At 45.5% G+C, this 266,863-nt stretch overlaps 1 protein-coding gene and 1 long non-coding RNA gene across 2 annotated transcripts; one reads left to right on the top strand and one right to left on the bottom strand.

Annotated features, from left to right (window-relative positions):
* Positions 1-28,179: 28,179 nt before the first annotated feature.
* LOC115086080 lies at positions 28,180-34,373 on the bottom strand. Its single transcript, XR_003855065.1, has 3 exons — positions 34,312-34,373; positions 29,439-29,556; positions 28,180-28,445 (listed from the first exon to the last, which is right to left on the bottom strand). It is a non-coding gene; the product is annotated as an uncharacterized LOC115086080 (long non-coding RNA).
* Positions 34,374-37,342: 2,969 nt separating this feature from the next.
* TACC3 (transforming acidic coiled-coil containing protein 3) lies at positions 37,343-215,167 on the top strand. The gene is given in 17 exon segments (XM_029592616.1): positions 37,343-37,420; positions 37,422-37,505; positions 43,625-43,770; positions 68,182-69,189; positions 93,445-94,452; positions 105,885-105,957; positions 112,337-112,508; positions 112,781-112,839; positions 112,960-113,093; positions 113,290-113,395; positions 146,677-146,832; positions 146,973-147,049; positions 148,932-148,975; positions 154,829-154,989; positions 171,480-171,586; positions 196,913-197,033; positions 214,577-215,167. Coding segments are annotated over 17 exon segments (3,600 nt in total). The 3' UTR covers positions 214,643-215,167.
* Positions 215,168-266,863: the final 51,696 nt, after the last annotated feature.

Raw genomic sequence — 266,863 nt, 5'->3', positions numbered from 1 at the left:
TCCATGTTACCATCATCGGTATTACCCGAGGGCATATTCTCGACCCTTTACTCAGTATAGACAACAGCCATATACTTCTGCTAGGTCCACACCACAGGCTGCGAAAGGAGACGACTTAGACAACAGAGACAACAAAAACAAGCACCAGCTGCACAACAAAAACAACCATCAACTTCGTCTTTTTGAGGATGATTCAGCCATCACCACTCCCGAATTTCATAGGAGGTTGTCTTCAATTCTTCCTCATCAATTGGGCATCCATTACCTCAGACCAATGGGTAATCAACATCATAAAAAAGGGTTATCAACTAAATTTCAAATCTATCCCACCTCTTCCTCACAGTTCTCCAATATGGTCTGTACTCACTCATACAACATCCCTCAAGTCAGAGTTAACCAACCTGACCCTGCAGCATTCCATTCAAACAATCCCTCTTCATCTTCAGAATCAAGGATTCTATTCCCAATATTTCCTCATTCCAAAGAAATCAGGGGGCCTTCGTCCTATTCTGGATCTCCGTCTCCTAAACCAACACATCCAGAGAGAAAAATTCAAGATGACCTCTCTCAAGAACATCCTATCTCTTTTATAACCCAACGATTGGCTTTGTTCCATCGACCTGAAGGATGCCTACTCCCATATTCTAATTCACCCTTCCTCTTGGCAATACCTCTGCTTTCAAGCTCAGAGTTCACATTACCAATACAAAGTTTTCCCCTTTGGTCTTTCCTCAGCCCCCAGGGTATTCATGAAATGCCTAGCAGTGGTGGTGGCTCATCTCAGACAGATGTCGATCCAGATATTTCCATACCTGGACGACTGGTTGATAGTGGCTTCCAACCCGTCCACTCTCCAGGAGCAATTTATAGTTACGCACTATAAATTGCCTTCAGATATTGGGATTCCTAATCAACTTCGAAAAATCCCAACTCCAACCTACACAAATACTTCAGTTTATAGGTGCTCTCATCAATACGACAGAGCAGAAAGCATATCTCCCATCAGACAGAATGCACACTCTGATGACATTAGCAGTCAATCTAATCAACAAAAACCAAGCATCTGCACGCCAAATCCTTCAACTTCTGGGTCATATGGTAGCGGCCATCTATGTAGTTCCCCACACCAAGCTTCACATGTGCCGCTTACAATGGGGATTAAAGATGCAGTGGTCTCAGTTTCTACAACCACTCAGCTCCAGGATACGCATTACCAACTCAATGAAAGAGGACATTCGTTGGTGGCTCTTTCCTTCCAACCTATCAATGGGAGCCCCCTTCAGGCTACCTCCACATCAGCTTGCACTCACTACATGTTGCGTCCGTCGCTGCTCGACGCCCTCACTCCGCCCTCTTTACCTCTGTGGCGACTCCCTCCAGGTCTGATGGACCGCTGGCTGCCGTGGCATCTCCATGCCGTCTCCCTCCAGTGTCCCCGGACCAGCTCGACGTTGCAGATCCGCCATGTTGCCTGATAACCTAGGGCGCACGCTCTGATTGAAGTACCAGCAAGGGCGCAAACCTCAAGGGCGTCCCCCTGAGATGACATCATCCGCTTCCAATATTTAAAGGTCTCTAATTCACTATCTAACTGAGTTAGCAAGGAGAGGATTCGGATACGGATTCAGCTACGTTTCCTCCAAGCTACTCTGCCTCCTCAGAGTTACCAGAGGTACCCGCTCCTCGGGGTCCTCGCTCTTTTCTTTCAGATTACAGATAGGAGCCAGTACTCGCTCCTCGAGGGCCCATGATCCTGGACACTTTGAAGATTCTCTACTGCCTGGAAGCTATCGCTGCTACAAACAACTGTGAGTTACCATCGCTCTCTCAGAGCTTTCCCTGGAATCAGGTACATGCTCCTCAAGGGTCTAAACCTTTCCAGCTCCTGGGCTTCCTTGAGACCTTATGTGGGTTTTGTCATCTAGTTCTGTTCATGAAACTTGTCTACTCTACCTACTCACTTTCTAAAGTTTCTCAACAGCTCAGCCATCCTGGATCGCGGTTCCAGTGCCTGAGGGACTACAGCCCTGCTGGGCATATCAGCTCATTATTGCCACCTCTGGTGGTTTCCAAAACCTGTTTAATAAAAGAACGAATGTGCGTCTGTCTCCATACTCAAGCCTAGCCGGTGGTCCCTCTCGGGATATCCTCCCGGGGGCGTGGTCATCTGCCACTGGCCCAGGGATTCACCACTACTATCTGAGATTCATAACAGATTGCTAACTCCTCTCAGAGAACCCTAACAGATTGTTATCTCCCATCATAATGAATATAACAGAATCTGAGGCACTACAAGATAGTTGACTCCTCCTTCTTAGGAGCCATTCATTCAGATTGCTCCTCCCATCTAACGCCCAGCTTTCTTAACAGATTTACATCAGATTGCTACTCCCTAGCAGATTCCTAACAGATTGCTAACTCCTTAGCAGATATACAACACTACGGACACGTCCAAGAAGGGTTGGGGGGGCCCACCTAGGTGTCCTGAAGACTCAAGGTCTCTGGACTCCCCAGGAATCTCGAAACCAGATCAATCTCTTAGAACTGTGAAAAATATGGAAGGCACTTCAAACCTTCTCAACTCAGATCCGCCACTCAAACCTCATGGTGTATACCGACAACCAAGTGGCAATGTTTTACATAAACAAGCAAGGAGGGTCCTGTTATGAAACCCTGCCCGCGGGTCCCCCCACGAGCATGCACTCACCCCATGTTGCTGCTGCTTCACCCGACGCGGCATGGACGCCGCCGTCGGGCCTTTCATCGTGGCTGGAGCCGCAGACTTGCTTCCCCTGTGGCCCGGAGGCTGTCCATCAAGGCCCCTCTTCACCACGGCTGGAGCCGCGGACTTTGCCGCCGCCGCCTATCGCGGCCGGAAGCCGTCGCCGACTTCACTCCTTCTTCGCGGCACAATGGCCACATCCCCGGGCTTGAGTGGTGGCTGGAGCCACCCCCGGGGCCTCCTGCAGCAGCTGGAGCCGCTGCCGTCATCAGGGCCTGCTCTCCAGGCCCAGCCCTGCCTTCTGCGCGAGGACGTCGGTGCAGGGCGCTGTCCGCGGGCCTGCACAAGTTCCTGTTTCTCTCCTAGGCGCCGGCACGCGCCTCTCTTCAGGATTTAAAGGGCCAGACACAGGAAGTGTGCTGGCCCCACCTAGGGAGTGGACTTCCTGCTCCAGCCCTATAAAAGGGCTGCTCCGCCACTATATCCTTGCCTTGCATCGGAGTTACTTCACTCTGGAGGCTCCTGCCTGGCAGAGCTCCGTCAGGTCTTCTTTGTGGAGCTCCTGTTCGTTTCATCTCGCCATGTCAAGTCATGTCTTCATGCTATGTCTTCGTACCTGAGGTCCTCGTCCAGGTGTCCTGGTATTCGTCTCCTGGTGTTTCGCCTCCTGGTGTCCTGCCCTCTTTGGTGTTCATGTCTGTGCTCCTGAGCCTTCTGGTACTGTCGGTCCTGCTCCCTCGGATGATGTCTTTCCCAGATTGGAGAGGCCTGCAGGTGGACTGGTGTCCTGAGCTCCTGAGCAGTCTCGTCCTGCCAGCCGTGTTGGTGCTTCGGATGACATCGGCTTTGTCATCGGAGTTCCACCTCACCTAGATCCTTCCTGCACTTGTCCCGCTCCCAGCGTGGTCCGTGACCAGTCTCCTCGGGCTGTGTAGGGTGTGCAGTGGGACAGGGTGGTCCGCGACCAGTCTCGCGGGTGGACTGAGTAGGGCACCCTGAGAGACAGTGCCAATGTCCTCCTGCCTTTCGTCTTGTCTTGTTTGGATTTCAAGTTCCTCGCCATGTTTGTGATGCCGTTGCATCAACCCAAGTCTTCATCTGTGATGCCGTTGCATCAACCCAAGTCTTCGTCTGTGGTGCCGTTGCATCAACCCAAGTCTTCGTCTGTGATGCCGTCGCATCAAACCTAGTCTGCCATGTCTTCGTGTCAAGGCCCATCTGCCCTCGACCTCAAGCCAGGCCTGCTTCTCCATGCTGATCCAAGCGGCAGGTCCAAAAGGGCTCGGAATGGTCGGAGGACCATTCACATTCCAACATCATCCTGTTGTTGGCCTTGGGAGCTTGCCGGCCTGGCGGAGGGTAAGACCTTCTGCCATAGTGGAACACGCAGTCAACCCTCAGTTCTGTCCTGGATCCGTCTGGGGTCAGGCTGAGGCCCAAGGGCACACAAAACACCCCTCTTGTAACTGGTCCGGTTCTTGGATACTATGTCGGGAAGCACTTCGAATACTTCATTGGACCCTAAAATTCCAAATCTCCCTACAAGTAACTTACCTTCCGGGCCTAGACAATATCACAGCAGATCGTCTAAGCTGAGTGTTCCATCCACTCGAGTGGACCCTAAATCCAAAAGTGGCGGAAAACATTTTTCAGAAATGGGGTTTTCCGTCAATAGATCTCTTCACCACCGAAAGCAACAGACAAGTTCAAACTTTCTGCTCAATTTATCCCAGTAGTACACGGTTGGCCCCCGATGCCTTCCTCATTCCATGGACAACAGGCCTGATGTATGCTTATCCTCCTATTCCACTAATTTCTCGGACAATTAAAAAATGCATACAGGATGTGGCGGACATGATACTCATCGCGCCAGCATGGCCAAGGCAGTCATAGTATATGTATCTGCTCCGTCTTTCCATACGCACACCGATACTACTACAAAACCATCCACATCTTCTGACACAAGAAAGGGGCTCTCTTCTTCACCCGCTGAATCAATCGCTTCATCTCACAGCATGGAGATTGAACAGCAGGTATTAACGCACCTTAATTTACCCACTGAGGTGGAGGATATTCTTATCGCATCCAGAAAGCCTTTCACAAGACGAAACTATACAGGTAAATGGAATCGCTATCTCACCTGGTGCAGCCCTAGGAACATAAATCCTTTTTTCGCTACAGTCTCTCCAGTACTACAGTATCTGCACACACTTTACGAAGCAGGTTTAGCTACCACTTCGGTCAGAGTACTCATTAGTGCTATTGCAGTGTTTCTTGACCAGCAGCATGATTTGCCCATATCGAATCATCCATTAATATCTAGATTCATGAAAGGCATGTTACAACTCCGCCCACCGGTGACTAAACTGCCGATACCATCAGACATGTTAGGCTGTGCCTCCTCTTATAAGATATGCCGTGAAGCAAGGGATTTGGGCTGTGTGCTTGATACTGATCTAAGAATGAAAGCGTCAGTTAAATCTATTACAAGGGATAGCTTCTATAAATTGCATATATTGAAAAAAATGAAACCGCTTCTCCACAAAAATGATTTTCAGATGGTACTGCAGGCTCTGATCTTGCCAAAGTTGGATTACTGTAACGCCCAGCTATTGGGTGTACCAATATCCACGATTAGACCTCTGCAGCTGGTGCAAAATGCCGCGGCACGGCTTTTATCTGGGACCAAGAAATTTGATCATGTTTCTCCGGTGTTGATGAAATTACATTGGTTGCCCGTTCAGTTTAGAATTAAGTATAAATGTCTCACTTTAATTCACAAAGCCGTCTATGGCCACAATACTGAATGGCTGAATGCTTCGCTTCGCATTCATGTTCCAACTGGTAATCTTAGATCTTTAGGACAGGCTCTGTTGACAATACCTTCTCCCAAATTGACCCATCTTGTTTCAGTTAGTGAGAGAGCTCTGTCATTGGCTGGACCAAAGCTGTGGAACTCATTGCCAGTTTCCATTCGTACTGCGGAAAATATTAAGAGTTTCAAAAAAATGATAAAAACCTGGTTGTTTGATCAGGCTTTTAATCATGTTGATTGATACTTTTTGGAATCTGGCTGCCTTCAAACTATTCAGTTGACTAACTACAGTGCAGTTTATTTTAGGTTTTAAGTTTGGTGCTCTTTAATTTTAATGTAATTTTGGTGCTTTTTACTTAACATGTTTTATTATGTTTTTTTATGTTTAATTTTTAAAAGTAATTTTAAAAAACAATTTATGATATATTTTTTTTTAATTGTGATAAGAATAGGGAATTGCAATTACTGTCCTAGGATAGAAATTAATTTAGGAAGTATTGGGTGTTAATGTATGTAATGTGTTTGGTGATTTGATTGTTTTTGATCTTGCTATTGTAAACCGACTTGATATGAATTTGAAAGTCGGTATATAAATCTGACTAAATAAATAAATAAAATCTCAACGTAGTATTGGAGCAGCTCATGCTACCACCCTTTGAACCTATGGACACCAACCACATAAAATATGTGACATGGAAAACTGTGTTTCTAGTGGCCATTACATCAGCACGGAGGGTCAGTGAACTGCAAGCTTTGGTTCACTACTCCCCTTACCTGGAATTATACCATGATAAAGTAACCCTCCAACCTCATCCTACCTTTCTCCCTGTTGTGTTCCGCGCCCATGGCCGCCCGCGGGCGCGGCCCCCTACCTCCTCCGACGACCAGGGCAGCGTCGGGACCGACTGCCCTGCCCTGAGCTCTGCACCCCCACGCGGCGGCGCGGGCCTTCGGGCTGGCCGCCGGGATCAGAGCCGTCCCTGCTCCTCCCGCGCGGCCGCTGCTGCCTCTCCTCCGCGGCCCGGATCCAAGATGGCCGCCGCCTTGCTTGGACGTGAGGCCACGCCCCTTTTTCAGAGTTAAAGGGACCTCGCCCCTTTAATTGCCTGCAGCTGGTTCTTACCTCTAGGGCCAGAGGAAGTATTTAAGGAGACTTCCTCTGACCATTCCTCGACTTGGCAACGTCCTTCAACGCTGTCTAGTCCCCTTGCCTTGGTGAGTTCCCTGCGCTTGGACGCTGGTTCCTGTTTCATCTTGGTGTTCCTGGTTCCTGACTTCGGATTGGCTTACGGTGATTCTCTGGTTCCTGACTTCGGATTGGCAAGTGGTGATTCTCTGGTTCCTGACTTGGGATCGGCAAGCGGTGACTCTCTGGTACACGACCTCGGACTGGTGAGCGTGATCCTCTGGCACTCGACCCAGGACTCCTTCAAGACTACCATCTCCAAGGCCCCACCTAAGTCCCAGCGACCCGGGTCCCTACAGGCTCCTCCTGGGGGGACCACAGGCTTCCAGGGCGAAGCTCCAGTTGGCTTTTGCACTGTTACCCTGACCTCTCGAGGTCCACCTATGTCCCAGCGGTTGGGTCCCTACGGGCTCCTCCCGGGGGGACCGCAGACCACCAGTGGTGAAGACCGTCCTTCTGCTCATCTCCTTGTCCATCTCCACAGTAGCTTCTGCCTTCAGTGCCAAGGGTCAGCTGCTCTCCTCCTCTGTCCTGCCTCACCACCCGACGAGAGAACCTACGGATCCTCCGCAAGGTGTAACATCCCCTCGTCGGCCCAAGGGTCCACAAACCTGAGCATAACAGATTGCCAAGTCCATAGACCCGGCAGAGGCATCTGCCCGCCAGGTCATTCCCGGAATTGCCCAGTGACTGAAGGAGCAACAACAGACCATCGATGCCCTGGTATCTGCGGTACAGGGCCTGACCCAGTGCCTCGAGGCATTAGGGCCCATGAACCCGACGCTGTCGTCTCTGTCTGGGGCTCAAAGAGGCCGCCCTACTCAGCCGCACACTGTCCAGGCCTCCGGGGGCCACCCGGGACAAGGAAGCCCCACTCAACTCCCGGCATCCTCTCGATACGCCGGAGATGCAAAGTTGTGTCGAGGCTTCCTTAGGCAGTGCCAGGTCCGTTTTTCCTTGCTCCCTGCGCAGTTTCCCAGCGACCTGGTCAAGACCAGCTACATTATGTCCCTGCTCAACGGGAGGCCTCTGATCTGGGCCTCTCATCTGTGGGAAAGAAGGGACCCTGTCTTCGATAACTTGAGTCAGTTCCTGTCTGCTTTCCGTCAGATTTTCGTCCGCAAATCCACTGCGGTCTCTGAATTGCTCAGATTGCGACAAGGTACTCAGACTGTGGCCGAATATGCTACGGAGTTCCGTACCTTGGCCACAGAGCTGAATTGGAGAGATGATTGCCTCCACGGGATTTTTCTGAAAGGACTACCCTCTCGCCTTCAGAACGAGCTAGCGGCGAAAGAACTTCCGGAGGACTTTGATGCCCTAGTAAAATTGGCCAATCGAGTGGATCGCCAGATGAGACTTCGCCTTCCAGTACTCAAGGCGCCGAGGAGGTCCTCACCACCTCCCAAGAGTGCTCCTGAAGTTCCTGGGACATCCGCCGAGGAACCCATGGAGTTGGGTCGCGGAAGAGTCTCCCCCCAGGAACGCCGGAGTCAGATAAGGGAGGGGCTCTGTTTTTACTGCGGAGCAGCAGGCCATCAGATAGCGGTATGCCCAACTCGGTCGGAAAACACTCGGGCCTAGGACCGAAAGGAGGTATCATCCTGGGCCGTGCTTCTCCTGTACCTCCACTAATCCTACCAGTTGCGTTACAGTTTGCCGGCGGCGAGTTCCACACATTGGCTTTGGTGGACTCCGGTGCCGGGAGTAACTTCATTATGAAAAGTCTGGCGGAGCATTTGGAGTTACCACAAGCTCGCCTTCCAGCGCCCTTGGTTATCTCCTCCATTCAAGGGAAACCTCTCCCGGAACGCGTGACACACACCACAGTTCCTGTCCCGCTGAGAGTTGGAATCCTTCATCACGAGCGCATACCATTGTATGTTTTGGAATACTCCATTGTATGTTTTGGAATGTCCTGGGCCTTCCCTGGCTGCAGGAACACGAACCCCAGTTTAACTGGAAGACTTTGCAGCTGTCTTGCTGGGGGCCGAAGTGTCACGGCAATTGCCTCCAATCTGTGGTTCCTGTCTCCTGTCCTGTGGCTTCCACCAACCTTCCATGCCTGCCAGCCCCTTTCGCCGCCTACACGGATGTTTTCTCAAAACAGAAGGCCGAGGTACTGCCACCGCATCGGTCCTTCGATTGTGCCATCAATCTCCTCCCAGGAACGGAGCCTCCTCGAGGGCGCACCTATGCCCTCTCTCCGGCCGAGACGCAGGCCATGAAGAAGTACATCGAGGAAAATCTGGAGAGAGGATTCATCCGGAAGTCACAGTCCCCAGCAGGAGCCAACTTCTTCTTCGTCGCCAAGAAGGACGGAACTCAATGCCCTTGCATTGACTACAGAGGCCTGAACGCCATAACAGTCAAGGACCGTTACCCGTTACTCCTAATCTCAGAACTCTTTGACAGGTTGCAAGGAGCACAGATCTTCTCCAAACTGGATCTCCGGGGGACCTACAATTTGATCCGTATCAAAGAGGGCGATGAGTGGAAGACGGCGTTCAATACCCGAGACGGCCACTACGAGTATTTAGTGATGCCTTTCAGGCTCTGAAATGCCCCTGCGGTGTTCCAAAACACTATGAATGAGATACTCCGCGACCTCTTGTATCGGTGCGTGGTCGTATACTTGGATGACATACTGATATTTTCAAATACCCTTTCCGATCACCGCCAGCACATCATCCAAGTACTACAGTGCCTTAGAGAGCACAAATTGTACGCGAAGCTTGAAAAGTGCCTTTTTGAGCAGGAATCCCTTCCCTTCCTGGGATACATAGTTTCCAGAGAAGGCTTTCGCGTGGACCCTCTGAAGCTGAGAGCCATTCGGGAATGGCCGCAGCCGTCAAGACTAAAGGCACTCCAGAGGTTTCTGGGGTTCGCGAACTACTATCGCTCTTTCATCCCGCATTATGCGACCATCGTGGCCCCGATGACAGCCCTGACCCGGAAGGGTGCGGACCCCAAAAAATGGCCTCCTGTGGCAGAGGCCGCATTCCGTCGCCTCAAACAGGCGTTCTTGGTACAGCCGTGCCTTTGGCATCTGGATCCTCAGCGGCCGTTTGTCATAGAAGTGGACGCATCCTCAGAAGGCGTAGGTGCCGTTCTGAGCCAAACCTCCGAAAAGCATAAACTACGTCCGTGTGCCTTCCTCTCTCGCCAGTTTTCCCCAGCCAAACGGAACTATGCCATAGGTGGTAAAGAACTCTTGGCTATAAAGGTAGCCTTAGAAGAGTGGCGGCCCTGGCTAGAGGGGGCACAAAACCAATTTATGGTCTATACGGAGCACAAAAACTTAAGAGTACCTGCAACGAGCCCAATGACTCAACCCACGGCAGGCTCGTTGGGCCCTATTCTTCACGAGGTTCAACTTCGTCCTCCGTTACCGACCCGCTGGGAAGAATGTCAGGGCTGACGCCCTATCCCGTGTCTTTGAATCCACGGAAGGTACGGAGGAACCGCGGTTCATCATAGAACCGTCCCGTATCCACCTGTCTGCTACCACGACCATCCCTCCTGGGAAAACCCTGGTTCCACAGCATCTGCGGAAACACGTCCTAGCTTGGGCCCACGACTCCCGTTGTTCAGGCCATCCTGGACAATCCCGGACCCTACAAAACTTACGCCGATACTATTGGTGGCCTAAAGTCAACCAGGACGCCCGGGCTTACGTGGAGTCCTGTCAGACCTGTGCCCGCCACAAAAGGATCTACGGTGCGACCCCGGGTCTACTGCAGCCTTTACCAGTGCCCGCAGAGCCTTGGACTCATCTGGCCACCGACTTTGTGGTCGACCTGCCGCTATCTAGTGGCAATACAGTCATATGGGTGGTCGTAGACTGATTCAGTAAGATGGCACATTTCGTGCCCCTCCCGGGGCTGCTGTCTGGCCCCCAGCTGGTCCAACTGTTCGTGCAGCATATTTTTCGGCTGCATGGCCTTCCTAAAAGCATCCTCTCAGATAGGGAACCTGAGTTTACCGCCAGGTTTTGGAGGGCCCGCTGCCAAACGTTTGACGTTACCTTAGACTACACATCGGCGTACCATCCTCAGTCTAATGGTCTAGCGGAAAGGACTAACCAGAAGCTAAAACAATTCCTCTATGTCAACGAAAAACAGGACGATTGGTCCAGCCTGCTACCTTGGGCGGAGTTTGCGCTCAACTCCCACCACTCCTCTGCTACTGGATCCTCGCCGTTTCAGATTGTGTATGGGAAGCAGCCACGCCCTCTGCTGCCAGTCCCCATCACAGTTACGTCCCCTGTAGTTCAACTTTCAGCAGACGAGTTACACTGCTTGTGGATCTCCACACGACGCGCATTGGTCCAAGCCAGTCAAACAGCTAAAAGATACGCAGATCAGCGAAGAAGGCCGAACCCCCTGTTCCAGCCAGGCCAAAAGATATGGTTAAGTACCCAGTTCATCCGGCTGAAGCTGCCATCCAAACGACTGGCCCCACGCTTTATTTGACTTTTCCCCATCATCCGTCAAGTTGGAGCCATGTCATACCAGCTTCGTCTGCCGCCTTCCCTCAAAATACACAACACCTTCCATGTGTCTCTCTTAAAGCCCTCCAGCATGCCTCCGACTCCCCAACCTATTGCTTCCGAGAATGAGCTCACTTTTCAGGTCCGCGAGGTCTTGGACATAAGAAAACACGGCAAGAAATGGGAGTACCTCCTAGCGTGGGAGGGGTTTGGTCCCGAGGAGAACACCTGGGAACCATTGGCCAACATCCTGGATCGGGGATTGCTGGAGCAGTTCCACCGCGATCATCCAGATAAACCCAGGCCTCCGGGAAGGCACCCTAAAGAGGGGGCTACTGTTGTGTTCGGCGCCCACGGCCGTCCGCAGGCGCAGCCCCCTACCTCCTCCGACAACCAGGACAGCGTCGGGATCGACTGCCCTGCCCCGAGCTCCGCACCCCTGCGCGGTGGCGCGGGCCTTCGGGCTGGCCGCCAGGATCAAAGCCATCCCTGCTTCTCCCGCGCGGCCGCTGCTGCCTCTCCTCCGTGGCCCGGATCCAAGATGGCCGCCGCCATGCTTGGACGTGAGGACACGCCCCTTTTTCAGAGTTAAAGGGACCTCACCCCTTTAATTGCCTGCAGCTGGTTCTTACCTCTAGGGCCAGAGGAAGTATTTAAGGAGACTTTCTCTGACCATTCCTCGACTTGGCAACGTCCTTCAACGCTGTCTAGTCCCCTTGCCTTGGTGAGTAGAGATGTGAATCGTGTCCTCGATCGTCTTAACGATCGATTTCGGCTGGGAGGGGGAGGGAATCGTATCGTCGCCGTTTGGGTGTTTAGAGTATCGTGAAAATCGTTAAAATTGTGAACCGGCACACTAAAACCCCCTAAAACCCACCCCCGACCCTTTAAATTAAATCCCCCACCCTCCCGAACCCCTCCCAAATTCCTTAAATTACCTGGGGGTCCAGCGGCGGTCTGTAGCTAAATCGGGGGAAGGGGGAGGGCAGGAAAACCGGCACACTAAAACACCCTAAAACCCACCCCCGACCCTTTAAATTAAATCCCCCACCCTCCTGAACCCCCCCCAAATGCCGTAAATTACCTGGGGGTCCAGCGGCGGTCTGTAGCTAAATCGGGGGAAGGGGGAGGGCAGGAAAACCGGCACACTAAAACACCCTAAAACCCACCCCCGACCCTTTAAATTAAATCCCCCACCCTCCCGAACCCCCCCCAAATGCCTTAAATTACCTGGGGGTCCAGCGGCGGTCCGGAACGGTCTCCTGCAATTGAATCGTGTTGTCTTCAGTCGGCGCCATTCTGCGCCGCCATTTTGCAAAATGGCGGCGGCCATAGACCAACACGATTCGACTGCAGGAGGTCGTTCCGGACCCCCGCTGGACTTTTGGCAAGTCTTGTGGGGGCCTCCTGACCCCCGCTGACCCCCGCTGGACTTTTGGCAAGTCTTGTGGGGGCCTCCTGACCCCCACAAGACTTGCCAAAAGTCCAGCGGGGGTCCGGAACGACCTCCTGCAGTCGAATCGTGTTGGTCTGTGGCCGCCGCCATTTTGCGCCGCCATTTTGCAAAATGGCGGCGCAGAATGGCGCCGGCTGAAGACAACACGATTCAATTGCAGGAGACCGTTCCGGACCGCCGCTGGACCCCCAGGTAATTTAAGGCATTTGGGGGGGGGGTTCGGGAGGGTGGGGGATTTAATTTAAAGGGTCGGGGGTGGGTTTTAGGGTGTTTTAGTGTGCTGGTTTTCCTGCCCTCCCCCTTCCCCCGATTTACGATTTTTTGACGATAAATCGGGGGAATTGGTATTGTATCGTGGCCCTAATGATTTTTGACGATTTAAAATATATCGGACGATATTTTAAATCGTCAAAAAACGATTCACATCCCTATTGGTGAGTTCCCTGCGCTTGGACCTGGTTCCTGTTTCGTCTTGGTGTTCCTGGTTCCTGACTTCGGATTGGCAAGTGGTGATTCTCTGGTTCCTGACTTCGGATCGGCAAGCGGTGACTCTCTGGTACACGACCTCAGACTGGTGAGCGTGATCCTCTGGCACTCGACCCAGGACTCCTTCAAGACTACCGTCTCCAAGGGCCCACCTAAGTCCCAGCGGCCCGGGTCCCTACGGGCTCCTCCCGGGGGGACTGCAGACCACCAGTGGTGAAGACCGTCCTTCTGCTCATCTCCTTGTCCGTCTCCACAGTAGCTTCTGCCTTCAGTGCCAAGGGTCAGCTGCTCTCCTCCTCTGTCCTGCCTCCCCACCCGACGAGAGAACCTACGGATCCTCCACAAGGTGTAACATCCCCTCGTCTGCCCAAGGGTCCACAAACCTGAGCATTTAGGAGTTATACTAGACAAACCTGAGCATTTAGGAGTTATACTAGACAATCATCTGAATTTAAAGAAATCAGTTAACAATATCACCAAGGACTGTTTCTATAAGCTTCAAGTTCTAAAAAGAATCAAACCCCTTCTCCACTTCCAGGACTTCAGAACTGTCCTTCAATCTACGTTATTCTCGAAAACTGACTACTGTAATGCTTTACTCCTGGGGATTCCCATCTCAGCCACAAAACCTCTACAAATGCTCCAGAACGCAGCAGCCAGAATCTTAACCAACACCAACTGACGTGCTCACATCACCCCCATCCTCCGAAACCTACACTGGCTGCCAATAAAATACAGAATTCTACATAAAGCACTCACTATAATCCACAAAACCATCCACAAACAGCTCACACTAGACCTTCAGACCCCTTTCAAACACCACTCTTCGGAAAGACCCATCAGAGAAGCATATAAAGGAACCCTACAAGTCCCACCTGCTAAATCCACCCGTCTAACATCCACCAAAGAACGTTCCTTCTCCACAGCAGGCCCAGTCCTTTGGAACAAACTGCCGACTGACCTAAGACTGGAACCCTGCCTTCTTACCTTTCGAAGAAAACTTAAGATGTGGCTTTTCCTCCAAGCCTTCCCCTAACTCAAATATGTCACGTCAGACTCAGCCCAAGGAATGGGATGTTTACTAATCCCATAACCCGTCATATATTATTTACATGTAATTAGTTCCTCTCTGTCTACTTCCTGGCTACTATAGCCCCCAAGTTCAATCCCCTTGTTGAATGTAACTTTGCTTGACTCGGCTTTCTTGTTTGGTTACACTTGTTTAATCCCCAAGTTCCATGTAAACCGGCCTGATATGAATCCCTTTCATGAAGTCCGGTATAGAAATATGTTAAATAAATAAATAAATAAAATAATAACACTCCCCAAAGGTAGTTTCTGCCTTTCATATCAATCAAACCATCACTCTTCCCATTTTTATGCCAAAGCCACATGCCAATTATCAAGAAAAACTTTTACATACCCTAGACTGTAAAAGGGCTCTCGCCTACTAGAAACAAAGGACTCAGTCCGCTTCTAGGCACTCTCAACTGTTCCTTTCCTTTAACCCCAACGATCCGGGTCAACCTGTTTCAAAAAGGACTATAGCCAGTTGGCTATTACAATGCATTCTATTTTGCTACAATAAACGTTCCTTAAAACTTGCAGATAAGCCTAAGGTGCACCAGATACGCGCCACAGCAGCGTAAGTTGCCCACTTAAACAATGTTCCACTACTGGATATTTGCAAAGCGGCAACATGGTCCTCCATTCATACCTTCACAGGTCACTATTCCCTTCAACAACAAACGACCTCTCATGCAGCTCTGGGCACAGCAGTCTTATCAACTATACGAAAGCTATGAGACTGTCTACTGCTTCAAGGGTTTCTGTCCCAACCTTCAAAAACATTATACATGGACACAACCCAGGAGCTTGGGACTCCCAGACAGCATGGCTAATTCAGCCCTGCTATCGATGGGAAAAAGCAAGTTTGCTTACAGTAAACGGTGTTTCCATAGATAGCAGAATGAATTAGCCATGCGTTCCCTCCCTCCTCCCCAGATAGTCACTTACAGAACACATTAACCTATCTTACCGCTCGCTTGGTTACAAAGAAACTGAGGAGACGAGGGAACCGCGCGGGAACTCCACCATGCAGCCGCACAGAGTCAAAGATCTGCTACTAGCTGAGGAGACCCCGTCTACCTCAGGTCGCGACGCTTCCCAGACAGCATGGCTAATTCATCCTGCTATCTACGGAAACACCGTTTACGGTAAGCAAACATGCTTTTCCTGTTCCTGTGTCTTTGGTGGTCCTGTGTCCTTGACTGGTGATTCCTTGTCTCTCTTCTCTCCTTGCTGTTCCGGCTCGCCTTCCTCCCTCGGGATTAACTCTTCGGCATTTGGACCTTGGTTTCGACCCCGGCTTCGTCTTTGTTTTGGATTCTTGGCTGACCTCAGACTTCCTTTTGACTTAGTTGGATCGCTGCCTGCCCTGACCTTGGTTTGTCCTCGTTTCTGCTGTCTGCTGCCTACCTCTACCTCTGCCCGAACTGACTTGTCTTATTCTCGCTGGCCTTCTACTTCCATGATGGATCCTTCACCACCAAGAGACATATGTCTAAGTCCAACCAGCCCTAGCATCCATGGGCTCAACCTGTGGGGAACATGGGCTGGTATTGGTGAAGCTCCTGTTGGGCCTCTGCTCCAGCCAGCTCCACCTACCGACGGTGAGGACCTGCAGGGCTTCTCCCTGCAGGTAGTGCTAACCTCACCTCGGTCCAAGGGTCCACACTATTACAACAGTAACACATAGAATAATTACAATAAAAAAGGGAATAAAAGAAAAAATTAGAGTATTATATTTGTTAAAGTTTATTTCCATGCAATAATTAGTCAGGGAGTCAGCTGGACCGTTAGATGATCGTGGGGTTTAAGGGGCATTTAGAGAAGATAAGGCAATCGCGGAAAGATTAAATGATTTCTTTGCTTCGGTGTTTACTGAAGAGGATGTTGGGGAGATACCCCTAACAGAGAAGGTTTTCATGGGTAATGATTCAGATGGACTGAACCAAATCACGGTGAACCTAGAAGATGTGGTAGGCCTAATTGACAAACTGAAGAGTAGTAACTCACCTGGACCGGATGGTATACACCCCAGGGTTCTGAAGGAACTAAAAAATGAAATTTCAGACCTATAAGTAAAACTTTGTAATCTATCATTAAACTCATCCATTGTACCTGAAGACTGGAGGGTGGCAACTAATGTAACCCCAATATTTAAAAAGGGCTCCAGGGACGATCCGTGAAACTACAGACCAGTTAGCCTGACTTCAGTGCCAGCAAAAATAGTGGAAAGTGTTCTAAATATAAAAATCACAGAACATATAGAAAGACATGGCTTAATGGAACAAAGTCAGTATGGTTTTACCCAAGGAAAGTCTTGCCTCACAAATCTGATTCACTTTTTTGAAGGCATTAATAAACATGTAGATAAAGGTGAACCGGTAGATGTAGTGTATTTGGATTTTCAGAAGGCGTTCGACAAAGTTCCTCATGAGAGGCTTCTAGGAAAAGTAAAATGTCATGGCATAGGTGGCGATGTCCTTTCGGATTACAAACTGGCGAAAAGACAGGAAACAGAGAGTAGGATTAAATGGACAATTTTCTCAGTGGAAGGGAGTGGGCAGTGGAGTGCTTCAGGGATCTATACTGGGAACAGTGCTTTTTAATTTATTTATAAATGATCTGGAAAGAAATACGACAAGTGAGGTAATCAAATTTACAGATGATACAAAATTGTTCAGAGTAGTTAAATCACAAGCAGATTGTGATAAATTGCAGGAAGAACTTGTGAGACTGGAAAATTGGGCATCCAAATGGCAGATGAAATTTAATGTGGATAAATGGAAGATGATGCATATAGGGAAAAATAACCCATGCTATAGTTACACAATGTTAGGTTCCATATTAGGAGCTACCACTCAAGAAAGAGATCTAAGCATCATAGTGGATAACACATTGAAATTGTTGGTTCAGTGTGCTGCGGCAGTCAAAAAAGCAAACAGAATGTTGGGAATTATTAGAAAGGGAATGGTGAATAAAACGGAAAATGTCATAATGCCTCTGTATCGCTCCATGGTGAGACTTGTACTGTGTACAATTCTGTTTGCCGCATCTAAAAAAAGATATAGTTGCGATGGAGAAGGTACAGAGAAGGGCGACCAAAATGATAAAGAGGATGGAACAGCTTCCCTATGAGGAAAGACTAAAGAGGTTAGGACTTTTCAGCTTGGAGAAGAGACGACTGAGGGGGGATATGATAGAGGTGTTTAAAATCATGAGCGGTCTAGAATGGGTAAATGTGAATCGGTTATTTACTCTTTTGGAAAATAGAAAGACTAGGGGGCACTCCATGAAGTTAGCATGTGGCACATTTAAAACTAATCGGAGAAAGTTGTTTTTCACTCAACGCACAATTAAACTCTGGAATTTGTTGCCAGAGGATGTGGTTAGTGCAGTTAGTGTAGCTGTGTTTAAAAAAGGATTGGATAAGTTCTTGGAAAAGCCCATTACCTGCTATTATTTAAATTGACTTAGAAAATAGCCACTGCTTTTACTAGCAACAGTAGCATGGAATAGACTTAGTTTTTGGGTACTTGCCAGGTTCTTATGGCCTGGATTGGCTACTGGTGGATGCTGGGCTTGATGGACCCTTGGTCTGATCCAGTATGGCATGTTCTTATGTTGTACTTATGATCTTTATATTCTTTATTTAAATGTATTACACTAGGAAAATAATTTTTGGAGATAAATGACATGGCAATATTTATTTTAATAGACCTTACTTTTAATTGTTATTCACCACATAATCATTTAAAAAATATATCTATTGTAATTTTGAGTAATTCTATTTTATTTTTAAACAACAAAATATTTACTTATATATACAATATTTACAGTGCTTTTAGTTGCACAAATGGACAATTACATCAACAAGTTAATACATTTAACAGCTGAGACAGCCCCTAAACTTTGGGCAGGATACATTTGTATCATCTTTATCCCCCCCCCCCCATTGGTCCCAGATTATCCTGAGACCCTTCAGCCCCCCCCCCCCCCCCCGCGTTCTAACGGTGAACTACATTTCCCAGCACACCCTGGGAGGCTGTGAAGCGATGTCACAAGGCAGCACTTGTGGGGGCCCGTCAATCACAAACATCTGTGCCTTCTGATTGGTTCTTTTATATCCTAGGCGCATGATGTTGCGCGTCTGCGCGTTTTGATTGGCAGAAGTTTGCTAACGTTCAAAATTTGAACGGTTTTGTTTTGTGGAGCCGACAGACAGCGGCGGCGACGACCTGAGCGAGACAATAAATTGGAAGAATTTATTTTTTCCTGGACTCGGTGGGCGGTAAGGATAAGGTGAGCGGCTGTTGTGTGTCGGGGGGGGGGGGCGCGTTTTGGCTTTCGTTGTCCACCACGGCCACCGGCGCATCAGCTGTTCTGGCGGCTGGCGTGGCCTTTGGCCCGATCTCTTGGTGACAGCATTTCAGGGCTTTCTTTGTACCTGCCCCGGGGGCCCCGGCTAAGTCGTTGCAAAGAGAGGCTGATTCCTGGTTTCCTTTCCTTGCCGCTGATATAAAGGCTGAGAAGCGAGGGCCTAGTGCCGGTTTTGCGAAAGCAGGTCTTTAGATTGCATAGTTGATTTCATTCTAGGATCCCGATTCTTACAGTAGTTTTTTGTATTTGTTTTAATTTGACTCTTTCTCTCGATTATAGAGTGATGATGCTTTGGATTTGTATACGAGAGTCAGCTTGTTGATGTTAATAAATGAGTACACTTGTCTATGGCTCACCAAAATTGAACGGCTGTCGTTACGCTTTGCCTTTAATGTTTTGAGATGGTGGGGCCGCCTTCGGTGACCACCGACCCCGCTGTAACACGCATAGTGGAGAGGTGTTGTAGAGAGCCCTGGTTAGGCAAACCCAGTGAACCAGTGGGTGAAGTCTAGATCTCCGGAGCTAAGGAAAGGGTGCGAGTCACGTCCCAGACTCGGGGTACCCAAGGGCTGTATGTTTAAGTATTCGGCAGTTTCCCTAAACCTTCGGGAAAGGCCATATTCAAAACAGTGGCATAAACTGCCTGGGTTGTTGCGTGGGAGCTGGTTGATTCGTACTATGTAACGATAATAGGCTCCAAAAAGCTGGAGTAGCGGAACACCTTTTTGATTGGGGGGCAGCCAGTGGAAATATGGGCAAGATCTGCCCATCTTCCCACTGCAATTTTTTTTTTTTTTTTACATTACTTTTAAAATTGGTTATGCTGTCTTACATATTTTCTTTGTATAAATCATAGAGTATAATGCAGGGGTGGCCAACTCTCTGGTCCTCGAGAACCACGAATAGGCCAGGTTTTCAGGATATCTGCAATGAAGAGGCATGAGAGATTTGCATGCACTGCTTCCATTGTATGGAAATCAAATTAATATTTATTGTGGATATTATGAAAACCAGGCCTGTTTGTGGTTCTTGAAGATGAAAGTTGGCAACCACTGGTACAACTACTAATTTCCTGCCCAATTAAATGCTTGATGCTAGAAAACTGGATATAGTGGTAAAGGAGAAAAGAACCAAAACAGCATTTCTAATAAAAATGTCAATGCTAAGTGACTATTGGTGATCATAGACTCCCCCCTCCCTTGTGTAAAACACACCCAGCTCTCTAACAATGGGGGAGAATCAGAATATTTTCCCCTACACTTGCCCATTGAAAAAATTACAGTGGGATCTAAGTAGCAGAACCAATTAAAAAAAAAAAACAAAACTCTACACAAATGTTTTAATATTTTTCCCAAATGCAATAACATATTTCAAAAAGCAGATATATCAAATAACACCCATAATTACAGCTAGTAAAGACTTGAAAATCACCCATTCTTCATACCTGGGATCTTTTGATGGCCAATCACCCTGAGAATGTTATGGATTGGGAGGAAGGGGGGGGGGGGTGGGGGATGGGTGGCCACACAATTTATCCTGTCTTTCTCACTTGCACATGTTTGTTCTCTAAAACATTCACAGGCACTGACCCACATACACGCATTCAGGCACTCTCTCATACTCACGCACACATATGCAGACACACAAAAAAGCAGGCACGCAGGCAAGCCAGGGCCTCATTTTCAGCTGCCATGAGATGGCCTACACAGTGGCCTGGGCTGTTTTTTGTGCTGCTGCAGGATGGACTCCATGACAGCCTGGGCATCTTCTTTGGTCGACATAGGACAGGCTTTGCCATGTCACAGCCCGACCTGTTGGTGAAGGATGGAGGCCTTGCAACAAGGTCACTTCCTCTTCAGCTTTCATTGCCTGATGTCATTCAGGCCCCTATAGCTGAAGAAGCAGCTGGAAGTACTGTAAGACCACAATCTTCTAAACTTATTAGGATCAGGCAGAAAGAGTGAAGGGATCACAGCAACATGGGGGAGGGGATGGCGGAAAGGACATGGGCTGTCCCCTTTGCAACCAATGAGATTGCTCTATCTATTGCCTGAGAATCTTATTTTTTTTGGGGGGGGGGGGGAGCATGGCTTCTGTGGCTCCTCCACTCCCTGTTCCAACTCCTATGCCAGTAAGTTCGAGGTAGTTTGACCTTTTGCTATCAAGGCTGCATTTAGAGATTCAGAACTGACTTTTTCCCTAAGTGAAAGGGTTCTGGTAATGAAGCATATAATAGTCCTGCGGTACACAGTAGTAATGACCTTTCCTGTAGTGGATCTGAAACTGCCTACATTCATGGAGGACCACAGCAGCAAAGTTCCTGCAGTTGTAGTTTTCATAGAGTTCTTCTCTGATCCTGAGACCTTTTTCCTGGAGCAAGGTTCTGCTTTCTTTTGGAGCGATAAAGCATTCAGAGGACAAGGTCTCCCTTTTGTTTGAAGAGATTGCTTCCAGAAAGGCTAATGCAATAATGTGCATTCACCAGAGTGCACAGATTTACCTGTAGTTGTGCGCTGTGTTTCTGTGTGCAATGTTCCTAATGCAGCAAATAATTGTGTGCTCAAGTTCTAGGCGCAAATCCTTCGGCTCCTGTCCTTACCTCTTCCCATAGTATGGTATTATTTGCAGGTACTTGGTTCCTGGAAGTGGTTTCTTGGGCGTGGGCGCATAGGAGACCATTACAACGCTCCCGTGACAGGAATAGTGGTCTGCTTAGTGACCGTGGTAACCGATGCGTCCACCTTGGGGATCCTGAGGATATCCAAGGCTTCCTCAGGTAAAGGATAGAGCTTGTCCATCTCCCGTCCCACCCGCAGGGTCATGTCCGGAGATTCCCACTCCCGAGTGACCAGCTGCTTAAGCATTGGGTGGAAGGAAAAAGTTTGGGGCAGGGCACACAGCCCAGAGAGCACTGGCTTCCCCTTAACCGGCTCCGAGCTGGGGATTGGTGCTTCACTTCCAGCTCCTCCAGAACCTGGGGGATCAAGGGATCCAACTCCTCCCGCTGAAACAAGTGAGAATCCCGGGGGTCATCCCCCTGTACTGGGGTGGACTCATCAACACCCCCATCTAAATGTTGGAAGAGAGGATCTAGAAAATATCCCAAGGGAGCAGGCTCCAGAGTCACATCAGGGACTGAAGGGGCATTCAGGGTCGTGGCACGTCTCGACCTTTGTGGGAGGGGGCTCTTCAATCTGCTGATGAGCTTCCGCCTCCAATGCATCAGTAAAATTTTGAAGAAAATGTCTGTTCCTTTAAGGGCTCTGATAGGGGAGGAGAGGGGGCGGGTCCCGGATCACGCGGTTGGACCGGACTCAAGCTGGGAGGAGAAAGCGGTGATTCCTCTCCCCTAGCAGGCAGGTAAGGAACTGACAAAATGGCTGCCGTTCCCGCGCGTGTTGGCCCGAAATCCTCCCCTCCAGGAAGGCAGCGGGCACAAACCCCGTCCCGCGAGAGGCGCAGCCTTGCCTTCCCACATGCTGAGCACAATAGCCCTCGTGGCATCCCAGAGGGCCTCCGAACAGCGCAGTAGGAAACAAAAAAAAAAAAAGAGGCTTAATTACCCTGCCAACTCGTGGCCTTCCGGAGCTCTGGGGAACTGCAGCACCCCAGGAAGACTCGTCTCGGGGCGCCGAGGGGAGGGACCGGCCCAACGGTTAATCCCCCTCCAGAGACGTACGTACTGGGAACAAGGCTCTCAGAGCTTCCAGCCCCAGCCTTATCTCTACCGCTGCTGAAGTGAGAAACACTGGTAAAATAAAAACAGTACTGATTTTGATTTTTTTTTTTCTTCCAATAAACTTGATGTAGCCAAAGGTGTTAACAAAAGAAGCCAGAGCCTAAGAACTCTGGAGAGAATGTAAATACATTTAAAAAAATATGAAGGATCAGGACCACAGGTTCTGTTGAACTCCTCTGCTGAGAGTCGGAGAAAATACTGAGGGATCGCAGGTGGCACACCAGGTTAAGAGGGGGGGTGCCTTTTCAGTTTTTTCTTTGACTCCATCTGCTGGGAGGGAGACACAACCCAGCTGTCTGGACTGATCCTGGTACGTACAGGGAATGAGAGATTTCAGTTACCCTGATATTGACTGGGTAAGTGAAGCATCAGGACATGCTAGAGAGAAAGTTCTTGGATGGATTAAATGACAGTTTTATAGAGCAATTAGTTCAGGAACCAACAAGAGGGGGAGCAATTTTAGATCTAATTCTCAATGGAGCACAGGATTTGGTGAGAGGTATTGGTAGTGGGGCTGCTTGGCAACAGTGATCATATGATCAAATTTGAATTAATGACTGGAAGAGGGTCAGTAAGTAAATCCACAGTTCTAGCACTAAACTTTCAAAAGGGAAACTTTGAGAAGATGAGAAACAGTTAAAAACTGAAAGGTACACCTACATAGGTCAAGTGTTCAACAGCCGTGGACATTGTTAAATACCATCTTAAAAGCGCAGTGTAGATGTATTCCACACATTAAGGTGGAAGGAAGGTCAAATGATTGGCAGCACAGCTAAAAAGTGAGGTGACAGCCTATTTTAGCCAACAGATCTTCATTCAAAAATTGGAAGAAGGATTAATCAGAAGAAAATAGGATAAAGCATAAGCATTAGAAAGTTAAATGCAAGACATAAGAGAGGCTAAAAGATTTTGAAAAGAAGATGACCGTAGGAGATCCCAGATGGCGTTCTGAAAGAAGGTCTGGTGAGGAAGTGCTCCTGTGCTAGAAGTTTTTCTTCAAAAAAAAAAAAAAAAAAAAAGCCTCCTACCAAGAGAAAAGGGAGAGTCCGGGTTGAAACCCCAACAACCCCGATTGCTACCCTGTCTCAAACGGTAATAGAAGGCTTCTTCACGCCGGTGAATATGCCTCCGGGAGATGTCTGCGGTAGCCGCTGGGCTGGAGCAAATCCCAGTGGTTTTGGACCTGAATACGACCTTAAGCCCCGGAGCTCCCGTGGTGCCCCTGCCGCCGAGCCATACACAACCCCTGCCTTCAGGTCAGAACACTCAGCCCATGGAGGCGGTAGCAGAAGGCCCTATCGGGGCGGAAATGGGGAAAATGTTGTAGAGGCAGGCCCGGTACCAGCAATTCCCGGAAACCCTCTGCGGCAACAGCTGAATGAGGGCGGAGTGAAAATCTCGATCGCTTCACCATTGACATCAAAACCAGAGGGACAGGAAGGCATGGCGGCGGCCTTAGATGTTAGGCAGGAACGCCGTCAAGAAGGTCCGGTAAGAGTTATTCTTCCTGTACTTGCGGATCAAATGCAAAAAATAACTTTGGAGAATGTTTGGACTGTATTACTAGAATTAAAAACCTCAATAGTGAATATGTCCAGTATTTTGTCAGCTACACAGACCCAAATCCAAAGATTGGACCCAGTAGTGACTCAACATACTGAAAAGATAGAAAGTCTGCAAGAACAAGTTACTCAAATTAAGGTAGTTCAGACTGGATTAATACAAGAAAAATTGAGAATATAGAGAACCAAGCCAGGTATAAAAATGCGAGAGTATTAAATTTTCCATGTGTAAAAATGATTTCCCCGTTGGAACAATTTAAAAAGTTCTTACTGGAAAATTTGCAAATATCCCCAGATGCTGTTCCTCCTATTGAGAAGATTTTCTATATAAACTCTGGGAAGAAGAAAGAAAAAGGGCAACAGAATATAGAGATACAGGCACAAGATATGGAAAATTTAAGAGTTTCTGGAACAGCCCATGGAAGAACAAATTGAATTTCGGGGAACTCTTTTTCTATAAGATTTGTGTTTTTCTTCGGACAGAGACACTATTTTAAGGTTATTCTTGTGAAACAGAGAAAAACTTTATCTTGGTGAAAAAGTATGGGTTTACCCGGACATAACAAGAGACATGCAACTCCGCAGAAAGAGATTTCTCCAGATGGCTCAGGAAGTTAAAAACCTGGGAGCATATATGGTGATCTATTATCCTAGTAAATGCATATTAAAAATAAATTCTCAGATATGTGTAATTTGACCCACAAGATTTGCGTAGATTTCTTGATTCACATGTTTCTTTAAATAATGCTACTTGAACCTGACACGGGATTAGGAAAATTGATGTAATCTTCTGATTTAATTATAATTATTTCTTGCTTGCCTTGAATTGGAATCTTGGATCTCCCACTTCCTTATAAATTGAATGTATAATCAAGAAAAATTTCTTTGTGAGAGTTAGTATAAGGTATTCTAATAGTTTGGTTAATTGTGATTATATGAATTTTTGCATTGGCATGCATGTTTTTGCTGTTTATGTAAGCTGAAAATGAATAAAGAATAAATGGGAAAAAAAAGAAAAGATGACCGTAGAGGGAAAAACAAAAACATTTTTAAATATATCCAAAGCAGAAAGCCTGTGAGGGAGCCAGTTGGACCGTTAGATGATCAAGGTGTTAAAGGGACACTTAGGGAAGATAAGGCCACAGTGGAAAGATTAAACATTCTTTGCTTTGGTGTTTATTGAAGAGTATGTTGGGGAGATACCCATTTGAGACTTTTTTTTTAAAGGATGATAATTCAGATGAACTGAACCAAATCACAGTGAACCTGGAAGATGTGATAGGCCAGAATGACAACTGAACAGTAGTAAATCACCTGGACCAGACCTTGAAGATGCTGGGTGTTCCTGGTACGGATTCCTCGTTGGAGCCGAAGAAGAATCCCATTTAGCTTTCCTTGCGTAAAGCTGCTTGTTTTTTCCCCTGTTATGGACGCCATTCAGGAATTGATTGGCCTTGAATGGGATGTCCCAGAGGCAAACTTCAAAGGGGCTCTGACTTTGGAAGACCTGTACCCCCTGGATCCGGCTGTCAGAGTGTTTGCGTTTTCACAAAGTGTATGCACTAGTCTGTGCCTTCTCTAAACGGATGTCTATCAGCAGGGAGGGAGGAGCGACCTTGGAGAATGTGCATGATAGGAGGATTGAGGCTATCCTTAAGTGTCTAACGATATGAAGTCGTCAACAATTTGACAAGGCGATAGCTAAAGCCAGAAGAATGCTGGGCTGTACAGAGAGAGGAATATCTGGTAAGAGAAAGGAAGTGATGATCCCCTTGTTCAGGGCCTTGGTGAGGCCTCACCTGGAGTACTGTGTTCAGTTCAGGAGACTGCATCTCCAAAGGGTCAGAGACAGGATGATGGTCCAGAGAAGGGCGACCAAAAAGGTGGAAGGTCTACATAAAATGACTTTTTTATGAGGAGAGACTGAAGAACCTAAATATGTACACCCTGGAGGAGAGGAGGAACAGGGGTGATATGATACAGGTTTTCAGATACTTGAAAGGTTTTAATGATCCATGTCAACAAACCTTTTATGTTGGGGGGGGAAAAAAAATCAGCAGAACTAGGGGCCACAATTTGAATGGAGAGGGTGGTGGATACCTGGAATGCCCTTCCGGAGGAAGTAGTGAGGGATTTCAAGGGGGCATGGGATAAACACTGTGGATCCATAAAGGCTAGAGCAGAGCTTTCCAACCTGTTGCCTGCAGGGTGAGGGTGTGTGTCGCCCGTTCCACATAGCAGCAGGGCCGGCGGAAGCAGAGAACTACAGCAGGAAGATCGGCGGGGCCGTGGTGGAGCTTATCTCACCTCGGCCCGAAGAAAAGGGTCACGTTCACTCCTCCTCCTTCCTGCCTGTGCAGCCCCGGAAGAAAAACATTGCCAGAGCCGCATGTGCAGGAAGGAGGAGGAGCATCTGCCGTGTACAGAAGAAGAGCAGCGTTAATGGGCCGCTGCATATCCTACATCGTGGTGGCCCGAAAAGGAGGAAACCCGGTGGTAGGATCGCTGTGAGAATGAGAACCTGTTTGTGTGTTTTGAAGGAAGAAGACAGATGGAGAGAGGAAAATTTTACAATTCCTGTAAAAGGAATTGGCAAAAAAAAAAGAGGGAAGGTGGGGAAAAAAGCCTCTGAGCAACCATTTAGAAAACTAAGATCAGACAGCAAAGGTAAAAAAAAATGACTTTTTAGTGATTGGCATATGTTACCTTTGGGAATGTGCAAGAGTAGCACTTTCTCTATGCCAATATCACAATGTACGAGATCAGCATGGAGTAATTGGAAGCCCACAAATATTTAATACCATGGGGCCTGCACAAAGGAGGCAGCAGAACAGGCTTCAGTAGCAGCAATCAGCACCTCCCCAAATATCCCCATGGCAGCAGTGACAGCAGTAGCAGAGAATGAGAGAGCCTCTGAGGTTGCTGGCAAAGGAAAGATGGGGGTCTGCCTTCAGTGTGTGCAAGTGTATGCATAGGGGGTGTATATGTGTGAATGCATGGGTGCCTGCCTGAGGCTGTGTCTGTGTATGAGAACGAATGGATGTCTTCCTGGGGTCTGCCTGTGTGAGCATAGGTGCCTGCCTGTGTGTGGTGTATGTGTGTGTGAGAATAAATTGGTGCCTGCCTGGGTGGGTGGGTGTGTGTGTATGTATGAATGTGTGCAAGCCTGGGGGGGTGGGGAGGGAGTGGTGTGAGAATGAATGGGAGCTGCCTGGGGGTCAGTGTGGGTGTTAACATTATATAATCCACAAAAATGTATGTATATTTAAGGAAACATACATAAATTGTCGAAATACGTTTTGTTCGTTTAACATTTAACCTCTGGTTTGCTGGTAGACTGAATTACTGTGTCGTGAAATTGTTTCTCTAAAAAGTGTAAACAATAACTATCAAATCGGGTCTTAAGGCAATACTTAATGCCACACTAATTTATTTTCAACAATCTAACACCAATAGTTTACAAAAATGGTTTATAACATCCAAAGGACCACTCCCCTATATCATATATGCCCATTAACTTCCATAACTAGAAATATTATCTCATCACACTCAGTCTTGCTTTACCCTCCAATCGCTACAACCACTCATTCATTCATCCCATATATAAAACCATATTCATATTAAAACTTCCATTACACAAGTATAATAGTAATACTCTCAATATGCTTATAACACTATATTTTTCTTACTAAAATAATGCTGTTTTTACATTGAGAATTTTTTTCTCTTCTACTTACCAGGCAAAACAAATATACCGTGTTTTTCACTCCATAAGATGCACCTAGGATTCAGAGTGAGAAAATTAAAGTGTGCTAAACTGGCACTGTTCCTGGGCATCTGTGCATCTTATGGAGCAAACTAGGGGAGGGCATAAATGTGTTTGGTTTTTTTTGTCCCTATTCCCCATCCCAACCCTCAAAATTTAATTAACTACGACCCCCCCCCAAGACTTGCCAAAAGTCCCTGGTGATCGAGCGGGGGTCCGGGAGCGATCTCCTGCACTCGGGCTGTCGGCTGTCAGTATTCAAAATGGCGCAGATAGCCTTTGCCCTGACTATGTCACAGGGGCTATTGGTGCCATTGGTCGGCCCCTGTGAAATAGTCAGGGCAAAGGCTATTTGCCCCATTTTGAATACTGGCAGCCGACGGCCCGAGTGCAGCAAGATCGCTCCTGGACCCCCGCTGGGCCACCAGGGACTTTTGGCAAGTCTTGGGAGTCAGGAGGGTGGGGGGGGTTGTAGTTCTTTTTTTTTTTTTAAATAATTGCTCTATAAGACGCACAGACATTTCCCCCCACGTTTGGGGGGAAAAAAAGTGTGTCTTTATGGAGCGAAAAATACGGTATATCCTGTGGTTATATTATACTGTCCTCGGATGTTCTCGTTGGACTGAGATAACAAGAGCCTCGTTTACCCTTCTGCTCAGGGCTTCTTCAGGGACACAACACTTAACTTTCCAATGTATCGTTCTTTTGTTGCCTTAGTTGTCACATTAAACCAATATATAGTGGTCCACCATCTGATGCTGTTACCATTTCAAAATCTACAATATAATGAACATAATCATAGCTACTCATATGTAACAATCTTTATACCTTTAATATACCTGATATGGTTATCATTAATACATAGAAATGACGGCAGAAGAAGACCAAATGGCCCATCCAGTCTGCCCAGCAAGCTTTCATACTTATTTTTCTCATATTATCTGTTACTCTGACCACTGAGGTCAGGGACCTTATTGGTAACCTTTTGGTTCTAATTTCCTTCCACCCCCGCCATTGATGTAGAGAACAGTGCTGGAGCTGTATCAATGTGAAGTATCAAGCCTAAATGGTTAGGGGTAGTAACCGCCACAATAAGCAAGCCTATTTGTTTACCTAGCCTGTGCAATTTAGTCCTTGTTGATTGAATATAAATCCTCTTTTCTTCATCCCCCCTGCCATTGAAGCAGAGAGCTGCTTGGATATGCAATGAAAATGAAGCATCAGGCTAATTTGGTTTGGGATAGTAACCGCCGCAACAAGCAAGTTACTCCCACGCTTATTTGTGAATGCAGATCTTTTTTCCCACATTTCCTCTTGCCTTTGAAGCATAGAGCAATGTTGGAGTCGCATTAACCTTGCGTATGTTTATTGAATAAGGGTAGTAGCCATCATTCTTGCGAGCCATCCCCATGCCTCTTCTCTTCATTTCATTCCATTCCCATACTCAAGACTTTATGGATCCACAGCGTTTATCCCACACCATTTTGAAATCCTTCACAGATTTGGTCCTCACCACTTCCTCTAGAAGGGCGTTACAGGCATCTACAAACCCTCTCCATGAAGAAATACTTCCTGACATTGGTTCTGAGTCTTCCTCCTTGGAGTTTTAAGTCATGACCCCTGGTTCTGCTGATTTTTTTTTTTTTCCCCAGCGGAAAATGTTTGTCGTTGATTTTTGGATCATTAAAACCTTTCAAGTGGAATTAACATCTATCAACATATTGCTAACATATTCTCATTCACAAATGTACATTCATACACCTTCTTACCAAACTGACTGCATTCCTCTGGTTTCTGTGCTTAACATCTTCACTCCCAACTGGTGAATTTTCATATCTTGTTACTTGTGCTTAACACTTCACAATCTGCTTTTCTTCCTTCTCAAACCTAGAATATATATAATATCCCCAGCATTATCGCAACAGACACAAACTTATGTAGCATGATATCTATTTCTCTCAATCTCAAATAGTAAATACCTTTAGATATGAACTTACTGCGCTAATGAATATTCTGACTGCCACTTTAGTGCTCCAACTGACTAACAATTCTCCTACAATTATCCAGCCTTGCGTCCTATCACTGGGCCATTACCCCAATGTTGCATCTACATACGTGACCCACATCCCCTGCGTGCTTTTAAATTCCCTTAAACCAATTGCCGCCTTATGTTCCACATGACGTCAGACCCCCATCCGGGGACCTTCAATAAACTTTATTAGTAGCTCCACTACTGCACTTACAAACTTGTGCCTTCTCATGTGATAACATTTTTGCACCCAATTGCATATCCTACCTAACAGTGCCTTCTGATTCTCATCCAAAAAATAATTCCTTAATGGCTTTATTAATTTAGATGGTAGCCTTCCTTTAGGCTTAATCCTATCATGTATTACTGTTCCTCTTCACAACCCGACAGAAGATGTTTCAAAAAAGCTGTTTCAACAAGTACCCTAAACACATTTCACTATACCTAATTGTGTAATTATCATTTTATTAAGAATCAACCCATCTATGCCTATAATAGTGTCCCAAATGATATAAATCTCTAAATCCCTCATACTGCCATAGATATTAATTCAAAAAGGGCAATTAAAAACAACCATACTTAGGATGTATAAAATGCATCCCATTCCACTGAATCATTGAGCTCCGCCACCCCCCCCCCCCCCCCCCCCGAGCTACTGTATTTCAATATTTTATATATATATATATATATATTTTTTTTTTTTGGCTCAATTCTCCAGTATTTTATTTTCACCCCCTTGTTGCTGAATGTAACATTGTTGGATTACAAAAAATTTAAGTTCAGTATTATGGTGGGCTTCCTGCCAATGAGATACAAGTGGTGCTCCTCCTTTGCCTGTTCTCAACCTGCTTTTATGTTCAGTAATTCTTGTTTTTATTTGTCTCTTAGTGTGGCCAATATATAAAAGGTCACATGGGCAAATGATTGCATATATAACCATACTAGAATTACATGTATATCTGCCTCTAATAATGTGAGGATATATCATCGAGGGGACATTAAATGATTTAACAGTAAGCACATTATTACAGACAGAGCACTCTCCACAGGAATACTGTCCACATGTACAGTCATTTTCATGCATATTTTTTCTGAGAGAAAAGTTTGATTTCTAAAACATTTTTCTGAAGGTCTAATGCCTTCTCACTAGTTAGGCTTCAGTACTTCTCAAACAACTTCATCAAATTCTCTTCAAAATGCCTCATCCAGGCTTCAAATTCTGTGATTGTGGTAAAATCATGTCTGTCATGGACAGACATGTTTCATGTTACATAGAAACATAGAAGTGACGGCAGAAGAAGACCAAACGTCCCATCCAGTCTGCCCAGCAAGCTTTCACACCTATTTGTTTTCATAATCTGTTACTCTGACCGCTGAGGTCAGGGCCCTTATTGGTAACTTTATGGTTCCAATTCCCTTCCATCCCCACCATCAATGCAGACAGCAGTGCTGGAGCTGCATCTAAGTGAAGTATCTAGCTAATTGGTTTGGGGTAGTAACCGCCGTAATAAGCAAGCTACTCCTGTTTGTTTACCCTGCATGTGCAATTCAGCCATTGTTGGTTGTCTGAATAAAAATCCTCTTTACTTGATTCCCTCTGTTGCTGAAGCAGTGAGCTGTGCTGGATACTTATTCCAAGTCAAGTATCATGCTTAATTGATTCGGTGTAGTTGCCACCGTAACAAGCAAGCTACACACCCATGCTTATTTGTTTACCCAGACTATGTAATTCATTCCTTGTTGATGCTGAATATAAATAATCTTTTCTTCATTTTCCCTGCCGTTGAAGGAGAGAGCTATGCTGGATGTGCATTGAAAGTGAAGTATCAGGCTTATTTGATTTGGGGTAGTAACCGCCGTAACAAGCAAGCTATTCCCCTGCTTTTTTGTGGATGTAAATCCTTTTTTCCACATTTCCTCTTGCTGTCGAAGCATAGAGCAATATTGGAGTCGCATTAACTGTGTGTATGTTTATTCAATAAAGGATATTAATCTCCAGGTAGTAACCGTCATTCCCGCAAGCAAGCCACCCCTTGCCTCTTCTCTTCATTCACATCCTCTAGACTTTATGGATCCACAGTGTTTATCCCACGCCCCTTTGAAATCCTTCACAGTTTTGGTCTTCACCACTTCCTCCGGAAGGGCATTCCAGGCATCCACCACCCTCTCCGTGAAGAAATACTTCCTGACATTGGTTTTGAGTCTTCCTCCCTGGAGTTTTAAATCCTGACCCCTGGTTCTGCTGATTTTGTTTGCAACGGAAAAGGTTTGTCATTGTCTTTGGATCATTAAAACCTTTCAAGTATCTGAAAGTTTGAATCATATCACCCCTGCTCCTCCTTTCCTCCAGGGTTTACATATTTAGATTCTTCAATCTCTCCTCATAAGTCAGTTACATATGTCTGGGGCCCCAGCATGATGAAAGTACTTGTGCTGACTGCGGACAGATGTCCCCAGAGCACAATGTCAAAGGAGAGCAAAAATAGAAGAATTGAGAAGACAGACAGTAGGATCTTATGCCCCCTCCGAGGAGACTGCAAAATCCTCCCCGCGGCTGCAAGCAGCGTTGCTGGGCCATGCTGCGTCTATTGCGCCGGCAAAAAGATTATCATCCGGAACCGGACGATGCTCCCAGGGCATCGAACCTACCAAGTGCGTCGACCAGCGCATCGGCACAGCCTCGACACTCAGGCGCATTGAAGCATCAACACCGGTGCAGCTAAAGCAAGCCAGGCTTCGGGCTTGAAGGGATAACCATTATACCTCGACGCATTTTGCAGCCAACTTATCACAAAATCACTCATCCCTACGATCCTCTAATACTGGTCTTTTTGAAGTACCACCTACGAAGAGATCCAGTCTTACCTCAAAAAAACAATGTGCGTTCTCAATTGCTGGTCCAACATTGTGGAATTCACTTCCTGTTGAATTAAGACTGGAAACTTCTACTCAAACCTTCAAAAAGAATTTAAAAACTTTACTATTCCTAAAAGCTTTTCCAATATAGTTATTATAATTATATATTAATTTGTACTCTACTTATTCTTTTTCATTTTTCCTCCACTGTAATTCTCTCTATTCTATGTAACACAATTATTTTTATATTCTTCACATTGTAACTGTTTCTTTTTTGTTGTATGTGAACTGATGTGACGGATATGACTGAATGTCTGTATACAAATAAAAAGCATACAGACCAGACTCCATCGACTCATAAGGCTCCAAAACCTCCCAAGAAACATGTCTCAGGACAGAAGAAAAGGGAACCTTCTCCACTACTCATAGTGGATGATGACCCAGGATCCTCTCCACCGGGCCCCTCTTCACCTTCTCTTCATTCAGAAGAGGAAGGTTCATTACCGAAAAGACCTTACAGGTCTTTAGAAGATACACATAGTCCTGCTGAACATCCTCTCCCGTCCTCTGTGGATACACCACCAGCTAGACCTCCACAACAGGTTCTAGTGTCTCAAGCAATGTCCCAAATTTCTATGATTTTGGCAAAATTTGTATCTTCCATGGCTGATTCAGAAAAATCTGCTTGCCTTCCACAATCGGAGAGACCTTGGTTGCCCTCAGATAGCCCTGCTCCATGTACTGAACCTACTCCTTCTTCTACTTCACCAATGACCTCTTCTCCTGGTTCTTCTATGGGATACCCATCTGACCAGCCAGATATGATTTCACCACCTGAGGACTTAACGTACTCAAAGTTCCTAGAAAAACTGGGGGAAACACTTAACATAGAAACAAGGAAGCTACTGGATCCTAGGGCGGATGTCTTAGGACTCATTAAAGTTTTTGAAACAGCATCAGAGCCAGCAGCTTTACCTTCCCATGAGGTACTTGACACCCTCATGAAGAGAGCCTGGGAAACACCTCTCACAGGACCAGCTACCTCCAGGATGCGCAAATCATCATACTATTCTCATCTACAACTACCGCATGCATCAGCTCTAGTTCACTACTCCTCATACCTGGTATTCTACCACGATAAAGTGGTTTTACACCCACATCCATCTTTCCTTCTAAAGGTAGTTTCACCTTTCCATCTAAATCAATCCATAACTCTACCACCCTTCCACCCTCGTCCTCACATGGATGCGGCTGAACGGTGACTGCATATGTTAGATTGCAAGCGAGCGCTCGCATACTATAAATGCACTGCCTCTGCTTCCAGACCTTCACAGCTCTTCCTCTTCTTTAATCCGAACGCACCTGGCATACCGGTATCAAAATGGTCTTTGTCATCCTGGATCACAAATTGCATTCAATCTTGCTACCACAAATGTTCAGAAGAACTCTCATGCACACCAAGTAAGGGCAGAAGCAGCCTCTGTTGCCCACCTACTTGATGTTCCAATATTGGACATTTGTATAGCTACGACTTGGTCATCACTTCACACCTTCACCACTCATTACTGTTTGGACAGACTTGCTTCTTCAGATGCATCCATGGGCAAACAGATTTTACAAGTGGGCACCTCCTAAATTTTCCTGTCATAAGAGACTGTCCAAGATCTACCTTTGTAACTTGAGCGCACACATAACAAAAAGCTCAAGCAGACAGCATGGCTAATTCAGCTGCTTATCTACGTGAAAAGTTTGCTTACCTTTAAACTGTGTTTTCCGTAGATAGCTGAGCTGATGAGTTAGCCATGCTGACCCTCCCACCTCCCCGGACAGTTTTGCTTTATCACGGAGTGAGGAGACTCTGCAGAGGGGAGAGGGAGGTGCCAAGCAGTCACATGCTGTAGGAAGACTTAGAACTTTATTTTGAGAGCTCCGCCACCTACGGATGGGAGGACGTCCCAGACAGCATGGCTAATTCATCTATCTATGGAAAACACAGTTTGGGTAAGCAAACTTGCTCTTATCATACCTTGTCCAGCTACCAATCATCCCTCTGTGATCTGGTCTGACTTTAACTTAGAGGGAAAGATTCTTATCCTGGTGCTACACAAGCTCAGTGGACCCATTCACCTGCAAGTCAAGGCAGTTGCTCCAGTACCTATTCTTCTTTCATGGTTTTCAGTAGGTTGGTCACAGTACATTTTGCTATTGCGGCTTACTATGTTCCAGTGGATGGCGAAAAGATCTCTATATATACCGTACTTGTGTATCAAAGTTCATGAAAGGCTTGTGCCAGGGAATTTAAGAAAAATCTAAAAACCTGTTTTATAATACCATCGCTTATAAGCAGGTTTAACCAGACTTAAGTTCCATCTGGCCTTGTTTATGCTACTCTGCTTTTCCCTTCCTTCTATTACTATGCTTTCCCCCTTTTATTTTAATGTCTAATTTTTTTTTATTTTCATGTATTTGTTCTTTCTAATTTGTGATTTGGTTTTATTTATTTAATGCATGATTTTATATTGGCCTAGATATTTTATGAATGTACCTTTTGTGAATCACTTCGATCTACCCACACTGCTTAAGTGGCATACAAAATTTTTTAAATAAAATAAGGTTCCTGTAAAGTGTTCTAATAGAGATTTGAGACACAAAGGAATTGAATTAGAACATGTTTAAAACTTGTGAGGAGTAGTACCTGTAATTTTTTTTTTTTTAATCTAAAGTGGCATGTGCCTCACATTTACTTAGCTCATGCTTGGATGTGAAATTCTTAAGAAGTAGTGTGTTTGAGTCAGCCTCTGGAAGCTTGTGAACTGTAGTTTTTTGTGACTGGATGGCTTTGTTCTTCTGTGGACGTTTCCAGAGAAAGTTGTGCATTTTGTCAAATTACCTTTCCACTGATACTTAAGGTTTTTGGAGCAATCCTCAGCTGTAGTGTACATGTTTGAGGTGGAGGTAAAGAGCATCCATAGCCTAAGTCTCAAAGCATGTTTTCTGCTGCCTTCTCCTCTCTTCCCCCACTTAATTTGAAGAACCCCGGGAAGCTCATGATGTGCACGATGGCCCCCACAGTTGAGTAAAGGAAATACTGGCAGCTGTATTCAAAAAAGCTTGTTTCTAGTTGGCTATTTTGCTTGCTATTGATGGTTATTCTTTGGTCTCATTTCTTTTGTCCTATTGCTGTCTTAACCTTCCCCCTTTCTTATGGAATGAAAGGTATGCATATTTTGTGATCCTGTCCTATATTTTATAAACATTTCCTGAGACCATGTGTTACTTCTTACATTACATATAGTGGCATGATGCTTATATAAATCTCCAATGGAAACCAGTATATTGGCTCTTCAGTTTGTAACACTTATCACCTTTATGACAGTTCAAAACTTTCATATTTTAATTTCTTTCAAATTAAAATTAGTTTCACTAAATTGTATCTGCCAAATGGAATTACTTCTGTTTCTGTGAATGTTGCTGTTTTAAATTGTTGAATTGGGGGTGCTGTTGTGTCCATCAGAACCTTGTGTAGACAGCATAGATGCAACTTACACTGGAATCATGGATCTCGGAGTATGGCCAGAATGTGGTTCTGATTTGCAGATGTATCTGTTTTATACTTCAAAAAAAATGTTGCTTTTTAACTTTTCACAATTTTAAAATAGTTTAAAATCAGGGCTGGAAATTTAGCAGGTGCCTAGTCACACGTGTGCTTACATTCTTTACTCCCATGTAAGCTCACTGTGAGTCTAGTACTTTGTACTGACATTTAATTCCATTTTGTGCTTAATCAAGGAATATTTTATGGTAACTTGTCACTGGGGGGGGGGGAGTGGCTGGCTAAAACTATCTATTTTTCTGGTTTTTTTTTCTCCCTTCAATTTGTTTTTCTCTTTGCTTCATCCCCTCTGCAAATTCCAGCCTTGCACTCACTTTGCTCATTTTGTTCTGATGCTGCACTGGCTCTACTCTTACCCCTGCCAGTCACTTCCTGGTCCTGGAGGAAAAAGCTGTTTTTGTTACCAGGACTCTGTGTTGGATGGTGTAGAAAATCTGTCACATGGAAGCCACAAGCTGGCCATCTGATACCAGCCTGATATTGCACTGAATAAAACAGAGCTTGGCCTCATGCTTTTGTGATGCAATACCTGATTGTTCTTGAACATGGGGAAAGGAGGAATCTGGCTCAGGAAAGGTAAACTCTGATCTTACCTCATACTGCAACCAGGTCTGGTTTTTAGTATTTCAGTAATTAATATTCAAAATATATATATTTGCACACATTTTGTTTCAAGAACAGTGTTAACTTGAATAATTTGACTACCCTGAAAATCAGATCTGTGTGCAGTCTTCAAGAACTGGCATTTGGGAGCCCTTCCTGCCAAGCAATTTATAATTTGCAGCCATGGTTTTAAGGCTTCTGAAATGGCAATCTTATTAAAATTAAACATCTTGTACAATTTATTGAAACTTGGTTTAGTTTAAGAAGTTAAGAGCTGAGCTTAAACTCCATGAACAGGGCATCTCATATTTGGGCTGTGAAAAAAAAAAAGTAGCAGTCTGACAAGAAACTACACAGATGTTCCATTAGTGTTTTGTATTCTGTAAATGATGCCAACAGTTAATCTCCCTTTCCACCAAGCTGAAACCTTATGATCTTAGTTGTGGTAATAAGTTAAACTATATTTGAAGGATAAAAATGTTTTTTACGTGAAGGCTTATCTCCTAGTGCAGCTGCCTAAATGACCACACCTCCCTCTTCATACAGTTTGCTAATGTTTTTCATTCCTCAGAATGAGTCTGCAAACAATAAATGATGAAAACTGCAGAAATCCTATAACTACAGAGACTTGTGACTTCCTATTGACCCCCCCCGCAGACCACAGGGAGACAGTCCATTCTTCGTCCTTCACAAAAAGAAAATCTGCCACCAAAAAGTGCAGTAAAGCCCATGAAGGTATGTTTGCCTTTTCCACTACCTTGTAGTTTCTTCTGTCTCCATTCCCAGCTCAATTATGAGACTGATCAGTGTATCACTGTTCAATGTAATGCATGTTTTGACTTGGCTTGAGTTTTTAGCATTGATGGCATGTTATGGTCCTGCTCTTAATTCATTTTGTTTTGCTTAAATCTCTAATACAAATATTCCTAGCGTGTAGCCAGATGGATTCAGGACCAATGGGATGATGTGTTCCCCCTGCTAGCAGGTGGAGACAGTCAGGTTTCAAAACTGATGTCACCCTAGATATACCACTGCAGTGACCTCAGCAATCCAGTATCTGACTCCTAGCAGATGTGGATGCTATGCCCACTAGGGATGTGCATTTGAAAAACAAATGCAATTTTTCCGAAGCTTCGGAAAAATTCATTTTTCGGGTTGGCGTGTGCCAACCCGAAAATTGGCGTTCCCTGAAAAAAAAAAAAAAAGTAAAACCAAAAAACCTGAACAGAGGGAAAAACGAAATTTCCCTTGGTGGGCCGAAAACAAACAAACAAAACCCAAACTGAAGTGCAGTATCACTACACATCTCTAATCCCCAGACCAGCAGCAGTGTCTAGCAGGATTGCAGTACTAATCCAAAGGAGAAAAATTTTACCTTCAAATTGAAAAGATCGAGCCCTGCTCTCCTGTGGTGATACCTAAGGGTCCCATCCCAGTTGAGAATTCCTGAGGTGGTTTCTGAGATCCCTCAGGTGTGCCTTGGTCCAGTAGTCTGCTCCTGGCATGGACTTTGCTGCTGAAAGGCAGTGGGTGCAGAAGCTGAGCATGGTGGTGAAGGTCTAAGCCCTCTCCCCCCTGCAGCCAGAGACAGTCTCTGTACTCAGCTGGTAAGTACTGAGATCAGGTAAGTAGAGAACTCCTCTGAATCAGAGACGTGGAAGAGCTTCGGTAAAGTCTTTCTTCCGGTCTCCTTGCTTGGCGTGCCGTACCAATATCATTCCTGATCCCATGTGGGCGAGGGAAGGAGGGGTTTTCAGAGCGGGTTGAGCGGTCCCCCTGGTGGGCTAGGCCCTGCTTCAGCCTCTGTACTCTACGTTGCACTCCAGGCAACTGCCATCTTCACGCGGTTTAGTGCATCGCCATTTTTCCCCTTTGGCTGTCGGTACACTCGGTGCGGGCTGTCCTGTGCACGTACATGCGCACATAGCGGTACGCGTTAGTGGCCGGTTGTGCGTGAACTTAGTTCCACGCGTGCCGAGGCTAGTCTTGTAAGTGCTCGAGAAGCATTAACCGGCTAAACACACAAGCTACAGAGGATATGGTCCCAGCAGCAAAGTAGCTCAGATGACACTCAGTTTGTGCTTCCTGCCATATTAGGGCTATGCAATCTGACCTGGAATCCTGTCTGTGTGTCAGCACTGTGAGGAAGCCCAGGGAGGACTGGACTCCCAGAACTTTTCTAACTCCGGTCCATTCCAGTCAGAGGATGGGTTAGACCTTGTCTGACAGCACCCCAAACTTGAGCAGTTCCGGGGCTGCATCCTCCCTGGGAGAGGGTAATTCAACGGCCCCTACCTCAGTTCCTCCAGGGCCAAATATGGACCCGATGGCCTTCTCTTGGTTGGAATTCTTCCAGGACCTTCAAGCCTTTGGTCATGCGCAGTCAGCCCGTGCTCCAGCTGGGAAGGCCTCGCCCTCCCATTCCTGACAGCAGGCCTTGGGACGTGCCTCACCTCACCAAGGGTTTCCCTGATAAGGACCCAGACACCACAGAGGATGGGGGAAATCCCTCCCCCAGGCCTGGCGTCATACTGGGCCATGCTTTGATTTTTCCAGAGATGAATTACAGTCCCTAGTCTCCCAGACCCTATGTCGGAACCAAAGAACCCCATCCTGGTATCTCTACGGAAAGCCTCTTGCTATTTCCTGATGCTGGAAGCCATCCAGGAGTTGATTGACTTGGAATGGGATGCCCATAAGTTTTAAAGGAGGTTGGTCCTCGGAGGCCTTTGTATCCTCTGGACCCAGCAATCTAGGAACACCTGCTTTTCCTGAAAGTTGACGCTATGGTCTGGGCCGCCTTGAAGCAAACAACTATTCCTGTTGAGGGAGGGATGGCCTTGAATGATGCTCATGATAGGTAGTTAGAATCCATCCTTAAGCAAGCCTTTGAAGTGACAGCAGCCGCACTGCAGATTGCTTCCCTCTGTCCCCCTGGTGGCTCACTCCTGTCTGCTCCTCTCGAGAGAGGCAGACAGCTCTGGGGCACATGCCAGAGAGGTTATTGAACCCGCTGTAGCCTTCCTGGCGGATGCAAGCTCTGACCTAGTGTGTACCTCAGCCAGAGAAGTAGCCTCAGTGGTAGTGGCCAGAAGACAGCTATGATTGCGAAACTGGTCAGTGGACGCAACTTCTAAGGTGAACCTCCCAAAGATGCCCTTTAAGGGATCTCTCCTATTCAGAAGTGAATTGGAGAAGCTAGCCAGGAAGTGTAGTGAATCTCCAGTGCCAAGGCTACCGGAAGATAGAGGTCACAGCGCCCCTCGCCCATGAGGGGTCTGGCCAGGGGCCACCAGCGCTTCCAGCCCTAGAGAAATTTGTCATTTCAGTCAACTCTGCCCTTGGGAAGGTCTCAGTCCTTTTGGAACAGACAACCAAAAAGAGGAACAGGTTTGGGCTCCAGTTCAACCCGAACACCCCAATGAAGTTGGGCCGACCCATCCTGGGGAAAAGGAGATAGGGGGCCAACTGTCCCTCTTCTATCAGTGGTGGGTTGAGATCACGTCTGATAAATGAGTACTGGACTTCATTCGAGAAGGGTAAGCTCTCGAATTCCACAGCATCCCTCAGGACAGGTTCATGGTGTCACCTTGCCACTCTCAGCACAAGAAACTGGCAATGGAATCCACACTAAGGTTCCTCAGTCTGAGGGCTATAACTTGGTACTTACACCCCAAGTAAATACAGGGCACTCTTCTATCTATTTTGTCATGCCCAAGAAAGAGGACTCATTCTGACCCTTCCTGGATCTCAAGAGTGTCAACTGTCATCTGCAGATATTTCATTTCTGCATGGAAACTCTTTGCTCGTCTTAATGGCAGTGGAACTGGGAGAGTTTCTAACCTCCTTGGACCTCTTGGAGGCCTACCTCCATATTCTAATCTGTCAAGACCACCAGCATTTTCTACGCTTTGCGGTACTGGGCCAACATTACCAGTTCTGGGCATTACCTTTTGGCCTGGCAACCGCCCCCAGAACATTCTCCAAAATTATGATGGTCGTGGCGGCGGCACTGAGGAAAGAAGGGATCCTGTTGCTCCCTTACTTGGACGACTGGCTGATCCAGGCAAAGTCATTGGAGAAGAGAGCCTCCAGGTGACCAGCAGGGACAGGTCCCTCTTGCAGCAGCTTGGTTGGGTTGGGAACATGGACAAGAGCAGCCTCAAGCCCTCCCAGTCCTTAGAGTACTTGGGGGCCCGATTTGACACCAAGCAGAACAAGGTCTTCCTCCCTCCCTCCCTCAAGGAGGAGGAAACTGGACCAAATACATCTGACTAACACAATTCACCTCCAAGGTGTGGGACTATCTCAAAGTCCTCGGGCTCATGGCATCAATCCTGGAAGTAGTACCGTGGGCTAGGGCACACATGTGGCCTCTCTAACACTCCCTTCTGTCATGCTGGAACCCACTGTCTCAAGACTACTCTATTAGTCTCCACCTACCGATGGAAGTATGCTCTCGGCTCCAGTGGTGGCTACAGGAAATTCACCTAAGCAAGGATGTAAGCTTCTTCCCATCGAGCTGGATCGTCCTAACGACAGACGCAAGCCTCCAGGGGTGGGGAGCTCACTGTCGGGAACTGACAGCCCAGGGGCGATGGACCGAGGAAGAGGCAAACTGGAACATAAACTGTCTAGCATTGCGGGCGGTCAGATTAGCGTGCCTGCAGTTCAGCCACAGGCTCCAGGCGCAAGCAATTCGTGTGATGTCTGACAATGCAACAATGGTGGCCTACATCAACCGCCAGGGAGGAACAAAGAGCCACCAAGTGTCTCTGGAAATAGACCCCCTTATGGAAGTAGTGGAGTTATAAACCTTCAAGGGATCTGTGGCCTCCCACATTGCAGGAAAAGACAATGTCAGAGCAGACTTTCTCAGCAGTGAAAGCCTGGACCCAGGGGAAAGAACACTGTCGACCAGAGCCTTCCAGCTCCTAGTAGATCGCTGGGGCCATCCATCCTTTGACCTTCTTGGCTACATCTCACAATGCAAAGGTTCCCCAGTTTTTCAGTCACAGGCGAGATCAGCACTCCCAAGGGATCGATGCCCTTGTCCAGACCTGGCCAGAGGAGGGACTTACTGTATGCCCCCCCTTGGCCTCTAATGAGCAAGATCGAACACCACTGAGGGTTAGTCCTTCTTCTTGTGGCCCTGGACTGATCCAGGTGCCCATGGTATGCAGAGGCTTCTTGTGGAGAGTCCCCTTTGCTTTCCCCTACACAGGGATCTTCGCCAGCAAGGCCCGATTCTTCACAAAGATCCAGCTCGATTCTCTTAGTCTGGCCCTTGAGAGGGCTCGCTTGACTAAGCGCAGATATTTGGCAAAAGTAATTGCCACGTTGCTCCGCGCGCAGAAGTTTTCAACGTCCCTGACATATTCTCCAGATCCGTATGTATTTGAGGCCTGGTACGGGGGGCCCCCGCGAACGGCCAAGATCACCATGGTCCTAGAATTTTTTCAGGACTGTCCCTCAACTCCCTGAAGGTCCAGGCGGCAGCCCTCTCCTGCTTAAAGACCAAGGTGGACCTAACCAGTTGGGCGGCACATCCGGACTTGGCCCTTTTCCTAAAAGGGGTTAAACATCTACGGCCACCCTTAAAGTTGCCGGTCCCACTATGGAACCTCAACTTGGTATTGGACTTTCTGGCAGGGCCTTCCTTCAGCCCACTGAGCAGTCTGTCCCTACGCCTATTAACACTAAAGACTGTATTCTTGGTGGCGATATGCTAGGCTTGTCACATCTCTGAGCTACTGGTGCTGTCCTGTCAGGAACCGTTCCTTCGATTTACTCCAGGAACAGTACATCTTTGCACTGTTCCCTCCTTCTTACCAAAGGTAGTCTGGGAGTTTCACCCGAACCAATCCATCTCTTTACCTTCCCCGGATAGACATAAGGACACAGAAGACTACCGCCTTCTTCACTATCTAAATGTTGGTAGACTTTTAGTACGGTACCTGGAATGTTCGGAACCGGTGTGCAAGACAGATCGCTTATTTGTTCGTCACGGGAGGAAGAAACAGGGAGGAAGAAACGGGGCAAAGCAGCTTCGTGAGCTACCATAGCCTGCTGGATCAAGGAAGTAATTTGGGCAGCTTACATAGAGGCAGGGAAGCTTTTTACCTCTACAGGTCAAAGCTCATTTTACCAGGGCACAGGCAGTATCCTGGGCAGATGCTAAACTACTGTCACCAACTGACATCTGTCGAGCAGTGATGGGCCCCTCCTTACATGCCTTCTCCAGATTCTACGGCCTGGACTTCCAGGGCTGGGAGGATACAGCCTTTGCGAGAGCAGTGCTAACAGGACCGCGGGCAGCCTCCCACTAGTTTGAGAGTTAACTCTTGTCCTGAGTCCATCTGGCTACATGCTAGGAAATGGAGAAATTACTTACCTGATAATTTTGTTCTCCTTAGTGTAGACAGATGGACTCAGCATTCCGCCCACGGCTGCCCAGGAGAGGCGCCAAGGAATCACCCATGAGTCTGACCTCTATTCCATGTGATTTTTGGGTAAGCCGCTGCCCTACCCATAGGTCATGGCATCCATAGGACTGGGATTCAGTGCTTATTTTGGTTGAGTACAGTTGCTGTCTCCAGTTTTTGATCAAGTTAACAGACATATATCCAAGTTCTTCAATAATATGTCCACAATGGCTTTTTGAAGAAAATACTGAATGACTGAGGTCACTGCATGGGGTATATCTAGGGTGATGTCAGCTTTGAAACCTGACTCCATCTCCATCGGCTAGCAGGGGAACACATAATCCCATTGGTCTTGAGTCCATCTGTCTACACTAAGGAAAACGAAATTATCAGGTAAGTTATTTCTCAGTTTGTGTATCTATTTTTTAGGTAACTTTTCAAACCCCCATGAGGGATCCTCAGACTCATAAAATTTTAAGTCCCGATATGGCAAATCAGCAAGAAGGCATGTTTACACCAGATGATTGTGCTGCTGCTCTAGAAAATCTTCACCTTGGGGTATCCAGTAATTCTGAGTGAGTATTTTATAGGTTTGAAAAGTATTTATTTTGTGCATCTCTATAACTGGTGTCTTTCAGACTGCATCTCATGGATAGTGTGCACTTATTTGATAACATACAGCACACTAGAAGTCTTTACTTTTTCCTTGCAAGCTTTATACTTAAACTATTTACTGTGCTATACCCTCCATGCAGGAGATATTGGTTCAATTTCCAAGTCTAGCTTCTGTTTCTTGGGCTGGCAGTGCTGCAGAGGGAGTCCTTAGGTCTCTGCTATTGAACAGCTTCCAGCTTATGGAAGAAGCTATGGTCTTTGGTCCCTGGCTAAGGATTTACTATTATGGCTGAGCTGTAAATGTTTATAATATTGGGGAAACACCCGTGGTAGTTGCAAATGTAAGCTCATAGCATCATAATCCAGTAGGGGCCAAGTCTGAGTTGGTAGCCTACAGTAGCAAGAGAATGTTGGCAGACCCCCCACCGCGCACACACACACACACACACACACACACACACACACACACATTTTTTAGGCAGCAGCTGGAGAAAGAGAGACCAGCCTGTGATGTGGAGTGATATATGAAGACAGATGGACAAAGGGGAAAAGAAAATTGAAGGAGCCAATAAAGGAGTAAACAGGACTAGATCCAAAGATCTGGCCTGGTCCACCTTAAGCCCAGAACAGCAGGGAATCCTTGTCTGGGCAGACGTCCTTGGGAAGGAGAAGAGAAGAGCTTATAGAAAGTCAATACTTCTAAAGTTAACATTATCACTCTTTCTGTTTGTAACTGCAAAGGAAAGCAGTGCTGCTCTTATTTCTTGTCCCTAATAAAGAAGCTTGAGATCTGCCAGAGTCCAGTCTGAGTCTCTCTGGCTACCCAAGACTGCTTGTAGTGCCATATGGTGTTGGTTTGGCATTTTCTGTGCTTAGCTTGGCATGGGCAGAAAACCACATCAAAAGAAATACCTTTTTTTTTTTTTTTCCTTTTGGGGTATCATTGCAGCAGTGCCCATGAAATGATTTTATAGCAGGCTAAGGAGGACAACTCTGCCTGGAGTATTTAAAAAAAAATTATATATAAATAGTGAGACAGAACTGAAAACACAAGTTTTTTGTGTATTTGCACATATACTTCTGAACAAGGCAGAGCCTTACAGACACATTTTGTTACTAGAAGCCAGTAGACTAACATGGAGGGAGTGATACAGGCCCCTTCTGAAAGGCAGTTAAAAAAAAAAAAAAAAAAAAAAAAAAAAAAAAACTGGGGAGAAACATAGAAACATAGAAATGACGGCAGAAGAAGACCAACCGGTCCATCCAGTCTGCCCAGCAAGCTTCACACATTTGTTCTCATACTTAACTGTTTCTCTTGGCTCTTAGTAACCTTATGTTCTAATTCCCTTTTCACCCCCACCATTAATGTAGAGAGCAGTGCTGGAGCTGCTTCCAAGTGAAATATTAAGTTTGATTAGTTGGGTAAGCGGCAGCATAGCTCTCTGCCATGAAGCAGAGGGCAATGCTGGAAATGTGTGAAGTATCAGTTTTTCTTTTCCCCTGTCATTGAAGCAAGGAGTCATGCCGGACATGCACCGAAAGTGAAGAATGCCTTGAAAGTCACATTAACTATCATCAAATATTGAAAAGCCTAATAATTGGTAATACCTATAAGCCCATGAACCCATCCCTGTTTTTTTTTCTTTTTTTTCTTTTCTTTTTTTAATTGGGAGATGGATGCCCTTCATCCTTCTACTCTGTGAAGGTGGACACCTACCACCGGCCACTGGCATCCCGCTCCGTTAATGCCTCTGTGGCTACTGCCGCTCCGTGCAGTATTTTACTACCTGCTCTTTATATGTGTCCTCTAGACCTGATGGATCCCATCCCTGTTTTGTTTTTTGTTTTTGTTTTTTATTTAATTGGGAGATGACAGCCCTACATCCTTCCGCTCCATGAAGGTGGACACCTACCACTGGCCACTGGCATCCCGCTCCGTGAATGCCTCTGTGGCTACTGCCGCTCCGTGCAGTATTTTACTACCTGCTCTTTATATGCGTCCTCTGGACCTGATGGATCCACAATATTTATCCCATGCCCCTTTGAAGTGCTTCACAGTTTTGGACTTCACCACTTCCTCCGGAAGGGCATTCCAGGCATCCACCACTCTCTCCGTGAAGAAATTCTTCCTGACATTGGTTCTTAGTCTTCCTCCTTGGAGCCTCAGCTCGTGACCTCTGGTTCTGCTGATTTTTTTCTGTTGGAAAAGGTTTGTCATTGTCTTTGGATCGTTAAAGTTTTTCAAGTATCTGAAAGTTTGAATCATATCACCCCTGCTCCTCCTTTCCTCCAGGGTGTACATATTTAGATTCTTCAATCTCTCCTCGTATGTCAACCGATGAAGACCCTCCACCTTCCTGGTCGCCCTTCTCTGTACCGCCTCCAACTTGTCCTTGTCTCTTTGTAGATACGGTCTCCAGAACTGAACACAGTACTCCAGGTGAGGCCTCACCAAGGACCTGTACAAGGGGATTATCACTTCCCTTTTCTTACTCGATATTCCTCTCTCTATGCATCCCAGCATTCTTCTGGCTTTTGCAATCGCCTTGTCGCATTGTTTCGCCGACTTCATATCATTAGACACTATCACCCCAAGGTCTCTCTCCTGCTCCGTGCACATCAGCCTTTCCCCCCCCATCGAATACAGTTCATTCGGATTTCCACTCCCCAAATGCATGACTTTGCACTTCTTGGCATTGAATTTCAGCTGCCATATCTTCGACCACTCTTCCAGCTTCCTTAAATCCCGTCTCATTCTCTCCACTCCTTCCGGCGTGTCCACTCTGTTGCAGATCTTAGTGTCGTCCGCAAAAAGACAAACCTTACCTTCTATCCCGTCCGCAATGTCGCTCACAAAGATATTGAACAGGACCGGTCCCAACACCGATCCTTGCGGTACACCACTTAAAACCGCTCTCTCTTCAGAGAAAGTTCCATTTACCATCACGCATTGTCTTCTGTTCGTCAACCAGTTTGCAATCCAGGTCACCACTTCGGCACTCACTCCCAAGCTTTTTGTTTTATTCACCAGTCTCCTGTGCGGAACCGTATCAAAAGCTTTGCTGAAATCCAAGTAGATGACATCTAGCGCTCTTCCTTGATCCAATTCCTTGGTTACCCAGTCGAAAAAGTCAATCAGATTTGTCTGACAGGATCTTCCCCTGGTGAATCCATGCTGCCTCTGGTCCATCAATTCTCCGGACTGTAGATATTTCACTATTCTCTCTTTCAACAGTGACTCCATTACTTTTCCCACCACCGAAGTGAGGCTAACCGGTCTGTAGTTACCAGCCTCTTCTCTGTTCCCACTCTTGTGAAGCGGGACCACCACCGCTCTTCTCCAATCACTCGGCACCACTCCCGTTTCTAGGGATCTATTGAACAGGTCACACAGCGGACCCGCCAGCACATCTCTGAGCTCCCTCAGAATCCTTGGATGAATCCCATCAGGCCCCATGGCTTTGTCCACTTTCAGATTCTTTAGCTCTTCCCATACATTTTCTACTGTAAAATGATTTTCATCTATTCCACTACCCTCCAGCTTCTTGTGTAGAAATGGTCCTTCTCCAGGGTCTTCTTTAGTGAATACAGAGCTGAAGTATTCATTTAATATTTCTGCCATTTCTTCGTCTCTCTCCACACATTGATCATTTCCACCTTTCAATTTCACTATACCACTATGGACTTTTCTCTTTTCGCTGATGTATCTGAAAAATGTTTTGTCACCATTTTTTATCTCCTTGGCAATCCTCTCTTCCGCTTGACTTTTTGCCAACTTGATTAATTTCTTCGTCTCCCTCAGTTGAATCAAATATTCTTCTTTGTGCTCCTCCCTTTGGGATCTTTTATATTTTTTGAATGCTGTTCTTTTAGCTTTAATTTTGTCAGCCACCTCGTTTGAGAACCAGATAGGTTTCATTTTCCTTTTGCTTTTCTTTACATTTCTAACATAAAGAGTAGTTGCCTTGGTGATTGCTCCTTTTAGATTGATCCACTGCTGATCCACATCTCTCTCATTCTCCCATCCATTTAGTTCTTCCTCTAGGTACTTCCCCATTTCCTCAAAGTCTGTGTTTTTGAATTGTAAAACTCGGGTCTTTGTGGTTCTTTTCCCTATTCTTTTAGTGATATTAAACCATATTGTTTGATGATCACTGGTGCTGAGGTGGGTGCCCACCTCGACATCAGAGACATTATCTGCATTAGTGAGCACTAAGTCGAGTATATTTCCTTCTCTCGTGGGTTCTAATACCATTTGTTTGAACAAAGCTACTTGCATGGCATCCACTATTGCTCTACTATTTTTAGATTCTGCAGATGGGATTTTCCAGTCTACATCTGGCATATTAAAGTCACCCACGATCACCACTTCTCCCTTCTTACCTATCTTATGGATGTCTTCAACCAGGTCTCTGTCCAGCTCTTCCTTTTGGTTCGGGGGCCTGTAAACCACTCCAATATAAATTGATGCTCCATCATCTGTTTTTAGGTCTACCCATAGTGCTTCTTCCTTGCCCCAACTTCCTTGTAGCTCAGATGCTTGGATATTGTTTCTGACATAAAGAGCCACACCTCCCCCTTTTCTATCCACTCTGTCCTTCCTTAACAAGTTATAGCCTGGTATTGCCGTATCCCAATCATGAGATTCTGTGAACCATGTCTCTGTGATAGCAACAATGTCCACTTCTGCCTCTATCATTAGGGCCTGCAGATCTGGTATTTTATTTCCCAAACTATGAGCATTTGTGGTCATAGCTTTCCAGGTACTCTCTTTAAGATTATTGCTTTTCCTGTACTCCTTATGAGACTTTAGTTGAGATTTGTTATTCACTTCACTCTTTCCTTTTGCAGTTGTGCCACTGATGCCAGAGTTATCCATCTCAATTTGCTTTTTCTTTTGGTTATGTATCTTGAAATTCTGCATGCATTGGTTTTCTCTCTTTTCTGGTAACACTTCAATGTTTTTCTCTAGGACTTCAGTTTTTAATATAGGGAAGGCTTTTTGTTCTTGTTGCATTTGATACTGTGTGTGTCTCCTAGTAACTGGTCCAATTCTACCAGAGCCCACTGTAATCCTGGTTTTTAATGATTTACTTAATGACCTGCTTGAGTGGGGGGGTATACTTGTTGGCTGCAAATCTGTCACGAATGGGTGACTATGGGACACATGTGTAATCCTACCTGAGCCTACTGTATTTCTTTTTCTTGACTCCTGGTTATTCTTTGGTATTGGGGAATTATTTTCTGAGTAATGCAATGTGGGTGTATTTTTTGTAATTAAAGCTAATTGAGCTTTAACCTCAGTCAGCTCCTTTTTCATAGAAGAGAGTTGTGCACAGATTGGGCAAGTTCTACGTTTCCAGATGTTTTCCCTCAGAATAAAGGCTCCACAACAGTTGCAAAGGATAGTTCTCATATTGGTAAAGTTTTGGGTTGGTGATTCTTAGATGGTAACAATTTACTAATTTATCTTGTTGCTAATGCTAATTTAGTCAGTCTATATTAGAATCTAAGGCCAGGGGTGGGTGGGTAGAGGGGGAGGGTGGGAGGGAAACAAACAGTTGAACCTGGGACAAGCTGAGTAGAGCAGGACACTTTCTGGAACTTTATTCGTCCTTAAGCTATTAAAGATCCCTCAGCACTTCTGTGCCAATATTAAGCAGATTATTAAAGAACAGCTATACAAAATAGAAATGCAGTTATACTGGATCTTAAAAAACAGACAGTTTGCAAGGAACCAATTATAATTATTATATAATAACAGACCTAGAGAAAGGTATAAACTGAGCAGTTCTACTTCACAGAGAACTCAGATATTAATGGAGCACAGAGCAATGATCAGAAGGAAAAGTGAAAGTAAACCAGCAGGGTTTTGGGGTTTTTTTTTTTGTTTTTGTGGTTTGTTTTTTTCCCCCAGAAAGACCACCACCAAAATTAAGAGTAAGAGCACTTGAAAGAAGGGAGATTGAGAGACTTTTTCCCCAGAAAGAGCACCACAGAAATTAAGAGTAAGAGCACTTGAAAGAAGGGAAATTGAGAGACTTTCCTATTACACAGCGCTCAGAGGCTAGTAAATCAAATCACCAGTAGAGGAATATTAAGAAACACTGATATCTATTATGCACAGATTCTCTACTATATATTAATTCAAATTTTAAGACAGCCTTATCTGCACCGGGAACAGAAGATTCCTCTTTTGGTCTTCCACTAAGCAGTGGTGGTAGTTGTGGCAGAGTTGAGAGTTGTGTACCTTGACAGGAGTGGCCAGAGGACAAGCTCCTATATGCCTTACCCCATTGCCAGTAATCTTTTCAAAAGCAACTGTGGACAGACTAGCAAAAAAAATGGATTAAAAATAATCAACCATAACTGTACTCAAACAAATGCTAAACTCAAAGTACACAGGTACCCCAAACTAGGGACTGGATGAACTTACCAGTAATCCCTTGGGACCTGTAGCCCCACAAGGAGGACTATTGACACAGTCGGCAGCTGAGGTTGGGAAGCTGAGTCCATCTGTCTACACTAAGGAAAATGAAATTATCAGGTAAGTAATTTCTCCATTTTCTAGCATGTTGCAGATGGACTCAGGACCAGTGGGATGTACCAAAGCTCCTCCCGAACAGGGCAGGAGACTGACCGCGGTCCAGTCAACGTCACACATGCAAAGGCTGTATCCTCCCAGGCCTGCACATCCAGACGATAAAACCCGGAAAAGTGTAAGAACTGGCACATGCCTACCTGCCACACCGTAATACCACTATTAAAGGACACGCTGATTCATGTCTAGCTATCTTATCAGGAAATAGGGAAATTACCTGATAATTGTTTTCCTTGGTATAGACAGACAGACTCATGACATGCCAAAGAAGGAGGGCTCCTTTCGTCCCATCCTGGACTACAAAGGTGAAACCATTTTCGCATGAAAACCTTATGCTCCGTTATAATGGCTTTGCAGTCAGAATTTCTGACCTCCCTGGATCTGTCTGAAGTGTATCTTCATATTTTCTGCGGTTTGGGGTGCCACTTTCCGTTTCAGGCGCTGTTCTTTGGTCTGGCCACTGCTTCCAGAACCTTTTCCAAGGTTAATGGTGGTAGTTGTGGCAGAGTTGAGAGAGAGGATGAAATCCTAGTACACCCGTAAATTGGACGACTTGCTGATTCGAGCCAAGTCACTGGAAGAGAGCCACTAGTGACTCGCAAGGTGTTTCCCTGTTGCAGGATCTTGGCTGGATGGTGAACCTAGCCAAGAGCAGTCTTCAGCCTACTCAGTCTCTGGAATATCTCAGGGTTCGGCTCAAAATGAAGCTGAGTAAGGTGTTCCTGCCGAAGCTGGCATTTAGAACTTGCTAGTTCAGCTCTGTCTGAACAGTCTGCACCCAATTGTATGGTATTGCCTGCAGGTACTTGGCTTAATGGCGGCAACCCTGGAAGTGGTACCATAGGCGCATATGTGTTCTCTTCAGCGCTCCCTACTGTCTTGGTGGAATCTGGTGTTGCAGGACTATTTGTTTTGGCTCCATCTGCCGATGGAAGTCTCCTCCCAGCTGCAGTAGTGGCTGCAGGCAGATCACCTATGAAAGGGAGTTTCCCTAACCCCACCAGACTGGCTAGTACTGACAATGGATGTGAGTCTCCTTGGTTGGGGAGTTCACGGTAAAGAGCTGACAGCACAAGGGCACTGGAGTGCAGTTTGTCTCTGGAATCTCAATCGGCTGGAAGCCGGGGTAGTCCAGTTGGCATGTTCACAGTTCAGTGACAGGTCTGAATAATGTTGGACACGGCAACGACTGTGGCTTACATTAATCAGCAGGGAGGTACCAAGAGCCAACAAGTGTTGCAGGAAATAGATCAACTTTTGGATTGGGCAGAGGTGCACCTCCAGATCTGTCTTGCACATTCCAGGCAAAGACAAAGTAAGAGCAGACTTTCTCAGCAGGGAGAGTCTGGACCCAGGAGAGTGAGTGTTGTCAGACAAGGTATTTCAGCTGATTTGGAGTCGCTGGGGTCTCCTTTTCCTAGACCTGTTGGTGTCTTTGCACAGTGGGAAATTTCCGTGTTTCTTCAGTTGCAGGAGGAAGTCATTGGAGATGCCCTAGAGTAGGAGTGGCTGGAAGGCAAGTTGCTGTATGCGTTTAGTCCATGGCCCATGTTGGGCAGACTGATTCGAAGGATCGAATACCACAGAGAGATGGCACTCTTGGTTGCTCCAGATTGGCCACTCCTGGTGGATTTGCCTCTTCGACTTTCGGCGCATAGGAACCTGTTGGAGCAGGTTCCTGTTCTTCACGAAGATCTGACTAAATTTTGAATTTTGGTATGGCCCTTGAATGTGCTCGCTTGCTGAAATGGGGATACACTGTGGCAGTGATTTCCATCTTGCTAAGGGCTAGAAAGTTCTCCTTCCTTGGTCTGTGTGGGTTTGGAGAGTGAGTCCTGTTATGAGGATAGAGGTATTCTTCCTTTCCTTGATCAGGATACCACTCATTTTGGAATTTTGCAGGCTGGCTTGAATAAAGGCTTGACTTTCAATTCCTTGAAGATACGTATATCAGCGCTCTCCTGTTTCAGGGGTCAGGTAAATGGTGGATCCTTGTCATCTCTTCCTGATGTGGCTGTTTTCTGAAAGGATTGAAACATCTTTGTCCTCCTTTGTGGTTCCAGTACCCCTATGGAGTCTTAATTTGGTTTTGGGTTTTTGACAGGCCTTCCATCTAGACAGCTATGTACTGTCCTTGTGGTTGCTGACCTTAAACTGTGTTCCTTGTGGCAATTTGTTTTGCGTATAGGGTTTCTTAACTGCAGGCCTTGTCTTGCTGGGAGCCATTTCTCCAGGCGACTCTAGGGCGGTACATCTGCGTATTTTTCCTTCTGTTAAAAAGTAAGGTGGTCATTGAGTTTCTCTTGAATCTGTCCATCTCCCTGCTGTCTCTGGCCAGAGATGTAGAGGAGTATAGTCTGTTGGGACCCTTGGATGTCAATCCAGTGGGAGCACTGAGAGAATCACTTTGCTGGTGGCTGGAAAGAATCAGTAAGTAATGCTTGGAGAAATATTTTAAAACTTAAGTATTGGGGAGAAGTAAACTATTTAGGTATATTTACCGTGTTTGTGTGTCTTGTTTTAAATAGGTAGTCAGAAAGTCAGTCAACAAATTTGTGTTTGAATTTCCCAACCCACTGCAGCTCATCCTTTAATTTATAGGCAGGTGCCACTTTTACCCTTAAAATAAAAAAAAGAAAAAAATCAGCCTATTAACTTTGAAATTCCCCGCCCATTAGCAAGAGTTTGATCATTCCCTTGTAGGTTACTACCAGATATATAGTGACTACCCTAACACATTTAAAGGACCTTAATTGTATGCAAACCTACACCTATAGCAAATCAAAACTTACCTAGGAACTGAACAAATTTAAGATGACGGCAGCAAGAGGGGGGCTGCCAGTCTTTTTGCATCGAGTGTCACGTGTGTGTTTTTTTGTTTTGGGTTTTTTTTTTACCTGCCAGTGAAGTTGTACGTGTGCATCCGATGCAAAGAGCTCCTTTCTCTGAGAATGAGTCTGATCTCTGGAGGCTAGAGTGGCAGATCTGAAAGAGCTGATGCAGACAGGTGTATAAATGAAACCTTCAGGGACATAGTAGCCAAGTCCCAAATCCAGTCTGGCATCCCTGGTGCTACCTTGGAGGAGGAAGGTCTCATGATCAGAGAGCATCAACATGGTGCAGCAGGAAATGATCCTGTGGCAAGGACCTGCTCTTCAGGTGGTGCATTGTCCTCTTGCACCGAGGATGTCTCCCAGGGCTTCTGCCAAGGAAGGAAGGGTCAGGTTGGCCGTCATAGTTAATGATTCGATTATTAGGGATGTAGACAGCTGAGTGGCTGATTGCTGTGAGGATAGCCTGGTAACAATCCTACCTGGTGCGAAGGTGGTGGACCTCACGTGTCACCTAAATAGTATTTTAGACTGTGCTGGGGAGGAGCTGGCTGTTGTGGTACATGTGGGCACCGACATAGGAAAATGTGGGAGGGAGGTTCTGGAAGCCAAATTTAGGCTCTTAGGTAGAAAGCTGAAATTCAGAACTTCCAGGGTAGCTTTCTCTGAAATGTTCCCTGTTCCATACGCAGGTCCCCAGAGGCAGGCAGAGCTCCAGAGTCGCAAAGCATGAATGAGATGGTGCGAGGGATTCTGTTTTGTAAGGAACTAGGGAACCTTTTGGGGAAGGAGTCTTTTCCGAAGGGATGGGCTCCACCTTAACCAGAGTGGAACCAAGCTGCTGGTGCTTACCTTTAAAAAGCAGATAGAGCAGCTTTTAAACTAGAACAAAGGGGAAAGCAGTCACTCAGCAGCACATGGTTTGGAGAGAGGTATCTTTAAAGGATGCTAATGAAGCATTAGTGTTAGGGCATCCCAAAAGAAAGGTTCCACTAATAATAAAAGTAGTCCAAGTACCTATAATTAAAAACTCACCTGAGCTAAAAGATTCCAATTTATCCATGTCAACTGAAAAGCAGAATGTAAATACAAACAAAAAACACCCTTTGAAATGTTTGTATGCTAATGCCAGAAGTCTAAGAAGTAAGATGGGAGAATTAAGAGTGCATAGCAGTGAATGATGACACAAACTTAATTGGCATCTCAGACATGGTGAAAAGAGGATAACCAATGGGATAGTGCTATATAGGGGCACATATATTGCAGTGACAGAGAAGCATCTTGGTAGCGGGGTGGCATAGTCCAAAAGGATAAAGATCCTGTACAATCTAATCTTTATAGGTAGATATCCGGAAGTGAATCGTGATAGGAGTATACTATGTCCACCTGGTGAAAATGGTGAGACAATCAAATGCTAAAAGAAATTAGGGAAGCTAACCAAATTGGTAATGTAGAAATAAGGGGAGATTTCAATTAGCCCAGTATTGACTGGGCAAGTGAAACATCGGGGCATGCTAGAGAGAAAGTTCCTGGATGGAATAAAAGATACTTTTATGGAGCAATTGGTTCAGGAACCAGTGAGAGAGCAATTTTAGATGTAATTCTCAGTGGTGCACAGGATTTGGTGAGAGGTAACGTTGATGGGGCCTCTTGGTAATAGCGATCATATGATCAAATATAAATTGAGTGGAAGAGGGGTCGTCATGTAAATCCATGGCTCTAGTACTAAACTTTCAAAAAGGAAACTTTGAGAAAATTAGAAAAATTAGAAAAAAACTTAAAGAAGCTACAAAGGTAAAAATTGTGCAACAGGCATGGACATTGTTTTAAACAAAACAAAAAAAATCCATCCTAGAAGCACAGACCAGATGTATTCCAATTATTAAGAAAAGTGAAAGTAAGGTAAAATTATTACCAGCATGGTTAAAAGGTAAGATGAAAGAGGCTTTATCCAAAAGATCTTAATTAAAAAAAAAAAATTGGAAGAAGGCTCCATCAGAAGAAAATATGATAAAGCATAAGCGTTGGCAATTTAAATGTAAGAGATTGGTAAGACAGAAAATTTGAAAAGAAGTTGGCCATAGACACAAAAACTAAAAAAATATATCTAAAGCAGAAAGCCTGCAAGGGAATCGTTCGGACTGTTGGATGATCAAGGGGTTAAAGGGGCATGTAGAGAAGATAAGGCTATCATGGAAAGATTAAATTATTTTTTTGCTTCAGTGTGTACTGAAGAGGATGTTGGGGAGAAATCCGTTCCATGAAAATATTCCCTGGGTGATTTCAGATCAACTGAACCAAATCACGGTGAACCTGGAAGATGTGGTAGGTCTGTTTGAAAAACTGATTATTAGTAAATCACCTGGACCAGATGGTATACACTCCAGGGTTTTGAAAGAACTAAAAAATGAAATTTCAGACCTATTTCAATTAATTTGTAACCTGTCATTAAAAATCCATTGTACCTGAAGATTGGAAGACTGCCAATGTAACTCCTATATTTAAAAGATCCAGGGTGATCCCAGAAACTATAGACCGGTGAGCCTGACTTCGGTGCAGGGAAAAATCGTGGAAACTATTATAAAGAATAAAATCACAAAACATTTAGACATGGTTTGATGGGACATAGCCAACATGGATTTACCCAAGGGAAGTCTTGCCTCACAAATCTCCTACACCTTTTTTTGAAGGGGTGAATAAACATATGGTCAACGGTGAACCGGTGGATGTGTAGTGTATCTGGATTTTCAGAAGGCATTTGACAAAGTCCTGCATGAGTTTTCTAAGAGAACTAAAGTCATGGGGTAGGAGAAGTCCTTTTGTGGATTGCGGGTTGGTTAAGACAGGAAACAGAGCAGGATCAACTGGTCAATTTTCACAGTGGACTGCCTCAGGGATTTGTACTTGGACCGGTGCGCTTTAATATATTTATAAATGGTCTGGAAAGGGCTTTGAGTGAGGTGATCAAATTTGTGGATGACACTAAATTATGCAGAGTTGTTAAATCTCAAGCAGATTGTAATGAATTGCAGGAGAATCTTGTGAGACTGGAAGATTGGGCTTCCAAATGGCAGATGAAATTTAATGTGGACAAGTGCAAAGGGATGTATATAGGGAAAAACAGCTCTTGTTGTAGTTACACAATGTTAGGTTTTATCTTAGGAGTTACCACCCAGGAAAGAGATCTAGGTGTCATAGTGGATAATCATTGAAATCGCCAGCTCAGTATGCTGTGGCGGTCAAAAAAAAGCAAACAATATTAGGAATTATTAGGAAGGGAATGGAAAATAAAATGGAGGAGGTCATCATACCTCTATCTCTCCATGGTGAAGACCGCACCTTGAATACTGTGTGCAGTTCTGGTCACCGCATCTCAGGATGTAGCTGCACTGGAGAAAGTGCAGACAAGGGTGACCAAAATAAGGGGCATGGAATGGCTGCCCTATGAGGAGAGACTAAAGAAGTTAGGGCTGTTCGGTTTGGAGAAGATGACTGAGAGGGGGATATGATAGTCTACAAAATCATGAAAGGACTTGAGCAAGTTAATGTAAATCGGTTATTTACTCTCTCAGATAATAGACCAGGGGGTACTCCATGAAGTTAGCAAGTAGCTCAATTAAAACAAATTGAAGAAACTTCTTTCACTTAGGGCATAGTTATGGACTGGAATTCATTGCCAGAGGATGTGGTTACAGCAGTTTAAAAAAGATTTGGAGAATTTCCTAGAGGATAAATCCATAAACAGCTATTACAGTAATTAATAAGCAATAGTAGCTTGTGATCTAATGTTTGGGTACTTGCCAGGTACTTTTGACTTGGATTGGCCACTGTTGGATATAGGATACTCGGCTTGATGGACCCTTGGTCTGACCCAGTATGGCAGTTCTTATGTTCTTATGTCAAGAGGCATATTGTCAGGTTTCTGGAAGTTGGATCACCTGTTTGTCCTTCACGGTGGCACTAGGCATGGAGAGCCAGCCTCGCAGGTTACATTAGCTCGTTGGACTAAGGGGGTAGTAACGACTGCATACATGGATGCTGGGAAGCTTTTACCTAGTCAGGTTTCAGGTTAGGGCTCATTCCACTAAGCTCAAGCAGTGTCGTGGGCAGAAGTAAGATTGTCTGTCTGCAGTCAACATTTGCCGAGCTGAGAAGTGGTTCTCCTTACACATCTTTTCCAGGTATTGTGCAGGGCCCTCCACATCCATACATGTGGCTTTGCCTAGACCATGGGCAGCCTCCCACCCTGTTCGGGAGTAGCTTGGGTACATCCCAATTCTGGTTTCATCTGACTGGATGCTAAGAAATGAGAAATTACTACCTACCTGATAATTTCTTTTTCTTTAGGACAGTCAGATTAATTCAGCTTCCCACCCTTAGCTGCCAAGTGATTGCATAATGATCCTTCTGTGTGCCTACGTTGTTACAGGGATTACTGGTAAGTGTTACTCTAGTCCATGGGTGGGCAAGTCTGGTCCTCGAAGGCTGCAAACCAGTTGGGTTTTCAGGATACCCCTAATGAATATGCATGAAACAGATTTGCATACAACTGAGGCAGTATAAGCAGGTCTCTCTCATGCATATTCATTAAGGATATCCTGAAAACCCGACTGGTTTGCAGCCCTCGAGGATCGGAATTGCCCACCCCTGCAGTCTAGTCCCTAGACAAGTGTTGTATTCTTGTCTGAGTGCAATGTTGCCTGTTGGCTGAGTATTGCAATAGTTATCTGTTTTTAATCAAGCTTTTTTTGCTAGTCTTTCCACAGTTGCTTTTGAAGAAAATACTGGCAGGCTGATGTCACTGCAGCGTTATATATACTGTCAATTTTTTGCTTTGTCTCCATCTGCTGGTAGAGGTGCCATAACCCAGTTCTGGATTGATCTGACTATTCTAAAGAAATGGAAATTTATTTATTTATTTATTTGAGTTTTTTCTATACCGGCATTCGCGAAGGGAATAGCATCATGCCGGTTTACAAATAACAAGGAGTGAACAACAATAAAGTGATAAAAAACATTAACAAGTGCTAAAAGAAGGGAAAATTGCAGTTACAATAAAACAGGGACGTATTACAACTTGGAACAGAAGAAAAGGAGATAGTAATTTAACAGTGAAGAATAACTGGGAAAGCCTGCCAGTTTAAAAGGGATTGTACCATTGATGGGATTGTCAAAACTGTTGATTATCCTGAAGGGTGTTCTGAGTTAATTATATTGATTTTGGGTTTGATTGTTGTCTGGAAAGGCTTTCATAAATAACCAGGTCTTTAGTCTTTTTCTAAAAGTTGGAAGGCAGGGTTCCTGTCTCAGGTCTGGAGGGATGGAATTCCACAATGTAGGTCCTGCTGTAGAGAATGCCCTGTCTCTAAGAGTCGTGTGGTGAAAGGTTTTAGCAGGGGGAACCTGTAGTGAATCTCTGTAGGACTCTCGGATTGGTCTGGCGGAGGTATGTTTTTTAAATGGGATTTGGAGGTTAAGCGGAGAGAGTTGATGAAAAGCTTTGTAAATGGTGGTAATAGACTTATATAAGATTCTGTAATGAACTGGCAGCCAATGCAAGTCTTTGAGAATCGGAGTTATGTGTTCTCTTCTTCTTGTGTTTGTCAATATTCTTGCCGCAGTGTTCTGAACCATCTGAAGGGGTTTAGTGTGAGAAGCCGGTAGACCCAAAAGAATGGAATTGCAATAATCTAATTTAGAAAAGATTATTGATTGCAAGACTGTCCTGTAGTCGTGGGAGTGGAAAAGTGGTTTAATTCTTTTTAAGACATGCAGTTTATGAAAGCAGTCTTTAGTAGTTTGATTAACAAAAGATTTTAGATTTAGCCGATTATCAATGATGGCTCCTAAGTCTCTCACTTGTGATGTTTGAAAGCCGGTTGGTGGATTTGAGGTGAGGTTACTGTTTTCAGGCGAAATTATGAGAAGTTCGGTTTTAGAAGTATTCAAGATTAGATTTAGACTGGATAGGAGGTTGTCAATTTTTAGAAGGCAATCTTCCCAGACTTTATGGTTCTTGTAAGGGATTCTTTGATAGGGATGATAATCTGAACGTCATCTGCGTATAGATAATATTTGAGGTTCAGATTAGTTAATAGTTGACATAAAGGGAGGAGGTAAATGTTAAAGAGCGTGGGAGAAAGGGAGGAGCCCTGAGGAACTCCTAGCGTGGAAGGATAAAACTGAGATTCTTTGTTATGTATTTTGACTTTATATCCTCTGTTTCCCAAGAATGATTTGAACCAGGCCAGTGCGGCGCCTGTTATTCCGATGTTCGCTAGTTGATTTATGAGGAGTGCGTGGTTAACAGTATCAAAGGCGGCAGATAGGTCGAGGAGTATCAGCAGGTAGGCATGACCTTTGTCCAGGCCCATGATGATGTAATCTGTTAGTGATATGAGAAGTGATTCCGTGCTTAAAGATTTACGGAAGCCATATTGAGGTGGGAGTAATATATTGTGGTCTTCAAGGTATTCTGATAGTCTGGCGTTAACTAATTTTTCCATTACCTTAGCAATGAACGGGAGGTTGGAGATTGGGCGAAAGTTTGAGGGGTCTTTGGGATTTAAATTAGGTTTTTTTAAGAGGGGTTTGATGGAAGCAATTTTCAGGTCATCTGGATAGATTCCTTGTGTTAAGGAACAATTGATAATGTCAGTCAGGGCCTTAGAGATGGTATCTGGAATTAGTAGCAGTAGTTTGGAAGGGATATGGTCAAATGGGTGAGAGGAAGGTTTCATTCTCTTCAAAACAGAGATTGTCTCTGATGTTGCAATAGGATCGAAAGCTTGTATAGAAGAGCCTTTGCAAGGATGAAGGTATGTGCTGAATGGAGCTATGGTGTTGGGTTTCAGCTGTGATTGCAGGTTGGAAATTTTGTTACTGAAGAAGCTGGCCAAATCCTCTGCTTTTTCGTGCGCTTGGTTGAGAGGGATGTCTGGTGGGTTGACTTGAGTTAAATTCGAAACGTAGGTAAAAAGGGCTTTTGAATCGAAAATGAGGTGATGGATTTTGTGAGCGTAGTAGTCCCTTTTTGTTTTTAATGTGGCGCTCTTGTATAGGTGGAGTGCAAGTTTGTAAGCTGAGAGGGAGGTCGTTGAAGGGGCTTTACGCCATTTATTTTCTTTTTGTCGAAGGGAGTGTTTGAGTTTTTGAAGTTCTTGGTTAAACCAGGGTTGTCTTTTGTAGGCATTGTGTTTCTGTTTTTTTGTTGCCAGAGGACATAGTTTATTTGCTGCCGTTTCTGTAATGTTGGACCATGAGTGGAGAGCTGAGTTGGGGGTAGAGATGTCTAAGCGAGGGAGTTCTAGAACAAGGTGTTTGTGTAGTTCATCGGAAGAACAAAGATTTCTGTAGGTAAATTGAGGTTGAGGATTGTGTTTGATACTGGACTGTGCCAGCGAAAATGTGGTGGAGATTAATGCGTGGTCTGACCATGGAACTGATTTGCATATGGGTGGTTCTGAGTGTGAGATGCCTGAGTTTACAAAGATGAGATCCAAAATGTGTCCTGCTCTGTGTGTGGGGTTATTGATTATCTGTTTGAATCCCATGGCGGTCATGGCATTTAGGAAAGATTCACAGTTAGTAGAAGGCAGGGGATCATCCACATGTAAGTTAAAATCTCCCAATATGATGGCTAGAGACTCAAGGTTTAGGTGGGTGGCTATTAATTCTAGAATGGGGGAGACGTCTGAGTCCAGAAGTCCTGGGGGGGCATAGACAAGAATGATTTGCAGAAGGTCGGATTTGAAGAAGCCGGCTTCAATTTTGGTAGTAGCATAGATTGGGAATTGAGTAAGTCTCAGCTCTTTTTTAGCTACCAGGAGAATACCCCCACCCCTTTTTTTCTGTCTGGGAATAGAGAAGAAGTCGTGGGTATCAGTTGGGAGTTGGTTAATTAGTGCGGTGTCCGTATTCTTAAGCCATGTTTCCGTTATTGCACAGAGGTCCGGATTAGAGTCCAGTAGAAGGTCATTGAGTATTAGTGTTTTTTTTGTAAGAGATTGGGCGTTGAATAAAATCAAAGAGAAAAGAGCTAGGCCTAGAGTCTGTGTAAGAGGGGAAATCATGATTGGTATGAGTGATTTATAGGTATTTGGACGGGAAATCGCTAAGGGATTTCCTGTGAGAAAATGCCTATGTTGTAGAATTGGGATTGGGAGACCGGGAGGCATTGAAGCTTGTAGTTACTGTGTAGTTGGTTAGAGGAGCGATTGGTTGAGTTTGTAATATCCAAGAAGGGGTTGATGAGGATTTCTGGATGAGCGCTGGAAGAGCTCTGGATAATGATGCGCGCTGGACGAGTGATAGATGTGTTGGCGCTGGAAGGGCACTGGATGAGTGAGCGTTGAATGCGTAGATGCTGGAAGAGCACTGGATGATGATGAGCGCTGGGTGAGTGAGCACTGGAAAAGTGCTGGGTGAGTGAGCACCGGAAGAGTGCTAGATGAGTGAGCTCTGAGTGAATGCTGGAAAAGCGCTTGATGATGAGAGAGCGCTGGAAGAGTGAGCGCTGAAAGAGTGAGCGCAAGAAGAGCGCTGGATGAGTGAGCGCTGGATGAGTGAGTGCTAAATGATCAGGAAAGTAGTTTGTTTCAATTTAAACTATTCATTGCAGAATTACACAAGCATATTTTTGCTGAAAGAATTACAATTGGATATCTGGAGAGTTCTTAATCCAGAGGATGTTGATTTTTACCTTTTATTCGGTACCTCATGCTCCAGAATAGACTCTTTTCTATCCAATGTCCTATTTCCTAGAGTCAAATCAACTAGGATTTAGAACAATGGTTATTTCAGATCATACCCAAATTAGTGAACTGGATATGTTAGCTAGAATTGCTCTACCTAGATTTACTCCTGGGGGAATTCTGTGCAAAAAAATTTAAAATTCTGCAAACTTTATATTGGTCAAAATAACACAATTTACATGACATTCTTTCTGTAATAATTTAAAATGTAATTTCTTAAACATTATTACTTAGATGCAGAATTTTAAATATTTTGAGCAGAATTTCCCTAGAAATTCATTCTAAGTGTCCCATCCACATAGACACATCCCCTCATACAGGGCCTCTCTTGCATACACACCCACACAAGCTCCCTTTCTCTTTCACACATACATTCTCACACAGGCTACCTATGTCTCTCTCTCACGCAGCCCTTCACACAGGCTCTGTCTCACACATACACATGAGCTCCCAATCTCTCACACACACACACACTCCTTAACAGTCTCTTCATGTTCTTTCTCACACCCTCTTGCTCTGTCACCCTCTCCTCTGTCACACACACATTCTCTCTTATCAGCATCCTTCCCTCCCTGAAGCACATTCTCTCTCACCGGCATGCTGCGGGACGTGCTCCGTTCGCGGTGAAGATGAAGGCCCTGTGTGCCATTCGCGTCGAAAAGGGAAGGCCCCCATGTGCCGCAAATGGCGCGCCGTTCACGGCATGCTGGGGTCTTCTCTGCTATTTTCCGTGCAGAGGGGGAATTCTGCAGAAATTCTGCATTAGCGCAGAATTCCCCCAGGAGTATAGATTGCATTTTCAGTCTTATTTACATTTAGATGCCACATTTAGGTCGGTTTTTTTTTGTTTTTTTTTAAATATTTTTGGGCACTAAATGGTGGCAATATTTAGATGTGAATGTCACAGGAATTCTCACAGGACAAGCAGGATGGTAGTCCTCACATATGGGTGACATCACAGGATGGAGCCCTGTACAGAAAACTTTTCTATCAGTTTCTACAAAGCTTTGACTGACACTGGCACACTGAGTGCACTGAGCATGCTCAGCCTGCAATTATCTCTGTGAGCCACAGGTGTCTCCCTCAAGTCTTCCCGCTCTGCAGTAAGCATAGCGATTAGGAGCTCTGAGAAATTCTAACACTTTTTTACTTCACAAACACGTTTCCGTGCACGGGTCTCCCTTCACGTACATCTATTTGACGCTCGGTGAGTACCATGCCCTGTTTTTTCGGTCTGTTCCTGTCACCACCTTGGCCCGCTAACAGACTGCGGCCTTCCCTCTCCCTATGTTTTCAGTTAGCCACACGTAGTCTGTGAGTGCCCCTCTGACACTCTGCCTGGTTATTAGCGCTAGTGGGACAGGGACTTCCACGGTTTACGTTGCCGCCAGGGCCCCTGTCGATTCAGGTTCTTAGATTCCTTGGTACCCTCGCGCAGTCGATGCCCCCATCGCTACAGTCTGTACCCCCTTCAGACCGTCCTGGATTCTTAGATGCCATAGGTACCCCTCCCCCCACGGTACACTGATGCCATCGGTCCCTGCATCGTTTCTATCAGTGCCATCCATGTTTTTCATCCATGGCACTGATTTTTCCTTGGGTTTCATCGGTGCCATCATTGCCCTGATGGATGCCATCAACATACACCTTGTCTCGTCAGTGCAATCGATGCCACCGTCGCCCGGGGCACTTCCATCGATACCCAGGTCCATTCCATTGATGCCCAGGTCCATGGGAAACAGGGAAAGCAATATTAAGAGTTAATTCTATTAAAGCTTACTCGACAGTTGGGAAGTGCTAAAAGGATCATATACTGTCTGGCTTGGAAAAATAAGTTAGATATGATAAATATTAAAGTTCAACTGAATCATTTACTCTTTCATCGTGCACAAAGATTAGTGCAATTCACTAAGGCAAAGCTCTTTTGCTATGCTAATCAATAGTGATAAGTCTGCTGAAGCTAAACATGTCACATGTACAGTGCAATAAAAAATCACAAATTTTAATAGGAATGCAAGATATTAGATTTTTCTAGATTAGTCAGTTCTTAGAGTAAAATGGTAGAGCTTATCTGTAAATTTTTTTGAAAAATTATCCCTGACTTCTCTTATGAAAGCTCTTATTGATAATTTGAATAAACCAATTGGTTTGATGGAATTGGATTTTGGGATTAGATAACTGAAATTGGGGAAAGCACCGGGCTTAGAGGGCTATGGCCCTGAATTTTATAAACTACTAAGACCAGTAGTGGGTGCTCCATTACTAAAGTTCTATAATTATTCCCTGGAAGTAGGAACCTTTTTGGAAGTTACTAATCATGCTTTAATCAGTGTTTCAGAAAAAGGGGAAAGATCTAACCAAACTGAAAGTTATAGACCCATCTCCTTTAATGTTCTTAAATTGCTGGCTACCATTTTGGCACAAAGACTGTTTAGTTGTGCCTGATCTGGTAATTCCTGACCGGGGGAGACATGAGGTCTGTAACATTCTAAAAGTAATACGTGCTTTATGGTTATCTGCATTGAAGGGCGTTGATAGGCTGATTGGTCTATATGCTGAGAAAGCATTTGACAAGGTGCAATGGCCATGCTTAATTAAGGTACTTGAACTTTATGGTTTTGAAAGACTTTATGGTGGCTAAAATTATATGCTAATCAGAATGCAAAAGTAACAGATAATCGGATATCTGCATCATTTATATTGGGAGGGACATGTTTAGGATGCCCTCTCTTGCCCTTGCTCTGTCCTCTCTGTAGAACTGCTGGCTATTAGTCTTATGTGCTAATGCTGATTTTCAGTGTATCTTTTTTAGCACAGTAGAGCAGAAGATAATCATGATTGCAGATATTCCTGTTTCTGATCCGATTGAATCATTGCCTACGATGCATATCTTTCATGATTTTGGGACTTTTGCAGGGTTATCTATTATAATAAATCTGAAGTTTTAGCACTGTCTTCCATCATCAAGGACTCATGGCCAGGGAACTTTCCATTGAGATGGGTTCGAGTTTTACATATTTGGAATTAAAATTTTATTCCGAATATCAAGAAATCTGTTGTATGTAAATCCAGTAATTGAATTCAATCAAATCACTGTACAGTCTTGGATGGATCTCTCCATTTCATTGTTTGGCAGAACTGCTCTTTTCAAAATGGTCTTATTTCCAAAATTGTTACAAACTTCACATTTACCTTGTTAGTTGTGGACAAAGGATATAAAGCAACTGCAGTCTTTGGTGTTAGGATGTTTGTGGCAGAATATAGCTAGATGCATTAGTTGGACCATCCTGAAACAGGAACGTGTAATGGGGGGCATAGAGTTGCCTGATTTTCGCTTTTACAACTTTGCCTGCCAGTTTAGATTTGCAAAAGAATGGGCAAGTCACACATTTTCAATTCTGTAAACCAGGTTTGAGTCTTATCTCCTCTCTCACCTTAGGAAGTGCTGCATTTACCCAATGCAGCTCTGTCGAAGGACTTAAAAACATATCCCCTCTTCCAAGGTGTACGTGCTGCATGAAACTTTTATATGCTCATGGTGGAGCCCCAATCATAAGATTTCTTGCTGTTCCCCCATTTGTGGGGAATCCGGAATTTGTACCTGGTAGGCAAAATGTAGTTTTTCAGGAATAAAAGGGAAAGCATCTGATATCTTTTCTAGAGCTGAAGACTGCATATTTTTTGTGATCACTTAACAAGATTGTAGGACTTGCCTAATTCAAATTTGTATGCTTATTTACAAGCTAGATATTCCCTTCTCTGTTTCGGCAAATATTGACTCCTTAAGTTTCTTACGGTTGAACTGGTAAACATTGCAAAAAAAAAAAAAAAAATTCATATTGGTATAAATTGAGAATGGAAAAACCATTCATGGGTGTTTTGTCAAAACTGGCAAGTCAATTGATATTCCTGTGATTAGTTGTGCAATATCTTTACCAAATTGAGCAATATAATGGTTAATAAATTACAAGAGATGCAATACTGCGTTTTGCATAGGCGCTATTATACAACAGCGAAACTATAGCAAATGGGATTTCTGATGTCTGATTTAATGCCTTAAATGTAAAATACTGAGCTGTAATTTGGTTCATCACTTCATGCTTTGCCCTAGTTTGTATGATTTTTGGGCTACTTTAATGCAAGCTCTTACATATGTCCAATAAACTACCTTTTCTAGGGGAAGTATTGCGGTTACTGTATAGGCCAAAACCTTGCCTAAAGATCATTAAAAAAATTTACAGATTGCAATTTTATTGGCAAAATTGGTGGTATTACAAAATTGGATGAAAATAGATTCTCCATCCTCTCAAAGATGGATAACTCAAATGTGGTAATGGAAATCCATTGAAAAATTAGATGCAAAATTGATTCAAAAGACTGAGTGAAATGTATACAGTAGGCTGGACAAAATTTTATGACGTTCACCACTATATGAATGTATCATATTCTCTGAAGTTGTATGAATAAGGGATGCATTGTGCATGTGATTTTCAATCTAGTATTGGTTACTGCGAGTTCAGTTATGTTTAAACTTAAAATGGGTGATGTACCATGCGCTTTCTATGACTTGTATTGAAGGTGTTGCCGTATAAATGTGAGACTGTACATTGTGCTCTTCTCTTGTTTGTTTAAAAAAAAAAAAAAAAAATCTTAGGGTGATCATTAAACCTTAGCAATAAGGGAAATAATAAAATGGTCCTGTTCAAAAGTTTACATACCCTTAGTTCTTAATATCATGTATTCCCTTTTTGCATCAATGATGGCTTGTCATCTTTTGTGATAATTGTGAATGAGGCCCTTTATTTTCTCATGTGGTAAAACTGCCTATTCTTGTCAGTCTCCAGATCCTGTAAATTCTTTGGTTGTCTATCATGACGTGCATGTTTGTTCACCCCAAAATGGCTCAATGATATTGAGGTCAGGAGACATTGAGGGCTACTCCAGAACCTTCACTCTCTTCCACTGCAGCCACTGAATTTGACTTGGCCTTATGTTTTGGATCATTATTATGTTGGAAAGTCCAAGTGTGCTCCATGCGTAGCTTCCTGGCTGATGAATGCAAATTCTCCTCCAGTATTTTCTGATAAGATGCTGCATTCATCATGCCATTAATTTTGACTAAATTCCCTTTGCCACTATAGCTCATAGCCTGCCAAAACAGCAGAGATCCACCTCCATTCTTCATGGTAAGGATGGTGTGCTGCTCATAATAGCATTTATGGTTGTGTGCTAAAGTTCAGTTTTGATCTCATCACGCCAAATTATTTTGTTCCAGAAGTTTTGAAGCTTCTCTATGTGCTCTTTGGCATATTGTAAGCAGGCTGTAATGTGGTGGTGGTGGTGGTGGTGGTGGTGCAGCAATGGCTTTTTTTTTTTCCTGGCAACTCTACCATGCAGCTCATTTTTGTTCAAGTTATCTCCATATTGTGCATGCTGAAACACCATACCATTTTATTTCAAGAGATGCCTGTATTTCAGTAGAAGTTGCTTGTGGGTTTTTCTTTGTATCTGACAGATCTTTCTTGGTCTATGTTGGTATTAATAAAACCTATAATTTTCCACTTCTTGATAAAGTTTGAACAGTACTGATTGGCATTTTCAAATCTTTGGATATCTTTTTATATCCTTTTTGATTTTATAAATAAAGTCAAGCTACTTTTGCTCACAGATTGTTTGACAGCTCTTTTGCTTTCCCCATGCTTCAGTAACCACCAAAGTCAGTGTAGCCTTGGATGAATTGCACAAGGTTTTCCCAAGAGCTAAGAAACTCATTGACTATTTATACATAAGGCACAGGTGTGGATACCTACCCTTCATTGCCATCTCAACCTGTGTCAACTTGAGTGTATATTTAGCCCAGATATTAAAGGGTATGAAAACTTTTGAATAAGACTTTTTTATTTTCCTTATTGCTATGGTTTGTTCAATGATTGTGCTATTCTGTGATGCATAAAATAGTTAAATTTGAAACACACAAGATATGTTTTGTCAGATCATTCATTTTCTTAAAATGCTACACATATTACAAATTTTGCCAGGAGTATGTAAACTTAAGAGCACAACTGTAATGTCTGACATAGCTTGGTCATTGTGGAGGGAAATGTCTGAAAATTCTGGTTTTAATAACTGGAGGGTTGATATATCTTAAATTGAAATAAGTGCTAAATGTTTTTTTCTTTTAAACAGAGATATGCTTGTACTCGAATCTATAAAAAAGGATGAAGAGCGTGATGCTAGACACTCTGCTCCGTTTCCAGATGATGAGTTGTCTGTGAAAAGCAAGGGAGCATACAGTATTGACTTTGACAATTTGGATAACCTAAATCCACCAGAGACATCTGACAAAATACATAATTCTTTTTCTAAAGTACTCTTTAGCTCTAATATGAATATCCCAGAAAGAAATGAGGACAATAACCTACTAGTAGATGTGCTCTCTATTGCTACAGTAGAGAATATTACGTTAAAGAAAAGTGCAGAGACTGACCATCCTTCCATGGAGATACATTTGAGTACTGAAATCAAGCCAGCCATAAATGACTCATCTGAATTGGTTACGAAGTCCACCTGTAATGAGATCATGAGCATTGATCCTTCTACAGATGCCACAAAAGGCCTTGAATCTCTACCTTCTTCTAAAGCATCCTACAATTTTGACCCTGACCAACTAGAACTGATTGATCCTTTCAAAACAGGGGGATCAAAATTGCAGAATTCTCCTGTAGCTATTCCAGAACCATCTGCAAGTGACCTTGAAGCCCAAAAGGCAAAACCTGTCAAGTTGGAATTTGACTTCACTGATGGTAGTACTGCTGTCAAAAAACCATCTCCCAAAAAGCTAGGAAAGAAATCACTGGAAGCAAAACCTCTTGCTAAGAAACTAACTGTAGTCAAAGAGAGAGCTGAAAAGTCTGTGAATGAAGGTGAAGAAAAATCAGTGGCAGCAGTTCCTGTTCCCAAAGCATCTTATACTATTAACTGGGATCAATATGATGATCCTAATTTTAACCCATTTGCTTGTGGAGGTTCCAAAATATCTAGTTCACCTAAACTTCAGAAGCCTAGGACTGAAGACATCAGTACTGGAAAAGTGAGCAATAACATATTGCCAAAGACAGAATCTGCTCCTGCAACTTTGAAGAAAGATGAGCAGTTTGTATTTGAGAAAATGAGCTTAAAAGATCCTTTAAATCAGTAAGTAAAAGTGGTCACTATATTAAGAACTTTTAGGTTGAATGGCATCCTCTTCCCAGACTAATATAGAAAACCTCAGAAGAGCAATATTTCACTATTAATCTCTCCTCAGTGTGGAATCCATGTGCAGTCACCATCCACTCCAATTCTCTCTCCCACCCGTCCCCTGCCCCAAACTCTAGTCATTTAGAGTTGTGGTCGCACCCCACTTTTTGATAGATTCTGTGACGTGGTAATGCTATTGGTGAGGGAAATTTCTTGACATATGCCAAGCAACAAAATATGGAGAAAATAACTTGAAACTCTATTTTTTTTGTTTTTGTTTGAGCAAATAGCACTTTCTTCAGAGAAGGCTTAATTGTCACTGGTTATGTTGTTCATTACTTTACAATTTGGAAGAAGCAATTTTTTTTTAAACCCTAGAATGTCAGTTCTTTTTCCCACTAGGTGATCTGGAAGCTATTAGCACTTTTTTTTATATAACGGCTTAGAGCAGTTCCTCAGGCCTCCATCTTTAGTCCTCTGCTTCTGTGACTTTTGTCGTCTTTGCCCAGTAGGTGAGTGGTTGTCTAGAATGCTGGGTAAGTAAGCATACAAGTTTCCCTTAATCTAACATCCAGCCCTTTTCCCCCTGCCATGTCTCCTCACCAAACTTTAATAGTCTAATTTAACTGGTTGCCAAAGCTAGTGAGGCTGTCTGAACATTTGGCTGTATAAAGTCTCCTTGGTTTTGCTGAATACACTCTGACATTGACCCATTTGGTTTCTGTGAATATAGCCTGCTGGATCTAACTTGACACCCCCATGGCTTGCAGTGCTGCTAGGTCATGCTTCCTTTATCAGTTTTTCTTTATTGCTCTCCTTGCCTCTACTTATAACAGAGTGAAGGGTGGTGGTATGCAGTACTGTAACCTTTCAGCCCTGTTCCTGAATATACCCAGATCAGTCGAGACAAATGGGTTTTATTCATCCCTACCAGCAGATGGAGGTAGAGAACAAAACTTTGAGGAGTGCCACCTGCAGTCCCTCAGTATTTCTCTACCTCCAGCAGATGGTAGAGGTGCTAAACCTGCAGTCCTGACTGGATTGTGAAGGAAAATTTTGCTCCCCGAGGTGGCAGGTTCCTGTAAAAAGGGCCACTCCTTGGGCTGGGAGCCGGGCGAACAGGGGGGTTGGATACTACTGGCCAGTTCAGCCTGCATCTCCGGGACCCTGGACAGCCAGTGGTCTGGCTCCCTCGGGGAGCGGGAGATTTCAGGGAAGTACCCTTGATTTTTGTTCACGTTCCTGTTTTGTGGTGTGTGGTAGGGATGTGCAGAAGGAAAAAATGTTTCGATTCGCTGGGACCCAAATTCGTTGTACTCGTTTCATAGGGAGTGGAAACCAATTTGTTGATTAGTTTTATTCATTATCTGATTTCCCATTAAAGTCAATGGGGGAAGTATTTGCAGCCTATTTTGGCTGCAGAATTTGGAGTTTTCTTATCAATTCTGATGAAACTTCTGGGGAGCAATCATCAGAACGAGAAAAGAGCTCCAAGGTACTTAGACTGTAGCAAAGTGGCATGAATAGCCTAAGGCACTTTAAAGGGGCAAAGGGGTACCAGGAGTGGCAAGTGTCAAAAACACACCATAGCTTCAAAAGAGAGCACCAATAACAGATGCATGAACCCTCGAAGGCAGCATGGCAGGCAAAGTGGCAAGACAAATGGCAACATCCTACAGCACAATGAAGGGGGAACATAGCACCAACACACTGAGGAACCATGATAGTGGCAAGAACACCACAAGGAGTTGAGCGAGTCATCTGGTGTATGGCAGCAAGGCAGAGTGGAAGAAAGCTGATAAGGGCAAGACAGGCTGGCAGAGCAGAGGTAGTCTGGTCCATGTGGTTTTGATAGGGGCAAGACAGGCTGGCCCTGGGGAGAGTTCCCTTTCCTTTGCACAGGAAAGGGCTACCTAGAGTGGGGTGTTTCCATTGGCGTTTAGTTAGCTCTTGCTGGCCTTCTAAAATCTGGCGGAGTTAGCAGATATACAACTGAGAATTTTCAAGGCGGAGGAGGGTGCCATGTGAACAGTGTATCAACATGGGTCAACAGGTACTAAGAGGCTGGCCGGCTACCCCAGGGAGAGTTCTTTTTCCTTTGAGCAGGAAGGGGCTCCGGGACAGACAGGCACAGAATTAGAGGTCAAGTCCTCGTAGGGACATAAAGCCGGATGTACAGACAGGCACAGCATTAGAGGATAGAGGTGAAGCCCTTGTAGAGACATAACGCCTGGACGGACAGGCACAGCATTAGAGGTCAAACCCTTGTAATTCAACAGAGGATGCTTTTAGAGCAATAGACTGCCATTTGTGAAGCAAGAAATGAGCTGGAGATTATTTGTGAATACCCAGAAGCTATTAACATTTGAAGTCAGCTTTTTATGTTCTTACATTCCAAATATTGCGAAACAGGAAAATAATATTCAGGAAAGAAATGATGCACAAATACATGAAATTGAAATTAGAAATATTAGAACTAAACTCAAACAGGCACCGTGTTTGAGGTCAAGCCCTTGTAGTGACGTACAGCCTGCACAGTGGGACGGACAGGCACAGCGTTTCAGGTCAGGTACATGTGCTGATATTATCTGGAGCATAGGAGGCAGTTGGGGCTTCTGCAAGGCTTTCAATTGCTTTTATTCATCTTGCCATTCACAGGGAAAATTTGGAAACCCAAGCAAAGGCAGGTTTATTTTCAAAACACCAGCATTTCCATCAACTCTGGTGCCAGCCTTGAGCGGTAAGGGCTCATGATATCCCCTGTCATTGAAAATACACATTCACTGGGCACACTTCTTGGTGGAAATGACAGATATCGCTGAGCCACTTTGGCTAGGTGTGGTCAGACAGAGGACTTGTGTGCCCAATATGCCAGTGGATCTGTCTGCATGCCCTCTGTGGGCTCTGAGAGATACCATGTCACTGACATTTGTGCTGGTGTCTCCTTTACTTGGGTAGGCTGAGAGTCACTCATGCCAATTGCTTTCTCTCTAGCTCGTAGCAGAACAGATTCTTTATGGACAACATGCCTTTGGCGTACTGAAGAGGAGGAGGTAGTAGCTGTTGCTGACAGTGCTGCTCCTGCTTGGGCTAGCACAACTCTCTGAAGTGCCCGCCGCTGTTTCCTCTTCTGCTTCATGCCTAATTTGTCTCTGCCTAAGGTGCTCCTGATCATGAACTTTTGCTAACAGCAGTTCCTTCACAAATGAGACAATTGGACTGTAGGGTGAGTACAAAAGAGGCCCACTGGGGATTTGGCTTCAGAGAGCACCGCTGTCACAATGTGAGTCTGCAAAAGTGCCCCCTGGCCCATGAGGCTGTACCTGGATGTACACTAAAAGTGGGACTGCTATATGCACACACCAAGCTTGTAACTACAAAAGAGGCCCACTGGGTATTTGGCTTCAGAGGACACTGCTGTCGCAATAAAATGTATGAGTCTGTAAAACTGCCCAGTGAGTGCACTGTCTTCCTGGCTTAAAAGAGCAGAAAGAGACAGCCTGAGTTCAATAAAAAAAACCAAAAAAACAAACTGCAGTTAAATAAAAAGGGATGGCTTGCTTGGCACAGCAGCAAAAAAGAAGAAATATCTTTTTCAATGGAAAATTCTATCCAAGTAGCTAGCAATTTAATATCTCCCACTCACAACACCGAAATCCTGCTTGCAACCTACCCCAAGGGGTAAAATAGAAACATAGAAATGAAGGCAGAAGAAGACCAAGCGGCCTATCCAGTCTGCCCAGCAAGTTTCGCACTTTTTTTTTTCTCATACTTATCTGTTACTCTTGGCTCTTAGTAACCTTTTGGTTCTATTTTCCTTCCACCCCCACCATTAATGTAGAGAGCAGTGTTGGAGCTGCATCTAAGGGAAATATCTAGCTTAATTAGTTAGGGGTAGTAACTGCCGCAATAAGCAAGCTACACCCATGCTTATTTGTTTACCCAGACTATGTAATTCAGTCCTTGTTGGTTGTCTGTATATAGATCCACTTTTCTTCATTCACCCTGCCGTTGAAGCAGAGAGTTATGCTGGATATGCATTGAAACTGAAGTATCAGGCTTATTTGGTTTGGGGTAGTAACTGCCGTAAAAAGCAAGCTACTCCCCGCTTTTTTTGTGAATGCAAATCTTTTTTTCCACATTCATTCACGTCCTCTAGACTTTATGGATCCACAGTGTTTATCCCACACCCCTTTGAAGTCTTTCACACTTCTGGTCTTCACCACTTCCTCCGGAAGGGCATTCCAGGCATCCACCACCCTCTCCGTGAATAAATACTTTCTGACATTGGTTCTGAGTCTTCCTCCCTGGAGCTTCAAATCGTGACCCCTGGTTCTGCTGATTTTTTTTTCCAGCGGAAAAGGTTTGTCGTTGTCTTTGGATCATTAAAACCTTTCAAGTATCTGAAAGTCTGTATCATATCACCTCTGCTCCTCCTTTCCTCCAGGGTGTACATATTTAGATTCTTCAATCTCTCCTCATAAGTCATTCGATGAAGACCTTCCACCTTTTTGGTCACCCTTCTCTGGACCGCCTCCATCTTGTGTCTGTCTCTTCGGAGATACGGTCTCCAGAACTGAACACAGTATTCCAGGTGAGGCCTCACCAAGGACCTGTACAAGGGGATAATCACTTCCCTTTTCTTACTCTATATTCCTCTCTCTATGCAGCCCAGCATTCTTCTGGCTTTAGCTATCACCTTGTCACATTGTTTCGCTGACTTCAGATCATTAGACACTATCACCCCAAGGTCTCTCTCTTGCTCAGTGCACATCAGCCCTTCTCCCCCCATCGAATACAGTTGATTTGGATTTCCACTCCCCATATGCATGACTGTGCACTTCTTGGCATTGAATCTCAGCTGCCATATCTTCGACCGCTCTTCCAGCTTCCTTAAATCTCCACTCCTTCCGGCGTGTCTACGCTGTTGCAGATCTTAGTGTCATCCGCAAAAAGACAAACCTTACCTTCTATCCCGTCAGCAATGTCGCTCACAAATATATTGAACAGGACCGGTCCCAACACCGATCCTTGCGGTACACCGCTTAAAACCGCTCTCTCTTCAGAGAGGGTTCCATTTACCATTACACATGGTCTTCTGTCCGTCAACCAGTTTGCAATCCAGGCCACCACCTCGGCACGCACTCCTAAGCTTCTCATTTTATTCACCAGTCTCCTGTGCGGGACCGTATCAAAAGCTTTGCTGAAATCCAAGTAGATGACATTGAGTGCTCTTCCTTGATCCAATTCCTTGGTTACCGAGTCAAAAAAGTCAATCAGATTTGTCTGACAGGATCTTCCCCTGGTGAATCCATGCTGCCTCTGGTCCATCAATTCTCCCAACTGTAGATAGTTCACTATTCTCTCTTTCAACAGTGATTCCATTACTTTTCCCACCACCGAAGTGAGGCTAACCAGTCTGTAGTTACCAGCCTCTTCTCTGTTCTCACTCTTGTGAAGCGGGACCACCACCGCTCTTCTCCAATCACTCTGCACCACTCCCGTTTCTAGAGATCTATTGAATAGGTCACACAGTGGACCCGCCAGCACATCTCTGAGCTCCCTCAGTATCCTGGGATGAATCTCATTAGGCCCCATGGCTTTGTCCACTTTCAGTTTCTCCAGCTCTTCCCATACATTTTCTACTGTAAATGGAGTTACATCTACTCCACTCCCCTCCAGTTTCTTGTTAATTAGGGACGGTCCTTCTCCAGGGTCCTCCTTAGTGAACACAGAACAGAAGTATTTGTTTAATATTTCTGCCATTTCTTTCTCTCTCCACACATTGATCCTTTCCAGCTTTCAATTTCACTATACCACTTTGAACTTTTCTCTTTTCACTGATGTATCTGAAAAATGTTTTGTCACCTCTTTACCTCCTTGGCAATCCTCTCTTCCGCTTGACTTTTTGCCTTCTTGATTAATTTCTTTGTCTCCCTCGGTTCTACCAGATATTCTTCTTTGTGTTCCTTCCTTTGGGATCTTTTATATTTCTTGAACGCTGTTCTTTTAGCCTTTATTTTGTCAGCCACCTCCTTTGAGAACCAGATAGGTTTTATTTTTCTTTTGCTTTTCTTTACTTTTCTAACATATAGATTAAAAGGAGCAATTACCAAGGCAACTAGATTGATCCACATCTCTCTCGTTCTCCCAGCCTTTTAGTTCTTCCTCCAGGTACTTCCCCATTTCATCAAAGTCAGTGTTCTTGAACTGCAAAACTCGGGTCTTTGAGCTTCTTTTCCGTATCCTTTTTGTGATATTAAACCATACAGTTTGATCACTGGTGCTGAGGTGGGCGCCCACCTGGACATCAGAGACGACATCTCCATTAGTGAGCACTAAGTCGAGTATAGCTCCTTCTCTCATAGGTTCCATAACCATTTGTTTGAACAAAGCTGCTTGCAGATGGGATTCTCCAGTCTACATCTGGCATATTAAAGTCTCCAACGATCACCACTTCTCCCTTCTTTCCCATCTTTTGGATGTCTTCAACCAGATCTCTATCCAGCTCTTCCTTTTGGTTTGGAGGCCTGTAAACCACTCCAATAAAAATGGATGTCCCATCTTTTTTTAGGTCGGCCCATAGTGCTTCTTCATTGCCTCATCTTCCTTGCAGCTCAGATGCTTGGATATTGTTTCTGACATAAAGAGCCACTCCTCTCCCTTTCCTATCCTCTGTCTTTCCTTAAGGTATAGCCTGGTATTGCCGTATCTCAGTCATGAGATTCCATAAACCACGTTTCCGTGACAGCAACAACGTCCAAGTCAGCCTCCACCATTAGGTCTTGCAGATCTGGGATTTTATTGCCCAAACTACGAGCATTTGTGCTCTTAGCTTTCCAGCTTTCTTCATTCAGGTTACTGCTGTTCCTGGACTCCTTTTGTGTGACCTCTTTAGTTGAGTTTTGTTATCCACTTTTCCCTTTGCATTTGTGCAAGGGAAAGGATTAGTGCCTCTGGCAGTCATCCATTACAGTGAGCTTTTCTTTGGTTTCTGATTTGGAATTTCTGTATGCATTGGGTTTCTTATCTCTTTTCAGATAACATTTCAATCTTTTTCTCTAACTTCTTCAGTATTTAATACAGAGAAGGCATTTTGTACTTGTTGCACTTGATACAGTGTGTGTCTCAGATCACAGGTCTAATTCTACCAGAGCCCACTGTAATACTGTTTAAGTTCCTCAATGCCATGTGTGAGTTGTGGGCTGCACAGCTGTCAGTGGCTATCTGTGGGTCACAGGTCTTATCCTACCTGAGCCCACAGTAAATCTTTTTCCTTGACTTTTGGTTATTCAGTGATAATGGGAAATTAATTCCTGAATAATGTACAGTGGCTGAGACTTTCTTTATTGAAGCTAATTCAGCTTTACCTTCAGCCAGCTCCTTTTCCAAGGTAGAGAGTTCTGAACAAATGGGGCAAGCCTTAAGTTTCCATATGATTACCCTCAATATAAAGGCTCCATAACAGTTGCATTGGATAGTCCTCATTTTGGTAATTTGTCTGATGGATAGCAATTAGGGAAATACTAATTTACCTTGTTGCCATTTATGAATTTAGACAGGTTATATTAGAAACACAAACCTAGGGGTGGGTGGGTAGAGGGGTAGGGTGGGAGGGTGTCAAACTGTTAAACCTTGGTCAAAGATGTTAACTGGGCACTATCTGCCATTGATTTTGAACAGACACTCCCACAGATTTGGCTAACTAATTTAAGCTTTCTCCTTATCTCTCCTCAAGAGTTTGTGCTTCTGGCTGTCTCCTTCCAGTTCAAATCAGACTGGGGACTTGAATGCCCACTGCAATACACTGAATCTGCTGCCAAAAGCAGTTTAGCTAGAAAGCAGTCCCACCCCCACAAACACTGGCTGAGGAGTAAGGGTCTGCTCTGAACTAATGGCTGGCCCTTGAAAGCAGACTGAAAGCACTCAGTTTCTATTTCAATTTTGCTTCTTTTTACAGCAGACAAAATGGCACTGCTAGCATCTTCTCTGTGGCACAGAGAGACAGTCTCAGATCAATAAAGAAGAAAAAAAAAGTGCGGGCAAAAAAAAGCATGGCTAGCTGGCGGCAGCACTGCAGCAAAATCGAACAAATATCTTTTTCAATGGAAAATTCTATCAAAGTAGCTAGCAATTGAATACAGATTTGAGACACTCAGACTAGCTCTGAGTTCGACCACCTCCCCAGACCATTCCCGCCAAGAAAGTCCATAGCATGCCGCGTACTTAACATATAAATAGTGCTGTGTCATCAGGAAGAGCGTGTCAGAGCACCGAGTGAGAGCGGCAATTGGCTGCATTACAAAAAATGCTTAGCTCTGATAGGTTGCATTCTGGTCTCCTTGCCAACCTGTCTGACAGGGCTGTGAGGTCACGTATGCCTCACAGGAAAGGGCTGGTTTTTGCTATCTTTTATTTCAAATGGCCGCTAAGAAATCACTGCGAGCCAAAAGAATGAAACTAATGTATGTTGTATTCGTGGGGGATTGCTATGCGTTTCGTGAATCCACGAATACAACTAATAGGGACGTATGCGTTGCGGATTGCCAATGCATTGAAAACGAATACACATCCCTAGTGTGAGCCTTTAGGTTTTTAACAAGTTAAAAAAATAAAAAAGAATGAACTTTTGCTTTGCAGCAGCAGTGGCTTCAGTTTCAGCTGGGCTGCCGGTCAGGCAGGGCACTCGGTCGTCAGGAGCGGGCCTGGTGGTAATCGGGCGGAGAAAGGGACCCAGCGACGGAGGGGGACCCCGGCTGGGGGCAGGTACCTCCGAATTGAATTTGTCTGCCGGACCGTTCGTTTTCGCGTGCTTTCTGGTGCATCAGCAGCCCTCTGTGTGTGCTGGTGGGAGAAGTTTACTGCTGTTAGGGTGCCCGCTGCCGTTTCGGCCGCGTGGTCGCCCCTCCCCTGCATGGGCCAGACCGCTTTGCCACTCGGTACACAGCGGCATTAACTTCAACTTTAAAAAAAGAAAAAAAAAAAGTTAAATAGCAAAAAGAGGTTGGATGGCAGACAAGCTGCTCGAGCAGGGTTGCCGAGCTTGTGGGGTCAGATGGCCCTTCTTAATGATTTCCTCCTTTGCACTGTGTGCAGGAGGGGGGGGGAGGGGGCTTCAGATAGTGGTTTGAAGCTCCGTAAGCACTCCAGGACCATGTCGGCATCACTGGGCTCTTTGGAGGGAGTAGCCATAATGGCAGAAGTGGAACCAGATAAGGGGGGGTCCCGCCCAGAGGGTCTGGGGGACCCTCACGCCTATTCTTTCTCCCATAGGCCAGCCACGTCCAGAGGACTGGGGTGGGTTGGGCCCCAGTAGCCCCAAGCGGTCTTCAGGACCCCGGGGGGGGGGAGGGGGTCACCCGAATTTGTCTTGCTGCTTCATGAGGCTTTCCTGGCTGAGCAGGCGGGGAAGATCGGGGTGCAGTTTGGCCTGGCAGACTCGGCAAGGAGGAAGAAAGTATTGTCTAAGCCAGGAGCCAGTGGGCCCGCATGTCCTGCTCCGTGACGGCCGCCAGGCGCGATTGGAGTCAGCCTCGGACAATTCAGATGAGTCTCAGGAGGCGGACGACATATCTTCGGAGACCGCTCAAGAGGAGGTTGAGCTGGGGGACCAACCTATGGACCCGGCAGGCTCTAGACTGGATCTGGGAGCAGAGGCCCCGAGGCAGAAGGTGGTGATCAGTGGTCAGTCTTTTGGAGAGAGGATCTTTGTCCGCTTATCCCCCAGGTGTTAGAATTGGGGGTTAAGCTCACGCTGGAGGACTCGGATGCTGAGGGGGTTAATCCGGTGTTGGATGGCCTCAGGAGACCTCCTAGTGCATTCCTGATTCCGAGGAAGATTCAGAAGTTGATTGACTGGGAGTGTGAGTCCCCTGACTCAGGACTGCGAGTCGACAGGGCCATGTCCAAGCTGTATCCACTGATGTAGGAGCATTTAGATGTTCTTATGGTTTTGAAAGTGGATGTAGCGGTTTCGGCGGTTACCAAGAAGACTACCATCCCGGTGGCTGGAGCTTCGGCGCTGAAGGATGTTCAGGCTCAGAAGCTGGAGGTGCATCTCAAGAGAGCCTTTGAGGTCTTGGATTACGGCCTGCGAGCGGCTGTCTGCGCAAGTCTCATGCAGTGGGCTTGTTTATGTTGGATCCAGAAGCCACAGGAACAGGTGGCCTCTGGGGCACTGTCTCCGACCCAGGCAGCTCGCCTGGAAGCAGGAATGGCATATAGAGCGGATGCCTTGAATGACTAATTTCATAGCCACAAATGACGCCTGGCCAGGCGTCATTTGTGGCTACGAAATTAGTTTGCTTATCGGTCATCAAAATCTCAGCTCTGCAATTTGCCTTTTCAGGGAAAACTATTGTTTGAGGATTTGGATTGTCTGAAGTCTCTGGGGGAGACGAAAGGGAATAGACTGCCAGAGGATTAAAAGTCTGTTCGGAAATCTTTCTTGGCGCGTCCTCTGTTTTGGGATTCCCAGCATTTTAGGCTAGCAAGATCTTCAGGGACATCAGCTCCGAGGCAGGCTGTGCATAGACAGCAGTCCTTTTGTGGGACTGGTAGGACATCTAGAGGCGGTTCCACCCAGGGAGTGGGTGGCAGTAAGTCCTCCCAATGAGATCCGGCCGGTCCACTCTTTGTTTCTGGTGATCGGGGGCAGGTTGGCCCGTTTCTTCGAGGAGTGGACCAAAATAACATCCGACCAGTGGGTGTTGACCCTGGTGAGAGAAGGTTATGCCTTAGGACTGTCTGAGAGGACTAGAACATTCTTTCTGGAGTTGCGTTGTCTTTCCCGAAGCAAGCAGGCAGTGATTCTGGAAATACTTAATTTGTTATGCCTGGAGGCTGTGGCCCGGTACCAGTGTCCAAGCAAGGACGAGGAAATTATTCTGTCTGTTTTGTGGTGCCAAAGAATGGAGGGCACCTTCTGTCCTATCCTGGATATGAAAAGATCAACCAGCGTTTGAAGGTGCCACGGTTTCGGATGGAGACGTTGAGGACCGTAATTGCGGCAGTGAGGAAAAGTTTTTTTTTTGGCGTCCTTGGATCTCACCGAGGCTTATTTTCATATCCCCATTCATCGGGACCATCAGAGGTTCCTCAGATTCATGGTGCTGGGTCAGCACTACCAATTTCAGGCATTTCCCTTTGGTCTGGCTACCACTCCATGCACCTTTACGAAAGTGGTGGCGGTGGCAGCTCTGCGGCAGGAGGGATTCTAGGTGCATCCTTATTTGGATGACTGGCTGATCCAGGCAAAATCCCTGACATTGTGCGCGGTTGGTGGACCGAGTGAAGTCTCTCCTAGAGTCCCTGGGCTGGATCATCAATGTGCAGAAGTCATCTGACACCCTCTCGTTCCCTCGAGTACTTGGGAGCCCATTTCGACACCCAGCGGGGCAGAGTTTTTCACAGACGAAAGGACGAACAAGATTCAGGAGCAGATAGCTTGCCTGCTTCGTCTGCCAATGGTCTGGGATTATTTACAGGTCCTGGGCTTGATGGTGTCCACTTAGGGTCGTAAACGCCCAAGGCACTAGTTCCAGAGGCCTCTACAGAGAGCGTTGCTGTCCCGGTGGAATCCTCAGTCGAAGCAGTACTTTCTGCCCCTGTCTCTGACGGCATCAGCCAGGTCCAGTCTGGGCTGGTGGAGGTCGTGCAGCAATCTGGAGAAGGAGATGCTCCTCGAAGTCCTGGATAGGGTGGTGGTCACCACGGATGCCAGCCTTCGGGGCGGGGGGCGGTTTGTTTGGGTAAATCTGCGCAGGGTCTCTGGTCGTCAACAGAACAAGCGTGGTCCATCAATCGACTGGAGACTAGGGCGGTTCACAGAGCTTGGTGCAGTTTCTGCCCTTGGTCCATGGTCCGATGGTCTGAGTTTTCTTGGGCAACTCGACCACGGTGGCTTACATCAACTGCCAAGGAGGGGGGGGGGGGGTACCAAGAGCCCTGCGATGGCGCAGGAAGCTCAGCTGTTTGCGTGGGCGGAATGCCAGCTCAAGGGGATCACCGCCTTGCACATGGCAGGATTCGACAACGTTTAAGGCGGATTAACTCAGTCAACAACAGCTGGATCTGGGAGAGTGGGAACTTTTTCTGGGGGCCTGGAATCTCCTTTGCGAATGGTGAGGGACTCCTCAATTCGATCTTATGGCAATCAGCCTCAATGCCAAGACTCAGGTTCTTCAGCTGTCGGAGGGAGTCAGGGGTGGTAAGGCTAGATGCCCTGGTGTGTCAGCCGACCGGTCTTCTCCTGTATGTCTTCCCTCCATGGCCGCTCATAGCAAGGGTTCTCAGATGGATAGAATGTCATCTGGGATCGGTTCTAGTGGTGGCATCGGAGTGGCCTCTCCATCCTTGGTTTGCAGATCTGCTTCGGCTGTCGGACGGGCCTCTGCATCTGTCACATTTACCGAACCTGCTGTGTCAGGGTCCCATATATTTGGATCGGAAGGATCACTTCTGTCTCACGGCCTGGCTTTGAGAGGAGGCGATTGTGTGTGAAAGGATATTCTGATTCAGTGATTGCTACTGTTTTACAAGCGTGGCGTCCTTCTACCTTTTTTGGCTTATTCCAGGGTCTGGAGAGCGTTCGAGACCTGGTGTGGGCAACCGGGATTGGACCCTCTTCAGGTTTCCGTTTCCCATATTTTGACCTTTTTGCAGGAGGGATTATCTAAGGGGTTGGCCCATAGTTCCCTTCGGTTCCAGGTTACAGCCTTAGGTTGTCTCAGAGGGAAGGTACAGGGGAAAGCATTGGCTTCCCATCTGGATGTGGTGCGTGTTCTAAAGGGAGTCAAACACCTCAGTCCGCCTTTGTGTAGCATTTGTCCGGAGTGGAACCTCAACCTGGTGTTGAAAGTCCTTTGCGAGGAGCCTTTTGAGCCTTTGGATTGCACGTTGGTGAAGACACTTACCCTGAAGATGGTCTTTTTGGTGGCTATCTGTTCGGCTGGGCGGATTTCGAAGTTGCAAGCGCTGTCTTGTTGTGATACTTTTTCTTCAGATTTTCTGACAAGATGTCCTTGCGGATGGTGCCTTCTTTTCTCCTCCAGGTGGTTTCGGCTTTTCATGTGAATCAGACTGTGGAATTGCCTGGCTTTCCGGATTGGGCTCAGGATCCCTTGATAGGTCGAGAGCTCCATTTGTTGGATGTGCGACACTTGGTTGTTGCGGTACTTAAGGTCACTAATGCTTTCCGTTGTTCTGATCATTTATTTGTTTTGTTTGGGGAGGAGAGCAGTTCTGGTGGGATTGAGGGCACATTAGACTAGAGCTTAGGTGGATTCTTGGGCTGAGGGTCAGCTAGTGTCTCCTCAGGAGATTTGTAGGGCCACGGTGTGGTCCTCATTACACACTTTCACCAAGCATTACAGTTTGGATGTGCGGGCTCCGGAGGAATTCCCGTTTGGATAGAGTGTTCTTCAAGCGGGTCTTTCGGGTTCCCGCCCAGTGTAGGAGGACTGATCTGGGTATGTTCAGGAAAGGAAAATTTGGTACTTACCTGCTAATTTTCGTTCCTGTAATACCACAGATCAGTCCAGAGGCCTGCCCTGAGGATCTGTGCCGAGAGACTGCTGTATTTCTTTGCAAAGCAGAATGGCCATTTGTTGGCTAAGTTGTGTGTGTTTTCTTTTTCAATTTAATTTTTTTTTTCATTGGTGGTTCCAGTTGGTCAGGGGTATCCCATTTGGAACCTTTTTCGCTCTTTGATAAAGTTTGGTTTCTTGGCTTGGGTATCTAGTAATATTGAGGGACTGCAGGTGGCACTCTCGTATATGTGGCAGTTCCCAAAGTTTTGTTCTCTACCTCCATCTGCTGGTAGGGATGAATAAAACCCATTTGTCTGGACTGGTTTGTGGTATTATAGAAACAAAAATTAGCAGGTAAGTACCAATTTTCCTTTGTAGCTCTGTTTTTCTATATGTATTAAACCTGCCTGGCCGAGGGCAAGATGGCGGCGTGACAGGCTGTGTGAACGCTGAGTTCCTGTTTCTGCAATAAGATTTTTGGTAACAATGCCTGCAAAAAGGAAGGAAAAGCTCCCTGTCTTTCCTTCGGACCCAGAGCTAACGACTCAGCGTCTGATAACATCTTACGCACCTGTGAAGGAGCTTGAAACGGGAGGTGAAACCCCCGCTGCTGGAACAAGCGGTGGAGCGCTTGTCTCGCTGGGGGAAATCACGCTCAGCCCCCCCGGATCCTCGTAAGCCCGTGATAGCAGCTCTCCCTGACCTCTCTCAGGCAGTTGAGTCACTGAGCTCCGAATAGCATGGAATAGTAAATGGAACCTACTGCAGAGAGGAGTGCTAAGTGGAGTGCCTCAAGGATCAGTTTTGGGGCCGGTTCTGCTCAATATCTTTGAGTGACTTTGCGGAGGGGTTAAAAGCGTGTTTTATTTATTTATTTTTTAAAATAAAATCTGCAGCAGAACTGACACCTGAAGGAGTGGAGAGAATGGAGTGACTTAAGAGAGCTTGAAAAGTGGTTGAAAGTTTGGTGGCTGGTATTCAGTGTCAAGAAGTGCAGTATCATACATTTGGGATGCCATAATCCAAAAGAGCCATATGCAATTGGAGGGTGGAATACTAATGTGCATGGACTATGAATGGGTTGATAGTGACTGGAGATATGAAAGCAAAGAAGCAATGTGACAGGGCAGCAGTAAAAGCTAGAGGGATGCTAGGCTATGTAGTGAAGAGTAACCAGCGGGGGGAAAAGGCCATAATACCTCTTTCCTGCCATGAGGCTTCAGCTAGAGTACTGTGTTCAGTCCTGGAGACCATATCTCAAAAAGGATGAAGACCAGGATAGAAGTGGTACAAAGAGGCAACTAAAATTATGCGGGGACTGTTTGGAAATATCTTTCAGAAAAGGTTGAAGGATTTTAATATGTATACTCTGGAGGAGAGGAGGTGCAGGGGGAGATATGATACAGAACTTCAGATAATCTGAAAGGTTTTAATGTTGCATAAACATCAAACCTTTTCCATTGGAAAGGAAACTGTTTATCTCCTATCAACATTTGCCGACCTGAGATATGGTGGTCCTTACACACCTTTTCCAGGTATTATTGTCTGGATGTGCAGGCCTGGGAGGTTACAGCCTTCGAGTATGTGGTTTTGACTGGACCGTGGGCAGCCTCCCATCCTGTTCAGAAGTAGCTTTGGCACATCCCACTTGTTCTGGATCCACCTGTCTAAACACTAAGAAATGAGAAATTACTACTTAGAATTTCCTTGGCTGCTGGTGGGTTGTGCTATTATGCTTCCTGGGAAGTGTTAATTCAGTCCCTAGACTAGTGTTAATATCTTTTCTAAGCTCAGTGTTTTCCTGTTGTCTTAGTGCCAGAATGGTTTTCTGTTAATCAAGTTTTGTAAGTTTGTCCACAGTTGGCTTTTGCAGAGAATACTGATGTCACTGCAGGAGCATATATACTATGATGCAGCTTTGCTCCGTATCCATCTGCTGGTAGAGGTGCATAACCCACTTGTTCTGGATCCACCTGTCTGTACTAAAGTGAGGTAATTATCAGGTAAGTAGTGATTTCTCAATTTTCAAATATTCCCTCTCATATATCTCTGCTTTCATGCATGCTTCCCATCTCTGATATAAACAGGCACTTTCTCCCTCCACACACATTGAGGTAGATCTTTAAAAAGTACACCGGATTTTATAAGATACACGCGTAGCCTTGCGTATCTTATAAAATCTGGCGTCGGCACGCACAAGGCTGCGCAAAATCGGCAGCCTGTGTGCGCCGAGCCGCGCAGCCTGCCTCCGTTCCCTCCGAGGCCGCTCTGAAATCGAAGCGGCCTCGGAGGGAACTTTCCTTCCACGTCCCCCCACCTATCTCCCCCCCCCCCCCCCCCCCACCTTTGTTGTTCAAGTTACGCCAAGCAGGCGTAACTTGCGCGTGCCGCCTCTGCATTCCCCGACACAGGCCGCAGTGCCGGGGACTTGGGGCTGCCCTCCCGGCCCGCCCCCTTTTACGAAGCCCCGGGACTTACGCGCTTCCCGGGGCTTTGCGCGCGCTGGCGGCCTATGCAAAATAGGTGCACCGGCGCGCGCAGGGCTTTTAAAATCTAGTCCATTGTGCATGCCTGTCAGAGCCTATATGTGACACAAGCTCTCACAGGTTCTTACTCAGATACACATACACTCATGCACATGTACAGAGGCACGCTCTCTCATACATACATGCACATAAGATATTCACAGATAGACATGCACAGACTCTTACACAGGTGCACATGACCTCTTCTCTTCTTTCCACAGTAGGATGAGCTCCACCACAGCCCTACTGGCCTGATAACTTCAGGCCACTGTGCAATGAGCTCCTCTGCGGATGTGCCATCCTCCTGATCTCTTTGGGCTGTGGTGGGATGAACTATTCTGCAGCCCTGCCAGCCACCTGGTCTCTTCGGGCCATGTTGAGATGAGCTCCACCGCGGCCCTACCAGTCTTCCTGCGCTGTGCAGCTTAGAGCATTGGATGTGACTGACTTTGGGAGTGGCAGCAGTGAAGGAGCTGTGGCAGCCACGATAATTAAATTGGCTGCCCGCACCACACTGACCTCTTCCTTCTCTTGCATTGTGATGAGGTCATGTACACCTTTGCCCTCTCTCTCCCTTTGAAAATTCAGAAGAGATTGGTTGGGGCTTTCCTTACTTTCCTTGTTCTAGTTATCTGTCCACATTGCTGCTTTGTGTAGATTAGTATGCCATATATTCTAGTTAATGTTAGGTATGCCTTGGATGTGATGAGGTTGGGGAAAAAAAGTGCCTTCCCCACAGTTTCCCAGCTTTTAACGAATCTAAATTCTCTGTACTATAATCTCATTTGCCTGGGTGGGGGAGTAAAGTAAAGGACAAGATTGGCCTGCTGGGGAGAGGGGAAGGTAAATATAGAATAGAACATCCTGGAGAGGGAGAAGGAAAAGGAGGGTCAAGAGAAGGGGGGCGGGAATGTGGAAGGAATGAGATTGGATGGTAAGACTGCATGAGAAAGTAGAGGATAGAATTGGGGCAACAGGGATGGGATGGAACAGAAGAAAAATTAGATGATCAAATAGGGATAGTGAGGGAAGAACAGTTTGGACGAATAGGGTGGTGTCAGGCAAGGAAAAACCCATTTAGGAGGGGAAAAACACACTAGTGTCAATGAAGAGAACTAGAAGAAGAAAGCTATGGAAAGTGAAAACTGAAAAATCTTGACACATGAAGGTTAAAGTACTTGTTTAGATATTTTTTTTTAAATTCTGCTTTTTGGCACTTCAAAGCAAATTACATTCAGGTACTGTAGGTAATTTTTCTATCCCCCCAGTGGGCTTACAATCTAATTTTGTACCTGAGACAATGGAGGGTAAAGTGACTTATCCCAGGACAAGCAGGATGCTAGTCCTCACATATGGGTGACATCAGTAATGGAGCCCTATGTACGGAAAACTTCTGTAAAAGTTTCTAAGAAACTTTTGACTGGCACCAGAGTGCCTACTGAGCATGCCCAGCATGTCATGATATTCCCTGCCACAGGGGTCTCCCTTCAGTCTTCTTTTTTCCACGAAGCAGTTAGCCTCGCAGTTGTTAGGAGTCCTGTGGAATTCTCCACAACATTTCCTCACGGAAAACTTTAAAAAACTTAAAACCGCAAGGGTCTCCCTTAGTTATTCCATCGCGGTAAGTTTTTACCATTTTCGCGGTTCCGTTCCACCTTTTTTTTTCAAATTTTTTGTCCTGAGTCATTGGCCATCGTCGGCTGTCCGGCCCGAAAATGGCCTCAGGCTTCAAAAAATTTCCGAAATGCACCAGGAACATGTCCATCACAGACCCTCACCAGGACTGTGTCCTTTGTCTCGGTGAAGGGCATGATGTTAAGGCTTGTCCCTTATGTGCTACGATGACCTCGAAGGGCCGACGTCTGCGACTGGACAAAATGGAGCAGTTGTTCAAAATACAACTTATTTCGGCTCCATCCACCTCAACTCAATCGTCTCCGGCTGGGTCGATTCGAAAAGTCGTTTTTAAAAAAACAACCGCCAGGTGAGTCGGACGCTCCACTTTCCTCCCCCTCGCTATCGTCCAGAGCATCGACATCAGGCAGCGAAAAAGCCCGCGAAAAAGATAAGCATCGGCATCCGCTGCCTCCATACCCGGCGAGCCATCGACGGAAGACGGTACACCAATTAAGAAACCTCGGCTCCAGGGTAAGGCTTCTGAGCCATCGACAGGGCGATCCCCGTCTATTCCGGCGCAGGGAACCGTGCCTCCTCAGGGCTCTGAGGAGGGACCGGCATCGCCGCCACCGCCTCCCCCCATGGGTGCTCTGTTATCACCATCCATGCGGGCGGAACTTGATGTTTATATACGTCAAGCGGTCAGGGATGCTTTCATCGAAGCGATGCCACGACCATCTACGCCAGTCCTACCCTCGACACCGGTCCCGAGAATATCACCGATTCCAACACCGGTTCCCTCCATGCCGATTCCAGTGAAATCACCGCTACCATCGATGCAGTCGGTTCCAACACCGGTGCCCTGCATACCGCAACCGTCGATGCCGATGCCGCAGATTCCAGCATATGTACCGCAAATGCCATCGGTTCCAATTCGGCCACCGGCCCCGATGCCACCATCGATGCCAGGTCAGGAATCCTCCATATTCCAACCTTTAATGGACAAATTGGATTCCCTAATCCAAGTCTTCTCAACTTCACCTCAGGATTTCGAGTCTGATCCACAACAGGAACCCAATACCTGGTCCATCAGGTGTCATACCACCCATCAGACCACATACACCAGTCTCTGAGATTCCCTTCAAGCCTTCTAGGCCAACAGGACATCATCTGGATACCGCTACTGACTCAGATCTATCATCTAAAGAAGATATCCTCTCTGAACCTTCACCACCAGAGGACAGGAGGAAATCACCACCGGAGGATCTTTCCTTCTCTAATTTCATAAAAGAGATGTCTGAAACAATTCCATTCTCTCTTCTCTGAGATAGACACCAGACAAAAGACCTTGGAGGTCCTTCAGTTTGTAGATCCTCCTAAGGAAATACTTGCCATTCCAGTGCATGAGGTCTTGCAAGAGTTAATGTACAGGATGTGGGAACACCCTGGTTCTGTGGCAGCAGTCAATAAACGTGCTGATGCCACTTATCTGGTTCAACCCATTCCAGGGTTTCAAAAAACTCAATTACCACATCAATCTGTAGTGGTCGAGTCAGCCCAGAAAAAGGCTAAAAGGCTAAAACAGCATGCCTCCACACCTCCCGGAAAAGATAATCGGTTCCTGGACAATTTAGGAAGGAAAATCTTCCAAGGAGCAATGCTGGTTTCACGAATAAATTCTTACCAACTATTCATGAACCAGTACCAGCGTGACTTGTGGAAACAAGTTGAAACACTTTCACAACAATTACCGGATCAGTTGCAGGACGGTTTTCTACGACTCGTGCATAAAGGCCTAGAAGCGGGCAAGCACGAGGTGAGGGCCACTTATGATTCCTTTGAAACAGCCTCCCGATTATCAGCATCAGGAATCACAGCTAGAAGATGGGCCTGGTTGAAATCATCTGAACTCAGACCAGAGGTACAAGAAAGGTTGGCAGACCTACCTTGCTTAGGGGAAAACTTTTTGGTGATAAAGTCAGAGGCAGTGGCAACCATAAAGGACCACACGGAAATCCTGAAACAACTATCTCGGCTTCCTCAAGAGACACATCAACCTTCTAGGAGGCCTCCTAGAAGGGAAACCAGGAAGCCATACTATCGCCCTCGACGATACTATCCTCCTGCTACCAGGCGCAGACAACAACGGCCTACACAACGGTCACAGCCTCGACAGAGACCTGCTAGGCCCCAGCAGCCTGCGCCTGCTGCATCAACATCAGGCTTTTGAAAAGCAGCCAGAGAGCAGCAGCCCCTCTCAAAATCTCTTTCCACACTTACCGGTCGGAGGTCGAATATCTTATTACTATCAAACTTGGACCTCCATCACAACAGACCAATGGGTACTCTCAATTACAGCTCAAGGGTACCGCTTGGATTTCCTCACTGTACCAAACGAAAATCCGCCTCTTTCATCTTGGACAGTGTCTCATCATTCCACAATTCTACAAGCAGAATTATCCACCCTTCTGAATGCCAGGGCCATAGAAAAAGTTCCCAGGCCTCAGTGGGGCAGAGGATTCTACTCCCGATATTTCCTCATTCCAAAGAAAACCGGGGGCCTACGTCCTATCCTGGACCTCAGAAATCTCAACAAATTTCTAAAGAAAGAGAAATTCAGGATGGTATCCTTAGGCACCATGCTACCTCTTCTTCAAAAAGGGGATTGGCTCTGCTCTCTGGATCTTCAAGACGCTTACGCTCACATTCCCATCTTTCCTCTTCATCGACAGTACCTGCGATTTCTGGTGGAAGGTCAACACTTCCAATACAGAGTGCTACCATTCGGCCTAGCCTCAGCACCTCGAGTATTCACAAAGTGTCTTGCAGTAGCGGTGGCACATCTTCACAAACAAAGAGTGCATGTGTTTCCTTACTTGGACGACTGGCTCATCAGGAGTCAAACACAAAGCGGAGCTCTCGCTTCTTTCAAGCTCACAATAAAGTTGCTTCACTCCTTAGGGTTTCTCATCAATTACGAGAAATCCCATCTCACACCATCTCACCAGTTACAGTTCATAGGTGCAGATCTCAACACCATCACAGCAAAAGCTTTTCTCCCAAGAGACCGTGCTCAAGCGCTTGTTTTCCTAGCGCACTCTATTCGTAATCAGTCTCGAGTTACAGCTCATCAGTGCCTCACCCTACTCGGACACATGGCCTCAACAGTTCATGTCACTCCCATGGCCAGACTGACCATGCGACTACTTCAATGGATTCAAGCCATTCAACCACTGTCCACTCCCATTCAGATAACACAAGATCTGAGATCTTCCCTTCTCTGGTGGACATCAACGATCAACTTGCTAAAAGGCCTACCTTTCCAGCAACCAGTTCCACAAGTGACTTTAACTACAGATGCGTCCACCTTGGGATGGGGAGCACACATTGCTCATCTAAAGACGCAAGGCACGTGGACAAAGCAAGAAGCCTCCTTTCAAATAAACTTTCTGGAGCTTCAAGCTATGCTCTGCATGCGTTCAAGGACTGCCTTTCACACAAGACTGTACTGATCCAAACGGACAACACAGTAGCCATGTGGTACATCAACAAACAGGGAGGTACAGGCTTGTACCTCCTTTGTCAGGAAGCAGCTCAAATTTGGGACTGGGCCCTAGCACACTCAATTCTACTACGGGCCACCTACCTAGCAGGCATCCACAACACAGTAGCGGATCGCCTCAGCCGTTATTTCCAACCACACGAGTGGTCTCTAGACCCAACGCTAGCAACCAAGATATTTCAACGCTGGGGTCAACCAACAATAGATCTCTTTGCATCCCATCTGAACTACAAAGTGAACAATTACTACTCTCTCCTCTGGCAGCAGAACAGCCTACCAAAGGACGCCTTTGCTCGCCATTGGAACTCAGGCCTGTTAAATGCGTATCCACCGATACCGCTCATAACCAAAACTCTAGTGAAACTTCAACAGGACAAGGGGTCCATGATACTCATAGCCCCATATTGGCCTCGACAAGTATGGTTCCCCACACTGCTAGATCTCTGTCAGGGATCCAATTCGCCTGGGAGTAGCTCCCAATCTCATAACTCAGGAACAGGGTCAGCTGCGCCATCCCAACCTTCAATCCCTATCCCTGACAGCATGGATGTTGAAAGCTTGATCTTACAACCACTCAACCTTCCAACCACTATAACTCAAGTGCTGATAGCTGCACGTAAACCTTCCACTAGGAAGAATTATTCCTACAAATGGAAATGGTTTACTTTGTGGTGCACTCAGAAAGATTTAGACCCTTTCAGTTGCCCCACTACCTCACTACTAGATTACCTTTACCATCTCTCAGACTCTGGTCTTAAGACATCATCTGTAAGGGTACACTTAAGTGCAATCTCAGCTTACCATAACAAGCTGGGAGACCCACCTATCTCCACACAGCCTCTCGTCAGTAAATTCATGAGAGGCCTAACTCACATAAACCTCCAGTTCATTCCCCAAGCATTCAATGGGACCTGAACGTAGTCTTAACCAGGCTTATGCGTTCTCCATTTGAACCCATAAATACCTGTGACCTTAAATACGTTACTTGGAAAACGGTATTTCTCATAGCCATCACATCAGCTAGGAGGGTCAGCGAACTACAAGCGCTAGTCACATATGAACCTTTTACAAAGTTCCTACATGACAGAGTAGTACTCCGTACACATCCAAAATTCCTTCCTAAGTTTGTCACGGAATTTCACTTGAACTAATCCATAGTTTTACCAACATTCTTTCCTAGGCCTCATTCCCATCAGGGTGAAAGAGCCTTACACACTTTGGACTGTAAGCGTGCGTTATCCTTCTATTTAAACCGCACAACAGCCCAAAGGAAATCCAGTCAGCTGTTTGTATCCTATGATCCAAACAAACCAGGTAAAGCAGTGGGTAAGCATACTCTGTCAAACTGGCTAGCAGATTGCATACAATTTTGTTATGAAAAAGCAGGCCTTACTCTTCAAGGGCGAGTAAAAGCACACTCAGTCAGAGCAATGTCAACTTCAGTAGCACACCTTCGCTCTGTACCTATTCTGGACATTTGTAAAGCAGCAACATGGAGTTCTCTTCACACTTTTACAGCTTACTACTGTTTAGACAAAGAAGGAAGACAAGATTCAGCATATGGACAATCCGTCTTAAAGAACTTGTTTCCAGTTTAATCCCAACTCCTTCTACATCCAACCTGCTGTGATCTTCGGCTGACTCATTTCATCAACAATACTTCACTGTTGCTTCACTACAAAATGACTCAGCCTCTAGCTCAGAGCTTTCCAAACTGTGTGTCGCGACACGTTAGTGTGTCGCCTGCAGTGTGCAGGTGTGTCGCACAAGCCCGGTCCACATAGCCGCTCCCCTCCAGCGATTCACTTTTTTTTTTTTTTTCAGTTTGTGAGTTGCTTATTATTGGGCAATTTTTGCGGTCAATCGTGGTTTTTTTTTTTTGGGCTTGGTAGGTGGGACTTGAGCCCAGGTGTCCCTGTCATTGGCTGCTGCTGCTGATGAGGCCTGGCCATGAGGAGTACTGACTGCAAGCAACAGTGTCTGGTGATTATGAAAGGTGTTGTGCACCACGACAGGTTTGAACCCTGAAGGGAGTGAAGCACTTAAGTGGCAACAATCAAAAAGAAGAGTTACATGAGGGTGGGGGCGACAGACAATTTGTTTTATTATTGTTACTCTTGTTACTCAAATTATAACAACATTAATCTTGGAATATTATATATTTTTAATATAAATGAAAGGTTTTCATGAGAAGTTGTCGTGAAACATTTTATGTATATATTTAAGGAAACACAAATTGTCAAAATACATTTCATTCGTTTAACCTTTAACCTCTGGTTTGCTAATAGACTGAATTACTGTGTCGTGAAATTGTGTTTGTCTAAAAAGTGTGTCACCAACATGAAAAGTTTGGAAAGCTCTGCTCTAGCTTGCTAATCACCCATATGTGAGGACTAGCATCCTGCTTGTCCTGGGATAAAGCAAAATTGCTTACCTTGTAATAGGTGTTATCCCAGGACAGGAGGATGTAGTCCTCACGAAACCCACCCGCCACTCCGTAGAGTTGGGTCCGATACGTTTTATTATTTTATTTTTGGCTAAAGCTAATTGCTACAAAACAAGACTGAAGGGAGACCCCTGTGGCAGGGAATATCATGACATGCTGGGCATGCTCAGTAGGCACTCTGGTGCCAGTCAAAAGTTTCTTAGAAACTTTTACAGAAGTTTTCCGTACATAGGGCTCCATTACTGATGTCACCCATATGTGAGGACTACATCCTGCTGTCCTGGGATAACACCTATTACAAGGTAAGCAATTTTGCTATTCATCCTGTAGTTTATGAAGAATCTACTTTCTTTACATAATATCTTAAAATAAATTTCTCTACTGAACAAAAATCTAGACAGTACTATTGTCTTGGTAACAATCATTATGAAACTTTTAAACAGTACTTTTCTAACTTAAAAAAAAAATACAAAATTTCTGTAGCATCAGTTTTATACATTGAAATGTTCTGTTTTTTTCTCCTAAAAACAGATGCTCAGATTTAATTGTGGGAAAAGATCAAGAGCATGACACCAGACATTCTGCTCCCTTTCCAGATGACGAGCTGTCTGTGAAAAGCACAGGAACATACAGTATTGACTTTGACAATTTGGATAACCTAAATCCACCAGCGACCTCTGACAAAATACATAATTCTCTTTCTAAACTGTTGTTCAGCCCTAATAGGAATATCCCAGAAAGAAATGAGGACAATAACCTACCAGTAAACGATGTGCGCTCTCTTGCTCCAGCAGAGAATATTACATTAAAAAAAAGTGCAGAGAATGACCATCCTTCCATGGAGATAAATTTGAGTACTGAAATCAAACCAGCCATAAATGACTCATCTGAATTGGTTACAAAGTCCATCTGTAATAGTAATGAGATCTTGAACATTGATCCTTCTACAGATGCCATAAAAGGCCTTGAATCTCTACCTTCTTCTAAAGCATCCTATAACTTTGACCCTGACCAACTCGAATTGATTGATCCTTTCAAAACAGGGGGATCAAAATTGCAGAATTCTCCTGTATCTGTTACAGAACCCTCTGTGAGTGGCCCTGAAGCCCCAAAGGAACCTGTCAAGTTGGAATTTGACTTCACTGATGGGCCTATTGCTATGAAAAAACCATCTCCCAAGAAGCTAGGAAAGAGATCAGGAATAAAGGCTTTTTCTAAAAAGGTAGCTGTAGTTAAAGAGAAAGTTGAAAAGTCTGTGAATGAAGGTGAAGAAAAATCAGTGGGAGATGTTCCTGTCCCCAAGGCATCTTATACTGTTGATTGGGATCAATATGATGATCCTAATTTTAATCCATTTGCTTGTGGAGATTCCAAAATGTCTAGTTCACCTGAACTTCAGAAACCTAGCACTGAAGACATCTGTATTGGAAAAGGGAATAGTAACAACATCTTGCAAGACACGTCTCTTTCAGCTACTCTGGAGATACTTGATAAACCAGATGCACCTGGGAGTCTGAAACATATGGAGCCTCTAAATCAGTAAGTAACTATTATTTGGATTGGGGGTCTTCTGTGTTTCTATGTGCCAAGAGCCAAAAATATAGAATGTACAGTATTAGAGCCTCATATTCTTAGACAAGGGGTGTGGGGGAGGAGGGGGTATCCCCTTCCAACAATATATGCCCTCTTTTTTTTATTTTTCTCAGACACATCTTGTTCCTAGTGCTCTCATTCCTGCTACCACTTTTTCAATCCCTCAGCTGTCCCCATTAGCCCCTCTCTCTCAATATCATCTTGTTCCCACTAACCTCTTGATTCCCCCCCCCTTGGTTTTTCAATTTCCTCCACCCTGTGTTCCCATGTCTTTCAGAAGCCCCAGCATAACATTCCCCACAACCCCCTCACCCTCTGACTGCCACTGGTATCTGCCTTTCCCCACCCCTTTTTTTGTGCATTCTTGCCCTCTTGCTTTCTTGTATACATCCTCAACCATTACCACTTCTCAGGCATTTGCCTACCCCCTCTTAAATCTTTCCCCATCCAATCACCCCTCCACTTCTATCACTTTTAGCTTTCATTCTTTCCCTGCTCCATCACACCTTCTGGCTCTCTCCCCCCGTAATCTTCTAGCTCTCACCCTTCCACATTGACCACCTATAACTATTATCCAACCTCTCACTCCTTTCCCTTTCACCCTTTCACCCCTTCATCACTGTTTTTTCACTCTTCTCCCAGTTGCCACAGCTGATGTTTTGCGTACACTGCCCCCACACCTTCCAGCTTTCTAACACCCCTCTAACTTTCCTAGTTTGCTTTCAGGCCCTCCTCTATGCCCACATATGGTTCGGGTAAAACATCCTATCCGAGTCTCGCTCCTTCCCTTGATTTCCTGTATCTAAGCCTTGGTCTTCTCACACCTGTCGCAGACCAGGCTACAGAATGGACCTTGACGGAATGTCAGTTCATTCTGCATTGCTGTCTTCAGGGAGATTGGAAGGGAAGCATTTCCCACAGCATGAGCTTGTCCTTGCGTTATTTGCTTCCTCTCCCAGCTTCTGCAACTTTTCACTGCTTTTCATGTTATTGCTCTCAGAAGCATTCACCCCCTCTTGCACCACTTCTCCTTAAGCATTCACACCCCTCGCCCAACTAGCACTTCATGCAGTGCTTCCCAGTTTTACCTACAGTACCTGAGTGAAATCAGCTTTTAAGTGCCTGAAAGGCGGAATATAAATCAAATATTTATCAACTGCATTTACTCCCTTTTCTCCTCACCTCCTCCTTTCCCTTATCACAAATTACCTCTGTCCTGACTAGAACTCAGGGTGATTCCCTCCTCCCTTCTGTCAGCTGAATGCCAAATCATAGCTTCTGGAGCTATGTTCACGCCAGCCCTTCCCCTCTAGACAGCAGACTAGGCAGGAGGTGTGGGATAGGGGTTGGACAAGATGGTAAAGGGCTGGAGCAGGGAGCTGACTGGTTTCTTGCTGCCTATCAGATCCAGCTTCAGCCTCGTCCTCTCCCTTTCATTGTTGCTGATTGCAGAAGTAAAATTTTGTTTAAGTTGTATATCCCACTTCTACAAAGTTCAAAGCAGGTCACAAATTCATAAAATTAACTCTTAAAAACAGGAACAAAAGTATAGCTCAGGGTTTAAACTATATATAAATATTTTATGAAACACTGACAAGTCTATTCTCAAAGGACAAGCAGGATCGTAGTCCTCACACATGGGTGACATCAGATGGAGCCCGGCATAGAAAACTTTTGCCCAGCATGCCACTAACTACATGTCAAGGTCTCTCTTCACTCTCTTCTTTTCTGTGAAGCTGTTGCCTCATGGTCATGGAGCTCATGCCTGATTGACAAACTGAAGAGTAGTATATCACCTGGACCGGATGGTATACACCCCAGAGTTCTGAAGGAACTAAAAAATGAAATTTCAGACCTATTAGTAAAAATTTGTAACTTATCATTAAAATCATCCATTGTACCTGAAGACTGGAGGATAGCAAATGTAACCCCAATATTTAAAAAGGGCTCCAGGGGCGATCTGGGAAACTACAGACCGGTTAGCCTGACTTCAGTGCCAGGAAAAATAGTGGAAAGTGTTCTAAACATCAAAATCACAGAACATATAGAAAGACATGGTTTAATGGAACAAAGTCAGCATGGCTTTATCCAGGACATGTCTTGCCTCACAAATCTGCTTCACTTTTTTGAAGGAGTTAATAAACATGTGGATAAAGGTGAACTGGTAGATATAGTATACTTGGATTTTCAGAAGGCGTTTGACAAAGTTCCTCATGAGAGGCTTCTAGGAAAAGTAAAAAGTCATGGGATAGGTGGCGATGTCCTTTCGTGGATTACAAACTGGCTAAAAGACAGGAAACAGAGTAGGATTAAATGGGCAATTTTCTCAGTGGAAGGGAGTGGACAGTGGAATGCCTCAGGGATCTGTATTGGGACCCTTACTTTTCAATATATTTATAAATGATCTGGAAAGAAATACGACGAGTGAGATAATCAAATTTGCAGATGACACAAAATTGTTCAGAGTAGTTAAATCACAAGCAGATTGTGATAAATTGCAGGAAGACCTTGTGAGACTGGAAAATTGGGCATCCAAATGGCAGATGAAATTTAATGTGGATAAGTGCAAGGTGATGCATATAGGGAAAAATAACCCATGCTATAATTACACAATGTTGGGTTCCATATTAGGTGCTACAACCCAAGAAAGAGATCTAGGTGTCATAGTGGATAATACATTGAAATCGTCGGTACAGTGTGCTGCGGCAGTCAAAAAAGCAAACAGAATGTTGGGAATTATTAGAAAGGGATTGGTGAATAAAACGGAAAATGTCATAATGCCTCTGTATCGCTCCATGGTGAGACCGCACCTTGAATACTGTGTACAATTCTGGTCGCCGCATCTCAAAAAAGATATAATTGCGATGGAGAAGGTACAGAGAAGGGCTACCAAAATAAGGGGAATGGAACAGCTCCCCTATGAGGAAAGACTAAAGAGGTTAGGACTTTTCAGCTTGGAGAAGAGACTACTGAGGCGTTTAAAATCATGAGAGGTCTAGAACGGGTAGATGTGAATCGGTTATTTACTCTTTCGGATAGTAGAAAGACTAGGGGGCACTCCATGAAGTTAGCATGGGGCACATTTAAAACTAATCAGAGAAAGTTCTTTTTTACTCAACGCACAATGAAACTCTGGAATTTGTTGCCAGAGGATGTGGTTAGTGCAGTTAGTATAGCTGTGTTTAAAAAAGGATTGAATAAGTTCTTGGAGGAGAAGTCCATTACCTGCTATTAAGTTCACTTAGAGAATAGCCACTGCCATTAGCAATGGTAACATGGAATAGACTTAGTTTTTGGGTACTTGCCAGATTCTTAACTGTCACAAGTTCCACAGGAACCCTCTGCACAGCCATCTCCTCGTCCCCGCCAGACGCCCATACTACAGACGACGTTACTACCCTCCAGCATCAAGGGGGCAGATCCACTAGGCTGCAACAATGTTCCCAGGCCAGACAACCAAGAACTGCTCGCCCTCAGCCTCCACCACAGACAGGTCCTGCTGCTGGCTTTTGAAACGCAGACCAGGGAACAAATCCATCTCCTCAACCCTCGAGCACATCTACCAGTAGGAGGCCGAATATCCTATTTTTACAACCATTGGATAAAAATAACAGACCAATGGGTGCTTTCCATAGTAGCTCGAGGTTACAGTTTCCTCTCAATTCCACTAGAATCTCCGCTGAGATCATATCTTTACCGTTCTCTGTAAAGGCTATGCCTATATATCTTCTGTTTGTAAGTTACTTGTAAACCGGCACGATGTGCAAACGGTTGCCGGTATATAAAATTACATAAATAAATAAATATCTGCAGAACTAATCTCACATAATTCCTCTACAAGCAGAATTATCCACCCTCCTGAGAGCCACAGCTATACGGCTGGTGCCCCGGACTCAGCAGGGCAGAGGATTCTACTCCTGTTATTTTCTCATTCCAAAGAAAACCGGAGGCCTACATCCCATCCTAGATCTCAGAAATCTCAACAAATTTCTGAAAGAAAAGTTCAGGATGGTTTCTCTAGGCACCATGCTTCCACTTCTTCAAACAGGAGATTGGCTTTGTTCTCTGGATCTTCAAGACGCTTACGCTCACATTCCAATATTCCCTCCTCACCGCAAATATCTACGCTTCATGGTCGGTCATCAACATTTCCAATACAGAGTTCTGCCATTTGGACTTGCCTCTGCTCCCACAGTATTCACAAAATGTCTGGCAGTAATTGCAGGTCACTTGCACAAGGAAAGTGTCCATGTATTTCCATATTTAGACGACTGGCTCATCAGAAGTCACTTCTCTCAGTCGAACAATTTCTCTACTTCACTCCATGGGTTTTCTCATAAACTATCAAAAATCCCATGTCACTCAGTCTCACCTACTTCAATTCATAAGTGCAGACTTTAACACTATCCTATCAAAAGCCTTTCTACCTGAGGATCGGGCAAACACACTTTCCCTCTGGGCAAGCTCAATTTACTCACAGAAACAAGCGACAGCTCATCAGTTTCTAACCTTACTAGGCCACATGACCTCCACGGTTCATGTCACTCCTATGGCACGATTAGCCATGAGAGTAACTCAGTGGACTCTAAGATCACAATGGATCCAAGCCATTCAACCACTACATTCTCCAATCCAAGTCACCCACCAGCTTCGTTCATCTCTACTATGGTGGGCGAGCAAGGACAACTTGCGCAAGGGCCTACCCTTCCAGCAACCAGTCCCACAGATAACTTTAACTACAGATGCATCCACCTTGGGTTGGGGAGCTCACATACAAATTTCCAGACCCAGGGTACTTGGACAAAGCTCGAAGCAACTTTTCAAATTTTCTGGAACTTCGAGCTATACGTTATGCGCTGCATGCATTCAAGGACTGCCTTTCACACAAGACTGTTCTCATCCAAACGGACAACACAGTAGCCATGTGGTACATCAACAAACAGGGAGGTATGGGCTTGTATCTTCTTTGTCAAGAAGCTGCACGGATTTGGGACTGGGCCCTAGCACACTCAGTTTCTCCGGGCCACTTACCTGGCAGGCATTCAAAATGTGCTAGTGGATTGACTCAGCAATTCCAACCACATGAATGGTCCCTTGATCCCTCAGTAGTGACCAGGATCTTTCAGCATTGGAGGTCAACCAACAATAGACCTCTTTGTATCACACCTGAATCCCAAAGTGGACAGATTCTGTTCCCTACACAAACAGAAAAACCAGCCAGCCAAGGACGCCTTTGCTCGCCCTTGGAACTCAGGCTTACTATACACGTATCCTCCAATACCGCTCATAATCAAAACTCTAGTGAAGCTTCAACAGGACAAGGGGTCCATGATACTCATAGCCCCGTATTGGCCTTGACAAGTATGGTTTCCCTCACTTCTAGACCTCTCAGCTAGGGATCCAATTCGTCTGGGAGTAGCTCCCACTCTCATAACTCAGGATCACGGTCGGTTGCGCCAATCCAACCTCTATTCCCTATCCCTGACAGCATGGTTGTTGAAAGCTTGATCTTACAACCATTCAGTCTTTCAACTAATGTATCTCAAGTGCTTATAGCTTCATGTAAACCTTCCACACGAAAGAACTATTCCTCCAAATGGAAAAGGTTTAGTTTGTGGTGCAGGCAAAAGAGTATAGATCCTTTTACCTGCCCCACTACTTCTCTATTAGACTACTTATACCATCTTTCAGAATCTGGTCTCCAGACTTCATCTGTAAAAGTACACTTAAGTGCAATCTCAGCTTACCATAAGATGGGAGATGCAGCAATATCCATACAACCTCTTGTCAGTAGGTTTATGAGAGGTTTAACTCAACTTAAACCACCAATTCGGCCACCTGTCACAGAATGGGACCTGAATTTGGTTTTAACAAGGCTCATGCGCTCTCCTTTCGAACCCATGAATTCCTGTGATCTCAAATTTCTCACATGGAAGACTATTTTCCTCATAGCCATTACATCGGCTAGAAGGGTTTAGTGAGTTACAAGCACTTGTCACGTACTTGTCCTACACAAAGTTCTTACATGACAGAGTGGTTCTCCGTATACATACAAAATTCCTTCCCAAAATAGTTACAGAATTCCACTTGAGCCAAACCATAGTTTTAACCACATTCTTTCAAGGCCTCATTATCACCAAGGAGAACGGGCTTTACATACCTTGGACTGTAAACGTGCGCTCAACTCTTTGTATCTTATGATCCAAACAAACCTGGAAAAGCAGTGGGAAAACATACTCTTTCCACATTGCATACAGTTTTGCTATGAAAAATCAGGCCTTCCTCTCCAAGGGTGAGTAAAGGCACATTCAGTAAGGGCAATGTCAACCTCAGTAGCACACTATCGTTCAGTGCCAATCCTTGACATACGTAAAGCAGCAACATGGAGTTCTCTACACACATTTGCAGCTCATTACTGTTTGGACAAAGGACGACAAGATTCAGCCTATGGACAATGTGTCTTAAAGAACTTGTTTCCAGTTTAATCCCAACTCCTTCTACATCCATCCTGCTGTGATCTTCAGCTGCCTCATTTTCACCAACAGTACTTCACTATTGCTTCACTACAAAATGACTCAGCCTCTAGCTTGCTAATCACCCATATGTGAGGACTAGCATCCTGCTTGTCCTGGGATAAAGCAAAATTGCTTACCTTGTAATAGGTGTTATCCCTGGACAGCAGGATGTAGTCCTCACGAAATCTATCCGCCACCCCGCGGAGTTGGGTCTCATACCTTTTATTTTATTTTTGCTAAAGCTTTTTGCTACATACGAGACTGAAGAGAGAGACCCCTGTGGCAGAGAATATCATGGCATGCTGGGCATGCTCAGTGGCCTCACGGGGCCAGTCAAAAGTTTCTAGAAACTTTGACAGTTTTCCCACAATAGGGCTCCGTCAGTGACGTCACCCATATGTGAGGACTACATCGTGCTGTCCTGGGATAACACCTATTGCAAGGTAAGCAATTTTGCTTTCCGTAAATTGCAGATGAATTAGCCATGCTGACCCACCCGCCTCCCCGAACAGTTCCAGTATCACCTGCACTTGCTTTATTACTGACTGAGGAGCCTGAGGTGAATCAGAGAGGATATAAGAGGGAGTTCCCGGCTGAAAGACTTTGCTATACTTAGAGAGCTCCGCCACTTAGTGGCACGGAAGACGTACCCAGACAGCATGGCTAATTCATCTGCTATCTACGGAAAACACAGTTTATGGTAAGCAAACTTGCTCTTCTTCTCTGATTGAAAATAGCTATAAAATGCTTTATAAGTAGTATTTGTCTCCCGCCAAGTTAATGAAAATGCCACATTCAGATGGGAAGTGCTGGAGAGAATGTTCATCCTTAGGAACGTTTGAGCATATATGGTGGGCAGGTGAATGGGTATCTACGTTGTGGAAACAAGTTGAATGTGTCATATCGACAATTCTGGCCACTCCAGTACATTTGCAGATGGCAAATGCCCTCTTGAACAGACCAGTTGATGGTGTCCCATTATGTGCAACCACTTTCATCACACAAGCATGTATAGCCACCAGGCTAGAGATTGCTAAACCTTGGAAACAGTCATCTGCTCCCACTTTGGCAAGAGTCCTCAAAAGACTAGACAATGTATGTACATTGAACAAGATGACAGCGGAAAAGCATCACACTTAAATGTTTCCACTCTACTTGGGACTTGTATTTAAAATGGCGGGAGACTCATGAGTAGGGTTGTGCACATAGTCAACCATAGCTGTTTTGTAAGTGCTTATAAGTAAGTGTTTTGTAAGTGTTTTTGTAAGTGTTTTGTAAGTGCTTATTTAAACAATAGTGCTTTTCTGCACTATTGTTTAAATGGTAAAGTTTATTATAATTACACCCCTGTTTCTTGTGAACCAGCATGATGGGACCACCGTCTTGAATGTTGGTATATAAATAAGTAAATATGAGACAATTTCCCCTGATAGAGGGGGAGGTCATCTATAGACCTAGTATCCTTTTAGGGATCTTTATAGAAAGGAAGGATAGTTTCTTTCATTGTACTTCTTATGCCTGAATATCAACTCTTTTGGATGTTAGACAGAGGTTATGCTATGCATAGAGTGAGGATGGGGGACAGGAAGGGGAGGGGGGAAATACGGAAAGGTTATGTTACAACCGATATCCTTGTATGGCATGCATGTTTTCTTTCTGTGTAAAATGCTAATAAATTGTTTAAAAAAACAAACAAACAAACCCTCAGCATGGAAATACACATTACCAAGGTGGTAAGGACCTCATTCATGCATCTGTGCCAGATTCACCAACTGTACAACTATTTTGGTAAACAGTCTGGCCTCAGTGATTTGTGCACTATTCACCAACACAAATAGACTATTGAAATTCCTTATTCAACAGCATCTCACAATACCATATGAACCACCTCCAGTTTACAGCCAAAGCAGCAGACCACATAAAATATATATTATGCTGGCTTTCAGCAGAAAGCAGGATAAAACTCACATTCTGCTTAGAGGAGAATTTTAAAAGTCGCCCAGATGCGTTCTATTCCCTGCTGTGCGCACATTTTCAAAAAGAGGCAGTACATGGGTGTTTCAGGACGTGGCCAAGCGATGTGAGCATAAATACTTATGCGGCTGGGCGTGCACCTAGTTCTCTTGCCATGTAAGTTTATTTGTGCTAGGCATGAGGTATAAGTTTAAAAATAAGTCTTTTCTTAGGGATGAAAGAATCTGGGTATAACTGGGGGGAGTGCAGGCTATCAATCCAAGGGGGCTTGGAAGACAGCTATTAACTGGGTGAATTGGTTGATGAACTGGTGAAACTGGCAATGGCATGGATGTGCGCCTCTTTTAAAATTCCCTGACTTACACAGTGGAAGTGGGATTTACGCACTTAAATTTCACTTAAATTTGGGCATGCCCATGTGCACAGTCAGGCTATTTTATAAGATGCACGCACATACATGTGCAAGTTATAAAATGGCTGCATATTTGGGCGTATACTGATGCACGTGCCAGAGAGCATGCACGCTCGTTTAAAAGTTATTGTCCCTGTTGTCAGGGGAGTTAACGTCTGCAGAATATGTCTTGCAACTTCTCTGTAAGTGCATGCCCCATGCACTTACACAGTGGCCCAGTTGGCCCTTCTTTCTAACCTGTCTCTACCAGACTAAACTGCACCAGACTTCAGGTCTTCAGCTGTTATGTACCAAAAAACCTGGAACATGCTACCACAAACCCTAAGGCTTGCGTCCAGCTACCCTTTCCTTTAGAAAAATGGCTTTTTAGTTAGGCCTTCCTTGCAGAAACCTTCTGTCCACTGACCTAACTTAAACAAGGCCAACTACCTATCCACCACTGCATTCCTATTAGGCTGTGAAAATGGCAACTATGAATCTGACACTATTTGTATAGCTAACTTACAACAGAATTAAATTTATATATTTTAACCCACATCAAGGCCATTCATGGTAGAAAGCACAATATCTAGTGTCGTCAAATGAGTCTGGAGACTGAATTCCTCTTATTGGTAGCTTCAGAATAGGTTGAAGCACATTATTGCCAGGATATTGCAGGGAAACTTGTCTAGCAATTGAACAATTGTTGGATGAAAGGATGACTACAGTTTTCCATGTTAATTCAGCAGTTTTCATGAGCATTAATTTTAATTGGTTGTGCTTTAAACTGAAGTCCCTTTGTTTGACAGCTGTTTCTCCTTAGCCCCATCTGGTATTATGAATCTAAGTAATTAGGTTAATGTATTCCCTCATAAAATACTTGTGAAAAGAGCATTCGAACTTCCTAATTTGAATAAAGCATGAACAGTTGAAAATCAGTTTTTGCATAAACTTTTGGCTTATATAATTTATATAAAATGATCAAATGGACTGTTCTATCACACAGCAAAATTTGAATTGAATGACATTTTATGTAGATGTCAATATTAGAAGCATCTAATCAAGAAGTCACCTTTTTCAGACTGAGTACTCTGTGCCAAAGTTCAAACCCGTTCTCTTCTATAGCTAGTCCGTTTCTCAGCCAATTCCTGGCATATAAAAGGTTATCTACTGTAAATTATAGGGACCAATTGCACTGCTGATGAGTAGCATGGGTGAATTTCCCAGAATATTTAAAAGCTGGGGATGGGGAGGAGGAAAGTGGATATACTTCATCCTACCTGGTCTTAAATTTAATGGATCAACCCTGCAAGTAACTTGCGAGTTTAAGGAAATTATTTTAATGGGAGCTTAGTTTCAGAAAACAAAGCTCTCTCCCAATCTGATAGTATTGCTGTCCAGAAAAGACAAAATAATTACCTTTCCCTGCAGTACCTCCCTCTTCCCTTTTGCCACCCAGCAACACTACTACAGTTAATACCCCTGCCCTATGGATTTTTCCCCCAGTTGGGGGAAGTCCCAAGACTGATTTCTGAGGGGAGTAGCTGAAGGTTAATGAGGTGGCTTGAGACGGAGTCTGTTTAGCTCTCAGGTCCCACCCACTCCTGACTCCTGAACAGGAAGCAGGCTTCAAGCCAGTTCATTAATATTAAGCTATAGCTGCTTCCCTCCCAGAGATGGGGTTTCAACATTGACTGAAACTGGGAGAGAATAGGAAAAGTCTTTGGCAGTGGTGCAGGGTGCAGTTCAAGTCTTGCTTCTTGCAGTCTGTTGACCAGTAGAAATGCTGCTTGGACCAATGACTATCTACAGGCTGATGGTTGAGAAACACTGATCTATGTGATCCATATGGAGAAACTTGCTGTTGGTTGCGATGAATTGCCCTTTTGGTTAACAGGTTGTCTGAATCTGCTTTGAAAGTTAGGAGCTGGTCATGTGACCTGCGTTCCCTTACTACTCAATACATATCTTCTGATGACAGGAGGTTTGTAGAGTAGCTTTGAGACAGGACTATTTACCCTGAGTGAAATAATAATAATAATAAAAAAAAGACATTTTCCCTTCCACTTCGAATAGACTATTTCATTGAAATATGGGTGGTTTGGAGGTACTATTATTGCATTGCATTTTGCTGTTAGTCAATTTGAGCAACATTTTTGCTATTTTTCTTCAAACTAGCTGCTGTTGAGAGTCATTCTTAGAAAATACATAAATCCTATTGAGTTTTTGAGTGTCCTGTGAAATTGATTATATATTTGTGAAATGAGTAACTTTTCTAATTCACTTCGAAAGAGCTGGGTCATTTGTGAGACTGCAGTACTTACTCTCTTTGGTGCTTCAAGAGTATTATGCTGGGTAATGAAAAGCCCTTGGATTGTGAAGTATTTGGTACAGCAAGTTATAAATCCCTGGATCTGTCTGTGTTCAAAGGTAAATAGCTTTTTTCTAAAAACACTACCTGTTCTCCACTGACTTTTGTGTTGCATATTTTTCTATAGGGAAATCCAAGTGAACGCAGTTGACGACAAACCTGTAGATTCACCAGGACAAGCGACCAAAGAACTTAATATGGTATGTGCATCTTCCCATGAAACCTAGCTGGCATGCCTTGTAGCTTCTAGGAATACTTGTCAGCCTCTAAGACTTTCTCAGTGCTGCTCTATCTATAAGGGTTTCTCCTAGGAGAAGCAGGATTGATAGTCCTTACACATGGGTGATGACATTGGATGGAGCCTGGCACGGGAAACTTGTGTCAAAATTTTTAGAATTTTGACACTGCACACTGAGCATGCTCTAAACCACGAGTCCAAGTGGAGTCCCTCTTCAGTTTTCTTTTTTTCCACAGAGCTTTCACCTCACGGTTAAGTGAGCTCTTGGCTTTCCTTCAATAAATTGCCTTGAAAAACTTTCACAGATTGATTTTCTTTTGTTTTTTCCGTGTTCCATCGAAGCTGGCAGTTTGGCAAGTTTATTTTCGCTTTCGTTCCCCGCCCCTCCACCCTCCCCGTGGCGGCAGTGCCTCGATGCCAGTCGGCGTCTATTGCTTTTAGTAAAGTGTCTCCATTTTTCCCCTTTTTGTTCATGATGGCTGCCTCTGGTTTGTCTGTTCCTTCAGTGTCCAAGGACAATGACCATCACGGACCCCCATGAGGTGTGTCCTCTGATTAGGAGCATCACATGATGTCCAGGGTTGCCGCTTGTGTGCCCAGATGACCCCTAAGGGACGTGGCACTTGTGACTCTATAAAATGGAGAAGGTCTTTGGGTTGAGAGTCTGAGCCATCGGTGGTGGCATCTGCACCGATGGACACTGAGCCATTGACATTGGGGCCTTTGGTTCTGTCGATGCTGCCAGCGGATAGGGGCACTGGGTACCGGCCCTGCTGGTTTCTTCCAGGTCGAGGACATCAGGTTACTTGACGTCTGCACTGGGGAAAGACTGGCCCGAGCACAGAGGAAAGCAGAGAAAGCATGGGCACCGGTCAACTTCAATGAACAGTACTGGCTCATGCCGTGACGACCTTGAAGGTGACCCTGCAACGAGGAGTGCCTATCCTCCATCTATGCCTGGGGTCTGTGACTGTGTCTATGCGTTCGTGCCTACTTCACTGTCAGGAGGTGGATGACTCTGGGGTGAACCCCAGAGTGGCTATGGAACCAACTGCCACCTTTTTTTTTTTTTTTTTTTTTTTTTTTAGCAAATTTGGGCTGGGATTTAGTCTGTACTTCAGCCAGAGTGACCTCAATGGTAGCCAGAAGACAGCTATGGCTGCGGAATTGGTCAGCTGATGCAACTTCCAAAGCCAAGCTTACAAAGATGCCCTTTAAAGGATCTCTCCTATTCGGAAATGAATTGGGGGGGAAAAAATGGCCGGCTACTGGAGGATAAGAGAAAGCAGTTGCAGCGTCCCTCTCCTGTGAGGGGCTCTCGGTGTTTCCGCTCCTACAGAAACTAGAGATTTCAGAGGTCTTGGCCCTTTGGAATAAATCAGTCCTTTCATAGTCGACAGCCTAAGGAGGGGCAGGTTCGGGTTCAGGATAGTCTTGAACCTCCCAATGAAATTTTGTTAACCCATCTTTGGAATGAGGAGAAAGGGCAGGGTTGGGCAATTCTGGTCCTCGAGGGCTGCAAACCAGTCGGGTTTTCAGGATACCCCTAATGAATATGCATGAAATAGATTTGCATACAACTGAGGCAGTGTGTATGCAGGTCTCTCTCATGCATATTCATTAAGGATATCCTGAAAACCAGACTAGTTTGCAGCCCTCGAGGACAGGAATTGCCCACCCCTGAGATAGGGGGTTGACTGTCTTTTGCCAAAGGTGGATAGAAATCACTCTGGACAGTGGGTGCTGGAAGTCATACAAGGATATGTGCTGGAATTTCCCAGCACTCCTCCGGACATATTCATGATGTCTCCTTGCCACTCCCAGCACAAAAAGTAGGCAGTGGAGAATACTCTTAAAGCTCCTCAGGATGAGAGCTGTAATCCCAGTACCTATATCCTAGCAAAATACGGGGGGGTGTTTCATCTATTTCATCGTACCCAAGAAGGAAGGTTCCTTTCACCTCATCCTGGACCGCAGTGTCAAGTCACCTATGGGTGAGTTATTTTTGCATGGAAACCTTATGCGCTGTGATAATGGCCGTACAACCGGGAGAGTTCCTAACCTCCCTGGACCTATCAGAGGCCTACCTACTTATTCCAATTCATCAAGTACACCAGTGCTTCCTAAGTTTTTACCGTACTGGGTCGCCCTTTGGCATAGCCACCACACCAGGAACATTTTCCAAGATTATGGTGGTCATGGCGGCAGTGTTGAGAAGAGAAGGAATAAATTAGACTCTGTAAGAACATAAGTTGCTGTACTGCATCAGACTGAGGATCCGTCAAGCTCAGCATCCATTACCAAAAGTGGTCAATCCAGGATACAAGTACCATGTTTCCCTGATAATAAGCACTTACCATGAAAATAAGCTCTAGTTATAGGTGGACGTGCGATTGCATCCCAAGACTTGCCCCCCCCCCCCAAAGACTTACCGAAAGTCCCTGGGGGGGAGGGGCAGATGGGGGGGGGGGTGGTTAAAAAAAAAAACCAAAACAAAAAACTCAATTCATTGAAACACCCCCCCCCCCCCCCAAAAAAAAAAAAAAAAACTTGCCAAAATTCCCTGGTGGTCCAGTGGGGGTCCCGGGAGCGATCTCCCGCTCTCGGGCCGTCTGCTGCCAGTAATCAAAATGTTGCCGATGGCCCATCGCCCTTACCATGTGACAGGATTCCTTTATCTTCTCATTGGGTAGATTTATTTTCCAGGGGTTGCAATCCTTTCTTCAGGTGCAGTCCTAGTCCTTGGTCCTGTCCCATGCTGCTTGGGCAGAGGCACACATAGGGAACCTTTCCTGGACTTTGTTAAGCACCGGAGCACTCAAAGCGGCAACAGAACCTCTGGATAGGGATACAGATGGTATGGATAAGTCACTAAAGCCTGGAGCTCGCTGACCCTGCTTGCAATTGATGGGCGTACTATCTATACCTGGTGGTATGTACCAGTTGCACTTAGATGCACCCTAATGGAGTTGGTTTTCAAGCTAGCCTCTGATAGGTGCAGAAGGTAATCAAGCAGTTTTTGAGTGGGGCAGGAGAACAGATCTAGGGCCTTCTTCTCACACCTCACAGAAAACCACCTCCACTTCAGTCCATAGGACTTTCTAGTGGAATGCTTTCTAGAAGCTATCAGGACCCAAGACAACCTTGGAAAGATCAAGCGACTGCAGAATCAGCCTCAACATCGAGGCGGTGAGTGATGGGGCCTGGAGTTTGGGATGCCAGAGCCTGCCCTAATCTGTGTGATGAGATCTGGGAAGTCCCCAGACTGATTGTTTTCCGGAAGGACAATTCCAGAAGGAGTGGAAACCAAACTTGTCTCAGCCAATAAAGAGCTATGAGGATCATAGTTCATCCGTCCTCTTGAAGCTTCAGGAGAGTCTTTGTAACTAGAGGAATAAAAGGATACGCGTACAGAAGACATTTGCCCCAATAGTGAGCAAAGGCGTCAGAGGTTGGTTTGCTGTCTGACCTGTACAGTGAGGAGAACTGTCACCTTCCTGTTGCAGGGGGCGTGAACAAGTCCACATCGAGATTTCCCCAGAGGCAGAAGATCAGTTCGCTACACCCTGGTCCAGCAACCACTGGTAGTCTGAAGGCCCTATTCAGTCTGTTACCTATTACGTTCTCCATTCCGGCCAGATACATTGCTCGGAGCACCAATCTGTGGGACAGAGCCCAGGACCAGATTTGGACTGCTTCCTGACACAGGAGATAAGACCCTGTGCCTCCCATTTGGTTGTCTGTTTGGATCAGGACAATTTTGATGGCTGCCTGATCCCTGAAAGTCCATAGAGCGTACCTGCTTGCCTGGAGCTCCAGGAAGTTGATTTGACACTCTGCTTCCTGGGCAGACCATAGACCCTGGGAGTGGAGTCCGTCTACATGGACCCCCACCCCAGGATGGATGTATCCGTGGTAAGGACAATTGGGGTAGGAGGAGTTTGGAAAGATATTTGCTGCTCCAAATTCGCGAGAACTCTCCACTAGGACAAAGAGTCCTGGAGAGATGGAGTGATGTGGATGTGAGCCTGAAAGTCCTGGGTGACCTGGCTTTACTGCTTCCTTAAGGTCTAGTGGGCTCTGCATGTGTAAACTTGCCAAGTGAGTGCCATGGACGGATGCGGCCATGTGGCCCAACAGCCTCAACATGTGCCGAGCTGACACCTGCTGGCTCTGTTGAATCACCACCGCTATGAACACCAAGGTGACAGGCCTGAGCAATGAGCTTTCGCCTGAGCAATGTCTAGCAGGGCTCCTATGAAGTTCAATTTGAGGTGACTGGCTGAGATGGGCCTTCGGGTAGCTGATGATAAACCCTAGTGACTCCAGCACTCAGATGGTCATGTGCAAGGACTGATCTGCCCCTGCCTGAGAGATGCTCTTGACCAGCCAATCATCCAAGTAAGTGAAAACATGAACTCCAGCCTGCAGAGGTGTGCCCCCCAACCATGGGCAGACACTTTGTAAAGACACGTGGGGCCGAATCTAGCCTGAACGGGATCACTCTGTACTTTGAAGTGCTGTTTTCCCATTACAAAACTGAGATACTTCCTGTGACCTGGAAAGATCTCAATGTAAGTGTTATGTGCCTTTAAATCAAGTAAGCATAGCCAGTATTCTTTTGGCATGAGGGGAATCGAGGTGCCCATCTTGAACTTTTCTTTTTTTAGAAACTTGTTCAAGGCCCTCAGGTCTAGGATGGGACTGAATCCCCCTGTTCTCTTTTGGAATCAGGAAGTACCGAGAATAGAATCCATGCCCTCTTTGCCCTGGTGGGACAGGCTTGATTGCTCTGACTGTTAAGAGAGCGGAGAGCTCCGATAACAGTACCTCCTGATGTACTATCTGCTCCAAAAACTGGCACGGAGGAGAATTTGTCTAGAAACTGACAAGTTTTCTGTGCTGGGCTCCATCCGATGCCGCTCATGTGTGAGGACTAATATTCTGCTGTTCCAGGAGAACACCTGTTACAGATAAACAACTCTGCTTTCTGCTGTCTATCAACAGCCTCTATTACCTCTTTGCTCCACAGGCGCAAACCCTGGCTCAACATGCCCTCTATAAGACTCTAGTCTCTCTTCCCTCCTTAGGCTGGGCTAGCAGTGCTAAGAACATAAGAAATTGCCATACTGGGTCAGACCAAGGGCCCATCAAGCCCAGCATCCTGTTTCCAACAGTGGCCACACCAGGCTACAAGAACCTGGCAAGTACCCAAACACTAAAGATCCCATGCTACTGATGCCAGTAGCAGCAGAGGCTATTCCCTATGTCAATTTGATTAATAGCAGTTAATTGACTTCTCCAGGAACGTATTCAAACCTCTCTTAAACCCAGCTGCACTAACCACATCCTCTGGCAACAAATTCCAGAGTTTAATTGTGCATTGAGTGAAAGAATTTTCTTTGATTAGTTTTAAATGTGCTACTTGCTAACTTCTTGGAGTGCCCCCTAGGCTTTTTATTACCCGAAAGAGTAAATAACGGATTCACATTAACCCGTTCTAGACCTCTCATGATTTTAAATACCTCAGGCGTCTCTTCTCCAAGCTGAACAGCCCTAACAGTGCTCTCCTCTTTCTGCTCCATTGGGAGCCAGGGCTGCTTCCTTTTCTGTCTCTGTTCTCTTGCTCCAAAAAAATAGGCCCTGGCTGGGGCTTAGTCAGACAACTTTACTCCCGATTGGCTCCTTCTGTTGCACTTTGGCTCCTGATTTGACAGTGTATTGTCCCTGCAGTCACTGTTCTGCTGATGGAGAGACCCTTGCTGGCAAGCTGAAACATTGCAGGGAACAGCAGAAAGAATTAACATTTTTGTTTTCTTTCGTTTTCCATATTCTGATTAAATACCAGGATTATTTAGTTGTAGGGGTTCAGGTGAGGCGAATCAGGAAGAATGCCAGGGCTAAATATACAGGCAATAAATATTGAAGACTAGTACAGCTATTTTAATTGTCAATGGGGAAAAATTGCTGGAGTATCCTGAGACAGTCAGGGCTACATGTAGCCTGAGAAATTCAGGGCATATACTGCTTATTGGGTTTTGTTTAATTGTATAAAACTGCTGGGTATCATTATCCTATTTCTTGCTACTACAGTACTGTATATCTGGTAGTTTTGTGCAGATTTCAGTGAAACTTGATCTGGTTATTCCATTGGTCAAACACTGCTGACTTTCCAATGAAGATGGCAGTTACGGAGACTTGTGATTTATGAGCCTGATGTAAAACTTGTCTAGCCATTACTGGTGGGTTAATATTCAATGTTGGAATGCAGGCTATGTACAGCACTGCAGTTTTAATTAGTTTTTTTTTTTTCTTTCCTATTTTTTTTTTTTTTTATAAAGGGGAAAGAAGTGAATCCATCTGATCCTTCAGTCTGTGAAGACATGACATTAGTTAGTGACAGAAAATCCTTGCGGGATGAATTGGCTAAAGATAAAGCTGGAATGGAACAGACCTCAAATAACGAAGTTGATGTATCTTTCCTTGAAATGGATTTCAAGCCTGCTATAGAATGTAAGGCCTGATTTATTCACAACTTACAACTGCTTGCTGCAGGGTGCTCATAGCCTTTGTTCTGTACATATTTAAACTTCAAACACAGCTTCTTTCAACCATAGTAACACATTAGATTGTAAAGTAAATCCATATCAATTTTTACTATAAGCTATTTTCAAAAAATAATCAGAATTGTCAAATGGAATTTGAAGTTTAATTAAAAATGTATATTAAAACATCTATGACTTAAATTTGGCTTCTAAAGGTTTACTTTTCTTTTTTCTCTCTAGTTGAAGGGTTTGATCAGCCAATAGAAATAGATTATCTGGAGCAATTTGGATCATCTTCAGTAAGTGCTCTGTGTGTATAGCTGTCTTTAACCCTTTTGTGATAAGGCTGAATTGTAGGGATTTATTTGGAACTGACTTCTTTTCTTTTCCTTTTTTTTCTTTTCTTTTTTTCTTCCTAGTTTAAGGAGTCTGCTTTGAGAAAACAGTCTCTCTATTTGAAATTTGATCCTTTGCTGAGAGAGAGCCCCCAAAAAACACTTATTACTGTAAAGGAAACCAGCGTTTGTCTGACTAATATACCTGTTAAAAGCCGGTATGTGTAGGATTTTTTTTTTTTTTTGTTTAGAACAAGTGTTGAAATGGCAGGACAAGCTTTGTCTATTTTTTGTCTTCTCTTATGATTATGTATGTTTCATTGTTCCCTGCTGAAACTGGATCAGTGGACCACACATTTTTATAAATAAATCGATAAAATCAGTTATGCTAACTAACATTTTTGTGTTCTATAGTTCTGAGCTATTAAAGCTTGCAAGTGAAAATGTATATGCAGTAGAGCCTCTTCAAAATGAAGAAAAACCAAAAGGATTAGATCTATTAGGAACTTTCACCATCACAGTAAGCATACCTCTTTTTCTACATACCTTTCTGTAACCTCTTTAATTCAACATGTAATTGATCAAGTTTAGCTTGCTTCTGTTTTGTCAGTGCTGAAAATGAGAATTTGCCCTAACATAACTGCTTTAGCTGTATTCTACAATGTAAAAGAAGACCTTTCCCTATTGTAGGTATTCCTCCAATTATGTTCCTTCAAATAGACCAAAGGCAAAATGCAATTTCTTCTCCCACCTCTAACTGCAAATTTAGTGGCTTGAAGAATCCTTGACCAATACTGGAGATAAGCCAAAAGGTGTAGTCTTTCCCTCATGTAAAGCATGCATCTACAAGTCCTATTTCCTTTAAGTGAAAATGCAGTACTCTTGCTCCAGACTTATTCAATAGTCTATCCTTTGTTCTATCAGTAGGGCAGTACAATACAGTTAAAATCTCCAGCTAAACAGATTGGTACTTCCACATATCGTTTATGAATTGGTAAGATAGCCACGTTATCACTTGGCGCACACATGTTCGCTAGTTTAATTACTATATTTATTTATTTAACACTTTTCTATACCGACCTTCATGAAAAATTTCATATCAGATCGGTTTACATGTAACAAAGGGTATAACTTAAACAAGAACAATTCACTAGAAGCGGAAGTTACGTATAACAAGGGTAGATAACTTGGAGGCTATTAAACACCCCCATTTAAAATATATACCATTGTTATCAATCAGCTGACTTGAAACTGTAAAGGGGCAATATTTAGAAATTAGGATTGCCAGCTTTTATTTCTTCTTTTTATAAGAGGCAGAGAAACTTATCCATCCTATAAATTAAGTGCTCTTCTAGAGATGTTTCCTGTCTGCCCTCTCTCCCCCACCCCCATCCAAAAAAAAAAAAAAAAAGGTTAGCCTTCAACTTCAGCCTTTCTCTTTTCCTCTTTTTAGGGCTATTCAGTCCCTAGACGTTCCATGAAATCCAATTAATCACAGCCATATTTTCTCAGTAGCGTAATCTATCATGTCAAGTCCATGGTCCCATCTGAAAGAACTCTGCCCATTTCCTATCATACCCTTTAAACCTTCCCAAATTGGATGCACAGCACAGTGCATTCCAGGAGACGGGTGCAAATTTCCAATTCATTCCAACCACAAATAAACATTTCATCTGGGGATCCTAGTACATTTAACCTTCACTCCTTTTCTTGCAGTTTTGTGCAATTAAAAAAAAACCCAAAAAAAACCTAATTAAAATAAACATATATTTCTTAGCATCCAGTCAGATGAATCCAGAACAAGTGGGTTATGCATTCCTACAGCAGATGGAGACTGAGTAAACTGATGCCACAGTATATACACCCCTGCAGTTACATCAGCCTACCAGTATTCAGTCTCCAGCAGATGGTGGATGTGCATCTCCCCACTGGGGATTGCTTCATTTTAAAATAAAGGAGAATTAAGGATAAAATTTGCCCCCTCTCCTGCGGTGATACCAAATGGTCCCTCACCCAGTTGAGAATTTCTGAGGTGATGTCCATGGTCCCTCAGATGTGTGCCTTGGTCTGGTAGCTGATTTTGCTGGTGTGGACTTAGCTGCTTGAGCAGCTGAAAGGCAGTGGGTGCAGGAAGCCGAGCATAGCAGTCACAGTCCATGCCCTCACAGCCAGAGTCACTCTGTGCTCAGCCAGGTACAGCTGAGCTCTGGTAAGCTTAAAAAAAAAAAAGACTTAGTAGGAGGTTTTTTGTTGTACAGGGTTTCGTCTGATGTTTGTTTCACCCTGTGGGAGATTGAGGGATATGAGCAGTCTCCTTAGGCTAGGCCTGGCTAGAAGGCTTTTCACTGTGCGCTATGTGGTAGGCCGCAACAGTTTTTCGCGTGCTTCCTAAGCTCCCCTTTAAAGGGTTGTTGCTCCAGCATGTGCATCTCACTGTGTGCCCAGGTTTTGGGTGCCCAATGGAGCCTTTTAGGCTGTGTGCCCACGTTAAGCAGCATGTAGTGGCCGCACCCTTACTTATGTGGGCAAGTGTTCTCTGCGCTTAAGTTTTGGCCGCCTGGGTAATTAAGCGTCTATGTGTGTGTGCCTAAGTATTGGACACAATTTCTAGGTGCCTAGCTGAGCGCCTATCTAAAAAAAAAACAAAACAAAAACCCCCACAAAAAAACCCTAGATGTACGCCTCTTTCAGTGCATTGTCAGCCATCATGGCGCCTGAGCTAAGAAGCCTAAGCGTCTTTCTCTTTGCAATGCTTATGTACGGGCATCTCAGCCAGGACTGCCCACTGATTTGTGCCAGTGCTGTTTGGAGGCTCAGGGTGATTTGTCTTCCTCTGATTTCACTAAGCCTGGTTCTTCCCAGCTGGATGTGGGTCTGGGTAGATCAGGTGGGGTGCCTGATTTTGGAACTCCCCAAACTGGTTCCTCGGTAGGGGAAGGTAGCTCAATGAAGTACGCCTCAAGTCCCTCCTGATCTGGATGCTTCTACTTTTTCATGGGTAGAATTTTTCCAGGGGTTGCAGTCCTTTCTTCAGGTGCAGTCCTTGGTTCTGTCCCATGTCAGGGACATGGGACAGAACATCCTCCCACTTCATTCCCAAAAACCACTATTCAATTCAGGAAACCCTGTTCCACAGACCTTCTCAGCAACCATCTCTCTAATGAATTATCTCAACTTGATCTCTCCAATGCTTCTACAGCCATATCTTCATGGTGCAACATCACCAATAAAATCGCTGATCTAACCTGTCCTTCAATCACCAAAGTAGTACAACCTTCGCCTGACAACAGGAAACCCTGGTTCACCACTGAACTGAAGCTTCTTAAACAAGAACTAAGAAATAAAGAACACACATGGAGAAAAAACCCTTCCCACACAACATTAGCTGTATACAAAACCACTCTCAATGCCTACAGGATCAACATTCTTAAAACAAAGAGAGATTTTTTCTCTAAAAAAATACATCATTTCATCTTTGATTCGAAAGCACTCTTCTCCTACGTTTCTGCCCTCACTAAACCATCCCCTCCCACCATTCCAGATGATCAAGCTCTCAACAAAGCCTCCGAACTAGCTGATTACTTCAAGGAAAAAATTGATAAATTGACTGTCTCTTTCTCTTCATCTAGTTCTTCTCCTCCATCTCCACCCAATACTCCACCCAAACTAAATACGACTCTAGAAACTTTCGAAACCACATCAGCTCTTGAGACTGAAAATATTCTCAAGAAAATGAAACCATCCTCTCATCCCTTAGACACAATTCCAAACAACTTCCTCATCGCTATAAGGAATACCATTTCAAAGCCAATTGCCAATATCATTAATTGCTCTCTTTCCCAAGGTCTAGTTCCTGACCAACTTAAACTAGCAATTCTTAAACCTCTTCTTAAAAAACCTAATCTTTCGGCCACAGATCCAGCTAACTTCCGCCCAATAGCCAATTTGCCAATGATTGCCAAAATTATGGAAAAGATAGTCAATAGACAACTATCAGAGTACCTTGAAGAAAACTACATTCTTGCACCTTCCCAGTACGGTTTTCGTAAATCGTTAAGCACTGAATCCCTACTTATCTCTCTCACCGACAATATTCTAACTAATATGGATAAAAAACAACCTCACCTCCTTATTCTTTTAGATCTCTCTGCGGCCTTTGACACTGTCAACCATTCATCTTTATTACAAGGTCTGATAGACATAGGCATTAAGGGAACAGTACTCAGCTGGTTCAAGTCCTTCCTGGTTAATAGACAATTCAAGGTAAAGATAAACAACAAAGAATCACACCCGGTCCCAGCAAATCAAGGAGTCCCTCAAGGTTCCTCCCTCTCTCCAACCCTTTTCAACATTTACCTTCTCCCTCTCTGTCGACTTCTTAAAAATCTAAACCTAACACACTACATTTACGCGGATGTCATCCAAATAATCATCCCAATCTCAGAATCCCTTCACAAAACCTTGATTCACTGGAATAATTGCTTGCAACTAATCAATAATCTTCTATCCAGTCTCAGCCTCATTCTCAACAACAACAAAACAGAGATCTTAATTATCAATCATGACGTTAATAACAATCTAATATACCCAGCTGTCCCACTCAATTCTACCACTCCTACAATTAATCATTCACCATATGTACGTGATTTAGGCGTCATGATAGATAATCAGCTTAACTTCAAAAAATTTATAAGCACCACCACTAAAGACTGTTTCTATAAACTTCTTGTCCTGAGAAAATTGAAACCACTTCTCCACTTCAATGATTTTCGGATGGTTCTACAAGCCATTATACTAACAAAAATTGACTATTGCAACTCGCTCCTTTTTGGCCTACCAACTTCATCCACCAAACTCCTCCAGATGATTCAAAACTCTGTAGCTAGAATCCTTACCAATACGAATAAAAGAGACCACATAACCCCCATACTAAAACTCCTCCACTGGCTGCCTATTAAGCAAAGGATTCTCTATAAAGTATACACAGCAATTCATAAATCTATTTACAACATATCCCCACTCCACTTAAGCACCCAACTACGTTTTCACTCTTCAACTAGACCTATCAGAGGAGCTTATAAAGGCACACTCTATGTTCCTTCAACAATATCCTTACATCAGAAACGTACCATTTCTTTAGCAGGACCTGTCCAATGGAACATGCTCCCACCAGACATCCGCCTTGAGATCTGCTTCGCTTCCTTCAAAAAGAAAATTAAAACCTGGCTCTTTAGCCAAGCTTTTCCAGAACTTTGATTATTTTTTACCTCCAGCTATCAAGATTTTCTCACCATCGCAATCCCTTTTGCAGATCACATTTATCTTAGACAATTACGCCTTATTTTATGATTTGATTTCTCAGAGACTTTACAACTTTATCAGTGTTATTATTCGAATCTGTTTTCCAAGTTCTATAACCTTGTTATATGTACTGCCTCTTGGCATAATTTTTATGTTTCAATGTAAACCGATGTGATCTGTATTTTAATACAGGAACACCGGTATATAAAAATCTAAAATAAATAAATAAATAAATGTCCTAGAGTAGAGGCACAGGGGAAAACCTTGCCTGGATTTTTTGTTGGGGACCAGAGTACTCTTGGAGGGCAGCAGGTCCTCTGGATGGAAATCCGGACGGCAGGGATAATGCTGATCCTGCCTCTCTTGATGGTGAAAATCCCCTGGATTAGAACTGTATGGAACTATGTTGCGGTTCTTTCATAGAGATGAACTGCCAGCTCTGATTTCCCAGACCCTGAAAATTGCTTGGATTTCCTGGGGTAGATTCCATGTCTGAGCCAAAGAGATCCCATTTTGGTTTTCTTGCGTAAAGCCTTTTTTTTTTCCTAGTGATGGAGGCCATCCAAGAATTAATTGATCTTGACTGGTGCGCCCCAGAGGCTATTTTCAAAGGAGGGTCTGATTTTTGGAAGGCCTATACCCTCTGGATCCAGTGCTAAGATAGTAATTGTTATCCCAGGACAAGCAGGATGCTAGTCCTCACATATGGGTGACGTCATTCACGGAGCCCTAATGCGGGAAAACTTCTGGCAAAGTTTCTAGAAGCTTTTAACTGGCAGCCTGGGGCTACTGAGCATGCCCGGCATGCCATGATATTCCCTGCCACAGGGGTCTCACTTCAGTCTTCTTTTTTCCGCGCTGCTAACAACATCGCGGTTCACAGGAGCCCTGTGAGGTTCTCCTCACAACTAGAAAAAAATTAGAATAAAATTTGCCCTTTACGGGTCTCATTCGCTTTGTCACCGGCTGGTGGCAAAGAATATATTTTTCGCTAAAGAAAATACCTATTTTTCATCGACGGATGTCGACGGAAAAGACTTCAGGCTTCAAAAAGTGCCCGGCCTGCAACCGAACAATGTCCATAACGGGACCCGCATGCCGAATGCGTTCGGTGCCTTGGTGGAGACCATGACATCGCGGCCTGTTCAAAATGCCAGGAAATGACGGCAAAAGGCAGGAAACTCTGCCAAGAAAAAATGGCACAACTTTTTCAGATTCAAGCAGGACCGTCTCCGACGACTTCCACAAAATCGTCGCCGGTAGGCCTCACAAAGAAGATACTAATCAAGAAAAGACTTCCGGAGGGTTCGGAGGATGCCTCCTCTCCAACATCCTCCGCATCATCGACAAGGTCGGTATCTGAGTCACGTTCAAAACATAAACACCGACGGCATCGGTTCCCCCCGGCTTCTGCCGCCGGGGGGAACCGATCCCTAAGAAGCAAAAGATTTCATCTGCTTCCGTGACATCTGTTCCGGAATCGATACCATCGACATCGATTACTGACTTGACTGCTTTAATCAAACAGATAGTCACCGATGCCCTGCAACATCAAATACCGGCGTCATCGCCGATGCCGACTACCGTGTCTATGCCGACCATCGTGTCGATGTGGGAAGAATCGCCGATGTCCTTAACTTCGATACAGGCTTCACAGCCGATGCCGGCGACTCCGCCGACAATGCCGACACTGCACTCGATGCCGGCATATACGCCGATGCCAGCGATGACTTCATCGATTCCGCTGATGACTTCTTCGATGACTTCACAGAGTTCGATACCCACGATGACTTCTAGGCCAATTTCATCGATGATTCCAATATCGATGTTCACCTTCCATACCTCATCGATTCCACCCACTGCACAATCGATGTCTCTTTACACAATGGCACCAACTAAAGCACCTGTGCCAAGAAAGACAACTTCAGGTCAAAAGTCATCGGGAAAATTTAGACACTCTTCATTTACAGCTCCTGACACTTCTACTTCTGAAGCACAATTACATAACATCCTCACTAAGAGGTATCAAGACCTTCTAGCCTCATTGCCCATAGCACCTGGTCAAGAAGAAGAGGATAGAGAGTATTCACCGGATCCTCAAGATCCCCTACAAGGACCTTCAGGAGTTCCTCCACCTCAAAGGCCGGAACCTCCTCAGTATCATATTCCAACATCAGATACTTGGTCAGACTCAGAATCTGAACATTCCTCAGAAGATTTCTTGTCTGAGGCTTCTCCACCTCAAGCCAAAAAGCAATCACCTCCAGAGGACCTTTCATTTTCCTCTTTTATTCAGGAAATGTCTGAGTCCATACCCTTCCAACTCCAGGCTGAAAGAGATGAGAGGCAACAAACACTTGAAATACTGCAATTTGTAGATCCTCCTAAGCACAATCTAGCAATTCCAGTGCATGAAGTGCTATTGCAGCTTCAACAGAGGATATGGGAACATCCATGCACAACCCCTGCTGTAAACAGGAGAGTAGACTCTACTTATCTTGTTCAAGCAGCCCCAGGATTTGAAAAACCTCAACTCCCTCACAACTCCCTGGTTGTAGAATCTGCTCAGAAAAAATCCCGCAGATCCAGGACTCATGCTTCAATCCCTCCAGGAAAGGACAGTAGATTTTTAGATTTAATGGGAAGAAAAATCTACCAAGGAGCCGTGCTCAACTCTAAAATTGCTGCATATCAGCTCTACATGACGCAGCACCAGAGAAATCTCTGGAAACAAATTGAAGAGTTCATACCATCTCTGCCTCGGCAACAACAGGAGGCAGCACAGCAGATCATCCAAAAAGGCCTAGATGCTGGAAAGCATGAGGTAAGGGCAGCCTATGATGCTTTCGAAACATCATCTAGAACAGCTGCATCCGGCATCAGTGCAAGAAGGTGGGCCTGGCTAAAGGCTTCAGATTTACGCCCTGAAGTCCAGGACAAATTAGTTGACCTTCCCTGTCAAGGGGATAATTTGTTTGGCACCAAGGTGCAGGATGCTTTCGCCCAGCTTAGAGAGCATTCGGAAACATTGAAACAACTTTCAACCTTACCTCATGACACTGCAACTCATACAACTCGCAGACCACCACGTAGAGAGGCTAAACGTCCCTTCTACCGACCAAAGAGGTACTATCCTCCGGCCTCTAGGTCAAGACCTCCAAGGTCTCAACAAAGACCACAGCAGAGACAACAACGGTCTGCAAGGCCTCAGCCACCTTCTCAAACAGGTTCCACCTCGGGTTTTTGAAATAAATTTCAGAGCGCAAAGCCAAATGCCCAATCCTTATCCCAAATTACCAGTTGGAGGGAGAATTTCACATTTCTACAAAGAATGGACAAACATTACAACCGATCATTGGGTCCTGTCCATAGTTCATCAGGGCTACCGCCTAGACTTCTTATCTCTCCCTCAGGAGTTTCCACCAAAAAACTCCCATCTCAATCACATACCTCAGTTACAAACAGAATTATCTGCTCTTCTGAAGGCAAAAGCTGTGGAACACATACCTCACACTCAGAAGGGAAGAGGATTCTATTTCCGGTATTTCCTAATTCCAAAGAAAACTGGAGGCCTACGTCCCATTCTAGATCTCAGAAATCTCAACAAATTCCTAAGAAAAGAAAAATTCAGGATGATTTTGCTAGGCACCATGCTTCCACTGATACAAAAGGGAGATTGGCTTTGCTCTTCAAGATGCATACACACACATTCCTATATTCCCGCCTCATCGCAAGTATCTACGATTCACTGTAGGACATCAACATTTCCAATACAGAGTGTTACCATTCGGCCTGGCTTCAGCTCCCAGAGTATTCACCAAATGCCTGGCAGTGATAGCAGGACATTTGCACAAACAAGGTGTTCATGTCTTTCCTTATCTCGACGATTGGCTAATCAAAAGTCAATCACAACAAGGAGCAGTAAACTCTCTACATTACACAATAAAGTTACTTCACAAGCTGGGATTCCTCATCAATTATCAAAAATCCCACCTAAACCCTTCTTATCTACTCCAATTCACAGGAGCAGAATTAAACACAAATATTGCTCACGCTTTTCTTCCAGAAGATCGTGCAATCACACTGTCCCAGTTGGCGTATTCAATGTCCCTACGACAACAGGCGACAGCTCACCAGTTTCTAATCTTACTAGGCCACATGGCCTCAACGGTTCAGGTCACTCCTATGGCCAGACTTGCCATGAGGCTAACCCAATGGACTCTGCGATCACAGTGGATCCAAGCCATTCAACCACTACATTATCAAATCCAAGTAACCCACCAACTACGCTCCTCGCTACATTGGTGGACAATCAAGGACAATTTACGCAAGGGCCTACCCTTCCAAAAACCAGTCCCTCAGATAACATTAACTACAGATGCATCCACCTTGGGGTGGGGAGCTCACATAAACTCTCTTCAAACTCAAGGAACTTGGACGAAACTCGAAGCCTCATATCAAATCAATTTTCTGGAACTTCGAGCTATACGTTATGCGCTACATGCGTTCAAGGACTGCCTTTCACACAAAGCTGTACTGATCCAAACAGACAATACGGTAGCCATGTGGTACATCAACAAACAGGGAGGTACGGGCTCGTATCTCCTTTGTCAAGAAGCTGCACAAATTTGGGACTGGGCCTTGAGTCACTCAATGTTCCTGCAGGCCACTTATCTAGCAGGAATTCAAAATGTACTAGAGACCGACTCAATCGCCAGTTCCAACCACACGAGTGGTCCCTGAATCCCTCGATAGCGACAAAGATATTCCAATGTTAGGGACAACCAACAACAGACCTCTTTGCATCGCCTCTGAATCACAAAGTGGACAACTTCTGTTCTCTACACAAACAGAAGAATCAGCCAGCCAAGGACGCTTTTGCTCGCCCTTGGAACTCAGGCCTACTATATGCATATCCTCCAATACCGCTTATCACCAAGACACTGGTGAAGCTACAACAGGACAAAGGGTCCATGATACTCATAGCCCCATATTGGCCTCGACAAGTATGGTTTCCCACACTGCTAGACCTTTCAGTCAGGGATCCAATACGTCTGGGAGTAGCTCCCAATCTCATAACTCAGGATCAGGGTCGGTTGCGCCATCCCAACCTTCAATCCCTATCCCTGTCAGCATGGATGTTGAAAGCTTAATACTACTACAACCACTCAATCTTTCAACTAATGTTTCTCAAGTGCTTATAGCTTCCCGCAAACCTTCCACAAGGAAGAATTATTCTTTCAAATGGAAACGATTCACTTTGTGGTGCAAGCAAAACAATATTGATCCTTTCACTTGCCCCACTACTGCTCCTCTAGACTATTTGTACCATCTTTCAGACTCTGGTCTTCAGACTTCCTCAATCAGAGTACATTTGAGCGCAATCTCAGCTTATCATAACAAGATAGGAGATGCACCTATATCTACACAACCTCTCGTCACTAGGTTTATGAGAGGTCTAACTCACCTTAAACCACCAATTCGGCCTCCAGCCACACAATGGGACCTGAATCTGGTTTTAACAGCATTGATGCGTTCTCCCTTCGAACCCATACATTCCTGTGATTTCAAATTTCTCACATGGAAGACTATCTTTCTTATAGCCATCACATCAGCTAGAAGGGTTAGTGAGTTACAAGCACTAGTCACGTATGAGCCTTACACAAAGTTCCTACATGACAGAGTGGTACTCCGAACACACCCAAAATTCCTTCCTAAGGTAGTTGGAGTTCCACTTAAATCAATCCATAGTTCTACCCACATTCTTTCCAAGACCTCATTCTCACCAAGGGGAAAGAGCTTTGCACACTTTGGACTGCAAACGTGCGTTATCTTTTTATCTGAATCGCACTACGTCCCTCAGAATCCAATCAGCTTTTTGTCTCTTATGATCCAAATAAGCCAGGTAAAGCAGTGGGAAAGCATACTCTATCCAATTGGTTAGCAGATTGCATACAGTTTTGCTATGAAAAAGCAGGCCTTCCTCTCCAAGGGCGAGTAAAGGCGCATTCAGTAAGAGCAATGTCAACTTCAGTAGCACATTTTCGTTCAGTGCCAATCATTGACATCTGTAAAGCAGCAACATGGAGTTCTCTTCACACCTTTGCAGCTCATTACTGTTTGGACAAGGAAGGACGACAAGATTCAGCCTATGGACAATCTGTCTTAAAGAACTTGTTTCCAGTTTAATCCCAACTCCTTCTACAACCAACCTGCTGTGATCTTCGGCTGCATCATTTCCTCAAAAACGCATCACTGCTAACTACATGGACAATTACTCAGCCTCTAGCTTGCTAATCACCCATATGTGAGGACTAGCATCCTGCTTGTCCTGGGATAAAGCAAAATTGCTTACCTTGTAATAGGTGTTATCCCAGGACAGCAGGATGTAGTCCTCACAGAACCCACCCGCCACCCCGCGGAGTTGGGCCTCAGACTTTTATTATTTTACTTTGCTAACGCTAATTGCTACATACCAGACTGAAGTGAGACCCCTGTGGCAGGGAATATCATGGCATGCCGGGCATGCTCAGTAGCCCCAGGCTGCCAGTTAAAAGCTTCTAGAAACTTTGCCAGAAGTTTTCCAGCATTAGGGCTCCGTGAATGACATCACCCATATGTGAGGACTACATCCTGCTGTCCTGGGATAACACCTATTACAAGGTAAGCAATTTTGCTTTTTTCCCAAGGTGGAAATGCACTTGTGTGTGCAGTCTCCAAGCGGATCACTATTCCATGGAAGGAGAAGTGGCCTTGCAGGATGCTCATGCTAAAAAAAAAAAATAAAAAAATAAAAAATTGAGACTATCCTTAAGCAAGCATTTGAAGCAACGGGAATTACCTTGCAGATAGCCACCAAGTAACAAGAAGCTTCTCTACCAGGAGGTTGAATCTGGGGTTTCTCCTAGGACAAGCAAGATGGTAGTCCTCACAGATGGGCAACATCAGTTGGAGCCCGGCACAGAAAACTTTTATCAAAGTTTCTAGAACTTTGACTGGCACACTGAACATGCCCAGCATTGCCGCTATCCGCGCGTCCACGCGGGGTCCCCTTCAGTCTCCCCTTTTTTTTTTTTTTTCTGTGAAGTAGTTGCCTCATGGTCCTGGAGCTCTGCTCTTCATTTTTCCTCAGTGTTCCCAGTCGTTTTTCAACCTTTTTTCCTGCAAGCGGTCCCTCTTCTGCAGTTGGTGCCGTCTAGCTGCATGGTAGATGCTTTTTCCCCTTCGTTGTGGTAAATTTCCCGGCATGTCGCTCCTCTGTGGCTGTCTGCCTGTTATATAAAAAAAAAAAGGAAATTATCAGGTAAGTAATTTCTCAGTCTGTATAATTGAATGTATATAAATGAGTATACTCTTAAGATATCAGAGCTGCTCATGGGGTTACAAAGGAACCCACTGCCATACCAGTCGAACATATTGAGACATACAGAACACATTAACAGGCACTCAAAAAAATTACACAAACCCCATGCTGTTAGATGTCATGTCGCAAGCCAATAGTTCTTTGAATTTTCAAAGATTAAATCTTATCTGTAGACTGGATCATTTTTTCACAGTTCCTCATGCTCTGAATTTCAATCCCTATTCCAGTGTATCTGAAGAGGAAAAAATGTTTTCTTTGAGGGCAAGCAAGCTGGCAGTCCTTACACATGGGTGACATCAGATGGAATCCAGACACTGAAAACTTACGTCAAAGTTCCTAGAAGTTTGACTTGGCACACTCAGCATGCCCTTTACCAAGCGTCCACACGGGGTCCCCTCCAGTTTTATTTCTGTATAACTGTAAGCATCGTGATGTGAGTGAGCTCACTTTGGCTTTTTGGCCTTGTGGAAAACTTTTCCTTTTTTTTTTTTTATTCTTTCTCACATTTTCATCTGTTTTCTTCGGGTGTTAGATGCCGTGTCCCTCTCATTGCTTCCCTGTAGTGTTCCTAATCAGGATTTTCAACGCTTCTGGTAAGTTTCCTTTTGCAGTCGATTACCCTGTGGCAGCGCTGCCTCTGTACTTGCTGGCTATTGACACCCGATGCCATCTACTTTGGTTTGCAACCCTTTTGTTTTGTCCTGTCATGGCCACATCTGCTTTTCAGCAATGCCAGAGGGCCATTTGTGTGCATAAGCAGGGTTGCCTCTTATGCACACAAATGACTCAGAAGGGTAGTCTTTTTCAGCTCCATAAGATGGAACAGCCCTTTGGACCAAGGAAGACAGAGCCATTGACATCAAAAGACCTCAGAGCTGCGCATCGACATCAGCAGGACAGTCTGTGCCTTTGACAGATGGGGCACTGGAGATTGATTACTGTCTAACTCCTTCAGGCTGAGGATATCTGGCTCCTTGTCATTGGCCTCGGCACCAGGGAAGCATCAGGCCGAACATCAAGGGCAGACAAAGCATCTGTACCAGCCTCGTTAATGTATGGTGCCAGGCATGAGGATGCACCAGCTCATGTCGCAGTGTTCACAAAGCGACCCTGCGGTGGTGAGGAGCACCAATCCTCCATTGGTGCCAGGGGTCCACAACGGTCTCCACTGGTCCCGATGTTAGTCACCAATCTGTCTCATGGGTCCAAAGGGGATCTGGCCACCTCTTCTTCTTTCCAGTTAGTGTTTGGCATCGGCATCGTTCGATGAGCTGGAGCGGCAAGTCCAGCTGGTGGTGGAATGGGGGGTGCAGGCATTGGTCCTATGACACTGGAGCCGATACTGCTCATCCTGGATCTGCTGCTGGAGAAGCTCAATGCCTCATTGGTGCATTACCGACCCAACTGGCATTGGTGCCTGGGTGCACCACAATCTTGCATTACCGACCCAACTGGCATTGGTGCCTGGGTGCACCGCAATCTTCCCCTACCGATACAGTGCTTGTTGCCGGTTCCTCAAGAGTAGACGTCTCTGCCCAGGCCAGCAGAGACAGAGGCCTGTAGCCTCCTGTCCACCTTTGCCAGTGTCTGCATCTCTAGACAAAGGCAGAGTGCCTAGGGTCCCTATGACCCCTGGGAGGTTGATACCTCTGAGTCTTCCTCTAAGGGACTCCTGTCAGACCCTTCTCCAGAAGAGCGAAGGAAGCTTCTGTCTGAGGACTTAACCTTCGCAGGGTTTGTGAGAGTAGTGGCAGAGGCCATCCCATTTCAGTTATTGATGGAGGAGGATACCAGGCACAAAATGCTTGAGATCCTCCAGTTCATGGAGCCTCCTAAGAACATTGTGGCGGTCCTGGTGCACGATATCCTTAAGGAGTTGCTGCTGAGGATATGGAAACACCCCTTCACAGTGCCTCCCGGGGTTTACCTCATTCAGAAGTCTGCTGGATTCAGTAAGTATCAGCTACCCCACTAATCCGGGGTGATCAATTCCGCTCTCAAGAGAGCCAAACATTTTTGGACCCATTCCTCTGCACTCCTGGGGAAGGACCACAGAGCGATGGATGCTCTTGAGAGAAAAGTGCTTCATGGGGCCATGCTCATTGCCGTGTTGCTTCTTATCAGTTCTTTCTGATCCAGTATTCATGGGAAATCTGGAAGCAGGTGCAGGAGGTGGTCAAGCAGCTACCTCAACAACAGCAAGACACCCTCATGTCACTGGTGCATAAGGGCCTGGTGTGTGGGAAAACACAAAATCCGAACGGGCTATGATTGAGACTGCATCGAAGGTCTTTGCAGTGGGAATTGGCACCCACAGGATGGCATGGCTGTGGGCCTTGGATCTCTAACTGGGAGGTACAGGAACAACTTGCTGACGTGCCTTTTCACTGGGGAGAATCTCTTCGGAGATAAGGTGAGGGATGTGGTGGCCCTGCTCCGGGATCACTGTGAAACTCTCCACTAGCATTCTGGTCCCGTCCTTTGCTAGGTCATCGAAATCAGGGCAGATGAAGTCTTTCTCCTGAGAAAGTACTATCGTTCTCCCCCTTGCTCCTGTCAACAGCATCAGGGCTCCTTGCCTGTCCCAGGCAGCAGAGAGTCCCAGCTAGCACATCCGTCAACTCAAGGAGCGGGGTTTTGACTGGGTCACAGGGAGCATAGGCCAGTCACCTGTACCTGGAACATTGGACTTTTTGGTCAGGGGCAGGCTGCAGCTCTTTGCAAACCTCTGACCAGTGGGTTCTGTCCATCATCCATCAAGGGAATCAATTGAATCTATTGGGTGTTCTGCCAAATTGCCCTCCGAAACTGTTTTGAGAGCCAATACTACTAATGGAACTGTCCTCCATCTTAACGACCAGAGCAATCAAGCCTGTCCCATCAGGGCAAAGAGGACGGGGATTCTACTTCAGGTACTTCCCGATTCTAAAGAGAACAGGAAGACTCTGTCCCATTCTAGATCTAAGGGCCTTGAAAAAATGTATCAAAGAAAAGTTAAAGATGGTTTCCCTGGGCACCTTGATCCCCCTTTTACAAAAAGAGGACTGGCTATGCTTCCTCTATCTAAAGGATGTGTACACTCATATCGAGATCTTCCTTGGTCACCGGAAGTATTTCCAATTTATGGTGTTGCCATTGAGGTTAGCATTAGCCTCAAAAATCTTCACAAAATGCCTGGTTGGTCAAGAGCACATCTCAGGCAAGTGATGTCAGGTCTATGCACTTCACCATCTGGGTATTAAGTCGCTAGGGTTCGTCATCAACTACCCGAAGTCCCATCTCTGCCCATCATCTCAGTTGAACTTTATAGGAGCCTTGCAAGATGTGCTCAGGCCAAGGCCTTTCTGCCTCATCAAAGGGCCATCACTTTGACCATCGTGGCAGAGATTCAGCAGAGCCAGAAGGTGCCAGCCTGTTACATGTTGAGGCTGTTGGCCATATGGCCACAACCGTCCATGTCACTCTTATGGCACGTTTACACATGCACAGAACCCAATGGACCCTGGGGTTGCAGTGGTGCCAAGCCAATCAGAGCCTCCAGGATTGCATCTGTCACCCTGTCTCTCTAGGGTGTCCTGGTGGCGGGTACTTTTAAATCTGGAACAGGGGATCTCTTTTCTAATTCCTCCTACCCAAATTATCCTAACCATGGATGTGTCCATCCTGGGCTGGGTAGCTCATGTACATGGGTTCAATACCCAAGGGGTCTGATCTGCTCAAGAAAGCTGTTATCAAATCAACTTCCTGGAGCTTCGGGCGATCAGGTGCACACTATAGGCTTTCAGAGATAACCTGTCCGACAAAGTTGTCCTGATTTAAGAAGAGGACCAGATAGCAATGTGGTATGGCAATAAGCAGAGAAGTACGGGATTGTACCTCCTGTGTCAGGAAGCAGTCCTGTTTTGGTGATGAGCCCTGTATAGTGGGATGGTGCTCAGGGTCATGTACCTGGTTGGGATAGAGAACGTATTAGCGGACAAACTGTTGTTCCTTCAGACCTCACGAGTGGTCCCTGGTGAATTGGATATTCTGCCTTTTGGGGAGCCCAGATGTAGATCTATTTGCAGACCCTTGCAACAGGAAGGTTCTGCTCCCTGTAGAGGGCAGATGGCAAACCAGCCTCTGACGCCCTTGCCTGTCATTGGGGCAAGGGTCTTCTGTATGTGTAATCTGATTCCCTTAGTGGCGAAGACTCACTTGAAGCTTCGAGGACAAGAGGACTATGATCCTCATAGTTTCTTATTGACTGAGGCAGGTCTGGTTTCCACTCCTACAGGAGTTGTACCACCAGAGACCAATCAGCCTGGGCACTTCCTCTGATCTCATAATGCAAGATCAAGGCAGGTTGCGACATACCAATCTCCAGGATCTTTTGCTCACGGCCTGAATGTTGAAAGGTTAATTCTGCAACCACTCTGGTCCTGGTGGTTTCTTGAAAGCCTTCCACTAGAAAGTCCTATGGACTGAAGTGGTGGAGTTTTTCTGTGTGGTGTGAGCAGAAGGCCCTAGATCCATTCTCCTGCCCCACACAAAAACTGCTCGATTACCTTCTACACCTATCGGAGGATAGCTTAAAAACCAACTTCGTTAGTCCATCTCAGTGCAATTGGCGAATACCACCATGATATGGATCTGATGCCCATCTCTGTACAGCTTATAGTTCAGTTTATGCGGGGTGTGCTTCAATTGAAGCCTCAATGTGGTGTTAGCTCAGCTGATGAAAGCTCCCTGTGAGCCGCTTCATACCTGTGACCTGAAGTACCTGACCTGGAAGCATATTTTTGGTGGCGGTCACCTCAGTGTGCAGGATAAGCAAGCTCCAAGTCTTAGTGATTTATCCACCTTACACTAAGTTTTGTCGTGAAATGGTGGTCTTGCATATAAACCCTAAGTTCCTGCCTAAGGTGGTGATGGGTTTCCATCTTAACTAGTCTATTGTCCTACCAACATTCTTTCCCAGGCCCTATTCACATCAAGATGAACGAGCACTGCAGTTTGGACTGCAAGCCTTATCCTTCTATCTGGAACTCACAGAAGCCCATAGACAGTCCACCCAACTTTTTTTTTTTTTTTTTGTTGGATGTTGCCTTTGCCAAATGCACTATCCAGTTGGCTAGCAGATTGCATCTCCTGTTATGCCCAGGCAGGACTTCATCTTGGGGGGGGGGGGGGGTGATGTCAAGGCTCATTCTGTCCAAGCCATGGCAGCGTTGGTGGTCCACTTGCGAGCAGTTCCCATGGCGATCTGCAAGTCTGCGACAAGGAGTTCTCTCCATACATTCACATCTCATTGTCTGGATAGGGATGGCCAATGCGACAGGTTTGGCCAGTCTGTTCTTCAGAACCTGTTTGATGTGTAGAACCCATCTCTCCCCACCTAGGGCTTATTTGGGTTCAGGCTCCCCTCTGTTAACATTGTTGTGCCTGTTGGCACCTGATTGGATGTCTGTTGGTCCCCTTTTATGTTGGGGGGCATCCTGTAGCTAAGGATTCACCCATGTGTAAGGACTACCATCCTGCTGTCCTCGAACACCTGTTATAGGTAAGCAACTCTTTCTACCACTAGAAACCTTCCATTGCTTGGTAGTGGGCATCCTCCATTAAATATACAATGCATTCTGAAAGTATTCAGACCTCTTCACTTTTTTCCACATTTTATTAATCGCAGTCTTATTCTAAAATGGATATTTCTCCCAGTACAAGCAGGATGGTAGTCCTCAAATGTGGGTGACTTCACTGGACGGAGCCCTATCACGGAAAACTTTTCTGTTAAAGTTTCTAGAACTTTTAACTGGCACACTGAGCATGCCAAGCATGCCATGATCCCTTAAGCCACAGGGGTCTCCCTTCTGTCTCTCTTTTTCTGCGCTGCAGTTTGCCTCACGGATAGGAGCTCTGAGAATTCTCACAAAACTTTCCTCACGGAAAAATCCTAAAAATTACCTTAGAGAAAAATTTCCTCATAGGGGTCTCCCATCGGGATATTTTTTTCCCATCGTTCGGTGAGTAAATAATCACTTTCCCTTTTGATTCCCGCCCTCACCTTTTTTCGATGTCCACAGGCCATCGACAGTTTTCGGGGTCCTCAACCTCTGCCATTATGGCTACCGGTTTCCGAAAATGTCCAGACTGCCCTCAAACTGTCGATTACCGACCCACATGATGTCTGTGTGCTGTCCCTCTGCTCATCACACGATGTGTCTCTTTGCCCAAGTTGTGCCCAGATGACTCTGAAGGGTAGGCGGGCTTGCCTCGACAAGATGGAGACACTGTTTAAAATAAAGTTGACTCCATCGACGTCTACCCAGTCGTCACAGGCGGGAGCATCGAAGAAAGTAATTGTCAAACTTCCCCGGGACCAGCAGGGCAGCGGTGACCGTCCGTCACAGACTCAGTCTAAGGCATCTACATCACCTACCTCTGTGCTGGGGAAAGACCGGGCCGAGCACAGAGGGAAGCATCAACACCCGCACCAACGCGAGTCTACTCCTGGTGCCGGCAACGATACCTCATCAGCCTCGATGGCTATCGAGCCACTTGCGAAGAAGATGCACCCTCTCCATCCGAAAAACCAAGGCGTACCCCACCGACATCTGTGCTGGGTACTGAGCCCCCACAGGTTCTTGTGGATGTGCCAGTTCCACCTAGCCTGCCACCCCCTGTAGCCGCGATGCCTACACCAACCTTCGGGGAGGAACTGGATGGTTTTATCCACCAGGCAGTACTCGATGCTCTGAGACTTACAACCATCAATGCCAGCCCCCATACTGACACCGGAGCCATCGATATTTGCACTGTTGCTAACCAGGCTGGATACACTCATCTGTACCCTTCCAACACACCCCCCTGGGCCATCGATGCCAAAGCAACCTGCAAAGCCTCTGAAATCCCCGATTCCCATTCCGGGGTCCTCAGACGACGAAGGCATGGATTCCAGTCCTCTGTCACCGATGCCTCACCCATCAGGATTCTTGGGACAGAGAGGCCCTAGTTTTCCATCGATGCCTCCACTGCTACCGAATCCCAAGTTGGTGCCACCGTGTATTGAAGAATCCATCTGTGCCAATTCGACCTACTGTATCAATTTTCTTCCCTCCTTCAGGATCTCGACAGACCTTTTCTGACACATGGGAAGATGTTGACACCAATACATCCACAGAGGACATCTTATCAGAACCATCTCCTCCAGAAGAAAGGAGAAAATTTCCTCTAGAGGATCTCTCCTTTGCCAATTTTATTAAGGAGATGTCAGACAATCCCATTTGAACTTGTTACAGAGGAGGACACACGACACAAAACATTAGAATTTCTCCAGTTTGTGGATGCACCAAAACAAGTCATGGCTATACCGGTCCATGAAGTTCTAGTAGATCTGCAACATCGTCTCTGGGAGCATCCTTGTGCTATTCCAGCTGTGAATAAAAGGACAGATGCAACTTATCTTGTCCAACACATTCCTGGTTTCCAAAAACCACAACTTCCCCATCAATCGGTGGTAGTTGACTCAGCACAGAAGAAGGCCAGAAGACTACGTCCACGTTTCTTAACCCTCCTGGCAAGGAACAAAATTTTCTCTATCTTAGGTCGCAAGATGTTCCAAGGCACTATGTTGGTGTCACGCATAGCTGCATACCAACTTTACATGACACAGTATCAAAGGAATCTATAGAAGCAGGTTCAGGAGATAAGAATCTCTCTTCCACAACAGCAACAAGATAGTCTCAATGCCATCCTACATAAAGGCCTTGAGGCTGGAAAGCATGATGTTTGTGCTGCGTACGATTCCTTTGAAACAGTCTCTCTCATGTCAGTGACAGGAATCCAGTGCCAGAAGGTGGGCCTGGCTAAAATCCTCTGATCTCAGACCTGAAGTCAAAGACAAACTTGCAGATCTACCATGCACTGGTGAAAACCTCTTTGGCGAACAGGTACAAGCCGCAGTGACTCAGCTAAAAGACCATAATGAGACCCTGCGGCAATTATCAACAGTAACTACAGAGGCCCCTTCTTCTGCAAGAAGATCCACTAGAAGGGACCCTAGAAAACAGTTTTATAACCCACGCAGATACTACCCACCTACATCTCGCATGAGGACTACTAGGCCGTCGCAGAGAGCACATCCTCGACAGTCTAAAACATCCAAATCTCAGCCTCCTCCACAAACAGGCCAAGCATCTGGAAAGGTTTCAAAATGCAGAGAGCAGCAGCCCCTCCCCAAATCCAGGACCAGATTTACCAGTAGGAGGTAGAATTCCTCACTTCATAGCCAATTGGCTCAACATTACCACAGACCAATGGGTTATTTCCATTATAACCCAGGGATACCATCTAAACTTTCTCACGGTACCCCAGGATTCACCGCCCAATCCACTGTGGATGCAAAAAGATCACAGAACTCTTCTACAGTCAGAACTATCCACCCTTCTGAGTGTCAAGACCATGGAACCTGTTTCTTGAGCACGGCAGGGCAGAGGGTTCTACTCCCGCTATTTTCTCATTCCAAAGAAATCAGGCGGCCTCCGCAATCTCAGCAAATTTCTACAAAAATAAAAATTCAGGATGGTGTCCTTGGGCACGATGCTTCCCCTTCTGCAAAAAGGAGATTGGCTCTATTCTCTGGATCTTCAAGATGCTTACGCTCTCATTCCAATCTTCCCACATCACTGCAAGTATCTACGGTTCCTAGTGAGACATCAACACTTTCAGTACTGGGTTCTGCCTTTCGCACTGTATTTACAAAATGCCTAGCAGTTGCTGCGGCCTATCTACGCAGGAAAAGCATGCATGTCTTTCCTTACCTCGACGACTGGCTAATCAAGAGCCAATCAAAGCAAGTAGCTCTCGATGCTCTCAAGCTCACAACCCATCTGCTACACTCATTGGGATTTCTCAACTAACAAAAATACCACCTAACTCCATCTCACTTCCTAACTTTCATTGGAGCGGACCTAGACACCACAATAGCAAAGTCCTTTCTGCCCAAAGACCGTGCAGACGCACTCTCCAAACTAGCCACGTCTCTGTGCTCAAAACACACATCAGCCCATCAATTCCTAACATTGCTGGGCCACATGGCTTCCACAGTCCACGTCGCTCCAGTGGCCAGGCTGGCCATGAGAATAACTCATTGGACCTTGAAATCTCAATGGCTCCAAGCCAGTCAACCGCTTTCATCTCAGATTCAAATAACCTACTAGTTATGTTTATCTCTTCTTTGGTGGACGAACAAGAACAACTTGCTAACAGGTCTACCCTTCCAGCAACCAGTTCCGCAAGTAACTTTAACCACAGATGCATCCACCTTAGGTTGGGGAGCTCATGTGAACAATCTTCAATCTCAAGGTACTTGGACACAACTCAAAGCAACGTTTCAGATCAACTTCCTAGAGCTTTGAGCTATACGTTATGCTCTATATGCGTTCAAGGACTGCCTTTCACACGAGACTATTCTCATACAAACAGACAGCACAGTTGCCATGTGGTACCTGAACAAACAGGGAGGCTCGGGCTCTTATCTCTTCTGCCAAGAAGCCGTGCAGATCTAGGCCTGGGCCCTAGCACATTCCATGTATCTCCGGGTCATTTACCTAGCAGGCATACAGAACGTAGTGGTAGATCGCCTCGGCCCACAGTTCCATCCCCACAAGTGGTCTCTGGATCCTGTGGTAACGACCAGAATCTTCCAACGCTGGGGTCAAACAACAATAGACCTCTGCGTCCGAACTGAATCACAAAGTGGACAGATTCTGCTCCCTGCATAGGCAGTGAAACAAGTTAGCCATGGATGCCTTCGCTCGCCCCTGGAACACAGGCCTCCTATACGCGTATCCCCCGATACCGCTGATAGCCAAAACTCTTGTAAAGCTATAAAAGGACAAAGGGTCAATGATACTCATAGCCCCGTATTGGCCTCTACAATTATGGTTTCCCATGCTTCCCGACCTCTCTATCAGAGAACCAATTCACCTGCGCACAGCGCCCACTCTCATAACTCAAAACCAAGGCATGTTACGCCATCCAAACCTTCAGACCCTATCCCTCACAGCTTGGATGTTGAAAGCTTGATCCTCCAACCGCTCAACCTTTCAACTGATGACTCTCAAATGCTTGTAGCTTCATGAAAGCCTTTTGCACGAAAATCCTATCGTTCTAAGTGGAATAGATGTACCATATGGTGCAAGCAAAAAGAGAGAGACGCTTTTTCCTGCCCCATTCCATCTCTATTAGACTATCTCTGGCACCTTTCAGACTATGGTCCCTAGACCTCTTCGGTGAGGGTACAACTCAGTGCCATCTCAGCGCACCACAAGGGAGTAGGGAATGCCCCGGTAACAGCGCAACTCTTTGTGAGTAGATTTGAGGGGGTCTATTAGAACTTAAGCCCCCTTTGACCACCAGTCACTGAATGGGACCTAAATGTAGTATTTACAAGGCTCATGCGAGCCCCGTTTGAGCCTATAGACTTCTGTAATGTTAAATTTCTTACATGGAAAGTTCTCTTCCTAGTAGCCATTACATCTGCTCGAAGGTTTAGTGAGTTGCAAGCACTTGTTACATACTCACCCTATACCAGGTTTCTACATGACAGAGGAGTGGTCCGTACTAACCCTAAATTCCTTCCCAAGGTAGTTACTGACTTCCACTTGAATCAGTCTATAGTCTTGCCCACATTTTTCCCAAGGCCTCACTCTCACCAAGGCAAGAAGGTTTTACACACCTTAGACTGTAAACATGCACTTGCTTTTTACCTAGACCACATTACAGTCCATAGGAAATCCACCCAACTCTTTCTTTTGATTAAAAACAAACCGGGAGTTGCAGTGGGCAAACAAACTCTCTCCAATTGGCTAGCAGACTGTATTGAATTCTGCTATGACATAGCAGGCCTTCCTCTCCAGGGACGAGTGAAGGCGCACTCAGTGAGAGCCATGGCAACCTCAGTAGCACACTATCGTTCAGTACCGATTTGCTGACATCTGTAAAGCTGCAACATGGAGCTCTCTTCACACATTTGCAGTGCATTACTGCTTGGAGAAGGAAGGACGCCAAGACTCTGCCTTTGGCCAATCGGTCTTGAACTTATTTCCAGTATAATCCCAACTCCTTCCACATCCAAACTGCTGTGATTTTCAGGCTGCGTCATTTTTCCCAACAGTACACAAGTAGTTGTGCTGTTGGTCCATTAAATGAGTCAGCTTTGTAGCTTGCTAATCACCCACATGTGAGGACTACCATCCTGCTTGTCCTGGGAGAAAGCAGAGTTGCTTACCTGTAACATGTGTTCTCCCAGGACAGCAGGATGTAGTCCTCACGAAAACCCACCCGCCACCCCGTGGAGTTGGCTCCGAAAAGTTTTTGGGTTTTTTTTCGCTCGCACCTTTTGCTACAAACGAGACTGAAGGGAGACCCCTGTGGCTTGAGGGATCACAGCATGCTGGGCATGCTCAGTATGCCAGTCAAAAGTTCTAGAAACTTTGACAGAAAAGTTTTCCGTGATAAGGCTCCGTGCAGTGACGACATCCACATGTGAGGACTGCATCTTGCTGTCCTAGGAGAACACCTGTTACAGGTAAGCAACTCTGCTTTCTCAGTGTTCAGAAAGTTAATTCACCACCAGTGGCTTATGCACCTCTACCAGCAGATGGATATGGAGCAATGCTAATGTCACTGAATATATACCCCAGCACTGACATCAGCTCGCCAGTATTTTCCGTCTCCAGTAGCCAGACATGCATCTCACTTCTGGGGATTGCTTGTTCAAAAAAAAAAAAAAGAGAAAACGAGGACATTAATCATGCACTGCTTCTCCAGAGGTGTGATACCTTGTGGTCCCTCCGTCAGTTGAGTGCCTCGATCCGGTAGCCGTTTTTCCAGCATGGATTTAGCTGCCAGGAGCGAATCAGCTGAAAGGCTAGCAGGTGCTGGAAGCCGAGCACAGTGGTGAAGGCTTGTTATATTCTGGCATCACAGCAGGATGTCCCCTCTAATCTTGTCAGCATTGCCTTGGAGGTTCAGGGAGTCTCCCACAGATTTGGCTGAACCCCGCCCTTCCCAGCAGGATGTGGGAATGGGACCGGAGGGGGCTCTGTCAGAAGTCTCGCCTGGTTTTGAGGCTCCCTCTAACTGGAATTTCAGAAAGGAAAGACTCTCTTCAGTGGGTGCCTCTCAAACACCCTGTTCTTTGGTATGGATCTTTTTGCCTTTTTTCTTGGGTGGCATTCTTTCAAGGGCTGTAGTCCCGAATGTTTGCCTGAACTGGCCAAACCTGGAAGTTCAGGATTACAGGCTGTGGAATCCCACAAGTTTGGTGCTGCGGATAAGTGTCAGAGTGTGCCCACCCTGTTGTGGGTTCCACTGATAGGGACCCTGCTGGCTCGGATAACTAGGGCGATCCTTACTCCCTGGAGGATAGAGAAATCCCTCTGGGTTTGGAGTCAGAGGATTTGCTGGCCCTGATTTCCCAGACAGTGACTATGCTGAGAGTGCTGGGTGTTGGTTCCATGTCTGGGCCAAAGAAGAATCCTGTTTTAGTACCTTAATTGGCCTTGAATGGGGTGCTCTGAAAACTAATTTTAAATGGGGATGAGCCTCGACAGGGCTGACCCCTGCTGAATCTGACAGTGAGAGAGCAGTTTTCCAAAAGTGGATGTGCTGGTTGGTCCGTGCAGTCTCCAAATGGAAGATATGGAAGATCTTCCTGCAGAAGGGTGAGCAGCATTGGAGAATGCACAGGTTACGAGAGTTGAGGCTATCCTTATACAGGCCTTGAGGTGGGGGTGGAAGGGAAATAGAACCAAAGAGCTAAGAGAAACATAAGTATGAGAAAAAAATGTGAAGCTTGCTGGGCAGACTGGATGGGCCGTTTGGTCGTCTTCTGCCGTCATTTCTATGTTTCTATGTTTCAGTTAGCCTCTTGTTTGTTTCTCGCACTGGTGGCTCGCACTTGTTTGCTTCTATCTCAGGAAGTCGATGAGACTGGTTTGAATACCAGGGCAGTGATGGAATTGGCTGCTGCCTTTTGGTGTATGTGGGCTGCTGCACCTTGGTCCATTCCACTGACAGAGGAGTGGCTTCAGTGTTAGTGGTCATGCGTCAACTGTGGCTGAGATTTGGTTGGCTGCTACAATTTCACAATCTAAAGGATCACTCTTGTTCTGGCAGCGAGTTGGAGCAAATGACCAATAGGTGTTGTGAGTCTCAAGTTTTTGTTTACCAGAGGATTTAAAAGCAGGCGACTTCTCAGAAGGCTCAACCTCTGAGTAAGTCTCGGTCCTTTCGGCACAGGTAGCCAAGACGGGACGTAGGCTCGGGTGGCGATGCATCCTGACCACACATAGCCTCTCCTTGAGGCTAAATTCTTGAAGATGGTGTTTCTCGTGGGGAATTGTTCTGTGTGTTGGGTCCGAGCTGCGGGCTCTTTCTTGCCAGGAACCATTCCTGTGGGTGTCTCCGGGGGCGGTCCAACCTCTGACTGTTCCATCCGTTTTTGCCAAAAGTGGCCTCTATTTTCATTTGAACCAAGCTATTTCCCTGCCAATGCTGGACAGGGGGAGAGATGTGGATGAATATCTTCTGTTGTGGACCTTGGAAGTCGAGCCATCTGATGCAGTATTGGAGATTAAAACCTCTCAGGAAGACCGACCGCCTGTTCTTCATGGTGGAGGTAAACAGAGTGAGTCGGAGTTACTGGCTGTGTTAGCCCATTGGGTTAAGGTTATCACAGCCGCGTAACTGGATTTCGAAAATTCCCTGAGTGCCCAAGGACCATGTTCATTACGGACCCTCATGACGTTTGTGTTTTGTGCTTGGGGCCCACTCAGACGTCCAGCGGTGCACTAGCTATGCCCAGATGACGCCAAAAGGCCGCAGGGCCCGCTTGGATAAGATGGAACACCTATTCACGTGTAAGTTTCCGTCTACACCAGCCAAGAGTACCCCGGGTCAAAAGCCTTCAACTTCGACTCAGTCACCATTGACATCTCAGCGACATCGAGATACCGGTGACCGTCCTTCACCGGCTTCTTCACATTCGAAGGCATTGACATCTTCCTCCTTGGTGCTGGAGAAGGACCGGACCGAGCATTGGGAAAAGCACCATCCCCACCATCGCTGTGAGCCTTCTTCCGATGCCGGCACTGACAAGCCATCGACAGAGCCACTGGCCAAGAAGTTCCGGGGAGAAGGGGCCCCATCCCCCTCTGGACCCTGGACACAGAGGCATTCCCCCACCGGCACTGGTGCTGGGAGCCGAAACTACAGGTGGACCCTCCGGCAACACCTTCTGAGCCTCCAATCCCGGTTGCAGGGTTACCAACATTAGCCTTCCGGGAGGAATTGGACCGGATGGTCCAAGAGGCAGTACTTCAGGCACTTCGGGGATTCCAATCACCACCTGCACCAGCTCCCATACAGACACCCGATCCGATGCCTAGTATGCTGGTTCCACTCCTTGAGCTCCTGGATACACTAATCTGTGCTTTACCATCGGTGCCCGTTCGTTCCATGCTATCGACACCTCTAAGGCCACAGACACAGATGCCTGTTCCATTGTCCTCGGATGAGGAACAAATTTTACCGATGCTGGAGCCGGTTCCAGGACCATCGGGTCTATTGTCACCCCGACGTCCACCAAAAGCGCAGATTCCTTCGATGCCATCACCGTCCTCTGTACCTGTTTCAGTACCTTCATCCTTCCCATCAGTGCCACCTCCAGATCTGGCTGGATTTGGACAGTTACCTCCATCTGAAGGCCCGCATGGTGATGGAGATACTCCATATGATCCCTGGGGTGATGATTCCTCTGACACTCAGGACTCTGAGGAACTCCTGTCAAAGCCTTCACCCCCAGAAGAACGCTGCCGCTCCCCTCCTGAAGACCTCGCATTTTCCAACTTCTTTAAAGAGATGTCTGAAACCATCCCTTTTAAACTACAAACTGAGAAGGATACCAGGCACAAGATGCTTGAGGTATTGCAAGTTGTGGATGCCCCTAAAGAAGTGAAGGCAGTTCCAGTACATGAAGTGCTCCTTGAGTTGTTATAACACACCTGGGAGCACCCTGGCATAGTTCCACCAGTGAACAGAAAAACTGATGCCACCTATCTGGTTCAGTCAGCTCCGGGGTTCCACAAAAGCCAACTGCCCCATCAATCTGTAGTCGTTGAGTCTGCCCAGAAAAAAGTCAAGAGATCCCGGCCTCATTCTTCTGCCCCTCTAGGTAAAGAACAGAAATCTTTGGACACCTTTTGGATGAAGAGTGTTCCATAGTTCTATGCTAATGGCACGTATAGCAGCCTACCAGCTATACATGGCTCAGTACTCAAGAAATCTTTGGAAGAAAGTCCAAGAATTCTCTTGAGACCCTACCGGAGGAATATCAAGAAGGGCTCACCACAATCCTCCAAAAAGGACTCTATGCTGGAAAGCATGAAGTTAGGGCAGCATACAACATCTTTGAAACTGCCTCAAGAGTATCAGCAGCAGGCATAAGCACCAGACGCTGGGCATGGCTCAAGTCTCTGATATATGCGCCAGGAAGTCCAAGAAAGTTTGGCAGACCTCCCATGTTCAAGGGATAATTTGTTTGGCGACAAAATTCAAGAAACAGTGGCACAACTAAAAGATCTCCATGACACCTTGCGTCAGCTGTCCACTCTTCCCTCAGACTTCCCATTTACCACCAAGAGGTCTTTTTGGCGAGATCTAAGAGGCTATCCTACAAACCACGTAGGTATTATCCACCTTCATCCCGTACTCGACAGCCTAGACCCTCTCAAAGAGGTTGGCCTCGACAACACAGGGCCCCAAAAGCCCAATCAGCCCCGCAGACTGGTCTAGCATCGGGGTTTTGACTCCTTTCTAGAGGGCAGAAAACAATCCCCACCTACCACATCCATTCCTGTGGGAGGCTGCTTGTGCCATTTTGCCAGCATATGGTACACAATTACAACAGAGCAATGGGTCCTTTCTGTGATTGCCCACAGTTACCATCTGAATTTCCTCACGCTACCACCGAACACTTCACCTTGTCCGGCGTGGGGTCTGATCAACTGCTCTCCACTTCTCGAGGCAGAGCTCTCCACCCTCCTGCAGTCCAATGCCGTGGAACCGGTACCTCGACTGCAGTGGGGTCAAGGGTTCTACTCTTGGTATTTTCTAATTCCAAATAAGTCAGGCGGCATTCGTCCTATTTTGGACCTGCGTGCCCTAAACAAACATCTCCGCTAAGAAAAGTTCAGAATGGTAACCCTGGGCACCCTGCTCCATCTCCTGCAACAGGGAGATTGGCTCTGCTCTCTAGATCTTCAGGAGGCTTATGCCCACATTGCCAGAAACCCTCATCATCGAAAATACCTCAGGTTTATAGTAGGCCACACTCATTTCCAATATCGAGTGCTGCCATTTGGCCTAGCATCAGCACCCTGCATATTTACGAAATGCCTGGCAATAGTTGCAGCTCACTTGCAACAACGCAACATCCACGTCTATCCGTACCTAGACAATTTGTGCCTCGAGGTCCATCCCAAGAGGTAGTACTCCACTCCCTCCATTTTACCATCAGCCTACTGCAATCCTTGGGGTTTCTAATAAACTATCCCAAATCATATCTGACTCCATCACGCACCCTCTCGTTCATCGGAGCAGATCTAAACACTGTCCAAGCCAAAGCGTTTCTCCCAAAGGATTGAGCACGCACATTATCAACCTTGGCAAAACATTTCAGACTTGCTGAACCACTAGGGCTAGTCATCTACTAACCTTGTTAGGTCACATGGCGTCCATGGGTTGTTACCCCAATGGCTCGACTAGCCATGAGAGTAACACAATGGACTTTAAAGTCCCAGTGGTCCCAATCAAATCAACACATGTCCCACATTGTCCACATCATCAACCAGCTTAGTCTCTCACTAGCTTGGTGGATACAGGAGTCCAATCTTCAGATAGGACTACCCTTCCAACCTCCATAACCTCAAATTACTCTGACAACAGATGCATCTAACCTGGGTTGGGGAACCCATAACAACCTCCAAACCCAGGGAACCTGGACCACAGCAGAAGCAAAGCACGAGATAAATTTTCTGGAGCTCTGGGCAATTCGATATGCCCTCTTCGCTTTTCGGGATTGCCTTTCCAACAAGGTAATCCTATTTCAAACAGACAACCAGATAGCGATTATGGTACCTCAACAAGCAAGGGGGCATAGGCTGTTACCTGCTATGCTAGGAGGCAGTGCAGATCTGGGCCTTGGCTCTCTCCCATTCCATGCTACTGAGAGCAACTTACCTGGCAGGCGTGGACAATGTGATGGCGGACAATCTCAGCCGGACCTTTCATCCCCACAAATGGTCCCTAGATCCCACTATAGCAAACCAAATATTTCACCAGTGGGGCCGCCCACACATAGATCTCTTTGCGTCAGTTCACAACCGCAAAGTGGACAATTTTTACTCTCTACACCACAGCCACAACACACCGCCACGAGATGCCTTCGCCCACTCGTGGACAACTGGTCTTCTATATGCCTACCCTCCACTTCCACTCATCAGCAAGACTCTCATGAAGTTACAGCAGGACCGAGGCACAATGATCCTCATAGCCCCTCACTGGCCGTGTCAGGTTTGGTTTCCCATCCTACGCGACCTCTCAGTCCAGCAACCAATTCGCCTGGGCACAGATCCAACTCTGATTACACAGAAAGGGCTGTTGCGTCATCTGAACCTTCACTCCCTGTCTCTGACAGCTTGGATGTTGAAAGGTTAATACTACAATCCCTTAACCTGTCTGACAGTGTGTCCCAGGTCCTTGTAGCTTCACGAAAGCCTTCTACTAGGCGTTCTTATCTTTCTAAATAGAAAAGATTCTCCTTGTGGTGCACCACAAAAGAAATAGATCCCTTTTCTTGCCCCAGAACAAGGTTCCTGGACTATCTCTCTGGCACCTCTTGGAGTATGGCCTACAAACTTCCATCCGGGTGCATGTCAGCGCCATAGCCGCTTACCACAAAGGTGTAGGAGATGCCCCGATCTCGGCGCAACCCCTGGTGGCGTGCTTTATGAGAGGCTTGCTCCAGCTAAAGCCTCCACTGCATCCTCCGGTTCCGGCATGGGACCTCAATGTTGTACTAGCATGGCTCATGCGACCTCCGTTCGAGCTCCTGCGAGCTTCGACATCGCACTTGGAAAGTGATCTTTCTAGTTGCTATAACATCAGCTTGCAGAGTCTGTGAACTACAGTCACGGTTAACATACCCATCGTGTACCAAATTTCTTCACAATCATGTGGTACTCTGCACTCACCCTAAATTCTTGCCAAAGGTAGTTTCTAATTTCCACTTAAATCAACCCATTATACTTTCTACCTTTTTTCCAAGGCCTCACTCACAACCAGGTGAGCAGGCTCTGCATTCCTTGGACTGTAAACATGCGCTTGCCTTTTATTTAGAGCACACTACATCCCATAGGAAGTCCACCCAACTGTTTGTCTCCTTCGATAAAACCAAATTGAGAATTCCAGTGTGCAAGCAGACCCTGTCCACCTGGCTGGTGGACTGCATTTCCTTCTGCTATCAACGATCAGGCCTTCCGCTACAGGAACGCGTAAGAGCCATGGCAACGTCAGTAGCACACCTCCGTTCTGTACCTCTTGCTGACATCTGCAGAGCTGCCACATGGAGCTCCCTCCACGCATTTGCAGCTCATTATTGTCTCGACAAGGCTGGCAGGCAGTATTCCATTTTTGGCCAGTCTGTCCTGCGTAATTTGTTTCCAGTTTAATAACCCAACTTCCTTCCTGCGACCCACTGAGAAACTCAAGCTACCCTCCTACCCAAAACCACCCCAGTTGTGCTTGTTGCACGTCGTTGGGTGTGTTTGGTTCATTCTAGTCTGGCATCCTGTAGCTCGCTATTCACCCACATGTGAGGACTACCATCCTGCTTGTCCTGGGAGAAAAAGTTGCTTACCTGTAACAGGTGTTCTCCCAGGACAGCAGGATATTAGTCCTCACGAAACCTGCCCGCCACCCTGCGGAGTTGGGTTCGCTTACATTTTATTTTATTTTTCGTTTGTACTTTTTGTACTAATGAGACTGATGGGGGACCCCTGCTGGGTACAGGGTTGGTGGCATGCTGGGCATGTTCAGTGTTCCATGACAGGGCTGCATCCGATGATGTCACTCATGTGAGGACTAACATCCTGCTGTCCTGGGAGAACACCTGTTACAGGTAAACAACTCTGCTTTCTGGCTAACACTTTTGCAGTTCCTATTATTTCACCACACCAGTCTGAACCAGCCTTCTCTGTTCAGACTTAACTTGTTTTTATGCTTGCAGAATTATGATTGTAATGCATGTTCTATGTTCACTTAAGGTTTGGAAATGGTCTGAGGGGAGAGGAGAAACTTGTGTGACCATGAGTTCAGAGGAAAGTATTGCTGGGTCATCAGTCTAAATCCAGCAGTCTGATCTGGTGTGGTGAGCTAACATAAACATGGATAAAACATGTTTGTTACATACCTAAACATGTTTCATGCCTAAACATGGATAAAACAGAATACATCCTACTAGAACGGAAATCCACAATAAACATAATGTCGAAAAACAATGTCAATGACAATTCTATCGTCAAACTAAATGACAAAGTGAAAGATCTCGGGATCTAGATAGACCCTGAACTCAATTTCAAAAAGCACATCTCCACGAAGATAAAAGAAGGCTTCAACAAACTTCTTGTCTTAAAATGTCTAAATTTTAGGCCCTACTAATTCCCCAAGACTTTAGAACCATTCTTCAATCATTAATATTCACAAGTCTCGATTACTGTAACTCAATTCTACGAGGCCTTCCCAAATCCACCTTGCGACCACTCCAAATTCTACAGAATGCAACTGCAAGAATATTAACCGGCCAGAAGAAAACAGAGCACGTCACACCGACACTAAAAGCTCTGCACTGGCTACCCATTGAGAAACTAATTGAGTTTAAAGTTCTCACCATATTACACAAGTCAATTTATGGAAAGGAAATTAACTGGCTAAACGACACAGTCCAATTACACATCCCTAAACGCAACACGAGATCATCCAACAAAGCTTTACTAGCAATTCCCACAACCAACTCCGCCAGACTTGGTATGGGACAGAGCATTCACTGTAGCTGGACCATGCTTATGGAATACCCTACCTGAAAACATACGGAAACAAGGCAACATAAAACTATTCAGAAAGCGCCTAAAAACTTGGCTCTTCGAACAAACATACAGAGACGGCATAGGATAAATTTCTACTCTCCGAATACTATCACAGTTCCTCAGTTTCCAATCCCTTTCCTAAAAATGGACTTCCCCATTCAACACACCTGAGGCCAAGACTTTTTACAAATTATCGAAGCAACCCCAACTCTCACCGATACATGCATTATCCTAGAATCTTTGTCCCTAAAGCTGTTTCCAACAACCTCTTATTATCCGATATTTTTTGCCATATGCATCCACCCTTAGTTTACTGTCCTCTTCCTTCTCTTACCTCCCTTTACCACCCTCCCACATACCGCCCGTATTTCCAGCATTTCAAAGCACGCCCATGTAAATATGCTATCATGTACAAAGCTTCTGACCTAAACATCTGTTCAAGATTTTCCTGTTAAAATGTAACCAGTTTTTACCCTGTTTGATGTAAACTGTTATCACGGTATATAAAACCCAACAAATAAATAAAATAAACAAACATAACATGGACAGAGGTAAGCCAGAATTCTCTCATGGATCTGTCCTGGCAGTTAGCACGTGCATGTAGAATAGGGGCTTGGCATCTATAGAATTGATGTTAAAAACAAAGACTGTATTACAAATAGACTGCTCTTTGAAGGCAGTGAACATAGAAATGTCATGAATTTAAGTCTTACTGATTAAGTTGGTATGGAAAACATGTTGCGTGGACTATTACAAATATGAACTTATGTGTCTCATCCAATATTTTTTACATTGTTCTCTAGCAGGATTCTTGATTTTAACAAATTGCCATATCTGGGATTTGTTGTTGGAACTGTAAGATTTGTTCACTGGTATTTTTGCTGTTTGTCCGTGGCTTTTCACAAATACTTGTCAAAAGTAAAGGAATATTTTTCTTTTTCTTCCTCCTAGGACCAGTCTGCTTTCAGTGCTGATATCTCGTCCAGTCATCCTACTCCAGTCCTTCCTTTTCCTTTGCTCGAAAATGCTGCTGTTGATGCTATTGTTGATGTGCTGAAATATAGCCAAAAAGATATGGATGCAGCTGTAGAAGCAGTTCAAATTAAGGTAAAGTTTTTTATATAGCCATAAGTCAGTACTTTTAAAGTTGTTTCTTTGTAGGACTGTTTGTTGAAAAACTTTTTTCCAGTAGTTTTTGTTCTGAAAATATTAAAGCACTTAAAACCCTGATTTTTATGCCTTTTCAGATTCGGGAAAAAGAACTTGAAGTTTTGCAGTGGAAAAGTAAACATGATAAACTTCTTATGAAATATGTAGAAATGGGGTAAGTTATTACTGGCAATGAAACGTCTGTCGTGTATATTTTGAGTCTTTGGTATTGCCATTAGTTGTCCTGCCCTAAGGTTTGAGGACGGAGAGTGCACAGGATGCTCTAAGGCACTTAGTACTTTTCTTTGTGTTAGGATATAGTAGTGTGGTTGCCATGTTAATCTATTTTGACTATGTAGAACAGCGATTCTCAACGGGTGTGTTGCGTGCTTCCTGGTCTTCCATTGGCCCAGCTGCTCTTCCCTCCTCCACCCAGCAAGAGGTAGACAGTCTTCCACTAACACTGCTGCCATTGCCACCTGGGTTATCAGTACGTTCGAGCCTGGGCAGGAATAGCAGCAGTGTTAGTGGAAGCTGGCAACAGAGACATGGCCTTTTCATCTTTTCGTGTCCTAGAAGTGGAAGTGATGCGGGAAGAAGAAAGGGCCATGCTGCACTTAAAAGTAGCAGTAGCGTTGGCCCCGAGCAGTAGCACAGGCCCAGAGCAAAATGAGAAGCAGCCGGTGTTCAGCAATGGGAAACGGCAGCACTAGCCCTGCGCTGTTGGGATTCTTTTTTTCTTGGGCTGTGGAGGCCGGAGGAAGAGTCTGCTGCAGCTGCCATTTATGCTCAGTGGGAGGGGGGGAGTGAGCGCATGCGTGTGTGTGTGACATATTCAGGATGGTGACTGGTTGTGTATGGGAGGGAGGGGAGGGAGGGGGGTAAGAGCATTGCCAGGAGGGTGATACAAGGGGGGGGGGGGGTGTTAAGAGCATGGTCAGGGAGCTGACTGTGTCTGTGAGAGACTGGTCAGGATGCTCCTAAGGAAGCAAACAGTGAGGACAGAGTTTCAGTAGCCACTGCTGCTTCTGGTGTGTGCTACTGGTCTGCAAAGGGAAAAGAGTAGGCTTTTTAAATCTATTTTTCTTGATGGACTGCCATTTTAATTATTGGGTATTATGATATCTGCTATTTGAAACATTTTATTGGTGTTTGGAGAATTTGTAATTTGTATGAGAGTTTAATGATTGGATGTTCTATTGATCAGTTTTGAAACATTTATTCTGTTAATATAGTTTTGCAATTATAATTTTATATTGCTTGAGAAGTGTGTAAGTATAAATGTGCTGGCAAGAACTGAACTAGAAACGGCAAGAAGCCAGTGCAACAATGGAAAAAGAAAAACTTTGACTTTATGGTCACTTTGTTCTATATTTGGTCAGGGCCTGTCTTTGTTCTGCATGTGAGACCCAGGTAAGGGTATTCTGCAAACTTGTAGTTTCTGAAGGGATCTATAGCAGCTTGGCTTGTTCTGTTTTCCTAATAGGAGGTGTATTGGTGTTTAGAGCCTGGTTTAATATTTGTAGTGTTGCTATTTCATAGATTGGGTTGTTACTGTTTGAATGCATTCCATAATACAGGTGTTAGTTTGTGTGCATTGTATGTTAGGTGCGCTATTGGTTTCAGTTTCTCCAGTTTTGCACTGCATGCAAGGTGGCTTTTTTGGGTTTGTCTCCATATTTGTAATTTGTGCTCTTTCTGTATTTGGTGAAAGCCTGGGGGGGGGTGTGTGTGTGTGTTAGTGAGATGACACCAGAACTGGAATATCTTTTGTATGGGAAGTGTCCTAGTTCTGTTCTGCACCCATTGTTGTGGGGGGTCCTGTGAATGCAGAAAGCATATGTTTACATTAAGCCTTGTGATGGTCATGTGTTTAGTGTCAGGCATGTCCCAATGGGAAAAAGGTTGAGAACCACTGATAAAGATCAGCACACAAATTGTAGGTGAAAGTCTTTTTGCACTACCACCTTCAACTAGATTGACTTTTTCTGATTCTTTAATTGTAGCTATACACTGCACAGCTTCCAAATAAGTAAATTACAAATCTTCTTTTTTAGGAAAATTGTTACAGAATTTGAATGTACAATAACACAAATGATAGGTAAGTAGACTTTGGAAACAAGACTTGCATTCCATAAATTTGCATGCATAATGTCTTATTGTGGCATGGTAGATATCAGGTTTAGTTTGACCTTTATCCCAGGACAAGCAGGTTGCTAGTCCTCACATATGGGTGACGTCACTGGACGGAGCCCTATCACGGAAAACTTTGTCAAAGTATCTAGAAACTTTTGACTGGCACACTGAGCATGCCTAGCATGCCATGATCCCTCGAGCCATAGGGGTCTCCCTTCAGTCTTCGTTTTTCCGCACTGCAGTTAGCATCGTGGTGAAGGAGCCCTGTGTGATTCTTCACACATCTACTGTGAGAGAATAAGTTTTAAAAAAAATCACTCATTTCATCCCCCTACATAGGTGTCTCCCTACTCCACCGGCCAGTGAGTACAATTTTTCCCGTTTCGATCCGGGTTAAAATAATTTTTTGGTCAGAAGCCCGTTGACTGCTGTCCGGCTTTCATTATTACCATGGGCTTCAAAAAATGCCCGAAGTGCCCTAGCACATTGTCTATCACCGACCTGCACGTCGAGTGTGTTCTGTGCTTGTGAGAATCGCACGATGTTTCTTCCTGCCCTCAATGTGCCGAAATAACCACCAAGGGCAGGAGGGCCCGACAAGAAAAGATGGAACATCTCTTCCATATACAGCTTATACCATCGACGTTGACTCGGTCGTCTCCGGCTGGAGCGTCTAAAAGTTTAATCGTTTGCAAACGTCGCACTGACGGCTCCAAAGTCCGGCGGCATCCAGTGAAATCGACATCCGTGCTTGAAAAAACCACGGAACATAAACAAAAGCATCGGCATCCACTGACGTAGATGCCAGAAGCCTTACTGTTGCCAAGAGAGCCATCACAGAAGAGGCCTCGTCTACAAGAGCCATCGAGGCCCTACTACTCAGAGATGTTCCCCCACCTGCAAAAGTGCCGGGCATCGAGCCACCACAGGGACCTGTGGAAATGCTGATGACGCCTTCTCTGCCACTACCTATAGCTGCTCTGACCTCACCAGCTATAAGGGAGGAACTGGACGGATTTACCCGCCAGGCAGTGAAAGAAGCTCTCCAGGATCTTCATCCATTGACACTGCTGGAACAGATGCCGGTGCTGTCACCAAAGCCGGTGCCTATTCTGATGCAGATACCGGTATCGGATTTTTCAATATTCCAGCCACTGCTGTCGAAGCTTGATGCCCTGATCGGAGCTCTTCCAGTGCAGCCTATCGCTCCAATTCCTGTCAGTGACTGAGGCCTCGGGGGCTTCTCTGCCTTCTGAACCCATGCCAGGGCCCTCCGGACTTTCTCGACCGAGAATCCCGAAATCTCCATCGATGCCTCCACAAGACACCGCTGCCATCGATGCCTCCTCATACTTCTCCTCCAAGGCGCCCTCCATCAGACTCTTGGGATGACAGGGAGACACACACCTCTTCAGAGGACATCCTGTCTGAGCCGTCCCCACCTTAAGAAAGGAAAAAGTCACCCCCAGAGGACTTATCTTTTACCAATTTTGTAAAGGACATGGCTGACACTATCCCCTTTCAACTAGTGTCAGAAGAAGATACCAGACAAAAGACCTTAGAGGTTCTACAGTTTGTGGACCCTCCTAAGGAGGTACTAGTAATTCTGGTACATGAAGTCCTAGTAGACCTGCAACACAGGCTGTGGGAACACCCTTGCTCAGTACCACCGGTTAACAAACTGATGAATACCAGCTATCTGGTGTAGCACATACCTGGTTATCAGAGAACCCAACTTCCACACCAATCTGTGGTAGTAGAATCTGCCCAGAAAAAATCAGAGAATACGCCCTCATTCACCAACTCTGCTTGGCAAAGAACAAAAGTTCTTAGACACTCTAGGCAGAAAAGTCTTTCAAGGCTCGATGCTTGTTTCCAGGATAGCGTCATATCAACTATATATGACACAGTATCAGCGCAACCTCTGGAAATAGATGCAACAATTATCTGAGACTTTGCCTTAACAGTATCAGGACTCAGTAAATGACATCATTCACAAAGGTTTGGAAGCAGGCAAGCACAAGGTCCATGCTGTCTATGACAGTTTTGAGACCTCTTCACGGGCATCTGCAACTGGTATCAGTGCATGTTATTGGGCCTGGCTTAAAGCTTCTGACCTCAGGCCTGAAGTTCAAGAGAAGCTAGCAGATCTGCCCTGTGTTGGTGATGATCTTTTTGGAACACGAGTTCAAGACTCCGTAGCTCAGCTCAAGGAACACTCTGAAACTCTACGTCAACTGTCTACTATCCCACAAGTTCCTTCCTCTGCTCCATGTCGCACAGCACGGAAGGACACCTGAAAGCCCCTACTATAGACCACATAGGTACTATCCACCAGCACCCCGTGGTAGAGCGTCCAGACCAGTACAAAGAACCCAGCCTAGACAACAGAGAGCTTCTAGGCCTCAACCTCCTCAAACTGGCCTGGCATCAGGCTTTTGAAAACCAGCTAGAGAACAGCAGCCACTCCAACCCAGAGTTACCAGTGGGAGGTCGGGTCTCTCTTTTCCAGCCCCATTGGTCAAACATCACAACAGATGAATGGGTGCTATCAATTATAACACAAGGTTACCATCTGAATTTTCTCACAGTACCAAGAGACTCCCCACCAAAGTCTCTTTGGATACACAAGGATCATATCACTCTTCTGCAAGCAGAATTATCCACCCTTCCGAGAGCCAGGGCCGTGGAACCAGTTTCCCGATCTCAGCAGGGCAGAGGATTCTACTCTCATTTCCTCATTCCAAAGAAAACAGGAGGCCTACGTCCCATCCTAGACCTCCAAAATCTCAAATTTCTACGGAAAGAGAAGTTCAGGATGGTCTCCTTAGGCACCATGCTTCCCCTTCTTCAAATAGGAGATTGGCTCTGTTCTCTGGATCTGAAAGATGCTTACGCTCACATTCCAATATTCCCTCCTCATCACAAGTTTCTGCGTTTCCTGGTGGGTCATCAGCATTTCTAATACAGGGTTCTGCCATTTGGTCTTGCCTCAGCACCCCAAGTATTCACAAAGTGCCTAGTAGTAGCAGCGGCTCATTTGTACAAGGAAAGTGTACACGTTTTTCCTTGCCTAGACAACTGGCTCATCAGAAGTCAATCAGAGCAAGGAGCTCTCGCTTCTCTCAGGCTCACAATCAACTGTTCCACTCGCTGGGATTTCTAATCAACTACCAAAAATCTCGCCTATTGCAATTCATCGGAGCAGAGTTGAACACCATAATATCAAGAGCCTTCCTCCCAGAAGACCAGGCAGAGACACTCTCCTCATTAGCAAACTCTTTGCACTTAAACAGGCGACAGCACATCAGTTTCTAACTCTGCTCGGCCACATGGCCTCCACAGTTCATGTCACTCCTATGGCAAGATTAGCTATGAGAATAACCCAATGGACAATAAGATCACAGTGGATACAAGCCATTCAACCACTGTCATCCCCAGTTCAAATAACCCACCAATTACATTCATCTCTCCTCTGGTGGGCGAACAAAAACAACTTGCACAAAGGCTTACCTTTCCAACAACCAGTTCCACAAGTTAATTTAACTACAGATGCATCCACCTTAGGTTGGGGAGCTTACAAGGACAATCTCCAAACTCAAGGTACTTGGACAAAACTCGAAGCAACATTTCAAATCAATTTCCTGGAGCTTCGAGCTATATGTTATGATCTACATTCTTTCAAGGACTGCCTTTCACACAAGACTGTTCTGATACAAATGGACAACACAGTTGCCATGTGGTACCTGAACAAATAGGGAGGTATGGTCTCGTTTCTCCTTTGTCAAGAAGCCGCACAGATTTGGTACATCAAGTGCTATCTCAGCTTACCATCATACAATAGGGGATGCACTGATATCCACGCAACCCCTTGTCAGTAGGTTTATGAGAGGTTTAATTCACCTTAAACCCCCGTTACGGTCACCAGTCACAGAATGGGACCTTAATGTAGTACTAACAAGACTCATGCGTTCTCCTTTTGAACCCTTGGATTCCTGCGATATTAAATTTCTTACATGGAAAGTTCTCTTCTTAGCTATTAAATCTGCTAGAAGGATTAGTGAGTTACAAGCATTTGTCACATACTCACCCTATACAAGGTTCCTACATGACAGAGTGGTACTCCGTACTCACCCTAAATTCCTTTCCAAGGTAGTTATGGATTTCCACTTGAATCAGTCCATAGTCTTGCCAACATTCTTCCCAATACCTCACTCTCACCAAGGTGAGAGGGTTTTACACACCTTGGACTGTAAATGTGCACTTGAATATTACCTAGATTGCACTACAGTCCATAGGAAAATCCACTCAACTTTTTGTTTCTTATAAGAACAAACCAGGTAAAGCAGTGGGCAAACAAATTCTCTCCAACTGGCTTGCAGATTGTATAAAGTTCTGCTATGAAAAAGCAGGCCTTCCTCTCAAAGGGCAAGTAAAGGTGAACTCAGTAAGAGCAATGTCAACCTCAGTAGCACACCATTGTTCAGTGCCAATAGCTGACATATGTAAAGCTGCAACATGGAGTTCTCTTCACACCTTTGCAGCTCATTACTGTTTGGACAAAGAAGGAAGACTAGATTCAGCATTCGGACAATCTGTCTTAAAGAACTTGTTTCCAGCATAATCCCAACTCTTTCTAAATCCAACCTGCTGTGATTTTAGGCTGCCTCAATTTTTTTTTCCAACAGGACTCTAATTGTTGTGCCTGTTGCACACGTTGTTTGCTGTTGGTCCACTACAAAATGACTCATCCTGTAGCTTGCTAATCACCCATATGTGAGGACTAGCATCCTGCTTGTCCTGAGATAAAGCAAAATTGCTTACAGTGTAATAGGTGTTATCCCAGGACAGCAGAATGTAGTCCTCACGAAACCCACCCACCACCCCGCGGAGTTAGGTCAGATACATTTTATTTTATTTTTGCTAATGCTTATTGCTATATACGAGACTGAAGGGAGACCCCTGTGGCTCGAGGGATCATGGTATGCGGGGCATGCTCAGTGGGCTCAGTGTGCCAGTCAAGATTCTAGAAACTTTCAGGCCGATTCAGTAAAGTCCGCGGGAGAGCGGACGAACACCCGCTCTCCCGGCGCGCGCACGGGCCACTCGCTTGTGCATGCGATTCTCTATTTAAATGAGGCCCGGCGGTAGAAATGGGCAAAAGGAGGCGCTAAGGACACTAGCACGTCCCTAGCGCCTCCTTTTAGCCCAGAGCGGCGGCTGTCAGCAGGTTTGACAGCCGATGCTCAATTTTGCCGGCGTCTGTTCTCGAGCCTGCTGACAGCCACGGGCTTGGAAATCGGACGCCGGCAAAATTGAGCGCCGGTTTTCGACCAGACAGCCACGGGCCCATTTAAAATTTTTTTTTTTTTTTCTTTTTTTTACTTTTTTACCCTTCGGGACCATGGTGATATTAAGTCGGAGGGTGCGCAGAAAAGCAGTTTTTACTGCTTTTCTGTGCACTTTCCTGGTGCCGGCAGAAACTAGCGCCTACCTTTGGGTAAGCGCTAATTTCTTAAAGTAAAATGTGCGGCTTGGCTGCACATTTTACTTTCTGTATCGCGCGGGAATACCTAATAGGTCCATCAACATGCATTTGCATGTTGAGGGCGCTATTAGGTTCCGCAGGTTGGACGCGCGTATTCCGCCCCTTACTGAATAAGGGGTAAAGGAAAACGCGCGTCCAAGGGCCCATTTGACAGAAAGCTTTCCGTGATAGGGCTCCGTCCAGTGACGTCACCCATATGTGAGGACTAAATCCTGCTGTCCTGGGGTAATACCTATTACAAGGTAAGCAATTTTGCTTTCTCTTTTGCAGAGGATTCTCAGAAACAGAAGGAACTTACAAAGCTAGAAATGCAGAAGACACTGGAGGAAAAGCAACAGGTGCAACATGATCTGAATTTCATGGAAAAATCATTTTCTGAACTGTTCAAGCGATTTGAAAAACAGAAGGATACTTTAGAAGGATATTGCAAGGTAAGATTAAATGAGTTTGGAGTTTTCAAAGTAGAAATACTTGGATTATTTTGAACGCTTTCCCCTCTCAGAGCAAATGTGCTCCAGATAGGTGTTTAGGTTCCATCCAGGAGTGAAAATCCATTTAAGACAGCACCAGCCAAAATGTTTAGGAACCAGAGGAAATTTATTTTTCTTGTAATTTACTTTTTTGCTGCCTTTTGTTTTGCTCTGTTTTTGGTGTGATTTTTTTTTCTTGGGGGGGGAGGGCAGGTTTCCTTGGGATACAATGGATAAGTTTTCACCCCCTAACCGCTTCCTCCCCTTCCTCTTTATCCCTCTTCCTCCCCAAAACACTGCTTTCTGTGCCATCTCTTCTCATTTCCAAACATCTGCTGAGACATAGCAACACCATATCCACCTCCTGTGGCCTGGTGTCTGGAACTTTGGGCTTCAGCAGCACTCCCAGCTCTCTGTGACCTGGCTGAGTCTACCAGCAGGTGAAAGGAATAAGACTTATCATTCAGGGAACCAGGTACTCAAGATTTTTACACCCTTGTCCATTCATATGCATACTGTTACTTAGCCTTAAGTAATATAATCCTAAATCACTTTTATACTGTTGTAACAGTAGATGGCAGATGAAGACTTTGATCCATCCAGTCTGCCCAGTTGTTGCTTATTGAAACATTTGTTGCCATGCCCTCCCTGTTAATGACAACTTAAAACACATACTAAGTTATCCCAGGACAAGCAGGATGCTGGTCCTCACACATGGGTGACGTCACTGACAGAGTCCTATTGAGGGAAAACTTTCTGTCAAAGTTTCTAGAAACTTATGACTGGCACTGTGAGGCCACTGTGCATGCCCAGCATGCCATGATTTTCTCTGCCACAGGGGTCTCTCTTCAGTCTTCATTTTTCCACGCTGCTGTAAGCATCGTGGAGGTAGGAGCCCTGTGAGTTTTCTCACAGACTTACTGAAAAGTCATTGATTTTTCAAAATATTTTTCTCCCATACGGGATATCTCTCTCATTTCCACCGGACGGTGAGAAATTATAGTCTCGTTTTTACTTTTAAGTAAAAACTCTCTCTCAGAATTTTTCCCCTCTTTTCATCAACGGCTGTTGGTGAAAAGATGGCTTCAGGATTTAAAAAATGTCTGATATGTAATCGGACAATGTCCATAACAGATCCACACCTTGAGTGTGTTCTCTGTTTGGGAGACAAACACGGTCTCATCCTGCCCTCAATGTGCAGAGATGACTTCCAAAGGAATAAAACTTCGACAGGAGAAAATGGAACATCTTTCACCTTCAGCTTCTTCCTTCTCCTTCAACATCGAAATCATCCCCAGCAGGAGTCTCCAAAAAAGTTTTGCTGAAAAAACGTCGTCTGGAAGGATCGGGAGATCAAGCATTGCTATCGACTTCGGCGTCAATAAGGTCGGTAGTTGAGCATAGGTCCAAACATAGGTAGCGACATCGACATGCACAGACGTCAGCGTTAACCTTCTCCCCAGGGGAACTGACCGCTAAACGACAAAAGCATCAGGAAACTCTGCTACCAGCGTCGGGGCCTACATCATTGATCGAACCTATACGGGGAACTGTGGAGGTATTATCCACACCGCCACCGCATACAGCTGCTCCATCTACCCCAGCTGTATCGCACCAGCTACGTTCATCTCTACTATGGTGGGCGAACAAGGACAACTTGCGCAAGGGCCTACCCTTCCAGCAACCAGCCCCATAGATCACTTTAACTACAGATGCATCCACCTTGGGTTGGGGAGCTCACATAAATAATCTCCAAACCCAAGGGACCTGGACAAAACTCGAAGCAACATTTCAAATCAATTTCCTGGAACTTCGAGCTATACGTTATGCGCTGCATGCGTTCAAGGACTGCCTTTCACACAAGACTGTTCTGATCCAAACAGATAACACAGTAGCCATGTGGTACATCAACAAACAGGGAGGTACAGGCTTGTATCTCCTTTGTCAAGAAGCTGCACAGATTTGGGCTTGGGCCCTAACACACTCAATGTTTCTCCGGGTCACTTATCTGGCAGGCATTCACAATGTACTGGCGGATCGACTCAGTCGTCAATTCCAACCACACGAATGGTCCCTGGATCCCTCAGCGACCAGGATCTTTCAACGTTGGGGACAACGGACAATAGACCTCTTTGCATCACACCTGAATCACAAAGTGGACAGATTTTGTTCTCTACATAAACAGAAAAACCAGCCAGCCAAGGACGCCTTTGCTCACCCTTGGAACTCAGGCCTTCTATACACGTATCCTCCAAATCCGCTCATAACCAAAACTCTAGTGAAGCTACAACCGGACAAAGGGTCTATGATACTCATAGCCCCATATTGGCCTCGACAAGTATGGTTTCCCACACTTCTAGACCTCTCAATCAGAGATCCAATTCGCCTAGGTTAGCTCCCAATCTCATAACTCAGGATCAGGGTCGGTTGCACCATCCCAACCTTCAATCCCTCTCCCTGACAACATGGATGTTGAAAGCTTGCTATTACAACCACTCAATCTTTCAACCAATGTATCTCATGTGCTTCTAGCTTCACGTAAACCTTCAACACGAAAGAACTATTCTTCGAAATGGAAAAGGTTTACTTTGTGGTGCAAGCAAAAGAGTATTGATCCTTTTTCCTGCCCCACAACTTCTCTATTAGATTATTTATACCACCTTTCAGACTCTGGTCTCCAGACTTTATCTGTACGGGTACATATTTAAGTGCTATCTCGGCTTACCATAACAAGCTGGGAGATGCATCAATATCCATGCAACCTCTCATCAGTAGATTTATGAGAGGTTTAACGCACCTTAAACCACCAATTTGGCCACCAGCCACACAATGGGACCTGAATGTGATTTTAACAAGACTCATGCGTTCTCCTTTTGAACCGATGAATTCCTGTGATCTTAAATTTCTCACATGGAAAACTATCTTCCTAATAGCAATTACATCAGCTAGAAGGGTTAGTAAGTTACAAGCACTTGTCACGTACTCACCTTACACAAAATTCCTTCATGACAGAGTGGTTCTCCGAACACATCCAAAATTCCTTCCCAAAGCAGTGTTATGGAATTCCACTTGAACCAATCCATAGTTTTACCCACATTCTTTCCAAGGCCTCATTCACACCAAGGAGAATGAGCCTTACATACATGCGCTGGCATTTTACTTAGACCGCACTTCAGTCCACAGGAAATCCACTCAACTCTTTGTATCTTATGATCCAAACAAACCGGGTAAAGCAGTGAGTAAACATACTCTATCCAACTGGTTAGCAGATTACATACAGTTTTGCTATGAAAAAGCAGGCCTTCCTCTCCAAGGGCGAGTAAAGGCACATTCAGTAAGAGCAATTTCAACCTCAGTAGCACACTATCGTTCAGTACCAATTCTTGACATACGTAAAGCAGCAACATGGAGTTCTCTTCACACCTTTGCAGCTCATTACTGTTTGGATAAACAGGAACAACAAGATTCAGCCTACGGACGATCTGTCTTAAAGAACTTGTTTCCGGTTTAATCCCAACTCCTTCTACATAAGAACATAAGAAATTGCCATGCTGGGTCAGACCAAGGGTCCATCAAGCTCAACATCCTCTTTCCAACAGAGGCCAAAACCAGGCCACAAGAACCTGGCAATTACCCAAACACTAAGAAGAACCCATGCTACTGATGCAATTAATAGCAGTGGCTATTCCCTCAGTATAGTTGATTAATAGCCATTAATGGACTTCTCCTCCAAGAACTTACCCAAACTTTTTTTGAACCCAGCTACACTAACTGCACTAACCACATACTCTGGCAACAAATTCCAGAGCTTTATTGTGCGTTGAGTGAAAGAATTTTCTCCGATTAGTCTTAAATGTGCTACTTGCTAACTTAATGGAATCCCCCTCCCCCCCCCCCCCCCCAGTCCTTCTATTATTTGAAAGTGTAAATAAGTCACATCTACTCGTTCAAGACATCTCATGATTTAAAGTCCTCTATCATATCCCCCCTCAGCCATCTCTTCTCAAAGCTGAACAGCCCTAACCTCTTCAGCCTTTCCTCATAGGGAAGCTGTTCCATTCCCTTTATCATTTTGGTTGCCCTTCTCTGTACCTTTTCCATTGCAATTATATCTTTTTTTGAGATGCGGCGACCAGAATTGTACACAGTATTCAAGGTGCGGTCTCACCATGGAGCGATACAGAGGCATTATGACATTTTCCGTTCTATTAACCATTCCTTTCCTAATAATTCTTAACATTCTATTTGCTTTTTTGACTGCTGCAGCACACTGAGCCGACGATTTTAAAGTATTATCCACAATGATGCCTAGATCTTTTTCCTGGGTGGAGGCTCCAAATATGGAACCTAACATCGTGTAACTACAGCAAGGGTTATTTTTCCCTATATGCAACACCTTGCACTTGTCCACATTAAATTTCATCTGCCATTTGGATGCCCAATTTTCCAGTCTTGCAAGGTCCTCCTGTAAAGTATCACAGTCTGCTTGTGACTTAACTACTCTGAATAGTTTTGTATCATTTGCAAATTTGATAACCTCACTCGTCGTATTCCTTTCCAGATCTCATATATATATGAAAATTGACCATTTAATCCTACTGTTTCCTGTCTTTTAACCAGTTTCTAATCCATGAAAGGACATCACCTCCTGTCCCATGACTTTTTAGTTTTCATAGAAGCCTCTCATGAAGGACCTTGTCAAACGCCTTCTGAAAATCCAAATATACATCATCTACCGGTTCACCTTTATCCACATGTTTATTAACCCCTTCAAAAAAATGAAGCAGACTTGTTAAGCAAGACTTCCCTTGGGTAAATCCATGTTGACTGTGTCCCATTAAATCATGTCTTTCTATATGCTCTACGATTTTGATCTTGAGAATAGTTTCCACTATTTTTCCCGGCACTGAAGTCAGGCTCACTGGTCTATAGTTACCCGGATCGCCCCTGGAGCCTTTTTTAAATATTGGGGTTACATTGGCCACCCTCCAGTCTTCAGGTACAATGGATGATTTTAATGATAGGTTACAAATTTTAACTAATAGATAGGAAAATTATGTCTTACCTTCGATAATTTTTGTTCCTGTAGTACTGGGGAGGCATAACCCAGCAGTCTGGACTGATCCTGGTACGTACAGGGAACAGAAATTTCATTTTTTAGTTCCTTCAGAACCCTTGGATGCATAGCATCTGGTCCAGGTGATTTGCTACTCTTTAGTTTGTCAATCTGGCCTACTACATCTTCCAGGTTCACAGTGATTTTGTTCAGTTCGTCTGAGTCATCACCCTTAAAATCATCTCCAGAACTGGTATCTCCCCAACATCCTCATTAGTAAACATGGAGACAAAGAATTCATTTAGTCTTTCTGCAATGGCCTTATCTTCCCTATGAGCCCCTTTAACCCCTCTGTAATCTAATGGTCCAACCGACTCCCTCACAGGTTTCTTGCTTTGGATATATTTAAAAAGGTTTTTATTATGAGTTTTTGCCTCTATGGCCAACTTCATTTCAAATTCTCTCTTCGCCTGTCTTATCAATGTTTTACACTCACCTTGACAATGCTTATGTTTTATCTTATTTTCTTCAGATGGATCCTTCTTCCAATTTTTGAAGGATGTTTTTTTGGCTAAAATAGCCTCTTTCACCTCACCTTTTAACCATGACTGTAATTGTTTTGCCTTCCTTCCACCTTTCTTAATGCACGGAATACATATGGACTGCGCCTCTAGGATTGTATTTTTAAACAATGTCCAAGCCTGTTGAACACTTTTAACCTTTGCAGCTGCACCTTTCAGTTTTTTCCTAACTATTTTCCTCATTTTATCAAAGTTTCCCTTTTTAAAATTTAGTGTTAGAGCTGCAGATTTACTTATTGTCCACCTTCCAGTTATTAGTTTAAATTTGATCATGTTATGATCACTGTTGCCAAGTGGCCCCACCACAGTTACTTCTCTCACCAAATCTTGCGTTCCACTAAGAATTAAATCTAAAATAGCTCCCTCTCTTGTTGGTTCCTGAACCAATTGCTCCATGAAGCAATCATTTATTACATTCAGGAACTTTGTATCTAGCAAGTCCAGATGTTACATTTACCAGGTCAATATTGGGGTAATTGAAATCTCCCATTATTATTGCACTGCCAAATTGGTTTGCCTCCCTGATTTCTTTTAGCATTTCATCATCTATCTGACCATTTTGTCCAGGTGGACGGTAGTATACTCCTATCACTATACTCTTACCCAACACACATGGGATTTCTACCCATATAGATTCTACTGAGCATTTAATCTCTTGTATGATCTTTATCCTGTTGGACTCTATACCCTCCCGGACATAAAGTGCCACACCCCTACCAAGTTGATCCTCCCTATCATTGCGATATTTGTACCCTGATATAGCACTGTCCCATTGGTTATCCTCCTTCCACCAAGTCTCTGAGATGCCAATTATGTCAGTCTCATCATTTGCTGCTATACACTCTAACTCTCCCATCTTACTTCTTAGACTTCTGGCATTGGCATACAGGCATTTCAAAGTGTGGTTTTTGCTTGTTTTAACAACCTGCTTTTCAGTTGTTTGGGATAATTCGGAAATCATTAGCTTTGGTGATTTTTTTACATATAGGCATATGAACTATGTTTGCTTTTAATGGAACCTCTCTGTTGGGATGCCCTAACTCTCCTGTTTCATTAGTATCCTTCAAGGATACATTTCTCCGAACCATGCACTGCTGAGTGACTGTCGGCTTTCCCCCTTGTTCTAGTTTAAAAGCTGCTCTATCTCCTTTTTGAAAGTTAGTGCCAGCAGCTTGGTTCCACTCTGGTTAAGGTGGAGCCCATCCTTTCGGAAAAGACTCCCCTTTCCCCAAATGTTTCCCCAGTTCCTTACAAAGCTGAATCCCTCATCCCTGCACCATCGTCTCATCCATGCATTGAAACTCTGGAGCTCTGCCTGCCTCTGGGGACCTGCAGGTGGAACAGGAAGCATTTCAGAGAATGCCACCCTGGAGGTTCTGGATTTCAGCTTCCTACCTAAAATCCTAAATTTGGCTTCCAGATCCTCTCCCACATTTTCCTATGTCGTTGGTGCCCACATGTACCACGACAGCTGGCTCCTCCCCAGCACTGTCTATAATCCTATCTAGGTGACTTATGAGGTCTGCCACCTTCGCACCAGGCAGGCAAGTTACCAGGCGGTTCTCACGTCCACCAGCTACCCTGCTATCTACATTTCTAATAATTGAATCACCAACTATGATGGCCGGCCTAACCCTTCCCTCCTGGGCAGTAGCCCTGGGAGATTTGTCCTCAGTCTGAGAGGACAATACATCACCTGGAGAGCAGGTCCTTGCTACAGGATCACTTCCTGCTACACCAGGGTGATGTTCTCCTACTGGGAGACCTTTCTGATCCAAGGCAGCACTGGGACTGCCAGAATGGATTTAGGACTTGGCTACTATGTCCCTGAAGGTCTCGTCAATGTACCTCTCTGTCTCCCTCAGCTCCTCCAAGTCTGCTACTCTAGCCTCCAGAGATCATACTTGTTCCCTGAGAGCCAGAAGCTCTTTGCACCAAGTGCACACATACAATCTCTCACCGGCGGTTAAAAAATCATCTGACCTGCTGTGCTCTTTGGCTGCCTCATTTTCATCAACAATACTTCACTGTTGCTTCACTACAAAATGACTCATCCTCTAGCTTGCTAACCACCCATATGTGAGGACTAGTATCCTGCTTGTCCTGGGATAAAGCAAAATTGCGTACCTTGTAATAGGTGTTATCCCAGGACAGCAGGATATAGTCCTCACGAAACCCACCCGCCACCCCGCGGAGTTGGGTCCGATATATGTTTTATTATTTTATTTTTGCTCATGCTTATTGCTACATACGAAACTAGAGGGAGACCCCTGTGGCAGAGAATATCATGGCATGCTGGGCATGCTCAGTGGCCTCACAGGGCCAGTCAAAAGTTTCTAGAAACTTTGACAGAGTTTTCCCGCAATAGGGCTCAGTCAGTGACTTCACCCATATGTGAAGTCCAAAACACATGTGAGGACTACATCCTGCTGTCCTGGGATAACACCTATTACAAGGTAAGCAATTTTGCTTTGACATTTTGTTTTCTTCACCATTCCCTTCCTAATAATTCCCAACATTGTTTGCTTTTTTGACTGCCGCAGCACACTGAACCAACTATTTCAATGTGTTATCCACTATGGCACTTAGATCTTTCTTGGGTGGTATCTCCTAATATGGAACCTAACATTGTGTAACTATAGCATGGATTATTTTTCCCTATATGCATTACATTGCACTGATCCACATTAAATTTCATCTGCCATTTGGATGCCCAATTTTCCAGTCTCACAAGGTCTTCCTGCAATTTATCACAATCTGCTTGTGATTTAACTACTCTGAACAATTTTGTATCATCTGCAAATTTGATTACCTCACTCAACGTATTTCTTTCTAGATCATTTATAAATATATTAAAAAGTAAAGGTCCCAATACAGATCCCTGAGGCACTCCACTGCCCACTTCCTTCCACTGAGAAAATTGTCCATTTAATCCTACTCTGTTTCCTGTCTCTTAGCTGGTTTGTAATCCACGAAAGGACATCTCCACCTATCCCATGACTTTTTACTTTTCCTAGAAGCCTTTCATGAGGAACTTTGTCAAACGCCTGCTGAAAATCCAAATACACTACATCTACCGGTTCACCTTTATCTACATGTTTAACTCCTTCAAAAAAAGTGAAGCAGCTTTGTGAGGCAAGACTTGCCTTGGGTAAAGCCATGCTGACTTTGTTCCATTAAACCATGTCTTTCAATATGTTCTGTGATTTTGATACTTAGAACACTTTCCACTATTTTTCCTGGCACTGAAGTCAGGCTAACTGGTCTGTAGTTTTCCAGATCGCCCCTGGAGCCCCCCCCTTTTTTTTTTTAAATTTTTTATTTATCACGTTTTTAAAAATTTACAAAGAACATCTTTGCAAAAGAGACTTAAGAGACTTTCAAATAGGAAATCAAAATACAATAGAATCCATGAAAAATAAACATAAAGAAACAGATTTTCTCTTATTCTTTTCATAGGAAATAAGCGAGAGAGAGAATGAAAATTAGAGGAGACAATGTATGAAACCAAAAGAAAAATACTTGCAAGACTCCATGATACCATAATTCCCTTTATATATCCTTCCTTCTCTGTATATACCAGGTCATTGTATTCTACCATATGAACTCCCGTAACTGATCAGGACTGAAGAAAATATATATATTTCCAGATAACTTAATTATACATTTACAAGGGAAACATAATAAAAAAAAAACTAGCCCCTAGAGCTAATATTTCAGACCACATTGAAAGAAAAGCCTTTCTACACAACTGAGTAGTTCTTGAAAGATCTGAGTAAATACGCACTAAACCACCATAGTAGGGAACATTTAAGTTCTTGAAATAATTTTTCAAAATGTGACTTAAATCCTGTTCAGAGAAAAAGGTAACAAAAATAGCAGTTCGTTCAGTTATTTCCATATTAGAATTTAAGGTAGTCAGTTAAATTATCAATTTCTAAACGCTTATTCATCTGAAACTGCTGTGTTGAACCATGTCTATGTGGGAGAAACTTTTTTTTTTTTTTTTTAACTGCCGTAGCCATTTCCACAGGAATCTTGAGAACCTCTTGCATATTCCTCTTAAAGGTCAATAGAGGCAACTCGCCCAGAACCTTAGGGAAATTCAAGAGTCTCACATTTAGGTGCCGCAGATAGTTCTCCATCGATTCCAGTCTTATTGATGAAGAAATCCGGTACCGTACAGACACAGCATTGAAATCCTGTAAATCTTGAATATCCTTAGTTAGCGTCTGAATGGAGTTAGCATGCTCCTGAAATAACTGCCAATGATCACTTTCAATTGAATCAAGCCTTTAAGTTACAATTTCTAAGGAATGGGACTGTTCATTAAATTTAAGAGCAGTACCTACAATTAGGTCATATAGGGACTCTAGAGTGACCACCGCCATTTTTTTTGGGGTGGTTTTTTTTTTATCTCCAGGGGTCGTAGATGGTAGGCTCCCAACTCTGCTGTGCTTCCACCCTCCTCCGATGATCCTGGAGGACCAATTCTCTCCTCTCCAGGGCTTCGGGGCACACAGCCTGAGAGGGAACAGTTTCCCCAGCTGAACTAATGCCGGCAAATCCTCCCGTCTGAGTCTGCCTCGTGATGTCATCCACCGGCAACTCAGCTTTGTCGACGGCGTGAAGGGGAGAAGCTCGCAGCGGTGCCAGAGGATCCGGCGGGCTCAGACAATTCCCCAGGCGAAAATGGCGCTCCTCTTGCCGAATCGCCAGAGGGGCTCATCGCCCTATTTTCCGGGGTAAGGACTGCAAACTCAAATATAAAATGCTGACCTGAGGGGATGTCCAATTCAGAGGAAAGATTTGTATTTTCCCCTTCCTTTTATGAGGCATACTCTCAAATAGAGGCAACGTTTTATTTCAAAGAAGAAATGCAGGAGTCAGGACGCACCTCACGCTACTCTTTCAGGCAGCGATCTTAGTTCTCTCTGATCTTGGAGCCCTTTTTAAATATTGGTTATATTAGCCACCCTCCAGTCTTCAGGTACAATGGATGATTTTAATGATAGGTTACAAATTTTTATAATATGTCTGAAATTTCATTTTTTAGTTCCTTCAGAATCCTGGGGTGTATACCATCCAGTCCAGGTGACTTACTACTCTTCACTTTGTCAATCAGGCCTACCACATCTTGTAGGTTCTCCGTGATTTGGACACTTGACTATCTCGCTTTCCGAGATCTAGGAATTATACTTTCTTTTCTCATCCTCGCCAAAAATACTCGCGAATTGACCTGTTATTAATAGATAAACATGTCATTAATCGAGTAAATGCTGCAGATATAGAAAGTATAACATGGTCGGACCATGCTCCAGTTTGGTGTACTATTAGTATGTCAGCTTACGATAGAGGCTGTTTATACTGGAAGTTAAACAATGGGCTATTGGATGAATCTAAATTTGTAGATAACCTTTGATATAATCCAACGCAATCTCGATCTTATTGAATCGCTGAAAATATCCCCATTACTAACATGGGACTGCCTCAAGGCAGTAGTGTGAGGGCATATTATCTCTCAAGCTTCATATAAAAGAAAACTGCTTGTTAGAATGTCCAGAGCTCCTTAAACAAATTCTTAAATTGGAACATACCCATAAACAATCCCTTTCCACTAAAGATTTGAGCACCTTACAGAACTACAGGTCTCAGCTAGCCGAGCTAGAAAATAATTATTGCCCACAAATTGGAATTACTAAAACAAAAATGGCAGGTTATATATAGGGTAATTAGTAAAGGACTTCTCTCTGCTTCACTGTTAGAAACTAGTTACAAAATTTTATTAAGATGGTATCATATCCCAGAAAGTATTCACTGTTTTTTCCCTAGCAATACAGACAGATGTTGGAAGGGTTGTAATAAGTGTGGTTCTTATTACCATATGTGGTGGAAATGTCCTTGTAAACAGGCCTTCTGGCAGCAGATATCTAGCTGGCTGAATAATATTTTATGTCTTTTACTTTACCTATCAATGCGCTCCTCAATGTACCTATTAACAAAGGGTTAAGAACCAACAATGATTTATACAACAGACTGTCTGCTTCCTGATCTGTCTTGGCCCAGTATTGGAGGTTGCCTTGGGTCCCTACGTTTTCCACCTTCATAGCAAAGATTGACTATCTCTACCGTATGGGAAGTATATAACTAGTAATTAACCTTTTAAAGTTAATATGTAAATTCATCTTCCTAAATTATTATTTAAGTTACAATGTAAAATAAGCAGCTTCTGCCTTATTTCTGTTCAGTTACATGTAAACCGATGTGATATCTTGATCTAATGTCGGTATATAAAAACAAACAAATATATGCTCTCAGACATAACATGGTTACCAAGTTGAAGAAAATGTGGGGGCCATACCTAACCTGGAAAGACTATATTGCACTATAGTAATCCTATTAATGCTATACAAAAGTTTTACCAAGAAATATTTATGGGGATTCAAAATTGTTGACATGCAGTTCGTATTAATTTAGTCTGAGACTTTATATGCTATTGCTGGCGAAGGACTAGTAATAACGACAACTAAGGGATCATTATAATCTCGGGGGGGGGGGGGGGGGATAAACTGGAATATGGATAAAACTATGTGAAGAGTCATGCTCTTGCTCATTATGTTGTGTTAAAGTTTTTATTTATACTATTTGTACTTTGTGCATTCTTCAATAAGTTAAATGGAAAAAAAAAAAAAAGAAAATGGTATCTGAATGGGACATGCCAGATACTCTATGCCGACATTTGAGTTTTCAGTAAACGTTTTATCCTCTAGCTTCAGAGATCCAAAAGCAGTTATTTCAAATGCCTAAGATAGATGCTATCAAGTCTGCAGTCACTAGAAAGATGACTATTCCAGCAGAAGAGAGCAGCTCTCAAGGACCCTTATGATAAAAATATTGAGCTTATTTTGAAGCATGTCATTACCTCAAGTGTTGTCTGTTTAGGCTGCAGTTGTACAAGTTATGTAGCGAGCACTTTTGCACTGGATTCAACAGCTACAAGAAGTGGCAAGACTAGAGTCTGCAGTCATATACATATCGGATGGCTTATTTGATCATATAAAAATTACTTCATAGTGTCTAGCTTTATTGGTTGGAGCAAGAAGGTTGCTAAGGAATTGGGCAGCAGACTCCTATTCTAAGATAACTTTAAGAGTCTTATCTTTCAAGGGTCACTTATTTAGAGAAGTGTTTTATAGAAATTAGTCAGTTTAGATGCAAACCTCAGAGGCTGCCAAAGAACAGAAGCTGAATGACCTACAGATCTTTTAGAGGTTATAGTCAAAATAGAGACATAGATCATTCCGGTAGACAATTTTTGTTGTAATCTACGAGGCCTAGTAGTCAAATGCAGTCCTTTTGTGGAGCCAGAAAAGCAAGATCAGACTCCACAGGGGCATCAAGTGCAAATGATAGTTCCCATATGAAAAGTTCTAGTCTTCAGTGTATAGCCAGTAGGTGGTCGCCTTCAACACTTTTATCAGGAGAGGATCTATATAACAGATCAGTGGGTTTTGGATATCATGAGAGTTATGCTTCGGATCTAGCTCATCCAGTAAAAGAAGCATTCATGATAGTACCATTGCGGCTCCTTCAAAGAAAACTACAGTGCAAACAAACAAATTAGATGTTACAAGCTATATGTCCAATTCCAGATCAAGAACAAAGACATGGATGCCCAATATATTGCAGTTCTAAAGAAAGACTGCACATTTTGCCGAATCTTAGTTTTAAAGGGTATAAATAAGTCTACATGTTCCTCATTTCAGTATTGAGATGCTTCATTCCCTCATGAGCTTGGTGCAGAAAGGTGAATTCCTTCACTAGAGTTTAGAGTTGTACTTTTATATCAATAAGAGAAGACAATCAAAACTTATTTCTGCATTGCTTGAAAATATTATCAATGCTAAGCGCGTCCGTTCTGTCTAGCAACAGCCCTGAGAACAATCACCAAGGTAGTCTTGGTTGTAGCAGCTTATCTGAGAAAGGAAGACATTATGGTACCCCCTTATCTGGACAACTGGCTGATAAGATCAAAAATCTTTCAAGAAGGATTAGTTATCTACCAGAGAAATAAGTGCTAGAGTGTTGGCTGAATTATCAATTGTTCAAAACAGTCTGCAGCCATCCTAAACAGCCAAATGCTTGGGGGCACATTTCAACAGAGGAAAGTCATATGTACATAATTCCCAAAAGGATAGAGAGCATAACTGAGCAAGTGAGGAAATTCTTCAAACAAGAAGCCCCCAGAGTTTTGGACTATCTTCAGCTTTAGGGAAGATTATCAACCATAGACTTGCTTCCTTGGTCAAGAGCACACATGAGGCTATTGCAGAGTTGGCCTCTTTCAAGATGGAAACCAAAGAATCAAAATTATGAATTGTGTCTCCTTGTCCCAATTACAATAAAGGTCTGTCTTGGTAGATGAAGAAAGCAAATCTTCAAAATGTTTAGCTAGAACTAATTACTTGGATAATGGTGAACATGGATGTGAGCTTAACAGGTTTTGGGGGGGGGGGGGTGCACTGACAAGCTCATATAGCACAAGGTCAGTGGTCTCAGATGGAATCTGTATGGTCAATCAACGGATTAGAGACCAGGGCAGTTAGACGTGCGTTAGTGCATTTTCAGCAAGTTCTAAAGGGGAAGGCTGTGAGAATTGTGCAACAGCAGTGGCACATAAACAAGCAGGGGGGAACTCTGAGTCCAGGAATAGCGGAAGAGACAAATCAACTTTTTACATTGGTAGAAAAGAACCTCCAGCAGATATCTGTGCTTCATGCTGCAGGCACGGCAAATGATCAAGCCAATTTTCTAAGTCTAAATCTTCTGGAACCAGGGGAGTGGGAGTTAAGATTCTAGGAGTTTCAGAAAATAGTGGGACCCTCTGCAGATGGATCTAATGGCAACACACAAGAATACAAAGGTAAACTTATTTAACAGCCATTGTTCAGGAGTGAAGGAATTTATTTATTTATAATTTTTATATACCGGTGTTCCTGTATAGAATACATATCGCACCGGTTTACAGAGAACTGAACTGTCGCCTCAGGGGCGGATACATTGAAACAGTAGTTGAAAACTGAAAACTTACAGAGAAACCAATGGAATGCACTTCAAAACATGATTAGCAAAAAGAAGTATAATTCAAAGCCTAAACAATTCAAAACATATTTACAGTGGGGTTGGTGGACCAGTGACTGTAAAGCTCGGAATAGATGCACTAATGTGTCAGGAGGAGTACTTCTGTATGTTTTCCCCCTGCCCCCTCATGGCTGTTGGTAGGGCATGTTCTGCAAAAAATGGAGAGAACTTGAGTGGTGCTAGTGGTTACAGAATTGCCAAGAAGGCCATGGAATGCAGACTTGATGAGGCTAAAAATTATAACCATTATCAGGAAGCTGAGGGCTTCTTTGCCAATATTAACAGAGTATCCATCTCCATTTAATCTTACAGCATGTATCTTGAAAGATCAAAACTAGTTAGGATATTTATCATCCATTATTTCAACTTTACTTAAAGCTAGGAAGAACTTACATTGCTACCATATGTATATAAGTATGGTGGCGTTTCGAGTTACATTGTAAAATCAGCACAGTTTCTCCCTGGCATGCAGAAATTTTAACTTTTCTACAAAAAGATTTAGAGAGATTTAACATATAATTCTTTGAAGATTCAAGTAGCAGCAATCTCCTGTGAGAGGTAGGTATAAAGGATTATCTGTGGCATCTCATCCAGACCTTGAATGATTTTTAGAGTTAAAAAAAAATATCTCCTTCTAACCTGTAATACCTGAATGAAATTTAAATTTAGTTCTGAAAGTCCTGGATTTGTAGCCATTGAAACCATTAAGATACTTTAATAAAAAATCTCACATTAGACACTACTTGTATCAGTTACTTCCAGACAAATTTCTGAAACTCACTTTAGCCAGAGATCCATTTCTAGGTTTCTCTAAGGACAAAGTAACAATTAAGCCTGCCCCCATCTTTTTGCCAAAAGTGATCACAGCCTATTTAAATCAAACTATTTTACAATTTTACCAGCATTTTCTTAAGAGTATTGCAGTGGAAAGATTAGGCTCTTAAAATATTTAGATGTATGACTGGTTATAATTAGAAAAACCAAATTCATTCCGAAAAACATTTGTGGACCATGTAAAGTCAAAGCAGCATCCAATGCAACAATAGCTATATGGTTGAAGGAAACCATTATCTGTGTATATATATGTGTGTGAGAATTTAGATATAGTCTTAACACTAAGGTACTAGACAGTATTAAAGTTCATTCAGCAAGAGCTTAGGCATCATGGTCAGAAGTAGGTGCAGTAAGTCTTCAGATCTGTAAAGTAGCCAGTTGATCTACTTTGCATAGATTTGCTAAGCATTATAGGTTGAATGTTCTAAGAAGGATTCAGCTTTTTTGAGCACTGGTTATTACAATGGGTTTATCAGCAATCCACACAGAATAGATGGGCTTTGGTACTTCCTAAATATTCTGAATTTTTACAGAAAAAATAAACTTGGTTTTGTTTTGGTTTTTTTTTTTCCAAAGAGACAGTTTTAGATTCAGCTTAGTATACTGATTTATTCTGCACCTAGCTTATCTAGATGTAGTGAGATCATTAGGCTGTTAAGAAAAAGCAGACCTGTTTCTATCAGCAGAGTGCAAAATGAAAGAAACATTCTGAACTGGTGTAGCAGAAATTGAAAAATTAATCCTTTTTTCTTCAGTCCATGCTCTGGAATATTCTTGTTTATGAAATTGTACAGAAACTTTATTAGTGACCTAAATTTAGTCTAATTTTGTTGACAAAGAATGAAGAGACTCTGAAGAAATGTGTTGAGGATTATGTTGCAAGGATTGGAAAAGAAGAACAGAGATATAAAGCATTGAAGGCACATGCGGAGGAAAAATTAAAAAGGTGAGTAAAAATTGCAGATCAAATTGTGATCTAAAATTGTCTAATCTTTGGATGGAGATTTACTATTCTCCTAGGACAAGCAGGACGGTAGTCCTTACAAGTGGGTGACATCTGATGGAGCCCCGCACGGAAAACTTTTGTTAGTTTCTAGAAGCTTCGATTAGCACACTGAGCATGCCCAGCATGGCACTATCCGCACGTCCACGCGAGATCCCCCTTCAGTCTCTTTTCCGCGCTGTAGTTGCCTTGCAGTTCGTGGAGCTCCACTCTTTTCTCAGGTTTTCTGCTGAAAAGTGTCATTTTTTCTGTTTCCATAGTCTGGTCCCCCTTCGTGGTCGGTGCCTCCTTGGCAAGTTGTTTTTTCACTTCGTTGTGGTCTATTCTAGACGTCTCACCTATCGGTGACCGCCAGTCATCGACCGCAGACTGGATAGTTTTTATGGCATGGTTTTCATTGGTGCCCCCAGTGTCTGCAGGCCATGTCCGTCCACGGGTCCACATGAGTGCCTGGGGCCGCGCCCGAAATCAGGGAGTGTTGCCTGTGTGATCAGATGACCCCCCAAAGGCCATCGTGCATGTCTTGATAAGGTGGAGAAGCATTTTGGTTCCTCCAAGTCTGCTCCAACCACACCTGTGTTGGAGTCATCGATGCCGAGAGGTTGCGGGGAGCCCCTCGATATGCTCCCTCTTGCTAGTTCTCTCTCCACTTCCTCGGATCACGGGGACAGCGATGGATCCTCAATGATCTCACCGATTATCCCGAACATTGGAGTCCTCCGCCTTCTTGGCGCCTGGGAAAGACTGTGGGAGATCCCGCAAGCATCAACACTAGTCGACGCACGGCTTCAGTTCTGGTGCGGTACTGGCGGCCGCCGTACCGCCACCGAAGCAACCCAAGCCATCAGAGGCCCCATCCTCCTCTGTCCCCGGGAGTCCCAGGCGTTCCCCACCCATATTGGTGTTGGGCACCATGCTATCTCGGAGACCTGAGGAGGAATCAGTGATGCTTCATCCCCCTCCTTCAGTCTTGGCCTCACTGGACTTTCAGGAGAAGCTGGACTGCAGTGCTCAGAGCTCTCCAGAGTGTCAAGCCGCCTGTGCCAGTGGCCCCCATACCGGTGCCCAAGCCTCTGCTATCGATCCTAGCACCCCTGCTTGAACATCTGGACGTCCTTTTAGGAACCCTACTGACACAAGCGGTGCCCGAGGGGCCTTTGAACCTGATCCTTGGGTCCTTCGAGGAGGAAGACTTGACCGGTGCTGCGTTCCCAAGGCCTCTGTTCCCCTGAACCTTTACCGGGTCCTTCCAGCCTCCCGCGGCCTCTGGTCCCCTCGATGCCAGGGGAACAATCAATTCCCACAGTACCCTCGAGGCATTTGAGGCCGCCTGAGCTCAGGGTTGTTATCCCCCACAGGCCTTGCCCACGCCATGCCGGCCTTACAGGCCGATACAGTACAGTTCGCTCCCTTATTCAGTAAGGGGTAACAGCGCATCGAAAACCCGCAACCAATCCCCCCGAAACTAATAGCGCCCGCAACATGCAAATGCATGTTGATGGCCCTATTAGTTATTCCGCGCGATTCACTAAGTAAAATGTGCAACCAAGCCGCACATTTTTACTTTCAGAAGGTAGGCATTAATTTCTGCCGGCACCGGGAAAGTGTTCAGAAAAGCAGTTTTTACTGCTTTTCTGTACACGCTCCGACTTAATATCATGGCGATATTAAGTCGGAGGTCCCAAAGTAAAAAAAATAATTAAAAAAAAAAAAGTTAAATCGGCTCACGGGTTGAAAACCGGACACTCAATATTGCCGGTGTCCAGTTTCCGAACCCGTGGCTTTCAGAGGGTTTGAGAACAGGCGCCGGCAAAATTGAGCATCTGCTGTCAAACTCGCTGACAGCCGCCGCACCTGTCAAAAAAGAGGCACTAGGGACACTAGCGTGTCCCTAGTGCCTCTTTTTACCACAGGCCCTCATTTAAATACTGAATTGCACGCCCAGGAGAGTGGGTGCTCGCCTGCGACTTTTACTGAATCAGCCTGTTAATGAGGCGGAAGGGCCTTCCGATCCATGGGGAGATGATTCCACAGAGTTTTCCTCAGATTACTCAGACAACCCCCACTCAGGGCCATAAGAACATAAGAAATTGCCTTGCTGGATCAGACCAAGGGTCCATCAAGCCCAGCATCCTGTTTCCAACAGAGGCCAAACCAGGCCACAAGAACTTCGCGATTACCCAAACACTAAGAAGATTCCATGCCACTGATGCAATTAATAGCAGTGGCTATTCCCTAAGTAAATTTGATTAATAGCCGTTAATGGACTTCTCCTCCAAGAACTTATCCAAACCTTTTTTGAACCCAGCTACACTATCTGCACTAACCATATCCTCTGGCAACAAATTCCAGAGTTTTATTCTGCCATGGCCGAGGCTATCCCCTTCCAACTGCTCAAAGAGGAGGATGCGCAATACAAGATGCTGGAAGTACTCTAGTTTGTTGATGCTCCTAAGGAGATTGTGGCAGTTCCCATTCACGACATCTTAAAGGACCTCCTTCAGATGTGGGAACACCCGATCTCTCTCTCTCAGGTCAGTAGGAAGGAGGATACTACCTATTTTGTGCAGCAAGCCGTGGGGTTCGACAAGCGGAACCTCCCCCACCAGTTGGTGGTTGGGAGTCTGCCCTCAAAGCCAGGCGCTCCCGAACTCTCGCCTCTGCTCCTCCGGGGAGAGAGTATAGAGAGCTCGATGCCTTTAGGCCGCAAAGTCTTCCAGGGTGCCATGCTTATCGCCAGGATTGCTGCCTACCAATTGTGCATGACTTCAATCGTCTAGGACCTCGCAGAGGGTCTGCCTCAGCAGTGACAGGAGGCGCTCTCAGCTATCGTCCTGCTGGGTTTAGATGCTGGCAAGAATGAGGTGCGATCTACCTACGATGTCTTTGAGATGGCAGCCCGCATAGCTGCGGTGGGCATAGACACCCATAGGATGGCCTGGCTCAGAGCATCTGACCTTCACCCAGATGTACAGGAGAAGCTAGCTGATCTCCCCTGCACAGGTGACAACCTCTTTGGGGATAAGGTCCGAGATGTGGTAGCACAATTGAAGTACCACCATGACACCCGTCAACATCTTTTCACTAGTGCTTTCGACAACCCTTCTTCAGCCAGGAAATCTTCCAGGCCAGGATCCCGGAAGTCCTTCTACATGCAAAGGAAGTATTATTCTCCGGTCTCCCAGGCTCTCACACCACGCGCAAGCTCCAGGGGTCACCCCCACCAGTAGCAAGCACCCAGGGCTCAGGTCAGTGCCCCGGCTACAGGCTTTTGACTGGCGGCGAGGGAGCACGAGTCAGTTGAGCACAACCTTGAAGCTGGATCCCCCAGTGGGAGGCAGGCTCACTAGATTTGCCCATCGCTGGGAGAATATCACTGCGGACTGATGGGTCCTTTACCATAATCCATTAGGGATGCCATCTCAACATCTAGCAGCTCCCAGGGACATCTCTCCCATGATCATCGTGGAACGCTCAGTCTTTCTCTCAGCAGGCACGGTAGAGCCAGTCCCTCGCCCCCAGCAGGGCCAAGGGTTCTATTTCAGGTATTTCCTAATTCCTAAAAGGAACGGCATCTTGTGCCCCATCCTCGACCTTAGGGCATTGAACAAGTTTCTCTCAAGAGAAAAGTTCAAGATGGTCTCTCTGGGTACGCTGATTCCCCTCCTCAAAAGAGGAGACTGGCTCTGCTCCCTCTATCTCAAGGAAGCTTATGCTCACATAGCCATTTTCCCTGTCCATAGAAAATACCTCCGTTTCGTGGTGGGGGAAGGCTCACTATCAGTATAAGGTGCTGCCTTTTGGGTTGGCCTCAGCACTTTGCGTCTTCACCAAAAGCATGTTGGTGATGGCTGCATATCTCAGGTGTTGTGCAGTGCATGTCTTCCCATACCTAGACGACTGGTTAATCAAGAGCGACTCTAGCACAGGGGTGCTGAGAGCTTTAACCCTGACAGTGCGGGTTCTTCAAGCCTTGGGGTTCGTGATCAACTACCCACAGTCTCAAATCTGCCCAACTCCTCAGCTGCACTTCTTAGGCACCAGACTAGACACTGCAGACACAGGCATTTTTTCCATGCGATCAGGCTTTTGTCCTTGCCTCGCTGGTGGCCTCCATCCACAGCAGCTGGCAGGTGACTGCCCACCTTCTATTCCATTTGCTGGGCCACATGGCAGCCTCCGTCCATGTCATCTCTCTTGCCAGTTTGTTCATGCGGAGAGCTCAATGGACCTTGCGATCACTGAGGCAGCAGGCCTCTCAGGATCTCGAGACTTAGGTTACGGTCACAGAAATTCTGTGGGTGGCCCTGTCCTGGTGGGAGCGCCTCTCCAATTTGGAGCAGGGGATTCCTATCAAAACTGCTCCGCCTCAAGTGATCCTCACTACCAATGCCTCTCCCCAGGACTTGGGAGCCCATGTGGATGGCCTCCACACGCGCAGGGGCTCTGGACTGCTCACGAAACCTGCTGTCCAAACTTCCTGGAACTTCATGCGATTCATTATTCCCTCTGGGCGTTCAGAGACCGGTTCTTGCACAAAACAGTCCTGATCCGGACGGACAACCAGGTGGCGATGTGGTATATCAACAAACAGGGAGGCATGGGCTCGTTCCTCCTCTGTTGCGAGGCAGTGCAGGTATGGACCTGGGCCCTGTTGCAGGGGATGATATCGTACGCGTCGTACCTGCCTGGGAATCTGAACATGCTGGCGGACCGGCTGAGTCTCTCTTTCCAGCCACACAAATGGTCCCTCAACCCAGAGGTTGCAGCCAAACTGTTTCATCAGTGGGGGACACTAGATGTGGACCTCTTTGCCTCCCCACTCAATCACAAGGTGAGCAGGTTCTGCTCCCTGTCGGGGGGGGGGGGGGGGCATCTTGTATGTGATGCCTTCATCCTCCACTGGGGGAGAGGTCTGTTATATGCATATTCTCCTCTCCTGCTTCTCCTGAAGACCCTGCTGAAGCTTCAAAGGGACAGTGGGACCATGTCATGGCACCTTTTTGGTCCTGACAGGCCTGGTTCCCTCTCCTGCAGGACCTGTCGATCATCAGGCGCAGTCCCCCATCCAACTGGGGACTGCGCCTGATCTGCTCACACAGAATCAGGGCACCCTGCACTACCCAAACCGCCAGGCATTAGCCTTGACAGCTTGGATGTTGAGTGCCTAGTCCTTCAACCCTTGGCCCTCTCGGACAGGTTCTCCCAGTTGATGGTGGCTTCAAGGAAACCACCAGAAAATCCTACAACTTGAAATGGAGAAGAATCTCCATCTGGTGTGTGGGGCAGAGCTTGGATTTGTTCATATGCCCCCTTCCCCAGCTGTTGGACTACTTGTGGCACCTTTCAGAGTCTGGGCTTTGAACCAGCTCAGCGCTGTGAGTGCATACCATTGAGGCATTGCTGGTACGCCTGTGTCGGTGCAGCCTTTAGTAGGTCACTTCATGAGGGGCCTCTCCAGCTGAAACCCCCTTTTCACCCTCCTGTGGTGTCCTGGGACCGCAACATTGTCCTGGCGCGGCTCATGTGTCCCCCTTTTGAGCCACTACGTTCCTATGACATGAAGTTCCTCACCTGAAAAGTTATATTTCCTGGCGTGTAGCCAGATGGACTCAGGACAAATGGGATAGTATCCGCGTGCTAGCAGTTGGAGACGGATCTGACGTCAGCACAGGGGCGTGTATATATCCCCACAGGAAGCGCAGCTGTTCAGTAATTTCCGTCTCCAAAGCAGTTTGGAGTGCCTGCACGCTGGTTCAGCGTGCTTTCCAAGACTACTTTCATTTTTGTTTTCTTCTCTTCTAGATTCTACTTTACCTTTCTTCAACACCTTTTTGAGCCCCGCGCTCCTCAGGGGCCGTTCTGGCCGTGCCCCCCAGTTGAGCTTCCCGGGGTGACTGCCGTGGTCCCCCGGAGGTGTAAGTCCTCGGTTCAGCCGAGGCCCTCGCTCCCGGCGTGGACGAGGTAGCGGGTGCAGTGCCTCAACCGCGGCGGTGAAAGGTATCGGCCCTTTCCCCTCGCAGCCGGAGACCGCCTGTGATCCTGCCCGGCAGCGCTGAAGATTTGGTACGGCGTACGTCTCTTCACCCAGGTCTCCGCTATCTAGAGGACCGGCGGCGTGGCAAGCCGTGGAGGACGCCATTTGTGGCCTTACTCAGGTATTCCGCGCCTGTAATGGGCGCGGCTTTTATTTTTTTTTTTTTTTTCTCTCTCCTCCTTGTTCTTGCTTCTTGGCTACCACTGTGAGTATGTGCCGCATATTGCTGCTGTATGCCTATTGACTGCCCTTAGGTGTATATTGCTACCTGCTTCGTATTGTGCGGCTGTTTTTTCAGCGCCTATTGCTGTCGCATACTCTTGCTATTGGGCGCCTGTTCCTACTCAGCGCCTATTGCTGCCGCTTCCTATTGCTATTGTGCGCTTGTTTTGCTCAGCGCCTATTGCTGCCGCTTCCTATTGCTATTGTGCGCTTGTTTTGCTCAGCGCCTATTGCTGCCGCTTCCTATTGCTATTGTGCGCTTGTTTTGCTCAGCGCCTATTGCTGCCGCTTCCTATTGCTATTGTGCGCTTGTTTTGCTCAGCGCCTATTGCTGCCGCTTCCTATTGCTATTGTGCGCTTGTTTTGCTCAGCGCCTATTGCTGCCGCTTGCCTTTGCTATTGTGCGCTTGCTCTCTTCAGCGCCTATTGCTGCCGCATCCTATTGCTATTGTGCGCCTGTTCTAGCCTGCGCCTATTGCTGCCGCATAGGAAGCGCACGCTTGCTATATTCTGCTCATGGATCAGCTCGCAGCCGCGGCCGCAGCTGCGCCGCCACTTGCCCTAGACGTTTCAGCTCTGGGCCTCTGCTCCGCGTGCCACCTTCGTGCCACGCGCGGTACTGACCCCGACTCCCTGTGTACCCAATGTGCGGCGGCCGGGGGACCCTCCGGCCAGGACCAATCTCAGCCGCAGTTTTTTGATAGTTCACCTGCGGCTACCCCGGATTTGGGAGGCGGTCTCGACCGCTCGGGAATCCCGGGGGATCTGGTACCCCGGCGTTTTGAGGCGGCTTCCATTTCCTGTGTGGATCTTTTTCAGGGAATTCATGCCTTTGTCCAGATGCAGACGGCTTCGCGTCCTGCCCCTACGGTCCTTGCTGCGCCTGTTCTTCCGGCGGTTGCTGCGGTTCCTGCGGGGGCGGCGTCTCCGGTGCATACTGCGGCTGCCGCCATGATGGCAGCCTCTAGGGATCCGGTTCCGGGACCCTCGCAGCCTTCTCGGGAGCGGGACCTCCCGCTATTGGACAGTCCCGATCACTCGGACCTGGAGGTTTCACCGGACGAGTCCGAACTCCCGGACGAAGGGGACCTCCCCCCGGGGATTGCGCCATACCGGACTATGCGGCGCTTTTTCCCTAAGGAGGACCTCTCGGACCTCGTGTCTCAGTGTCTGGCGGAGTTGGAGATCACTGGACCCAGTGCTTCGATTCCTTCTGCGCAGAACCCCCTGCTGGAAGGTCTTCGTCCTACAGCCCGCCATTTTCCTTTCTTGCAGGCAGCTCAGCAACTCATTGATTTGGAATGGGCAGCACCGGCGGCCTCCTTTCAAGGGGGCCGGGCCCTGAAAGGCATGTACCCATTGGCACCGGCTCTCCAGGACCTCCTGGCATGCCCTCAGGTGGACGCCTTAATTAGCGCTGTGGTCAAGCGCACTACCATTCCTGTGGAAGGGGGTTTGGCCCTCAGGGAGCCCCAGGACAGGCGGATGGACGCCATTCTGAAGCAAAATTTTGAGGTGGCAGCTCTTTCTTTGAGGATTGCGGCCTGTTGCACGGTGGTCACTCGTGCCTGCTTGTCTCAGGTCCGGAACAACGCTCCGGCGGCTGACATGGAGCCCGCTCTTTCCTTCCTCACCGATGCCGCATCGGATTTGGTTCGAACCACGGCTAAGGGCATCTCGTCTTCCGTGGCCGCCAGGAGACACCTATGGATCCTGCCATGGTCCGCTGATGCCCCTTCCAAGTCTCGCCTCACCAAATTGCCTTTTCAGGGCTCGTTTCTGTTTGGCAGTGACCTTGATAAGCTTGTCGCTTCCTGGGGTGCCTCTCCTGTGCCTCGCCTACCAGAAGACTGGTCCAGGAGGGGACAGCGCTCCGGTCCCCGGCCCTCCAGGGGCAGGGGTTCACAGCGATTTGTTCCATATAGAGGGCGCTACCAGACGCCGCGTCCTCCGGCCAGGAATCAGTCCTTTCGGTCCAGGCTGCGCAGACGGGGGAATGGGCCGGGCGGGGGTCCCGGTCGCATCCCACAATGAGAATTTGCCGATTCATCTGGGGGACGAAGCCATAGGGGGCAGGTTGACCCTCTTCTACCCCAGATGGGTCGAGATCACGTCGGACCAGTGGGGTCCTCGCAGTTATCCGAGAGGGGTATTATCTGGACTTTCATCATCTTCCTCCGGACAAGTTTGTGGAGTCTTCATGTTCCCCGCTCAAGAAGGCAGCATTGGCGGCCACCCTGACGAGGCTCCTGACCTTGAACGCCATCCTCCCAGTGCCTGCCTGGGAAGTGAATTCTGGACACTATTCCATTTATTTCATAGTACCCAAGAAAGGGGGCACTTTTCGGCCTGTGCTGGACCTCAAATCCCTCAATCGGTACTTACGGGTGCCGAGGTTTCGCATGGAAACTCTGCGCTCCGTCAAAGCCGCAGTCCAGCCCGGAGAGTTCCTCACGGCATTAGACCTGTCCGAAGCCTATCTTCATATTCTGATACATCCGGATCATCAGCGCTTCCTCCGCTTCAAGGTTCTGGACCGCCACTTCCAGTTTCGAGCTCTCCCCTTCGGGTTGGCCACCTCCCCGAGGACATTCACCAAGGTGATCGTGGTTGTGGCGGCGGCACTCAGGCGGGACGGGATCTTGGTCCATCCCTACCTAGACGACTGGTTGATCAGGGCGAAGTCCCGAGCGGAGAGCCTGCGGACAACCGACAGGGTGATCGCCCTTCTGGAAAGCTTGGGCTGGGTCATCAACCTCAGCAAGAGCTGCCTACAGCCTTCCCAGTCCATAGAATATCTGGGGGTAAGGTTCGACACTCGGGCGGACACGGTCAGTCTTACGTCCAAGAGACAGTTGAAACTTCGGCAGCGTATCCAGTATCTGTTGGGAACCAGTCGGCCGTTAGCTTGGGATTATCTGCAAGTTCTGGGTCTCATGGCCTCCACTCTGGACGTGGTGCCTTGGGCACGAGCCCATATGAGACCACTACAGCATTCCCTGCTCTCTCGCTGGAGCCCCCATCACCGAGCCTATTCCACGCGCCTCCCTCTACCGGTCCATGTTCGGACCCAGCTGCGGTGGTGGTTGCGGTCCGACCACCTGAGCAGGGGGTCGCGGATGTCCTCGCCCACGTGGATCTTGCTCACCATGGATGCCAGCCTCAGCGGCTGGGGAGCACATTGCGAAGAACTCACTGCGCAAGGGCGTTGGAACAGGGAGGAGTCCACATGGAACATCAATCGCCTGGAAGCCCGGGCAGTCAGACTGGCCTGCCTTCGTTTCGCTCTGCGGCTGCGGCACAGAGCTGTCAGGGTGATGTCCGACAACGCCACCACGGTGGCCTACATCAACCGTCAGGGCGGAACCAGAAGCCGACAGGTATCTCTGGAAATCGCCCCACTCATGGTTTGGGCAGAGGCGAATCTGCGGGACATCTCCGCCGTCCACATTGCCGGGAAGGACAATACCACAGCAGACTTCCTCAGCAGGGGACGCCTGAATCCAGGCGAGTGGCAGCTGTCCCCCACAGCTTTCCCCCACAGCTTTCCAGATGATTGTCGATCACTGGGGGATCCCGGCCATGGATTTACTGGCAGACAAGTCCAATGCTCAGGTACCCAGATACTTCAGCCGCAGGCGCGACCCGTGCTCGCACGGCATCGATGCTCTGGTCCAGCCGTGGCCTCCGGGGACTCTTCTATATGCCTTTCCCCCGTGGCCTCTACTGGGTGCCCTCATCCACAGGATTCGGTCACACCAGGGCCTAGTTCTTCTGGTGGCCCCGGACTGGCCGAGAAGACCCTGGTACGCGGACCTCAGACGCCTGCTGGCAGGGGAGCCTCTCCCCCTGCCTCCTCTCCGGGACCTTCTACGTCAAGGTCCCATTCTGCACGAGGATCCGGCTCAGTTCTCTCTTACGGTCTGGCCATTGAGAGGGCTCGACTGAAGAAAAAGGGTTACTCGGGGCCTGTGATTACTACACTCCTCCGGGCTCGCAAGTTTTCCACTTCCCTCACCTACGTACGGATCTGGAGAATCTTTGAAGCATGGTGCGACTCTCATGGCACCAGTCCACATGCCGCCACTATTCCTATTGTGTTGGATTTCTTGCAGGATGGGCTTCAGAAGGGTCTCTCCCTCAGCTCCATCAAGGTTCAGGTAGCGGCACTATCGTGCTATGGACCCAGGAGAGGTGGCAAGACTATCGCCAAGCACCCTGATGTTTCTCGTTTCCTGCAAGGCGTCAAGCATATTCGTCCGCCACTAAAGTGGCCTATACCCTTCTGGAACCTTAATCTGGTTCTGGATTTCCTTGCGGGATCCACCTTCCGACCCCTTCGGGGCTTGTCTCTACGGTCTCTAACCCTGAAGTTGGTATTCCTGCTGGCCGTATGCTCCGCACGCCGCGTCTCTGAACTACAGGCGCTGTCCTGCCGTGACCCCTTTCTACGTATCACTTCGGAGTCTATCCATCTTCGGACGGTTCCCTCCTTTCTCCCTAAAGTGGTTTCACAGTTTCATCTTAACCAAACCATATCCTTGCCTACCACGGTAGGTTTGAAGAAATCTGAAGAAGGCCGTTTATTACGCCATCTCGACATCGGCAGATTGCTGCCCAGGTATCTGACAATGACTCAAGACCTGCGGAAGACAGACCATCTGTTCGTCCTACACAGCGGGAAGAAGCAAGGTGAAGCGGCCTCTCGGCCCACCATTGCCCGCTGGATTAAAGACGTGGTCAGAGCCGCCTACGTGGCGGCTGGGAAGGCTCTGCCTCTACAGGTTAAGGCTCATTCTACCAGAGCCCAAGCGGCGTCTTGGGCTGAATCCCGGATGCTGTCACCGGCGGACATCTGTAAAGCGGCGACATGGTCCTCCCTCCATACCTTTTCTCGGTTCTACCGTCTGGATGTCCAGGCCAGGGAGGACTCGGCCTTTGCGAGGGCGGTACTGCATGGTCCTCAGGCAGCCTCCCGCCCAGGCGGGGTGTAAAGCTTTGGTACATCCCATTTGTCCTGAGTCCATCTGGCTACACGCCAGGAAATGTTCAGATTACTTACCTGGTAATCTTGTTTTCCTTAGTGTAGACAGATGGACTCAGCATCCCGCCCAGCTGCCTGTGTCCATGGGTTTCACTGATTCCGGGTACGCCTTTGACTTTTGTGTTCCTAAGAGCGTACACTCTGCCTATATCCACGCCTTCCGGTTGGGAAGGCTGGCGGTCTCCGGCCACTGTCAATCGGTCAGGGGAGGCCTGTTTTCACTTTTTTCTTTACTTTTCATTGAGCGTCAGTACACACATCCATAACAGCTTTTGCAAGGAAGATTACTGAACAGCTGCGCTTCCTGTGGGGATATATACACGCCCCTGTGCTGACGTCAGATCAGTCTCCAACTGCTAGCACGCGGATACTATCCCATTTGACCTGAGTCCATCTGTCTACACTAAGGAAAACAAGATTACCAGGTAAGTAATCTGAACATTCATTGTGGCGATTTACTTCAGCTCGTGTGGTCAGTGAGCTTCAAGCCTTGGTTACGTACCCGCCATACACAGTTTTTTCACAATCGTGTGATCTTGTGTATGCACCCTAAGTTTCTGCCTAAGGTGTGACTGATTTCTACCTTAATCAGTCCATTATTTTGCCCACCTTCTTTCCTAGACCTCGTTCCCACCCAGGGGAAAAAGCTCTTCATACTCTTGACTACAAGGGGGCCCTGGCTTTCTATTTAGATCACACAGCCAGTTACAGGCAGACCACACAGCTCTTTGTGTCGTTTGATACAAGCAGATTGGGAGTGGTGATGTAAATAGATTGCATAGCCTTCTGCTATGCACAAGCTGGCCTGCAGAGTGTTAAAGCTCTCTCTGTGCAGACCATGGCAACATAGGTGGCTCATCTGCGAGCAGTCCCTGTTGAACTTTTCCAGGCTGCAATGTGGAGTTCTCATAAGAACATAAGAAATTGCCATGCTTGGTCAGTCCAAGGGTCCATCAAGCCCAGCATCCTGTTTCCAACAGAGGCCAAACCAGGCCACAAGAACCTGACAATTACCCAAACATTAATTGCTACTGATGCAATTAATAGCAGTGGCTATTCGCTAAGTAAATTTCATTAATAGCCGTTAATGGACTTCTCCTCCAAGAACTTATTCAAACCTTTTTTGAACCCAGCTACATTAACTGCACTAACCACATTCTCTGGCAACAAATTCCAGAGCTTTATTGTGCGTTGAGTGAGAGAATTTTGTCTGATGTCTTAAATGTGCTACTTGCTAACTTCATGGAATGCCCCCTAGTCCTTCTATTATTCGAAAGTGTAAATAACAGATTCACATCTGCTCATTCAAAACCTTTCATGATGTTAAAGACCTCTATCATATCCCCCCTCAGCAGTCTCTTCTCCAAGCTGAACAGCCCTAACCTCTTCAGCCTTTCCTCATAGGGGAGTTGTTTCATCCCCTTTATCATTTTGGTTGCCCTTCTCTGTACCTTCTCCATCGCAACTATATCTTTAAGATGCGGTGACCAGAATTGTACACAGTATTCAAGGTGTGGTCTCACCATGGAGCGATTAGAGGCATTATGACATTTTGGGTTTTAACCATTCCCTTCCTAATTCCTAACATTGTTTGCTTTTTTGTTTGCTGCAGCACACTGAGCTGATGATTTCAAAGTATTATCCACTATGATGCCTAGATCATTTTCCTGGGTGGTAGGTCCTAATATGGAACCTAACATCGTGTAACTACAGCAAGGGTTATTTTTCCCTATAAGCAACACCTTGCACTTGTCCACATTAAATTTCATCTGCCATTTGGATGCCCAATCTTCCAGTCTTGCAAGTTCCTCCTGTAATGTCACAATCCGCTTGTGATTTAACTACTCTGAATAATTTTGTATCATCCACAAATTTGATAACCTCACTCATCATATTCCTTTCCAGATCATTCCAGGTTATATATTGAGAAGCACCAGTCCAAGTACAAATCCCTGAGGCACTCCACTGTTTACCCTTTTCCACTGAGAAAATTGACCATTTAATCCTATTCTCTGTTTCCTGTCTCTTAACCAGTTTGTAATCCACAAAAGGACATCGCCTCCTATCCCATGACTTTAGTTTTTTTAGAAGCCTCTCATGAGGGACTTTGGATTTTCAGAAGGTATTTGATAAATACACTACATCTGCCGATTCACCTTTATCCACATGTTTATTAACCCCTTCAAAAAAAAAAGAACCAGATTTGTTAGGCAAGACGTCCCTTGGGTAAATCCATCTTGACTGCGTTCCATTAAACCATGTCTTCTCTATATGCTCTACGATTTTGATCTTGAGAATAGTTTTCACTATTTTTCCTGGCACTGAAGTCAGGCTCACTGGTCTATAGTTACCCGGATCACCCCTGGAGCCTTTTTTAAATATTGGGGTTACATTGGCCACACTCCAGTCTTCAGGTACAATGGATGATTTTAATGATAGGTTACAAATTTTAACTAATAGATCAGAAATTTCATTTTTTAGTTCCTTCAGTATCCTAGGATGGATACCATCCGGTCCAGGTGACTTGCTACTCTTTAGTTTGTCAATCTGGCCTACTACATCTTCCAGGTTCACAGTGATTTCATTCAGTTCGTCTGACTCATCACCCCTGAAAATCATCTCCGGAACTGGTATCTCCCCAACATCCTCATTAGTAAACACGGAAGCAAAGAATTCATTTAGTCTTTCTGCAATGGCTTTATCTTCCCTAAGAGCCCCTTTAACACCTCGGTCATCTAATGGTCCAACAGACTCCCTCACAGGTTTCTTGCTTTCGGATATGTTTAAAATTTTTTTTGGATAAAATAGCCTCTTTCACCTCACCTTTTAACCATGACTGTAATCGTTTTGCCTTCCTTCCACTTTTCTTAATGTGTGGAATACATATGGATTGCGCCTCTAGGATTGCATTTTTAAACAATGTCCATGCCTGTTGAACACTTTTTTAACCTTTGCAGCTGCACCTTTCAGTTTTTTTTTCTAACTATTTTCCTCATTTTATCAAAGTTTCCCTTTTGAAAGTTTACTGTTAGAGCTGCGGCTTTACTTATTTGTCCCCCTTTGTTATTAGTTTAAATTTGATCATGTAATGATTACTATTGCCAGGTGGCCCACAATCGTTAGCGCTCTCACCAAATCCTGCGTTCCACTAAGAATGAAATCTTAAAATAGTTCCCTCTCTTGTTGGTTCCTGAACCAATTGCTCCATGAAGCAGTTATTTATTACATCCAGGAACTTTGTCTCTAGCAAGTCTTCATGTTACATTTACCCAGTCAGTATTGGGGTAATTGGCAATGCAATAATGAGATTTCAAATTGGTTAGCTTCCCTGATTTCTCCAGGTGGACGGTAGTATACTCCTAACACTATACTCTTACCCAACACACATGGGATTTCTAATCATATAGATTCTACTGAGCATTTAGTCTGTTGTATGATCTTTATCCTGTTGGACTCTATACCCTCCCGGACATAAAGTGCCACACCCCCACCAAGTTGATCCTCCCTATCATTGCGATATAATTTGTACCCTGATATAGCACTATCCCATTGGCTATCCTCCTTCCACCAAGTCTCTGTGATGCCAATTATGTCAGTCTCATAATTTGCTGCTATACACTCTAACTCTCCCATCTTACTTCTTAGACTTCTGGCATTGGCATACAGACATTTTGAAGTGTGTTTTTTGTTTGTATTACATATAGGCACATGGACTATATTTGCTTTTAATGGAACCTCTCTTTTGGGATGCCGTAACTCTCCTGTTTCATTAGTATCTTCCAAGGATACATTTCTCTGAACCATGCACTGCAGAGTGACTGTCTGCTTTCCCCCTTGTTCTAGTTTAAAAGCTGCTCTATCTCCTTTTTGAAAGTTAGTGCCAGCAGCTTGGTTCCACTCTGGTTAAGGTGGAGCCCATCCTTTTGGAAAAGTCTCCCCTTTCCACAAAAGTTTGCCCAGTTCCTTACAAAGCTGAATCTCTCTTCCCTGCACCATCGTCTTATTCACGCATTGAAACTCTGGAGCTCAGCCTGCCTCTGGGGACCTGCACGTGGAACAGGAAGCATTTCAGAGAATGCCACCCTGGAGGTTCTGGATTTCAGCTTCCTACCTAAAATCCTAAATTTGGCTTCCAGAACCTCTCCCACATTTTCCTATGTTGTTGGTGCCCACATGTACCACGACAGCCGGCTCCTCCCCAGCACTGTCTATAATCCTATCTAGGTGACGTGTGAGGTCTGCCACCTTCCCACCAGGCAAGCAAGTTACCAGGCGGTCCTCACGTCCACCAGCCACCCAGCTGTCTACATTTCTAATCGAATCACCAACTATGATGGCCAGCCTAACCCTTCCTTCCTGGGCAGTAGCCCTTGGAGATTTGTCCTCAGTGGAAGAGGACAATACAACACCTGGAGAGCAGGTACTTGCTACAGGATCACTTCCTGTTACACCAGGGTGATGTTCTCCTACTGGGAGACCTTTCTGATCAAGGCAGCACTGGGGCTGCCCAACTGGATTTGGGACTTGGCTACTATGTCCCTGAAGGTCTCAATGTATCTCTCTGTCTGCCTCAGCTCCTCCAAGTCTGCTACTCTAGCCTCCAGAGATCGGACTCTTTCCCTGAGAGCCAGGAGCTCTTTGCACAGAGTGCACACATACAATCTCTTACCGGCGGGTAAAAAATCATACATGTGACACTCAATGCAAAAGACTGGAAAGCCCCCCTCTTGCTCCTGGACTGCTGCCTTCATCTTAGTTTTATTGAGTTCCTAAGGGAATTGGAATGAGAGTACTTTAAAATTACTGGTGAATTTATTAATTAATTAGCTAGTGTCCTACAAGGGGATGATTAAACTTTCTTCACACATTGTGGCTCACTACTGCTTGGACAAGGATGGGCGCCAAGTCAGTGCCTTTGGTCAATCCATCCTGCACAATCTGTTCCAGACCTGAACCGAACTCTCTGCTAGTACCCTTGGTGGGAGCCAGGCAGTCCCCTGCCGACCAACAGCACCGCAGTTGTGCCCATTGGCATCTTGTTCGGTACCTGTTGATCTCTCCTGCTAACGAGGACTGTCTGAAGCTTGGTACTCACCCACATGTGAAGACTACCATCCTGCTTGTCCTAGGAAAAAACAGTTGCTTACCTGCAACAGGTGTTCTCCTAGGACAGCAGGATGTTAGTCCTCAGGAATCCCGCCCACCTCCCACAGAGTTGGGTTCTCCTTCCAGTTTGTTTTATTTTTTCGCTTGTATTTTTTCTCTATATTACGAGACTGAAGGAGGACCTCGCATGGATGTGTGGATAGTGGCATGCTGGGCATGTTCAGTGTGGTGGTCAAAGCTTCTAGAAACTTTGACAAAAGTTTTCCATGCTGGGCTCCATCAGATGTCACCCACTTGTGAGGACTAACATCCTGCTGTCCTAGGAGAACAGCTGTTACAAGTAAGTATCTGTGCTATTTTGATTAGGTTAATTTACTGCTGTTTTCAATCTGATTCTATATCTTATATCATTGTTGCTCGAAGTGAGTAGTGGGAGGGGGAATAAAATTAAACAAATTGGAAGGGATTTATCTCTGTAGTTAGACTCATGTCATGGATTCTGGAGAAGATATTACGATCTGTCTACCACACAGTACCTGTTCAAATTTGTCATTAGCTTTTTTTTACTTATTAGAAATGGACACACAATTATGGTGGTGCATAGCTGTCACTTTGAGAAGGCTTAAAATGGTTCATGATTTTAAAGTTTGCAAACTACCTTAGAGTTAAAACACTGCAGTACAGTTTATCCCAGGACAAGCGGGATGCTAGTCCTCACGTATGGGTGACATCATTGATGGAGCCCTATTGCGGAAAATTTTCTGTCAAAGTTTCTAGAAACTTTTGACTGGCCCTGTGAGGCCACTGAGCATGCCCAGCATGCCATGATATTCTCTGCCACAGGGGTCTCTCTTCAGTCTTTGTTTTTCCGCACTGCTATAGGCATCGCGGAGCAGGAGCCTTGTGAGTTTTCTCAGTGTTTTGCTGACTGAAAAGTCATTAATTTTCTCATTTATATTCTCTCTCACGGGATCTCTCTGGTTTCCACCGGCTGGTGAGTAATCCTTGTGAGTTTTTACTCTGAGTAAAAACTTTTTTCTCTCACATTTTCTCCTCCTTTCATTGACAGCTGTCTGTATTAAAATGGCTACGGGATTTAAAAAATGTCCCATCTGTAATCGGACAATGTCCATTACAGACCCACACTTTTGAGTGTGTGCTTTGTTTGTTTGGGGGAAAAACATGTTACAATCTGCACAAAATGTGCAGAAATGACTCCAAAGGGAAGAAAGGCCCGCCAAGAGAAGATGGAGCATCTATTCCATCTGCAACTCTTGCCATCTCCCTCTACATCAACCAAATCATCTCTGGCCAGAGTGTCAAAACGAATACTTTTGAAAAAACGTCGTCTGGAAGGGTCGGGGGACCATCCATCGCCAACGTCATTGATAGCATCGACGAAGCCAGTGATCTAACACTGCTCGAAGCACAGTCATCGCCATCGACACTTGTGGCGCTTCTCTCCCCGGAGGCACTGACCAAGAAGCAGCCAAGAATTCAGGAAACACCAGTACCTTCGACGTCGGGGGGCCTTCACCCCATGGAGATGCACCTGTTGTCCAACCTCCATAGGGTTCTGTGGAAGGAACACCGCCACCGCGTATGGCTGCGCGGCCTGCACCAGCTGTTCCGCAGGAATTGTCTGATTTCATCCATCAAGTGGTGCTCCAAGCCTTAAAATAACAGATGTCTGGATTCCGGTGCCTGCACCGATGCAGACAACCCCGTCTATGCCGGTGCCTGCACCGATGCCGGCACCACAACCCAAGTCTATGCTGAGAAGACCATCGATGCCAACGCCGATTCCGTCTTTGATGCCAGACCCAATGCCATCGATGCCGATATCACCTGGGGCTTCAGGACATCCTGAACTTGTGCTGTACCAACTTCTCATGAAGAGATTTGATGAAGTAGTCGATGCTCTTCCATCCAAACCACATAAAGAGGTTCCGGATGGATTCCCCTCGATGATCCGCAACCAGGTCCCTCAGGACTTCCTCGGCCACCAAGATCTTCTCCGATATCTCCATAATCAAGAAGATCCATATGATACTTGGGATGATGGGCATACAGACACTTCCTCTGAAGAATTTGTCAGACCCTTCACCTCCTGACCAAAGGAAGAAATCTCCACCGGAGGATTTATCCTTTACAAATTTTGTCCAGGATATGGCGGACACCATACCCTTCACCTTGGTAATGGAGGAAGATTTTAGGCAACAAACATTGGAGGTTCTCCAATTTGTGGATCCTCCAAAACAAGTAGTAGCCATACCTGTTCATGAAGTCCTGCTGGACTTACAGCATCTGCTTTGGGAGCACCCATGCTCAGTCAATAAAAGAATGGACACTACTTATTTGGTACAGTCTGTTTCTGGCTACCAAATGGCACAGCTCCCACACCAGTCAGTGGTTGTGGAATCCGCACAAAAGAAGTCAAAAAGGATAAGACTGCATTCCTCCACTCCTTCAGGAAAGGATCATAGATTCTTGGATTCTCTGGGAAGAAAGATTTACCAAGGAGCCATGTTAAATACCAGGATTTCATCTTATCAATTATACATGACTCGATATCAAAGAAATCTGTGGAAACAGATGCAAGGCTTTACAACATCATTACCACAACAATATCAAGAAGCAGCCCAAGCAATTATTTACAAAGGACTTGAAGCTGGCAAGCACGAAGTCCGGGCTGCTTATGATGGGTTTCAAACATCCTCCAGAGTAGCGGCCTCTGGTATAAGTGCGAGACGTTGGGCATGACTAAAAGCGTCTGACCTCAGGCCTGAAGTCCAGGAAAAATTAGTTGACTTACCATGTCTAGGTGACAACCTTTTTGGTTCCAAGGTGCAAGATGCGGTTGCACAATTAAGAGCACACAGAAACCCTGCGACAACTTTCGTTACTTCCGCAGGATTCAGCTACCCAGTCATCTCGTCGGCCTCCAAGAAAAGAGTCTAGATGCCCCTTTTATCGACACAGGCATTATTACCCTCCAGCATCAAGGGGCAGATCTACTAGGCCACAACAAAGAGCTCAGCCCAGACAACATAGGGAGGCTAGGCCTCAACCTCCACCGCAGACGGGACCGGCTGCAGGCTTTTGAGGGTTTTCCCAGAGACCAAGGCCATCTCTGAAAATCCTCAACCAGATCTTCCGGTAGGAGGCCGAGTATCCTCCTTCTACAACCATTGGTTATAAATAACAGACCAATGGGTACTCGCAGTAATATCTCGGTTACCAATTCAATTTTCTCTCCTTTCCAAGAGATTCTCCTCCGAGACCTTTTCCTTTAAGCAAAAATCACATAATCCAATTGCAAGTAGAATTGTCCACTCTTCTGAGAGCCAGGGCTGTAGAGCTGGTGCCCCGGACTCAGCAGGGCAGAGGATTCTATTCCCGCTATTTCCTCATTTCAAAGAAAACCGGAGGCCTACGTCCCATACTAGACCTCAGAAATCTCAACAAATTTCTGAAAAAGGAAAAGTTCAGGATGGTCTCTCTAGGCACCATGCTTCCACTTCTTCAAACAGGAAACTGGCTTTGTTCTCTGGATCTTCAAGACGCTTACACTCATATTCCAATATTCCCTCCTCATTACAAGTATCTGCACTTTATGGTAGGTCATCAACATTTCCAGTACAGAGTACTACCATTCTGACTTGCCTCTGCTCACAGAGTATTCACCAAATGTCTGGCAGTAATAGCAGCACACTTACACAAAGAAAGTGTCAGTCTTTCCCTACTTAGACGACTGGCTCATCAGAAGTCAATCTCAACAAGGAGCTCCGGCTTCTCTCAGTTGAACAATTACTCTACTTCATTCCATGGGCTTTCTCATCAATTATCAAAAGTCCCATCTCATTCTGTCTCACCTGCTTCAATTCATAGGAGCAGAATTGAACACCATACTTTCAGAAGCGTTTCTACCTGGGGATCGAGCAGACACACTTTCCCTACTGGCAAACTCGCTTCACTCAAAGAAACAGGCAACAGCTCATCAGTTTCTAACCTTACTAGGCCACATGGCCTCCACAGTTCATTCACTGCTATGGAAAGGTTAGCCATGAGGGTAACTCAATGGATTTTAAGAGCACAATGGATCCAAGCCATTCAACCACTGTACACTCCAGTTCAAGTAACCCACCATCTACGTTCATCTCGACTATGGAGGGCAAACAAGGACAATTTGCACAAGGGCCTTCCCTTCCAGCAACCAGTCCCACAAATAACTTTTACAGATGAATCCACCTTAGGTTGGGGAGCTCACATAGACAATCTCCAAACCCAAGGTACCTGGACAAAACTCGAAGCAACATTTCAAATCAATTTCCTGGAACTTTGAGCTATACGTTATGCGCTGCATGCGTTCATGGACTGCCTCTCTCACAAGACTGTTCTGATCCAAACGGACAACACAGCCATGTGGTACATCAAGAAACAGGGAGTTATGGGCTCATATCTCCTTTGTCAAGAAGCTGCACAAATTTGAGACTGGGCCCTAACACTCAATGTTTCTCCGGGCCACTTATCTAGCAGGCAAACATAGTGGCGGATCGGCTCAGTTGCCAGTTCCAACCACACGAATGGTCCCTGGATCCCTTAGTAGTGACCAGGATATTCCAACGTTGGGGTCAACCAACGATGGACCTCTTTGTGTCACGTCTGAATCACAAAGTGGACAACTACTGCACTCTGCACAGACAGCATCACAGACTAGCCAAGGATGCCTTTGCTCGCCCTTGGAACTCAGGCCTTCTATAAGCGTATCCTCCGATACCACTCATAACCAAAACTCTAGTGAAGCTACAACAGGTCAAGGGGTCCATGATACTCATAGCACCGTATTGGCCTTGACAAGTATGGTTTCCCACACTTCTAGACCTCTCAATCAGAGAACCAATTCGCCTGGGTGTAGCTCCCACTCTCATAACTCAGGATCAGGGTCGGATGTGCCATCCAAACCTCCAATCCCTATCCCTGACAGCATGGGTGTTGAAAGCTTGATTTTACAACCACTCAATCTTTCAACTAATTTCTCAAGTGCTTATAGCTTCACGTAAACCTTCAACACGAAAGAACTATTCTTCGAAATGGAAGAGGTTTACCTTGTGGTGCACGCAAAAGAATATTGACCCTTTCTCCTGCCCCACAACTTCTCTACTAGACTACTTATGCCATCTTTCAGATTCTGGTCTCCAGACGACATCTGTGAGTGCATTTAAGTGCAATCTCAGCTTACCATACCAAGATGGGAGATGCACCAATATCCATACATCCTCTTATCAGTAGGTTTATGAGAGATTTAATTCACCTTAAACCACCAATTCGACCACCAGTCACAGAATGGGACTTGAATTTGGTCTTAACAAAAGCTCATGTGTTTTCCATTTGAACCCATGAATTCCTGTGATATTAAATTTCTGACATGGAAAACCATCTTTCTTATAGCCATTACATCGCCTAGAAGGGTTAGTGAGTTGCAAGCACTTGTCATGTACTCACCTTATACAAAATTTCTACATGACAGAGTGGTTCTCCGAACACGTCCAAAATTCCTCCCCAAGGTAGTTACGGAATTCCACTTGAACCAATCCATAGTTTTGCCCACATTGTTTCCAAGGCCTCTTTCTCACCAAGGGGAACGGGCCTTACATACCTTGGACTGTAAGCATGCGCTAGCATTCTACTTAGACCGTACTGCAGTCCACAGGAAATCCACTCAACTTTTTGTATCTTATGATCCAAACAAACCAGGAAAAGCAGTGGGTAAACATACTATATCCAATTGGCTAGCAGATTGCATACAGTTTTGCTATGAAAAAGCAAGCCTTCCTCTCCAAGGGTGAGTAAAGGCGCATTCAGTAGGGGCCTTCCTCTCCAAGGGCGAGTAAAGGCGCATTCAGTAAGAGCAATGTCAACTTCAGTAGCACACTATCGTTCAGTGCCAATTGACATATGTAAAGCAGCAACATGGAGTTCTCTTCACACCTTTGCAGCTCATTAGTGTTTGGACAAACAAGGACGACAAGATTCAGCATATGGACAATCTGTCTTAAAGAACTTGTTTCCAGTTTAATCCCAACTCCTTCTACATCCAATCTGCTGTGATCTTCGGCTGCCTCATTTTCAATATGTCACTGTTGCTTCACTACAAAATGACAGCTAATCACCTATATTCCAGGACTAGTCCTCACGAAACCCATCCGCCACCCCGTGGAGTTGGGTCTGATACGTTTTATTTTTTGCTAAAGCTTATTGCTACATACGAGACTGAAGAGACCCCTGTGGCAGAGAATATCATGGCATGCTGGGCATGCTCAGTGGCCTCACAAGGCCAGTCAAAAGTTTCTAGAAACTTTGACAGAACGTTTTCCGCAATAGGGCTCCATCAATGATGTCACCCATATGTGAGGACTACATCCTGCTGTCCTGGGATAACACCTATTACAAGGTAAGCAATTTTGCTATAACATCCTTAAATGATCTCTGCAATGATGAATATAAATCAGAATTTATCTACAAATTCTAATTGTATTAGGTTTTTCCAATTTAAAGGCAAATGCAGACTTCACAATATATATATATATATATATATATATATATATATATATATATATATATATAATAAATTAAAAAAAATATATATATGTATGTTTTGAGAAGTCTGCATTTGCCTTTAAATTGGAAAAACCTAATACACTTAGAATTTGTTTTTATACTGAATTTGTATATATGTGTGTGTGTGTGTGTATGTATGTGTGTGTGTATGTATATGTATATATATATATATATATATATACACAAATTCAGCATAAAAACAAATTCTATGTGTATATGTGTGTGTGTGTATATGTATATGTGTGTAATATATATATATATATATATATATATATATACACAAATTCAGCATAAAAAACAAATTCTAATTGTATTAGGTTTTTCCAATTTAAAGGCAAATGCAGACTTCACTATATATATATATAATAAATTAAAAAAAATATATATATGTATGTTTTGAGAAGTCTGCATTTGCCTTTAAATTGGAAAAACCTAATACACTTAGAATTTGTTTTTATACTGAATTTGTATATATGTGTGTGTGTATGTATATGTATATGTATGTATATATATATATATATATATATATATATATATATACACAAATTCAGCATAAAAAACAAATTCTAATTGTATTAGGTTTTTCCAATTTAAAGGCAAATGCAGACTTCACTATATATATATATATATATATATATATATATATATATATATATATAATAAATAAAAAAATATATATATATGTATGTTTTGAGAAGTCTGCATTTGCCTTTAAATTGGAAAAACCTAATACACTTAGAATTTGTTTTTATGCTGAATTTGTGTGTGTGTGTAATATATATATATATATATATATATATATATATATATATATATATATACCGTATTTTTCGCTCCATAAGACGCACCTGACCATAAGACGCACCTAGGATTCAGAGGGGGAAAATTAAAAAAAAAAAAATTGTGCTAAACCGGCTCTGCGTCTGGGCGTCTTATGGAGCAAATTAGGGGAGTGCATAGTTTGTTTTTTTTCTCCCCATTTTGTTTTCGGGTCTGGGGAGGGCCATTTCGGTCCACTCCCCAGATCAGAAAATTTTTCTTTCTGTGGGAACCCCCAAAAACCCCCCCCCCATCCCAACCCTTTAAATTAACAACCTCCACCCCCCTGACCCCCCCAAGACCTGCCGAATTAATTTCCTGCAACCCCCCACCCTCCTGACCCCCCGAAGACCTGCCGAATTAATTTCCTGCAACCCCCCACCCTCCTGACCCCCCCCAAGACCTGCCAAACGTCCCTGGTGGTCCAACGGGGGTCCAGGAGCGGTCCGGGAACGATCTCCTGGGCGTGAGCCGTCGGCTGCCAGTAAACAAAATGGCGCCGACGGCCCTATGCCCTCACTATGTCACTGAGACCGACCGCTGCTATTGGTCGGTCTCAGTGACATAGTGAGGGCATAGGGCCGTCGGCGCCATTTTGTTTACTGGCAGCCGACGGCCCTATGCCCTCACTATGTCACTGAGACCGACCAATAGCAGCGATTGGTCTCAGTGACATAGTGAGGGCATAGGGCCGTCGGCTGCCAGTAAACAAAATGGCGCCGACGGCCCTATGCCCTCACTATGTCACTGAGACCGACCAATAGCAGCGGTCGGTCTCAGTGACATAGTGAGGGCATAGGGCCGTCGGCGCCATTTTGTTTACTGGCAGCCGACGGCTCACGCCCAGGAGATCGTTCCCGGACCGCTCCTGGACCCCCGCTGGACCACCAGGGACGTTTGGCAGGTCTTGGGGGGGTCAGGAGGGTGGGGGGTTGCAGGAAATTAATTCGGCAGGTCTTGGGGGGGCGTCAGGAGGGTGGGGGGTTGCAGGAAATTAATTTGTCAGGTCTTGGGGGGGGGGGGTTGTAGGAAATTAAGTCGGCAGGTCTTGGGGGAGTCGGGGGGGGGGTGTTTGTTAGATTTTTGTTTGGGTTTTTTTTTATATTCGCTCCATAAGACGCACATACATTTTCCCCCCACCTTTGGGGGAAAAAAAGTGCGTCTTATGGAGCGAAAAATACGGTATATATATATATATATATATATATATATATATATATATATATATATATATATATATATACACACACACAAATTCAGCATAAAAAACAAATTCTAATTGTATTAGGTTTTTCCAATTCAAAGGCAATATATAACCGGTCTCTCTCTCTCGATATATACTGGTATATCGATATATATGTGTGTGTGTATAATTTAATGAAAACCAATGTTCTCGTAATATGCTGCTTTAATGTTATAGGGCAAATGAAGAGATAGCTCAAGTACGAAGCAAAGCCAAGGGAGAGATTGCAGCTCTTCAAGCCATGTTACGCAAAGAACATATGAAAATTCAGTCAATGGAGCAATCTCTTGAACAAAAGGTCAGTCTGTGCGTCTGCATAATAGTTTACTTAACACATGCTGAAATACGCAAGTGAGGATTTACTTTTATTGATTAGGAGGTGCTGTCTAAAAACCAGCAAACAGTCAAACTCCCATCTTGCCTATGCACCCATACAGGCCATGCACGAAAAAATTCTGTTAAAAAAATCATCTTTAAACTTATAATTGGATTCCTTGGGGACTTTTCTGTAGACCAGCTCTCTACAGCCAATTCTACTAGATTAAGGATGCAGCATTTTTCATAAGCTGCATTGTTCCAGGCCAAGCTACCCAGCCACCAGGGCCAGTGGAAGCACTAGGTGAACTGGGCCTAGGGCGCCGAGCCACTGATGGCGGACATGAAGGCTCATGCGGTCACCGGTGGACCTCATCTCACTGGCAGCTGAGCAGTGAACTACTGCTGGTGCTGTGCGCCGGATACAAACAGCAAGAAGATTGGCAGGGCCGTGGTGGAGCTCATGTTACCATGGCCCAAAGAAAAAGGTTGCATCCAAACCTGCAGGTGCTCCTCCTCCCTGCCCGCGCGGCCCCGGAAGAAAAATGTTGCCGGAGCCACACGGGCAGGAAGGAGAAGGAGCATCAGCCACGTGCAGAAGAGGAGCAGTGCTTACAGGCTGCCATGAATCCCAAGTCGCAGCGGCCTGAGAAGAGGAGGAGGCCCGGAAGCAGGGCCGCTGCAGATCCCACATTGCGGGTGGCCTGAGAAGATCAGGGCCTCTGCAGAGCCCATTCTGCGGCGACCTGTGAAGAGGAGGCCCAGAGGGGTGAGAGGCTGAGGGCCTGTAGAGTGTGTACATGTGCATTTATGAGATGAGTTGAGAGATTGTGTATGAGAGACTGTGCGGGAGTGAGGACCTTAATGTTTGCAGAGACTGCATGTGAGAGCCTCTGTGTGTGTGAGACAGCATGTGCCAGTGAGACTGTGTGTATGAATGATTGTATGAGAGAGAGTATGTGAGAGTGAGAGCCTGTGTGTGTGTGTGTGTGTGTGTGTGTGTGTGTGTGTGAGAGAGAGAAAGCAAGTGAGAATGAGAACCTGACTGTGTGTTTGAGGGAAGAAGACAGTTAGATGGAAAGAAAGGAAATAGAAAAAAAGACAATATAAAAGGAATTGGCAAAAAAAATAAGAAAGGGAAGGTGGGAAAAAAAAGCCTGTGATCAACTGACTAGAAAACTAAGATCAGACAGCAAATGTAAAAAAAAAAAAATTACTTTTTACTGATTGGCACATGTAATCTTTGGGAATGTGCAAGAGTAGCATTCTCTATGCGGATCTCACAATTTACGAGATCAGCATGGAGGAAGTAGAAGCCCACTGGGCTTGCACAGAGGAGGCAGCAGAATGGGCTTCAGTGCCAGTAGCAGCAATCAGCACTTCCCCATCCAATAGCCACGCTGCAGCAGTGACAGTGGCAGAAGAGGAATGAGATATGCTCTGAGGTTGCTGGCAAAAGAAAGAGAGGGGGGGGTCTGCCTTTAGTGTGTGCATGTGTATGAATGGGAGTCTGCCTTGGGGGTTCATGAATGCCTGCCTGGGGGTGTATGTGTGTGAATGCATGGATGCCTGCCTGGGGGTGTATGTGTGTGAATGCATGGATGCCTGCCTGAGGGTGTGTCTGTGTGTGTGAATGCATGGGTGTCCTCCTGGGGTTTGTATATGTGAGAATAGGTGCGTGTATGTGTGTGAGAATGAATTGGTGCCTGCGTAGGGGACTGTGTGTGTTGGAATGACTGGGAGCTTGCCTGGGTGTGTGTGTTTATGTGTATGTGAGGGAGCCAGTGAGAGTGAGAGCATAAGTGTGTTTGAGAAAATCCAGGGGAGTAAGAGTGTGTGTGGGGGGGGGGAGGTGTGGAGGAGGAGAGAGTGTCTTACAGCCTGAGAGTGTGTCAGTGTCTGTGAGAGGTTATGGTGGGTATAAGAGCATGAATGTGTATGTATGTGACAGTGTATGTGTGAGAGAGAATGGACATGTGAGAGAGAGAGGATAACCTCCTAATCCTCGACAATATCAGGGTGACTGGAAATCAAGAGCTCCCATGTATGGACAGCAGGGGCTTTTTAAAATCCTTATTAGTTTTAATTATTGGGTGGTGTTTGATATATGTGGTGTTTTGAAATATCTTATTGGTGTTTGGGAAATTGTAAAAAAATGTATATGATTTTAATTAATAGAAATTCTATTTATCAGTAGTTTTAAAATATTTTATTAGTATGGTTTTACTATTATAACTGATGCTTTGTTTCTTGATTTTATTGTTTTATGAGGAATGGTGGTTCTGTTTTTCCATTGTTAATACACAGAGCCTGGCTTCTTGGGGTTTCCATTTCAGTTTTTTCTAATTTGTGCTCCTTTATTTTGTATTCTGTATTTGGTAAGGGTCTGTCTCTGGCTCTGTTTGTGACCATGATGAGAGATTCTGCTAGCATGTAGTGTCTGTATAGGGATCTATAGCAATCGGGTTTGTTTTGTTTCTTCAGTAGGTGGTGTATTGGTATTCTAGGACCCAGTGTAAATATTTACCCTTGCTTATTCACAGGTAGAGTTATTGTTTGAGTCCTTGGTGTTATTACTGTTACGTTACAATGGGATTGCAGTATAGATTTTGAGTGTCTTTTTTTTTTTTTTTTGTGGGGTTTTGTTAGTTCACAATGTGCCTGGCAGTGGAAGGTGTTTGTGCTGCTGTTACTGTGAGGTGACACCAGAATTTGAAAATATCTTTTAGTACAATGAGCTGTAAGGGAAATATCCAAGCTCCGTTGTTTGGGGGAATTTCAGTGGATGCACAGAGTTACAGAACTGGAGGTGCAGGATTTGTATTGACATTCTGTCCCTTCCTATATATTCCAGACTTCATTCTCATAGCCATATAGAATTAGTTGAATGAGGCTATCAAATAATTTTATAGTAGTTTTACTAGAAGTTTGAAACTGGCCAGCTTTTTAAAATAACGCAGAGGACCCTTTGGACTTTATTAACAATTTTTTTTTTATAACCAATTTTAAAGCAGGATCCATGCTATAGAGGTGGGTGTGATGAAGAAATGTCCCAAATTTTTTCTGTCTAGAGACGCCACTGATGTTCTGTGACCTTAAGCATTAGTACAAGAAGGATTACGGGGGTGGGGGGATGCTTGAGAGGCACAAAAATGCATTGGGCCCCGGGTGCTGGAGACCCTTGGTGCGCCACTGGGTGCGAGCTATATGGGGCCACAAGCGGTGGCAAAGAGGAGTGGAGACTTGGCGGGCCGCAAGCAGTGTCCAACCTGCTCGCGACCCAGAAAACCTCAGTCGGCGGGCGTGATTGAGAATGAGGTAGGGGCTGAGACCGGGGGGTTGCAGCGCAATGGGGGGGGGGGGGCGCAAGGGAGAAGGCTCGCCTAGGGCACCTAATCCCCTTGCTCCGGCCCTGCCAGCCTTTCTACATGCACCAGCTTAATCAGACTGCTCCATGCTCTCGGCTGCTCCTTCTTAAAGTTTACGTGTGTACTGCTCTTGGCAGCACAGCTGAGAAGCCAGGACTTGTGGAAGAAAAATAAAGGGGGTTATATTAAAGTAGACTGAAGAAATTTACTCTGGGGGAGGGGGGAGCAAAGTGAGTTGGTGCCATAAAAGATCTAATCTTTTTGTTTGGATGGTGGTTTGAAGCATACTTTACTAATGGAAAGATTTCCAAAATCAGTGGAGGTACAGATGTTAACATTATATTAAAATTATAGATATAGATCTATATATATAGAGAGAGAGATAAATATAAATATTATTCATATATATAAAATATTACACTAGTTGCATTAAGGCATATCATGGTGTACATTGGTGACATCTGTACCTTTCTGACTTGATTAAAAACAACAAGCTTTCACTAAATGCTGTACAGCTGTCCCTCCCATAACCCATGTGCCTCATTGTTCAAAGGTAGCACTTTTTTTTTTGTATGTTCTTGTTAATGTCAGTTCAGATGTATAACAAAATGTATAACTGCATATTTTTAATGTTCTCCTTTGACAAGTGAGGCTGAATTAGCCATGACACATCACTTGGGTGATGTCATCCGGTGCCAAAAGGACCCTTTTTTATTTATAAAACATCTGAGCATGGATAGGGGTTCCCATGAATACATTGCCTTGTGTGCCCCTCAGGCTTTTGTTGTCCAAGCTTCTGCATGAATATATACCCTTTTTTCTCTTTTCAATTTCTTCTGAAGCTTTTGCTTCACTAATTTGTTCTTCGAGTTGCCTCGCTACATCACCAGCACTTTTCAGTACTCTTCCAAAAAAAAAAAATCAAAATTAAATGCAAGATATCAGAATCCAAAAAAAAGGCCATCTCAAATGACTTCAAGGACTATGTGGCCACAAGATGTTCAAAACAGATGGCCATATCTTACAGAGCCTTGGTCCCTACCTCATTTCAGCTAACTGATCTGACTGTGGTCAGATGTTGCAGAGATCGGAGGAGCATGGCCTGGAAGATAGAGGAGCTCTGCAAGTCTGTGAAAAGTCAGAGCCATTCCTACTCCCAGACCAGTACCTTTTTGGACTCCTCTTGTGCTGGGTGGAGCAGGAGCTTCTTTTGGGGCCACCAGCATAGTTAACCCAGGAGGGGCTCGCTTCTTGAAGTCTAGTATATGCTTCTCAAGCAGATGACTTTGTGCTGGTTTGAGGAGGATGTCTTTTCTCCCAGGACAAGCAGGATGGTAGTCCTCACATATGGGTGACATCACTGGACGGAGCCCTGTCATGGAAAACTTTTCTGTCAAAGTTTCTAGAACTTTTGACTGGCACACTGAGCATGCCCAGCATGCCATGATCCCTTGAGCCACAGGGGTCTCCCTTCAGTCTCTTTTTTTCCGTGCTGCAGTTTGCCTCGTGGTTAGGAGCTCTGTGAGAATTCTCACACACTTCCTCACGGAAAAATCTTATAATTTACCTCAGAAAAACATTCCCTCATAGTTGTCTCCCATTGGGGAAAGTGTTTCATCTTTCGGTGAGTAAAAATTACTATCTCGGGTTGGTTCCCACTGCCACCTTTTTCGGTGCCTGCAGGCCATTGACTGTTTTTGGGCACCAACTTCTGCCATTGTGGCAACTGGTTTCCAAAAATGTCTTGAATGCCTCCGAACCATGTCTATTATCAACCCACATAATGTCTGTGTGCTGTGCCTCGGCTCATCACACGATGTGTCTACTTGCCCAAGTTGTGCCCCGATGACTCTGAAGGGTAGGCGAACTCGCCTCAACAAGATGGAAACCCTGTTTAAAATTAAACTGACTCCATCGACATCCACCCAATCGTCTCCGGCAGGAGCATCGAAAAAGTTTATCATTAAACCTCACCGGGAACATCAGGGCAGCGGTGACGTCCGTCACCAACTCCGTCTAACACAGGGATGGGCAATTCCAGTCCTCAAGGGCCGCAAACCGGTCGGGTTTTCAGGATATCCCTAATGAATATGCACTAGAGAGATTTGCATGCACTCTGCCTCAGTCATATATAAATCTTTTTCTTGCATATTCATTAGGGATATCCTGAAAACCCAACCGGTTTGCAGCCCTCAAGGACCGGAATTGCCCACCCCTGGTCTAACGCATCGACAGCATCTACCTCAGCGCTGGGGAAAGACCGGGCCGAGCACTGAGGGAAGCACAAACACCAGCACAGACACGAGTCTACTCCCGGTGCCAGCACAGACACCACATCAGCTTCGATGGCTATCGAGCCACTTGTGAAGAGGACAAGGGTAGAGGAGCTGTTTACACCCTCTCCACCTGAACTGCCAAGGCGATCTCCACCGATATCTGTGCTGGGTACTGAGACCCCACAGGTTCCTGTGGAGGTGCCAGTAGTGCCTAGCCTGCCACCCCCTGTAGCTGTGATATCTACACCAGCTTTCAGGGAGGAACTGGACGGTTTTATCCGCCAGGCAGTGCTCTATGCCCTCAGAGACCTAGACACCCCGGAGCCATCGATATTTGCACCATTCCTAACCAGGCTGGATAGACTCATCGGAGCCCTTCCAACGCAACCCGGGCCACCAAAGCCAAAGCAACCCGCACAACCTCTGAAAGCCCCGATTACCATTCACGGGTCTTCAGACTATGAGGGCACAGATTCCAATCCCATTTCACCGATGCCTGATCCATCAGGGCTTTCGGGACAGAGGCCTGCGTTTTTCTCCAGTGCCACCGAAACCTGCATCGATGCCATCGCACCATCCATCGAGGCCATCGAAGGATCCATCGGTGTCAATACGTCCTACAATACCACCCTTCTTCCCTTCTTCAGGATCTCGACTAGAGACCTTTTCTGACACATGGGAAGATGTGGACCCAGACACTTCCATGGAGGATATTTTGTCGGAACCATCTCCTTCGGAGAAAATGAGAAAATTGTCCCCCGAAGACCTCTCTTTTGCCAATTTTGTTAGAGAGATGTCAGAGACAATTCTCTTTGATCTCATTATGGAGAAGGACACAAGGCACAAAACATTGGAAGCTCTCCAATTTGTTGATGTTCCAAAGGAAGTCGTAGCAATCTCAGTACACGAGGTACTAGTAGATCTACAGCATAGTCTCTGGTAGCATCCTTGTGCTGTTCAGCCAGTGAATAAAAGGACAGATGCAACTTATTTTTTCCAACACATCCCTGGATTCCAAAAACCACAACTACACCATCAGTCAGGGGTAGTTGAATCTGCACAAAAGAAATCCAGAAGACTGCGACCACACTCTTCCACTCCTCCTGGTAAAAATAAAAAATTCTTTGACATTTTAGGTCGCAAAATGTTTCAAGTGTCTATGCTGGTGTCACGAATAGCTGCATACCAACTTTACATGACAGTATCAGAGGAATCTAGGTAAATAGGTTAAAGAAGTAGCAGACTCTCTTCCTCAACAGCAAGATACCCTCCATGCCATATTACATAAAGGCCTTGAGGCTGGTAAACATGAAGTTCGTGCTGCTTACGACTCCTTTGAGACAGCTTCTTGTATGTCAGCGGCAGGAATCAGTGCCAGGAAATGGGCCTGGCTAAAAGCTGTTAGATGATTGAGGGGTTAAAGGGGCACTTAGAGAAGATAAGGCCATCGCGGAAAGATTAAATGATTTCTTTGTTTCGGTGTTTACTGAAGAGGATGTTGGCAAGGTACCCGTACTGAACAAGGTTTCATGGGTAATGATTCAGATGGACTGAAACAAATCATGGTGAACCTAGATGTGGTAGGCCTGATAGACAAACTGAGTAGTAAATCACCTGGACCGGATGGTATACACCCCAGGGTTTTGAAGGAACTAAAAAATGAAATTTCAGACCTATTAGTAAAAATTTGTAACCTATCATTAAAATCATCCATTGTACCTGAAGACTGGAGGGTGGCTAATATAACCCCAATATTTAAAAAGGGCTCCAGGATCAGAGAGAACGAAGATGGCTGCCTGAAAGGATGCACCTCACGCTGCTCTGACTCCTGAATTTCTTCTTTGTAATAAAACGTTACCTCTATTTGAGTATGCCTCATAAAAGGAAGGGGAAAATACGAATCTTTCCTCCGAAATTGAACATCCCCTCTGGTCAGCATTTTATATCTGAGTTTGCAGTCCTTACCCCAGAAAATAGGGCATCGAGCCCCTCCAGCGATTTGGCAAGAGGAGTGCCGTTTTTGCCTGGGAAATTGTCTGAGCCAGCCGGATCCTCTGGCACCGCCGCAAGCTTCTCCTCTGTATGCCATCAATAAAGCTGAGTCGCCGGTGGATGACGTCACCAGGCAGACTCAGACGGGAGGATTTGCCAGCGTTAATTCAGCTGGGGGATTGCTAATTTAACCCCAATATTTAAAAAGGGTTCTGGGGCGATCCGGGAAACTACAGACCAGCTAGCCTGACTTCAGTGCCAGGAAAAATAGTGGAAAGTGTTCTAAATATCAAAATCACAGAACATTTAGAAAGCCATGGTTTAATGGAACAAAGTCAGCATGGCTTTACTCAAGGCAAGTCTTGCCTCACAAATCTGCTTCACTTTTTTGAAGGAGTTGATAAACATGTGGATAAAGGTGAACCGGTAGATGTAGTGTACTTGGATTTTCAGAAGGCATTTGACAAAGTTCCTCATGAGAAGCTTCTAGGAAAAGTAAAAAGTCATGGGATAGGTGGCAATGTCCTTTCATGGATTACAAACTGGCTAAAAGACAGGGAACAGAGTAGGATTAAATAGACATTTTTTTCAGTGGAAGGGAGTGAGCAGTGGAGTGCCTCAGGGATCTGTATTGGGACCCTTACTTTTCAATATTTATAAATGATCTGGAAGAAATACAAGTGAGGTAATCAAATTTGAAGATCACACAAAATTGTTCAGAGTAGTTAAATCACAAGCAGATTGTGATAAATTGCAGGAAGACCTTTTAAGACTGGAAAATTGGGCATCCAAATGGCAGATGAAACTTAATGTGGATAAGTGCAAGGTGATGCATATAGGGAAAAATAACCCATGCTATAGTTACACAGTGTTAGGTTCCATATTAGGTGCTACCACCCAAGAAAGAGATCTAGGCATCATAGTGGATAACACATTGAAATCGTCGGTTCAGTGTGCTGCGGCAGTCAAAAAAGCAAACAATTTTGGAAATTATTAGAAAGGGAATGGTGAATAAAACGGAAAATGTCATAATGCCTCTGTATCACTCCATGATGAGACTGCACCTTGAATACTGTGTACAATTCTGGTCGCCGCATCTTAAAAAAGATATAGTTGCAATAGAGAAGGTACAGAGAAGGGCGACCAAAATGATAAGGGGAATGAAACAGCTCCCCTATGAGGAAAGACTAAAGAGGTTAGGACTTTTTAGCTTGGAGAAGAGACGGCTGAGGGGGGATACGATAGAGGTGTTTAAAATCATGAGACATGTAGAACAGGTAGCTGTGAATCTGTTGTTCACTCTTTCATATAATAGACTAGGGGGCACTCCATGAAGTTAGTATGTGGCACATTTAAAACTAATCAGAGAAAGTTCTTTTTCACTCAACGCACAATTAAACTCTGGAATTTGTTGCCAGAGGATGTGGTTAGTGCAGTAAGTGTAGCTGTGTTTAAAAAAGGATTGGATAAGTTCTTGGAGGAGAAGTCCATTACCTGCTATTAATTAAGTTGACTTAGAAAATAGCCACTGCTATTACTAGCAACAGTAACATGGAATAGACTTAGTTTTTGGGTACTTGCCAGGTTCTTATGGCCTGGATTGGCCACTGTTGGAAACAGGATGCTGGGCTGGATGGACCCTTGGTCTGATCCAGTATGGCATGTTATGTTATGACCTGAGACCTGAAATCCTAGGCAGACTTGCTGATTTACCATGCACCGGTGAAAAACTATTCGGTGACAAGTTACAAGGTGCAGTGGCTCATTGAAACCCTGCGCCAATTATCAACAGTGACTACCAAGGGACCTTAAAAAAAAAACGATTTTATCGCCCACGCAGATGATACCCACCTACATCTCGTGTGAGGACAGCTAGGCAGTCTCAGAGAGGGCATACTCGATAGCCTAAAACATCCAGATCTCAGCCTCCTCCACAAACAGGCCAAGCATCTGAATTTTGAAACCTTTCCAGAGAACAGCAGCCCCTCCACAAATCCAGAACCAGATTTACCAGTAGGAGGTCGAATTCATCACTTCATAACCAAATGGCTCAACATTACCACAGACCAATGAATTATTTCCATCATAACCCAGGGATACCATCTAAACTTTTTCACGGTACTCCAGGATTCACCGCCCAATCCACTGTGGATGCAAAAAGATCATACAACTCTTCTAGAGACAAACTGTTCACCCTTCTGGTCGCCAGGGCCGTGGAACCTATTCCTCGAGCACAGCAGGGCAGAGGGTACTACTCCCGCTATTTTCTCATTCCAAAGAAATCAGGCGGCCTCTGCAATCTCAACAAATTTCTATGAAAAGAAAAATTCAGGATGGTGTCCTTGTGCACGATGCTTCCCTTTCTGCATAAAGGAGATTGGCTCTGTTCTCTGGATCTTCAAGACGCTTATGCTTACATTCCAATCTTCCCACATCACCACAAGTATATGCGGTTCCTAGTGGGACATCAACACTTTCAGTACCGGGTTCTGCCTTTTGGACTGGCCTCGGCACCCTGTGTATTTACAAAATGCCTAGCAGTTGCCGCAGCTTATCTACAGAGGAAAAGCATACATGTCTTTCCTTACCTCGACGACTGGCTAATCAAGAGCCAATCCAAGCAAGGAGCTCTCGACGCTCTCAAGCTCCCTCCCCTTCTGCTATGCTCGTTGGGATTTCTCATCAACTACCAAAAATCCCACCTAACTCCATCTCACCTCCTAACTTTCATCGCAGCGGACTTGGGCACCACAATAGCAAAGTCGTTCCTGCCCAACGACCACGCAGACACTCTCCAAGCTAGCTATGTCTCTGCGTTCAAAACACACAGCGTCAGCCCATCAATTCCTTATGTTGCTAGGCCACATGGCTTCCACGGTCCACGTCACTCCTATGGCCAGGCTGGCCATGAGAATAACTCAATGGACTTTGAAATCTCAATGGCTCCAAGCCAGTCAACCGCTTTCATCTCAGATTCAAATAACCCACCAGTTACGTTTATCGCTTCTCTGGTGGACGAACAAGAACAACTTGCTAACAGGTCTACCCTTCTAGCAACCAGTTCCACAAGTAACTTTAACCACAGATGCATCCACCTTAGGTTGGGGAGCTCATGTGAACAATCTTCAAACTCAAGGTACTTGGACATGGCTCAAAGCAACGTTTCAAATCAACTTCCTAGAGCTTTGAGCCATATGTTATGCTCTGTATGCGTTCAGACTGCCTTTAATACAAGACTGTTCTCATACAAACAGACAATACAGTTGCAATGTGGTACTTAAACAGGCAGGGTGGCACAGGCTCTTACCTCCTCTGCCAAGAAGCTGCGCAGATCTGGGCCTGGGCCCTTGCACACTCCATGCTTCTCCAGGCCACTTATCTTGCAGGCATACAAACGTAGTGGCGGATCACCTCAGCCGACAATTCCATCCCCACGAGTGGTCGCTGAATCCTGTGGTAACGACCAGAATCTTCAAACGCTGGGATCAACCATCAATTAGATGTCTTTTCATCCGAACTGAATTACAAGGTGGACAGATTCTGCTCCCTGCACAGGCAACCAAACAAGTTAGCCATGGATGCCTTTGCTCGCCCCTGGAACACAGGCCTTCTATCCACATATCACCCGATACCGCTAATAGCCAAAACTCTCGTGAAGCTACAACAGGACAAAGGGTCAATGACACTCATAGCCCTGTATTGGCCTCGACAAATATGGTTTCCCATACTTCTCGACCTCTCGATTAGAGAATCCATTCGTCTGGGCACAGCTCCCACTCTCATAACTCAAAACCAAGGCCTGTTATGCCATCCGGTAACAGCGCAACCCCATGTGAGTAGATTTATGAGGGGTCTATTACAACTTAAGCCCCCTTTACGGCCACCAGTCACTGACTGGGACCTAAATGTAGTACTTAAAAGGCTCATGCGCTCCCCGTTTGATCCTATAGACTTCTGTAATGTTAAATTTCTTACATGGAAAGTTATCTTCCTAGTAGCCAGTACATCTGCTTGAAGGGTTAGTGAGTTTCAAGCACTTGTCACATACTTACCCTATACAAGGTTCCTACATGAATGGGTGGTTCTCCGTACTCACCCTAAATTCTTTCCCAAGGTAGTTACTGACTTCCTTTTGAATCACTCTATAGTCTTGTCCATATTTTTTCCAAGGCCTCACTCACCAAGGCGAGAAGGTGTTACACACCTTAGACTGTAAACATGCACTTGCTTTTTACCTAGACCACACTGCAGTCCATATGAAATCCACCCAACTCTGTTTCTTTTGATAATAACAAACTGGGAGTTGCAGTGGGCAAACAAACCCTCTCCAATTGGCTAGCAGACTGTATTGAATTCTGCTATGACAAAGCAGGCCTTCCTCTCCAGGGACGAGTGAAGGCGCACTCTGTGAGAGCCATGGCAACCTCAGTAGCACACTATTGTTCAGTACCCATTGCTGACATCTGTAAAGCTGCAATGTGGAGCTCTCTTCACACATTTGCAGTTCATTACTGCTTGGACAAGGAAGGACGCCAATACTCTGCCTTTGGCCAATTTGTCGTGAACATATTTCCAGTATAATCCCAACTCTTTCCACATGCGAACTGCTGTGATTTTCAGGCTGCCTCATTTTTCCCCACAGTACACCACTAGTTGTGCCTGTTGCACAAGTTGTACACTGTTGGTCCAAATAAATATGATCAAATATATATCTCTAATCAATGGTTTCACTACAGGTATTCTATATCATACAATTATACACAATGTACCCGTATTTACTCATTAAACCGACTTAATTCTTTATTACAACTTTAATTAAAAAACATACATAACACACCTATATTGTATCCACTCACACCACACATTCACCCTTCTAGACAATACATATTAAATATACATTAAAACCTATCAACACTGTGTACATTACATACATTTTACCATTTTACCTATGTATAACACAAATTTAAACATTCCCACCCAATCACATATTTTCAATTCCACTCAATTATTTGTTTTGGCTTATTCTTCAACTTGTTCTTCACAAAATTTTCTCCCAATGTTCCCTCACTCCATTTCCAACTTGTTCTTCATACGATTTTCTCTCAACTCTCCCTTCACACGATTTTCTCTCAACTCTCCCGACAGGAAGCTCCTGTTTCACCCATCGGTTTCTTCAGGGGATCAACTTTATAATCGCTCTTTAATATTCCACCATATGGGGAACATTCAACAATTTTATATTGCCAATCACTTCTTATTCATGAAGCTGCCTTTCCAGACCTATTATTCAAAAAATACTTCGAATAAAATTCAAATAGTTCTCTTTACTTCTACCATAGACAATTACATAAATTCCTTCACTATATTTTTATTAAATAAAAATGCACCCTACCCCTCATTAATGTACTCCACATGTTGCCAAACTCTCTTAAATATTTTTATACCGCTAAAAATATGATTCTACTAGTCTCCTATTTCCAACACCACCACACTCACCTCATTTCTACTGCCAGAAGGATTCACCAAACCTTTTCATGCACCCATCTTCGTTTTTCAGTAATTCACCTTACTAATTTAAAAAAGATTTTAATCACATATTTGCTTTAAACAAATACCACCCCATAACCCTAATACTATTTAATAAAAACCAAAACAAATTTTTAACACTTCAATTACTAACCTGTGATATCTTGCTCTACTTACACAAGGCGGTTACATCCTATTTTATTCCACTGATTCAAAACCATTTTACACTAGACACCTTCGTCATTTGACCACTATGCTATTTCAAAAAGAATATATAATACAACATTCTCAATTAGAAGCTCCAAACTTTATTAAATCACATCCCGAATTCAAATAAAACCCAACTACTTACTCAACGTACATCTGCCTTTTTCATCCAAAACACCGCGGCTGCGCAGTGTATGTAAATAGAATATACATGTCATAATTTTACCTCAGACTGTACTTTGAATGTCAATTTTCTTATAAAATCTTATTAGTGATGCATAGCTGTGTTGAGGGGGTTGGAGGGGGGTGCACGTCACTATAAGATTCACTTAGGGTGCCTAATACCCTTGCATCGACCCTGGGAGAGTTTACCCCCACAAGCCTTCACTATTCACCCATTTCCCACTTTCCCAGGAGGCAAATGCTGGGGTGACATATCAAGATGAGCATAAACGTCCTTTTTAAGTAGGGGAGTAGTACCCAAATTAGGGCTGTTTTGGTATCTTTAGGCCACATTTTCATGGTCTCTGATTAGATCTCTTGGTACTCTTCTTTCTCACCATATATAGTATAGCATAGTCTGCTTAATAGTGACACTTCTATTAGTAATAGGGATTTTTGACGATTTAAAACAATCGTCAGATATATTTTAAATCGTCAAAAATCATAGAGCCGCGATACAATAACAATTCCCCCGATTTATCGTCAAAAAATCGTAAATCGGGGGAGGGGGGAGGGCGGGAAAACCGGCATACCAAAACAGCCCTAAAACCCACCCGACCCTTTAAAACAAATCCCCCACCCTCCCGAACCCCCCCAAAATGTTTTAAATTACCTGGGGTCCAGTGGGGGGGTCCCGGCGCGATCTCCCACTCTCGGGCCACGGCTGCGTTAATAGAAATGGCATCGGTGACCCTTTGCCCTTACCATATGACAGAGCAAAGGTAGCGCCGGCGCCATTTTGGTTCCTGTCACCCGACGTCACGAGTGCAGGAGATCGCTCCCGGACCCCCGCTGGACCCCCAGGGACTTTTGGCCAGCTTGGGGGGGCCTCCGGACCCCCACAAGACTTGCCAAAAGTTCAGCGGGGGTCCGGGAGCGACCTCCTGCACTCGCGCCGTATTGGCAATATTCAAAATGGCGCCGGCGCTACCTTTGCCCTCACTATATGTCATGCGACCAGACATTCTTGGTGGGTCTGACCTGGCCGCTGCATGGCCTTTCCTTGCGGCTGCTTATCTTGAAGACAGTTTTTCTGGTGGCAATCTTTCTGCACATAGTTTCTAAGCTGCAAGCTCTTTCTTGCTGTGAGCCTTTTCTACATATGACCCTGGGAGTTTTGGACTGTGCCGCCTTTTTGCAAAATGGTTTCAGAGTTTCATTTGAATCAATTTGTTTCACTGCCCATCTTGGAAGTTACTAAATCTGTTCGGAGGTCTGATTGCCTGTTTGTGCTCCATGGTGGTGGTAAACAGGATGAACTGATTATGTGGGCAACTATAGCCCATTGAGGTAAGGCAGTCATCTCAGCTGCTTATGTGGATGCCTAGATTCCTTTGCTGAAGCAGATTAGACCGTATTCCACGAGGTCTTAGGTGGTTATAGTAAGTGGAAATTTGACTCCTGTTGTGATTTGCCAAGTGGCGACGTGGTCATCCTTACACACCTTTTCTAAGCATTACTGCTTGGATGTTCAGGCTTGGGAGATCACCATGTTCGCCTGGGCGGTGTTGATTGGACTGCGGGTAATCTTCCGTCTGAGTAACTTCTCCTTCATCTGTAATTTCTCCTTTCCAAAGTTGAGAATGTGATAAAACCTAGAAAACATACTTTTCATTTTTTTTTTTGCATTTCATTTATTAAAATTTATTAATCGCTTAACACAAAAAGGCCTAGGCAATGAACAAAATATGCATACATAATAAAAACAATGATTAACACATACTTCAAACAAATTTAGTTTCACAGAAACTAACAAAAATACTGCCATATAATGGTTTGAGGGCTACAACTCCGGTACCTACACCCCAGGAAAATACAGGGCATTATTCCATCTATTTCATCATACCCAAGAAGGGAGGGTTCATTTTGACCCATCCTGGATCTTAGGAGCATCAATTGTCATCTGCGGATAATTCACTTCTTCATGGAAACTCTTTGCTCAGTCATAATGGCTGTACAACCGGGAGAGTTCTTAAACCTCCCTGGCCCTCTCAGAGACCTACCTTCATATCCCAATCTGTGAAGACCACCAGCGTTTCCTACGCTTTGCGGTACTGGGCCGCCATTATCAGTTCTGGGTGTTGCCCTTCGGCCTGGTCCAGGTGGCGGCTCTCTTCAGTTTCAGGGGTGAAATGAACGGAACCAACTTGTTTGCGCATCCGGACTTGGCCTGTTTCCTAAAAAGGGTTAAACACTTCTAACCACCCTTAAAGTGGCCGGTCCCCCTATGGAACCTCAATCTATTATTGGACTTTTTAGCAGGGCCTTCCTTTTGGTCGCTGCGCAACTCTGAAGACTGTATTCTTGGTGGAGATATACTCGGCTCATTGCATCTCTGAACTACAGGTGCTGTCATGTTTACTCCAGGAACATTACAGCTTTGCACTGTTCCTTCCTTCTTACCAAAGTTATTCTCTGAGTTTCACCTGAATCAGTCCATTTCCTTTCAGTCACCTTGGTAGGCGCAAGGACACAGAGTACCACATCCTACTCCACTTAAACGTCAGTAGGCTCTTAGTACGGTATCTGGAAAATTCAGAACCGGTGTGCAAGATTGACCGCTTGTTTGTTCTTCACAGTGGAAGGAAACAAGGTGAAGTGGCTTTGCGAGCTACCATAGTTCGCTGGATCAAGGAAGTGATCATGGGAGCTGATGAGGAGGCAGGGAAGCCTTTACCCCTTCAGTTTAAAGCTCATTCCACTAAGACCCAGGCAGTATCCTGGGCGGAAGCTAAGCTGCTGTCTCCTGTCGACATCTGTCAAGCAGTGATGTGATCCTCCTGGACATCCAGGCCTGAGAGGATGCAGCCTTTACAAGGGTGGTGCTAACCGGACCGCGGGCAGACTCTCGACCCGTTTGGGAGTAGCTTTTGTACATCCCATTAGTCCTGAGTCCATCTGGTTACACATTAGGAAATGGCGAAATTACTTACCTGATGATTTTGTTTTCCTTAGTGTAGACAGATGGACTCGGTATCCCGCCCACAGCTGCCCATGAATGGTACGAAGGAATCGCCCATTAGGTGAATATCTATTTCAAGAGGTTACAGGTAAGCCATCGCCCTAGCCTTAGATCCGGGTATCTATAATATTGTTGGGATTCAGCGCTTAAATTTGTTTGAGTACAGTTATGGTCACCAGTTATTTAATCAAGGTTTTAATCAAGTTTTATCCAAATTTTACTTAACTTTTTCAATAGTAGGTCCACAATGGCTTTTGAAGAAAATACTGAATGGCTGAGGTCACTGCAGGGGTATATCTAAAGTGACGTCAGCTTTGAAATCTGATTCCATCTCCATCTGCTAGCAGAGGAGCACATAACCCATTGGTCCTAAATCCATCTGTCTACACTAAGGAAAACGAAATTATCAGGTAAGTAATTTCTCCAGTCCTCTGCATGGCAGTACACAGAACTTTCCACTGAGCCACCAGGTTTTTATTTTGGGGGAGGGGACTGGTCTGGCTATTATGCTTTAAAAACATAATCTACAAATGTGATTCCAAGAACCGTTTTGAGAATACTTGTAAATCTAACACAGGTAAGCAATTTATGCGGTATATGTTTAAATGAACTATACAGAATTGTAGAACTTAGACAGTGAATGGCCAAACATGCAGATGATTAAGATTTTCCTCAGTCTAAATGCTTTTTATAGGTTGTCCATTTTAAAGATCTCACTTGAGAAATTGCATATAAAACTTTCTATAAACTTGAATTTTATTACAAATTCTAGATCAGATGCCCAGTTTTCTGTACCAGAATTCAAAATGTCAATGTTTGTTAATTCTAAAGAGGCAGAATTAATAAAAAGAATCAATCTGTTCTAGAGAACCTTCACTATCTGATGCATCGTCAATATCGTACAAACTGTGTGTCTAGTTGTATACTAACTGTTGGAATTCTTTAATTCATACAAAATATTTCTTTTCAACAGACTAAAGAAAATGAAGAGCTGACAAAAATCTGTGATGATTTGATTTCAAAGATGGAGAAAAACTGAAGCATTATTTTTGTAAATATTTTTCTGTGGCACTGCCCTTTCATATCTGCCAGTCTTGTTTGTCTTCGTTACATGTTTTGTTAATTATGCTTGTGAAGAATAAATAGCTTTGTTGCTGTATGCCTTTTTTCTAACCTTTACATTTGTACAATAAACAGAATCAATTGTGTAGAACTGCTGTTTGATATTTAAAGTTTTATTGGATTAAATACAGTACTTTCATATGATTGCCGCTGTTTTCCCATGTACAATAGTCAATAACTTGTTTGGCTAGAAAACATTTTCATTAATCAATATACCTATACTCTGTGAATGTGTACTTATCAAATACTGGACAGACCCAGCAGGAAACTCTTGCTCTCCTTGAAATTACAGATGTTGCATATTTTTAATTCTGTATCATATATCAACTTCACGTAGCAGAAATATATATTCTAATGATTGATCTTAATTTACAGAAAATGCTTTTCCAAGAGTATAAAGGGAAATAAACATTTCCACAGGTAAAACAGCATTTTACCTGCAGACATTGGCTCTTTGATTATTGCCCACCTTCAATGTGCTTAAAATATGTTCTACAATGTGGGTAATTTTAGCCACAGAAACATTTCTAGGGTGCAGGGGGAGGGTAAAGAATAGAATAACCTATGGGGCTTTTTTAAGTTATACAAAACTTTGCATGTTTTGTTATGAAAACATCTGCAGAGAAAGCAGGAGCAAATCTCTCCTTTTCAGCAGCGTAGTTTTGCTTTGATTGCTGCAAAAACCCTACAGGTAAAAATTACACATGGGGGTTTATACTACTGAGTTCAGTTTATTCTCACAGGACAAGCAGGATGGTAGTCCTCACATATAGGTGACATCACAGGATGGAGCCCAATCACGGAACACTTTTCAGTTTCTAGAACTTTGACTAGCCCCTACTGGGCATGCCCAGCATGTCACTAACCCTGCAGCCAGCAGGGGTCCCCCTTCAGTCTTCTTTTTTTTTCTGCGCAGCAGTAGCCACGCGGTTAAGGAGCTCCACAGAGATTCTTGACAAGAATTTTCCTCACGGAATTATTAAAAAGTTTCATACCCCACAGGGGGTCCCTCCTTCAAATTTTTGACTCCACGGTACTCTGGTAAGTTTTTACCAGTTTTCGGTCGATTCCTGTCTAGTTTGGCCCTTGTGGCCTACTGGCCCTAGACCATACTGCGGCTCGAGTTTTTCATGGCCATGGCGTCAGCGTTCCGTCGGTGCACGGACTGCAATCACACCATGTCCATAACAGACCCTCAAGGTCTGTGTAATGTGTCTCGGATGTGAGCACGATGTCCTGACCTGCACCAAATGTGCCCTAATGACACCAAAAGGTCGCAAGGCCAGAATGGAGAAGATGGAACTTCTGTTCTGTGCTCAAACTACGCCGTCTATTGCATCGACGTCGTCAAAACCGGCACCATCAACTTCACGCCAGTATCGACCACCGGCCAGTGACCATCCGGCATCGACGACTTCTCGGCCTTCAACCACCTCTACTCCCCCCTCAGGACCGAGGGGATCATAGAGAAAAACATCGCCACAGACATCGGAAGTCTCGGACCATCGAGGGAGCGAAATCATTGTCCGAGCCGCCGTCGAAGAAACCCCGTCCAGAAAAGGCACCGACCGGGTCAGAGGCAACCCTCACCTGAAAGGGGATCGGGAGCCACTACTCCGCCTTTAACGGTGGTCCCTCCGGCTATGCCTCTGCCTCCTTCTTCTGTTCCGGAGCCGGGCTGCTTGCTCCAGGTCTGAGAAGAACTGGACGGGCTGGTTCAGGAGGCCATCGACAAGGCGATGCATCTACTCCAAGTTCCTCCGACACTGTACCGATCATGGAATTGACCGCTGACCCGATTCCGGCAGCGTTGGCACTGCCGCTCTCGAAAATGGAAGCGCTCATCGCCACTTTTCCACCAATGGATCCCAGGTCACTGATGGCTCCAGTGCCCTCTCCGCTTACCTTGTAATTGGGAGGGGAAACACAGTTCTGCATCCCTTCATCAGGAGGCCTACCGATGCCTCAGCCATCAATGCTGATACGTCCGGTGCCACTGATCCATTCATCGATGCCCTCGATGCCTGCACCAGTGCCTTCGATGCCTTCATCAGTGCCTCCAATTATTCCTTCAATTCCTTCAGAGCCTAGACCAGGACCTTCAGGGATTTCACCATCCCATCCCCCTTGGGCTCCTAGAGGGGCAGACGCCGATCCCTACGATACCTGGACAGATGATTCTTCACCAGACACAGATGACCTGCCTTCACCACCTTCTCCTTCTGAAAGCAGAAAGCGTTCTCCTCCAGAGGACCTTTCCTTCATAAACTTTGTGAAGGAGATGTCTGGTTCCCTTCCAATTACAGACCGAACAAGATGGCAGGCATCAAATGATGGAGCTGTTGCAATTCCTGGATGCTCCCAAGGAAATTACCTCCATCCCTATTCACCAAGTTCTTCTGGATCTCCTCAAAAAGAACTGGGACCACCCTGGCTCTGTTGCTCCAGTCAACAGGAAGGCTAATACCACTTATTTGATGCAGTCAGCCCCAGGTTTTCAAAAATCTCAATTAGATCACCACTCTGTCGTCGTGGAATCTGCTGAAAAGAGGGCAAAGAAATCAAAACCTCCCCCTTCCTTTCCCCCAGGCAAGGAGCAAAATTTCTAGATGCCATTGGTCACCGGGTCTTCCAGGACTCAATGCTCATCTCTCAAATCGCCTCTTATCGGCTCTATATGACCCAATACAACAGGGTCTTATTTAAGCAGATACAAGACTTGACAGACTCCCTACCTCAGCAAGTTCAAGATCAGCTCCCAACCCTAGGAACCAAGGGTTTTGAGTTGGGCAAGTATGAGATAAGATCATCTTATGATATCTTTGACACTACTACGAGGGTAGCTGTAGCTACTATCTTGGCGGGAAGATGGGCCTGGCTCACTCTTCGGCCCTTCGCCCTGAAATGCAGGACAGATAGTCCGACCTGCCCTGTGTAGGAGTCAATCTGTTACGCGAACAGATTCAATGAACGGTGGTGGAACTCAAGGACCATCATGAGACCCTGAGACGGCTCTCTCTGATGCCTTCTGAGTATGCCTCTAAGCACCCATTCAGGAAGGATACTAAAAATTCATTCTTCCATCCAAAGAAGTCCTATCCACCATGGTCTAGGACTCATTCAACGAGACCTTTCCAAAAGGCCCAGTCTCGTCAGATACGAAAACAAAAGCCGCAACAGCTCCTCAGTTGGGCCCTGCTTCTGGTTTTTGACTCCTGCATAGAGAGTAGCAGCCAGCTTCCACTGCCTCAGATACCAGTGGGAGGTTAATTGTGCCAGTTCCACAAGTGGCACACAATCACCTCAGATCAGTGTGTCCTTGCCATAATCTCTCAGGGTTATCACCTGAACCTCTTCTCTCCATCCCACCGGACTCCCCACCTTGGCTGACGTGGGGAACATCTGACCACTCACCACTTCTGGAACAGGAGGTCTCCCTCCTCCTCCAGTCCAGAGCAATAGAACCAGTGGCCTATTCCCAACAAGGCCTAGGATTCTATTCCCGGTACTTTCTAATCCCCAAAAAATCAGGCGGCGTTCATCCCATTTTGGACCTACGTGCCCTCAACAAGTACCTCCGAGAAAAGTTCAAGATGGTAACCTTGAGTTCCTTCCTTCCTCTTCTGCAAAAAGGAGACTGGCTCTGCTCTCTAGATCTCCAGGACGCATACACTCATATTATAACTCCATCGCATCACAAATACCTGAGATTTCTGGTAGGCCCCAAGCACTATCGGTACAGAGTGCTTCCATTTGGCCTCGTGTGTGCACCATGAGTCTTCACGAAATGTCTTGTAGTAGTTGCAGCCTTCCTCAGGACTCAAGGTGTTTACGGCTGCCCCTATCTAGACGATTGATTGATCAGGGCTCCTACTCAGCAAACTGCTCTGTCCCTACATCTTACCTTACACACACTGATTTCACTAGGATTTCTTTTCAACTATGCCAAATCCTACTTAGTCCCATCTCAAACCTTATTCATAGGGAAATACTTGGACACCTTGCAGGCAAAAGCTTTTCTACCTCGACAACGAGCTCTCACTCTCATCTCTCTCGCACACCAGCTGCAGTCTCAGCGCTACATGACTGCACGCTGCTTTCTCATCCTACTGGGACACATGGCGTCCTCAGGTCAGGTCACCCCAATGGCCTGCCAAGCCATGAGTCATGCAGTGGACTCTATGGTCACAATGGACTCAATGCATTCAGCCCCTGTCTACCATTGTCCACGTCACTGACTCACTCAGTCAGTCTCTTGCCTGGTGGAAAAATCAGATCAATCTCCTCCAAGGCTTGCCTTTCCAGGCTCCAGACCCTCAAATAATTCTCACCACCGATGCTTCCAATCTCGGCTGGGGAGCCCATGTGGCCAATCTGCAGACACAAGGAAATTGGTCTCCAGAGGAAACCAAACACCAAATCAATTTCCTGGTGCTTCGAGCAATCAGATATGCTCTCAGGGTATTTCAGGATTGCCTTGCCAACCCAAGTCATCCTGATTCAGACGGACAACCAGGTAGCCATGTGCTACATCAACAAACAGGGAGGGACAGGCTCCTACCTACTGTACCAGGAACCTGCGCAGATATGAGCGGAGGCCCTCTCCCATTCGATGTACCTCAGGGCCACCTACCTGCCGGGAGTGGACAATGTGTTGGCAGACAAGCCAAGTCACACCTTTCAACCACACAAGTGGTCTCTCAACCCCTTAGTGGCGGACCCAATCTTCCAACATTGGGGTTACCCTCATATCTAGATCTCTTTGCAACATGTCAAAACCGCAAAGTAGAGAACTTTTGCTCTCTCACTTGCAGCCCACACTCACAACCAAGAAATGCGTTCTCCCTCTCGTGGGCGACAGGTCTCCTATATGCATTCCCTCCATTTCCACTTCTCTCAGATACTCTCGTCAAGCTACGTCAGGACAAGGGAACCATGATCCTGATAGTACCTCACTGCCCTTGCCAAGTGTAGTTTCCAATACTTCAGGATCTCTCCATTCACAGGCACATTCCCTTGGAAAGGACCCGCTTCTGTTTACACAAAATGACGGGTGCCTGTGCCACCCCAATCTTAAAGCCTTGTCCCTGACAGCATGGATGTTGAAAGGTTAATCCTTCAGCCACTTAACCTTTCTGAATCAGTTTCCCATGGCCTGATTGCTTCATGGAAGCCTTCCATGAGAAAATCTTATTCTTACAAATGGAACAGGTTTCAGTCATGGTGCTCTTCTCAATCCCTTGACCCCTTTACCTGTCCAGTCATGAAGTTTCTGGACTATCTCTGGCACTTGTCAGTCAGGTCTAAAAACTTTCTCCATCAGAATGCATATCAGTGCGGTGGCCGCCTTCCATAAAGGTGTGGGGGATGTTCCCATATCAGTACAACTCCTTGTAACATGTTTTCTGAAGGGCTTGCTTCACCTCAAGCCTCCACTGTGTCCTCTGGCCCCTTCTTGGGACCTCAATCTGGTTTTAGGAAGGCTCATGAAACTACCATTTGAGCCTCTCCAATCCTGTGAACTTTGCTATCTCACATGGAAAATTATTTTCCTTTTGGCAATCACTTCAGCTCACAGAGTTAGTGAGTTACAGGCCCTAGTTACCTATCCACCTTACACTAAACTTCTGCAGGACCGAGCAGTACTCCGCACTCACCCTAAGTTCTTGCCTAAGGTAGTATCAGAGTTTCATCTCAATCAATCCATTATACTACCTACCTTTTTTCCCAGGCCTCATTCCAATCCAGGAAAGCAGGCTCTGCATACCCTTGACTGTAAACGGGCTCTAGCGTTCTACCTGGACCGTATAGCTGCCCACAGGAAAAGCACTCAATTGTTTCTCTTTCCATTCCATCAAATTGGGGCAGCCTGTGGGTAAGCAGACTCTCTCTCCTCCTGGTTAGCGGACTGCATATCCTTTTGCTATCAGCAAGCAAGCATTCCACTTCAAGACTGTGTTGAAGCACACTCTGTGAGGGCCATGGCGACTTCAGTAGCACACCTACGATCGGTGCCGCTTCCTGACATTTGCAGGCTGCCTCCTGGAGTCCTCTCCATACCTTTACAGCCCACTATTTCTTGGACAAGGCTGGAAGACAAGATTCCATCTTCGGCCAGTCTGTCCTACATAACCTATTCACAAATTGACGTACCAACCCCATTCCGCCTGCCTGTTAGGGTTCAAGATGACCTCTACCAAATTCTACCCTAGTTGTTGTGGCTGTTGCACGTCTTTGGGTACATTTGGTGCATACTCGGACATCTTCAGCTCGGTACTCACCCATATGTGAGGACTACTATCCTGCTTGTCTTGTGAGAAAGCAAATGTTGCTTACCTGTAACAGGTGTTCTCACAGGACAGCAGGATGTTAGTCCTCACGAAACCTGCTCTGCCACCCCGTGGTGTTGGGTTCATTATGTTTCTTATTTTATTTTTTGGCACTTCCTGTAGCTTTTTAAACAAGACTGAAGGGGGGACCCCTGCTGACTGCAGGGTTAGTGCCATGCTGGGCATGCCCAGTAGGGGCCAGTCAAAGTTCTAGAAAATTTGACAAAAGTGTTCCGTGCTTGGGCTCCATCCTGTGATGTCACCCATATGTGAGGACTAACATCCTGCTGTCCTGTGACAACACCTTTTACAGATAAGCAACATTTGCTTCACTTCAATTCAAATTATCACTAGGAGAGTGAATTGGGGGTTTTTTTTGTTTTGTTTTGTTTTGTTAGTAGCAAATGAGAAGTTGGTGATTTCTTATTTAGGTTTATATTCTGGAGATTTCCAAATGGCAGTAAGTCATAGGAGTTGCTGGTGTGGAAGAGCGAAAAATGTAAGTTATGGAGGATCATGTGCTGGAGCAACAGATCGCTGTTTCCTGGGTCATTTCTTGCTCCATTCTTTCATGCTTATTTCTAGCAAGGAACTTTTAATTCTGAGTACAGACCCTAAGCACAAATATGACCTCCAAACTAAATCCAAAGAGGGAAAAAAGTCATTTACCTCCAGAAACGTTGTTGGACTAGACAGCAAACAATGGCAGTCTTTATATCATCTCAAAATGGTGCTGTGCCCCCTCCACCTGTGCCTGGATCCAACTAATGAATTTGAGCACATGAGTATGCTAATTAATAGCTCTGAAAGTATTTTGGAGCAAAATTTGGTAACTATTAGGTCACAGCTACAACAAAGATGAGCAGACATTGGCATGGTCTAAGTGGTGTGTAAAGATGCTGGAGGCAATGCAGCAGCTCAGTACAGCTGAAGTTGACCTGTCAAACAAAAACAAATTTCTATTTTGTCCTTGAAGTGTATGCTTTATTTTGGCTGTTACCTTGAACGCCCAGAGATGCTACATCTAAAGTACTCTGTCTCCAAGCGGGCATAGAAATCTATTGGATTTTATAAAAAAGCTAGTGCGCTCCAGAGTTGGAGGGATTTATTTATTTAAAAACATTTCTTGCTTGCCTTTCCTATGTTCAGGGCGGGGTGATTGAGTAGGCACATTGCTCCCTAATATACTCTATTAAATCTGAAATGTGGCCATGGACTATCTTAAGTTCTTAAACTTCTAACATAAGGAGCAGATCTTAATGCTGGCCTACTAAGCAAAGTATCTGCTGTTTTAATGGACATAAGGCCAAGTTCTTGCTAGATTAGCGCTGAACTGCACACACTTGGGTTAGCAATATAGAGAAGTAAAAAAACCCAAACAAAAAAAAAATAACATTTTGCCATGCTTCTTCCCACCAACCTAAGGAAAAAGTGTTGCTTATGTGGGTAGAGCCCTGTCATGGAATACTTTTGTCAATGTTTCTAGAACTTTGACTAGCACACTGAGCTTGCCCAGTATGCCACCAACCCTGTGGCCACCAGGGGTCCCCCTTCAGTCTTGTTTGTAGCAAAAGTACGAGAAAAAAATAAGATAAGAAAACTGTATCAAACCCAACTCTGTGGGGTGGTGGGTGGGTTACAGGTAAGCAACTCTGCTTTCTCCCAGGACCAGCAGGATGGTAGTCCTCACCTATGGATGAATAGCAAGTTACAGGCTGACTCATAAGCAGCCCAAACCGCACAACAACTGGGGTGCTGTTGGCAATAATGAGGCAGTCTGAAATTCACAGTGGGTCGAGGTAGGATGAGTTGGGTTGTTACACTGGGAACAGGTTCCGTAGGACAGACTGGACAAAGAGCGTGGAAGAGCGGCTTTATTCTTTTCAGAACATGTAATTTGTGAAAGCAATCTTTTGTGGTTTGGTTAATGAATGGTTTGAGGTTGAGACGGTTGTCTAAGAAGGCTCCTAGGTCTCTTACGTGAGAGGTTTGAAGGAGGGTTGGTGGCTTTGAGAATGTATCGTTGTTTTCCGGGGATATAAGCAGGTATTCTGTTTTCGAAGTATTGAGTATTAGGTTTAGGCTGGTGAGGAGGTGTTGGATTTCTGTTAGGCAACTATCCCAGTATTCCACTGTTTTTGTGATGGATTCTTTTATAGGGATCACGATCTGAACATCATCTGCAAAGAGGAAGTGTTTCAGGTTTAGTTTCGTAAGCAGTTGACAGAGTGGGAGCAGGTAGATATTAAAAAGCGTGGGTGAAAGCGAGGAACCCTGCGGCACCCCTAGGCGATGATAAAGGGACAAAGCTACAGAAAGACTAGTACCAACACACTGAGGAACCATGATAGTGGCAAGAACACCACAAGGAGTAGAGTGACTCGTCTGGCATATGGCAGCAAGGCAGAGTGGCAGAAAGTTGATAGGGGCAAGACAGGCTGGCAGAGCTGAGGTAGTCAGGTCCCTGTTGTTTTGAAAAGGGCAAGACAGGCTGGCCCCGGGGAGAGTTCCCTTTCCTTTGTGCAGGAAAGGTCTCCCTAGAATGGGTTCACCTCTAGAGTGGGGTGTTTCCATTGGTGTCTAGAGAGCTCTCGCGGGTCATTTAAAATCTGGTGGATGTAGTAGATATACAAATGAGAATTTTGAAGGCCGAGGCGGAGGAGGTTTCCATGTGAACAGCGGTTAAACATGGGTCAGCGGGTGTAAAGAGAGAGGCTGGCTACACCCGGGGAGAGTTCCCTTTTCTTTGCGCAGGAAAGGGCTCCCTAGAATGGGTTGGCCCCTAGAGTGGAGCACGAGCCTTCAAGTGTGGCGAGTCGATGAGGAGGAGGTTTCCATGTGAACAGCGGTTCTGGTTCAACATGGGTCAGCGGGTGTTAAGAGATAGTCTGGCTACATCCGGGGAGAGTTCCATTTCCTTTGCGCAGGAAAGGGCTCCTAGAGTGTGGTGGTTCCGTTGGCATCTAGTGAATACCCAGAAGCTATTAACTGTACTTATGCACTTCAGCTGATGAGAAAGGAACTTGAAGAGCTCTCAGAAATAAGAAAACTGCTACTCAAGTCCAAATCTACAATATCAACCTATGTTGACTTTGTACCCTACAGTGCCTCTGTAAACTATGGAAACACAGAGGATGAACTAGCGTACAACTACCATCCGTTTTCTATAGTACTAGAATCATTAATGTTGGCACCTAAGAAACATCTAGGAAAAATGGCCCATATTATGAAGGTCATGAAAACTGTTGAGCATATGAAATATCCAAGCTCCAAGCTGGACAGACAGCACAGCGTTTGAGGTCAAGCCCTTGCAGGGATGTAAGGCCTAGATGGACAGGCACAGCATTAGAGGTCAAGCCGTTGCAGGGATATAAGGCCTGGACGAACAGGCACAGCATTAGAGGTCAAGCCCTTGCAGGGACGTAAGGCCTGGACGGACAGGCACAGCATTAAAAGTCAAGCCCTTGCAGGGATGTAAGGCCTGGACGGACAGGTACAGCATTATAGGTCCAGCCCTTGTAGGGACATAGGGCCTGGATGGACAGGCACAGCATTAGAGGTCAAGCCCTTGCAGGGATGTAAGGCCTGGACGGACAGGCACAACATTAGAGGTCAGGCCCTTGTAGGGACATAAGGCCTGGATGGACAGGCACAGCATTAGTGGTCAAGCCCTTGTAGGGATGTAAGGCCTGGAAGGACAGGCACAGCATTAGATGTCAAGCCCTTGGTAGGGACTTAAGGCCTAGATGGACAGGCACAGCATTAGAGCTTAAGCCCTTATAGGGACATAAGGCCTGGACAGTGGATGGACAGGCACAGCATTAAAGGTCAAGCCCTTGTAGGGACGTAAGGCCTGGATGGACAGGCACAGCATTAGAGATCAAGCCCTTGTAGAGACGTAAGGCCTGGACAGTGGACGACCAACAAAGCAAGAGGGTAGGATATCTAAAAAAGCCGTGAGGGCAACAAAGTGGATTAGACACCAAAGAATGTCCGATTAGAAACTTTTATTTATGGAGACATGTTCTTTTAAGGTGAGCCTGACTCAGGCCGAGTTTCGCCCCCATGTTGTGGCTGCCTCAGGGGCTAAAATACACAAATAACTGCCCACAGGTGCACGATGCAATGCCTTGATGTACACTACAACTGGGACCGCTGTATGTGCACACAACAAACTTGTAACTACAAAAGAGGCCTACTGGGGATTTGGCTTCAGAGAACACCACTGTCCCAATATATGTGAGCCTGGAAAACTGCCCACTGACACCCAGTGCACTGCCTTGTTGGATTAAAAGAACACTGCTGTACCAATATATATGAGTCTGCAAAACTGCCCACAGTCGCCAAGTGCACTGCCTTGTTGGCTTAAAAGAGCCAACAAGAGAGACAGTCTGAGTTAATTTTAAAAAAACCAACTGCCGTTAAAAAAACAGCCTGGCTTGCACAGCAGCAAAAACTAAGAAATATCTTTTTTCAATGGAAAATTCTATCAAACTAGCTAGAAATTGAATATATCTCCCACCCACAACACCCAAATCCTGCTTGCAACCTACCCCAGGGGGTAAAATAAGCATCAAAATGCCACTGCTAGCAGCTTGTCTCAGTGGAAGACAGTCTGAGTTCAATTAAAAAAAAAAAAGTGTAGTTAAAAAAAAGCCTGGCTGACACAGCGGCACAAACGAAGAAATATCTTTTTCAATGGAAAATTCTATCAAAGTAGCTAGCAATTGAATACAGATTTGAGACACAGACTAGCTCTGAGTAAATCCACCTCCCTGGACCACCCCCGCAAAGAAAGAGCATGGCACGCCGCGTGCTTAAGGTATAAATAGTATAGTGTCATCAGGAACAGCGTCACAGAGCACTGAGTGAGAGCGGCGATTGGCTGCATTAGGAAAATGCTTAGCTCTGATAGGTTGCATTCTCGTCTCCTTGCTAACCTGTCTGACCCACTCTATGACAGGGCTATGAGGTCACTTATGACTCATAGGAAAGGGCTGGTTTTTGCTGTGGATACTCCCACATGGCCTTCTCCTATTTCAAACGGCCGCTAAGAAATCACTGCAAACCAAAAGAATGAAACTAATATGATATGTTTTATTCATGGGGGATCGCGATGCATTTCGCAAACCCAAGAATACAACGAATAGGGACTAATATGTTGCGGATTGCACATTCGTTGAAAATGAATGCACATCCCTAATGTAAGATGTGAATGCCCTGGACCTCCATGGGCCTATCTGCTGTATAACAGCCTGTGGCAGGCTGGCAGTTTCTGTGCTAGAAGCTGCACTATTATGGAATAAGTAAGTGCTGAAACATTTGCTATGGAGCCTGGCTTTTTGCAGCACTTTCTTGAAGACTGGAAAACTGGTATTTGCTTAGAGGGGATTTATCCTGGTGCAGTAAGAATAGGCCATTCACGGTGGTGGAGAAGGGAGAGTTACCTTTTTGGACAGCAGCCAATCCAGCAGCCATTCCAGGGGTTCCTGGCCCCGACGGTGAGCACAGCTGCTTAATTATTGCCTGCACATGTCATCGGAGAGGGAACGGCTGAGAGCCCTTAAAGCCGGCCCATCTGCAGTATCTCTCTGTAGTAGAGAAGGGAGAGTTACCTTTTTGGACAGCAGCCAATCCAGCAGCCATTCCGGGGGTTCCTGGCCCCGACGGTGAGCATAGCTGCTTATTAGTGCCTGCACACGTCATTGGAGAGGGAACAGCTGAAAGCCCTTAAAGCCGGCCCATCTGCGGCGTACAGCCGATGCTGGCTTTGAAATTTATTTTTTTTTTACTTTTAGTACTTGGTAATTGTACTTGCTCTCCCGTCTATCTCTACCAGCTCGGGTAGCACCTGAGCAATAGATCCGAGACTACAGAAGCTTCCGGCTGTACGTGAGTAGTGCCAGAAGGCACAGTTATTTCCTTACATGCCACACTCTGTTAGGAAACGGAGGGCTAAAGAAAAAGAGGCCGTGCCGGGACCACAAATACCAGTTCTGGGCCCGATGGATGCATACTTAAACCGGGGTACGCTAAAACCGGGCAAAGTCTCGCTGAGTGAGGGAAAGGAGAAAGAATTACCTAACCCCTCTCTGGAGTTATATACCACCCTATCCCCGGTAGAGCGGAGCCCCCCAAATAACCCCGCTGAGATGAGGCCTCAAATCCAAACACCGGAACTTCTGGAGATGGGGGTTGCCTGAACTCCAGACGATCAAGGAGGAGAACTGTCACAGGCCATTGTTAGTCTCCCTATGTTTTCATCAGGTATTGGGGGTGTAATCGGCAGCACTTCACCAGAGAAGAAACCTGGCGAGAAATATGTGCTTCCTCAGCTTTCGAAGATGGAGCTGATAAGACCAACAACTATTCCACTTGATTCTATCTGGGATGCTATTCAAGCATTAAACTCCAACATTTATAATCAGATGGCATCAGTGTATACATATATGGGAAAAATGGACACACGAATCGAGAATATGGAAAAGAAAATTGTAGTTGATAAAGGGGTAGATTTTCAGAGCCCTGCTCGCCTAAATCCGCCCAAAACCGGGCGGATTTAGGCGAGCAGGGCCCTGCGCGCCGGGAAGCCTATTTTACATAGGCCTCCCGGCGCGCGCAGAGCCCCGGGACTCGCGTAAGTCCCGGGGGTCTCGGAGGGGGGCGCGTCGGGGGGCGGGCCCGGTCGGCGCGGCGTTCCGGGGGCGTGTCGGCAGCGTTTTGGGGGCGGGTACGGGGCGTGGCTACGGCCCGGGGGCGTGGCCGCGCCCTCCGTACCCGCCCCCAGGTCGCGGCCCGGCGCGCAGCAGGCCCGCTGGCGCGCGGGGATTTACGTCTCCCTCCGGGAGGCGTAAATCCCCCGACAAAGGTAAGGGGGGGGTGTAGACAGGGCCGGGTGGGTGGGTTAGGTAGGGGAAGGGAGGGTAAGGTGAGGGGAGGGCAAAGGAAAGTTCCCTCCGAGGCCGCTCCGATTTCGGAGCGGCCTTGGAGGGAACGGGGGGAGGCAGCGCGGCTCGGCGCGCGCAGGCTATACAAAATCGATAGCCTTGCGCGCGCCGATCCAGGATTTTAGCCGATACGCGCGACTACGCGCGTATCTACTAAAATCCAGCGTACTTTTGTTTGCGCCTGGAGCGCAAACAAAAGTAGGCTGTTCGCGCTTGTCTGAAAATCTACCCCAAAGAGTGTATTTCTAAAATTAAATCAGATTTGGGGAATACTTTAGCTTTTCAAAATGCTTTAATGAAGGAAAATCATATATTAAATACTAAATTAGAAAATATGGAAAATGTTTTAAAGAGGGAGAAATCTCCGGTTTATCAGTTTTCTAAGAGTCAGTTCATATGTCTGAAGGAGATGTGGAAGAAATATATGATAGAAATTCTAAAGACCCCAGACCAGGCTTTACCAGTAACATCAAGAATCTACTATATTCCGCCTAGTAAGAGTAATAAATCTATAAATGGTAAAGAGAGTAATACTACTCCTATAATTGATTCCCTACAGTTAAATTTAACTGAATTATTGGAAACTTCCCAGAAAGATCAGATTACTGCTGCTACATTAGTGGTCGCATTCCTGCTTGAAGCAGATAAAGAATGGACATTAAAGATGTTCTTTAGACATAGAATAGAGATCTTTCTGGGTCTTAAGGTGAATGTTTTTCCAGACCTTTCAAAGTCCACTCAGAAAAGATGAAAACAGTTTTTGTTGTTAAGACCCAGAGTTATGGAAATTGGAGCCATGTTTTTGATTAAATTTCCCTGCAAGTGCCTTATAAAATATCAAGGAGTGGCATATGTTTTTTACCAACAAAACCAATTTACAGCTTTTTTAGTGGGTAAAAATATCTTACCAGGAAGTTCTTCTCCTATAGAGTGAATGCTAAGCATGATTTATGTCCGCTAATGAGAAATAACGTACCTAAATAACATGTAAGCTTCTTTTTCATTAAAATGTAAATTGTAAGTTACAATTTTCTTTTCCTCAGGTTCAAGTCTTGTGATCTATTATTGTGGACTTTGATTTGAGTTACAAATGGTTTTGGATATTCGAATTTATGATGTATCAATACCTTTATGTCAGTATAATTATTATGATGTTTCTCTGTTTTTCAAACAAGAAGTATGTTTCTTGATTATAATTGTTAAACTTTATAAAAAAAAGAATAGGTCATTCACTCTTGAGCACAAAGCCAAGTATGACATCATGGCCGCCACCGGACATGTTAACAGACCCTTGACTGGCGCTAGAGTGATGACTTGACCGCACACCCCTTGGACAGCCTTTGACTGCCTCAATATCAGTTGTAGTGTGCAGTTCGAGACGCTGACATCCTCCCGCAGCAAGCCACAGTGACATCAGCAGGTCATGGGTTAACAGCCTCCGTGTGTCCTGTTGAGGAACGGACTCTCTTGCCCAGCCCAGCATCACTCTTTTTACTGCGAAGTTCTGCTCTGTTCATCCAGTTTTCAGCTTCGCGAAGAATGCCCAGGCGGCCAGATGCGAGCGAACCATGTTCCTGGAAACCCTGTGCTGCTTGGTATGCATGATATAGCTAATCAGTAGGTCCTCAGGAACCTGGCGACCATATCAACTGCTCGCAGTGAGGAACGTCTTCACTTTGTTGTAGTTGTGCATATAGTGTTGCGATCCCGGGTCGGCCCCGGGACCGCCACTCACCTCCTCATCGAGCCCGGCCCGCCTCCACCACCGTTCGACCTGCACAGGCCTCTGACGCCGCGCTCCCGCTCCGGAGGAGCAGCCGGCGTCTTCCCACGGCTGGCCCCGTCCCCTAGCCGCGCATGCGCGCTAGGCCTCCTGATTTAAAGGGGCCAGCGCGGGAAAATGCTGCTTCCCTTCTGATGATGTCAGACACTGTAGGGCTATTTAAGCCCTGCAGCTAGAACCATTCCTTGCCTTGCAACGAGGTTCCTCAGGGCTCCATGACGTCTAGTTGCTGCGTTCCTGATTTGATTGTCTCCTCTGACCCGGCTTGCTTCCTGACTCTTCTTCAGCCTTCTCCACTGGTTCCGGCATCATTATCTGATCCCTGGCTTGACCTGTTTCCGTCTTCGACTCCGCACTTGTCTCTCCCTTGGTTCTGGTTGCTCCTCTGTCTCCTGGCTCCGACCCGGCCCGCTATACGACTCCGCCTTTTGCCTCTCCCTTGGATTACGACTCGGCTTGACTACTGGACCCTGCCTCGGACCTCCACGGCTCTTCGGTTCCTTGTCTGCTGGCCCCGAAGATTCTCCTAAGTCCCAGCGGCCGGGCCCCTACGGGCGCCTCCTGGGGGGGCTCCGGCTTCCAGGGCGAATCTCCAAAAGTCCCAGCGGCCGGACTCCTATGAGCTCCTCTCGGGGGAGTACCGGTCTCCAGGGTGAAGACCTTCGAGCTACAGGGCCAACGCCGTCCACTCCTCATTCCATTACCGAGCCCTTGGTCGCATAGGGCTCCACCGTGGTCCATTGTCCAGCCGTCCACGAGTCCGTCAAGCCGCCTCCCAGTCGGGACACTTGCTGTGACCCTTCATAGCGTTCCATCTCCAGTCCTGACTGGCCCAAGGGTCCACGAAGCTAACATATAGGCGTTCCAGGTAGATGGAGCGAGTGATCTTTGGAGCATCTTGTACACTGTCCTGTTCTGAAGAACCATAAGCTGCTCTGGAACCTCTCTGCCAATCAGCTCTGCTTGTGGCGCCAGCTTCCTGAACAGGGATCACTTGCAACAAGAGAGAGAATCAGCAATCTCAGTGCACATACCAGGAATGTGCTTCACCCACGCCGCAATGTTCATTCACAAGCAGCATAATATGAACTCCCTCAGCAGCTCTGACACGAGGAGGCACTTGACGGTCTGCGTGTTTATTGACTGTATTGCTGCTGTGTTGTTGCACCATATAACCACCCGTTGGCAAATAAGGACTTCGCCCCAGATGTGCAGGGCAACTACAATGGGTATAGCTCAAGAAATGTGATATTCGTGGTTAAGCCAGTCGCTGCCCAATGGACTGGTCATTGTGCTGCACACCAGGCGCCTTTGAAGTACACGCCGAAACTGATGCCTCCTGATGTGTCAGAGTACTGCTAATTGTCCTGGGAAGCCACGCTGAGACGCCATTGATATCCCTGAGGAATTTAGACCACAAGGCTAGGTCTTCTTTGATTGCTTTGCCTATACGCAGACAGTGGTAGTCATGTACTAGGCCCACCATGAACTGGATTAAGCGGCACAGAAAGATCCTGCCCATGGGAATAACTCGCACCGTGAAGGCCAAACTGCCTATGAGGGACCTCATGTGCCTCAACGTGACTTTCTTACTTTGCATGGTGACTGCCACCATATTGGCCAGCCTCGCCAGCTTGTCACTGGAGAATCTCGATTCCATCTGTGTGGTATCGAGCTCGATCCCCAGGAAAGGAAGGACCATCACCGGGCCTTGTGACTTGTCTGGTGCCAATGGGATGTCAAATCTCAGTGCCAAACTGTGGATCGTGTTGAACAACCTTCCGAATTCAGCCGTGCACCCTTTTCCTATGAGCAGGAAATCATTGAAGTAATGGACTAGAGATGCTAGCCTGGCGGCCTCTGCAGTAGCCCAATGAAGGAAAGTGCTAAATGTTTCAAAGTAGGCGCAGAGGATCGAGCATCCCATTGGCAGACAGTTGTCATAATAGATAGGGATGTGCAGCTGAAAGTATTCATTGGATTCAGGATACGTATTCGTCGGGGCCCAGATATGTTGCATTCGTTCAATGGTGCCCCCAATACATTGATACGTGCATTCATTTTCCGGTTCCCAATAAAGTCAATGGGGGAAGTATTTGCAGCCTATTTCTGGCTGCAGAATTGGGGTTTTATTATCAATTTTGATGAAACTTCTGGGGAGCAATCATCAGAACAACAAAACAGCTCCAAGATACTTAGACTGTGGCAAAGTGGCACCAAAGTAGCATGAATAGCCTAAGGTACTTTAAAGGGCAAAGGGCTACCAGGAGTGGCAAGAAGAGTGCTTTAATAGAGGTGCAAAGCAGCAGCAAGAGTGTCAAAAACACACCACAGCTTCAAAAGAGAGCATCGAGGGGAGCGAGAGGAGAAGGAGAGGGCCGTGGGCCGAGCTACCCCGAGGATACCGCTAAAAGTAAGGACTTTACCTTGAATATCTGCAGCTCCATTAACGTTGACTGCTAGGAAAGCCCTGATTATAACAACAGCGAGTGAACAGACGCCGTTCCCGACGCCGGAGGGGGGGTGCCTGATGTCGGAGGGGGCATGTCCTCTTCCTTAAAATCAGCTGGAGTGTGCTATTCCCTCGGGGAGTGAGAGGAGAAGGAGAGGGCCGTGGGCCGAGCTACCCCGAGGATACCACTAAAAGTAAGGACTTTACCTTGAATATCTGCAGCTCCATTAACGTTGACTGCTAGGAAAGCCCTGATTATAACAACAGCGAGTGAACAGACGCCGTTCCCGATGCTGGAGGGGGCGTGCCTGACGGAGGGGGCGTGTCCTCTTCTTTAAAATCAGCTGGGGTGTGCTATTCCCTCGGGGAGCGAGAGGAGAAGGAGAGGGCCGTGGGCCGAGCTACCCCGAGGATACCACTAAAAGTAAGGACTTTACCTTGAATATCTGCAGCTCCATTAACGTTGACTGCTAGGAAAGCCCTGATTATAACAACAGCGAGTGAACAGACGCCGTTCCCGACGCCGGAGGGGGGGTGCCTGATGTCGGAGGGGGCATGTCCTCTTCCTTAAAATCAGCTGGAGTGTGCTATTCCCTCGGGGAGTGAGAGGAGAAGGAGAGGGCCGTGGGCCGAGCTACCCCGAGGATACCACTAAAAGTAAGGACTTTACCTTGAATATCTGCAGCTCCATTAACGTTGACTGCTAGGAAAGCCCTGATTATAACAACAGCGAGTGAACAGACGCCGTTCCCGATGCTGGAGGGGGCGTGCCTGACGGAGGGGGCGTGTCCTCTTCTTTAAAATCAGCTGGGGTGTGCTATTCCCTCGGGGAGTGAGAGGAGAAGGAGAGGGCCGTGGGCCGAGCTACCCCGAGGATACCACTAAAAGTAAGGACTTTACCTTGAATATCTGCAGCTCCATTAACGTTGACTGCTAGGAAAGCCCTGATTATAACAACAGCGAGTGAACAGACGCCGTTCCCAACGCCGGAGGGGGCGTGCCTGACGTCGGAGGGAGCGTGTCCTCTTCCTTAAAATCAGCTGGGGTGCGGTGCTGTGACGCCGCCGGCGCGACGCCTAAGCCGCGCGCCCCTTTGGGGCGCGCGGCTTTGTCCGGCTTCGTCCAGATGAGTTTGGGAGTTTGGCCACACAATTTCAAGTCGGATACCTTCTACTCCAGATGGGGAAGAAGAGGAAGGCAAGAAATTTGACTTCATCACCAGTGCAGACAACGAGCACCGGCCCAATGGATCAGCACGTCGTAAGACATAGAACTGATCCAGGGGAGGATGGGGCAGGAAGTCTATCTTTAGCTTCCATAAGCCCAGGAGAAGGACCTAACTTACCACCACAGCCAACTAGGAGCCCACCCTCACAGATGGCTTCAGAACTGGTAGGAATCAAACCCTTGGAGGCCAACCTAGAAATACAGGCTGGAAACCAAGGAGTTGAGAAACCTTTGATTATTGTTTTGCCTGAGTCTATACCAGCTCTTTCAGGTAGCAATGTCGGGGATTTTTCTCCAGACAATGTTACGTTATCAGATGTGTGGAAAATTATCTCTAAATTGGATAATATTACCTTAATGAATAAATCATTGTCTGCTGTGATAAATGCAAATGCTGAAAAAATTAATGAGCAAGGGTTTAGGATGGCGAATATGGAAAAAGAAATGTCTGATTTAAAAACTAAATTGCAGTTAGTTCATTCATCAGAAGGTACTTTTATGAGGGATAGCTTAAACATCCATAGAGAGTTAGAGCGAATGGAAAATATTATGCGAGTAAAAAATTTAAGGATAGTAAATTTTCCTATAACGCGGCTGCTATCCCCTATGGAATTGTTTAAGAAATTTCTTAAAGAGTTTTTGATGTATAAAGAGGAAGAAATTCCTAATTTGTCTAAGATATATTATCTTAATAAGAAGAGGGAGGGAACGGTTCCCGGTCAGGGTCAGGACAGTCCCCCAAGTTTAGGCATTTCTGCCTTCTTGGAGGATTCTCTAATACTATAGGGAGCAGGGCCACTCTCTTTATTTCCTTTTTATCTGAGCAAGACAAAGATAAGGTATTTAGAAAATGTTTTCCTAATAAGGATTTCTCCTTTTGTGGACAAAAAATCCAGATTTTTCCAGATGTAGCTAGATCCACCCAAGCTAGGAGAAGGGCTTTTTTGTCATTAAAACATTGAGTTGTAGCTATGGGTGGAACATTCTTTTTGAAATTTCCCTGTATATGTTACGTGAACTACAAGGGGAAAAAATTTGGGTTTACAGATCCATCTCATTTGGAGACCTTCTTATTAGATAAATTGGAATCCAATTTGGGAGTGTTAGAGGTAAAAGGTCCTTAAATTAAAGAAAAAAAAAAATCTCCTTCTCAATTATTGTTGGCTGTAGTTTTGATATGCCCTCTAAGAATTGAGGAATTACTAGATTTCAGATTTCCTTTGAAAATTGTTGGAAATGTTCTCCCCCAATTATGTTTGATATCACATAATTAGATATTTTTACTTTAGTAATCTTTGATAATATTGAATATGTGATATACAATATGTATAATCTTTTCTATGATTGTTTCATTGAAAAAACTAATAAAGAATAAATTGAAAAAAAAAAAAAAAAAAGAGAGCATCGATAACAGATGCATGAACCCTCGAAGGCAGCACGACAGGCAAAGCGGCAAGACAAGTGGCATTGACATCCTACAGCACAATGAAGGAGGAACATAACAAGCAGAAAGACTAGCACCAACACACTGAGCAACCATGATAGTGGCCAGAACACCCAAGGAGTTGAGTGAGTCATCTGGTGTATGGGAGCAAGGCACAGAGGCAGAGGGTAGATACAGGCTGGCTACACCCAGGGAGAGTTCCTTTTCCTTTGTGCAGGAAAGGGCTCCCTAGAAAGGGTTCGCCCCTAGAATGGGGTGTTTCCGTTGGCGTCTAGTGAGCTCTCGCTGGTCTTTTAAAATCTGGTAGAGTTAGCAGATATACAAATGAGAATTTTCAAGGCCGAGGCACAGGAGGTTAACATGTAAACAGCGGTTTAACATGGGTCAGAGGGTAGATACAGGCTGGCTACACCCAGGGAGAGTTCCCTTTCGTTTGAGCTGGGAAGGGCTCCCCAGAATGGGTGGAGCACTAGCCTTCAAAGCGTGGCGGCCTGGAGCAGGGTCTCACTGCGAGCATGGTCTCACTGTGTTGTTTGCCACAGTCTAAGTACCTCGGAGATCCTTTCTTCTTCTGAACATGGGTCAACAGGTGGTAAGAGATAGGCTGCAACAACGGGGAGAGTTCCCGTTCCTTTGAGCAGGAAAGGGCTCCCTGGAATGGGCTGCCCATAGAGTGTATAATGGTACAAATTGTTAGGATTTAAGCATTTGCAAACAGATCAAGCAAGACGGAGGAAGTTTATTTATTATTTATTTATTTATTTTAAATCTTTTCTATACTGTCGTTTGGAGGATACCGTCACAACGGTTTACATCAAGGCACATAAAATTTATGATACTGTGATTTGCACATTTACAAGGGTGCCATAAGGTTCGGTAACATAGTTAGTGATCAATAATGTTAAATGTAATTAATCATGTCCATGTTTCTATCTCAGTTTTTATTATAGAATTAACTTTAAGATTGTGACTGGTCCTTTAAAGACTACACACTTAGTGAATACGGCAGTGTGTGTGGATGTTATATTGATCGTGTTTTGCCTGTCCCTGGTTTCTATTCTCCCTTCTCTTTCTGAAAAGCTTGTTTAAAGAGCCAGGTTTTTAAACCTTTTCTAAAGGTTTTGCTGTCTCTTTGTAGTCTTAAATCTAGGGGCATGGAGTTCCATAGTATGGGTCCTGCCAGTGATAGTGCTCTCTCTCGTACCTGTGTTAGTCTTGCAGTTTTTACTGATGGAATGGTTAGGAGTGCTTTGTTTGCTGACCTTAGATTTCTGTTAGGGATGTGTACACGTAGGGCTGTATTTAACCAGTCTGCATGTTCGTTATGTATTAGCTTATGTATGGTGCACAGTGTTTTGTATTGTATTCTTTGTTCGATGGGAAGCCAGTGTAGTTCAGCCAGTGTTTCGGTGATGTGGTCTCTTTTACTTTTGCCAGTTAAGACTCTTGCGGCTGAGTTTTGCAGAACCTGCAATGGTCTTAGTGAGGTGTATGGAAGACCTAGTAGAAGTGCATTACAATAATCAGTGCTCGCAAATATTAATGCTTGTAGTACCGATCGAAAGTCAGCCGTTGTCAGAAGTGGTTTAAGCCTCCTGAGGACCATGAGTTTAGCGTATCCTTCTCTTACTTTTAGATATATGTGTTGTTTTAAGCTTAGTTCGGGGTCAATAATTACTCCTAGATTCCGTACTTTTTCTGCAAGTTTTATTTGTTGATTGCTTTTTAGTGTGATTGGACTATGTTTGATTTCGGTATTTTTTCTCTCTAAGTGTAAGAATTCTGTCTTCTCTATATTAATTACTAATTCCATTTGGTTTAGTAGCTGTTTGATGATATCTAGATACATGTTGGCTAAGTTTAATGTTTTCTCAATTGTATCGTCAATGGGTAAAATTAATTGGATATCATCAGCGTATGTATAGTGTGTGATTCCCAGACCAGCTAGCAGGTGGCATAGTGGTAGTAAGTATATGTTGAAGAATATTGCGGAGAGGGTAGATCCTTGGGGTACTCCCGTTTGCAGGTTTATTTTTTTTTATATAGTTCTCTTCTCTACCCTGAAACTAAAGAAAACTGTTTGTTTTATTTAAGGATCCATGCTGTGAAGGATTACTAGTTTGAATTGCCAGAGACTGAGGTTTCCATTTGCAATGAAGGTTCAGCCGTTAGGACTGGATATAAGGCCTGGCTGGACAGGCACAGCATTGGAGGACAGAGGTCAAGCCTACATAGGGACATAAGGCCTGGACGAACAGACACAGCAGTCGAGGACAGAGGTGAATCCCATCTAGGGACATAAGGCCTGGACGAACAGGCACAACAGTCGAGGTCCAACCCTTGTAGGGATATAAGGCCTAGACGGACAGGCACAGCAGTCCAACCCTTGTAGGGACATAAGGCCTGGATGGACAGGCACAGCAGTCGAGAACAGAGGTGAATCCCACCTAGGGACATAAGGCCTGGACAAACAGGCACAGCAGTCGAGAACAGAGGTCAAGCCCACCTAGGGACATAAGGCCTGGAGGAACAGGCACAGCAGTCAAGAACAGAGATCAAGCCCACCTAGGGACATAAGGCCTGGACGGACAGGCACAGCAATACAGGACAGAGTCAAGCCCACATAGGGACATAAGGCCTGGACGAACAGGCACAGCAGTCGAGGACAGAGGTGAATCCCACCTAGGGTCATAAGGCCTGGACGAACAGGCACAGCAGTCGAGAACAGAGGTCAAGCCCACCTAGGGACATAAGGCCTGGAGGAACAGGCACAGCAGTCAAGAACAGAGATCAAGCCCACCTAGGGACATAAGGCCTGGACGAACAGGCACAGCAGTCGAGGACAGAGGGCAATCCCACCTAGGGACATAAGGCCTGGACGGACAGGCACAGCAGTCGAGGACAGAGGTGAATCCCACCTAGGGACATAAGGCCTGGACAAACAGGCACAGCAGTCGAGAACAGAGGTCAAGTCCACCTAGGGACATAAGGCCTGGAAGGACAGGCACAGCATTTGAGGACAGAGGGCATTCCCACCTAGGGACATAAGGCCTGGGCAAACAGGCACAGCAGTCAAGAACAGAGGTCAAGCCCACCTAGGGACTTAAGGTCTGGACAAACAGGCACAGCAGTCGAGAACAGTGGTCAAGCCCACCTAGGGACATAAGGCCTGGATGAACAGGCAAAGCAATCGAAGTCCAACCCTTGAAGGGACATAAGGCCTGGATGAACAGGCACAGCAGTCGAGGACAGAGGTGAATCCCACCTAGGGACATAAGGCCTGGACAAACAGGCACAGCAGTCGAGAACAGAGGTCAAGTCCACCTAGGGACATAAGGCCTGGAAGGACAGGCACAGCATTTGAGGACAGAGGGCATTCCCACCTAGGGACATAAGGCCTGGGCAAACAGGCACAGCAGTCAAGAACAGAGGTCAAGCCCACCTAGGGACTTAAGGTCTGGACAAACAGGCACAGCAGTCGAGAACAGTAGTCAAACCCACCTAGGGACATAAGGCCTGGACGAACAGGCAAAGCAATCGAGGTCAAACCCTTGTAAGGACAAAAGGCCTGGACAGACAGGCACAGCAATACAAGACAGAGTCAAGACCACGTAGGGACATAAGACCTGGACAGACAGCACAGCAATAGAGGACAGAGGTCAAGCCCACTTAGGGACATAAGGCATGGACATACAGGCACAGCAATCGAGGTCAAATGCTTGTAGTGACATAAGGCCTGGACGAACAGGCACAGCAGTCGAGGTCAAACCATTGTAGGGACATAAGGCCTGGACAAACAGGCACAGCAGTCGAGAACAGAGGTCAAGCCCACCTAGGGACATAAGGCCTGGACGGACAGGCACAGTATTTGAGGACAGAGGTGAATCCCAACTAGGGACATAAGGCCTGGATAAACAGGCACAGCAGTCAAGAACAGAGGTCAAGCCCACCTAGGGACATAAGGCCTGGATGGACAGGCAAAGCAATCGAGGTCCAACCCTTGTAAGGACATAAGGCCTGGACGAACAGGCACAGCAATCGAGGACAGAGGTGAATCACACCTAGGGACATAAGGCCTGGACAAACAGGCACAGCAGTCGAGAACAGAGGTCAAGCCCACCTAGGGACATAAGGCCTGGATGGACAGGCAAAGCAATCGAGGTCCAACCCTTGTAGGGACATAAGGCCTGGACGAACAAGCACAGCAGTCGAGGACAGAGGTCAAGCCCACCTAGGAACATAAGGCTTGGACGAACAGGCACAGCAATACCGTCAGAATCAAGCCCACGTAGGGACATAAGGCCTGGACGGACAGACACAGCAATAGAGGTCCAACCCTTGTAGGGACATAAGGCCTGGACGAACAGGCACAGCAATCGAGGTCAAACCTTTGTAGGGACATAAGGCCTGGACGAACAGGCACAGCAGTCGAGGCCAGAGGTCAAGCCCACATATGGACATAAGGCCTGGACGGACAGGCACAGCAATAGAGAATTTCCTTTGTGCAGGTTTGTTGTGGTTTGACCTGGCACTTCTTCCTGTACTGGTTCACTGCCAGAAGAAAATGGCATCTTTTTCTTTTCTGAAAGATAAATCAACAGAGGATGCTTTTAGAGCAATGGAGACTGCCATTTGTGAAGAAAGAACTGAGCTGGAGATTATTTTTGAATACCCAGAAGCTATTAACTGTACTTATGCACTTCAGCTGATGACAAAGGAACATGAAGAGCTCTCAGAAATAAGAAAACCGCTTCTCAAGTCAAAATCTACAATATCAACCTATGTTGACTTTGTGCTTTACACAGTGCCTCTGTTAAGAATGGGAACACAGAGGATGAACTGGAGTGCAACTACCATCAGTTTTCAATAGTACTTGAAACATTACTTTTGACAAGGTCATGAAAAATATTGAGCATATGAAATATGCAAGGTCCAAACATCTTAAGTCAGCTTTTTATGTTCTTACATTCCAAATGTGGACGGATAGGCACAGTGTTTCAGGTCAGGCCCTTGTAGGGACATATGGCCTGGATAGTGGATGGTCAGGCACAGCGTTTGAGGTCCGGCCCTTGTAGGGATGTACGGCCTGGACAGAGGACGGTCAGGCACAGTGTTTGAGGTCAGGCCCTTGTAGGGACGTATGGCCTAGACAGTGGATGGACAGGCACAGCGTTTGAGGTCAGGCCCTTGTAGGGACGTACAGCCTGGACAGTGGATGGTCAGGCACAGCGTTTGAGGTCAGGCCCTTGTAGGAATGTACGGCCTGGACAGTGGCCAGACAGGCACAGCGTTTGAGGTCAGGACCTTGTAGGAACATATGGCCTAGACAGTGGATGGTCAGGCACACGGTTTCAGGTCAGGTACGTGTGCTGCAGTGCTTATATTATCTGGAGCATAGGAGGCAGTTTAAGCTGCTGCAAGGCTTTCAATTGCTTTTATTCATCTTGCCATTCACAGGGAAAATTTGGAAACCCAAGCAAAGGCAGGTTTACTTTCAAAAACACTAGCATTTCCAACAACTCTGGTGCCAGCCTTGAGCGGTGAGGGCTCATGATATTCCCTGTCATTGAAAAGACACGTTCACTGGGCACACTGGTTGGTGGACATGACAGATATGGCTGAGCCACTTTGGCTAGGTGTGGTCAGACAGTGGACTTGTGTGCCCAATATGCCAGCAGATCTGTCTGCATGTTCTCTGTCGGCTCTGAGAGATACCGTGTCACTGACAGCTGTGCTGGTGTCTCCTTTGCTTGGGTGGGCTGAGAGTCACTCATGCCAGCTGCTTTCTCTCTTGCCCGACGCACAAAAAATGAATCTTTATGGGCAACATGCCTTTGGCATTCTGAAGTGGAGGAGGAGGTACTATCTGTCACTGACAGAGTGCTGCTCCTGCTTGGGCTAGCACAACTCTCTGAAGTGCCCGCTGTTTCCACCTCTGCTTCACGCCTAATCTGTCTCTGCCTATGGCGCTCCTGTTCACAGACTTTTGCTAACAGTAGATCCTTCACCAATAAGAGACAATTTCACACGGGGATCACAGACTGTGGCGAGCATGTATGTGTTCTGTTCTGTTAAAGGCCTTAATCTTTCTTCCACCTGCTGCTGTAAAACGTCCAGATAATGCAGAACCTCAATTGTCATTCCCTCTTTCTGTTTAAAGGCCTCCAAATGTTCATCCAGGAAATTAACTATAGGGATGATGTCAGCCAAGGTTACACTTCTGGAACTCAGCTCCTGCGTGACAACCTTGAAGGGCTGCAGGGTCTTTACCAGCTGACTCATGACTAACCAATCATGATGCCCTAGGGGATTCTGCACACCTATATCCATTGTACCAGAAAGTTCATGGAGAGGTGTCTGCAGCTCCACTAACCTCTCGAGCATCATAAAGGTGGAATTCCACTGGGTGGCAATGTCTTGAATGAGACACTTGTGAGGCATCTCCAAATCAGTCTGCTTTTGTCGGAGAACCTGCCCTGCCTTCACACTTCTGTGGAGTGTGCTGCTATGTTTCTGCACTTCTGTATTAACCTATGTAGGTATTCATTCTCTTTGTCATTGGAATCCAACTCCAGAGCTGACTTCACTACCAGGTGCAGAGTGTGTGCAAAACATCGGATGTTCTTAAAGTGCCCGTCGTTTATTGCCTTAACCATGTTTGCACCATTGTCTGTGACAAAGAACCCTGCCTGAGGATTCCTGTCTCGCTGGTGTAGTTGCCAGCCCTCCAGCATTTGTATGATGCATGCTAGAATATTGGCTGTGGTATGGGCCTGGTCCATCAGGTGGGTGTGCAGTAAAGCCTATCTCCTCCCTGATACTTGTTCAGTAATAGAGCTGCTACCTGCCCCTGCCTCAGCCAGGTCCCACCAGTGTGCTGTCAAGGAGAGGTAAGAGTGTGCAGCATTCATGGCGGTCCAGATATCGCAGGTGAAATGCACTCTCCCCTCTGCCTTAACTAGCAGCACTTGCATGCGACTGCGACACTGCTTGTACAGGCTGGGGATGACCTTTCTGCTAAATGTGGTTCTGAAGGGGACTTTGTAATTTGGAACTACGACCTTCAGAAAACGCTTGAAACCCACATTCTTCACTAACTGCAAGGGCTGGTCATCAAGGGCAATCATTTCCCCAATGCTCCTGGTTACAACTTTTGAGGCTGCCTGCCTCCTACCCCGAGATAGCATTACCGTACTTTACCCCATTTCCTCCATGGTGGGTTGTCGCTTCTGCCACATGTCAGGGCAGAAGCGACAACCAGGTGGCTGGCCTGTCACCTGACTGCTAAAAGGTGATGAGGGCATGGGCTGACTCTGCTGCTTTTGAACCACTTTACGCTGCTTGGAAGGGGTCCCCTGACTGGTACTGCCACCATCTCCAGCTGGCAGAACTGTTGTTGGGTGTTGCCTCTTCATATGATGCATCATGCCAAAATTAGATAGATGTCCCATTTGCTTGCCTCTGCTAATAGCCCTGCCACAGTAATTACACCGAGCAAAACGCGGGTCATCCGTCACTTTAAAGTGGCTCCAGATCGCAGATGACTTTCGTGATCCTCCCTTCTCTAAGCCTTGGGGGTGGATGCTGGCACTGGAGCTGAAGTAGTGGGTGTACCATGAGAAGCAATGCCAGGGGCCTCAGTCACCCTCTGTGCCTGCGCTGACTGCTCTTCCTCCTCCTCAACAGTTTCATCTCTCCCCTGCTGCACTGAAGTGGAGGCTAAGACAGGACTAACTAATCCTCCTAAAGCTTCGTCAGCTATTACTACTTCAATTTCTGATGAGAATCCCACACAAGATGATTCTTCATCTGAATCAGAACAAACAGTGACTGCGCTATATTGTCAACGCTAAGTGTTAGTCGAGACTTCTGTCCCCTGCTGCTTTTGGGTGTCGACATTTTGTCTGGCATGACTCAGCCCCCCCTTTCCTCACCTCCAAAACTACAGGGTCAGAAACAGGTGGTGGTGATGGTGATGCATCATGGTCAGATTTCATTTTTTTCTGGATGGAACTGTTTGCCCTCCAAAGAGTTTAGATTGCGACAGGCCCCTTTTTAACTTTAATGGGGGAGTGACACTAGTGCCTTTTGAAGTGCCTCCTCTGCCAATCCCAATCACTCAACTACATCTAGCTTTCCCTGACATTATGGATTTAAAGTCACTGCCTAGTGCCTACTGGCTGCCCACTTTCACAGTGCCTTGCTATGTACTAATGTACTGTGTGTGGTGTGCACACACACACAACTTGCTTGTAAGCACAAAAGAGGCAGACTGGGGATTTCACTGCACAGACTGTCCCAATAATAAAGTTCAGTCTGCTAAACTGCCAGCCCAGTGCACAGAGAGACTGAGTTGAATTATACAAACTCAGTTTAAAAAAGCTGGAATTGTTGGCACAGCAGGAAAATCGATGAAATATATTTTCCAATGGAAATTCTAGCAAACTAGCTAAAAATGGAATATATCTCTCCCAGCCACAACACCCAAATGGTGCTTGCTTGCAGCCTAGCCCAGAGGGTGAATTAAACAAAATGGCACTGCTAGCAGCTTCTTTCCCTGGCACAGAGAGACCGTCTCAGATCACCTAAATAAACTGCTGAAAAAAACAAATAGGGCTATTTTGCACTGCAGCAAAATAAAGAAATATCCTTTCCTCTTAAGTAACTAGCCTAGCTAGCAATTGAATAGAGATTTCTGAACTCAGACTAGCTCAGAGTGCAGCCATCTTCCGCAGAGACCACCTCCCCAGACCACCCCTGCAAAGAAAGTGCATGGAACGCCGTGTGCTTAAGTATTTATAGTGCTGGGTCATCAGGAAAATCGTCACCGATTGGCTGCATTCAGTGCATTACACAAAATGTTAACCCTGATACGCTGCATTCCGGTATCCATGCCAACCTGTCTGACCCACTCTGACAGGGCTGTGAGGTCACTGATGACTCACAGGAAAGTTCTGGTTTTTGGCTCTGGATACATCCAAATGGCATCCTCAGATTGCAAATGGCAGCGAAGAAAAGCGCGCGCGCCGTGCGCAGTGCAATGGATGAAACGGATGATACCTTATATTCGTGGGGAGTTGCGATACGTTTCACTTCCCCACGAATATAACAAATAAGGACATATATGTTGCGGATTGCCAATACGTCGAAAACGAATGCACACCCCTAATAATAGAAGCCCCGTTCGAAAGTGAAACAGAGCAGCGGGAAACTGCTTGGGTGAACAGGGAGTAGCTGAAACGGAGACTTGATATTCGCCTCTGCCATCAAAGCGCCCTGTCTGCATGACCTCAGCAACTCTAATGACACCCCAATTGAACTGCCTTTTAGAGTTTCTCCTTGACGACATGGGACAAATTGCACGCCAAAGAGGCATTAATGACCCTGGTGGTTTTGCAGCTGATCCATGTGGGGAATGTGAAAACCACTCAGCAGAGTATTTACCCCAACCCTGACTGGGTAGCGCACTAACCATGGGATCATGACCTGCCACTTAATGAGGGTAGGGGTGATAGCCAGAGCCCGCCCTTTACTTATCCTTGCGTGTGCATTTGTTCCCCTGGTGTGGTGCTACACATCAATTGCAGATGTGCTTGTACCTGCAATCTGCGTTGGAAAAGCTCCCTTGTTAAATCTCCAGCAGATGTCATTGGGGACTTGCAGGCGCTTGGGTTGTGCTCTTTGCGCCTGTTCGCTGTGAAAGGGCCATGCTCCCAGTTTGGCATAGGGGGTCGCATACAGTCATTTTCTTAAGCCAGAGGTTGATGTTCTGTCTTCCCCAAATCCTGGTGGACTTGGTGGCCATTCTTTCCCAAAAGGCTTCATCATAGTTCAGCCATGCAAACCCACTGCGTTCCTTGTAGGCGCCCGAGATGGTCTTGTAGGCACCCAAGATGGTGTCAAGATATGTGAGCAAAGGCTGCACAGTAGAGGGTTCAGCACGCACGACCACGGAAGCCATTCTAGCGAATGCCCGCACCCAGTTCATAATTTACCTCTGTGCTGGTTTGGCTGACTCTATCTCCTTCTTTCATTCCCGCTTGGTCAGCCCCCGCTTCCTATGCCTTCCAGAAATCGGAATAGGTCAATATAATGCCTGTGCTGATGCAGTGCCTAAGATTCTTGGGGACTGATTCCCACAGTTCGTGTTCCCCATCAGGGAGTTCCACGAGCCGCGTGACCTCATTGCGGCCTGCCTTGCTCACCACTGAGGAAGAAAGCGAAGATGCCAAGGAAAAGGAGAGTGTACTGGGAGACTCGGAGCTTGGGGAAGACTTCAACCATCTGCGCCTTGCCCTCTTGCAACTGTCCCTTCCCCTGCACTCTCCCTGTAAAGCCCTATCTGCGTTTGATGAAGCAGACTTACCAAGCTCCTCGGTTAGTTGTGACGCTGTATTGTGGGTACCTGTTGGAGACTTCGGTGTTTGAGGTCTGCCATCCGCATTGCTGCCACTGGATCCGGCTGAGCGCCCAGATGAAGAACAACAGCGTTGACTGCGTGCCTCCTCGCTGGCCGATGGGTGTGGGCTTGGTGAAAGCATCACAGGGCCCCCCCCAACCCGTGCTCCCTATGCTACCGCCTATGGTTGTTGCGACCAGAGTAGTATTGGTTGCTCTCTTCCGATTCACCACTACTATAAGGGAATGGTGAATAATCCCGATAGGGGGGTGGGGGGGGATCTATACGCATTGGGGGGTAGTCGGGCCATCTCTCCTGCATGGACTGGGAGTCCAGTTCAAACAGCCTGTCCCTCCAATAATGCGTAAGGCTGCCTGGATCCCTTATTGGGTATCAATACTCAGTGGGACTTTGATATCCCCTGCGCCAAGGGGCGGGACTTCTAAGGAAATGCTCAGAAGATGAGTGAGGTTGGCCAGGATGGGGATCTGTAGCACAGCTCCTCTCGAGGGCTGCACCCTCTCACAGCGCAGGACTCATGAGGGGATGCCAAAGCATGTTTCTCACGGCCCACCAGTATAGGCGCACCTGCTGCGGGTATTGGTGCAGGGGGGAGGGAGGGAGGTGCGACTAGTTCAGTCAAAAGGCCTATTTGGTCTTTAGTCTCCTCAGCTCCAGCCTGTGGCATCTCGGTATAGAACACACTGAGATTGCTGCTGGCACTTGCTTGCGCTTTTCTTCCATGGCTCTTTTTTTGTGCTTAACCACCTGGGTTTTGCTTGCCCATCTGAGTCCGTTCCCTCTTTGTGCCACCTCCCCCAGACTTTATTGCACCCTTCGTTGCTCCCTGAGGCGGCCCGGATGTCCTATCTCCTCCCCGTCGGCTTCTGGCTCCCCTCTGGTCAAAAACACCAGTGGGCGGGAGGGCCATGGGAAGGGGACCTGCAGGTCCTGATCTGATGGGCACCTCGATGATGGAGGTGCCTAAATCCTCTGCAGTGCTCTGTGCTGGGGCCTGCCGAGCCACAGCCGAGGAGTCGGACATCAGGGATATCCGTGACAAATGTTGGCAGCACCTATAACTCATTTGCACGCCTCTAAGCATTTAACACCAACACAGCTCCAATAAGGATTTTACTTTTTATTCAATTTCCATAGAGCCAGAGTCTCTTCCCCAGTGGGGTTTTGCACAAGGTGTTTTCTCAAGGGGTTGTATGCTCGGCTAATGTATGCAATTGTTCATGCATATCTTTATTCAAGTTTTCTTTAGCAAAAAGAGCTCAATGCTCAGAATACTAAAACTCTCCTGAAGCAGATGCCACATTATAATCCTTATATAGATGCTAACATAAATTCAGATACTCCAAAATAACATTCATTTAGTTCAACTAAATTCATTTCAGTTCCCAATTCAAACCCAGGAGAGATAAAATGTCCAGTCTGTGAATCCCAAGCATTATGCGAGGTGGGTTTTCAGCTTAACCAACCTCGGCCATCTTTGGTTGAAGGGTGTATTTTCCCTGATGGCCCCACTTCCTCTTGGGAGCTGAATGCCTTGTATTACCTGGATTTGGGGAAGGAATCTAAATTTGAACCATCAGTGTGCATCCATCAAAATTCTGCCTACAGGTACAGGTGAAGTACCATTTGTGGCTTAATGCAATAATAAAATGCAGGGGTCTTTACCATGCACCACAACGTTCACAAATGGTTTTTCAAAGGCTGAGAAGTAGTGTCTGAGTCCTCCATACATTCTGGGCAAAGACAAAATATTTTTTAAATCCTAAAAATAAAAACTACATGAATACAAGCATTGTTTCCTTTTAGTTTTGAAAGTATTTTGGATGCTTGGCTATTTCTTTAAAATGGTCACCTGGAAAAGCATTAAGATGAATTATGGGGTTTCTTTGTAAAGAATGCTGAGGAATGGGTATGCAATAGCACAATATTTCCACAAGATGTCACTGTTGTCCTAGTCAACAAAGCTGTGCGTGTGTGCATAAAGATAGCAAAACCAAATAAGATAACCTAGTACATTTGTGATTAAATTTGAAAGATCAATCTATCTTCATCAGGGCAGTGCAAAAACGTGTTTGCATATAATAGAGAAATGATGAAGAAGTATTTTCAGCCCTGGTGCTTGGAATTTGTTTTTAAATCAGACTTTGAGTGCTGGCTTGAACAATACTTTTTTTTTTTTTTTAATTAACACTTACATTCATAAAGCACACAGGCAAATAAGTGTTCCTTTACAGCACTTGTACTCAGAATACAGAGCTGGCATTCCTGCTCACGGCAGTCACACCAGTGTCCAGCACTCTTACGTACACAGCCAACATAGACTATTGTAGCACTCCAGCAAACTCAGACAGTGCTACACACCCACATGCAGGGGTGGCTCAAGGCAATCTGCTGCCTGAGGCAAGGGATGAAAGGATGCCCCCTCACCCTTGGTGTGGTGCAGGTGAAATCACCAAGCGGGTTGGGGGAGGGGTCCCCTTGGAGACTGGCCCATTTGAATAGCTGGGAGCTCTCCGGATTTGACCTGGAGACTCCAGAATTCTAAAAGAAATACCGGGTCTTCGGGCCAATACTGGAAATCTCCAGGTGCTGCAGCAAAACCAATCTGCTTGGTACAGAAACCCTCCTACTATCACTCTCAGATGCCATACTAATTTTCTAATTTACCTCATTCCTCTCCTAATCAGCAGGAGTATAACTGATCAGGTGATAGAGTGTATTTCACTCTATCCTTTATAAAGTACCTGATAAGGAAAGAGGATTTTCATATATGCCTCTTTACTATTAACACCAAGGTTACCCAAATCCTTCCCTCGGCCTGGGTATATATAAAAAAAGGGAGGGTAACCCGAGTAAAGGTGGTTTACAACTGTATACAATTCTGGTCGCCGCATCTCAAAAAAGATATAATTGCGATGGAGAAAGTACAGAGAAGGGCAACCAAAATGATAAAGGGGATGGAACAGCTCCCCTATGAGGAAAGGCTGAAGAGGTTAGGGCTGTTCAGCTTGGAGAAGAAAGGACTGAGGGGGGATATGATAGAGGTCTTTAAGACCATGAGAAGTCTTGAACGAGTAGATGTGACTCGGTTATTTAAATTTCGAATAATAGAAGGAGTAGGGGGCATTCCATGAAGTTAGCAAGTAGCACATTTAAGAGTAATCTGAGAAAATTCTTTTTCACTCAACGCACAATAAAGCTCTGGAATTTGTTGCCAGAGGATGTGGTTAGTGCAGTTAGTGTAGCTGGGTTCAAAAAAGGTTTAGATAAGTTCTTGGTGGAGAAGTCCATTAATGGCTATTAATCAAGTTTACTGCTATTAATTGTATCAGTAGCATGGGATCTTCTTCGTGTTTGGATAATTGCCAGGTTCTTGTGGCCTGGTTTGGCCTCTGTTGGAAACAGGATACTGGGCTTGATGGACACTTGGTCTGACCCAGCATGGCAATTTCTTATGTTCTTAAGAAAACATTAAAAACATACCTCTTCAGAGAAGCATTTAGAATCACTGACTAATCATTTTCTGAATTATAATTATGTTTTATTTTTCTTTACTCTTTTCGGTTTTATTAAATGTAAAGTAAATTTTAATTTTTTATTGATATAAACACCAATGTAGTTTTTTTCAAACTTTATTATTATCTTAGGGGTAGATTTTATAATTTTGTGCGAGCGCGTACTTTTGTTCGCGCACCAGGCGCGAATAAGAGTACGCGGGATTTCAATAGATACGCGCGTAGCCACGCGTATCCATTAAAATCAGGGATCGGCGCGCGCAAGGCTGCTGATTTTGGGCAGCCTGCGCGCGCCGAGCCGCGCAGCCTGCCTCCGTTTCCTCTGAGGCCGCTCCGAAATCGGAGCAGCCTCGGAGGGAACTTTCTTTCGCCCTCCCCTCACCTTCCCCTCCTTAACCCACCCCCCAGCCCTAGCTAAACCCCCCGTACCTTTATCGCCGGATTTACGCCTGCCGGAAGCAGACGTAAATCTGCGCACGCCAGCGGGCAGCTGGCGCGCCATCACCCGACCCGGGGGCTGTTTCGGAGGGCGCGGCCACGCTCCCGGAATGCCCCCGGGCCGAAACCACGCCCGTGGCACCGCCCCCGAAACGTCGCTTCACCCGCGCCACGCCCCAAAATGCCACGTAACGACTGCCACCCCCCACGGCACGCCTCTCCATGCAAGCCCCGGGACTTACGCGCGTCCCAGGGCTTGTGCGTGCCACCAAGCCTATGCAAAATAGGCTCGGCGCACGCAGGGGGGGTTTGGGGTAGGTTTTCGGGGGGTACGCGTGTATCCTACACATGTACCCCTTTGAAAATCTACCCCTTAATGTTTAATTTTATTTTATCTATCCAAGTTTTGTTTTTGATGAACAATTGTGAACTGTTTTGTTCAAATTTTATTTGCTAAGATGGTATAGAAAAGTTTTTAAATAAATAAAATAAATAAATTATAATTGTCAACACCTTCATTTTTAAAGAAAAATACACATTTTATTTATTTATTTACTTATTTATTTATTTAATTAATTCTTTTCTATACCGACTTTCATAACACATGTCATATCACATCGGTTTACATCAAACATGGGAAATTTAACATTAACAGTCAACCTAGCTAGAGTGCTACTGATAGAGTTAAGAAAGAGGTAAGTGACAAAGTTACAGGAACTTGGAGGTTGGAGGAGAGTAAGGAGAGCAGGAGCGGTTGATTAACAGTGTAAATATATGGACTTCACAACAGTAAGGAGAAACAGATGATTGATACAGGTTATAGCCGTAATATGTACAAAATAAGTATGTAACATAACCTGATATACAAACTAAATAAGTAGAACATAACAATAAACAGGAGCAGAGGAGTGATACAGGTTATAGCCATAGTATATACATAGTATATATATTTTTGAAAGATATTTACTTCTGTTTTTGAAGCTTTAAAGCAGAGATCCCCTAATTTGGTCCAAGAGGACCACAACTAGTCTTGTTTTCAGGATTTCCACAATGAATATGCATGAGATATATTTGCATGTGCTGCCTCCAATGTATGCAAATAGATCTCTTGCACCTTCATGGCACACTTTGTTCCGTTACCAGGCCTTCCTTCTGCTCCAGAACTGTCACATACCTTCATCCTCCACATTCTTCCCCTCATGGACTACCGAAGCATAAACTCTCGGACAGAGGAGTGCAGTTCATTGCGCGTTACTGGCGTTCTCTCTGCAAAATGTTTGGCATGATGCTTGACTATACAAAGGCCTATCACCCACAATGCAGATAAGGGCAGATTTTAATACCTACGTGCGGGCGTAGATTTGTGCGCGCAACCTGGTGCGCACAAATCTACGCCCAATTTTATAACATGTGTGCGCAGCCGCACGCATGTTATAAAATCCGGGGTCGGCGCACAGAAGGGGGTGCACACTTGTGCACCTTGCGTGTGCCGAGCCCTAGGGGAGCATTGATGGCTTTCCCTGTTCCATCCGAGACCGCTCCAAAATCGAAGTGGCCTCAGAGGGAACTTTCCTTCCGCCCCCCACCTTCCCCTCCCTTCCCCTACCTAACCCGCCCCCCAGCCCTATGAACCCCCCCCCCCCCCATACCTTTATTTTATAAGTTGCGCCTGCCTCTGGGCAGGCATAGGTTGCACACACCAGCCTAGCAGTCCTACGAAGGCCTCTGGCCACGCCCTCTCCCGCCCCTTTTTTCAAGCCCTGGGACATTCGCGCGTCCCGGGGCTTGTGTGCGTCGCCGGGCCTATGCAAAATAGACTTGGCGCCCATAGGGCTTTTAAAATCTGCCCCACAGTGTAGCTGGGTTTAAAAAAGGTTTGGATAAATTCTTGGAGAAGTCCATTAACTGCTATTAATCAAGTTGACTTAGGGAATAGCCACTGCTATTATTGGCATTAGTAGCATGGGATCTACTTAATATTTGAGAACTTGCCAGTAGGGATGTGAATCGTTTTTTGACGATTTAAAATATCGTCCGATATATTTTAAATCGTCAAAAAATCGTTAGGGCCACGAATCAATACCAATTCCCCCGATTTATCGTTAAAAAATCGTAAATCGGGGGAAGGGGGAGGGCAGGAAAACCGGCACACTAAAACCCCCTAAAACCCACCCCCGACCCTTTAAATTAAATCCCCCACCCTCCCGAACCCCCCCCCCCCAATGCTTTAAATTACCTGGGGATCCGGCGGTGGTCCAGAACGGCGGCGGTCCAGAACGGCCCCCTCAATAGAATCGTGTTGTCTTCAGCCGGCGCCATTTTTCAAAATGGCCGCCGCAAAATGGCGGCGGCCATAGACAAAAACGATTCGACAGAGGAGGTCGTTCCGGACCCCCGCTGGACTTTTGGCAAGTCTTGTGGGGGTCAGGAGGCCCCCCCAAGCTGGCCAAAAGTTTCCTGGGAGTCCAGCGGGGTTCCGGGAGCGATTTCTCGCCGCGAATCGTTTTCGTACGGAAAATGGCGCCGGCAGGAGATCGAGTGCAGGAGCTTGTTCAGCGGCGGTCCGGAACCCACTTGTAACCTGGATTGGCCACTGTTGGAAACAGGATACTGGGCTTGATGGACCTTTGGTCTGACCCAGTATGGCATCTTCTTATGTTCTTAAATTCTGAAAACCCAATTTGATTGCAGCCCTCGAGGACTGAGTTTAGAGGCTTCTGCTTTAAGGTAAATAGATCCTCCAAATTGCAGCTACATGTTTTCATTGTTGTAGTTACGACCCAGGAGAGGATGAGCAATTAGGGACAGCATTCAGTTACATAATGACATGGCATTTCTGATCAGTGGAGTTTAGCCTTTTTTTCTGATTATTGCTTAATAACCCATTCAAATCTAAACTCCGCAGTATACCACAATGAAACTCGCAGAGACCCTGATTTTTACTAGCACTTTATATTCTCATCCTAAAAAAATGTTTGTCAGCTTACCTTTTAATTTTGATAAAATATTTACAGGGCTCCTGTGTGAAGCCTCTTCTAGTGATTGGAAATGATCAACATTATTACAGGAATCCGAGATTCTCCCCTTACTCATGGGGATTCATCCTCTGCTTTCTCAGTCAAAAGTAGTTTAAACCTCAACTTCTCATCTTTCTAATTTTGAATCCTTCTAGTGCTTCTGAAAAGCAAACTTGCACCCTCAACCTTTCTTAGATTGGGTTTATTATTTAAAAAGGCTTTGTCAAAATTGTCTCTAATTCTAAGGAAGCCCATTGTATCATCTTCATCTTGGATCTTTCCTGGGCATCCTTCATCTGATACTCAACTAAATAATTATAATCTGGTCCAATCAGTCAAACCTATCTACACCATTAAGCTGTCAGTTGCTTTTGTATGCAAAGGCTTTATGTATGCTTACTCTGGAGTCAGATTCAGTTAGATTGTTTTAAAGCCCCCCCAAAACCTGGTATTGAATTCCTCTTAGAATAAATATAAAAACCATATAAAAATCCCCATTATTTACTTTTGATCCACTTACTCATTATTTACTGCATATTTGCAAAGTTAAAACCACAGTCATCTCACTGCTGGAGTCTGGGATACTTATTACTGTGTGGTTTGTGCCTATTTATGATGCTGACAGTCTCTAAGTTGCTAAGGACTACAGAAATCCTGCAATGCAGGCTCGTGTGGGAACGACATTGGACTCTTATAATATTGCCACAAACTGACCGACGGTTTTGAAATACCACTTAAAAGGTTATATTGTTCCTGGCTTGTCCGCAGCTGCAAGCTGTCCTTGATTAATTGTTTAAAAAAAATTGGAATTACTTTTTCCTGTGCTGTGTTTAGTAAAAATCTACACAGTGGAGCCCTACTGCAGTAAACTCTTTTTCAGTGTGGCTATTTCCTGATAGAGTAAAGCTTCTGAGGTTACGTTTCCTTCCAAGTTCAATGGGCCAAAGCTCCTCTTACAGTCAGTGAAAGGCCTGTTACACTTTAAATCTACACTATGGGGCTGATTCACTAAAGTTCATGCTAAAAAGATGTTGGTGCAGAGGCAGTCAATCTTTTAGTGTATACATGCTAAAATTTCATTGAAAATGCTTTTCGATGAGATAATATTCCACAGTTTGTTAACTTGTACCTTAAAGCACTATCGTTACTGATGGAGCATTAATAGCTCATATGTGCAATGAGTATTTAGTAGGGATGTGAATCGTTTTTTGATGATTTAAAATATCGTCCGATATATTTTAAATCGTCAAAAATCGTTAGGGCCATGATACAATACCAATTCCCCCGATTTATCGTTAAAAAATCGTAAATCGGGGGAAGGGGGAGGGCAGGAAAACCGGCACACTAAAACCCCCTAAAACCCACCCCGACCCTTTAAATTAAATCCCCCACCCTCCCGAACCCCCCCCAAATGCTTTAAATTACCTGGGGATCCAGGGTGGTCCAGAACGGCGGCGGTCCGGAACGGCCCCCTCAATTGAATCCTGTTGTCTTCAGCCGCCGCCATTTTGCGGCGGCCATTTTGCAAAATGGCCGCCGCAAAATGGCGGCGGCCATAGACCAAAACGATTCGACGCAGGAGGTCGTTCTGGACCCCTACTGGACTTTTGGCAAGTCTTGTGGGGGTCAGGAGGCCCCCCCCCAAGCTGGCCAAAAGTTCCTGGGAGTCCAGCGGGGTTCTGGGAGCGATTTCTTGCCGCAAATCGTTTTCAGTACGGAAAATGGCGCCGGCAGGAGATCGACTGCAGGAGGTCGTTCAGCGGGGGTTCTGGACCGCCATTTTGCGGCAGCCATTTTGCAAAATGGCGCCGGCTGAAGACAACAGGATTCAATTGAGGGGGCCGTTCCGGACCGCCGCCGTTCTGGACCACCGCTGGATCCCCAGGTAATTTAAAGCATTTGGGGGGGGGGGTTCGGGAGGGTGGGGGATTTAATTTAAAGGGTCGGGGGTGGGTTTTAGGGGGTTTTAGTGTGCCGGCTCACGATTTTAACGATTTTCACGATAGTTTACACACCCAAACGGCAACAATACGATTCCCTCCCCCTCCCAGCCGAAATTGATCGTTAAGACGATCGAGGACACGATTCACATCTCTAGTATTTAGTGCTTAGATGCTAGTTAGTATATGCCTAGTGCCATTTTATTTTCAGCTGTGCCATCTCTGGCTAAAAACAAGGGGTGTGCAACAGTGTGCATGTTTGGGTTTGCTAGGGGATTGTTACGCGTGCAGCAGAGGGCACACTAGTATGGAATGTTAAGGTTTTGTGCTACATATTCACTTGGAGATCCAAATTCAATCACTGGCTGGACTGGAAAGTTAGCTGGATAAACTTATCCGGCTAACTTTGGAGGGATGTTCAGTAGTACAGCTGCATTATTGAATAAAGGGAAGCAGCGTGGGCTTGTCCCGCGCTGCTGATTATAACAAGGAGCATGCAGAGGGAGCTGTGAGGCGGGGGGGGGGGGGGGTGTGGGGATGGTAACCCAGGGCGACAGCAGCATTTTGAATTGCTGCCTCGTCATTGGTTACCGGGGGGGGGGGGGGTGTTAACATTCCATGGCACCTTTTGTGGTGCCTCAGTCAGTTACAAGCAGCAAGGCAAAGGGCAGCGCTTGCATTCCCTCCCACCCTCCCTTTAAGGATGGATTGTAAGACAGGAGCTGAATGCCATGGACTGGTTGTCACAGTGGAGGCAGAAACCCGAGCCCTATGTTAGAAGTTTTGTATTAAATTGTAAAGGACATTGGGGGGTGTGTGTGTGTGTGTGGAGAATCTCGAATAGTTTGGGGCTGCTACACGGGATGGCCTATGAGCAAGGGGGGTGGGGGAGCCGATGTTCTGGCCAGAAGTTTACCCTCGCTGGAGCTGTGGCGGGGTAAGTGAGGGGGGGTGATGACATGTCTTACCATTGGGATGAGGTGGTAAGAGAAGTACGAAATGGAAAGGGGAGGGGGAAAGGGGTTGGGGTTTTTTACCTTATTGTATTACATTGTTATGGGCTCGGGTTAGTTTATTGTAATAAACTGCGGCCTACTTTTAAAGCCATACCTGAGTTTGTCTTTTGTACAGAAGGTGGGGGAGATGTCAGCGAGCGATAAGTCATGCCTACCTATGTTAATATAGAGGGCCACCTTAAAGATAACCAGATAAGTTTATCCGGCTAACTTTGGAACACTCTACAGCGTGACCAGAGTTAGCTGAATATGTTATCTGGCTAACTTAGTTCCTCTCAGAAACACTACTATTTAATCTGGCTAAATTTTAGATGGATAATGAGATATCCAGCTAAAGTTTAGCTGGATGTATGCCCCAAATATTCAAGCCAGCATTTAGCTAACTTGTGACTTATCAGGCTAAATGTCTCTGAATATGAACCTCTTGGTTCTTATTTATTTTATTTATTTATTTTTAATTTTTATAGACCGAAGTTCTTGTAGGAACTACAAATCAATCCGGTTTACATACAACTTTTAAATGCCCAAAAAGAGTAGGGGGCTTTACATAGAACAATTGAACAATAAAACAGGTAACAATAGAACAATAACAATAATGATGGAACAAATAGAATAGATAACCAATTAAACATAGTAATATAGTGATAAATATTATATAGAAAATAAATATAAAAGGGATAGAGTAAATGAAGTGTGAATACAGTATAAATACAAAAGATGAAAGAGCTCAAAAATTAAGGTACAGTTGAAAAAATCTTAATAGCAAAAAACAGTGAGATAACCCATGATTTGGGTTAAAAGACTTGATTAGGTAGCATTAGATGTCTGGGAAGGCTTGACGGAAAAGCCATGTTTTTAGCTTTTTTTTGAACTCCTGATGACTTGGTTCTAGTCTTAGATCTGGGGGGAGCGCGTTCCATTGGTGGGGGCCTCCTGAAGATAGTGCTCTTTTGCTCAGTGATGATTTTACCTGTGGGGCTTGCAATGTGCCTTTGTATGCGCTTCTAATTGGTCTGGATGAAGTATAAGGTTGGAGTTGGGTGCTTAACATGATCGGAGCAAGATTGTATGTTGCTTTGTGAATAATTGTGAGCACTTTATAGAGGATCCTGTGGTTAATAGGAAGCCAATGTAGGTTACGAAGGATTGGAGTGATGTGATCTCTTTTATTAGAGTTTGTAAGTATTCTGGCAGCGGCGTTTTGAACCATTTGTAAGGGTTTGATGGTATTTGAGGGTAGACCGAGAAGGAGGGAGTTGCAATAATCGAGCTTAGATAGTATGATGGATTGAAGTACTAGCCGGAAGTCAGAGAAGTGAAGGAGGGGTTTTAGCTTTCTGAGGACTTGAAGTTTGTAAAAGCAGTCCTTTGCGGTATTGTTTACAAACTTTTTTAGGTTTAGATTGTTGTCTAGCCAGGCTCCAAGATCCCTGACGTCTGGTGAGAACTTGCTAATTGAGTTTGGTTGAGAGGAGCTTGAAGAGATGGTGAGGGGATCTTGGGAGATAATGAGCATTTCGGTTTTGTTGTCATTCAATACTAAATTGAGGCTTGAGAGTAAGTCTTTAATTGGCTGTAGACAGTCATTCCAGTAGCTGATCGTTTTTTGAAGGGATTCTGAAATCGGGATAAGGATTTGGATGTCATCTGCGTAGAGGTAATGGATAAGCTTGAGGTATGAGAGTAGGTGGCAAAGAGGGAGGAGATAGATATTGAAGAGGGTGGGTGAGAGTGAAGATCCTTGAGGGACTCCTTGATCTGAAAGAACTGGAAGCGATTCCTTATTGTTTATCCTGACTTTATAGAATCTGTTGCTTAGGAAGGACTGAAACCAGCTGAGAGCTGAGCCTTTGATACCTATATTGGCTAGTTGGTCTATAAGTATGGTGTGTTTTACCGTATCAAAGGCAGCGGATAGATCTAGAAGAATAAGGAGGTAGGATTGTTTTTTCTCTAGGTTGACGAGGATTGTGTCCGTAAGTGATAGTAAGAGAGATTCGGTGTTTAAGAGTTTTCGGAATCCGTATTGTGCCGGGGACAGAATGTTATGATCTTCCAGATAATCTGACAGTTGCTTGTTAACCGTTTTCTCCATCAATTTGGCTATGAGAGGTAGGTTTGCGATTGGGCGAAAGTTCGCTGGGTCTGATGGAGAGGCGTTTGGTTTTTTTTAGTAGTGGTTTGAGGATGGCCAGTTTTAACTGGTTGGGGACTTGGCCTTGAGAAAGTGATGTGTTAATTATATCAGAAATTGGTTTTGAGATTGTGTTCGGTATGGAGATGAGCAGATTTGTTGGTAATGGATCCAATGGGTGGGATGATGGTTTGATTTTCTTGAGGGTATTTTCTATCTCCAGTGAAGAGGTAGGTTCAAAAGAAACAAGACTAGCGTTTTGTTGAGGTAGGGATATGAGATGGTAGGTTGGGGGAATATTGTTGGTTGTGAGTGTTCTGTTGTGAAGAAAGTCAATAGTGGACCTTTGGGCTGGCTGATATGGACGACGTCCACAGTTGGTAATGAGCCGGGAGGCGGAGCTTAGCTGGAGCTGAAGGATGACGTCTTCACCCTGGAAACCCGAGACCCCCCCAGGAGGGGCCCGTAGGGGTCCGAGTCGCTGGGACTTAGGAGAATCGTGAAGAAATCCGAGGATCGCAGCTGGCTGAGGGTAAGGAGAATCGTGAAGAAGTCCGAGGATCGTGGCTGGCTGAAGGCAAGGAGAATCGTGAAGAAGTCCGAGGATCGTGGCTGGCTGAAGGCAAGGAGAATCGTGAAGAAGTCCGAGGGTCGTGGCTGGCTGAAGGCAAGGAGAATCGTGAAGAAGTCCGAGGGTCGTGGCTGGCTGAAGGCAAGGAGAATCGTGAAGTCGGAGCTGGAGTCAAGGCGCAGCAGGAACGAGCTGGAACCTGAGCTGGAAGCAAGGCACGGCTGGAACAAGCAGGAACCAGAGCTGGAAGCAAGGCACGGCTGGAACAAGCAGGAACCAGAGCTGGAAGCACGGCACGGCTGGAACAAGCAGGAACCAGAGCTGGAAGCAAGGCACGGCTGGAACAAGCAGGAACAAGGCAACTAACCACTCAAGGAGCGACCACGTTGCAAAGGCAAGGTAAGGCAGTCAGACGCTGGTTTAAATAGCCAGCCAGCGTCTGACGTCAGGAACGGGGCGTTTCAGCACTTCCGGGTGCTGGACCTTTAAGAGCCCCCTCCTCGCGCGCGCGCGTGCCCAGGCAATGGGAGGAGTCAGGCTCGGCCTTCGGCGGCGTCTCCACGTGGAGGGAGACGCTGCCATGCGGCCCTACAGGCCCCAGATGCGGCGGATCGCGGCAGCCCCGGGGGAGCCGGCAGAAAGGTAAGGACCCGGTCGCTAGCCTGGCGACCGGGACCGCAACAGTGAGAGAGTAGGTGAGGTTGGTGATTTTTGTCTTGAAATAATTGGCGAGTTCGTTGGCTTTATTGAGTGCTTGGTAGTCGGGGATGGAGGGAGGAGATGGTTTAGTTAATGAGGAGACATATGAGAAAAGTGCCTTTGAGTCAAAAATGAAGTTGTGAATTTTTTTTGCATAAAAGTCTTTCTTTGTCCTGAGTATAGCGTTCCTGTAAGTGTTGAGGAGGGATTTGTATATTGCGTGTATCGAAGTGGTTGGGTTTTTTCTCCAGCTTTGTTCTTTGTTCCTTAGTGTTTGCTTGAGGGATTTAAGTTCCGGGGTAAACCAGGGTTTTCTGTTGTCTAATGTGGGATGTATGGTTTTGGTTGACGTTGGGCAGATTTGATCTGCAATTTTATTGTTGAGATTGATCCATGAGGTAGTTGCTGTGGTTGTGTCTGTGAAATCTAGTTGATTTAGTGATTCTGATATCTTTTCACTAAGGAGATCTAGTGAACATGGTTTCCTGAAATGGATGGTAGATTTGGTAGAGTCTTTAGGTGGTGGATTGTTGATCTCAAGTATCGTGTAGATGACCCTATGGTCTGACCAAGGAACTGGCGAGCACGTGGGGTTAGAGTGGATGGTAAAGCTATTGTTAATGAAGATGAGGTCCAGTGTATGGCCTGCCTTGTGGGTGGGACTATTGACGATTTGAGTAAAACCCAGGTGACTGAGTGATGAGAGGACTGTTACGCAGTTGATGGATTGTGGGGAAGCGTCCACATGCAAATTAAAGTCTCCCAGGATTATAGCGGGTTTGTCAGCATTAATGTGTTTGGCTACAAGCTCGATAAGGAGAGAGGGATCCGATTCCAAGTTCCCTGGTGGGGCGTAGACGAGAGCTACTTGGATTTGTTCAGATTTGAAGAGGGAGAATTCCAGTTTAGAGGATGTGTTTGTATATTGTAAAGATATATTTAGACCCTTTTTTGCTGCCAGGAGGAGCCCTCCACCCCTTTTTCTGGGTCTGGAGACTGAGAAGAGGTCATAAGATTGTGTGGGAAGCTGATTTGTTAGTACGGTATCTGTCTGTTTAAGCCATGTCTCTGTGATGGCACAGATGTCTGGGTTGACTTCTATAAGATAATCATTGAGGATGTGCGTTTTTTTGGAGAGAGACTGAGCGTTGAATAGGGTTAGAGTAAATAGAGAGAATCCTAGGATTTGTGTAATTGGTGATATCATTATTGGGATAAGCCTTTGTTGTCGTACAATGTGCTGATATGCAGGTTTTGTGTGTGATCTGAGTTTGTTCCAGATTGTGGGTATAGAGTAGCTATGCATCTTTGTGGTGTAATTGACTGGGGATGTTGCGAGAGAAGTTGCTCTAGTGCTGTAATAGCTGGAGAGACTGATTGCTGGATTGGCTAAATGCTGGAGTGTCTGGATGAAAGTAGAAGAGGCCAGCGGCTGGAGAGTCTGGGTAATTGTTGGAGAGACTGGAGGAATGCTGGTGTGGCTAGATGCTGGGTAGTGATTCGGTGTGCTGGAGAGTCTGGTTGAAGATGAGTGCTGGAGGAATGCTGGTGCAGCTGGAAGCTGGCTGGATGCTGGAATGCACATTCCTATCTTTTATCTTTTATTGGCTGTGCACTGCAGTTCCTACCTTGGAGGGTGCTGATGTACATAATAAACATTAGTAAGTGTCTGCTGGATGCAGCTAATATTCTATACCCATTTTCTGGCGATGAAGTGGGATCCTGCTACTGTTGATGTGCAATGGCAGCAGGAATGTATAGTTCTTGATTAGTGAGTCCAGCATTAGAAAGTCTAAGCACTCAGAGGGCAGGGCCATGCTTAGCAATCAAAGCAACACATTCACCTGCAGCTATAGCCACTATTGGCCACATTCAGGAATTTGACGTGGGTTAGCCCAATGCCTGAGACTCTTCTGCTGAGAGACTGTCATTCCTTTCAGAACCAAGTAAGACTGCGATCACTGAACAGATATGTGTTGTTCTCTTTACCTTGTGTGTGGGGGAAAAAACAAATGTCATCATAGGATTGAATTGCCAGTGTTCCCAAACATTAAGATGTGTTAGTGCAGATGTAGTAAATGCCGGTCCTAGAGTGCCACAAACAGGTCTGGTTTTCAGGATACTGCAATGAATATGTATGAGGTATATTTGTATGCACAGCCTCCATTGTATGAAAATATATTTTATGCGTATTCATTATGAATGTCTTGAAAACCAGACCTGTTCGTGACATTCCAGGAGCAGAGCTGCCTACCCCTATTTTAGGGGGTCACAGACTGACTCTTACTAGTAGTCCTTAGAATCTCAATAGCTCTAAATGAGAGGTTAGAATACAGTAGGTGTGGTAGATACATGGCCAGTGCTAGCATTTTATTTATTTATCTATTTATTTATGCATTTTAATATATACAACAAGTGATTACGTGCATGACAATAAAGCACAAAAGAAATATCATACATTCCAAATTCAAATGAAAACTTGTAATTCTCATATTTGTACTTATATAAAATAAAAGAAATAAGGGAGAACCCTAAGAAAACAGCGTTTTACATTAGGTAATATTACAAACAAATTATATATAATGGTAACCTGAGGAGTTACAAAACCTTGTATCCTATTATCACCAAAAACCATTCAGTGGTACTCTCTAGGGGCAGGAGTCAAGGAAGGTCCTAAGCTGCGGGGATTTGAAAAACACATATCTTTGATCCTGGTAAAAAATATTACATTTACAAGGAAAACATAATTTAAACTGTGCTCCCTTTTGCAATACTTCTTTCCTCATATTAAGAAATAATTTCCTCCTTAATTGAATAGATTTTACTAAATCTGGATAGCACCATACTTTGTAACCAAAGAACATCACTTGATTACTTCTAAAATAACGTTAAAACACATTATTCTTGTCCATAAGGAATGCAAAAGTCACAAGCAGTGATCTCCTTTGCTCCACAATCATCTCCTGCGAGGACTCCAATAATGTGGTCACTTCTGGCAATAATTGTTCCTGAATCTTCCTTTGATTAGGGTCAGAATAGGGAAGGTAATAGGCTTTAGTCACCACTGGTTTTATCTCGTCTGGTATCTTCAAAATCTGTGAGGTATACAATTTAAACATATCCAAAAGGGAAATATTTCTCAACACCGGGAAATTTAGAAATCTTAAATTGGGAGCCCTCAAAGAATTTTCAGTATTCTCAAGTCTCTTATTAACCATGGGGTAGATTTTTAAAAAAAGCACGATCGCGTACTTTTGTTCGTGCAGCAGGCGCAAACAAAAGTACGCTGGATTTTTTTTTTTTTAATTCTTTATTTATCATCATTTCAATTAATACAAAGAAAATTTGCATAGAATCACAAGAGATGTAACATATTGTTTTTCTCATGAAATTCTTTAAACCAAGATTTACAATAAAAGAAAACATAACAATTTTACAGTCTCTCTCTACTTCGTAGGAAACTTGGGGGGAACAGAAATAAAGGAGAACATAAGAATATATTTAAGAAGTAAGGCTAGGTTACACATCAGATACATTTATAGGATCCTGCTCTATTTGGTGCAGGTTTTGCTCACGTGCCTCTAGGAAGGCCTGAAGTTGTTCCGGACTGAAGAAAACATATGTGTTCCCTAAAAGTTTAACAACACACCTGCAGGGGTACCTTAATACATAGGTTCCCCCAAGTGCTAAAACTTTAGGGCGCAATGAAATAAATTTTTTCCTTCGCATCTGCGTTGGTTTTGCTAAATCTGGAAAGATACGGACCTGACCTCCCAAGAAGGAAACATTCAGATTTTTAAAATAATTCTTCATTATTAATCCGATATCATTTTCTGAATAAAAGGTCACAAAAAGAGCAGACCTCTCTATAATTTCAACCGCAGATGTCTCTAGAAATTCGGACAGATTTTCCATATCTATCCCTATATCAGGCACTATTAAGGTACTCCTTTGTCGTAGAAAAAATATTTTCTTAACAGGGGGAACCTGATCAAGAGGAATCTTTAATATCTCATTAACAAACTTTTTGAAAGTCTGCAAAGGCAACTCTCCCATAACTTTGGGGAAATTTAAGAGTCTTAAATTTAAGTGTCTCAAATAGTTCTCTACTGACTCCAATCTTCTCAGAGACGATAATCTCTCACTCACGGAAACCGCACTTAAATCTTGTAACTTTTTCACATCGTCGGTTACCTTTGTTAGAACTTTTCCTTGATTCGTTTGGTCAGTCTCAATCTTATTCATTCTTTGGGAGACTTCCTCCCGTCTGTAGGCCTGTCCATCGAGCTTCATAGCATTCCCTGCTACCAAGTCCCAGAGGGCGTCGAGCGTAACAACCGCCGGTTTTGGAATTCTCTGTGGGTTAAACGGAGCAGTCAGCTCAGTTAATCTCTCTCCGCTGGCTTCACTCTCCACCACTCTCACAGCTTCGGAGGAAGGAGGAGAAACAGCCCCCCCCCTCTGCAACATGTCTGGGCTTGCCTCCCAACTGAGCATGCCCAAGGGGATTTCCCGACGGTGTCTCAGCAGGCACAGACTGCTGCAGTAGAGCTGCTTGAATCGGCGTCTTTGGATCCGGAGGCGTCAACGATAGTTCCCCGGGTGAGTATGGGGCTCCTTTCCCTTCCTCACCAATGGGGGTAGACGTCCTCACTACTGATGCCGCTGTCGCATACTGAAAAATTAACCGCTGTCCCTCGAGATTCTCCGGAGTGGGAGGAAAAATCCGGATTCTCCCCTTTCTCTTATGGGGCATTATTTCAGAAAGAAACAGGATCACAAGAAACTTTTGAAAGACTGAGGCTGCGGAGCTGATTCAGTGTGCGACTGCTCCCGTGGCCATCTTGGTTCCCCCAAGTACGCTGGATTTTATAAGATACGCACGTAGCCGCGCGTATCTTATAAAATCCTGGATTGGCGCACGCAAGGCTGCCGATTTTGGGCAGCCTGCGTGCGCCGAGCCACGCAGCCTGCCTCCGTTCCCTCCGAGGCCGCTCCGAAATCGGAGCGGCCTCGGAGGGAACTTTCTTTCGCCCTCCCCTCACCTTCCCCTCCCTTCCCCTACCTAACCCCCCCCCCCCCGGCCCTATCTAAACCCCCCCCCCCTTACCTTTGTCCTTCGATTTACGCCTGCTAGAAGCAGAAGCAGACGTCATCCGACCCGGGGACTGGTCCGGAGGCCTGGACCACGCCCCCGGGCCGGCGCCATGCCCCCGGTCCCGCCCCCGAAACGCCGCATCATTCGGCCCCGCCCCCGACATGCCCCCTTAAAAAAAACCCGGGACTTACGTGTGTCCCGGGGCTCTGCGCGCGCTGGTGGCCTATGCAAAATAGGCGCGCGAGAGCCCTGCTCGCATAAATCCGCCCGGATTTACGCGAGCAGGGCTTTTAAAATCCGCCCGCATATCTTCACTTTGTATTAATTTTGACTACACCTTTTCCACTTCCTTGAGTCGACCATCTATTGATTCCATTTTTTCATTTTGCTGTACAATTCCATTAGCATTCAAATGGACTTGATCTTTTATTTCTATAACTTCCTTGGTAAGTGTTACAATTGATTTCTCCAGAGACTGTAGCGCAGTCCATATAGTGGAAAGTGTAATTTCCATTGTAGTTTATAAAATTACCTCCAGCTTAGGAGGATCCTTCCCTCCACCTCCTCCACCCACTGATGTGCCGGCACCCACTTCTAGGCCCGAGGTCCCCAACAATTCGGCATTAGGCAGTCCCACGCCTCCGTTACCCCTCTGGGGCTGTATCTTTGCCGATTCCACGATGGTAAATTTGACTGCTGCTGATTCTTGCCCAGCCGCACCTTCCCCTTCTTGGGAGCCTCCCGTCGGGGCAGCGGTCTCAAGTTTTTTTCTTCCTTCCTCGCGGCCTGGAGGTGCCGGCCTATTTGGAGAACCGAGGCTTAAAGATGTTTCTATAGTCAAGAAGGACGACTCCCGCTCCTCAGTCGTCCCTTCAGTGACTAGCTCACCCAGCGTTGACGGTGTTGCCATTGAAAAGAAGCTTCCTATGTGGGGTTGATTGACTTCTGACAGGGTAGAAGTAGCCTTTCCTCCCCATACCCTTGCCTTTCTTTTAGTGTGGGGCATTCTGATAGAGGCAATCTGTAAAAAACCAGGAAATTCGGGAACCTCTTGTCAGCACAACCACTCAGGCAGCCATCTTGAGGGCGTCTCAATCCAGTGCTAGCATTATTGTGCTGACCATTCTCCTTTTTCTGTTTTGTTTTGTTTTTAATACAGAATTTTTGTTTTCCCAATAACCAATACATAATAGCAACCATCAGTCTTACACTCTGTCCCAAGTCCCCTTTCTCCACTGAAAAAAAGCTCTGCTTCCTCTGGTGATCCAAACACAACTCCTGAACCTATCTTACCCTATCCACAGGTTCAAAATACCTAAATTGTGCAGGAATGAACCCCAGGTGCTTCTGACCCACCTACTGGTATATAAAATGGCATCAGCTGGGAACTGTAGTCAGCACCTTTTTATTGCACAGAAAAATATGCACTGCTGTGCTGCTACTCAGAAAGCCCTGCAAAAAAAGACATTTGGAACCCATATGGTATTAGGCCTATTGTAACGCATATTAGATGTGGGTTTGGCCCTCGAATAGCCTTGAGTAAACTGAATGACAATAATGATATAGTAAAAGTCCCATACTAAAACGGTACTAAATGCTAGAATTCAACCAGGAATAATCCTATCTATAAAGAAGTGACACTGCAAATATTACACCAGGCCCTAAAATACTTCCTATTAGGAAAGCTGAACAAACCAGATTGCTATAAATCTCTACATAGAAACTACATGCTAGCAGAATGCAAATACAGAATGAAGAGATCATAAAGTATAAACAGAAACATGTAGATAGAAACCGAATTGAAAACTGCAACAAGCCAGATTCTAAGCAATGCAACATAAGGAAGGAAAAAGTGTCTGCTCCCCATATCTGAAAACCTTTGATTTACAGTCACCTTGAGCTTGTTTTGGATTAGTGGGGGTGGCAAAAACTTTCACACACATAATCCAGACAGGCTTCCATTCACATACACATACACATACACATACACACAACCAGGCAGGCTCCCTTTCACACATATACACACACAGGCACACACAAACAAACTAGGAAGTCTCCCCTCTTTCTCTTATCCAGGCAGGGTCCCCAGGGCCTCTCTTGTTTCCTACTCATGGTCTTCCTATGTTTTCCACCTCACAATACAGCCTCTGCAGTTTCAATGGACCCAACACTGAGTTCCAGGAAACTGCATTGTAAGTGTTTGTTATGGTCTTTTTAAGGGGATGCTGCCACTCATTATCATGAAGGATAAACACAAGACCTCTTAGAAAGGGACTGGTTCACATCTTTAGGAATCACTATCCAAAGGTTCCATGTCATCACTAATGGGCATCTCAGGACATCATGGATGAATTCCCTCAGGTGTCCTCTAAGAAGCTAGAAGCTTGTACCTGAAGACTGGAGGGTGGCAAATGTAACCCCAATATTTATAAAGGCTCCAGGGGCGATCCGTGAAACTACAGACCAGTTAGCCTCTCTGCAGGGCCAGGAAAAATAGTGGAAAGTGTTCCAAATATTAAAATCATAGAACATATAGAAAGACATGGTTTAATGGAACATAGTCAACATGGATTTATCCAAGGCAAGTCTTGCCTCACAAATCTACTTCACTTTTTTGAAGGAGTTAATAAACATGTAGATAAAGGTGAACCAGTAGATGTAGTGTATTTGGATTTTCAGAAGGCGTTTGACAAAGTTCCTCATGAGAAGCTTCTAGGAAAAGTAAAAAGTCATGGGATAGGTGGCAATGTCATTTCGTGGATTACAAACTGGCTAAAAGACAGGAAACAGAGAGAGGATTAAATGCACAATTTTCTCAGTGGAAGGGAGTGGACAGTGGAGTGCCTCAGGGATCTGTATTGGGACCCATACTTTTCAATATATTTATAAATGATCTGGAAAGAAATACAACGAGTGAGGTAATCAAATTTGCAGATGATACAAAATTGTTCAGAGTAGTTAAATCACAAGCAGATTTTGATAAATTGTAGGAAGACCTTGTGAGACTGGAAAATTGGGCATCCAAATGGCAGATGAAATTTAATGTGGATAAGTGCAAGATGATGCATATAGGGAAAAATAACCCATACTATAGTTAGTTACACAATA

This window comes from Rhinatrema bivittatum, chromosome 1 (assembly GCF_901001135.1).
Source record: "Rhinatrema bivittatum chromosome 1, aRhiBiv1.1, whole genome shotgun sequence".
In the NCBI taxonomy this organism is placed as follows: domain Eukaryota; kingdom Metazoa; phylum Chordata; class Amphibia; order Gymnophiona; family Rhinatrematidae; genus Rhinatrema; species Rhinatrema bivittatum.
This window is presented reverse-complemented; position numbering and strand designations above follow the sequence as displayed.